Source organism: Carassius carassius, chromosome 6, assembly GCF_963082965.1.
Source record: "Carassius carassius chromosome 6, fCarCar2.1, whole genome shotgun sequence".
NCBI classification, from domain to species: domain Eukaryota; kingdom Metazoa; phylum Chordata; class Actinopteri; order Cypriniformes; family Cyprinidae; genus Carassius; species Carassius carassius.
The window spans coordinates 33,442,258-33,730,615 of record NC_081760.1 but is presented as its reverse complement, the minus strand read 5'-3'; the positions used below and the strand labels follow the sequence as shown (position 1 = coordinate 33,730,615).

The window sequence follows — 288,358 nt, the reverse complement described above, 5'->3', positions numbered from 1 at the left end:
CTAAAACAGCTCTCAGACCGAATGGAAATGCAATATGGAGCTCATGCTCTCACATAAGGTACTCCAGAGAGCCAAGATGTCTTCAGGTTAAGTGAATTTTATAATGGATTTATGACATATTTGCTTTCTGTTATTTGGATGGAAGAATGGCATGCTTATGGGTATTGACAAATGGCAAGAAGGCCGGTGGTTTAATGATAAAATATAGATCTTTTTAAAATGAGACTTCATAGATCACTGGACTCAGTCAATGTACAGACTCTGTCTCAACTGACCAAAAAGCCTTACATCAGCTGAAAACCCTGCTGCCCCTAACACATACATTCATTTGTTACTATAGAAAAAGTAGCCTGTATGCAAAACATATTACGTTTGTGCTTAAACATTCATAATAATGGGAAAATAATCAATAATTATGATAATAAGAAGAAATGTCAATATAGGCGAACATCTTTAATATCCTGCAATGCCTTGTAAAGTTTATCACCATGGAAACAAGAGCACAAGCATATATGTGGGGAATATTCTATACATTTAGTTTAGAAGTCTTCTGCTAAGAAATATATGGAAGCCCGTTTCTGCTACGGTTAGTAAGTTAATAAATAAGTAAATAAATAAATAAAAAGTTACATAGCCCAAACTATCCAACAATATAAAATAAAACATATTTCACAGCATGTACAAATATATTTTTGTGACTATATAACATAATTATATAACAGGTATAGGATTTACACTGCCCACATAAGCAAGGCAGTACAGTAGGTGTGAGTGGCACACATAGAGTAATGCAGAACACAGATGAAAATATGGTGAAAAGGAACAATGTATCAAAATTCAAACATTGCTTGAGTAACAGGCATAAAAGCACTTTCTATTCAGTAAATCTGTCTGAATCAAGTTAATTTGAACATTTATATTATGTTCTGTTTTTGTGGTTTAGACTTTTTTTCTGTGTCGGTTGATTAGCATTTGGATTTTATTTTTTATTTTTTTATTTCATGATGATCAAGTTGTTTTATAACTTATTAAATGATATTTAGTAAATAAATATATTTAATTACATAATCAGACAATATTTGTTTTCATTTAATTAAATGTAGCTCCGTTCTGCTGCTAAAAACAATCTGTCAGTTTAACAACATGCGCGAAAGGCTTAATAATTAGTAAATGGAAGCCTGACAGATTTGGTCAAATAAGTTGAATAAGGGAAAATTCAGAACATTTTGTAGCAATTATTACAGTGAAAAACATAAACATTGCCTCACAGGCTCCCTTACTCAAAAAAAAAATAAATAAATCACGCTTTATTCCAGAGCAAGTTTCCACAGATTAAGTGCTCCGTCTTACACACACACACACACACACACACACACACACACACACACACACACACACACACACACTAACAAATGAATTTAGTCATACAGGTTTATACACTGCATTAAGATCAAACTGCACCTTTTCTAGGTTTAATTACATTGCAAAAAAATAGTTTTCTGCAGTCCTTTAGAAAAACACTGTAAATAAATAAATAAATAAAAATAACATATTCTGGTTTCAAAACAGCATTTTTTTTTTGCCCAAGGCTAGAAGTTTGAGTGAACGACCTTACCTCAAGGTGAAGTGGGATCTGAAAATTTATGCAACATATGCTTAGCATTTACGCAACATATGCTCAGCCCAATGAGTTTTTCATATTTCTATTATTTTATCAATAAGGCATTAAATATTAGGGGCAGAGGTAAAGGAGAATAGAGTCATGGAGGGAAGTCATAACAATCTAATACCAAGATTGTAGTTTAAAACCTAAAAACCCCAAAGCATCGACTAACCTAAAAAAGCAATAACTATCAACATACTGTGAAGCTTGGAAATCAAGCGAGGTAGAAGTGGTCTGCTAGAGACAAACCCTCGAAAGCCATTTTACTTTTTTACATTTTACAACTTTTTTTTCAGAGTCAAATGCAAGTTCAATGGAAGAAGGGAGCCAGGAACATGGAGTTAGAAATCAAACAGACAATTTTGATTTTAAATCAGCAGTTTTAAGATCTACAAACTTTGGCCTGATACATAATAAGTCTATAGAGGACGAACAACAAGAGCAAGAAAAAATAAGAATTAGAGCCTGTGGAATGAGTGCAAATGGGCTTATTAGGACTGGGTCATTTTCACACACAAACACACAGACTAATTAAACGGCAGCTGTGCTCCTCCAAAGACTTCTCTGACCTCATTAGTACTAGCATATGGACTCAACTCGCACAGTAAATAGTCAGTGAATTAGCAAGAATATATAAGAAACAAAAACATCCCTAAAAAAGAATAGTACATCAATTAGCATTTGTACATTTTTTAATGGTTATTAGTGGAATATGATAATCAGCTTATTCTGTACATATTGCAAAAGCACTTCTGTGTTGCTGTGACACAGAAGTTGTAATGCTTCTATTAATTTCTGCATGTATGTCAGACCTTGAGGTTCATTTGCTTCAGCAAGTCAGTAAAGAAGAAATTGGTAACCAGGAAGCACTTATAAGCCATTTGTCACACCATCACGGATTACTTCAATTACCACCTGTAGTTTCCAGACAAGAAGACATTTTTACAGTCATCAGAGCTCACTATAGAATTCTCAGAGTGCTTTTGAAGAATCAGAGCAGAAGTTTCTTTTTTTTAAGCTTGTGTAGGACCAGTCACTGCCTGCCTAAATAGACCTAGACCTCTGAGGAAGTGAAAAAATGATTGCAGAGCACCATAAAAGAGGTCCTTCGCTTTGCACTAATGGAGGCATGCTCTGTGAGAGCGCTCGGATGGGGAGACCAGAAGCTTTCAGCTCTTTGCAGTGGTTTAGGAGATATCTGGGAGAGCAGGTTTGTTAAGCCATATACAGACTTTACATTTTTTTTTACACACACAGTAAAAAGTCATTCAAGTTGTCATAACTGAAGTAAAGCTATGCTTACAAGTAAAAAAAATCTAACTTATGTTTTCTAAAAGTAAAGTTGAATAATTAATAAAGTTGCATCATTTTGATGAGTTTTGTTAGTTCCTTTAACTTTAGGTAGCTTGTTGGTTGAATTAATTTTTTTTTATAAAAATTGAATAAAAATTGTCAGAACTGTTGTTAATGAAAAAGAGAAGGCAAAAGGTATTTATAAAGCGAAAAATCTACAGGAAATGGTTACTAGTTACACTTTCCTTTTAACCTCCATCATAATTTTTTTTATGAAAATACAGAAATAAACCATGCCACCTTAATAATATAAAAACAACCACATGAACAAACAAAAAATGTAATGACACTAATTGATTACATTTGAAAGCACACACAAAAGCACACACAAGTTCCTGTTGTGTCAGTCTGATCTATCTCTGTTGTTATGGGACTGTATTCTTTCATAATCACTTGCACTGGCACCTAACGGGACATAAAGTGCTCTGCTACAGAATCAATGTGCTTGTCATTCACAAGTATGTCTGAATCTGGCGAAAGGTCATCGAGACTAGAATGTCGATTGCACATATAATGCTTACAGGTCTGGAGAGTGAGACTGGCAATCTCAAAATCCACCCACAGACTTTCAATTGTGTCATATCAAGTCAAGAATCTTTATTTTTCCTGACAAGTATTTATATTATTTTACTAATCTTTCTGATATTGTATGACAACGTATAATAATACATTAAAAACATCAGTCAAGCAGTGTGATTTGTTAAAGCTCTGCTGTCAGTTTTGAAAGTCTGATGCACATAAATTGGCCCCAAAAATAATTTAGACACTTTATAGACCATTTTAATGGTCACAGCCAATCGCTGAGAGAGCTGCAAGTTTTGTGAAATCACATTTTTATTAGATATTCATTTTATTTTTTATTTTTATTATAGAACTTTTTATTTGCTGAAGGTAGATTCTTTATAACATTTCCTATTATATTAATGATAATACTTTTTAATTTACCTTCGTTTAGCAGTTAATAATTTATTTTTTAGAACTGTTAACCAGTGACTGTAAAATAATGAAGATGGAGAATGGGAGCTCCATATGCTGGAATTCTATTCACTGTCAAAATAAAAGACCACTTCTGACACATCAGCAAAATGAAAAGTGTATATCAGCTGATATCGGTAGTTAAAAAAAATGCACAATATCAGCCAATATTTCAGTCTTGGTGATATATTGGTTGAACACTAATATGGTAAAAATTAAGAATTTTGGTTGTCAAACATACAGTGTCCACCCTATAATTTTGGTTGTATTTCTTTATGTGAAACAAAATACTAATCCTAATGCCAGAATTTTTTATTCTCTTTCAGCACTGCAGCATTGAATCAGTCTAGGCTGTGTTTTAGAGACATTTTAAGACCAAATGCCCTCATTACTCAGTTGTGGGACAAAAACATGAATACTATTATATTTCAAATACTTAGAAATCAGATCCAGCCTTAGTGAGTGATTGGCAAAATGGACCAATAGATAAGAAAACATATATTTAAAATTATGCTAAAATATTAAAGTTGGTCAAAAAATATAGAGGTTTACATTTTACGGAGAGTTCCACATTTGATGTAGTATGTACCTCTGCTTAATACTAAGACTTTTAATATATAAAGAGTCTGTATAGTCAATTTAACTTGCTGATCATCTCTGAAGGTCTCATACACTTCACTAGGCTTTAAAACATGATACTTCTGTTTTTCGCTAATAAATAAAGAGAAAAAGCTGCGAAAAAGACTAATGACTAAGTCATATGTTATTTTATATATTCAGTATTTATTAAATTAATTCTAAATTAATTTAACTGCTGTGTTTGTATCCTGCGATACTTGTGAATTTCTGACAGGAGATACTGAGAGAGAACTCTGCTCTACAGGAGCACTGGATCTATTGAAGCTGTGCCGCAGGCTTCAAATCAACACTAAAATGGGTGTGATGGGAAAACATGGGCTGGCATATGTGCATGCACATCCTAATTTAATCATGCACATTCATTTTGTCTGGGCACCCACACCCCCTCAAAAAATGTTAAGTCTCTGATGTTAGATGAGTGGCTCATCTGGAACATGACTATAATACTTACTAGCAGTTTAGACTAAACTGGAGTTTTTTCATAGGGTCCTGCATGGCTCGCCACAAAATAAGTCAATACCATGTATTTTTATTTAGTTAGGGGTCCTATATGGAAATAAGTTTTTGAATCAGTCAGTCAGTGAGCGAGTGTGTGAGTGAGTGAGTTACTGAGTGTGAGAGTGAGCGAGTGAGTGATTGAGTGAGTAAGTTAGTGAGTGAATGAGTGAGTCTGTGAGTGAATGAGTGAATGAGTGAGTAAGTGAGTGAGTGAATGCGTGAGTCTATGAGTGAGTGAGTCAGTGAGTGAGTGAGTGAGTGAGTGGGAGAGTGTGTCATTGAGTGAGTGAGTCAGTCAGTTAGCGATTGAGTCAGTGAGTAAGTGAGTGAGTGAATGCGTGAGTCTGTGAGTGAGTCTGAATGAGTGAGTGAGTCAGTGAGTGAGTGAGTGAGTGGGTGAGTGTGTCATTGAGTGAGTGAGTCAGTCAGTCAGTTAGTAAGTGAGTGAGTGGGTGAGTGAGTCTGTGAGTGAGTGGATCAGTCAGTTAGTGGGTGAGTCAGTGAGTGAGTGAGTGAGTCAGTCAGTTAGTGAGTGAGTCAGTGAGTGAGTGAGTCTGTGAGTGAGTGAGTGAGTGAGTGAGTGAGTGAGTGAGTGAGTCAGTCAGTGAGTGAGTAAGTGAGTGAGTCTGTGAGTGAATGAGTGGGTCAGTCAGTTAGTGAGTGAGTCAGTGAGTAAGTGAGTGAGTGAGTCTGTGAGTGAGTGAATGAGTCAGTCAGTTAGTGAGTGAGTCAGTGAGTAAGTGAATCAGTGAGTCAGTCAGTGAGTGAGTGAGTGAGTCAGTCAGTTAGTGAGGCAGTGAGTGAGTGATTGAGTCAGTGAGTGAGTCAGTGAGTGTGTGAGTGAGTCAGTCAGTCAGTCAGTCAGACAGACAGATAGCATGTAGGTCAGTGTTGATTATTATTACAAAACTATACAGGTATTCAAGGACAGGCTCTAAGATGGTTTAGATCCTACCTTTCAGATTGCTACCATTTTGTTAATTTAAGTGGGGAGTCATCTCATTTATCACTAGTAAAATATGGAGTGCCACAAGGATCCTTCCTAGGACCCCTTCTATTTTCAATATACATGTTGCCCCTTGGTAATATTATTAAAAAATATGGGATTAGTTTCCACTGTTATGCTGATGATACTCAGCTATATATTTTTCAATGAGACTAGATTAAAGTTCTAAATTAACTAAGCTTACAGAGTGTGTTAAAAATGTAAAAGATTGTATGAACTTAGAAACTTAGAAACATTGCCAAGCTACGAAACATGTTACCTGTTTCTGATGCAGAAAAGCTAGTTCATGCATTAATGACCTCTAGACTGGACTATTGTAATGCACTTCTAGGTGGTTGTCCTGCATCTTCAATAAACAAGCTACAGGTAGTCCAAAATGCAGCAGCTAGAGACCTTACCAGGTAAAAAAAATATGATCATATTACCCCAATTTTACAGTCTCTTCAATGGCTACCTATTAAGTTCCGTATCAGTTACAAATTATCATTACTTACCTATAAGGCCCTAAATGGTTTAGCACCTGCGTACCTAACTAGTCTTCTACCACGTTACAATCCATCACGCTCCCTAAGGTCACAAAACGCTGGACTTCCGGTAGTTCCTTGGATAGCAAAGTCAACTAAAGGAGGTAGAGCTTTTTCACATTTGGCTCCCAAACTCTGGAATAGCCTTCCTGATAATGTTCGGGGTTCAGACACACTCCTCTATTTAAATCTAGATTAAAAACACAAAGCATTCAAATAATGCATCTCATAACTTGACTGCAGATACATCTGATCAAATGCACATTCTTATTCTTTAGCTTAGGTTAAACTAATTAATTTTATTTTGTTGGAACAGCAGCTACGCTAATGATGTCTCTATTTGTTTCTCTGTTTCTGCTAGGATTTACATCCCGTGGTAACTAGGATTTACACAAACTCCAGTCTGGATCCAGAACACCTGAGAAGAGATGATGGTGACCCCCTCAGAGGACCTCAGATGATGCTAACCCTGAATCAACAAACAGAACTAACAAATATTGCTACAAGTGTGATTGCATCATATAATTATTTCTGCACATAAACTGACAGTCACCACTTAAAAGCTATTACTAAATATTGTAGAAACATAATTTTCTGTAAAGTTGCTTTGTAATGATTTGTATCGTAAAAAGCGCTATACAAATTAGCTTGGATTGAACTGAATTATAACAGCAAAGTCTTTGGTGCTATTTTAGTATCATTGTGATCCTATTGTGTTTTTTTGTGTGTATATTTTGAATATTTTGTTTCTGTTTTCCGTTTTAATTTGATCTTTTGTAAAGGTTTAAGCTTTATTAAATTTGTTTTTATGTTGTTGTCATTTTTATTTATTTAATTACCTTTATCTATATATTATGGCTCTAGTTTTTATTATTTTTATTTCAGTTTTAGTTTTATTTGTAGTATTATAGTATTATTTATTGTATAAATTAAATAACTGAGTGCAAACCAAAGATACCAAATATTTTTTACAAGTTGCATTTAAATCCTACCAATTTATTACAATTATTATTTTTACTTTTTTGATGATATCATAAAGAATATCACATGTTAACGAAATGCCTCAATACACGGAGTGGTTTAAAACCATGTGCATCATATTAAGTGGTAATCAACCTGATTTCCATGAGTTTCAGGATAATTAAGCTGCAAACCAACAAATCAACAGTGCTGCTTTATTATCCAAGTCAGAATTAACAAGATATTTTATAAATAGCACAGATACAGGTCGCAACAACAGCACTGAGGAAATTGCAGTACAAGCTGACAAACAGAGCAATTACACTGGTGAGAGCTGCAAGCCTTTCATAGTCAGCGCCTGTGTTTTCACATCTCTCTAAGCACAGGAGACGTTTTCCCATAGATTCTTCTCACCCACCCACAGTCCAACATCTTATTGGACCATGAAATTAATACACAGCTATAAATTATTCACTATTGTGAGGCTTTTTAATCTGACTGTATCAGTTAGAAATCATGTAATGCAGGCGTGTTGACAATGCAGATCTGGACAGGAGCATGACCTCTCTATTGTTACACTTCGAACATTAAATTTAACAAGTTGCAGTGCAGCTAACACAAACTTTATCATAAAACAGGCTCTATGACCCAAGACCATTAAATGGCTCAGCTTGGCAAAGTGTCCCTGGGGTTATTCTATTACAGCCTCCTGTGAAGAGAACAGATCACAGTAATTTATAATACCTGAAGGCTCATGCATTTTATCTCTCAATTCATGAGTTGGCAGCAGAATTTGTGGGCTTCATTTCATATCTGTATTGATGCTAAATATGTGAATGGCCTGTATACTCACCTGGGAAGAAAGGGGATGGAAGTGTCAGCAGAATAATGGGATAGAATATTTTGTTCTTGTTGTTTCTGAGCAGCTGATGTAGTTTTAAGATTGTGTTGGAGTCAAATTGCTCTAGTACTTGTGAGAAACTCTGGATATTCTGCTGAAGTAAGTTACTATAATAAAGTGGTTCCCAACCACGTTCCTGGAGGCCACCAACACTGCACAGTTTGCATCTCTCCTTTGTCTAACACACCAGAGACAGTTTTTAAGAGACATGCCACTTCCTCAATCCTCAATACAACTATATAAGGAAAACCCATAACGGCAAAGATGGCGGTTGTATGCACATGTCCCGACCCTACCGCTGGAAAGCCAATCATCTGCTTTTAACAGTCAAGCCGGGAAACATTTAAGCCTATCGTCTGGTTCCACTGACGTATGCGCACAGTTGAGGAACCCTTGCGCATGCAAAGTAAAAGTATAACCTGTGGGGAAAAAGGCGTTTTAAACCTTATTTTGGGGCAAAGTCATCAAAATTTTTCAGCGATTTTTATCATATGTCACTGCTGTTTCTATACATACTGTTTCTATGTCCTAGTGACCAGTGAAAGTGCAGTTCTGATTCTCTGCCCATTCATTAAGATAGGAGCTGGTCTTGTTATTCTGAAATAGCTACCCAGAGGCATTGCCAAGATGGCGGCCGAGTGACCCGACTTGCCTGAAAGGACTTTGAACACACTCAATTCAGGTCTTGGAGTCTCTACTAATGAGCTGATGATCTGAATCAGGTGCATTTGATTAAGGTGATATGGAAAACCTGGAGTGTTGGGGGGCCTCCAGGAACATGGTTGGGAACCACTGCTCTAATATATAGTAAAAAGTACAGAGTAGGGGAGATAAATAGGCAATTTCTGCAGTGATTGGATGCTGCCAGAATGAGAGTACAAACAGCTGTTAAAACATTTTAATAATCCACAATTAATCTACACTACTTCACCCAATGAATTCATATCTTGGGAAGTGAAAAGCTGCATGTTTGTAATAAAGCAATCCATCACTTAGATATTTTTACCGTCAAACTATCATTGGACTAAAATATGAGTAGGCCTACTTAATCCATAATATTGCTTCCTCCATTGAAAAAAGTTTTCTCGACTGGTTCAGGAGAGAAACATGCACAGATCAAACACAAGCGGAAACTATCAAAGATGTCTCTGGATTTTGATGCAAGAGGACAACAAGGGATGGACTATTTCACTGAAGGAAGCGATATTATGGATAAAGAATTGGTATTTTGGCCGGAAGTGATGGTTTAAAAACTAAAACGTCTTAATGTCTTCACAAGATGTTAACTGTTGAACTGGAGTCTATTAGACTTTAGGGCTGATTAGACTATCATTCTGACGGCATCCATTCACTGCAAATGATCCATTGATGAGCAAGTGATGAAATGCTAAATTTCTCCAAATCCTCAAAATAAACAAACTGTCTAATTCAATGAAAACTTTTCAATAATATTTAAAGCAATATTATTACTTTGATGTTTGCTCTTGTTCATGTGTTATAATCGTCCCCAACTACAATCAACACATCAACACTCTGACTCCTTCAACATCATGGTCTTTTTTTCGAAGTTAACAATAGTACAAATAAAATTAAACTGCTTTGTATACTTGTAATTTTTTAATCCAATGTCTGATTCACTAATTGGAAACAAATTGCAGGAACTGCTTGGAACCCTATATCTCACTAATCCACTAATTGCTGAAACTGCCCCCCCCCCCTTCTTTATTTATTTAACCTTTTTTCTTTTTGAGAAGGATTATTAGACTGGAACCATGTATCTCATGTGTTATTCATCACTTGGAGACCTTTAAAATGTAAAAAAAGACAAGTGGCATAAACAAAAGTCGAAAGACATAGATGGAAGAAGATGCTAATCACTTTCTCAAAATCCATTATGCCATGAAAAGGACTGGCATTACAGCAGAAATGAACAATTTAATCATCACTTGACTGCTGACTTGACAGACCCGATGGCTTCATAAATGAACAATTCAACATCTATTATACGCTTGAAAAATTGGAAGTTTATCACCACGATGGTTAGGTTTCAGGGGGGTTTCTGGTAGGAATAGATGGGTGAAATGTGAGTAAAATGTGAATCAAATGTGAGTGACACAAGAGATTGATTCACAAACAAAATAGTGCATTAAGTATCATTGCTGGTCAAAAATGTGTATTTATTTATTAATAATTAGTTTTAAACCTTTCTTAAAGGTTTCTTTAAACGTTTCTCTTAAAAGACTTCTTTCAAAAACTTCACAAAAATTGTGATGGTGGAAAGAGAACAGAATATACTCAAGTAAAAGTACCATTACATTCCAAAAAATAAAAAATAAATAAGTGTGAGCAGAGTAAAATGTAGCCTACTTGCCCAGAAAACTACTAAACTAAGTGAAAAAAGTAGCTTATTTAAAAGTACTCATGAGTAGTGAGTACTCAGCTATAGATTATAATAAATGCTGTACACTCACATTCAGAAAATATTGTACAAACTGTAATTCATATAATATTTTGTTGTTTGTCTAAGAATATCTATCATCCATCAGTTTTAATTTTGACTGCCATCTCTTTTAAATACACCAAAACAACACTGAAAAACTATTATGATGAAAAGTGATGAAAAGATGAAAGAGTTATTCTCAGTACACTCATCCTCATTTAAATCATAATGATTAAAAAAGACATTTATAATCAGGTGTGAGGCCACTGAACCATGGCATGCTATTGTTGCACATAAAATATTAATGGGTTAAAAAAGGGATTAAAAACAGTCAATTTCTCTCCGAAATGGTGATAGTTTTAGTGTTCTTTGATAAAGAAATGAGAATCACGAACATGATAATTTATGGTATAATTTAAACGTAAAAGCACATTGTTTTAGAAGGGGGTATCATCCCTTTTGCCTTTTACACAGCTACATTTACTCAAATTGTTATGTTTTTTGCGTGAGGGCACTCGCTAAATGAAGGCAGATTGTATAAAATGGATCAAACAAAAAAAACTTTTTATTAATGAGCTGCAGTTTTACTACATCACGCAATTGTCAGAGATCCAAGTGCAGGTAAGATATTTATTAAGGGGCAATCCAAAAGGGTAAACAGTCCAGGCAGGGTCAAAACCAGAGAATCCAAATAAACAAGAACGGACAAAACACAAGGCAGGATCAAGACTACGGAATGACAAGACATTAGACAAGGACTCCGTAACATAGACTCAGACAGACCTGGTATAAATACACAGAAGGATAATGAGGGAACAGGAGACAGGTGGGGAACAATCAATTACTAACAAGGAGGAAGGTGACCAAATAAGGGAACAGGAAGTGATAAGGTGACAGACACCGTGAAAAAGGAGGACACCTAGTGGAAACCCAGGGAACACAACCCAGACACTGTGACAGTACCCCCCCTCTACGGAGCGGCTCCCAGACGCTCCACGACAGACACAAAACAGAGACCAGGAGGGAGGCGGACAGGTGGAGGCTCAGGGGGAGGGACGGAGGGCCAGAAACGAAAAACAAGGGGAACAGGCACCAGAATGTAAACACAAAACAGGGAGACCAGGAGGGAGGAGGACCGGAGGAGGTTCAGGGGGAGGGACGGAGGGCCAGACTAACAGAGAGGAACAGGGACAGGGGTGAACACAAAAACAAAAAGGCAAAAAAAACAACATGAAGCCCCCCAGGGCGGAGCAGAAGACCACCACAGCCGTGTGGTCAAGGCGGAAGCCCCCCAGGGCGGAGCAGAAGACCACCACAACCGTATGGTCAGGACGGAAGCCCCCCAGGGCGGAGCAGAAGACCACCACAACCGTGTGGTCAGGACTGAAGCCCCCCAGGGCGGAGCAGAAGACCACCACGTCCTTGTGGACGAAGCCAGAGTCCTCCAGGGCGGAGCGGAAGACCCCCACAGCCGTGTGGTCAGGGCAGAAGGCCCCCAGGGCGGAGCAGAAGACCACCACAGCCATGTGGTCAGGACCAGAGCCCCCCAAGGCGGAGCAGACCTCCGTGCGGCTGGACTAACGGGACGACGAAACTCTGGTAATTCCCTGGTGTCCTTACTGGACTCCAGAAGATCGGTGCTGGCCTGACACTGCTCATGAAGATCATTGGTGACTTGCATTTGCTCATGAAGATCAATGGTGACTTGCCTGTGTTCATGAAGATCAGAGGTGACTTGCCTTTGTTCTTGAAGATCACCGGTGACTTGACTCTGTTCTTGAAGATCACCGGTGACTTGACTCTGTCCTTGAAGATCACCGGTGACTTGACTCTGTCCTTGAAGATCACCGGTGACTTGACTCTGTCCTTGAAGATCACCGGTGACTTGACTCTGTCCTTGAAGATCACCGGTGACTTGACTCTGTCCTTGAAGATCACCGGTGACTTGACTGGACTCTGGAGGATCAGCGGTGACTTGACTGGACTCTGGAGGATCAGCGGTGACTAGCCCTGACTCGGGAGGATCAGCGGTGACTAGCCCTGACTCGGGAGGATCAGCGGTGACTAGCCCTGACTCGGGAGGATCAGCGGTGACTAGCCCTGACTCGGGAGGATCAGCGGTGACTAGCCCTGACTCGGGAGGATCAGCGGTGACTAGCCCTGACTCTGGAGGATCAGCGGTGACTAGCCCTGACTCTGGAGGATCAGCGGTGACTAGCCCTGACTCTGGAGGATCAGCGGTGACTAGCCCTGACTCTGGAGGATCAGCGGTGACTAGCCCTGACTCTGGAGGATCAGCGGTGACTAGCCCTGACTCTGGAGGATCAGCGGTGACTAGCCCTGACTCTGGAGGATCAGCGGTGACTAGCCCTGACTCTGGAGGATCAGCGGTGACTAGCCCTGACTCTGGAGGATCAGCGGTGACTAGCCCTGACTCGACTCTGGAGAGTTCACTGGCACCTGACTCGACTCTGGAGAGTTCACTGGCACCTGACTCGACTCTGGAGAGTTCACTGGCACCTGACTCGACTCTGGAGAGTTCACTGGCACCTGACTCGACTCTGGAGAGTTCACTGGCACCTGACTCGACTCTGGAGAGTTCACTGGCACCTGACTCCACTCTGGAGAGTTCACTGGCACCTGACTCCACTCTGGAGAGTTCACTGGCACCTGACTCGACTCCGGAGAGTTCACTGGCACCTGACTCGACTCCGGAGAGTTCACAGGCACCTGACTCGACTCCGGAGAGTTCACAGGCACCTGACTCGACTCCGGAGAGTTCACTGGCACCTGACTCGACTCCGGAGAGTTCACTGGCACCTGACTCGACTCCGGAGAGTTCACTGGCACCTGACTCAACTCCGGAGAGTTCACAGGCACCTGACTCGACTCCGGAGAGTTCACAGGCATCTGACTCGACTCCGGAGGGTCAACTGGCACCTGAATCGACTCCGGAGGGTCAGATGAGACTCTCATCCTGTGCAGCGGCGCTGGGCAAGCAGCCATCTTGGGCCATGACTCTGGACAGGCGGCCATCTTGTACTGTGGTGCTGGGCTGGCGGCCATCTGGGGTTGTGGCGCTGGACTGGCGGCCATCTTGTACTGTGGCGCTGGACCGGTGGCCAATTTGGGCATTGACGCTGGGTTAGCTGCCATCTTGTGCAGTGGCGCTGGACTGACGGCCATCTTGTGCTGTGGCGCTGGACTGACGGCCATCTGGTGCTGTGGCGCTAGGCTGACGGCCATCTTGGGTTGTGGAGCTGAACCGGTGGCCAATTTGGGCATTGGCGCTGGGTTAGCGGCCATCTTGTGCTGTGGCGCTTGGCTGGTAGCCATCCTGGGCAGTGGTGCTGGACTGGCGGCCATCTTGGGTTGTGGCGCTTGGCTGGTTGCCATCCTGGGCAGTGGTGCTGGGCTGACGACCACCCCGCCGGAAGAGACAGAAGTGGCTGGGGCATCCCACCGAAGCCGATGCTGCAGGTAGCGCACAAATTCCCAGAATTCCAGTGTCTCTGACCTCGCCATCTCCTCCTGAGACACTGGATCATCCAGCCCGCCATTAAAATAGTCCTTGAGGGCCGCATCGTTGTAGCCCATGCCCTCGGCCAGAGACCAGAACACCTGAGCCAGGGCCCCCACTTCATTGCCCTCTTGGCGGAGGGCGATCAACCGAAGGTACTTGGTTCGCCGCTCCGCCATCTTGGCTGGGGAACGGAAAAACGACATACCGCTGGATCTCGTGTTGACGGAGTGCTTCTGTCACGTTCGGTGTTACAAGAAACACGGAGAGATCCAAGTGCAGGTAAGATATTTATTAAGGGGCAATCCAAAAGGGTAAACAGTCCAGGCAGGGTCAAAACCAGAGAATCCAAATAAACAAGAACGGACAAAACACAAGGCAGGATCAAGACTACGGAATGACAAGACATTAGACAAGGACTCCATAACACAGACTCAGACAGACCGGGTATAAATACACAGAAGGACAATGAGGGAACAGGAGACAGGTGGGGAACAATCAATTACTAACAAGGAGGAAGGTGACCAAATAAGGGAACAGGAAGTGATAAGGTGACAGACACCGTGAGAAAGGAGGACACCTAGTGGAAACCCAGGGAACACAACCCAGACACTGTGACAGCAATGGGTCATCAATAAGGTGCATTCTGAATCTGGTCCTCCAATTTCGGGACATTAAGCCATGTTAAGCTGTTTTACAAATTTCCAGGTTTTTTAGAGTGCTCCCAACACAATTTTTTTTACAGTACACAACAGGACACAAACTCATCAGGAGTCAACAAGCTACCAACTTTTCTAAGTGACTGCTGCAGGATGCACGCGAGGGAGAGACATGGCAGAGCAGACTGCACATCTCTTTATATACTGAAGTAAATTTGAGTGGAATTTACTCCATTATGAACAAGACGTGTGGGTGCTATTTACATTGTATGCAATACCCCCGCAACCTCACGCTAAATTTCAGGCCCTGTAGATATGCTAGCCAATACAGATAGTTTTGTCAGCAGAAATCTGAAATTTATCTTGAAATATAAGAGGAAGTTGATGTAATTGACTCAAGTAATTTTTAAACTGCTATAAAAAAAAATCTGATAAAAACTACTTACAGTAATGTGAGTATTTGTAATTCGTTACTTCACACCCCTGCATGTGACATTTCAAATACAACTTAATTGTTTTTATTTATAAACAACATTAGGGCTTACAGCGTATAGTAGTATATATGTGTTATGTTTGTTTACTGTTGGCAGGTTAGCTCTCTCCAGATGAACTGAATCTCATTTAAAATGTTCAATCTGTGCTCATTATGGTCATGTACCTAAGGATCTTCACTCCTAAATATCTTATTTCAGTGGTGAGTTCTTGGAGTAGTACACTTTCTATTGCTGTCCTCAAATCTCCTTTGCCTCTTTTTTTCTCTGTAGTCTTTACTCTTGATTCTCCCTGGTTACCAGATGACTCAGAGGAGAAAAAAAATAGACAGTTGCCTTTCGTTTCAGAGCCACCCTGTTCTCTTCAGAGCATGGGGTAATTGCCCAACACGTAACACCAGTGATGAGAAGATACTGCAGATGCGCTAAAAATAGCTGACAAGGGCGTTCAAAGCACAAAGCCACAAAACCAGCTGAGTGAAGGGGTTTCGATGATTTCCATCACGACCGGTATGAGAATTATCACTGTGTCATTACAAAAAAGGTGCGATAAGGCGATTTGTTTGCACAGCAAGTGATGATTCTCACACTGCCATCCATAACATTGGTGAGGACTCTTGGGAGACGTGCTGGCAGAGTGGAAGTGGGGTTTTAATTACCTCATTCAGGATGTATTCAAATGTTTTTCATCATACAAGACTAACATTACATACAATGTGCTGATAGGATGACCATCTAAAGAAGAACCAATAGGAGAACACTGATACTATCCTATTTATATGGTATACAAAATTTTCATGCAACATGATAATGAAAGCCTCCCTATAGCTTATACAAAAGATAGTAGGTTTCAGTTCCTAAAGTGTGCATGAACTGCTAAACAAATATCCTGAATGCAATGTAGGCAGTTTTAGGTGCAAGTTTCCTTAATCAGTGTTTTGATTGTTATATAGTTTTATATACCATTATTACAATTTAAAAAAGTGTTTTCTATTGTAATATATTTTAAAATGTAATTTATTCCTGTGATTGTAAAGCTGAATTGCCAGCATCATTACTCCAGTCTTAGATGTCACATGATCATTCAGAAATCATTCTAGTATGATGATTTGTTGCTCAAGAAACATTTCTTATTATCATCAATGTTAAAAACAGTTGTGCTGCTTAATAGATTTGGAAAAACTTTGATTTATTTTTATTTTTAAGGATTTCTGATGAACAGAAAGCTCAAATTAACATTCATCTGAAATATAAATATTAAAAAAAATTATTTAATGCATCCTTGCTGAATAAAAGTTCCCTTTCAGTTGGTCACCCTCGACGCAACATCAGAAGCAGACTGAGGCAATCCGACACATCCTGCCCCGGCGGGCAGCTGCTGCCTCCACCCGTCACTCATCCTCCTTTGCCAGATGGCAGCAGCGGGTGGTTCGAAAGAGTCAACAAAAGCCATACTCATGCACCCTCTGCCTACCTCTAGAACCAGGTGAGCTCTGCACCCCAAACTCACACAACACTCCGGCCTGCTCACAAGCCGCCCGAGTCGGGTCCCTGGGTTCCATCTTTCTGCCCCACTGTGGGTACGGCTGTGGTTCTGCTAGCCCCGCTTGTATGGTTTCTAAGTGCCTGGTCAGTGCTGCCATCTCGCTGCCATCTACGGACCATCAGCCTCGGCTATGCGATTCAGTTTACCAAAGTTCAGCGGTATCCGCATAACTACAGTGAAAGCAGCCAATGGCCCTGTTTTTTCAGCCCTTACTTCACTGTTCCCAGGAAAGGCGGTGGGTTATGACTGATCTTGGATCTGCAAGTTTTGAATCAGGCCCTTTAGCTACCATTTAAGATGTTGATGCAGAAACGCATCTTCAGGTGCATCCGTCCCCAAGATTAGTTTGCAGTGTTCGACCTGAAGGATGAGTACTTTCATGTATTGTTCCTTCCGTGCCACAGACCTTTTCTACGTTTAATGTTCGAAGGACGGGTATATCAGTACAAGGTCCTGTCCTGCAGGCTGTCCCTGTCTCCCCGTGTCTTCACAAAAGTCGCGGAGGGGGCTCTTGTTCCTCTCAGAGAGCAGGGTGTTCACATTCTGAACTATTTAGATGATTAGCTGATACTAGCACTGATACTGATCTCGGGATCAGTTGTGCAAGCACAGGGATTTGGTGCTCCAGTACCTGAGCCTGTTGTGCTTTTGGGTCAACTTGGAAAAGAGCAAACTCTCGCCGATGCAGAGGATCTCTTTTCTCGGCATGGAGTTGGATTCAGGTCGAACAGACAGCACGCCTCACAGAGGAATGTTCGCGGTCAGTGCTAGCCTGCTTGAATACGTTCAAGGGCAGAACAGCGATCTCACTGAAAATTTGTCTCCTGGGGCATATGGCGACAGCAGCGGCACTTACAATGCTTGGCCTGTTACATATGAGACCGCTCCAGCACTGGCTTTATGGATGAGTCCTGAGGTGCAATGGGCATGCAGTCTCAGGGGTTTGGACGGGCCCGCAGCTGCAGTGGCACATCAGTTGCCTAGAGTTGTTAGCAGTGCACCTTGCCTTGAACCTTCTCAAAGGTCACTTACGAGGCAAGCATGTGTTGTTCTGTGCTCCCGTCGCATGTCACAACTAGCTCGCCACCTCCTCCTTTGGAGTCTGAATATCCTGAGGTCACTTTGTGCTGTTCACATTCCGGGGCTGCTCAACCGTACAGCCTACGAGCTGTCTCGAGCTATGCTCCCGGGAGAATGGCGACTCCATCCCCTGACAGTCTAGCTGATTTGGAGACGGTTCTGAGCCGCTCAGGTAGACCTGTTTGCTTCTCCAGAGACCTCTCACTGCCAGTTGTTCTACTCCCTGACCAAGGGAACTCACGGACGCACTGGCACACAGTTGTCCACGGAGCCTTCGCAAGTATGCTTTTCCCACAATGAGCCTTCTTGCACAGACACTGTGCAAAGTCCGGGAGGACGAGGAGCAAGTCTTGCTAGTGGCGCCGCTGGCCCACTCGGACCTGGTATCCCGAACTAGTGCTCCTCGGGACAGCCCCTCCTTGGCTTGGAGGTAGGATCTACTGACTCAGAGATGGAGCACCATGTGGCACCCACGCCCAGACCTTTGGAAACTCCATGTCTGGTCCCTGGACGGGACGCGGAGGTTCTAGTTGACCTACCCCTGGAGGTAGTGAACACCATCACTTCGGCAAGAGCACTGTCTACGAGACACTCTTACGCCTTGAAGTGGAACCTGTTCGTCGAGTGGTGTTCTTCTCACTGAGAAGACCTCAGAAGATGCCCGATTGCGGTCGTGCTTTCCTATCTGCAGCAAGGGCTGGAGCGAAGGCTGTTACCCTCCACCCTCAAAGTCCAGGTTGCCGCTATTGCTGTGTACCATGACCCCGTGAATGGGAAATCTTTGGGTAAGCATGACCTCATCGTCAGGTTCCATTGAGGGGCCAGGAGGTTAAATCATTCCCGGCCCCCCTCTATACACTGGAAGGGGCAGCACCCATGGGGCTTTGGTAGGGATCCCATTTTGCGTCGGTCACCGACATCGCGTCGAGAGTGACCGACTGAAAGGGAACTGTCTCGGTTATGTATGGTAACCCTCGTTCCCTCTTTCATGCCACGTCCCGTCGCCATGGTTGCTGCACCACCGCTGAGCTGCCGGGTCTCCGGCTCGGCTCCTCAGTGAAAACATGGTATGCATTGCACCTGCTGCCTTCTTCTACTCACGCTGTGATCAGCGGCAGCTGGATGCAATAACTGCATGCCAATTTGCATTGGCTCATTTAGTTTACACTCGAAGTAGATTGGTCTATCGAAGCGATATCCCATTTTGCGTCGGTCATTGACATGGCATCTCCGTTCCCTCCTTCAGGGTTAACATACGGAACTGAGACGTTACAGATTTTGAATCAAACTTTTAAATGTAAAGCAAGATAAATTTACATAAACTTTACAATTAAACCATATTTTCAAAAAAAATTCTTCAACTAAAGGTGAAGTGTGCATTTTCAGCATGACTGACCAAACAGAATTGCTGAAATAATGACTGTTTTCCATAAATGTAATGGTGTTTTTGTTTTGCCTTGAAAATGATGAAAAAAAAGTTTATAACATTTTTTTTTAAAATGCATTTTAATTGGATGAATCACACAGGAAAGAGAGAAACATTCACAGCCTGGGATTAGATGAAGGACAAGGGCTAACATGACACTCAAGTTGAGTCCTTCAGGTCCTCAATCCATCAGTAAGCATGAACATGAGGAGCCTTTACAGTGTAGTGTGTGCAAATTGCTCTTCCACCCAGCTGTTGATGCTGCTCGACGAAATGAGTTTTTTTTTTTTCAGTTTTATGGTTCAATCACGGTCATAGGCAGATGAAATGCAGAGACTCACTTCCTTCCAATCAGCAGAGATACAACACACAGGCTTACTGACACTGAAAAGTAAAGATAAAAAAAAGGAAGGAAGCTTCTGAAAGGAAAAATGTCAAGTTGCCAAGGTGGAACAGAATGACAAAATGTCATTGATGTGTTCTTGACCAGACTAGAAGGCTGCCTTTTTATGGTGGTTTGTAGTGCAATCACTGATGTTCACTATCGTTTAAAACATGGTGACATCTTGCTTCAGAGGACTTAATTTCTTCTTTTTTATTGTTTAACTTCATTTTTAGCAGAGTCATGACAGACATTGAAGAATGTAAAATGCTTGCTTTTTTCAAGGCACATCACACAACCTGTCCGTGTTGGCATTTGGCTACATTGGCTAACTTCTTCCAAATGACAGATTAATGATACAAAATACTTACTTATTTTATTATTCATATTTAGCCCCCCTCCTTGAACTGCCACCTTAACGTGGTGGAGGGGTTTGAGTACCCGAATGACCCTAGGAGCTATGTTGTCCGGGGCTATATGCCCCTGGTAGGGTCTCCCAAGGCAAACAGGTCCTAGGCGACGGGTCAGACTAAGAGTGGTTCGACAGCCCGATCCCTGGACACGGAAACTAGCTCTAGGGACGTGGAACGTCACCTCACTGGCGGGGAAGGAGCCCGAGATTGTGCGTGAGGTTGAGAGGTTCCGACTAGCGATAGTCGGGCTCACCTCTACGCACAGCTTGGGCTCTGGAACCACACTCCTCGAGAGAGGATGGACTCTTCACCACTCTGGAGTTGCCCATGGTGAGAGGCGGCGGGCTGGTGTGGGTTTGCTTATAGCCCCCCAGCTCAGCTGCCATGTGTTGGAGTTTACCCCGGTGAACGAGAGGGTCGCTTCCCTGCGCCTTCGGGTTGGGGATAGGTCTCTCACTGTCGTTTGTGCCTATGGGCCGAACGGCAGTGCAGAGTACCCGGCCTTCTTGGAGTCTCTGGGAGGGGTGCTGGAAAGTGCTCCGACTGGGGACTCTGTCGTTTTACTGGGGGACTTCAACGCCCACGTGGGCAACGACAGTGACACCTGGAGGGCGTGATTGGGAGGAACGGCCCCCCTGATCTGAACCCGAGCGGTGTTCAGTTATTGGACTTCTGTGCTAGTTACAGCTTGTCCATAACGAACACCATGTTCAAGCATAAGGGTGTCCATCAGTACACATGGCACCAGGACACCCTAGGCCGTAGGTTGATGATCAACTTTGTGGTCGTTTCATCCGACCTCCGGCCGTATGTCTTGGACACTCGGGTGAAGAGAGGGGCGGAGCTGTCAACCGATCACCACCTGGTGGTGAGTTGGATCCGATGGCGGGGGAGGAAGCTGGACAGACTCGGCAGACCCAAACGTACTGTGAGGGTCTGCTGGGAACGTTTGGCCGAGTCTCCTGTCAGAGAGATCTTCAACTCCCACCTCCGGCAGAGCTTCGACCGGATCCCGAGGGAGGCTGGAGATATTGAGTCCGAGTGGACCATGTTCTCCACCTCCATTGTCGAAGCGGCCGCTCGGAGCTGTGGTCGTAAGGTTTCCGGTGCCTGTCGAGGTGGCAATCCCCGAACCCGGTGGTGGACACCGGAAGTAAGGGATGCCGTCAAGCTGAAGAAGGAGTCCTATCGGGCCTGGTTGGCTTGTGGGACTCCTGATGCAGCTGACAGGTACCGGCAGGCCAAGCGGACTACAGCCCGGGTGGTTGTGGAGGCAAAAACTCGGGCCTGGGAGGAGTTCGGTGAGGCCATGGAGAAGGACTATCGGTCAGCCTCGAAGAGATTCTGGCAAACCGTCCAGCGCCTCAGGAGAGGGAAGCAGTGCCCTACCAACGCTGTTGGAGCTGTTGACCCCAACTGGGGATGTCGTTGGACGGTGGAAGGAATACTTTGAGGATCTCCTCAATCCCGCTGTCACGTCTTCCATTGAGGAAGCAGAGGCTGAGGGCTCAGATGTGGACTTGTCCATCACCCAAGCTGAAGTCACCGAGGTAGTCAAGAAACTCCTCGGTGGCAAGGCACCGGGGGTGGATGAGATCCGCCCTGAGTACCTCAAGTCTCTGGATGTTGTGGGGCTGTCTTGGCTGACACGCCTCTGCAGCATCACGTGGCAGTCGGGGACGGTGCCTCTGGGATGGCAGACCGGGGTGGTGGTCCCTCTTTTTAAGAAGGGGGACCGGAGGGTGTGTTCCAACTACAGGGGGATCACATTTCTCAGCCTCCCTGGGAAAGTATATGCCAGGGTACTGGAGAGGTGAATTCGGCCGATAGTAGAACCTCGGATTCAGGAGGAACAGTGTGGTTTTCGTCCAGGCCGTGGAACACTGGACCAGCTCAATACCCTCTACAGGGTGCTGGAGGGTTCATGGGAGTTTGCCCAAGCAGTCCACATGTGCTTTGTGGATTTGGAGAAGGCATTCTGTGTCCCTCGCGGCGGCCTGTGGAGGGTGCTCCGGGAGTATGGGGTCCGGGGCCCTTTGCTAAGGGCTATCTGGTCCCTGTACGACCGGAGCAGGAGCTTGGTTCGTATTGCCAGCAGTAAGTCAGACTTGTTCCCGGTGCGTGTTGGACTCCGGCAGGGCTGCCCTTTGTCGCCGGTTCTGTTCATGATTTTTATGGACAGAATTTCTAGGCGCAGCCAGGGGCCGGAGGGGGTCAGGTTTGGTGACAACACGATTTCGTCTCTGCTCTTTGCGGATGATGTTGTCGTGTTGGCCTCATCAAGCCAGGACCTTCAGCATGCACTGGGACGGTGTGCAGCCGAGTGTGAAGCGGCTGGGATGAGAATCAGCACCTCCAAATCCGAGGCCATGGTCCTCAGTCGGAAAAGGGTGGCTTGCCCACTTCAGGTTGGTGGAGAGTTCCTGCCTCAAGTGGAGGAGTTTAAGTATCTTGGGGTCTTGTTCACGAGTGAGGGAAGGATGGAACGGGAGATTGACAGACGGATCGGTGCAGCTTCTGCAGTAATGCGGTCGATGTACCGGTCTGTCGTGGTGAAGAAAGAGCTGAGCTGCAAGGCGAAGCTCTCGATTTACCGGTCAATCTACGTTCCTACTCTCACCTATGGTCATGAGCTTTGGGTCATGACCGAAAGGTCAAGATCCCGGATACAGGCGGCCGAAATGAGCTTTCTCCGCAGGGTGGCTGGGCGATCCCTTAGAGATAGGGTGAGAAGCTCAGTCACCCGGGAGGAGCTCAGAGTAGAGCCGCTGCTCCTCCACATCGAGAGTGTGCACATTCTTCAACATTTCTCCTTTTGTGTTCTATGGAAGAAGGGAAGAGATTCAGATTTGGAATAACATTCTGCTCTTGAGATGGATGAGAATAGTCTAATTGCTTTCTTTCATCTCTTTGGCACAAACTTACATCTGACCTGGTTTTGTGAATGTAAATCATCTAGAAACTGACTGACATAGTTGGTGTGACAAAATTAATATACTAGCAGAAAAAAAAAAAAGATTTTTGTGAATGGTTTTGGTCCAGCCTCGTCTATCATCGTGTGAAATTGTTTAAATAAATTGTTGTTATCTTTGATAATCTGAAGTGGTGAGATATGCGACTTCGATCCACACATAAAGTGAGTTTGTGAATCTCACTGAAGCATGATTCGGGCAGGATATTTCAAGGAGCTGTCATTTGTGGCTACAGTGATTTGGGAGTTGTCACATGTACTAACAGTAACAGACCAACATAACTATATCACCAGATGATGTAATTAAAAAGCAGCCCCTGGGGAGAACTGTCATTGAAAACACACCCACACACACTGACTCCCCTTCAGCACAAGATAAAGACAGAGAAGCAGTAAGAGAGAAAATACGGCTGGAGTTAAAGAGATGAAAGAATCAGAGGTTACTCACAAGGCCAAAAAAATATGCCATCCGCAAGTAGCCCGGCAGAGATCTGTGTGTCTGCCTGGTGAGGTTTCGTCCTTGAACATTGAAAAGCACGAATTGTTAATCAGTGTTTTCTAGTAGCCTATGAGTATCTCAAAAAGTATATATTTAAAAAAATTATCTATGTTCTATCTTTTAAGCATCCATATCGTATTTCAAATTTGTTTCAAGCAAATATAACTTGTTATAAGGGTGTTTATATAAAAAAATATTTTGTTTGTCTTTTTCAATAACAACTGAGGCTGAATTGACAAGTGAGATTCAGTACCAACAGCTAACTATGGAGACTGCTACTCAAAAACATCAGAAAACATCTTTAGACAAAGGAGACAGGTTGTTTCCGTTGCAGTTAAAAGTGTCATGTGACAGCCAGAAACCACGTGCAGTAGAAACCAGTGACCAGAGCCAGAACACTTCATCTGAAATAAATGCATGTTAACTAGCATCTGTGTCCAGCCCCAGGTTATCCCACCTTACTCCTCTAGGTACTCCCAAATTGAATCAATTACAAAAAGTAGTGGAAATTAGCCTCAGGAAATAGTGGATGTGAAGTATATAAGAAATGTGATATTTATATTTCATATTTTTCTCTGCATTTTGAATATTGTGTAAAATGAAATTAGAGCTTGTCATCTTATAGGATCAGTTAGCATCAAATAATCTAGCTAGCTTGTCTTTTCTTTCAGAACATATATGCTAATGTCATGCACATTCAAAATATGTAAAAAATATAAAAATGTCACATACTTAAAATTGAATGTACTTCCAGTCATCCTGCGCCAGCTGACAAGCAGCAACTGAGATGAATGGGAATGCGATGGGATAGCCTTTTCCCAGTATTATAGACCTCTTCTTAAATTATTTACTTAGAGTGGCAGAAAATTGAAATGTTTAGATGTTTCAAGAACTTCTTTGTTGTGTAGATAGATCAAAACCAGTTTCTTCACACCAGAACACAAGTCATTCCCAATTCCACAAGCAAAACAGACAAAAATACCCAGCTTACAAATCCCTACTTGGATATAAATCTCAGAGATAAATTAATAATTGCATCAGCTTCCCGAGATCATTTTGAACTTGTGCAGTAAGCAGACACAAACACACCACACGCACACACTCAGAAACATGACCAGCTCATACGTACACGTGCAAACACATATAATAGCCCTAGGGTAATATTCCACCTCATTTGAACGTATCATTCTCCATATTAAAACAGATGTGTCTCATTGTTAGATAGTTACACATTACTAGCGGTTTCTTGCTTTGGAATGCCAATTCTTCTATTTATTTTAATTTTTTCAAGCTAAACTTAATGTTATGTACAATAAATAATGTAATCTTCTTCCCAAGAACAGCAATTCCTGGAGGCAACCCTACAGCAAGCTTAGTCCACAAGGCATCAGAGGTTTCATACAGATGCATTAAATAAAATCTATACATTTAGAAATGCATAATCTAAACATTGTACAGAATATAAATGCATTACACACCAGCATAAACAGTTTGTCAGTGCTGATTCTGTGAACAGGCACTATCTGCCTGGTCTTATCTATCCGGTGATGAATAGCAGAATTTGTGTTTGCACAAAAGGGAGAAAGGCGCAGTGGCTGTAATCTATTTGCAAAGCTTGTTTTGCTGTAAACCCAGTATACAACTTTAAAATTCAGTTTATAGTACAGACAAAAAATGCACATAAGGAAAAACTAGTAAGTAGTCTGTTTTATTAAAGGGGTCACATGATGCTATTTTACAGATAATTATTTTGTGTATTTGGTGTAAAAGAATATGTTGAAATGCTTTAATGTAAAAACAAAACAAAACAAAAAACAGCATTATTTTTCAATATTGTACATTATTGTAGATCCTCTATGCCTCGCCTCTCTTTCGTTTTCTACAAAGTCCCTCCTTCCGACAAGCGCAGGCTGCTTTGATTGACCAGCTGACCCAGTGCATTGCGATTGGCCAAACACCACAAGCCCGCTTTGGAAATGTAACACCTCTTTCAATCATTTCCAGAAATAGCCTTTGTACAGCCAGCCTTGTAGGCTTCTCTCCTAGGTTCACAAAACTGTTATCCATAAAACACGTTGCACAAATTCGAGTGTCTGGGTTGTACTGTTCTGCTGTAAATAAATCTTAACCAAATGGTTCCTCATTGCAACTACTTTCGGAAGGCCAAATAAAGTGCTTTTGCTTTCACACAGAAACACACAACAACTTTTGAACAGTAGTCTATATAGTTACAAAGATAAATGCTTTTCCTTTTAACTTGTTATTCATCAAATAATCCTGAAAAAAGTATCATAGGTTCCATAAAAAAGAAAAAAAGAAAAAAGCAGTTTTCAACACTTATAATAAATCATCATATTATAATGATTTCTGAATGATCATGTGAAGACTGGAGCAATGGATGTTGAAAATTCAGATTTGCATCACAAGAATAAATTATATTTTAAGGTATATTTAAATATAAAAGTATTAATTAAATTGCAATAATATTACAATATTACTGTTTTTTTCCTGCTGTATTTTTGGTCAGATAAATGCAACCTTGATAAGCATAAAAAATTTTATCTTAAAAACATAAAAAAAAAATCTGATGCCAAACCTTTGAATGGCAGTGTGTATGTTTCTTAATTTTATGCTCAAAATAAATTAAGGATAGAATATGTGCATGAAAAGGACGTTGGGTTCATCACCAGATTTGTTTACTAGGTTTTGCAAAAATAAACATCTAGTCTACATAGGCGATGCCTAAGGGAGGCACGGATAGTTTATTATGCTTTTAAAATCTGCTATAAGATGCTTGTAACCACAGCACTTGGATACAAACACACTCTCATACTTACATCACATAATTTGATATGCAAACAGAAACAAATATTTGTCTAGCTGCATGCATGTATTGCAATCGATCAAGCTTTATTTCAATTTCCACTCGTGGGCCAGATGAAATGCAATAGTAGACTGAGGTTCATAACCATCTGATGTTCTCAACTAGGACCATCGTGTCTAGACTTCCAGGAAAGCAGCATCAGGGAAAGGCTGTATGAGACAGATTTTTACCCTGAGGGCAGTGTCACTGCCACCCAATCTCAGGCCTACTGTTTTCAAAGCTAAAATCAAGCCTTCCTGGCTCAGTTTTTCCCTTGCTGTCTGAATCATTTTGGGTTGCCGATGGGGGTTTGGTAATTGTGATATTCTCTGAAATGGAAGTGAGAGAGGAAAACAAAGTGGAAAAAGCTGCTTTGAGGGATGGCTGCGTGTCACTCTGGCATTTTTCTTTGGCAAAATGGATAACAACTTAATAGCGTATCAGCTGCCGAAAATCGAGTCTGCAAGGCGTCGCAAATCTCATGCTACTTATCTCTGCCTGACATCATTCAACAATGTGACAGTTTTCATACTGACAGTTCGGTTCTATAGCTCTATGAAGTTCATACAGCTTCATGGACTCTTTGAAAGATGGGAAAGAAAAATCACAAATGAGATCTCTTTAGTATCGAGCACATCTGTGTTTTTCTTACTCAACCTCTGTTAAAATTTGAGAGAGCAATTGAGGGGTCCTTTGAGAAAATCTGAACCCATTTCACTATATATATATATTTTTTAAACGTTTCTATTCATTCTGACCTTCATCGCATACTATTACTAAAGTTACTTTTCTCGTTTTCGCTGCCTGATGTATCTTCATTATGCACTTGGATAATTTTGACGGCTTTCTAGGTCAAAAAACAGTTGGTGGTAACAAAGAAAATTAATTAAAAAAGAAAAAGTCCAATGGACATTATAGTAGTCATCATATTCTTCAAGTAAAATCAAAAACTGAACTGGTGTGATATTTCAAACAAAATCATTAAAAATATATCTTGTTACAGAGGCACAATTGGTTACATTTTATTCAAAAGAAAATTCTTATCGCGTAATTTTAACTTTTTCTATAATATTTCTGGAAATATAATACATATGATCATCCTTAAGGTCACACAACATAGATAAGGGCCAAAGCTTCATCCTGCATTAATATCAGCATAACCCAGAGCAAGACTCATATGAACCTCAAAATGGAAATAATGCAGACAACTCAGCGAGGCAGCAGTCTCCAGCTGTTCTGTTCTCAGTGGAGACATGCCCTCTGTGACTACTGTACACTATCATTTACACAGCAAATACATTTCCAAGGATACATAGGATATTATTGAAAGATATATTGCTTCCAAAAAACCTTCAAAACACTTTATAATAAAACAGATAATTCTCAGTTCTGATTGTGTGAGCTGCGTTTGAAAATGCAGAAGGCCGTCCAACACACACCTTTAAGAGAACGCTCAATACAGTTGCTGTGTCATTTGGAAGCATGAACAGCCTACAGTTATGAACTATATCACTTGGGGAAACTATTGGTGTTATCTTATTGCTGCTGCCACCGTTTTATAAGTGAGGTGTGATTTAGTTTTAGGGTTTTATGTTGATAAATCTTTTACTGTACAGTATGACTAATAGTTTTTAAATTATGGAAATTATTTAATGTTTTAAATTTTTTTATAAGATAAATAAACATGTATCAATTTATATATATTCTAAATTCTAAACATTTTTTGAAAATGTTTAAATTAATAAATGCTTTTATATGTTTTAATAATAATAATAATAATAATAATAATAAAAAACTGAATGTTTTAAATGTTATTTTTGAATGAATGTTTAAAATGTTTATAATAATAACAATAACAATTATGAGAATTTAAAAGTATATTTTGTCAAATTTTTATGTGTTGCCCTGTGTTACAGTGTATCTACAATAGTCAAGAGTTCTGGCCTTTTATGTTAACAAAATGTGTAATGTTTATACATCTTTTACTGTACACTTCCTAATATAGCAAAAAAAAACACCTTTCAAAACAATGAAAATGTGTTTTAATGAATAAACAGTTTTATATTTTATACATTTAAAAACAAACATTTTCCAAAATGTTTAAAGTGTTAGAATGTTTTTCCACAGAATATGCTCTGACTACTACTACTAATAATGTTGAGAAGGTCTGGCCTGAAGGGAGAAACGGAGAACCTGATCATTGCTGACCAGGATCAAGCACTTAACACCAGGTACCACAAATGCAAAATCCTCCACCTGCAGGTCGACAGTACATGTAGAATGTGTGGAGTAACTGAGGAAATAGTCAGTCACATAATTTCCTACAAGGAGCGACAAGGTTGCAAGCTGAAGTGTTGAAATTCCGACAAGTACAGTAGTATGAGGATCTCACACAACCAGTAGTGAACAACAATGACTGTACCATCATGTGACACAGGGGTGTGTTTACCGACTTGACCATCAGTGAAAACCACCTGGGCATCAATGGCCACAATGTGTCTGATCATTGACGTCATGATACCAGTGGACCACAATGTAGTGGAGAAAGAGGACAACAAGCTCATCATGTACAAGAGCCTGGGAATCGACATCAGCAGATCCTGAAACACAAGAACACAGATAGTGGCAGTTGTGATAGGGGCCTTTAATTAGCTTAAGCTCGACTAGATCAATATAAAGATATTAAAGGAATCCTGTACATTTACTCTAATAAAAACTTTACTAAACAATGTTCCTCGAACAGTGTAGTAGTTGGGTGCTTTTGTCACTTTTTCCGTAAAATCACAATTTTCACTTGGACCCATTTAATCACATCTAACAGCTTGATTAACTGAGCCTGGAGCTTAAATCCTGCAGATGTGCTGGAATAGGTCAGGATGAATATGCAAGCTGCGAGGATAGAGATCCAGCCTTAAATTGTCACAGTGTCCTTGTCTGTGTCAATTGAAGACTTAAGCCGAGGGATAAGAAAGTGTGTACACGCATGTATCAAAGCACTGGACAAATACAGAGGCGGTGCCCGGATTCCAAATGAGCCGAACGGCAGGACCAGCCTGCTCTTTGATAAGGCATACCGGGTTATTTTTTTCTAATCACCCTTTGCATTTCGATGACCTTTCAGCCAAGCCAAATGTCACTTTCACAAAACTCCCAGAATCACTGACAGCTGCCTCTTAATTTGATCGCCCACCACCAAGGCAGAGAAAAGCACAAGCATTATTAATATGTGAGTCCCAGCAAAGTGTATATCAAAGCGATCTAAGCACAGTTTTCATAATATCAGCAGGACACTGGCAACCACGTCTGCATGAATGTTTATGCGTTTAATTAGGTATGCACAGAGGATCATTGAAGTATTGTTAGGAAAATAGATGTAAGTAAATCTGCATAGGTATTTCTCCCAATAGATTAATTAAATCAAACACTGCATTCCATACAATCTCACTAATAGCCCCCTTGACTGTAGACACTTCAGAGTCGTCTCCCAATGGAGGCTCGGAGCTAAGAAAACAGCACTCAGAGTGTTGTGAGGGAATCTGCTCAAATCTAATCACTAACATGTAACTTCTTGACCTTGCTTTTGTCATTTTATTCCCGTTTGACACATCTTTAAACTTTTGATGAAATTTACATTGGAAGTTGCAACAGCCAACAGGACAGAGTGAACCAGAGGTGAGACTTCAGCAACGCGACATGTACAGTGTTGTATTTTGCGTCTATAGTCCCTGGACGAGAGATTTTAACTTTACTTTTGTTAAAGTGATAGAACTTCCAAAAAAGTATTTTTATTATTTTTTATTCTGTCATCGATTTACTCACCCTCATGTCATACTGATAAGGATGTTTTTTTGAGAAAGGTTTTTTTTTTCTTCATAAAAGTCAATGGTCACAAAAATGGTTTGATTACCAACATTCTTCAAAATATATGATTTTATGTTAGGCACAAAAATGCAAGTCATACATGTTTGGAATGACACGAGGCTGAGTAAACAAATCAGTTATGTTGATTTTAAAAACGTATTTTTGTAATAAGTAACTATATAAGAACATGCGGGGTACGAGAGTTTGCAATTTACTGTATACTACAATAAAACCTCCATTATTGTCCAATTTTTTGTTTACCTTACTTTACTAATGGCACACACACACACACACACACACACACACACACACACACACACACACACACACACACACACACACAAAGTTCATTAGTAAAATAAGAACTCTATATTATTTGATGGTGATAAACACGACCATGTTACTTCATTTCGGATACAATATAATATTCACAAAAGCATTTAAAACTATTGTTATTTTTTTCAATGTTGGTTAAAAGGTTCAATTTGTTGACATTAGTTAACTTTATTAGTCAACATGAACTAACAATCAGAAGATACTTAATTTTTTTAATACTCAACATTTACTAATATTATTAAAATCAGAGGTTGTGTCTGTTAATATTATTTAATGAAATAACAATGAAAAGTTGTATTTTATTAACTAACGATTAAAAAGGTTAATATATGCTGCCAGTGTTGGGGAGTAACTAGTTACATGTAACGGCGTTACGTAATTTAATTACAAAATTATTGTAACTGTAATTAGTTACAGTTACTAAGAAAAAATGAGTAATTAAATTACAGTTACTTATGAAATTGTTTACGATTACAAAGGGGATTACATTTGAATATTTACACACATCCACATACAGATTTAACTGATTTCTTTCCCAAATTGCACTGACTATTCTGAGACATACGCCCTAATAATTTCCGGGATGCGGAAATACAGTCTGGTTCGTAGAATCCAGTCATAAAAACGGAATGCCTAACGCGGACGGAATATGCCACATTTTGGATGACTAAATCAAAAGTAGGTCAGTACACTTGAATCAAAACATGACATCGACTAGTGTCTGTGAATATAAAGCCCCAAAAATGCAATATATGACTTGCACATTCTGCGTGTCTGTGGAAATCAGGCGCGGACTGGACACCGGGAGAACCGGGACAATTCCCGGTGGCCTGGCAGCCGATTTTGCCCCACTATTTAATATCATTATTGTATAATTGCCTGTCGAATGTACTAAAGCGATCATTTGCGAATCCGCCATTTGATAATTAAATCTCTAATAAGTCATGAATTGTTAGTCGTGACTCGCGCGCTCTCCGCGCCTCCGCCAAACGGTTTGGATCAGACTCAGAGTAATCAATGCGAGAGAGAGAGTGGACTGTGGAAGCGCACCGCTGGAGCAGAGAAGCAGAACTACTGTTCAGGGTTTCAGGTCAGTTTCATCTGTAAAGATGCTTTTTTGTCGTTGTTTTTTTATTTATTTAGTCAAGCAGCAGCACGTTGCTCATCAGTCATCACTCAAAATACTATATAAAGGACATCATTATTATCTGTTGTAATGTTACAGTAGTAATTTAGCTGAAAAAAAAATCCGATTTTTTTTAATAGGTTTAGGGGGAGCTACGACAGACAACAACACAACCCTTACGAAAATTAACATTTTAATATTTAACTATAAATCCAAAGAAAATGGTTACTATTGTTTAAACTGTGATAACAAAAAATGTAAAATTATTTTACAAATGTATTTTTTTAAAAATAAATACAAATCCATTTGCAAAAAAAAAAAAAAACAAGGTTATTTTACTTTTATATAGGCTAATAAAAGAATGGTAATTTTTTGTAAGGGAAAAACATGACTCGTGTACAGTATTAGGATTTTTCTATGAAGATATTGTAGTATTGTAGAGTATTGTATTGTAAAGTGCAGTTTTGTTCAATCTTGAGTATTAAAGTCACGAGAGAGATGGATAACAGGGCAAAATAAAGAGACTGAAGAGAAAAATGGAAGTGAAGATGCAGTTCAGGACAGAACTTATAATTATTTTGCATGTCCCCAAATTAAAGATTTAAACCTTTTTTATGTCAGGTCCATACAAAAAATAGTTTTGTCCATGAATTTGTTTGTATGAGTTTGAATTTTCCAGTCTGAATTTTTTTCCCAGTCCGCCCCTCCTGTAAATTAATGGCAAAGACATGGTTTCATTTACTACATATAGGCCTACTGAAGCTCGCAGTGTTTTCAACCTCTGCCATCTCAATATAGGAGTACACGAGCACATAAACATAATTTCTAGAACTGCTCTGTGTCACTTCATGTGCATTTTACTTATTTTGAGAAAACTATCATCATATACAGAGACAGCAGTTTAAAAAAAACACCAATGTTTCAGGAGTTTATTACACAGAATACGTCACATGCTTATTAGATAACTGTATTTAAGTTGATGTATATACTTTTATTTATTATTCTTTAATTTTCACAAATTTAGAAAAGTAATCAAAAAGTAATCAAAAGTAATTAGTTACATTACTTTAATAAAGTAATTGAAAAAGTTACACTACTATTACATTTTAAACAGGGTAACTTGTAATCTGTAACCTATTACATTTCCAAAGTAACCTTCCCAACACTGTATGCTGCAGTAAATGTAACTAACACCAAATAATGGAACCTTGTAAACTGTTACCAAAAAGTTTTATTATTATTATTATTATTTAATAGATCATTTATTATTATTATATTATAAAATTATACATTTATTTAATAACTCATTCTATCTATCTATCTATCTATCTATCTATCTATCTATCTATCTATCTATCTATCTATCTATCTAACAAAATAATGTAGAATTTTATATTTTAGCCATAACATCGCAATAATTATCATTTTATTGTTATTGGTTAGAATTTTGACATCACTGCATAGCAAATTTTTTTCTCTGTGGATTTCTGAGTAGCTGCAACATTGCTTACTGCCTAGTCAGCTTACTTACCTCTAAGTCAGTCAATATGGCTCAGCCCCTAAATATTAATGAGCACCACTAATTAATAGGTTACAAACAATAATAGCCATTGTTAAAAATCAATATGTGACATTCAGAATATATGTCATGTTTTCAAAGATACGTAATTGGAAATATTAATGTGAAACCGATGGACAGAAACAGACTAAACCAGTCTTCAGACTCAACAACCTTACTCACTTAGTCACAGACACGTGCTCTCTCACTAAATTCCTCACTAGTGAAGAGTCATGATGTCAGATGGGGTGTTTAACAGTATATTGACAAACCTTCATGGGTGTACAGAAATAACCATTAAATCTGTATTACCGCTCCTATCGATCCAAGTTATTTAATACTCATCAAGCAGATTAGCTTTCTAAATTGTGAATCAGCAAAAAAGAGATACGGCCACCTCAATTTCCGCGCCCATTCCAATAATCTTCACCAAACATTTAGAATCCTCCATGGGATCGAGGCAAAGAACGGTCCTCAGATTACTCAATGATTTCAATTAGCACAAACCTACTACTAAACAACCTTTGTCAGTCCATGATCACTGCTAGCGCTATTGATTCACAGGCTTGTTCCATTACGCTTGATTGCTGCCGGTTCACTGTCAGCTCAGAGATCTGATTAGTTCCACCTTTTTAGCTCATGCTCTCAAATAAAGGTCCACAAAGGTTGCTAATAAGGTTACAGACAAGTGATGGACTGAAAAGGTCAAAATAGAGATTATTGATGGAGAAGAAAGATGATAGAATACAATGGAGAGCGCAAAGAGAATGAAGTACATACGCATTTTCAAGTGTTCTTAAAAACCCCAGACACTCCAAGTTTTTCAACAAAATTATAAAGAAAAAATATATATACATTTACATTTCTGATTTGATTTCAATATTTTAATTAAAGTTTGTTTAAATTGAGGAAACAATCTGCAGCATTGTGATTCAAATTTTAAATGCTCTGGAAACAAAACAAAACAAATAATCAAGAGCTTTTCTAAGCAGAAAAGTCTGTTGAGACAAAGTTTGAATGTTGGCTTCACAAACTATTATTTGAAATGTCAAAAATTTGTATAGGCTTAGATAGTAGGGTTGGGTTGATGAAGTTCATTTTAATGAACTAATGTTGATTTTTAAATTCTAAAACTAATTCAATGTCTAATGACTTTCCAAGAAGAATCTTATGCAAACCAGGAACATGGTACCACCAGCTTACGGCATTTTACTCACCATGAGATTTATTAGGTATCTTGAAATATTGCGGCGGTTTTGAAATAAAGTAGGATGGGTAATAAAGAGGGACCACTAGTGCTCTTGTGCCTTTCAAACATACATAAGGAGTTTTCAATTGCCCTTTGTTTTATTGAGACTCGTCTACATGAGACAACTCTAAATAATGTGCTGGTACTGATTGGCTTCTTCCAACGCCAAACACAACAAGTCTTGATTTACAATGGAAAAGCTTTGCTGGCTAAAACAAAGACCTAGAGATGTGGGCATAAAAACCTCTACAAGGCAGCCAAGAAAAAACTAGTGAGAGAAGTCAGAGCTGCCAATTCAGGGTTACTATCCAAAGCCGGATGAAGTTTTCAGCCAATGACCCATCCTCAGTTTTGAAATGCCTGCAGGATTGTTCCAACTGCAAAAATATGAGATTTCTCTCCAACTGACATACAACCTAGCATCCCATGGCCCTAACAAGGGCAGATTGGAAAGTCAGACCAGCCTCCTCCAACCCTATACCACCCACATCAATCAAACATGAGTATCCTCCACCATTATAACATTCCTGCAGGATCCCAAACCTCACTAATGTTCAATGAGGAAGCTTCCTCAGGGGCCAAACAACCAAAAACACAACCAGTCCAGACACTGTCCCTCCATTTCTCCCTGGAGCTCAGTGCTGATCAGCTCACAACAGTTCAAACATCATGGGCTTCAATTCCAGCCTGTCTCCATCACCAAAGATACAAAAACAAAATATACCCAGACTTGATATGACTACAAACTCTCCTTGACTTTTGGTGTAATGAAAACATTTGAGCGACTTGTGCTAACCAACTCAAACCATAATTTACTCCCTACTGGACCTTGTACAATTTGCTAACTGGGCAAATAGACCGTGGTTTCATACTTCAGCCACTCTGACCCATAATACTAGAGTGACAGACAGACCTTTGCGTCCTCAGATCTTCCTACAGATTTCTACAGAAGTTTACAGATGATGCTTTGGTGTGATTGACATGATTGGTGTAAGCAACAACGAGTGCCTAGAGAAGACAAGAAATTACTGTATGTGGGCACTCATCTTCCCCAAAAAACATTTTTTTTTTCATTATCTGAAGTGAAGGGGAAGCGGCTTGTCTAAGAGTCACCAGAGGTTGTACTTCCTATGGCAACTGAATAAATTCAATCCACAGGGCTTCACCGGTTGTATTTTGCAATCAGACTGCTGCTCACTTAGGTGCTTTGTGGTCAAAAAGTAGGCTTTGAAATGTAGTCATTGATTCCTCACCTCCTGCTCATCAACTCTTCAAAGTACTACCCTTCAAACAGTGACTGAGGACAATAAAGCCAAAAATAATCAGAAATAAGAACAGTTTCTTCCCTAGGGTAATGTGTCTTATCTAATCTTAGTATTTACCAGAGTTGCCCAGCCATTTTGTCTTAAGTACTTCTTTTTAAATAAAATAAAACCACTTTTTAAAAAATTATATTGGATAAATGGAACAGCCTACACAGTGGCAATACTTAACACTGCTTTATATTTTCTGGATATGTGTTTGGACAAATATGTTTGCGATACTATATCTAGATAATCAGAATTTGTTTCTTTTTTCGTACCTCTACAATGTCTATGTTCCATGTAAAATATTGTCTACAGCATGTTTATTGATTGTGGCTTGTCCTTAATTGTCCTTAAATTGAATATACTTTCATGAGCGTCAATGTAAAGTATGTCAAGACTAAAGAATTAATTTATAATTTATTAATTTAAAAATGTATTTGTTAATATGTCACATTCTGTAAAATGTTTTTGCTTTCTCCTTCTACAAACAGCACACTGACAAATTCAATTCTAATCCTGAAGACTCAGCTAATATTTTTTTACACCCAGCTCCCTGTGAAATAACTGTTTGTTTAGCATAGTCTGATCCTTTGAGACTTCATTATAAAGTCTAAGCTAAAGAAAAGAAATCCATGAACAGCAAGAATAAGACGTTTAGATGTAAAACAAAGTAGCTCTAACTTTCTGACTCAACCAGGTCAACAATTAAGCCGTTAGCAGTTGACATCAGTTGACAGAAGTCTTAAAGCACGTGTCAGTCCCAACTCAGACCTCTGGTGCAGTTACGTCAAATACAGAGAACAATTTAGTAAATGGGCTTTGGTTTGGCTGCTTGCAAGTTTGAACTTTCTCAAAACTTTGAAATTAGTTTATTGATTTCTTCCATCTCTCCCTCTTTATCTCTCTCACTTTTCTATGATTTAAACGAATGACTGAAAAACTGTTTAATGAACAGAAGAAAGAGAATACATTTCTGCAACATATATTACATAGTGTCTTAAACTGTATGAATATCGTTCCAACTCTTGATTCAGATCCCAATTTTCCTTCATCTTCAATGATATTACATTTTCATCTGTGCTTTGTTGGGCTATTCTTAAAGGAATACACCACCGTTTTTCTATATTCCTCTATGTTCTTCCCTCAACTTAGATGAGTTGATATGTACCTCTCCCATCATGCACTCAATCGCTGTAGCATGTGGCGCCACTATGCAAGCTTTTAGCATAGCACCATTCATTCCTTAGGATCCAAACAGGGATGAATTTATAAGCTACCAAACACTTCCATGTTTTTCCTATTTAAAAATGGTTACATGAGTAGTTACAATGTATGGCAGAAGAGCACTTCGACCTCGGCACAGTAATATCTTCACTCCTGAAAACCGCCGAGGTCGAAGTGCTGCAAAGTGCTCTTCCGCCATACATTGTAGTTATAATTTTTATTCGCTTAATGAATGGTGCTAAGCTAAACGCCAGCATAGTGGCGCCGCACGCTAGTGAATGAGGACACACACTGAGACTGGAGAGGAACGTATCAACTCGTTTAAGTTGAGGGAACAACATAGTGGAATATGGAAAGAAGGTGGTGTTTTCCTTTTAAAGTGACAGTTAACCCAAAAATGAAAATTTCAGTTCCTTTTCAGGAACTCGAGCTGCGTCGAAACGCTTTTGGGGAACGTCCCTGACGAGACCGACTCTGAATATCGTGTGCAATCAGTCCATCGGAAAGGCGTGACGTCACGGGCGGGGTGACGTAGCGACCAGGAAGCTATAAAAGCACGTGCCGTGCAGCTGGCTTCAGCTTCGAATCTGTCAGCAAGCGCTCTGTGTGTGCATGTGCAAAAGTCTGTCCTGTTGGTCCTATTTATTGTTGTCTGTCCCTTAGCTTAAAAAGATCGCTAAAACAGCTCAATATGCCTAAGCAGAAGCAAAAGACCAAACATTTGAAGGGCGATTCCAAGCCGCGTTACAGACTGTGTGTTCCTCCCTGCACTCGCTACATTACGAGCGGGGATACACACAGGCTGTGCGTGGCTTGCCTGGGATCGAAGCACGCTGAGTCGGCTCTCGAGGGGGCCGGCTGCCCGCATTGCGAACGTTTGCCAATGCGGACGCTTCGATCCCGGAGGGCTCTCTTCGAGGAGGGAGCCTTCACCAGCGTTCCTCGCGGTGCTGGCCCCGCTTCTGCCGAGGCAGAGCGGCTGCTGCACTCGTGGGGTTCGCAGGTGGATCTGTCAGAAGGAATGGAGACGGGCCATTCCTTATCTCCTTCCTCATCTGCCAGATCCGGCGCCCAAGCCCTGGGTTCGGAAGCACGCTCGTCGGTTTCTTCCCCCCAGGGTGAGGGATCAGCTCTTCACCTCTCGTCCTCTGAGGAGGTCGATGTGGAGACTGTTGTTGGGGATTCGCCACCCCTGTCGCCCCAGTATGAGGAGCTTTTGGAGGTGGTCACGCGGGCAGTAGATAAATTAAAAATCGACTGGCCTGCTGAAAAACAGACTGAGCCGCAGAGAAGCAAGTTAGACGAACGCTTTCTGCGGCCGAAGCAACCACCTCCACGTCGGAGCCTTCCGTATTTTCCCGATCTCCATGATGAGTTATCGAGATCGTGGAATCACCCATATTCGACCCGCCTCTTTGGCCCTGATTCACTATATTATGGCAACGTGATGGGGCTGGGAGAGCGTGGTTATAGAGCGATGCCACGGGTTGAACAGACGCTCGCGGGCTATCTGTCACCCGGTTCGGCCTCGTCTCTAAAGGCTCCGACATTGCCCACTAAGCCGCTTAGAGTTACATCATCGCTAGTGGGCAAAGGTTATGTGGCAGCAGGTCAGGCTGGGGCGTGCCTTCATACTATGGCAGTCCTGCAAGCTTATCAGGCTGACCTGCTGAGAGATGTCGATGGGGGGGAGGGGATTAAGTCTGAAGATATTGAAGAACTCAGAAAGACCGCTGATCTCTCCCTCCGCGCCACTAAGGAGACCGCTCGCGCAATTGGGCGGTCTATGGCAGCCTTAGTGGCCGCGGAGAGGCATTTGTGGCTGACCCTGTCAGAAATTAAAGAACGAGACAGGGTCTGCCTCCTGGACGCCCCGCTTCAAGCCTTGGGCCTGTTCGGCGACACAGTTAATACTGTCGTCGACAGGTTCCAGGAGGCGCACAAGCAGGCGGCGGCGTTCCAGAGTTTCCTCCCTCGTCGCTCTCGTGGTGCATCTGGGCGGGAGATGACCACGCCACATACCGGCTCCTCACACCGGGAAGCGCAAAAGCAGAGCGTCGCCACTCGTGCTCCCCCACGTCGGGGCCAAGGGCAACGACGCTCTGAGTCGGGGGCTTCTAGGGCGAAAACCGATTTAAGATCTGTCATCGAAGCCCGGAAGTCCTCGACGAAAAGATCCTGATGCCAGGATCCGGAGGGTAGCCCCTGCTGGGGTAGAGCGCGGTTCACCTCATTACACGGTGCCCGTCTCACCTCAGTACCCTCAGGAGGTCGGTCTGCCAACCCTGCCAGAGCTTCAGGGCGCAGCGGCCTCCAGCAAGCGCCACCCCCAGTTACTTCCGCCCGTGAGCGTAGCGGAGCTGGGATGCTCGCCGCCCCTTCGGGGGCCTCTTACACCAGAGGTCAGTCTCGAGAGACTGATTCCCTTAGTAGATTATTTAGCAGCGGGGAAGCTACTGCCAAATGTATCTCATTGGGTCCTGCGTACAATAGAAAGAGGCTATTGCATTCAGTTCGGTCATCCACCACCGAAGTTCAACGGGGTTACACCGACTGTGGTCGGCCCCCAGCAGGCTCTGGTTATGGAACAAGAAGTGAATACCCTATTAAGGAAGGAGGCCATCGAGGTGGTCCCTCCTCTAGACAGGGAATCCGGATTTTACAGCCGGTATTTCATAGTTCCAAAGAAGGATGGGGGGTTGCGTCCGATCTTAGACTTGCGTCTCCTGAACCGCTCAGTTATGTCACTGAAGTTCAAGATGCTCACTGTCAACCAGGTTGTAGCTCAAATCAGATCCGAGGACTGGTTTGTCACAATAGATCTCAAAGACGCATACTTCCACATATCCATCCTTCCACAACACAGGAAGTTTCTGAGGTTCGCTTTCGGGGGCAAAGCTTATCAATATCGAGTACTTCCCTTTGGCCTCGCACTCTCACCCCGCACGTTCACGAAATGTATGGATGCGGCTCTGGTATCCCTCCGTATGCAGGGCATCCGCATTTTAAATTATATCGACGATTGGTTGATCCTAGCTCAATCAGAGCAGATGGCGCGACATCGAGATGTCATTCTCGCACACATGGGGGAGCTGGGTTTGAGACTAAACGCCAAGAAGAGTGTACTTTCTCCAGTTCAGAGAACCACCTATCTAGGCGTAGTATGGAATTCGACCACGATGCAGGCACGCTTGTCTCCTGCTCGGATCGAGTCGATCCTCACCTCAGTCGAGAGAGTCAAAGAAGGCCAGTCACTCACTGTCAAACAATTCCAGAGATTGTTAGGGCTGATGGCAGCTGCGTCCAACGTGATACCTTTTGGCCTGCTGTACATGAGACCCCTACAGTGGTGGCTCAAGTCCAAGGGCTTTTCCCCGAGGGGAAATCCACGTCGAGTTATCAAGGTCACGCGGCGGTGCCTTCGTGCCTTAGACATGTGGAGGAAACCTTGGTTCTTGAATCAGGGCCCGGTGCTGGGAGTTCCTTGTCGCCGTGTAACGCTAGCGACAGATGCGTCCCTCACCGGTTGGGGTGCGGTCATGAGCGGCCACCCTGCCCGCGGTCTGTGGAGTGGTCGCCATCTAACATGGCACATCAATTGCCTAGAGATACTAGCGGTCTATCGAGCATTGAAATATTTCCTCCCAGACCTGAGAGGTCACCATGTGTTGGTGCGCACCGACAACACATCAGTGGTCTCTTATATCAATCACCAGGGGGGTCTGCGGTCGCGCCCCTTGTACAAGCTGGCACACCAGATCCTTCTGTGGTCCCAGGCCAAGCTCCTCTTGATCAGAGCAGCGTATATTCCTGGGAGATTGAATGTGGGAGCAGACATACTGTCGACACAGGGGCCGAGGCCCGGGGAATGGATGCTTCACCCCGAGGTGGTGAAGCACATATGGAGAGTATTTGGTACAGCCCAGGTGGACCTCTTTGCGACTCAGGAGACATCGCAATGTCCCCTCTGGTTCTCTCTAGTTCATCCAGCTCCTCTGGGACTGGACGCTATGGTACAGACCTGGCCGAGGCTTCGTCTGTACGCTTTTCCCCCTATCGCTCTGCTCCCGGGAGTTCTGGCGAGAGTACGCCGGGACGGGGCCCGTCTACTACTAGTAGCCCCATTCTGGCCGGGCCGAGTATGGTTCTCAGATCTAGTCTCGCTCCTCGACGGCTCTCCGTGGGAGATACCGATCAGGACAGACCTACTCTCACAGGCGCAGGGCACGATAATTCACCCTCGCCCGGAGTTGTGGAAGCTGTGGGTGTGGCCCCTGAGGGGGCACAGCTGTTAGCAGCTGGTCTCTCAACCGAGGTTGTTGAGACCCTACTCCAATCCAGAGCTCCCTCTACGAGGAAACTGTACGCCCTGAAGTGGAAGCTCTTCACTTCATGGTGCAGAGACCGCCAGCTTGACCCAGCAGACTGCCCAGTTGGTACAGTTCTGGAGTTTTTACAAGCCAGGCTCTCTGCGGGGTTATCCCACTCCACCTTAAAGGTTTACGTGGCGGCCATAGCTACTTTCCACGTCCCTTTCAATGGTCAGTCAGTGGGTAGACACCCCCTAGTTACACCACAACCTATCGTACTGCAGGCCTTCTGTCCTCCTCCCTTTCGGGAGCCAGACCAAGAGAAGCTAAACTGTATGTGTCCAGTGCGAGCACTGGACGCATACGTCCACAGAGCTGCCCTGTGGAGAAAATCAGACCAATTGCTTGTTTGCTACGGTCCTTCTAACAAGGGTTCTCCTGCCACCAAGCAGACCCTTAGTCGTTGGATAGTCGAGGCTATCAACGTCTCCTATGAGTCCTCTGGTCTTCCCCCTCCTTTGGGGGCCAAGGCTCACTCTACTCGGAGTATGGCGGCCTCCAAGGCCTTCTCAGCAGGTGTGTCCCTCTTGGACATCTGCAACGCTGCGGGGTGGTCCACGCCCTCCACATTTGTCCGATTTTACGATCTTGACATGCGAGCCACGCCGGGCTCTTCTGTTCTCTCGTCTTAGCTGTGCTCTTTTGACTACACACTAGGCAGGGATTTGGAAGTCTGGCAGCGTGGGCACATCGTTCCCCAAAAGCGTTTCGACGCAGCTCGAGTTCCTGAAAAGGAACGTCTCAAGGTTACGTATGTAACCCTAGTTCCTTGAAGGAACGAGACGCTGCGTCGCAGAGCCATACTCCCGGCACCCCTGCCGGCGCTTGCTTCCCTACTCGAAGCTGAAGCCAGCTGCACGGCACGTGCTTTTATAGCTTCCTGGTCGCTACGTCACCCCGCCCGTGACGTCACGCCTTTCCGATGGACTGATTGCACACGATATTCAGAGTCGGTCTCGTCAGGGACGTTCCCCAAAAGCGTTTCGACGCAGCGTCTCGTTCCTTCAAGGAACTAGGGTTACATACGTAACCTTGAGACGTTATCATTTACTCCTTCCAAACCTGTATGAGCAGTTTTCTTTTGTTGTACATAAAAAAAAAATATATATTTTGAAGAATGTGGGAATCAGCTAAACGGTTGCTAACCAGGCTCCCAATCACTACCATAGCATGGTAAAAAAATACAATGGGAGTCAATGGGAACCAGAATCTGTTCGGTCGAAAAAACTAATTCACACAAGTTTGGAACAACTTGAGGGTGAGTAAATGATGACAGAATGTTCCATTTAGATTTATCCCCTCAACATATTTATTTTTGTGAACTAAACATTTGTACTTTTGTATACTTTCAGCAATGACGTTAAATTTATCAAAACTGATAGTTAATACAATTAAGGTCTTGCATAATTTTTTTTTTTCATATTGCTTTGTCATCAACTACATTTCCTTTTCTTTTTCATTTGAACAATCCCAGACGTGAAAAACTTTTTTATGATAAAGCGTCTTTTTTTCTTTTCTTTTTTTTTTTACAAGTCATCAAACATTCGCTTAGTCGGCTACTTAAATGAAATGAATCAGATAATAATTAATGTTCCATTAACCTTGCAAAAAAAAACCTCTACAGCCAATACACACTTAGCTTATCCCCCCCCCTCTCTGCTCCTTCTTGTGGACTCTGATCAATAGTGTAATTACAAAACAGTCAGATAAGCCAACTATTCCACATAGAATATAAGATACAGCAGTTGCAGTCGTAACAGTATAAAAATTCTTATAATTAGATTTTATTTATTTTCTTCATGATATTCAAGTGTTGCCAGTGAACATTTGATTATGTAGACTTCCATCCATTCCTAAATCTCCCCATTATCTGAAAAACCCTAGAAAAAACTGAGGGCGACCAGACTTTAAGTCTATTTTTTAACACCTTGTCTAAAAAATGTTATGTCTTAACACTTAACATTAAGACTAATGAGAATTTCCCAATCTAAGAACTTCCCTAGTGCTTATTTCTCCTAATTATTCAGTAGCGTATTTGAAAAAAAAAAAAAAAAGCCTGCATAAAGAATCGCTGATTAAGTTCCAGCTGATCCGGCATCGGAGAAAGCAACAGAGACTTTTAATGAGCAAACTGCAAAAATCCATGACAGGTCACACTAATGACAAAACACTGTGTGGCAAAGTCACATTCCCCCAGACATTTTGACTCATACACTCATAACAAGAGAGAGTCTCCATGCAGAATTTTCTATACCTGCCAGTAATGGAGGATTAAAAAACAACTCACAGTCAGAGATGAAATGAGTAACCTGGCGTATGACTTCTAGGTAAGAAATTGCCTTATGCAAGACATTTGACATCCTCAGAGGGTCAAACTAAACCAGCCTGCACCAATTCATGCAATTTTACAGTTATATATCTTTAACATATGAGGTCTTTCTGCTCAAGGAGGTACTTAATGTTCCTGTCTGGGGGAATATTTCAGTGTCTGTTCTACACTGAAGCTCAGTAAGAGGTGCTTTAACCACAAGCTAAATTAATGTAAAGCTAGTGCTACAAGAAAGATGGCAGGAGAAGTAAATGGAAGAGTATTTGGAGTGATGGATCACTGAAATTCAATCTTGTTTTTAAGAGCAGACCTACCGCATCCTCAAGGTAGTGCCACAGAGTATCAAATCAATTTTCCTTCAACACGATCAGAATTAAGAGTCAGTTTTATGATACAGCAGTTTCTGTTGCTTATACTCCAATGTGTCAGCACAACAGAATGTATGTATGTAATAAATTAATTCTAATCTCTGGTGTTCACTGAACCGTATGTTACCATTTGTTAAAAAAAGTACTGTATGTAGCATAATTTATATAGATCTAGCGCAGGCCACATAGGCAGAGTTCCGCGACAGGTGACTATCAGCTGTTCATATCCCTCAATTCTCATATCTCAGGTATGTGTATATATACATGGCACTATCACTAACCTCCAGCTTAGTCAAACTCACAACCCACCATCCCTCCCTCCTTAATATCAATATATTTTATTCCGTATATTATGTCCTATGTCCTACACCTTGGCTGTCCGTTGTTTTTCTTTCTTCCGTTTCAGATTGCTGCAACAAGACAAGTTTCCCAAGCAGTCCCACTTTCATTATCTTGATGTTATGCTGATGGTTCCGTGTGGTTATTATTGGCAGCTGATATTTATATAGGCCCATAGTTTTGCTGAACCCCATATGGAACCATAACGCCAAACCAAATGTTGTGTATAATCAATAAATTGTTTCTTTTTACTGCTAGAATGGTCCTGACCTAACTGCTACAAGTGTCATTTTTAATAATACATTAAAATAAATAAATAAATAAATATTCACTCTGTTTTATGCTGTGGCTGAAGTACAACTCCAGGGTGTACATTAATTTTCAATAAGTGATTGGCCCAGCATTTATTATTCATTTCAATAATATTTCATTATAATTAATACATTATCTTTTATTGAACAGACCATAATTTAAGAACACTTTATTTCCCAGACTGTGCTAATTTACAAGCTGAACATGAAGCCTTTTTAAGGTTTTTTTAACACATGACCTTAGAAATTTAAATAATAATTCAGACAATACCTCTTTCTGTCAATTCCACTTCAACATTCTGTGGAGCGTGTGGCCAATTCAATTCAAAATCCCGCTCATGTATGAAAACAGAGACAATTCTTCGATTCTATATTTTACCAAGACATTCAGATGAGCTATAAGATCTAAAGTCAACTGCCTGCAACTGCTTCCCTCTCATTGCAACCACTCTGTGTTTCTAAGTCAGACCTATGCAGCTCTTTGCTCCACTAAACAGTGTTTTATTTAATTTGTGCATGAAGTGACAAGGGAGGCATTAGATTTTTTCCTCACTAACGCTGCAGGATTTCCCTCAATGGAGATGAAGCCTATGGTTTTAAATATTGCTCTTACCCAGCACTTTGATTTGTGTTTGGAGCCCTGTCGGAGGATATTTAGACCTGCTTGGCTTTAATACATCACAATGAAAGGGTCTTTTCCAGGGATTGGAGAGGGAGAGAGAGTGAAAAAGAGAGATTTATGTCTGAACCCCACACGTTCAGGCTCCTGATTGGGGTTACAGCTAATGTAACAGCTTGGACACAAGCACATTGCTTATGGAATCAATATTTCATACGTCTATGAAATTGAGTTTCGAGAGAGAGAGAAAGAGAGAGAGAGAAAGAGAGAGAGAGAGAGAGAGAGAGAGGGAGAGAGAGAGAGGAGTTGCAGAGATGAAAGGGAATTCTAGCTGATATATGCTAGCTGGCTAAAGAGAGCAGACAGTTTATTGCTATGGGCCGGAGCTGGCAAGTTTAGTGCAGTTTAATATTCTGTGCCATTCTGTAAGGTCTTATCAACTATGTTTTTGGTCCATTAAATGCTTATTAAGTTAATAATTCACACAAAAAATGTAAATTCTGTCTTTGTTTTCTCACTTTCATGCCTCTTCAAATGTGGGACCTTTAGAATTGTATAAATAGCACACTCAAACTGATTTGATCCTGAATATCCCACGTCCAAAGTGAGCAACAAATCAGATTTATAAAGACAGAGACTGACATGAAAAATGGCAAACTTTTTTGCCTTCATCTACCAACCAACCAACCAACCAATCAAAAAAAAAAAAAGGAGAAAAAGGCAGCCACGATGTGCATTAATATAATAATATGCACAAACTTCTTTTAAATAATTACATGATTGAAATTAATTAATATTAAACATTTTCTTAAAATAATTATTAAAGTTCATCTATTATGCCCCCCCCCTTTTTTTTACAAGATGTGATATAAGTCTCAGGTGTCCCCAGAATGTGTCTGTGAAGTTTCATCTCAAAATACCCAACAGATCATATATTCTATCATTTTGAAAATGCCTGTTTTGAGTGGAAGCAGAAACACACTTTCTGCCTGTATCTTTAAATGCAAATGAGCTGCTCCTCCACACCCCCTTTTCTAGGATAGGGCTGTGCTGTTACAGCTTATACCTCAAATACACTCCCGAGTCGAATGTGCAAAGTCTGAAACTACCGAGGATGCAAGTCCAAAATTTGCGTACTTTGTATTGAGAAACGCGACAGACCTACATCACCAGACTTTTTGCATAATCTTCACGGTACTTTAGACTGTGGTGGAAACACAGAAAGCAACAGGTCTGGGGGGAAAATAGTTCCTGGGGAAAAAAGTTCCTGGTACAATTGTTCCTGGAAATATCGGTGAAAACGCAGAGGTGGGTAGTAACGAGTTACATTTACTTCGTTACATTTACTTGAGTAAATTTTTTGGGTACCTAATACTTTTTTGAGTATATTTAAAGATGGGTACTTTTACTCTTACTTGAGTAAATTTTTTGGAAAAAATCTGTACTTTTACTTCGTTACTGTGGGCAACGCTCCTCTCGTTACTTTATCTTAATGCAATAAATGTTATAAATCCTTCAGTTTATTCCAAACGCGCCGTCTACTTTTCTCTGGGCAATGAGCGATGCTCATTCGCGAATGATTCATTCTTTTGAGTCAACTCTGTTCAAAGGCTTGATCAAACCAGTTGGCAAACGAGTGAATTGGTTCCTGAATCAGTTTGAATGATTCATTCAGTTCCCAGCCGCGTGCGCTGAGCGTCTGAAGTGGTCTACTCAGAGTTGTAACGTTTAACATCAGCAGCGTTGAAAATGTGGCTATGGAACTGCACTGAAATGAAAGCAAATCTGCAAAGGCTATTTGCTAGCGATGAAGATCTTTATTAGATGAACACCGCATGCTGTCTACTGTTCAACAGGTAATAACTTGGGCTGCATTCGATTACAGTACACAATACCACTGTGACATTAGTTTGTTGTAGGTGTGACTTATAACAGAAGGGAACCAAGTTGAATGCAGCTTCCAAAAGACAAAAAATAGCCGTTTAATATTTTATTAATATTAATACAATCACACCGGCGTGAGAACGTTCAGCGAATCATATCATCAGCTGCTAAATTCAGATCTGTGATCGCTGGCAGGCACTGAGCCAGAGACAGACGCGTTTTTACATCGCTGCTCATTAAAACCAATCACACATGATTCTGTTGAGCTTATGAATGCAATGGCCAATCAGAGGCGTTCAGATGAGTCATCGCTAAAATGCCGGTGCTTCCTTTACTCGCTAACTGACTGAATGGGCTTGTTCGACTTCATGCAGCTCTGCGCAGACCGATCGTCGGCTGACTTGAAGCAGTGCATGCCGGTTAGAAATTTTGTCCGACTTGATACAGCGCTGACGGAGCGGCTGCACAGGTTCTGATGACGACACAACTGATCCACGATTGGCTGGATTCACTGATGACACCGATGACGTGCGTTTTCAAGTTTATTGCGAGTCGACTTCAGTTTCAGAAATTCTCATATGGACTTTTAAAACAGTTCAATACGTTTTTATGTCGTCTTCATCTTATAAATCATATTTATTAAATATTGTTTTACTGTATTTACTTTATTGTTAATATAAAGTTTGTGTATGTTTATTTTGCATTACTTTCTTTTTTATACAGACCTTTTACAGTATTCAGCAGCATAACCTATTCAAATGAGCATTTTTAATAACTAAAATGTTAATCTTAAAAACATACAATCTAATGTGGTCATAAATGTATGTGTCACACCCAGGGGCTGGCTATGCTTTAACTAAGCCACACCCCTTCTCAACTTCCACCTCGAGGAGGTCCCCAAACCCGACCCAATGGCCAAACAACACGAGAACAAGTAAGTGATAAAACAATCTTTATTTAAATATCTAAAAATAGCTTGGGGAATAGGGAAAGGGCAATTAAAACTAAACTCTGACTCGGCCCTCCAGATGGGCTATGGCCGGGAAGAGGTCAGGGAGCAAGGGGGCCACGGGGATCCGGGGCGTGGGACTCGGGCCCCGGCCTGAGTCTTAGGTATCCGTAGCGCCCTCCTTCTTCCTCCTCTTCGCTGAATACAGCTCACGGTAAGTACTGGTTCACACAGTTCGTTCTCGAGGTGCTCACTCTCTTTCTCTTCCTCCACAGGCAACGGGCTCTTTCTCTTTCTCCACAGGCAACGGCTGGGACACACAGGCACAGTTAATTCAGCTTGGTTTTGCTCTCACCTCTTCGCTGATTACAGCTCACAGTAAGTACTGGTTCACACAGTTCGTTCCTTGGGTGCTCACTCGCTTTCTCTTTCTCCACAGGCAACGGCTGGGACACACAGGCACAGTTAGTTCAGCTTGGTTCTGCTCTCACCTCTTCGCTGATTACAGCTCACAGTAAGTACTGGTTCACACAGTTCGTTCCTTGGGTGCTCACTCGCTTTCTCTTTCTCCACAGGCAGCGGCGTAAGTACAGGTTTTCCTCAGTCCCTCCTCGTGTTACCCACTCTCTCTCCTTTTCTCTCCACAGGTATCAACTTGGGCACAATAGCACAGTTAGTTTGCTTTGAATGGCTCTCACCTCTGGGCTGGACACAGCGTACTGTAAGTACAGGGTTCGCTCTATTCCTCCTCGTGTTATTCACTCTCTCTCTCCTTTTCTCTCCACAGGTATCAACTTGGGCACAATAGCACAGTTAGTTTGCTTTGAATGGCTCTCACCTCTGGGCTGGACACAGCGTACTGTAAGTACAGGGTTCGCTCTATTCCTCCTCGTGTTATTCACTCTCTCTCTCCTTTTCTCTCCACAGGTATCAACTTGGGCACAATAGCACAGTTAGTTTGCTTTGAATGGCTCTCACCTCTGGGCTGGACACAGCGTACTGTAAGTACAGGGTTCGCTCTATTCCTCCTCGTGTTATTCACCTCTCTCTCCTTTTCTCTCCACAGATATCAACTTGGGCACAATAGCACCGTTAGTTTGCTTTGAATGGCTCTCACCTCTGGGCTGAACACAGCGCACTGTAAGTACAGGTTTCCTCTGTTTCTCCTTGTGTTACTCACTCTCTTTCCTTTCCTCTCCACAGGTATCAACTTGGACACAAAACACAGTTACTCTGCTTTGGATGGCTCTCACCTCTGGGCTGGACACAGCGTACTGTAAGTACAGGGTTCGCTCTATTCCTCCTCGTGTTATTCACCTCTCTCTCCTTTTCTCTCCACAGGTATCAACTTGGGCACAATAGCACAGTTAGTTTGCTTTAAATGGCTCTCACCTCTGGGCTGGACACAGCGTACTGTAAGTACAGGGTTCGCTCTATTCCTCCTCGTGTTATTCCCTCTCTCTCCTTTTCTCTCCACAGATATCAACTTGGGCACAATAGCACCGTTAGTTTGCTTTGAATGGCTCTCACCTCTGGGCTGAACACAGCGCACTGTAAGTACAGGTTTCCTCTGTTTCTCCTTGTGTTACTCACTCTCTTTCCTTTCCTCTCCACAGGTATCAACTTGGACACAAAACACAGTTACTCTGCTTTGGATGGCTTTCACCTCTGGGCTGGACACAGCGTACCGTGCTATCTCCGGAGATCTGAAGCACGCTCACAACATATACTGTACTGAACTAGGCTAGGACCAGCAATCTCCTTGTCCTCCCACGCCGAAGTGCGTGAAGGCGGGGGTTTATCTGACAGGACACACGGCAATACACAGCAGCCCACAGCAATATACAGCACCACGTCAAAATTATAGGTTTTCACAGCACGAAGACTCACCCACCACACTCAGTGTACGGAAAGGACACCCGTCTTCCTTCACTTCGCTTGGTTCGGATCTGGCGATGGAATATGCGGCCTAGCTAGTGATGTCGTCGTTGTGACTACTTCAATAAGTATTCCTTCGGCTCTCCCACCACACTATATTAGGGGTAGGGCCGCCCTCCTCCTCCTGGAGAGATCTACACAACGCCAGGTCAATATACAGGGCACTTTCGACTGGCTCTTAGTACTCACATCAATGCCACTTCCAATCCCCTTTTTCACGTCGTCTCAGTTCGCCGTATAATCTGTTCACTTCTCAACCTTTAAGGTTCGCGATGTCTTCACAATCATACAATTCCAGCCTGAGGGAGAGAGAGAGTTAGACAGCTACCAGCAGCGTACCAAGACGGGCACAACCCAGTGCTTCACACACACCAAAAAGAGCTTCCCAGACTGGGAAATAACTTGGCCTTAAGTACTGCCTTGTCCAGCGTATCCTCCAATCACCAACCGCTGTCCCTAACTAGGCACAGGTGCATCGAATTCCCTGATTTTCCTTCTTACGGCGCTACCGGAAGTTCCGGTGTTCTGTTTTTCCGGTCCGGGCGGAAACGCTTCCGGGCGGAACCAAACTTCCCGAATTTTGGTTCCGCCCCTAAAGATCGTCACCTTGTGACATCCTCCCCCGCCAATCCGTTCTAGTCCCTAGAACGTCCTCGGGCTGTCCACTCCCCATAGCGGGCAGGGGGTCGGCCTCGGTTCTCTCGCCGGGATCGTCTCACTGGTGAATCGGGCTCAGCTTGTTCAGGGGCTGCTTCTGGTTCTCTCGGGGCGATCGGGGGTGGTGCCACCACGGGTCTCCCTGGTACCACAGCCCAACCTTCAATCCAGGGGGCCGCTGGTACAGGTTCCGTGGGGACTTCTTCCACGGCTTCAGGGTAGTTAGGGCATGGGCGAATCATGTTCCGGTGCACCACACGGTCGGGGCCTGACTTCCCTTCTGGCCGGATGGTATAGACCGGCTGCCCCGGCCTCTGCTGCCGGCAGACTACATAAGGGGTGGCCTCCCAACGGTCACTCAGTTTCCCCTTCCCCTGCCGCCGATTATCTCTCACCAACACCCTCTCTCCTGGCAGTAGAGGGGCTTCTCTAGCAGTCCGATCATACAACCGCTTACTTTTCTCTCCTGCCGTCTGTATCCTTTTCGACACCTGCTCGTAGGCGAAATGCAAGCGCTGGTGATGGCGCCCCACCCACTCCGTTACACTTGCTTCCTCTTGGTCGGCTATCACTCCTAGGACCAGGTCAGTAGGCATTCGTATGTGTCTGCCAAACATCAGGTAAGTGGGAGCGTAACCCGTAGTACTATGTATACTGTTGTTATAGGCCTGTAGGAGGTTTGGCAAGGCACTCACCCAATCGTCCTGCCGTTGTTGGTCCAAGGTCCCCAGCAGCCCCAATAGGGTCTGATTGAATCTCTCACAGCCGCCGTTCCCCTGAGGATGATACGAAGTGGTGTGAGTTTTCGTGCAACCGTACAACTGGCATAGTTCTCTAATTACCCTGGACTCAAAGTTGGCTCCTTGATCGGAGTGCAGAAACTCCGGGCATCCGAACGTCTGGAAGACGGCCCGCCATAAAACTGTAGCGGTGGTGGTTGCAGTCTGGTCGAGGGTGGGGATAGCCCAAGCGTACTTTGTGAACAAATCCGTTATTACCAAGATGTTCTGGTAGCGATCTCGTGGTCGGCCCAGTGTCAAGAAGTCCATAGCCATGATATGAAGGGGGGCCTTCGCATGGATGGGTACCATTGGCGCTCGGACCTCCCGTCTGGACTTAAACAATATGCATCTCGGGCAAGCTTGAATTAGGGCGTGCACCGATGCCTCTAGCCCGGGCCAAAAGAAGAATCTCCTAAGCAGGGACACGGTCCTCTCCTGTCCCTGATGCCCCAACTGGTTGTGGTACGCCGAAACTAAAGCCGTTACCTCATCTGCGGGTACCACGATCTGGCGTACTTCTTCGCCCAACTTCGGGTCACTGACCCTTCTGCACAAAACGCCATCTCTCAGCTCCAGCCTGTCCCATTGCCCCAGCAGCCTCCTCCCAGTATCCGTCTGGGCTAACCTCTCCGCTGGCGTCAGCCGTCGGCCCTGTTCCAGCCATTCTCTTACCAGCCGCACATCTTGATCCCTGGCCTGTCTCTCCCTCCACCGACGGGGATCCCATCCCCAGTTCTCAGGCACGGCCTCTTGTCTGCTGCCTGGTGCCTCTACTGCTCCTACCATATAGCCCTCCTCCGGGCTGGCCCCTCCGGGGCTTTCCGCTTCGGGCAGCCTTGAGAGGACGTCCGCGTTCGTGTGTTCACGCCCTGGTCGGTACTGTAGTTGATAGTCAAAGTTGGCCAGTTGGGCCACCCACCGCTGCTCCACGGCTCCCAGCTTCGCCGTCTGTAAGTGTACTAATGGGTTATTGTCTGTAATGATCGTCACCTTGGCACCCCAGAGGTAGTCTTTAAATTTCTCACTTAGGGCCCACTTCAACGCCAGCAGCTCCAATTTGAAAGAACTATAGTTCGCATCGTTCCTCTCGGCTGGGTGGAGGCTCCGGCTGGCGTACGCGATGACCCTCTCAACTCCGTCCTGCCGTTGAGCCAACACCGCTCCCAGCCCGAGATTGCTGGCATCTGTATACAAAAGGAATGGTTTTGTGAAATCTGCGTATGCCAAGATAGGGGCCTGTAGCAGCTCCTGCTTCAATGTCTGGAACGCCGACTCACAATTTGCATCCCAGTCTACGTTGGGCGACCCCCGGCCCCGGTTACGACCTGTGCCAACCAGCAACTGATTAAGGGGTTTAGCAATTTTTGAAAAGTCCTTTATGAAACGCCTATAGTATCCCACAAATCCTAAAAAGGATCGCACTTGCCTCACTGTCCTCGGGGCCTTCCAGTCCTTCACGGCCGATACCTTTCCAGGATCGACGGACACTCCAGCCGCACTGACCACGTGGCCCAGAAAGTTGACTTCTCTCCGTAGTAAGTGACACTTATTGGGCTGTAGTTTCAATCCGTACTTCTCCATGGCCCGAAAGACTTCCTCGAGGTGCCTCAGGTGTGAATCAAAATCTGGGGAGTAGACAATCACATCATCCAGGTAAACTAATACTGACTCCATTAACTGACCTCCCAAGCACCGCTGCATCAGCCGCTGGAAGGTGGCCGGAGCGTTACAGAGCCCGAAAGGCATCCGGTCCCATTCAAATAGTCCAAACGGGGTTGTAAAGGCAGTCTTCTCCCGGTCTGCTTCGGCCACCTGCACCTGCCAGTAGCCACTGGCCAAATCTAGGGTAGAGTACCATGCCGACTGCGTGAGGCTGGCAAGCGAATCTTCGATCCGTGGCAAAGGGAAAGCGTCTTTCTTAGTCACGAGGTTCAGCTTACGGTAGTCCACGCAGAATCTCCAAGCCCCCGTCTTCTTTTGCACCAGCACTATGGGGGCCGCCCACGGGCTGCTGCTATCCCTAACAACTCCTTGCTTCAGCATGCCTTGCAGGAGTGTACGTACCTCGGTATACAAAGTGGGCGGAATTGGGCGATACCTCTCCCGGCTGGGCCCTGCATCCCCGGTAGGTATATGATGTTGTACCACCTGGGTGCATCCGTAGTCTTCGTCGTGGGTGGCGAACACATGCTGCCATCTCCGAAGGAGGGCCTGTAACTTCTGTGTCTGTGCTTGCTCTAAATCCTCCCCTTGTAACGACTCACCCGCCAGGTGGCTCGGCACACTCCTCTCCATACCACCCCATGGGGTGTCTACTTGTGTCAGGGCCACCTCGATGACAGTGGGGCACACCTGACGAAAACTAATATCCCTCTCTTCCCTTACTTGGTGGGATGTAACCGTTGTCAGACGGGCTAATCGTTGGTGCCGATGTAGTTGCACCGCGTATGGATGTACATTCCGTATCCTCACGGGGACTCTCCCCCGCCGGACCGTCGATAATCCTCGTGCCACTTCCACTTGTGGACAATCCACATGGGGCTCCACCAGCACCCACTCTTCTGGGCCCGCTCTTCGGGGCGGTACTCGCGCCCACACAACAGCCTCACTTTTTGCGGGGACAGACAAAGCAAAACGACACATCACTCTTCCTACCTCTTCCTGTTCCCTGCGGACTTGGCTCATTTGCACCCTTCGACAGTCAGCTCCCACACACTCCCACTTGGGCCTCTCTGCAGGTGGTATCTTCGATACGGGCCTAGCCCGAAATAGCTCTTCCCAGCAATCAGCGAGGACATTCATGCCCAACAGGGCTCGATGTGCACCCAGACAATGGTCTTGCACGATAATCACACCTTTCTGGGGGACCATCACTCCGTGAACCTCTAGGTCCGTCAATCGGTAGCCAATATATGGGATGTCGAGGCCGTTTGCGCCCTTCAGAGTAAGCCAGGGGGCCTCCGCCCCTGGTGCCCCTTGTTTCCCAAACACTTCTTCGGATAAACTCTCAGCAAACAACGTCACTTGGGAGCCTGTGTCTACCAGGCATTGAATCTCCTTGCCGCACACTCTCACCTTCGCCACGGGGCTACGCCCAATCATCTGGCTCCTAGAGCCATATCCTCTTCCAGGGTCTTCTCGAGGGGTCCCGGCCACACGACCCACAGTGGCCGGCCGACCTAAAAACCCCCTTCTGACGCCCTGCGGGGCCCACACTGACGACTATAGTGACCTGGTTTGCCACAGCGGTTACAGATGGGTCGCCCTTGCTCGTCCCATTCGAAACGGGGCCGGTTAAAGTGGTTCGGGCGCCTGAACGGCTCTCGGCCTCCCTCTGAGTACACTCGGTCTCGGGGCGCCGGCCGTGGTTCCTCCCGCGCCCGTCCTTGGCGCAATTCTCCTACGAGGGCTTTAGACAGTTCAGACATCTGATCGCGGACATCTTTCAAAAGTTCAGCCTTCAGTGCTTGCTTCCAGTCAGGGCCTCCGGGTTGTGCTGGTGCTACTTCACTGACAACCGCACACACTGGGGAACCACTCACCTCAGTCTCATCACCTTCCAGGGCCAGTGCCTCTTTCTTCAGATCTTCGAACGTAAGACCCGGGTCCCTTCGAAACTGGATACGTAGGCTCTGTCTCACCGGACCCTCCTTCAACCCCAGAAGAAACTGGTCCCGCAATAGAGTCTCCCCATCTCCCAACCCGTGGTCCCGACGGGTCTGTAGTCGGGCGAATTGCTCTCGCAACCTCAGGGCGAAAGCTCTAATCGGTTGGCGGGGGCCCTGCTTACAATTGAAGAACTGGGAGCGAAGGACAGCTACGGGGGTGTGGTCACCATACTGTTCAGTGAGGAACTGGAACACGGTTTGGGCGTTGGCTCTAACGGCTTCGGGGGCGGCATGCACCTCTCGCCGCGCTTCTCCATCCAGGGAGTTTAACACAAATTGAAGCCGCTGGGCTGCACTAAGGCCCTGTAGGTCGGCCAAGTACTCTAGTTGAGCCTTCCATTCAGACAATCGTACCTCGGATTCTGTCCCCCCATATTTTTGAATCCAGGGGCTCCCCATAAAAACGGGCATGGCACGGGGTTGGGCTGAAAGCCCCGCGTTGTCGGTCATGGGACGACCTTGGTTACTCAACTCGAGGTGGAAACCCTGCCGACTACGCCAAATCTGTCACACCCAGGGGCTGGCTATGCTTTAACTAAGCCACACCCCTTCTCAACTTCCACCTCGAGGAGGTCCCCAAACCCGACCCAATGGCCAAACAACACGAGAACAAGTAAGTGATAAAACAATCTTTATTTAAATATCTAAAAATAGCTTGGGGAATAGGGAAAGGGCAATTAAAACTAAACTCTGACTCGGCCCTCCAGATGGGCTATGGCCGGGAAGAGGTCAGGGAGCAAGGGGGCCACGGGGATCCGGGGCGTGGGACTCGGGCCCCGGCCTGAGTCTTAGGTATCCGTAGCGCCCTCCTTCTTCCTCCTCTTCGCTGAATACAGCTCACGGTAAGTACTGGTTCACACAGTTCGTTCTCGAGGTGCTCACTCTCTTTCTCTTCCTCCACAGGCAACGGGCTCTTTCTCTTTCTCCACAGGCAACGGCTGGGACACACAGGCACAGTTAATTCAGCTTGGTTTTGCTCTCACCTCTTCGCTGATTACAGCTCACAGTAAGTACTGGTTCACACAGTTCGTTCCTTGGGTGCTCACTCGCTTTCTCTTTCTCCACAGGCAACGGCTGGGACACACAGGCACAGTTAGTTCAGCTTGGTTCTGCTCTCACCTCTTCGCTGATTACAGCTCACAGTAAGTACTGGTTCACACAGTTCGTTCCTTGGGTGCTCACTCGCTTTCTCTTTCTCCACAGGCAGCGGCGTAAGTACAGGTTTTCCTCAGTCCCTCCTCGTGTTACCCACTCTCTCTCCTTTTCTCTCCACAGGTATCAACTTGGGCACAATAGCACAGTTAGTTTGCTTTGAATGGCTCTCACCTCTGGGCTGGACACAGCGTACTGTAAGTACAGGGTTCGCTCTATTCCTCCTCGTGTTATTCACTCTCTCTCTCCTTTTCTCTCCACAGGTATCAACTTGGGCACAATAGCACAGTTAGTTTGCTTTGAATGGCTCTCACCTCTGGGCTGGACACAGCGTACTGTAAGTACAGGGTTCGCTCTATTCCTCCTCGTGTTATTCACTCTCTCTCTCCTTTTCTCTCCACAGGTATCAACTTGGGCACAATAGCACAGTTAGTTTGCTTTGAATGGCTCTCACCTCTGGGCTGGACACAGCGTACTGTAAGTACAGGGTTCGCTCTATTCCTCCTCGTGTTATTCACCTCTCTCTCCTTTTCTCTCCACAGATATCAACTTGGGCACAATAGCACCGTTAGTTTGCTTTGAATGGCTCTCACCTCTGGGCTGAACACAGCGCACTGTAAGTACAGGTTTCCTCTGTTTCTCCTTGTGTTACTCACTCTCTTTCCTTTCCTCTCCACAGGTATCAACTTGGACACAAAACACAGTTACTCTGCTTTGGATGGCTCTCACCTCTGGGCTGGACACAGCGTACTGTAAGTACAGGGTTCGCTCTATTCCTCCTCGTGTTATTCACCTCTCTCTCCTTTTCTCTCCACAGGTATCAACTTGGGCACAATAGCACAGTTAGTTTGCTTTAAATGGCTCTCACCTCTGGGCTGGACACAGCGTACTGTAAGTACAGGGTTCGCTCTATTCCTCCTCGTGTTATTCCCTCTCTCTCCTTTTCTCTCCACAGATATCAACTTGGGCACAATAGCACCGTTAGTTTGCTTTGAATGGCTCTCACCTCTGGGCTGAACACAGCGCACTGTAAGTACAGGTTTCCTCTGTTTCTCCTTGTGTTACTCACTCTCTTTCCTTTCCTCTCCACAGGTATCAACTTGGACACAAAACACAGTTACTCTGCTTTGGATGGCTTTCACCTCTGGGCTGGACACAGCGTACCGTGCTATCTCCGGAGATCTGAAGCACGCTCACAACATATACTGTACTGAACTAGGCTAGGACCAGCAATCTCCTTGTCCTCCCACGCCGAAGTGCGTGAAGGCGGGGGTTTATCTGACAGGACACACGGCAATACACAGCAGCCCACAGCAATATACAGCACCACGTCAAAATTATAGGTTTTCACAGCACGAAGACTCACCCACCACACTCAGTGTACGGAAAGGACACCCGTCTTCCTTCACTTCGCTTGGTTCGGATCTGGCGATGGAATATGCGGCCTAGCTAGTGATGTCGTCGTTGTGACTACTTCAATAAGTATTCCTTCGGCTCTCCCACCACACTATATTAGGGGTAGGGCCGCCCTCCTCCTCCTGGAGAGATCTACACAACGCCAGGTCAATATACAGGGCACTTTCGACTGGCTCTTAGTACTCACATCAATGCCACTTCCAATCCCCTTTTTCACGTCGTCTCAGTTCGCCGTATAATCTGTTCACTTCTCAACCTTTAAGGTTCGCGATGTCTTCACAATCATACAATTCCAGCCTGAGGGAGAGAGAGAGTTAGACAGCTACCAGCAGCGTACCAAGACGGGCACAACCCAGTGCTTCACACACACCAAAAAGAGCTTCCCAGACTGGGAAATAACTTGGCCTTAAGTACTGCCTTGTCCAGCGTATCCTCCAATCACCAACCGCTGTCCCTAACTAGGCACAGGTGCATCGAATTCCCTGATTTTCCTTCTTACGGCGCTACCGGAAGTTCCGGTGTTCTGTTTTTCCGGTCCGGGCGGAAACGCTTCCGGGCGGAACCAAACTTCCCGAATTTTGGTTCCGCCCCTAAAGATCGTCACCTTGTGACATCTGCTTCTATACAAATGATATAAAATACATTATGTTCCTCCATTTGTTTGGTTTCTTCATATTGTCTAGTTTATTTTGCTGTGTTTATACTTCACCTGCATGTGGTTAGCAAACTGCTAACAACTTGCTGTAACTTCAACTTAACAACTTGACAACATTCTGTTCACTTTCAAATAGTTGGTCTAAATCACAATATAAATCCAACAGTATTGTGTTTTTCTGTATATGAAAATCAGTGGTGTTATGTTTAAATTGTCAAAAAGAGCTCAGCAGGAGGGTACTGTAAATCTAGTTGCTGAAACCTTAAAAAACACATACCCACCAGGGAATTTTTTTATAGGTTACTTTTATCATTTTGTATTAGCAGAATATCCCATGTCATACTGCTTAAGTATAATATGTTATCTTGTTTTGGAAGACACCCTTCCAAAACACCACTTATACACACATCTTAAACGCCATCAAGTAAGCAAATGCCACGATCTGCCATGACTGACGTAATTGCTGCAAACTACGGGAGCCACAACGTGTCTGGCTTCATATCTCCGTTTGCAGCTCCTCCCCACCTGCACGCGGCTACTCTCGCCGATCGGTTGCATCCAGCCGCAGCCGATGTCGAACACACCTAATACCTCTTTCTGGCGAATTCTCTCGTCAGAAACAACAAAGTGCAGATGTGTGTACGAATCGGTAAATAAGATATTGATTTCACAATGTTAACAGTTTCAGTGATTTTAATGGGAGTTTCTGAGAGTGATTGAACTCTAGACTGTCAGTGAAAATTATTTTTGATAATGTAAATGTTATTTGCTCTCTTTATGAACAATGAAAAATTAGTAGCAGTTTTTATATCACATTGACTTTCAATGTTAAATTCACATTTAATATAAAGTCAGTCTTATTAAAAATATGTTATGGCATGACACCTATATCTGTTAAATAAACAGACAGATGTTCTGTAACTTAACGGTCATGTGAGGAGTTTTCACTCTTCTCTGTGTCAGAGGTTATATATATATACTATATATATACTTTAAAATATAATTTATTTCGTGATGCAAATCCGAATTTTCATCAGCTGTTACTCCAGTTTTCAGAGTTATTATCCTTCAAAATATAATTCTAATATATTGATTTATTACCAGTGCTGGAAACAGTTTTGCTGCTTAATATTTTTTTGGAACCTGTGACATTTTGTTTAGGATTATGATAAAAAGAACATCATTGATAGTAAATCAACATATTTGAATGATTTCTGAAGGATTATGTGACATTGAAGACTTGAGTAAAGGCTGATGAAATATATATATTTATACACACACACACAAACACACACACACACACACACACACACACACACACACATAACATACATTTTATCTATATATCTTAATAACAATAGGCTCAGTATATATGACCCAAAGTAACTAGTAACTAACTACTTGAGTAGATTTTTTATCCGATACTTTTTTACTCTTACTCAAGTAACTATTCAGACTAGTACTTTTACTATTACTTGAGTAAATATTTCTAGAAGTACTTTTACTTTTACTTGAGTACAGTTTTTGGGTACTCTGAACCCCGAACATTATCAGGAAGGCTATTCTAGAGTTTGGGAGCCAAATGTGAAAAAGCTCTACCTCCTTTAGTGGATTTGCTATCCCAGGAACAACCAAAAGTCCAGCGTTTTGTGACCTTAGGGAGCGTGATGGATTGTAGCGTGGTAGAAGGCTAGTTAGGTACGCAGGAGCTAAACCATTTAGGGCCTTATAGGTAAGCAGTGGCGCCCCCAGAAAATTTTAACAGGGGTGGCCAAATGAGGCCACAGTAAATTTTGGGGGTGGCACATTAAAATAAAGAAAAAAAAATAAGGGTTTGCAATATAGACAAAAAGTTATATCTCTGTGAGTTCTAGGATTTTATCGATAACGATAATTACACTATTTTGCTGAGTGTTATTGTGCTGATATCTTATTTTTAATTGTGCAGACACCTGAGTTTTTTTTTTTTTACCTTTACACCATTGTTACTAAAAGTGTGCACCATATTTTAGGTCAAATACTTGCATTTGGGCTGTTACCAAGCAAATGCAATCAGTATCAACAAAATTGATCTTTGCAATGTAGATAAAACAGAAGCTGCATCTGAAGTGCCATTTAGATGTTTTTACACACTGTTTAATGCAGCTCCATGGAACATGGAATACTTTAACCTGCAGTTACAAATGAACAAATAATGTTTTGATATTTTAAAGATAAAACATTGAAAACTGATGTTTGAAATTATTTAAAAAATGAAAAGGTTCCATTAAATGTGAAATTAAAACCGCCAATAGGTGCAGCGAGTCACTGTTAATAAGTGAGTCATTGCGATTGAACCGAATCATTTAAACGGTTGATTCATTCAGGAACGAAACACTTTAATGTTGCTCAGACAGGGCCGGCCCTGACCAATTTGCTGCCCTAGGAAAGATTTTACCTGGCGCCCCATGCATCACAGCCCATTTCACCCTGTCATTGTGTTCATGATTTAGCATATATATATATATATATATATATATATATATATATATATATATATATATATATATATATATATATATATACACACACACACATTACAGCAGAACTGTTTCCAACACTCATAATAAATCATCATATTAGAATGATTTCTAAAGGATCATGTGATAGACCGGATGTCACATGTGACACTGAAGAATGGAGTAATGATGCTGAAAATTCAGCTTTGCATCACAGAAATAAATGATACTTTAAAACAAATTATTTTAAATTGTAATAATACATCACAATATTACATTTTTTCTGTATTTTTGATCAAATAAATGCAGGCTTGATGAGCAGAAGAAACTTCTTTCAAAAACATTAAAAATAGTAATGTTTCCAAACTTTTGGCTTGTACTGTATCCCCTGCACAACTGTAGAGTAAAACATTAATAAAAAAGTGATAATAAAAAATGCGTCTTAAAACTGACATGATTGTACAAAATCACAGTCTGGGGACTCAGAACTCAGAACAACTGCTAACATTAAGTTTAAGGTAAAAATAACTGCCATGAAATTATAGTATCTTACTCCTATGCAATAAATTGTTCTTTCACTACATCTCTTTACCTCTGTCTTTATCCTCTTCTCTTCTTTTTGGCACTGTATCTATCGCAGACTATGCTCATTTATAATGTGTCATGTAAATTCGGCCTTCCGTCATAATCAGGAAACTTTCACCGTGTCTAGAACTGGCGCGAGCTGCCAGGCCCGTTTCTACGAGCTGTGTGTTAACAAAAGCAGTGCTGTCTACATTGGATGCGGCGTCGGGCACGCTACACAACAAATTACCAACAACTGATCGCGCGCGCTCTGTTTCTGACGCACTTCAAGCACTCGATTGATAGGGGAAGATTGAATAGCCGGACTTTTTTTCTTTTTTTTTTGCTTTATTTGGCAGTATTTCGAATTAATGTTTTTTAAATAGTAGCCTATTATAAAAAAAAATATATGTAAAAAAAAATAAAAAAATAAAAATTCACTGGTTCACTCATTCTGGCGCCCCTATGAATGAGTGGCGCCCTTAGCATTTGCCTATACCGCCTATGCCGCGGGCCGGCCCTGTGCTCAGAGACGCAAAACTGTGGCTGCAGCAGGTGCTGCACTTTTTTTTCACTTCTTAAACTATTGTGAATTTACATTTTGCATTTAAATTAATAGGACCCACTGTAAATAATCCTAGGGGTGGCCGCAGGGGTGGCCAGAGTTTATACAGGGGTGGCCGTGGCCACCCCTGGCCACCCCTTGGGGGCGCCCCTGTAGGTAAGTAATGATAATTTGTAACTGATACGGAACTTAATAGGTAGCCAGTGCAGAGACTGTAAAATTGGGGTAATTTGATCATATTTTCTTGACCTGGTAAGGACTCTAGCCACTGCATTTTGGACTACCTGTAGCTTGTTTATTGAAGAAGCAGGACAACCACCTAGAAGTGCATTACAATAGTCCAGTCTAGAGGTCATGAATGCATGAACTAGCTTTTCTGCAACATGTTTCGTAGCTTGGCAATGTTTCTAAGATGGAAGAAAGCATTTTTTTGTAACATGGGAAATATGATTTTCACAAGACAAGTTGCTGTCTAATATAACACCCAGGTTTTTGACTGTAGAAGAAGTAACAGTACATCCGTCTAGTTGCAGATTGTAATCTACAAGATTCGGTGTAGTGTTTGTTGGTCCAATAATTAATATCTTTGTCTTATCCGAATTTAATTGGAGAAAATTATTGGTCATCCAATCTTTTACATTTTTAACACACTCTGTTAGCTTAGATAATTTAGAGGTTTCATCAGGTCTCATTGAGATATATAGCTGAGTATCATCTGCATAACAGTGGAAGCTAATTCCGTATTTTCTAATAATATTACCAAGGGGCAACATGTATATTGAAAATAGAAGGGGTCCTAGGACAGATCCTTGTGGCACTCCATATTTTACTGATGATAAATGAGATGACTCCCCATTTAAGTAAACAAAATGGTAGCGATCGGACAGGTAGGATCTAAACCATCTTAGAGCCTGCCCTTGAATACCTGTATAGTTTTGTAATCGATCTATGAGTATGTCATGATCTATGGTGTCGAATGCAGCACTAAGATCAAGTAAAACTAGAAATTAGATGCAGCCTTGATCTGATGCAAGAAGCAGGTCATTTGTAATTTTAAAAAGTGCAGTTTCTGTGCTATGGTGGGGGCTTGAACCTGACTGAAATTCTTCATACAGATCATTTTTGTGCAGGAAGGTGCTCAATTGAGCAGACACAACTTTTTCTAAAATTTTAGACATAAATGGAAGATTTGAAATAGGCCTATAATTTGCCAGTTCACTAGGATCTAGTTTTGGTTTCTTAATAAGAGGCTTAAATAACCGCCAGCTTGAATGGTTTTGCGATGGATGAAACTGAAGTGTTGAATCTACATTCGCTATTGTATTTCTAATGTGATCTATTTTATCAGTGAAGAAATTCATAATTCATAATCTATCTAAGTGGTTGAATACAAATATTTGGACTTTATTTAAAAAAAAAATCCTAGACATAGACAGTTAGCATCAGCTAATAATATTTATTTATTTTCAGTATGGTTATGAATAAACATTCATATCTGTCTTCTCGGCTAGTTAATCCAAACAATATAAAAATGTATACTGTTGATAAACAATATAAAAAACAGACGTCAAATAGGGCATGCTTAGCATTTTAATAAAACTGTTAACATTACGGCAGTGGGGAATTTAAACGTGCATGAGTAATTTTATTTAATCTGTGTTATTTTAATGGTGGGTTTTATTATTTATTTATTTTTACCTAAAACATAGAGACACTGATTGATGTGTCTGCATCTTCTGCATTCAAGCATTTCAGTGGGCTTAAATAGATCACACTTTACAGCAGATTTAGTTCACAAACAACTGACAGTTTTTACCTAAATATGATTTTCAGTTACAATAATTAATCCTAAATTTCGACATTAATAACTTACATTTAACAGCATCAGACGTGCGCGCACTCACAAGATCTCCCAGTTCCCTTTCAGTCGGTCACTCTCTGGGGATGGCAAAGGCACCTCTCCCTCCCCTGGAGGAGGGTCAGGCGGAGAATCTGGAAATCTCGACGAGAGAGCAGTTTTCTTTCTCTCTGGGTCCCAGGAGGGCATGGAGAGTTGTGGACGGCCAAGCACCGGACCTCACTCATCCTCCTCCTTCGCCAGATGGAAGCAGCGGGCGGTTCGAGAGCGTCAACAACGGCCCTACTCATGCACCCTCTGCCAACCCATGGAACCAGGTGAGCCCTGCACCCCACACTCACACCACACTCCGCCCTACTCACAAGCCACCCGAGTTGGGTCCCTGTGTTCCACCTTGCTGTCCCACTGCGGGTACGGCTGTGGTTCCTCTGGTCCCGCTTGTATGGTTTCTAAGCGCCTGGTCAGCACTACCCTGCCCGTCTCACTGGGTTCTGCAGACCATCAGCCTCGGCTATGCGATTCAGTTCGCCCGGCGTCCCCCGAAGTTCAGCGGTATCCGCTTCACTACAGTGAAAGTGTCTGATGCCCCTGTTCTGCGGGAAGAGATCACACTCCTACTGGCGAAGGACGCGATAGAGCCGGTCCCTCCAGCCGATATGAGGACGGGGTTTTACAGCCCTTAAGAAAGGTGGTGGGTTACGACCGATCTTGGATCTGCAAGTTTTGAACCGGGCCCTTCATCGGCTACAGTTCAAGATGTTGACACAAAAACGCATCTTCGGGTGCATCCGTCCCCGAGATTGGTTTGCAGTGATCAACCTGAGGTCGGAGGTTCTAGGTGACCTACCCCAAGAGGTAGTGAACACCATCACTTCGGCAAGAGCACCGTCTACGAGACATGCTTACGCCTTGAAGTGGAACCTGTTTGTCGAGTGGAGTTCTTCTCTATGAGAATACCCCCGAAAATGCCCAATTGTGGTCATGCTTTCCTTTCTGCAGCAAGGGCTGGAGCGAAGGCTGTCTCCCTCCACCCTCAAAGTACAGGTTGCTGCTATTGCTGCGTACCATGACCCTGTGAATGGGAAGTCTTTGGGTAAGCATGACCTCATCGTCAGGTTCCTTAGAGGGGCCAGGAGTGGAAGGGGCAGCAACCATGGCGCTTTGGTAGGGATCCCTTTTTGCATTGGTCACCGAGTGGCGTTGAGAGTGACCGACTGAAAGGGAATGTCTGAAAGGAGGGAACGGAGATGCCACGTCCCGTCGCCATGGTTGCTGTACTGCCGCTGAGTTGCCAGGTCTCCAACTCGGCTCCTCAGCGAAAACCTGGTATGCATTGCACCTGCTGCCTTCATTTACTCACGCAGTGATCAGCGGCAGCTGGATGCAATAATTGCATGCCAATGTGCATTGGCTCGTTTAGTTTACACTCGAAGTAGATTGGTCTACGGAAGCGATATGCCATTTTGCGTCGGGCACCATACATAACCGAGACGCCATACGTAACCGAGACGTTTTTACTTGTGAATTCAGTTCACTGGAGACTTGCACGGCTCGAGAACAGCTGCAATCGGATCATTATAATTCGTAAACGAATCGTTTGGTGCAATTTGTGATCCGATGTAAAAGGTTCATTGAAAAGGCTCAGTTCGTTCATGAATCAGAAACTGCTGCGCGTCGGAGCACGTTATATATAAGGAGTAACAATATGTGTTATGAAATGTAGTGAAGTAAAAAGTACGATCTTATGCTTTGGAATATAGTGAAGTAAAAGTAAAAGTTACTCAAAATAAAACTACCCCAGTGAAGTAGAGATACTTGAAAAAAGTACAGTAATGAAGTAAAGCTACTCCGTTACTGACCACCACTGCTGCCAACACACATTTATGTTCAAACACTATGTAAAGTGCATTTTCCATAATAGGTGCCCTTTATAATTTTTTAAAGTTTTCATGCTTGGATTTTCTTGCTCGTTGATGATGATTACTGGTTCTTAATCATACAAAGATATTTCAGGATGTCCTCTATGAGTTCATGTGCTTGTACACGATGCAAATTAATTTTTAGATATTTGTGTGTGTGTGTGTGTGTGTGTGTGTGCATACAGATATTTTATAAATCATTTAATAGGACATGTTCAGAGTTAGGATCATTTTATGCATGTTTTTAAAAATGAGCATCCAGTTCTTTCACATAAGTTTTTATTTTTATTTTCAAAAATGTTTAATTCTTTTTAAGGAGCTGTAAAAATAAATAACTGTCATTTTGCTTATACCTGTAATGTAATAAAATCATTTTGGGCTGAGATGAATTGTGCCATTCTTTGTGCCATGCAGCGACCACTTCATGGTTTTTATTTCCAATGCATCCTCCACATTCTTTCACTATTATTCACATCCTGCCCTTAAGTGAGGTTGTACAAGACTGACACTATTCAAAGCCAACTGAAATTCATTCATCCTATAATTAGCTTCAAATAGCCATTTATTTACAGCCGAAAAGTTTTATTGTCAACTGGACCTTCAGTTATTCACCATTCAGAGCACTACCAACTCATCACCCTTTCCTTCACCACTTTCCATCTGTGTGTATGTGTGTGAGTGTGAGGCTTTGAACATAACATAGAAGCACACAGGTGAGGAGTCAGAAAGGCACCTGCATACACTGACAGACAGCGCAAAGGACAGATGTCTTAAAGTCAGAAAGACAGATAAAGTAAGACAACCAAAGTGAGAGAGAGAGAGAGAGAGAGAGAGAGAGAGAGAGACGGGTTGACATACTGAATTACTTCCAGGTGTCCAGGAGCTAAAATAGGACAAAAAAAAACATTTTTTTTTAAATTTTCTTAAATTATTTCTAACACAAGAAAACACTTCAAAAGCACAGTGATTGTGTTTGCAATTCCATATATATAGTTTAGTAATCAACGTATATTTTAAGAACAATTTACAATTGTTAAAATTAAGCAATACTCAATGGTAGGTGATATTGGATTTGTAGCAAAGGCAAGCTATCATTGAAAGCATAAGACCTCACCCTCCCTGCAAATCACTCTCCAAAGCCACACATTCTCCAAAACACATGAACGCGCACAGGCTTTATAGAAACTAAAGAAATCAATATGTTGATTTAAGGAACATATAATGTGCAAGAACTTTCCAAGTCTTCATACATTCAAATCAAAGATGATTAAACTACTTAAGCACATTTATGTGCATTTAAAATTAGTAATATCTTCAAAGCAAAGCTTAAAAATAGGCTAAAGGTCCTTAAGAGATCCAGCCAACAACACCGACACATTTTATATTCAACCTGGTCATGAAATAAGGTAAACAACATCAGTCATCATAATGGGCCCATTTATTTAGTTATAACCTCCACTAAACTCTGAGGTTTTGAAATATTTTAAGCTGTCAGTGAACCTGTAAATAAAGTCCATTCTTCTCATTTTTTCTTCAGGATTCCACAATGCCAGTTGCTTTAAATTACATTCATTCTAGAATTCACCTTGAGGTGTAGACTTCAATATGTTACACTGTTTTGTTGGCTGTAGAACAATAAGAAGGCCAAACGCGAAGCTAACAAACTAATCACTTAACTTTCATAAGCAAGTCCTTCCTAAGTAAACAGTTCCAGGATCAGTGTCAAAAAGTAAACACACTACCAATTATATGTGCTTTCTCTTGTACAGCAATTACTGTACAGCTCTCGAATATTTTTCAGGAAAAAAAAAAAATCATTGGAAAATGTTTTTACCCGAGTACAGATTGTTGTATGTGCATATGTTGAACTTCACAAAAAGAGTGTATTCATTGCTGACAGATGAAAACTTTGAACTCTTTCACTTAACTCTTTAACAGACAACAAATGTTTAACCAAGTGCTGGTAAACAAGTTGCAGTTCATACTATACCGCACCTCACTGCATATCATGCATTATGTCAACTGCATACAGTAGTTCTCATAGGTGTATTAAGCAAACAATTTTTAAGGAAAGTCTTACAAATGAACTGCATGTAAATCTTTTGAACCAAGAATCAAATTTGGGTCATTTTCAGTGAAAAAAGAGACTTTTCACAGTTAGTCAAAATTGACAACAGTATGACGCACTGAAAGACTCTACAAATCCCAATAGTCAATGAAGAGCCAAGTTGTTCCCTATTACCTGCAAAATGGTGCCTCTTAAAGGGGCATCAGAAAGAGCAGCTGAATTTCTAAAGCAGCGAGTTTCTAAAACCATGACCTTATCAATGAGAGGTTGAAGTACAGCATCAACTCTGTATTTTTTCAAGAATGAAACAAGGCAACACTATGGATGTTTATCAAAACAGAGTTAATTATTGGGGGAAGATTCCATAAAATTATGTATTCTTCATCACAAATGTGACCCTGGTCCACAAAACCATTCTTAAGTCGCTTGGGTATATTTCTAGCAATAGCAAAAAAAAAAAAAGAACAGAAAAAAATAAATAAAATCATTTTATGGGTCAAAATTCTTGATTTTTCTTTTATGCCAGGATATTAAGTAAAGATCATGATCCATAATGATAATTTGTAAATTTCCTACCATAGATATAACAAAACTTAATTTTTTAATAGTAATATGCATTGCTAAGAACTTCATTTGGTCAACGTTAAAGGTGATTTTCTCAGTATTTGTTTTTTTTTACACCCCTTTGATTGCAGATTTTCAAATAGTTGCATCTTGGCCAAATATTGTCCTATTCATAACGAACATAACCATACATCAGTGGAAAGCTTATTTATTCAGATTTCAAATGATGTATAAATTTCTATTGAAAAAAATTTACCCTTATGACAGGGTCTTAAATGTCTTCATAAATATCCTTGTGGTGTTGACTTGCTTGTTAAAAAAACTTTAACTACTTCCTTATTTTTAAACATGGATTGAAATATTTTTAGATATACAAACTTGTCCATAACTGGGACTCGGGTGTAGATTCTTCAATGCATTCAACTATTTCCCATTTCTTTCTGTAGTACTTCTGTCGTTTAGCCTCAATGTTGAAGATGGTGAAAGGATTATCCATGTCATCTAATACAGCTTCAACTTTCTTACTAATTTCTTTACTACCCAGAACTGATTAAAAACTTCACAAAATTGTCTCTCTTGAATGGATTTGTATATCATTTATCAACTCCTCCACTGAAACAACTACACTCTGACGTGTACTGTTAGCAATTATTGATGCCTGTAACTGAGCAACGACAGATCCACACGTCCTTCTACAGTTTTTAGATTTAAGAAGTTTTTTTGTAGAAGTTTGTCAGACTTTCGTGATATGATGTGCTGAACACAAAATGTGCTTTAAAGAGCCCATTAAATGCTGCTAGTCATCTGAGCCTTGCATGCATTTGGTTTCATCTCGACAGTTATGAAGAACCTCTGAATGCTCTTGGTATTTTCTCCAAAACAGAGCAGGAAAGGCCGTACCCATGAGACTGTGCTCTACAAAAGGAGATGGAAGGATTAGGAGAGACAGAGAGCTCCTCCCTCACGGATAGCAACCGCTCTTCCACAACTCACTCCTGCCCTCTTCGAGCATCCATGGCTTGCCATGCTCAGTGGCACCCTCCAGGTTTTGGCACCAGTGTAACAAAGGTAAGGAAGGAGGCGGGAACTGGCAAACATTTAAACACTTAAAATTAAATAAACAAAACATAATTAAATGCGGCAGCCCCTCACTGACGACTGCTGCACATATCAACATAAAACACAACATAAATCCAGGCCTGGTCCACTCCCGTCCTTCATTATCATCACTCTTCCATTTATTCTTCTGTAGGTCCTCTGTGGGACTCGAGAGTGGTGTGGCACGAACGGCACAGACAAAGTTTTACAAACTCGACTAGGCCACAGCAGAATTTTACTACTTAAACTAGGTGGGAAACTGGGCTGCTACTGTATGTGTTTGATTAGAAATGGAGGTTTGTTGTGTAATTAACTGTATACTGGATGCTGTACCATTCATTATTTCTACAAAGATGAATGTGTAAATATATGCAGAATTAATGCACGAAATAACCAGTCAGAGGCTGGTATGTTAACAAGTTGCTTGTGTAATTATCCATTTACATTTCCCTTCATTTTCCAAAAAAGCTGCTGATCATTTAGAAAGAGAAGAGAAGAGTTCATAACTGGGAGAGAGCAGCCCTGCGTGATGTGTTTGAAACTAACCAATTTAAGGCATAGCTTGGAGGGCCGAAAGAACCAAAGGGCCTATAATTGGCATCTTTCTTGTCTTATTAAAAGAAAACATGTCCCTGTGGAATCCTTAAGCTAGACGAGCGTCTGTGTGAATCTTGAGCAAATAGACACACAGTCTGGATGAGATCGTTAAGTGCAGAGATGTGTGACGTACTCTGATCAGCAGAACTGATGAACATGGACCGCTGTCATTTAGAGAGTTTGTAGAAGTGATGTTGTGCCATTTTCTGTTGTTGGGGTGGTTCAAAATTGATGTGTTGGAGCTGTGGCCTTGAGTTTAGTAGGCTACATCTGCTCTAAAATACTGATGCATTGTGAGTTCAAATGTGGTTCCTCATCCTTTCCAACACTGATTTGGCAAAAATGGTCTATGCTATGGTACTTTGGGCAAATTCATACATTATCATCTGTATGTTTTCATAGGGCCCACCAAGGGTCAGGTTTAAGGGTGCAGCTTTATGCTTAATGTTTGTTTTTCTATGAATCACATTGTACAAATTCAGTACTATACTGTAAATGAGGTTGGTTTTTACAATTTTCTCAAATTGATTCTTGGTTATTTAAGTGTTGTGATGTGGATATGAACCTCTATAGGTTACTTTTAAATCATAGTTTAAAGATTTTTTGCGCTTGAGATAAATTGCAATGCAATTTTGTGCTTGTTTGACCTCTGAATATGGTTAGTTTGATCAGATCACAGAATGCTGTCGACTTGTGACTAGATCACTGGAGACGGATGTCATTCATTTCTTTTCAGTGTTATAGTCAACTTAATGTCATCATTGTGCTGATAGAAAAAAAAAGCTAATTGTATAGAGCATTCAAGTGAGATATTAACCACATTGATATGTGACAATCTAAGGTTTTGATGCCTTAAAATACAGCAAATATCTGAGATATATGAAAAAAATACATCAAAGTCAGACTGGTTTTGCTCTCTTAATACTAGTAAGAAATCATCAACTAATAATTCTTCAGATTTATTTTCAGCTGCTTAAAAGCTCCAAAATCTCCAACATTCTTTCCCGCCACCAATGTTTTAAATGCATATTTGCAAGTTAGTTCTTGACTCTTAGTGTTGCAAGATCTTGCTATTAAAAAAGTCAAATTACAACAAGTTTATAATAAACATAAATCCAAATGTGTTATCTTGGAAATCCACCACATACCAAAATATGCACCTGAAGAATTTATTAACTTCATAAATTGGATTGCTTTTATGAGTCAAATCCAAATGTGCTTAATAATCATTGCTTATTATAAGTGAACATGGAAACACTTCAAGAGCATGCTATGCAAAGTTCCAAAAAAAAAAAAAAAAAAAAAAAAACACAATGGCTCTGTTGACAGTGTTTGATTGGATTGGCAGTATTCTCTCACACATCATACACTATACTGTAGTGTGTACGTGCCCTTAAACATTGGATCAGTGAATTAGATTCTGAGGAGATGATCCTGAAGGTTAGACTCTGTATATCTGTTTTCAAGGTCCTTTATGGTTTGACTTTCTTCATCTCTTGGTATCATCGTGCAGTCACTTTCTGCATAGGGAGGATCATTGACACAGAGGAGGTTGATTCTGGGCTCGAGAGTGGTGTAATTGTCATAAAGGGGTTAAGCAGATGAATAATTTCAGTTTCAGTTCACTGTCAGACAATATCAGTCCTTGACATTCTTCTTCGCATTCTTGTCTATTAAGGCAGAGTAGATGTCAGGATGCTGCAACAGATAGCTTAAAGTGGTCATCGGATGCAAAATTCATTTTACAAGTTGTTTGAAGATAAATGTGTGTTGAAAGTGTGTGTACACATCCATCCTATAATGATTTTAAAAACCCCTTTCTCAAAAAAAGGCTGTTCTGAGATTCCTGTCAGAATCATGTAGTTCTGCACAGGCCCCTCCCACTATAGTTGATTGACAAGATAAGGATTCACCTTAGACCCGCCCCGAGTGAGCTATTAGGCTGTCTGTCATTGTGAAGAGGAAAACAAGAATGTCTCAGATTAAGCGATTGAGGTGTTTTGTTGTTGGATGTAATAATGAATGAAGTAGTCATCATTTACTTCCGACATAAGAGTTGCTGAAAACACAGAGGTTTAACGTTATTTTTGTTTTTGAAGGGAATGTGCCGATCCTGATCTGCCTAAATGTGTCTATGTTAGCGCAAATCATTTGTGATCCAACTTCATCTACAAAAGAAGTGAGTATAATTTTTTTTTTAATTTTTTTTAATAAAAATTAGCAAATCGTCAGTTACCCAGTTTTTGCGCCTGAAGTTTACAGTCAGTTCGTCACCCCACTGAAGAGGGGGCGGGTCAGCAGAGCTCATTAGCATTTAAAGCTACATGTACTAAAAAAACTGCTTACTGAAAACAGAGCTGATATTGACAAAGTAGAAATTTAGTTTTTTACACTACAATTGAGAAATTAACCAAAGTATGTTTTTCCAGTAAGACCCTAAAGAATCATATTGACTTGCAAAATGTGCATCCAATGACCCCTTTAAATGTGTCATAATTGCTGTTGCATTGGTCTGAGATATCATGCATAAATTTGTCAGCAAGTAAATCTAGAATCTTCTGCTTGATTTCCAAGATGTTAGCTGATGGTGTACATTTACTGCAGTGGTCTCAGACTCAATTCCTGGAGGGTCACAGCTCTGCAGAGTTGGGAAGATCTTGGAAGTTTAATCCCGAAGAGCTTAATTTGCTGGATCAGGTGTGTTTGATTAGGGTTGGAACTAAAATGTGCAGAGCTGTGGCCCTCCAGGAATTGAGTTTGAGACCAAAGATTAACAGAAAAATATCACATCTAAGCTATTCTAAGATGGGGCACTTGGACGTGGAAAGCCGGGTTATAGTTAAAGGGATAGTTCACCCCAAAAATGAAAATTACTCAATGATCTACTCACCCTCACAATATATATATATATATATATATATATATATATATATATATATATATATATATATATATATATATATATATATATATATATATATATATATATATATATATATATATATATATATATATATATATATATATATATCCCTTTAACTATAACCCGGCTTTCCACGTCCAAGTGCCCCATCTTAGAATAGCTTAGATGTGATATTTTTCTGTTAATCTTTGGTCTCAAACTATATATATATGACTTTCTACTTTCAGACGAATACATTCTGAGTTATATTTAAAAATGTCCTTGCTTTTCCAAGCTTTATAATGGCAGTGAATGGGTGTTAATATTCAATAGTTCAATAAAAGTCCAATAAATAAAGTCCATCCATCATAAAAAGTGTTCCACACAGCTCCAGGGGGTTAATAAAGATAGGCCTCACATATGTGTGGTACGCCACTGCACCTAGGATGGCTTAATGGTGAGTAAATCGTGGGGTAATTTTCATTTTTGGGTGAAAGGGTTTTATCCCTTTAAGCAAAACTAAAACCATTAAAAAAATAAATGAATACTTTCTTTATTTGAAACAGAATATTATTTAAACTGAAATAAAATTATTAAAATAAAATAAAAAAAAATGAGTAAGAACTGTTTAGACATTAAAAATAAAAATAAAAAGTCAACACACACACAAGATTATGTTTACAATGGAACTGTAACTAAAATGAAAACAGAAAATATAAAAATAAAAACTAAACAACATTAAAAAGGTCATGAACAGCCTTTTAAAATAAATCAGAATGAGGTTTTGTTTATTTTTTAAATTTATTTATTTTAATAAATATTTTTAATAGTTATATTAAAAACTTAAATAAATGTTTTAATTTAATTTAATTTTATATGATGTAATCGTAATTCTGTGTTTTAATCATAGTGAAACCCCAGTCTTTGATCAGACTGATTAGGGCTACATATCTTTTGCCATGAACACCTCCAGCGCATTAGTTATTGCTTTGTGATCTGAATGAGCACCAAGTGCCTGCTTAAAAATACCAGGTGTTGTTCTATGCAAACTTTGTGACCATAGTTTTGTAATCCAAAATATGTGCATGTGACAGTTTCACAGTTGTTATATATATCACTTTCGATTGCAGCATCTATTCTATTGCATTAAAATTCTGTCCTGTTAATAGTTAATAGTTCCTCATTTTTTTTTAATAACACTGCAGGAAATTGATGCTTTCAATTTGAAATTATAATTGTATGTAATTTACTTTTCCCTCCTATCATTTGAGTTTTGCATAGATTGAGACCTGTTGCTAAAATAAGTCTATTCTTGTTGATTGCTCTTTATCAGTGCTGCTATCTATCAGTTGCTTTGTCTTTCGTCCTCCAGTTTCTGCAGTACCTTCACAGGGTCTTCTTATGGTCAAAGAACAGAAGAACATTGTCAACCACATGTGAATTATGACAGCCTATCACCACACCTCTAAAACTTCTGCCTTTTCATAGCATAGACCGGCTTCTTACTCCACACATCATGAAGTGATGTGTTTGACAGTTAATAATGTCACTTTAAGGGATAGTTCACTCAAAAATTTAAATTCTGTCATCATTTACCGGTGGTGCATTAGACAGCTCGAACCATGCTTTTTATATTAAAGGGATAGTTCACTTTCAAATTAAATTTTGGTATGTTTTAGCTTACCTCAAGGACATCCAAGATGTAGGTTTCTTTGTTTCCGCAGTATTTCCCATTTTGATATTTTTAGGTCAAACCGTTCTTGTCTGTGACTCATATAATGGAGGTCTATGGTCACCACCTCAAAGAGCATGCACAGAGGAGTCCAAATTAAACAATTCCCCATCGTAAGTACAGATTGATGACCTAAGACACGAAACGAGCAGTTTGTGTAAGAAAACGAACAGTATTTATATCGTTTTTACCTCTTGTACATAACCACGTCCAACTGATCTGAGGGCGCGAGTGCTTCCTGATGTGACGTGTGCGCGCGCTCTGGCTTAGTCTGCGCAAGCGCGGAAAGCGCTGGAAGTGATCTCTCGCGCTTGTACGTCACTCATTGTTTACTGTTTACCACACGATACGCCACCAATCTGCACTGTCTGAAATATAATGCAGTAATTGTAATTAATTAATTTGTTTATAATGCACCCTATAATCGTTGCGATTATAATAAACACATTACTCACTCTATTGACAGCGTGCCATTGGGTCCCTTTGGCATTGGACGTCGCCTCCAGTTTATACATGGTAAACAAAAAACAACGTGCAAAACGCTTCATGATCTTCAGTAAGGCAGGTGTGTGATGTGATACTGTCAATGTCCTCGTCGTCGTCTTGTAGTTGTGGCATTGCTATGTTCCATTTGTTACAACATATGCTTTCCACTTCTGTTGGCATCTCACAACACTTGCTACAAAAACACCACCAATTTTGAAGAGATCTCTGTCTCTCTGAGGCTTGAAGACGTGCTGCCTGCAGCGGATGCTTCCTCCATCGCTCGTGAGTACTTGATCTGTGTATTCTAGTAGAAATAAATATAGTTGTGAAAAAAATTTCAACGTTGTCTGTTGTTATATTGAAATCGTCTTCCATTGCAATCTCCTGAACGTCTAAATATGTTTAGATCTTCACAGTGAAAGGTAACACTTCTGAAATCTCTGTGTAAACCATAGACAGTAAGTGTAAACAATGAGTGACGTACACGCGAGAGAGATAACTTCCAGGGCTTTCCGCGCTTGCGCAGACTAAGCCAGAGCACTCGCACACGTCACACGAAAACAGGAAGCACTTGCGCCCTCAGATCAGTTGGACATGGTTGTGTACAAGAGGTAAAAACTATATGAATACTGTTCGTTTTCTTACATAAACCGCTCGTTTCGTGTCTTAGGTCATCAATGTGTACTTACAATGGGGAATTGTTTAATTTGGACTCCTCTGTGCATGTGTCACAGTGTCTGGGTTGTGTTCCCTGGGTTTCCACTAGGTGTCCTCCTTTTCCACGGTGTTTATCATATTATCACTTCCTGTCTCCTTATTTGGTCACCTTCCTCCTTGTTTAGTTAATTGATTGTTCCCCACCTGTCTCCCCATTATCCTTTTGTGTATTTATACCTGGTCTGTCTGAGTCTTTGTCACGGAGTCCTTGTTGTATGTCGTTTGTGTGATACTTCCCTGAGTCTGCTCTGTCTTTATGTTCTTGTATGTTATTGGATATTCTGGTTTTGACCCTGCCTGGACGGTTTACTTCTTTTGGATTGCCCCTCAATAAAACCTCGTACCTGCATTTGGATCTCTCCCTTGTTTCTTGTATCAACGTACGTGACAGAAGGACTCCGTCACACAGAGATCCAGTATGTCGGTTGACGCTTCTTCCCCAGCCACCGAGCGGGAGAGAGGCGATCGCTTTGAGGGAACCCGCCTGGTCGTGTTTCGAGGGACCAGGGGAGGTCGCCGAGGAGGAGGTGGGCGAGAGGAAATTCAGCACAAGATGGCCGCCAACCCAGCGCCGCTGCGGTGCAGAACCACCAACCCCGCACCACGAGGCAAGATGGAAGCCAGCCTCACCCCACAGTGCAAGATGGCTGCCAGCTCAGCACCAACGCCCACGATGGCCGCTGACACCCTTCTCGATTACTTCGAGATGCTATCAAGGATCCTAGATGTTCCCAAGATGGTTCACGTCATGGCTGCTGAGCTAGAGCCACAGCACAAAATGGCCGCCAGCCCAGCGCCACAGCACAAGATGGCTGCCAGCCCAGAGCCACAGCACAAGATGGCCGCCAGCCCAGAGCCACAGCACAAAATGGCCGCCAGCCCAGCGCCACAGCACAAGATGGCTGCCAGCCCAGAGTCACAGCACAAGATGGCTGCCAGCCCAGAGTCACAGCACAAGATGGCTGCCAGCCCAGAGTCACAGCACAAGATGGCTGCCAGCTTAGAGCCACAGCACAAGAATGCCGAGGCGGTGACCGATGCTGTTACGGAGGCCGAGGCGGTGCCCGATGCCGAGGCGGTGACCGATGCTGTTCCGGAGGCCGAGGCGGTGACCGATGCCGAGGCGGTGACCGATGCTGCTCCGGAGGCCGAGGCGGTGCCCGATGCCGAGGCGTTGACTGATGCTGTTACGGAGGCCGAGGCGGTGCCCGATGCCGAGGCGGTGACCAATGCTGCTCCGGAGGCCGAGGCGGTGCCCGATGCCGAGGCGGTGACCGATGCTGTTACGGAGGCCGAGGCGGTGCACGATGCCGAGGCGGTGACCGATGCTGTTCCGGAGGCCGAGGCGGTGCCCGATGCCGAGGCGGTGACCGATGCTGTTACGGAGGCCGAGGCGGTGCCCGATGCCGAGGCGGTGACCGATGCTGTTCCGGAGGCCGAGGCGGTGACCGATGCCGAGGCGGTGCCCAATGCTGTTCCGGAGGCCGAGGCGGTGCCCGATGCCGAGGTGATGCCCGATGCTGTTCCAGAGGCCGAGGCGGTGCCCGATGCCGAGGCAGTGTCCGTTACCGTTCTGGAGGCCGAGGCGGTGCCCGAGGCCGTTCCCGATACGGTGTCCGAGGCCGCTCCCGATGCGGTGCCCGAGACCGCTCCCGAGGCCGTTACCGAGGCCGTTACCGAGGCAGTGCCCGAGGCCGTTCCAGAGGCGGTGTCCGAAGCCGAGGCGTCTCACGTCTCCACAGGCAGTCCTAATTCGAGTCAGGTGTTCATGGACCCTCCTGAGTCAGGGTTAGTCACCGTCGACCATCCAAAATCAGGGCTAGTTCCTGTTGACCTTCCAGAGTCGAGTCAGGTTCCAGTGAACTCTCCAGAGTCGAGTCAGGTTCCAGTTGACCCTCCAGAGTCGAGTCAGGTTCCAGTTGACCCTCCAGAGTCGAGTCAGGTTCCAAATGACCCTCCAGAGTCGAGTCAGGTTCCAGTTGACCCTCCAGAGTCGAGTCAGGTTCCAGTTGACCCTCCAGAGTCGAGTCAGGTTCCAGTTGACCCTCCAGAGTCGAGTCAGGTTCCAGTTGACCCTCCAGAGTCGAGTCAGGTTCCAGTGGACCCTCCAGTGTCGAGTCAGGTTCCAGTGGACCCTCCAGTGTCGAGTCAGGTTCCAGTGGACCCTCCAGTGTCGAGTCCGGTTCCAGTGGACCCTCCAGTGTCGAGTCAGGTTCCAGTGGACCCTCCAGTGTCGAGTCAGGTCCCAGTGGACCCTCCAGTGTCGAGTCAGGTCCCAGTGGACCCTCCAGTGTCGAGTCAGGTCCCAGTGGACCCTCCAGTGTTGAGTCAGGTTATTGTTGAATTTTCAGAGTTGAGTGAGGTTCCGGTTGACCTTCCAGAGGCTAGTCAGGTGCTTGTGGACCCTCCAGATTCAGGGCTAGTCACAGATGACCTTCCAGAGTCAGGGCCAGTCACCGCTGACCTTCCAGCGTCAGGGCCAGTCACCGATGACCCTCCAGCGTCAGGGCCAGTCACCGATGACCTTCCTGAGTCAGGGCCAGTCACCACTGACCTTCCTGAGTCAGGGCCAGTCACTGATGACCTTCCAGAGCCAGGGCTAGGTACCATGGACTTTTCTGAGTCAGGTCAAGTCACTGGGTGGCCTTCTGCTCCACCCTGTTAGACTCCGGCATCGACCACAGGGGCGTGGTGGTCATCTGCTCCGCCCTGGGGGACTCTGACGTCGACCACGAGGACGTGGTGGTCATCTGCTCCGCCCTGGGGGACTCCGACGTCGACCACGAGGACGTGGTGGTCATCTGCTCCTCCCTGGGGGACTCCGGCGTCGACCACGAGGACGTGGTGGTCCTCTGCTCTGCCATGGGGGGCTTCCGCTCTGACCACGCGGACGTGGTGGTCCTCTGCTCCGCCCTGGGGGGCTTCCGCTCTGACCACACGGACGTGGTGGTCCTCTGCTCTGCCCTGGGGGGCGCTTGCCCTGACCACACGGTTGTGGTGGTCTTCCGCTCCGCCCTGGAGGACTCTGGCCTTGACCACAAGGGTGTGGTGGTCTTCTGCTCCGCCCTGGGGGGCTTCATGTTGTTTTTTCCTTTTGTTTTTGTGTTAATTTCTGTCCCTGTTCCTTTCTGTTAGTCTGGCCCTCCGTCCCTCCCCCTGAACCTCCTCCAGTCCTCCTCCCTCCTGGTCTTCCTGTTTTGTGTTTACATTCTGGTGCCTGTTCCCCATGTGTTTTTTTTTTCCTGGCCCTCCGTCCCTCCCCCTGAGCCTCCACCTTTCCGCCTCCCTCCTGGTCTCTGTTTTGTGTCTGTCTTGGAGCGTCTGGGAGCCGCTCCGTAGAGGGGGGTTACTGTCACAGTGTCTGGGTTGTGTTCCCTGGGTTTCCACTAGGTGTCCTCCTTTTCCACGGTGTTTATCATATTATCACTTCCTGTCTCCTTATTTGGTCACATTCCTCCTTGTTTAGTTAATTGATTGTTCCCCACCTGTCTCCTGTTTCCCCATTATCCTTTTGTGTATTTATACCTGGTCTGTCTGAGTCTTTGTCACAGAGTCCTTGTTGTATGTCGTTTGCGTGATACTTCCCTGAGTCTGCTCTGTCTTTATGTTCTTGTATGTTATTGGATATTCTGGTTTTGACCCTGCCTGGACTGTTTACCTCTTTTGGATTGCCCCTCAATAAAACCTCGTACCTGCATTGTGATCTCTCCCTTGTTTCTTGTATCACCGTACGTGACAGCATGCTCTTTGAGGTGGTGACCATACAGTAGACCTCCATTATATGAGTCACAGACAAGAACAGTTTGACCTAAAAATATCAAAATGGCAATGGGCCAAGATGGCGGCGTTGTAGATGGTTGTGTGTTTGTTCTACAGGGAAATAGAGGTGAAGTGGTGATATAACCAATTGCTTAGACTGTTGATAACGTGGTCATAAGTGAAAAAGTCATATAATTCCCTTTTGACATATTTATGCATGGGAAAAAAAGGAAAGAAGAAAGTTAAACAAGCTTGTCTTGACAATATGGCTTTCAACGCAACTGGTATGGTTGATCAGTTTGAGGATTCAGCATCGGTCTGTAGTAGAACAGGACTGAAGTCACAGCGAGACACGGAGTTACAATGGTTTGACTCGGGTCCAAACTTTGATAATGAGGTTATTGTCACTGCCCTTTTTTAATACTCCTCAGAAGCCAGCTGCCAAAAAATCGAAGCTCGCGGAATCTAACGTTAGTGGAATCAGTAATGAGGATGTCTTGGCTGCAATACGCGAGCTGGCTTTAAAGCATGACAAGACTTTTCAAAAGATTTCAGCGATCGAAACTACCACCGAAACAACCTCGAAACAAATCAAAAGTCTGACAGCGACGGTGCAACAGCTTGTTGTGGATGTCGGCATTCACAAAGAGGCTCTTAATCATCTGGAATCAGAGATCCACTCTATAAGAAAACAAATCTGCAGCCGTTACAGTTGGAAATGGTTTCGGAAGTTGCACGGCATTGCGGAAAAAGATGGAGAGGATGTCCGAAGCGTGGTTCTTAATATACTAAAGAAGATCGCTCCTGGAATTGGAGACGGGCTAAATGACAGTGTCGATGTTGCTCACCGTCTGGGTCCGAAATGAGCAGATGGTAAGGCCAAATCGATCATAATCCTCTTCTCACTGCGTCGCATCCGTGACAGGATTTGGGGTGCTGCCAGAGGCTGCAAATTTCTAACTGACAACAAACTGCGTCTTTCGGATCCTTTGTCTCCCGACGATAGAGCAGCGAGGGACAAGTTGGGGCCTCTCGTGAAGAAGGCACGGGAGGAGGGCAAGAGAGCAAGCTTCCGCAGCTCTTTTGCTTTGATTGATGGGAAGCAAGTCTTCTATTCTGATGTTACCTAAGCTGACTGCACTGGCTTCTTTTCTAATGAAGCACTGTAAAACGCACAACATGATTAACAACAGTGTCTGCATAAAGACATACAAAAAGTTATGTGTAACATGGAAGTTACTATTTTTGATCCTCCTTAATTGTTATCCTTAATATTAGTCTTGACTTTTTTTAAAATTCTTTAATTGTTTTTCATCCTAAGTCAATATATTCCATAGGTTATTAACCACCTCTCCCTTTACATTTAGGGTTAAGCTAAAGAAAGCTACTTTTTGTTGTTTTTGTTTAAATTGTTTGGTAGTTCTTATGGAGTACAAGTTCAAATCGTTGTCTGTTGCAACGTTGAATGTTCGAGGTTTGCGGGACGGTTTAAAAAGAAAAGCCATTGTTTTATTTTGTAAAAGAAGTGCAGCTGATCTTATATTTCTTCAAGAAATTCACTCAGGGGAAACAGATGTTAGATTTTTTTGAGGAATCAATGGGGTAACTCAATTTTCTTTAGTCATGACAGCAATCACTCGGCAGGAACTGCTATTACGTTACACCGTTTTAGAAACTCTGAGCTCTGAAGAAGGCAGATGGGTTATTGCTGTAATCAAACAAGATAATGCTACCTTCATAGCTTACTGTGTCTATGGTCAGAACTCTTCTGCATCCAACAGAGTAATGTTCTCTCATTTAGTGGATAAACTTAGGCAAGTAAATAGGAAGTATATTGATGCTTATTTTATTTTGGGAGGAGATTTCAACGAATGCATGGATGATTGTCTGGACAGATACCCCTCTAGACTTGATGGTGGAAAAAATAATGACTTAATTTTTTCTCTTTGCACAGATCTCTCCCTGACTGATGCATGGCGGTTCTTTAACCCTTATAAAAAAGATTTTACCTGGTCAAATAAAACTTTATCTCTTAGATCCAGGATTGATTTATTTATATTTCTTCTTCTATCCTTAGCTATTTAAAATATATTTCTCACACCATTGCCCCCTTATCTGATCATAAATGAGTTTTTTTAAAGATAAGTGACGTCCATGATAATCCGAGACTCAGGGGTTACTGGAAACTTAATAATACCTTGCTAAAAGATCAACAGTTTAATCATAGTATCATCAAGCTTATCAAATAATTATTTACTGATTTAAATGGGGATTATAAAAAAAACATGGGAGTTCTTCAAATATAAAGCCAGAGATACAGCAGTTAAAAGAAGTAAATAAATTAAAAAGAGTAAATGAAAAAAAACTGATTCAGAGTTGGTTAATAAACTTAATGAATTATTGACTAAAAGTAAAATTACAGAAGAAGAAAATTTTGAAATAAAAAGGTTAAATTTGGAGCTTGATAAAGCCTACTTAGATTTGGCTAAAGGTGCATATACAAGGTCTTGTCCTAAATGGTTGGAGGAAAAAAGGAACGGTCAGAGGAAAGCTCTCTCTGCACTAAACATTGATGGAGTCATTTCTAAAGACCAAAAAGTAATATCTGATTTTGTTGCAAATTTTTACAGCACTCTTTATACCTCTAATTTCAACCATAATATTTCTGAGAAATTTATTGATTTAATTAAACACCATATTAAAGTTATTGATCGAGAGTATAGTCAAATTTGTGATTCTCCTTTATCAATTGATGAAATCAAGCAAGCTCTACATAAAATTAAAAAAGGTAAATCCCCTGGGATTAATGGTCTCTCGGTAGAATTTTATCTCCATTTTTGGGATTTTTTATTAAATTACCATTATTTCATATGTATAATGAATGCATCAGTCAGGGAGATATGACGGCTACTATGAAACAGGGAGTCATCTCTCTTATACCCAAGCAAGACAAGGATCCTTAAATAATCGACAATTGGCGACCTATTACTCTGTTAACATTAGATTATAAAATATTAGCCTCTGTCTATGCTAAAAGATTAAGTTATGGTTTAGACAATATCATTTCAGAATCTCAATCTGGTTTCATGAAGGGCCGTCACATTTCTAACAACATAAGATTAGTACTGGACTTGCTGGATTATTCCGATTTAATTCATTCTGATGGTCTCATACTTTTTCTTGACTTCCATAAAGCTTCCGACTCCATAGAACACAAATTTCTTTTTCGTACTCTAGAATTATTTGGATTTGGTAAAGCATTTATGGAGACTGTATCCATGTTTTATAGAGGCATTAACAGCTCAGTAATTGTGAACTTTGACACTTCTAAGAGGTTTAAAATATATCGTGGAGTCAGACAGGGCTGTCCAATCTCCCCATTTTTATTTCTTTTAGCCACAGAGTTACTCTGTCTAAGAATTAAACAAGATGAAAGTTTGAAAGGAATTTCAATTTTTGACAGAGTTCAAAATATCACAGCGAGCAGATGACACTACGCTGTTTTTGCAGGACAAATGTCAGTTACCAAAAGCTCTGGATTTGGTTGAACAATTCTCACGTGCTTCAGGTCTAAAACTTAATACTTCGAAATGTGAAATTATGTCAATTCATGATATGGATGATATAGTCTTAGGAGGCATCCTAGTTAAAAAAAGTGTAAAATATTTAGGAATTCATATCACTAAAAATTTAATCAGTAGACATCATTTAAATTTTTCTGATAAAATTATAAAAACGAAACAGATCTTTAACATCTGGCTTCAGAGAGATCTTAAATTATATGGTAGAGTTCTTTATCTAAAGTTGAAGGGCTCTCTCACTTTGTATATTCTGCTCTTTCTTTGTTTGTCAACGATAAAGCTATAAAGGAAATTAATAAAATATTTTTGGATTTTATTTGGAAAAATAGACCGTACAAGTTAAAAAGAGATGTGCTTACTAATTCCAGAAGCGAAGGTGGCCTTGATTTTTTGGACTTTGCAGACACTGTAAACACCTTTAAAGTAAACTGGCTGAAAAGATGCCTTCAAATCCAATGTCACTGTGGTTTTTTATCCCAAATAAGATATTTGACCAACTTGGTGGCCTATCTTTCTTACTGAAATGTAATTTTCTGCCTGGCAAGTTACCTATTTCATTATCGAACTTTCATCATCAATGTCTTCTTTCCTGGAAATTGTGTTTTGACCATGGTTTCTCCCCCCATAAAGTTCTCCTTTGGAATAATGCTGATATAACAGTTAGAAATAAATCACTTTTTTTCCCTAGATGGTTTAATAATAACTTGAACTCTATTCTATCTGTGTTTGACAAGTTTGGTAATATTTTAACTTACGAACAATTTATGAATCTTCATAATTTTCCAGTCCCACCAAAGGAATATAATAATTTGATGAGAGCCATCCCAGTAGGTTTAACTCAGTTAATTTCAAGTCACCTTAAATTCAGTAAAGGCAACAGCGTTTATCCAGCTTTATGTTTGGGGGGTATTGGTCATTTAGATTGGAAATGCAATAACAGACATATCCGCAAAATATTTCAGACAAAGAGAAAGATTGTTCCAAGAGGGAAATTCTATTGGGGTTCCTTTATAACAAATATATTTTGGAGAAAGGCCTGGCTCCTGCCAAGTAAATTTTGCATTTCTAATAAGGTAAAGGAGATCCATTATAAAATCCTTCATAAAATTTACCCTGTTAATCTGTCTATTTCAAAAATTATTCTAATGTCGATGAATCATGCTCATTTTGTGGTTTTGTGGAGGAAACAGCTGCCCATTTGTTTTTTGATTGCGGTGATACCAACAAATTATGGGTTGATATAAGCACCTACAGTCGTGGCCAAAATTTTTGAGAATTACATAAATATTGGAAATTGTTGCTGCTTAAGTTTTTATAATAGCAATTTGCATATACTCCAGAATGTTATGAAGAGTGATCCGATGAATTGCATAGCCCTTCTTTGCCATGAAAATTAACTTAATCCCAAAAAAACCTTTCCACTGCATTTCATTGCTGTCATTAAAGGACCTGCTGAGATCATTTCAGTAATCGTCTTGTTAACTCAGGTGAGAATGTTGACGAGCACAAGACTGGAGATCATTATGTCAGGCTGATTGGGTTAGAATGGCAGACTTGACATGTTAAAAGGAGGGTGATGCTTGAAATCATTGTTCTTCCATTGTTAACCATGGTGACCTGCAAAGAAACGCGTGCAGCCATCATTGCGTTGCATAAAAATAGCTTCACAGGCAAGGATATTGTGGCTACTAAGATTGCACCTAAATCAACAATTTATATAGGATCATCAAGAACTTCAAGGAAAGAGGTTCAATTCTTGTAAAGAAGGCTTCAGGGCGTCCAAGAAAGTCCAGCAAGCGCCAGGATCGTCTCCTAAAGAGGATTCAGCTGCGGGATCGGAGTGCCACCAGTGCAGAGCTTGCTCAGGAATGGCAGCAGGCAGGTGTGAGCGCATCTGCACGCACAGTGAGGCGAAGAATTTTGGAAGATGGCCTGGTGTCAAGAGGGGCAGCAAAGAAGCCACTTCTCTCCAAAAAAAACATCAGGGACAGATTGATCTTCTGCAGAAAGTATAGTGAATGGACTGCTGAGGACTGGGGCAAAGTCATATTCTCCGATGAAGCCCCTTTCCGATTGTTTGGGGCATCTGGAAAAAGGCTTGTCCGGAGAAGAAAAGGTGAGCGCTACCATCAGTCCTGTGTCATGCCAACAGTAAAGCATCCTGACACCATTCATGTGTGGGGTTGCTTCTCATCCAAGGGAGTGGGCTCACTCACAATTCTGCCCAAAAACACAGCCATGAATAAAGAATGGTACCAAAACCCCCTACAACAGCAACTTCTTCCAAGAATCCAACAACAGTTTGGTGAAGAACAATGCATTTTCCAGCACGACGGAGCATCATGCCATAAGGCAAAAAAGTGATAACTAAGTGGCTCGGGGACCAGAATGTTGAAATTTTGGGTTCATGGCCTGGAAACTCCCCAGATCCTAATCCCATTGAGAAGTTGTGGTCAATCCTCAAGAGGCGGGTGGACAAACAAAAACCCACTAATTCTGACAAACTCCAAGAAGTGATTATGAAAGAATGGGTTGCTATCAGTCAGGATTTGGCCCAGAAGTTGATTGAGAGCATGCCCAGTCGAATTGCAGAGGTCCTGAAAAAGAAGGGCCAACACTGCAAATACTGACTCTTTGCATAAATGTCATGTAATTGTCAATAAAAGCCTTTGAAACATATGAAGTGTTTGTAATTATGTTTCAGTACATCACAGAAACAACTGAAACAAAGATCTAAAAGCAGTTTAGCAGCAAACTTTTTGAAAACTAATATTTATGTAATTCTCAAAACTTTTGGCCACGACTGTACGTTTCTAACCTTACAAACGTGTCCCACACTTTCATCCTCAAAGATGTTATCTTTTATAATGAAAATCCAAAGCTATTATCTGTTGAATATGTTGTTAATTTTCTTATATTGAATGCAAAATTTTTCATTCAGAAACAGAAATGGCTTAAGTCTCCTTTGTCTTTCCCCCATTTTCTTGTGGAATTGGACTCTCTTGTTTCATCTCTTAGACTTACAAATAACAAAAAGAGTAGCAAGTTTTTGATGTATTATGACAACTTTTCCAAAAGAATGTAAGTTTATTTTTGCAATTTTATGTATCAATAGTACAATAATTTTATATGCCAATCCAGAATGTCTTTTTATTTTTATTTTATGTTTGCTTCTTATTGGAGTGTATTTATATCTCGCTTCCCTGTTTTTTTGTATGTTTGTACAAGTTTTTCTTGCAAAAAAAAAAAAAAAAAAAAAATCAAAAAGGGAAATACTGCGGAAACAAAGAAACCTACAACTTGGATGCCCTTGATGTAAGCTAAAACATATCAAAATTTAATTTGAAAGTGAACCATCCCTTTAATGTAGGCTACCTTTGGAAATGGCTCTGATGCATTAAGTTTCCAGAAACACAAACTCTAAATCTGTGTTTTAATTCGTTTAACTCTTAATTGTTTATTTTCATATTTTTGCTTTAGATTTTGCAAAAACGGTTGACCCAATTGATTCTGAACACAGTGAGAAATGGAAGCACAGTTCATGTCATTGCCAACTCGTGCATCACTGAAGTAAAGTCAATTCTAATCCTTATTTTGTAGCATCACAGTGCAAAAATAAACCATAACCATGAAAATTCATTATCATACAAAGCAAACAGAAGTGTCCTTAAAATAAACATTGAAATGTATTAATATTACTAATAACTGCATGCGCAAAAAAAAAAAGTCTCAAAATATCTTTTTCATTTTTAAAGTGTTTTGTTCTCGACTTCTAAAAATTGACCTCACGAAGCTATTTTTATTCTTGTTGCAAATGAAGCCTGATTAATCTTGTTCTTTAACCTCACTTTTTTCATTCGTGTAGTTTTGATCATGGTTTCTTGATGATGAATATTTATCAAGATAATTTATTTATTTATTTTTTATATATTATCTGATACATCATGTTTTTCCTTTAGAGAGTGGGAATGGGATTGGGACATGACCCAGGTTGGATTCAAATGTTGGTCCCCATGACCTAACTGTTCTCATACATGTATTTTAACTAGTCTGGCCAATGTAGACCATACATGACTCGTTTATGAACACTAACTTAACAATAATAATAATAAATTATAAATAAATAAAGATTACATGACCACTATCAGTTCCCCCTTCCGTCCCCAGTTGAGTTGGTCCACAACAAGTACGCGCAAATGTGTCATTTTTTTAACGCCTACAGAAAATGAATCAAAATGGAATGACGTCAATTGAGTGGTTTTGCAAAAAGAAAGTTAAAGAAAGACAAGGACGCTAGACATTTAGCTACAATTCAAAATGTTTTTTTTTTTTAAAACGAGTGAAGAATGAGCTCAGGACGACAATGACACAGAAGCGATTGACTGCACTCTCCCTGTTAACCATTGAAGTTAAAGTTAAAACAATACAGTCTCCAGCCACGAGAGGGCGCTCTATGCTGCTCAGTGCTCCTGTAGTCTACCACTGAAAACATAGAACGCCCTCTTGCGGCTGTAGACGGTAATGTTTTCTCATGTTTCTTGGTTCTAAATAAATGCGACTTATAGTCCAGTGCGACTTGTCATGACGTATTTTTGGACTGATGCGACTTATACTTAGGTGCGATTTATAGTCCGAAAAATACGGTATTTGGACAAGTTAATAAATTACATTTGAGAAATCACCTTAATTATGGCTTTTGAGGTATATTGCCCAGGTGCACCACACTGTCTTAATACGGCCCTGTGTCTTATAGAAAAGCATAAAAAATAAGATTTACTTAATTTTCCATTTGCTAATTTTTGCAAGACTTTAAGTAGTTTTTAATAAATGAAATCAAATTAGCATCTTTCTGATCTAATAATGTTAAAAAAACAATAGTTTATATTAAAAATGTACTAATATAAAAATAGTAATATAACTTTTTTTTTTACTATGAACTAGTAGATTATTAAACTATTTCTATAAAAATTAAATGTCATGGGCCACTTTGATTGGCTGATTACTGAGTGACATAGACAGAAAGAAAGCCCAAGTTATCCTTTTCCGAGAGTCATCTGTCTATAGATGATGTTCTCCCATTGACTTCTGTCTCAGTATATGGCTCATTTGGCATGGAGGTCAGGGTTTGAGATCTTGAAGTGATGAGGCAATGCTCACCTGAAATGTCTAGAGACTGTGACACTTGAAATCCAACCACGGTTCAGTTTTCTTTTTCTGAGTTTCTCAGCGAGCACTATATTGCTGATGTAGAATCAAAAAAGAGTTTGACACTGTGATGTGAAATATGAATGTATTAATTATGCACCATTAAATTTCAGGATTTTGAATTGAACTAAATCTGTTCCAGAGGGGGGAAATTAGATTAACACAAGACATACAGTACAACAATCTGTGAAAATTTTATTCTGAATGCAAATTCCATGAATATAAAACTTGATTTCCAGTTAGTCTTGTTTCTCAGATGAATTAAGTGAAATTTAAGAGAGTGATATAAGCAACATTCTAGTTTTTCAGCTAATTCATGAAGTTCATAAATCACCCCAAAAATGCACATTTTTGTTGTTACTTTCATGCAATTTTATTCTTTCTTTCTTAGAATATGAATTCAGAAGGAATAGTTGAGCCAAAAAAATATGTTTTGCTGAATATTTACTTGTCCTCAGGCCATGAGTTTGTTTCTCGATCGGAACAGATTTTAAGAAATTTAGCATTACATCACTAGCTCACCAATGGATCCTGTAGAGTCTATGGGTGCCATCAGAATTTGACTTCAAACAGCTGATAAAAACATCACAATATTCCTTTTGACTCCAGTCCAACAATTCATGTCTTGTGAAAAGCTGCATGTTTGTAAGAAAAAAATCATTAAGACATTTTTAAATTTAACTTCAAACTGTCGCTGCCGCCAAAAATGCTCCTCAATTCAAAGTATTGATTTCTTCAGTGGAAAAAGTCGTCTCGTTTGTATCATGAGAGAAATATGCACAGATCAAGCACCATTTACAAATGAAAATAGTCCAACAATGTTCTAAACAAATATGTCGTTGGATTTTGATGTGAGAGGACAACAGGGGATGGACTTTTTCAATAAAGGAAGCATTACTATGGATTAGGGACAGAAGCAACATTTAGAAATGTTCCTCAATTATGGCTTTGTTTCTTACAAACACACACACAGATTTTTGCATCAAAATACATAATTTGATGGACTGGAGTTGTGTGGATTACTTGTGAATTATTGTGAGGTTTACATTATCTGTTTGGACTCTCATTCTGACGGCACCCATTCACTGCAGAGGATCCACTGGTCAGCAAGTGATTTAATGCCAAATTTCTCCAAATATGTTCAACTAAAAAATAAAAAAATGAACAAAACAAGATAAACTGTTTCTTTAAAGAAAGAAAGTTATACTCTGAAATGTAAAATATTAGTGTATTAATTGCATCCAAATAATTTACGCATAGTTTGCACAGCTTTACAGAGTAACACATCTGCCTGGTACAGTACGTTTAAAGACACAGCACAAATGTTCTTTGTCAAAAGGCGATTTCTACATTTTTCTATGCTGACTGCTGTGCAAGTGTGGTTAGAAAGTGCTTTAAAATAATCTCCCTTTATTGTGCCCATAATGTCATCTACCTCGATGGCAGCTGGTTGTCTTTTACTCTCTCTCTTTCGTCCTTGTCTGTGGCACCAAAGGCATAAAAGATGCCAAATGGATGTGAGAAAAAAATCCCCTGTCCCCTATTTATCACTCTTAATCATTTCCTGCAGATTTCTCAAGACTATGGTTATTGAATGCATCTATCTTTTTCTCGTTCGATGGCTGGACAGAGACGGATTGCACCAGCACAGAGATTTAAGGACTTCCCCGCACCATCAGATAGACGCTGACATTCCTTAATTCTTCTAAATGCTAACTGCCCTTTGTTCCGGGCACACAGCAGACAGACATGTGCACACACACACACACACACACACACACACACACACACACAAAGTACCCAGTGGCACAAACTTGAAAGTGCAATGTCTATTCCTTCTGAATGAACAATGTGTGCATTGTGGAACAGAAGCTTGTGGATTGTGAGACACAAAGTCACATGCACTGAGAGACAGAGTGTGTGGACTATGAATGAGAAACATGTTATCACAGTCAGCGTCATTCACAGCTTTATTTCGAAAGGGCTTCATCATGCGTTTAATTCAAATTTAACACATGTAACACAAAGGCAATAGATTTTCATAGTAGCATTTTTGTAGATAAAAGTCTTCAACCTCCATTTAGATTCTGATCAAACATACAGCGATTCATAATTTTGACACATTGCCCTTTCCCTTTAAAGGGATAGTACACCCAAAAATGTGTATTCTGTCATCATTTATTCACCCTCATGTCATTCTAAACCTGTATAATTTTCTATCTTCTGTAGCATGCAAGACAAGATATTTTGAAGAATGTTAGTAACCAAACCACTGGCTTCCATTGTACACTGATAAAAACGCTTCTGTGGTGAAGTGAATACAACGGGAGAATAAATGTAATTTCTACATTAAATAATTGAGTTCAGGCAAAAATTGAGAAAAGATATAATTCTATATCAGTCAAGTTTGTAGAAATTAAAGTTTGAACGTATAAGTACATTTTTCTTGGAATTTTTGTTTTGTTTACAAGGATTCTTTGAGTAAATATTATGATACTGGTGATCCCATCATGCATTGGGGCATGAATGATTAAAAAGATTAAAATGTTCGCTGTTGTTGTTAGGTTTAGAAACATGCTGTTTTGTGACATCTGGAGTTAATTTTCTGCTCAAAATGACCCATTCAAACACTATCTACACAGTTTTGAGTATTGGGGTCTCTGTGTTAATTTGGGCATTAACTCTATTGTGTTGACTTATTATTTTAGAATGTAACAAGCTATCTGCTGCCTTGTTTACTTAAAGGGTTAGTTCACCCAAAAATGAAAATGTTATGTTTATCTGCTTCCCCCCAGGGCATCCAAGATGTGGGTGACTTTGTTTCTTCAGGAGAACACATGAAAGATTTTTAACTCAAACCGTTGCAGTCTGTCATATAATCTGGCATGCAGTCATACAATGGTAGTCAATCAGCTCCACAATTTTGAGAGTAAAAAATACATACACAGACAACCCCAAATTAAACACTGCGGCTCGTGGCGTTACATTGAGACACAAAATGATTGGCCTGTGCAAGAAACTGAACTGTTTACATTTTTTTTTGACCTCTGATTCAACGCAATGTCCAATTGTCCTGAGCGCATTCGTCAAATAAATACGGTCGTGCAAAAAAATCTACGTTGTCTAATTATATATCAAAATCATCTTCCATTGTGTTGACCTGTACTTCTAAATATCTTTAGATCATCGCAGTGCCAGTGAACATGTCCACAATCTCTCTGCACTGTGTGATGAGTGATAGATTGCTTTCGCACATGCGTCTACTATCATAGAAATGTATAAATGCCCCATTCGACCGCTCCAGATCAATGCGTCTGCCATTTTGTAACATATCGCGGCCCACAGAAACAGTCACCAAAGATATTATATATATCTATGTCTACTATGCCAGATAACATACACGTGTCACGCACTGGATGTTGTTAATCTGCTCAGGACAGTTGGATCTTGCAGTGGATCAGAGGAAAACAATTATATAAATACTGTTCAGTTTCTTACACAGACTGATTATTTCGTGTCTTAAGACCTCAATATATCGTCACAAGCTGCAGTGTATAATTTGGTTTGGTCTGTGTATGTTTTTTTTTACTCTCAAAGACATGGAGCTTACTGACTGCCATTATATGACAGACAGACTGAAACAGTTTAAGTTAAAAATCTTTGTTACTTCAGTATAACACAAACAAAGTCACATACATCTTGGATGCCCTGGGGGGAAGCAGATAAAAATCAAATTTTCATTTTTGGGTGAACTATCCTTTTAAATGTTTCTAAGTGAACTATACATTATCAGTGCTACATTGTTAGAATAATGTTTACAAACAATGATTTAGTAAAATGTACTAGAGTATTGCAGAATGAACTTCAAATGATTAAATAGAAATTACTCAAGATACTCTAATATTATTTTTTTTGTTAATTTTACTTACAACCCGAATTCCGGAAAAGTTGGGACGTTTTTAAAATTTTAATAAAATGAAAACTAAAGGAATTTCAAATCACATGAGCCAATATTGTATTCACAATAGAACATAGATAACGTAGCAAATGTTTAAACTGAGAAATATTACACTTTTATCCACTTAATTAGCTCATTTAAAATTTAATGCCTGCTACAGGTCTCAAAAAAGTTGGCACGGGGGCAACAAATGGCTAAAAAAGCAAGCAGTTTTGAAAAAATTCAGCTGGGAGAACATCTAGTGATTAATTAAGTTATTTGATATCAGGTCTGTAACAGGATTAGCTATAAAAGCTTTGTCTTAAAGAAGCAGAGTCTCTCAGAAGTAAAGATGGGCAGAGGCTCTCCAATCTGTGAAAGACTGCGTAAAAAAATTGTGGAAAACTTTAAAAACAATGTTCCTCAACGTCAAATTGCAAAGGCTTTGCAAATCTCATCATCTACAGTGCATAACATCATCAAAAGACTCAGAGAAACTGGAGAAATCTCTGTGCGTAAGGGACAAGGCCGGAGACCTTTATTGGATGCCCGTGGTCTTCGGGCTCTCAGACGACACTGCATCACTCATCGGCATGATTGTGTCAATGACATTACTAAATGGGCCCAGGAATACTTTCAGAAACCACTGTCGGTAAACACAATCCGCCGTGCCATCAGCAGATGCCAACTAAAGCTCTATCATGCAAAAAGGAAGCCATATGTGAACATGGTCCAGAAGCGCCGTCGTGTCCTGTGGGCCAAGGCTCATTTAAAATGGACTATTCCAAAGTGGAATAGTGTTTTATGGTCAGACGAGTCCAAATTTGACATTCTTGTTGGAAATCACGGACGCCGTGTCCTCCGGGCTAAAGAGGAGGGAGACCTTCCAGCATGTTATCAGCGTTCAGTTCAAAAGCCAGCATCTCTGATGGTATGGGGGTGCATAAGTGCATACGGTATGGGCAGCTTGGATGTTTTGGAAGGCTCTGTGAATGCTGAAAGGTATATAAAGGTTTTAGAGCAACATATGCTTCCCTCCAAACAACGTCTATTTCAGGGAAGGCCTTGTTTATTTCAGCAGGACAATGCAAAACCAGATACTGCAGCTATAACAACAGCATGGCTTCGTCGTAGAAGAGTCCGGGTGCTAACCTGGCCTGCCTGCAGTCCAGATCTTTCACCTATAGAGAACATTTGGCGCATCATTAAACGAAAAATACGTCAAAGACGACCACGAACTCTTCAGCAGCTGGAAATCTATATAAGGCAAGAATGGGACCAAATTCCAACAGCAGAACTCCAGCAACTCATAGCCTCAATGCCCAGACGTCTTCAAACTGTTTTGAAAAGAAAAGGAGATGCTACACCATGGTAAACATGCCCCGTCCCAACTATTTTGAGACCTGTAGCAGAAATCAAAATTGAAATGAGCTCATTTTGTGCATAAAATTGTAAACTTTCTCAGTTTAAACATTTGCTATGTTATCTATGTTCTATTGTGAATAAAATATTGGCTCATGTGATTTGAAAGTCTTTTAGTTTTCATTTTATTAAAATTTAAAAAACGTCCCAACTTTTCCGGAATTCGGGTTGTAAATTAGTTAAGTAAATTTGACTTAAAATTAATTCAGTTTTATTCTCTTTTTTTTCAGTGTATGTAAAAGAAAAGAAAAGAAAACACATCTGTAACATGTTTCTTAAAATACATTATTTTGTGTTCCACAACAAAAAGAAAGTCAGTTTTGGAATGGCAAGAGGATGAGTAAATTATTTTTGGATGAATAAATCCTACTACAACAGCATGTGCTCGAGCTGCATGTGGAATCCAGATGATCATGTATAATGTTTTACAAAATACAGGCTTCATAGAAAGTGTTATTAAATGCTTTCTTATGAGATTAAGATGGTCTGGACAACATGGCAGTGTCACAATTTTGCTTATTTAACTTGTGACCTAAATTCTGAAATATTTCTTATTCATTCCTTCTTGTAAACTTTTTACTTCCAGGTTTTAATGATGGAAACCCAAGATGTCCCAATGCATTCTCAGGTCACAAACACTATCAATATTTCCTAAAGATTAAGAAAAGAGGTAGATCTTTGCAGTAAAAGTCCTTTTAGGAGGAGAGTTCATTTTCACTTTACTAAACAACTCAGAGGAGATAAAGCAAATATAAGGACCACATTTCTTCACATAATCACCTTTCAAATGAAAATTTTAAGTAACACAAATAATTAATTTACCTAGCTATATTCAAAATCCCATTCAACAGCATTAGAGTCAGCTCAGATCAGTGGTGCCATCGCTATATGAGAAGTGAGGCAGAAGCAACTTAATATATAAATCATTTATTCAGAGACATATATTACACATTCCTCCTAAATTTCATTTAAATGATAGATAGACAGACAGACAGACAGACAGACAGACAGTAGCCATTTGTGCTTTCCCTTAAAACACTGTTTAGTTTCCTGATATGCAAAACCATTTTTTTTTATTTATTTTATTATTATTTATTTATTTTATGAGGAGGAGGAGGTCAGATTGGTGCTTTGCCTTTTCAAAATGATCTGCACAACAACAACCACTCCACTGAATTAATGAGATGCCACAAGTTTCCTATTTTATTAAGGGTGTGATTATTTAATGAAACAAATTGTTGTGTGACCGTGGGTGTAACAGAGCCTATGCTACATTATTAGAAAACCTCATTAAAAAATATATTGTGATATAATTCATAGCATGTGAAGAAACTGCCCCATGACCTGATTATATCATGATTTGGTGTGATGGATGTTGTTGCATGATGATTTGCACACGTGTCTTGAATTATAGAACTTATAGTGTGCAACGTGAGTGTAAAGCTGGCTCAAGTCCTTTCAGTGGCTTAGAAAGAACCAAAAATAAAACAAAAAGTAATAGTCTTTTGTTATGAAAGAAACATTATTCAATAGCACCATAGACATTAAAGCGTAGCGTAGTCGTAATTGCAGAGGCCAGCATTTTCTGAGCTCCCCGGTTGAAAATAAGACCAGATTAAACACAATTATAACTGGCCCACAGAGGTTGATAACCTCAAACATGGTTTAATTAAGGTGTTACTTAAAGTATTAAATCCGTTTCCTTCTTAGCACAAAAACGTACCTTATTAAGATTAAAGAAGTAATGATCTTATGCTTCATGTCTATGGCAACAACATCCTCCTGGTCCATGGCGTTTTTCTTACAACTTACATTTACCGAGGTCAGAAAAGGTTGCAAGCTCCTCCACATGCCGTTATTGATACTCGTTAAATATTGATTGTGTTTTTGTTTGCAGAACTTGGGAAGTTATAGCCTAATCATGCCCCAAAACAAGCGCTTTACCTCATCGCTTGTCCCAGTGGGATTCTCCCTCTGAAAAATCACACTGCCTTTGACCCGTGATTCATATTCATGGATCATAATTTAGCCAAAATGGCCAAAAGTAATGGCTATAATTGGTCCTGATAGAGGTATGTGGGAAGTTTCATTTCAGATCAGGATAGGCCCACTTATTTGAAGTCCACTGCAGATTGCAATAAATAGAAATGCGTTTATTAATATGAAGGATTTTGATGCGGTTTATGGATTGGTTTAATTAAAATGTTAATTTTATGGTAATGGTCTCTCTACATTTCAGGTCTTGACATTTTCCTGTGGCAATAGATCCATCTAGTAAAAACACAGTTTCCGCACTCAAATTTCAGATTTTATGGCTGCATCATAAACAAAACAGATCGCCTGTGCTTTGCTCACTGAAAGGTTCAACAGATAGAGATTGAAGAGACAGTGTTGTGTGGAGAATACATATTAATGGACAGAAATTATCAGCCCACCTTGCAGAGGGTTATAATATCCCCAAAACAACAGAGGATGTATGTGACCATTTTAGCTAATTTCTACAAATAAACCTGAGAGCTGGAATCTTATTTAGTGCTTACTAATCTGAAAAAAAAAAAAAATCTTCATCATGATTTTAGTCATTTTTAATATAATTTTCTACACATTCTTAAAACAATAAAACCAGTAAAAAGTAACAAAAGTCATTAAACTTAAGAATAAATCATAAGATATTACTTTTGTACAAGTTGTATAATTTGTACTTTTTAATGTGATAATCGAACAGTAATTAATATGCACGGAATGAGCAGTAATTAAAAATGAAATTTTGGGTTTTATCAGACAATTATTATTACAATCCTCTAATGTTTTCTTTTTCATTTTTGTACCATATGCACAAACTTGCACTTGTGCCCTGAATTAGCAGCACCATGTCTCTCTTAAATGTAATTAATTTCTGTATTTCATGATCATCTGCAGTTTGAAATATTGCAAAATACATTTTCATCTAAAAAATACTTTGTGGATAATGTGTGCTTGAATCCTGAGCCACTATAAAGCCAGGAAATATATGAGTGAAGGGCATGTGATACAAATTTCCATCAATCTGTTTCTGCTTTCTAAGAGCCTCATTCGGCAAATGCTGCTTTTAAACACATTTTAATGCTGCTGAGCATGAATACCAGGAATTAATTGTCCATAATTGCTTATATTTCATAAAGGTACACCAAAAGCTCACATCTTAGTAGAAAGAAGTCCAAATGGGTAGTAGAGGAAAAGTTACAGAGAGAGATTATATTTTCGCAGCCAGCACATATTTTTTTTATTTAATTTTTTTTATTGCAGTTGATATCCTGTCACAACTCTTGGAACGCTGCTTTGCATCTTTTCCCTTTTACTTTTAACTTTCATGATATGTCCATTTTTATTTAAATTTTCTTCAAGTTTTGGAGGGATGATTGTTGGTAGGTGGTCTTTCATTTTCCCTCTGCCCTTCAGATGTATGTCAAATCCATCATCAGCGGAAAGGCAAAGCAGGACGTGTGGCATCATTGCTCGAATGCTAAATTATCAGTGGTTTAAAAAGTATGATTAGCTTTTTGTCATGCCATCCTGCTCGTTTTCCGGCAATTACACATTTCCAGTGCTGATTCCCAAATGCGCCGTTTGTAGTTTTGTTTTTCAAGTGTTGTTCAAAAACACCCATTAACTCTTGTTAAAATTCATCTGACTGAAATCTAATTTCAGTGATTTGGCCATAACATCTTGAACACGGTGCTGAGGATTAAACTGCCATTGCTCCATCCCGTGTGCTCTAAGACAGACTGTGCTGAGGGAACCAAGGGAAAGATGTGGAGATCTCTTTTCAGATTTGAAGGGCAGCCTGAAAATATCCAGCATATGCTATACTGTATATCAGGAAAATATCAAGTATCTCCAGTGGGTGTCAATCATTACATTTCATCATCAGATATGTTCTGTATTTTACTGTGAAATTCCCAGCAGGTCTCCACAGTCCTGTACACAACATCCATAAATGTCACCCTAATGGTCTGTTTGCGATTTAGAGACCCCAGGAAAAAAACAAACTGCTTTTTTCTCTTTAATTATTTTTTTTAACATCATTATTTTTTTTTTTACTTTATTATTATTATTATTATTATTTATTTCATGTTAAGCGTAATTTTTTTTTAAAGTTTTTTTAACGTTTTTACACATTTAGGTGGTACATAAAACATTTAAATTTCAAAAAGTTAATAAAAAGTAATTTAATTTAAAGTTAATATTAATTTATTTATTAAAAGAAAATGGTAGCCAAATATTGTGTAATGGTATTAAAAATTAACAATATTTAATGGTATTAAATTATTACAAATTAACCGCACACACACACACACACACACACACACACACACACACACACACACACACACACACACACACACACACACACACATACACTTTATGACAAACTTTAAAAGATTCTGTAAGTCTAGTTACACATTTTATATGAAATGTAAGTCAATTTTAATTCTGATTGGATTAAATGTGAATTGCATGATTGCAATTCATGATTGCTTAATGATTTTGGTCTGATTGGTTGATTGATTAATGGTTTCCTTAACCAAAGCTCTTTTAGAAAGCAGTAGATTTTGAATGTAAAGTTTCCAATGTGTTCAAACATGTAAATTATCTATTTGACTATAAATATGATGCACTGATTACTCAGCAAATCTTATATATTCTCCCAGTCTCAGCTGCAGGCTGTTCTGAAAGAAATGTGGCAGGCAGTACTTATTCTGGAGCATCTGGGTTTGTTTATTCATATTGTGAACCATTGTTGAAATCGCTTCCTCTTATGATATGAATACCAGTACTGTGTAAATTAGAGCACAACTGTCAGGCTAAAAGTGTGAAGACATTATAATAGCAGTCAATAATTTGATGTATCTGGTGGCTGGGTTTTCAAATGGCAATGGGAATTACACTCACAGATCACTTTAACATATATTTTACATTACTTTATGATGGATAAATGCCAAGCAAAGCCAGAATGTTTCCCATGCATGTGTAAAGCAGTATTTAGTGCAATATTACAGAGCTCTTAGGTTGTTCAAGTTGTTGAGATAATGCCAAAAAATGTCAATATTTACATAGGTTTGTCTCGCCATTATGAAAATGCCATTATGTTTTATTCATTCAGATACTATATTCAATGTTATCACATGCAATTTGAATATTTATAAGGGATTTTGCAGTTAACCTATTGTAGTGTTTAAGTTAAATAGCATATTAGTGTGCTTAATTGGCAAATTGTTTTCAATATATTTTATTTTTATATGGTGGATTTTATTTCATTTTATATTGGTGGTATTTATTTTTATCTTTTTTATTGTATTTAATTAGTGTAAAAAATGTATAAATCACATGGTTTGCACAGATTGCATCTTTTGAAAAGATTATATTTGAACTCTCAATTCTATCTTCTCCACAGTCTTTACATTACTGTCCTTGAATGAATGATCCTTGTCCTTCAGTTGCAGGTTAATGGCTGGAGGGTTTTGCACTTCTGTGTTGAGCTGTTGGCTTATAAAGGGATTGTTCTGTTTCCTTGATGTCAGGTTAGTCTTTGTTGCACTGAATTGCATAAACTGTTGCTTATGCTGTATAGCTCTCTGATCTTTTTTGTGGTGTATTTTCACCTGATTTATTTAATGCAGGTAAAGAATGTTGGCCATGTGGGATTTTAAAGTGCTCTGTCATTTTGGCTGACGAGAATGACTGATTTAATTACGAAATTTCAGTTCTTTCATCAGGATTTTAATTGAATTAATGTTAATCAAAACATGAAAACATGAGCCTGTTTTAACAGTAAATTAATCTGACCCTCGGCAGCTGACATGGAAATAATGTCTTAACTGATTGTTTATGAATGTTGAACATTACAGTAGAACTAATAAAAAAAAAAATATATATATATATATATATTCAGAATGCTTATTAAAATATATATACAGTATATATATATATATATATATATATATATATATATATATTTTTTTTTTTTTTTTTTTTTTTTTTTAATAATCATTCTGAAATGAAAATTGAAAATAAATATAAAAAAGGCACATGCAGCATTTTTCCTCTTAGGAGTGTGTTTAATAAAAAGGATAATGCTATTCATAGATGACCTAACTACTGTCTTACAAATGTAGACAAAATACATTTCTGTATAGAAAGATGTTGCTCAAAACATTGGCACACGTTATGGCATAAAATATCTGTAATGTTGATAGTTTGTTATGTCTAACTGTTACAGTTCATTATAGTTTCATTGCTGCAGACAGTGATAATGTGCTGGTACAGAGGAAGCCATTCATGGAGGAAGATGCCTTACATTCCAAATCCCCACAGAGGTCAAATCCCTCAGAACAATTCCGAGTTCAGTCCAAAGCCGGTTTTCAACCCAGCACAGGACGTAATGTACATGCACTTATCTGCAGCTATAAGTCACAAGTCCCTCACTTTGTTATTCTCTACAGATATGGCCAAACAGCCTGGATTTCGAATGCTGATATTATATTAAACTTATTATTATTTCTGATTAGCATTCCTGGTTTAACAATGCGATAATTTGTGTGATTCCGTGCTCTAGATAGAATTAAGAACATGCAGGTTAATTTGCAAAATAGCACTTGAGTCTTCTGAAGTGCAAGGAGGGATTTTTGTTTAACTTTAGAACACATCAGTTTAAATTTGGTGATTGGTTACAAGTGTTTTCAAGTATCCTGTATTTAAAGTGATTAAAGTATCAGTACCAGAATACAATTTGCAAGTGATCTTCCCAGCACTGTCAGATAGTCAAAATAACCATAATCCACCAACAAATTGAACTTCTTAAAGGTTTCATATAAGGAATGCTATTCAGCCCATATCAAATCGAACCAGATTTTAATGTCAAGAGTATGTCATTCTCTGCCAGTCCACATGATTTGAACACATAGTATTGTTGGCTGAAACAAAATCTCATTAATTATTGTGGTCGTCTCACTCTCCGTGTCTGGCAACGCATGACTGCAAGTATGAATATTTTACTCCCCGTGGGTAAGCTTTTAAAAGCACTCACAGAGGATTTACACTCGAATCAGGCAGATCAAATGTTATCTTTCCTCTATCTTACTGGTTTCTCAACCATAGAGGGAAAGAAACATTTATTTCTAAAAGAGTTCCTACAAAAACACATTAGCATGTAATTGTAGATGTCAGCGAAGATATCTGCAATTGTAATGCAACCTAAACTTTTTATTGAAAATATGATGCTTTCACGCTGAATTATTGCTCCCGCTGTTCATTTTGATGACAGATTGCTAGGTAAGGAAATTTAAATCTGCAACATCAGTCACGGCCACTGACACCAACAGTACTCCTCAAAATGGGAAACGGAAAAAGAACAGGAAAGATTAACCACATTAGTTGGGAATGCACATGGCTCACTAGCACTATGGCATTACCCCGGGAATTGCATTGTGGGAAATATCCTCTGGGGGAAGCGTATGAATGGGTGCTCTGTACATTGCAAAGGTTCATGCAATATTCAGTAGGCAGAGTCGTCTCCAGATATATGTATTCAAAGACAATCAGACTTCTCAGAACTTTGGTGAGGAAAATAGTCTGTCAACACAATAGAATATTATTCATGCCAATGATGAGCTGCTCACAAAAATCAACTCAACTGCTGTGTCTTTATAAGTGATGATATGTTTCAGAAATGGATGGATACGAAATGATAGGTAGAATCATATTAAAATCCCAGTGGCGTTTGTCCTACATTGCCAAAATAGAGAAATGGAAAAGTCAAAAATAGAAAAGGTTTGGAAAGTTTGGTTAGCCTTTTGTAATGACACGTCTTGAGCTTGACACTCAGCTTTACCCTAGAGAGAGAGTGTGATTGCTGTGTCAATTTCACAGTTTTGCATGTGGACCATCTCTGGTAGTTATGAAATATGTGCTTGCTGAGTGCCACTGATGCAGGAGTTGTGCACCATTAGGAATTGAAATGGGAGTGCTTTTGAAAATTCCAGTTTAATTCCTGGATGGATAGATGGACAAATAGCATGCTTTAGAGAATGTGTTGTTTTTCTTAGAATTTCAGTTTAGTAAATTCCTCTTCTTGTCATTCCAATTGGTTATAATGCAAATTCCGTTGGGGTGTGGCCAATCCAAAAAACATTCCAATTTATGGGCCAGCTCTATAATTCTGAATGGTGCCCTGGTAAATGTGTTGAATGAAGCCAAGCCAAGAATCACTAAGACCAAAGTGTCAGGCATAAAAAGCTCACACTTTTTGTTGATATGCAACATTAAAGATGAAAATGGTACATTAGTTCAGGAAAATGGCATAGATTTACAGCAATTCTGCATTCAAAAATAGCAAGTGCAGATTATTTCACAGATAAATCTCAAAAATAAAACTGGATAACTAATGTACAGTACGTTTTCTTTAAAAGTGCTCATTGAATCAACCTGGTAACTTGTAAAAGATCCTATAACTCCTGGAGGTCAGAACTGGCAATTTCTGCCAGTTCTTGCCTTTTTGTGTGTGCAATATGCATTAGACGGTCAGCGAGCAAACTGTGGGTGATCCGTGGGTGTGATGTCTGAGTCTAAGAGCATTTGTGCCCATTGTAGCTGCTTTGATGATTGAATTCAAGGCTGCATGTTACATCTTAAAACAGAAAGATCGGTTTTGGGTGTTCCTAAAACCAGTGTCTGAATGTGAATGATTCATTATTCATGGAGAAAGAATGTTCTCCTAAAGTTGATGCTGGATAAGAGTGCTTGATAATGCTAAATAAATAAAGAATGCCAGTTTTGGGCACTGAATGTAGAAGCCATGTGATCTAATTGTGCTTGTTTGGTTTTATATAGTGTACAGTACAGTATGTATATGAATGTAACTTCATATTTTTATTCAGTTTTTTAATAATTGAATATATTAACCATGGAGATCACAAGATATTTTATCTTGTGAAATTTTTGGAGCACCAATCGGAAACAATGTAGGGAACTGAGAGTTCCGGCTGTGTGTGAACTTGTTAGTGTGCATAGCTGAGCAATTCGTCAGTGGTTGAATCCTCTGGAGGTTACAATTTTTGTGTATTTTAGGAGGAACACTTCTGGCTAAATCCATGAGCAGTATGTGTTTGCTTCTAAAACCATCTTTAGTTTTGAATTCTGAGTGATGTTTATTAAATGAATCCTTAATGAAGTGGTTAATATGCTTTCAGAATGCATGCTAAAAGTATTGAAAAACCATCTACCAAAGTAAACGTTTGATAAGGGCTCAAAATAATAATAATAATAATAATAATAAAATAAATAACTAACTAACTAAATAAATAAATAAATAATCATATATTCAAGAATTTCGATTCATAACAAGGACAATTATTTGCAGCTTGGTTGCCACCATATGTTAGTTCTTCCACCTACAAAATCCCAATTTATTACCCCTGGTTGCAATGTCCAATTCAGCCTTATGCCTTATGATCTTTTCAATTAATCTTTCAATTAGGTTTCAAAACCTTTTTCTTTTTTTTTTTTTTTTTGGAAGCAATGAAAATACTTGAGACGTTTGGTTGAGTAACAACAATCAAAGAGGGAAAGCATGCAAGGGAAGCACTGCAGATTAAGTGAAGGCCAGCAAGACTGCAAACGAGGTGGCATGAAACATCAGACATAAGGTATGTATAGACAACAGAAGCCACTTGATCTCTCTTTGGGTGTGCAGTTATATACTCAGGAAATCCACACAGCTGCAGAAGAAAATGCGGAGGATGATTGGTAGAGTGGACGGAAGGTGGAAATTAGGTAGAACAGCGATCACCATAACCACAGTAGAAGGCAGAGGAACTCTCCGGTAAGTTATTTTAGCAGTCATAAAAACACAGCAAGTACCACAACAGGCAGAAGGGGCCCAACAGGTAGAAAATGTAGGGGCTGTAAGAGAGAGAAGGGCAGGGAACTGTAGGTGACACTGCAGGTGTACTTGCAGTCATCAACACCACAGGAGGAGAGCGAGTTTGAATGACTGGCACTGATGCAGGTGTCTCAATGGACAGAACTGAGCCTTTGGGGAAAAGAAATACTGCTTTTCTCATGACAGGTAATGGACCTGTAGTCAAAGGAAGGTAAATGGGAAGGCAAAAAGTGCTGCATTTATTAATGATGTAGCAACTGAATGTGCAGTGGACACAGTTCACTTAGTTGAACTGCAAAAAAGGTTTGAACAAATTTCTGAACTTGTGAATAGATTTTGATTTGGAATTTGAATTGATTTGACAACACAATGGTGATTTGGAGCTTGGAGATCGGAGTTCAGAAATGCAGCACAGTTTTACAGCAGATGAACTGCACAAAATAGTCATACAATCAACTTCTTAAGTGTTTTGTATAAGGTTGCCCTTTGGTTAGCTTGAGAAAAGGGGGATCTATATAATCAGGGGATAAAAGGGGGGTTGGGGTTAATTGTAGTATTTGGGCAAATGGTGATGTATTTTTTTTATTTTTAGAGGAAACATGCTTAGTTCACATACATACAACCAATGCTACAGCCAGATATTCTCCTTTGAAATATGTGTTCGTTGTCAGAATGTCTGTTTTTGTTTTGGTTTTTGTGATTCCACCCACTTCCAATTTACCCAATAGGATTTCAACACCCTGGCTTGCCAGTTCGTGAAAAACACAGCATATTGCAGCCATGGAAAATAGCAAACACACTGGCAGGATTGGCAGCATTTTAAGCTACAGTTCTGCTCATGAGTTTCAAACCCCTTGCAGAATATGCAAAATTGTAACAAATGTAACAAAATAAGAGTGATCATAAAATTGCATGTTCCTTTTCAGGAACTCGAGCTGCGTCGAAACGCTTTTGGGGAACGTCCCTGACGAGACCGACTCTGAATATCGTGTGCAATCAGTCCATCGGAAAGGCGTGACATCACGGGCGGGGTTATGTAGCGACCAGGAAGCTATAAAAGCACGTGCCGTGCAGCTGGCTTCACCTTCGAATCTGTCAGCAAACGCTCTGTGTTTGCATGTGCAAAAGTCTGTCCTGTTGGTCCTATTTATTGTTGTCTGTCCCTTAGCTTAAAAAGATCGCTAAAACAGCTCAATATGCCTAAGCAGAAGCAAAAGACCAAACATTTGAAGGGCGATTCCAAGCCACGTTACAGACTGTGTTCCTCCCTGCACTCGCTACATTACGAGCGGGGATACACACAGGCTGTGCGTGGCTTGCCTGGGATCGAAGCACGCTGAGTCGGCTCTCGAGGGGGCCGACTGCCCGCATTGTGAACGTTTGCCAATGCGGACGCTTCGATCCCGGAGGGCTCTCTTCGAGGAGGGAGCCTTCACCAGCGTTCCTCGCGGTGCTGGCCCCGCTTCTGCCGAGGCAGAGCGGCTGCTGCACTTGTGGGGTTCGCAGGTGGATCTGTCAGAAGGAATGGAGACGGGCCAGTCCTTATCTCCTTCCTCATCTGCCAGATCCGGCGCCCAAGCCCTGGGTTCGGAAGCACGCTCGTCGGTTTCTTCCCCCCAGGGTGAGGGATCAGCTCTTCACCTCTCGTCCTCTGAGGAGGTCGATGTGGAGACTGTTGTTGGGGATTCGCCACCCCTGTCGCCCCAGTATGAGGAGCTTTTGGAGGTGGTCACGCGTGCAGTAGATAAATTAAAAATCGACTGGCCTGCTGAAAAACAGACTGAGCCGAAGAGAAGCAAGTTAGACGAATGCTTTCTGCGGCCGAAGCAACCACCTCCACGTCGGAGCCTTCCGTATTTTCCCGATCTCCATGATGAGTTATCGAGATCGTGGAATCACCCGTATTCGACCCGCCTCTTTGGCCCTGATTCACTATATTATGGCAACGTGATGGGGCTGGGAGAGCGTGGTTATAGAGCGATGCCACGGGTTGAACAGACGCTCGCGGGCTATCTGTCACCCGGTTCGGCCTCGTCTCTAAAGGCTCCGACATTGCCCACTAAGCCGATTAGAGTTACATCATCGCTAGTGGGCAAAGGTTATGTGGCAGCAGGTCAGGCTGGGGCGTGCCTTCATACTATGGCAGTCCTGCAAGCTTATCAGGCTGACCTGCTGAGAGATGTCGATGAGGGGGAGGGGATTAGGTCTGAAGATATTGAAGAACTCAGAAAGACCGCTGATCTCTCCCTCCGCGCCACTAAGGAGACCGCTCGCGCAATTGGGCGGTCTATGGCAGCCTTAGTGGCCGCGGAGGGGCATTTGTGGCTGACCCTGTCAGAAATTAAAGAACGAGACAGGGTCTGCCTCCTGGACGCCCCGCTTCAAGCCTCGGGCCTGTTCGGCGACACAGTTAATACTGTCGTCGACAGGTTCCAGGAGGCGCACAAGCAGGCGGCGGCGTTCCAGAGTTTCCTCCCTCGTCGCTCTCGTGGTGCATCTGGGCGGGAGATGACCACGCCACATACTGGCTCCTCACACCGGGAAGCGCAAAAGCAGAGCGTCGCCACTCGTGCTCCCCCACGTCGGGGCCGAGGGCAACGACGCTCTGAGTCGGGGGCTTCTAGGGCGAAAACCGATTTAAGATCTGTCATCGAAGCCCGGAAGTCCTCGACGAAAAGATCCTGACGCCAGGATCCAGAGGGTAGCCCCTGCTGGGGTAGAGCGCGGTTCACCTCATTACACGGTGCCCGTCTCACCTCAGTACCCTCAGGAGGTCGGTCTGCCAACCCTGCCAGAGCTTCAGGGCGCAGCGGCCTCCAGCGAGCGCCACCCCCAGTTACTTCCGCCCGTGAGCGTAGCGGAGCTGGGATGCTCGCCGCCCCTTCGGGGGCCTCTTACACCAGAGGTCAGTCTCGAGAGACTGATTCCCTTAGTAGATTATTTAGCAGCGTGGAAGCTACTGCCAAATGTATCTCAATGGGTCCTGCGTACAATAGAAAGCTATTGCATTCAGTTCGGTCATCCACCACCGAAGTTCAACGGGGTTACACCGACTGTGGTCGGCCCCCAGCAGGCTCTGGTTATGGAACAAGAAGTGAATACCCTATTAAGGAAGGAGGCCATCGAAGTGGTCCCTCCTCTAGACAGGGAATCCGGATTTTACAGCCGGTATTTCATAGTTCCAAAGAAGGATGGGGGGTTGCGTCCGATCTTAGACTTGCGTCTCCTGAACCGCTCAGTTATGTCACTGAAGTTCAAGATGCTCACTGTCAACCAGGTTGTAGCTCAAATCAGATCCGAGGACTGGTTTGTCACAATAGATCTCAAAGACGCATACTTCCACATATCCATCCTTCCACAACACAGGAAGTTTCTGAGGTTCGCTTTCGGGGGCAAAGCTTATCAATATCGAGTACTTCCCTTTGGCCTCGCACTCTCACCCCGCACGTTCACGAAATGTATGGATGCGGCTCTGGTATCCCTCCGTATGCAGGGCATCCGCATTTTAAATTATATCGACGATTGGTTGATCCTAGCTCAATCAGAGCAGATGGCGGCTCGACATCGAGATGTCGTTCTCGCACACATGGGGGAGCTGGGTTTGAGACTAAACGCCAAGAAGAGTGTACTTTCTCCAGTTCAGAGAACCACCTATCTAGGCGTAGTGTGGAATTCGACCACGATGCAGGCACGCTTGTCTCCTGCTCGGATCGAGTCGATCCTCACATCAGTCGAGAGAGTCAAAGAAGGCCAGTCACTCACTGTCAAACAATTCCAGAGATTGTTAGGGCTGATGGCAGCTGCGTCCAACGTGATACCTTTTGGCCTGCTGTACATGAGACCCCTACAGTGGTGGCTCAAGTCCAAGGGCTTTTCCCCGAGGGGAAATCCACGTCGAGTTATCAAGGTCACGCGGCGGTGCCTTCGTGCCTTAGACATGTGGAGGAAACCTTGGTTCTTGAATCAGGGCCCGGTGCCGGGAGTTCCTTGTCGCCGTGTAACGCTAGCGACAGATGCGTCCCTCACCGGTTGGGGTGCGGTCATGAGCGGCCACCCTGCCCGCGGTCTGTGGAGTGGTCGCCATCTAACATGGCACATCAATTGCCTAGAGATACTAGCGGTCTATCGAGCATTGAAATATTTCCTCCCAGACCTGAGAGGTCACCATGTGTTGGTGCGCACCGACAACACATCAGTGGTCTCTTATATCAATCACCAGGGGGGTCTGCGTTCGCGCCCCTTGTACAAGCTGGCACACCAGATCCTTCTGTGGTCCCAGGGCAAGCTCCTCTCGATCAGAGCAGCGTATATTCCTGGGAGATTGAATGTGGGAGCAGACATACTGTCGAGACAGGGGCCGAGGCCCGGGGAATGGATGCTTCACCCCAAGGTGGTGAAGCACATATGGAGAGTATTTGGTACAGCCCAGGTGGACCTCTTTGCGACTCAGGAGACATCGCAATGTCCCCTCTGGTTCTCTCTAGTTCATCCAGCTCCTCTGGGACTGGACGCTATGGTACAGACCTGGCCGAGGCTTCGTCTGTACGCTTTTCCCCCTATCACTCTGCTCCCGGGAGTTCTGGCGAGAGTACGCCGGGACGGGGCCCGTCTATTACTAGTAGCCCCGTTCTGGCCGGGCCGAGTATGGTTCTCAGATCTAGTCTCGCTCCTCGACGGCTCTCCGTGGGAGATACCGATCAGGACAGACCTACTCTCACAGGCGCAGGGCACGATAATTCACCCTCGCCCGGAGTTGTGGAAGCTGTGGGTGTGGCCCCTGAGGGGGCACAGCTGTTAGCAGCTGGTCTCTCAACCGAGGTTGTTGAGACCCTACTCCAATCCAGAGCTCCCTCTACGAGGAAACTGTACGCCCTGAAGTGGAAGCTCTTCACTTCATGGTGCAGAGACCGCCAGCTTGACCCAGCAGACTGCCCAGTTGGTACAGTTCTGGAGTTTTTACAAGCCAGGCTCTCTGCGGGGTTATCCCAGTCCACCTTAAAGGTTTACGTGGCGGCCATAGCTGCTTTCCACGTCCCTTTCAATGGTCAGTCAGTGGGTAGACACCCCCTAGTTACACGTTTCCTCCGCGGTGCGCTGAGGCTGAGACCTCCAGTACGATCCCGTGTTCCCCCCTGGGATTTGGTTGTGGTTCTAGAGGCTCTTTGTAAAGCTCCATTCGAGCCAATACAAGATATCTCAGATAGACATCTGACACTTAAAACTGCCCTGTTACTGGCAATCACCTCACTAAAGAGAGTTGGAGATCTTCAGGCCCTTTCGGTGGCCCCTACCTACTTAGACTTTGCCCCTGGTATGGCCAAAGCATTCTTATACCCTCGAGCGGGTTACGTTCCGAAGGTTCCCTCTGTTACACCACAACCTATCGTACTGCAGGCCTTCTGTCCTCCTCCCTTTCGGGAGCCAGACCAAGAGAAGCTAAACTGTATGTGTCCAGTGCGAGCACTGGACGCATACGTCCACAGAGCTGCCCTGTGGAGAAAATCAGACCAATTGCTTGTTTGCTACGGTCCTTCTAACAAGGGTTCTCCTGCCACCAAGCAGACCCTTAGTCGTTGGATAGTCGAGGCTATCAACGTCTCCTATGAGTCCTCTGGTCTTCCCCCTCCTTTGGGGGCCAAGGCTCACTCTACTAGGAGTATGGCGGCCTCCAAGGCCTTCTCAGCAGGTGTGTCCCTCTTGGACATCTGCAACGTTGCGGGGTGGTCCAAGCCCTCCACATTTGTCCGATTTTACGATCTTGACATGCGAGCCACGCCGGGCTCTTCTGTTCTCTCGTCTTAGCTGTGCTCTTTTGACTACACACTAGGCAGGGATTTGGAAGTCTGGCAGCGTGGGCACATCGTTCCCCAAAAGCGTTTCGACGCAGCTCAAGTTCCTGAAAAGGAACGTCTCAAGGTTACGTATGTAACCCTAGTTCCTTGAAGGAACGAGACGCTGCGTCGCAGAGCCATACTCCCGGCACCCCTGCCGGCGCTTGCTTCCCTACTCGAAGCTGAAGCCAGCTGCACGGCACGTGCTTTTATAGCTTCCTGGTCGCTACGTCACCCCGCCCGTGACGTCACGCCTTTCCGATGGACTGATTGCACACGATATTCAGAGTCGGTCTCGTCAGGGACGTTCCCCAAAAGCGTTTCGACGCAGCGTCTCGTTCCTTCAAGGAACTAGGGTTACATACGTAACCTTGAGACGTTATTTTTATTTAGTACTGTCCTATAAACGTTTTCACATAACATATGTGTACATACAATCAACAAATGGCTGAATTGATAAAAATTACCCCATTCCATAATGTACATATACCCTTGAATCTTACCTTGTTTTTTCCTGAGCAGTTTTGTCCTGCACATTCTTTGATTTTCTAAATTATTATTTAATTTACCTTTGAGAGGAAAATGCTATATTTTGTCAGGGCAAGCACATTGTTGAGTGCTTGAGATTATTTAGGGTCTCGATGATTTAAAAACAGTATCTGAGAAACTCTTCAGCTAATGTAAAAACACCAAATAATGGCTTATGTGTCAAATTGAGTTATTAGGTTGGCCAACCATACACCAGACTCCAATAAAAGATTAATGTGAAAAGGGGGGTAAATTAATTCATCTCGCAGAAGTGACTGTTGTTTTTGGCTGAAAATCAAACATTTCTATTTTCTCTATGATAATTACTGAAGTTGTGAGGGTGGTGTAGGTTGGTGGAATGGAAGCAAAGAGGAAGCCGGATTACCAGGGGCTTTGATCGGCAGGTGCGACAGTAAATTTGTTGAGACAGGAGCGACTCCAAAGTCCCGCTGGTGAAAGCGGCGAATACGGAGCAGCTGGCATCCTGGCAGGCATTGCTTTTGATATTACAATAAGAACCATGTTGGCTAGAGTTGCAGGAGTTACAGGGAGTCACTATATATTCATGCGAACTGCAGTTATCATACTGGTCTTGTTCCAATACAATGATGTTCAGATTAAGCAGTTTACATGGGTTTCTAAGTCAACTATTATGTTTTGTATGTTGCAGACACATCATGATTTTAGTTTGAAAAATAAATATATATTTATAAATAAATACATAATAATAGAGAAGTTTTAAAGATGAAGTGTGCAATTTAAATGAGTGGTGGCTATTGGTATGGCCTGGTAACCAAAATTTTGTGATTCATTTAACTGTCACCATGCTTAAACTCATGTTTCACATAAAGACTATTGAAAAGTATATTTTGTATAGTTGCATGTTATGAATGACATAAAAAAAAATTAGAAGCTGTATCTGATAAATATAATAGCTCAGAAGGAGCCATTGTAAACATTGTTTAATTGGGCTAGTGACATATTTATAATGAGACATGAGAAAAATGTATTTTTTGCAGTCCATGTAAACATAGCCTCTGAGGCACACAATAGTTCTGTGTATCCAATCTAAAATCAGCTTAGTTAAAGGGAGAGGGAAAGGGAGATAAATTATGTCAGAATTTTCATTTTTGGGTGAAATATACATTTACGCTATTCATTTGAAGAAATTGGAAGCTTATTTTTGGCCAAAAAAAAAAAATCTATCTCAAATTTCTATCTCAAAATTGCACATATACACTTTGATAATAAAAATAAAAATACAATTTGTAAGTTATATTTATCATTAGACATTTTCCCTCAGGATTCTAAGTTTACATTTTTTTAATTCTAATTTTTTTTTTTTTACGTCTTGCAATTCAGTTCAAGTTCTTTTTTTCTGGCATGGAATAATAATGATAAAATAAAAACAAATAATAACAATGATAATAATAATAGAGGTAATTGCGACTTTATCTCATAACTCTGAATTTTATTCTCAGAAATCTGAGTTTATATCTCACAGTTCTGACATTCCTGACAATTCAAAAGTCTGGACTGTGATATGAAAATTCACAATTACATTTATGTATTTCAATCCTTCTTCTCTTTTTCCTTTCTACCCTCACTCTCTCCCTTCCTTCCTTCCTCCCTTCCTCCCTTTATGCATAATATATAAACTGTTTGCATTTGGTGTGGCAAACTATACACATACTTCTGCTGATGCCTGACATGCTTAAAAATAATATACGGTACGCTATACATACATACATATATACAGTGCCATATTTTATTTTTTTTAATACAAAACGCTCATATTTTTTTGTACAACATGCTCCAAATGTCATTTGCTACTATTTACACCAGGGTGCAAATAGCATCTGCCTTATTTGTAGAACTTTGATTTGATCTTTCCTCACTGACTTTATTGACAAGCGTGAACTGAATTGCAAGTACTTGCCCAAAGAATTTAAATGCCCATTCATCCAGATACATGACATGATTCTAAACAAAAATTAAACACTAACCTATACCTATAGTGTAGGTATCTATGGCAAGATATTGCTATGTAATTTTTATGAATTATTAGAGTGTGAGAGATCACACGTATCAAGAGTCTGAACTCTGTTTAAATATTACATGATGAGTTCCAGCTCTGCGATTGCCCCTGACCTTCCCACTGGACCTTACAGAGAAAGAATACCAAATAATATGAGGAAGTAGCTCCATTAAAAGAACGCTCACTTTGGGACATGAGAACTAAAGGTTTTACAGCAGATGGCGCTTACCCTTGGGTGGTTGTCTGGTATGATGTTCTTTTTTTGTCTTTGTTCTCAGTTTCCTCTTTTGATGCAAAGCCTCTGTGAGTCATCTGTTAGCTAATTATTGGTCTCTCAACTGTTGCTACTGCACAAGTCATTCTCAGCCTTGATTAAAACCACATCCTTGCTTTGAGCACCAATCAAATATGTGAGCTCTGTCATTCTTCTGCTATGATCTGTGCCATTTTTGGCTTTCATGATATCTGTGACTGTTCCACTTATAGCCATCCTTGGCTGTTGCCCTGGGAACACGGATGACAACATATCAGTAATTTTGCAGGCTGAAACCTGTGCCTAATTTGACATGAAACCAAAACTTGAAACTTTCACTCCCAGGATTCTGTGCATTTGCACAAACTGCATGGCAAAACAGAAGAACTTGTTCAGATTGATGACACGCCTCATCTGCTTAAGTACAGATTTGACAAATACCAGCAGAAGTGCCTGGTTTTTCAGAAAGACTTTGCTTGTCTCAGTCAAACCAGTTGACTTCGAGCTAAAAAAAAAAAGAGAGACTCCAACAGATCTGAAACCAGCAGTGACATTCTGCCCTTTGTCAGTTGGATATCTTGTAGGAATCTGAGAGACCTGTTTCAGGAAGTGCTATTGTGCCAAGCGTTTCTATCACTTTCACCTGCTCGAAGCTCACAGAACAAGGCCTTCAAATATCCTCATTGGTTTTAACAGATAGCCTGGTCATGTGTCTGGTGGATTACATTTGAATAGCAATGATTTCTATGATGTGCAGGTGGGATATAAGATGATGGACCATTGTGTCTTCATGAGCACCTATGGAGAGAGAGGGGGAGAGAAAGAGAGAAAGTGATGAGTGTGTTCTCATCTCTGGAGGCCTGTCCATAGCTGTGCTATTAATCCAATACAATATATCTATTTAATACTGTGAGTCTAGGCCTGTCTAGCTGTTAGTCATTTTAATGCTTTTAGAATGACAAGGCGGTGCATTTAACTCATAGAGGAAGGGCACATGGACAGACAGAGAAGGAGAGTAACATCCACAAACAATAAATATATGCATAATATATTATATACTTAACACCTGCTTGTTGCTATGAACTTTAAAGTTTGGTTTGAGGTCATTTGTTCTGCAATTTATTTTTTCCAGAATCCTTAAATCTGTCTCGTATTTTGAGTCAAAACCTATGTTTTATAATTTAACATTTTGATCAAGATCATTAAATAAGTATTTTGGAAGGGGAAGTGCAAAATATCTGAACTGTAAGGGACAAGGGATTTGTTGTAAAGCATGTTTAAAGTTTAAAGTCACACATTTACTGCTCAGCAATTGATTTCCATCCATCCATCTTCTTCCGCTTATCCGGGGCCGGGTCACGGGGGCAGCAGTCTAAGCAGAGAACCCCAGACTTCCCTCTCCCTAGACACTTCCTCCAGCTCTTCTGGGGGGACACCGAGGCATTCCCAGGCCAGCCGGGAGACATAGTCTCTCCAGCGTGTCCTAGGCCTTCCCCGGGGTCTCCTCCCAGTGGGACGCGCCCGGAACACCTTCCCGGGAAGGTGTCCAGGAGGCATCCGGAACAGATGCCCGAGCCACCTCAGCTGACCCCTCTCGATGTGGAGGAGCAGCGGCTCTATTCTGAGCTCCTCCCGGGTGACTGAGCTTCTCACCCTATCTCTAAGGGATCGCCCAGCCACCCTGCGGAGAAAGCTCATTTCGGCCGCCTGTATCCGGGATCTTGTCCTTTCGGTCATGACCCAAAGCTCATGACCATAGGTGAGAGTAGGAACGTAGATTGACCGGTAAATCGAGAGCTTCGCCTTGCGGCTCAGCTCTTTCTTCACCACGACAGACCGGTACATCGACCGCATTACTGCAGAAGCTGCACCGATCCGTCTGTCAATCTCCCGTTCCATCCTTCCCTCACTCGTGATCAAGACCCCAAGATACTTAAACTTCTCCACTTGAGGCAGGAACTCTCCACCAACCTGAAGTGGGCAAGCCACCCTTTTCCGACTGAGGACCATGGCCTCGGATTTGGAGGTGCTGATTCTCATCCCAGCCGCTTCACACTCGGCTGCAAACCGTCCCAGTGCATGCTGAAGGTCCTGGCTTGATGAGGCCAACACGACAACATCATCCGCAAAGAGCAGAGACGAAATCGTGTTGTCACCAAACCTGACCCCCTCCGGCCCCTGGCTGCGCCTAGAAATTCTGTCCATAAAAATCATGAACAAAACCGGCGACAAAGGGCAGCCCTGCCGGAGTCCAACACGCACCGGGAACAAGTCTGACTTACTGCTGGCAATACGAACCAAGCTCCTGCTCCGGTCGTACAGGGACCGGATAGCCCTTAGCAAAGGGCCCCGGACCCCATACTCCCGGAGCACCCTCCACAGGCCGCCGCGAGGGACACTGTCGAATGCCTTCTCCAAATCCACAAAGCACATGTGGACTGGTTGGGCAAACTCCCATGAACCCTCCAGCACCCTGTAGAGGGTATAGAGCTGGTCCAGTGTTCCACGGCCTGGACAAAAACCACACTGTTCCTCCTGAATCCGAGGTTCTACTATCGGCCGGATTCTCCTCTCCAGTACCCTGGCATAGACTTTCCCAGGGAGGCTGAGAAGTGTGATCCCCCTGTAGTTGGAACACACCCTCCGGTCCCCCTTCTTAAAAAGAGGGACCACCACCCCGGTCTGCCATCCCAGAGGCACCGTCCCCGACTGCCACGCGATGCTGCAGAGGCGTGTCAGCCAAGACAGCCCCACAACATCCAGAGACTTGAGGTACTCAGGGCGGATCTCATCCACCCCCGGTGCTTTGCCACCGAGGAGTTTCTTGACTACCTCGGTGACTTCAGCTTGGGTGATGGACGAGTCCACATCTGAGCCCTCAGCCTCTGCTTCCTCAATGGAAGACGTGACAGCGGGATTGAGGAGATCCTCGAAGTATTCCTTCCACCGTCCAACGACATCCCCAGTTGAGGTCAACAGCTCCCCACCTTTACTGTAAACAGCGTTGGTAGGGCACTGCTTCCCTCTCCTGAGGCGCCGGACGGTTTGCCAGAATCTCTTCGAGGCTGACCGATAGTCCTTCTCCATGGCCTCTCCGAACTCCTCCCTGGCCCGAGTTTTTGCCTCCACAACCACCCGGGCTGTAGTCCGCTTGGCCTGCCGGTACCTGTCAGCTGCCTCAGGAGTCCCACAAGCCAACCAGGCCCGATAGGACTCTTTCTTCAGCTTGACGGCATCCCTTACTTCCGGTGTCCACCACCGGGTTCGGGGATTGCCACCTCGACAGGCACCGGAAACCTTACGGCCACAGCTCCGAGCGGCCGCTTCGACAATGGAGGTGGAGAACATGGTCCACTCGGACTCAATATCTCCAGCCTCCCTCGGGATCCGGTCGAAGCTCTGCTGGAGGTTGGAGTTGAAGATCTCTCTGACAGGAGACTCGGCCAAACGTTCCCAGCAGACCCTCACAGTACGTTTGGGTCTGCCGAGTCTGTCCAGCTTCCTCCCCCGCCATCGGATCCAACTCACCACCAGGTGGTGATCGGTTGACAGCTCCGCCCCTCTCTTCACCCGAGTGTCCAAGACATACGGCCGGAGGTCGGATGAAACGACCACAAAGTCGATCATCGACCTACGGCCTAGGGTGTCCTGGTGCCACGTGTACTGATGGACACCCTTATGCTTGAACATGGTGTTCGTTATGGACAAGCTGTAACTAGCACAGAAGTCCAATAACTGAACACCGCTCGGGTTCAGATCAGGGGGGCCGTTCCTCCCAATCACGCCCCTCCAGGTGTCACTGTCGTTGCCCACGTGGGCGTTGAAGTCCCCCAGTAAAACGACGGAGTCCCCAGTCGGAGCACTTTCCAGCACCCCTCCCAGAGACTCCAAGAAGGCCGGGTACTCCGCACTGCCGTTCGGCCCGTAGGCACAAACGACAGTGAGAGACCTATCCCTGACCCGAAGGCGCAGGGAAGCGACCCTCTCGTTCACCGGGGTAAACTCCAACACATGGCAGCTGAGCTGGGGGGCTATAAGCAAACCCACACCAGCCCGCCGCCTCTCACCATGGGCAACTCCAGAGTGGTGAAGAGTCCATCCTCTCTCGAGGAGTGTGGTTCCAGAGCCCAAGCTGTGCGTAGAGGTGAGCCCGACTATCGCTAGTCGGAACCTCTCAACCTCACGCACAATCTCGGGCTCCTTCCCCACCAGTGAGGTGACGTTCCACGTCCCTAGAGCTAGTTTCCGTGTCCAGGGATCGGGCTGTCGAGGCCCCCGCCTTCGACTGCCGCACGATTGTCTAAGCACCGGCCCCTTACGGTCCCTCCTGTAGGTGGTGAGCCCACGGGAAGGCGGCCCCACGTCGCTCCTTCGGGCTGAGCCCGGCCGGACCCCGTGGGGAGAGGCCCGGCCACCAGGCGCTCGCATACGAGCCCCAACCCCGGGCCTGGCTCCAGGGTGGGGCCCCGGCTGCGCCATACCGGGCGACGTCACGGTCCTTAGATTTAGTCTTCTCATAAGGGGGTTCTGAACCGCTCTTAGTCTGACCCGTCGCCTAGGACCTGTTTGCCTTGGGAGACCCTACCAGGGGCATATAGCCCCGGACAACATAGCTCCTAGGGTCATTCGGGTACTCAAACCCCTCCACCACGTTAAGGTGGCAGTTCAAGGAGGGGTAATTGATTTGCTATATGAAATATATTTTACATCATCAGCTTATGATGACAAATTGTCACTATCACACTCATCAATCACAGTTCCTGGAGAGCCAGAGCCTTGTAGACAAAAGCAAGGTTTCCCACAAAAGCTGTTTATTAACCATAGTGAAGCCTCTCCTCCATTGACATTCATTCATTCATGCATTCATTCATTAAGAAAAAAAGAGGCACAGTGTACTGAAAAGTTTTTCATTTGCATTTTTGCAAAGTTTCGAATACAGATGACAATGTTGTCAAAACAGATCAGCAAAACAATCAAAAACCCTGTATTATGCATGCCAGGCTAGTAGTTGGCAATATTACTTTATTAACAAACACTATGCACTTGCGAACATACTTATAGACTGAACACCCAATATGTATGCGCATGAAATCACAGGTTTCACAAATTTGTTTTCTGTAGTTTGCACAGAGACGATAAAGTTATCATTTTCAAAAACTTGCACTTTGAAATCTGATTTCAAAATGTCGTTAAGTAAACTAATCGCCAACCCCTCCCCCCCCCCATTTTTTTTTTTTTTTTTTTTACAGAAAATCATGTAAACAAACATTCAGCAAATTATCAATAAAACATTTTCTTTTTCAAGTGTCATAACATTCTACCATGTTCCTAGAGCTCCCCAGCACTGCACATTTTGCATGTCTCCTTAATCAAACACTAAATATTCGACTCATTAGCTCATTAGTGGAGACTCCAAGACCGGAAATTTGTGTGTCAGACAAAGGAGACATGGAAAAATATGCAGTGTTGGCTCCAGGAATGTGGCTGAGAACCACTGTATTGGAAAAAAAGTAAGAATGGATGATCATATAAGAAATACAGTACTGCTTTTCTTGGTATTGGCATCTGCAACACAATCAAAATAATTCCTCTAATGTGATCTAGGCTAAAGACTAGGTTATTAAAATAAATACATAATAACCATACTAATAATGGTTTGATGTGGCAGGGTATCTATGAATCTAAAACTCGAGAAAAATCTAAAAATACTGAGATTCTGAGCTCAAAGGCATGGAAGGAGGCATCTGCTGCTGTATAGAAGATCAGGTATGGATTGCCTTCAGCATAAGCCCATAATCAGCATTTTACAACAAATTATTTACTGGTCTACCATTTCTGAGGTCTGCCCTAGCTGGTCGTAGTTCAGTTGTTAAGTTTGTTGTCTTGGAATTGGAGCTAGACACAAAAACCGGATTGATGCGCATCAGATCCATTTGCAATTCGCCCATCGATCCAAAGGATGCTCTGGAGAATGTGAATTGTCCCGAGACGTGCGTGAACATCAAATTAATGTTGAATAAAAATTCTTAGCTAAATCTTTATATCCGTTTCTAATTATGGGCAGTTTATGGGGTATTATCTTTCTATATGTTTTTTATTTACCACAACAGCTTTATACAGATGCTCAAGAACAAAAGTTTTGTTCGCTTGAGATGGTAACCACAGCAAAACTTCGCTTTAGTGTAAGATCTGTGACGGACAGTACATAAATGAAAATTGACATATCACATTTTAATGTCACAAGTAGCCTACACCACTGTATGTATTTAATAAATAAATAAATAAATCGACTTCCACTAAAAAAGTGTTTATACGCTCTTTGATAATTCGGTTGCTAAACAAGCCGCGAGAAAATTAGGCTAATGAAAGAAATTAACTGAACAAGTCAATTCGCGTATCCTACTGCTATTAGTATTTAATAATTCCCACATTCAGATAAACGTCATAATTGTCTCTCGGGCTATTAATACGCGAATTACCAGTGAGAAAATGTAATCAAATGTACTCAGATTCATTTTCTCTACGTTTGAAAGTTCCGTCACTGACAAGCAATTCGACGAGCAAAGGCGCTCAAATTGCGTCCGTAGCCTATTAGCTATATGTTTTATTGCACAAAGCATTGTTAGAAAATGCCTGGGTGAATACGTATCAATTTTGTGGCACTGGAAAGAATCGTGTCTTTATGGTCTCTCCTCTGTAATCCCCCGAGCTCCTCCCCTCAGTGCGTGGAGAGCTTCATTTGATCAAATCCTTCAAGTTGGATCGCTTCGCTGAATCGCACTTTTCCACAACGTCTCAACTGTGGCTGCATCACCGCGCTGCAACTTGCATGAGGACTTCTTTCCATCAATAACTGACGCTAAAGAGAGGAAAAGGACACTGTATCGTGTTGTTATCCGCGATGGAGAGAGGAATCGGATTTTGCCGGGTTAATGTTTTCAGCACCCTGATTTTGGTATTGTTCGCTTGGGTTCCGGTGACCAAAACAGTGATAACTTGCAGGTCATGTCACCTGCTGGATAAGTGGAGCGGTCGGGAATTACTGGTGAGGATGGACAGTGGTGTTGATTTTGGTAAAGTTAGTGACAAAAATGGAGACGGGTCATTGGCGCTGTTTAACTCGGCCGGTGCTGAAACTGGTCAAGCCGACTGCAGCGCAACTGACAACTGCGTACACGCTCACTTTGTGCGTAAAAGGAATACAGACAGGCTCCCCTCAGAGAAAAAGCTACGCAATGATAAATGGAAGTCGATGCGCAGTACTGGCAAAGTTTATAACCTCAAACGTTCAGGTTCAAAAGGTTCAGCCCCTGGAGATCCCCATCACCGAGTGCGTAGAAGCACCCAGGGACTCGACTCGCCCCCAGGTGCGCGCTCGCCGTCGTCTTTGGGCAACAGCACCGCGCGGGATGCGCGGAGAGTCCCTCGGTCTGAGCTGAGATGGAACAGGGAAGAGCGGAGAACGGCCACATCGCGACAGGAGGAGCTGAAACTTACCAGCTCTACCTTCGCGCTGACTGGGGATTCCGCTCACAACCAAGCCATGGTGCACTGGTCCGGCCAAAACAGCAGCGTAAGTGGAAAAATAAATACATAAATAAAATAAATAAAATAAAACACCCAGTTATTTTGCTTACGCTGAAAAACCCTGTTGAAAATTTTCAAAGCACTATCCCCTCATTATGATCTAAATGAGTGTCTGAAGGTAAGCGTGTGTGTAAAGGCTGTGTGTGTGTGTGTGATGGATTTGGGGCGCAGAGACGAACAGATGCCCATTGTTGATGTCCAAGTGATTGCTTCATATGCATTTAAAGCCAGTTTTTTTATTTATTTATTTTTAACTGGCCTGGTCTTTAATTAACCCAGGCAAAATGTAGTACACTTTTCTGTGCAACACGTTTCCTGTGCACACTCACAGTATGACAGTATGATTGTTTGTGATGTTGGCTCACCAGTTGCTACTCAAGATTTTGAATTTTAAGAGTTAACTTTTTTGCTTTGGTGTCCCTTGCTGTTTAAATCAGGTTAAAATGCCCTTTATATTTGGCCCTTTATATTTGTGTGTCTGCTGGTTTTAGAGGGATTTAGTAGCATTTAAGCTGGTCAGGCTGGGGGACCAGCTTGCCAACTGCATAAACCAGTTAAACACCAGCTTGGCCAGGCTATGAGACCATCTAAAAACAGCTAAGACATCACATCAGCTTATGCTGGCTGGATGTTGTTATTAATTTATTTATTTTCAGCAGGGATATTTTTAGGTGATGCAAATGTCTTGTTTGTTACTTGAAACACTCTAGCAGAGATTTTGTGAGAAAAACAGAATGAAACCCATTTCATACAGAGCCACAATGAGTTGTTATAACATTATATACATATTGCCCTCTGATCTCTGCATTATTGTTGGTTATTAACCCATTTGATTTCAAATGATTATCAGCTTTGTTAAACTCGCACATTTTACTCTTTGTATGGCCCCATGAGATGGTATTAATAAGACCCAATATAAATTTGCAAACATAATTGAATAACATTTTTAGACAATTCTGCAGAACAAGAAAATAATGCACTTTTTTATCTTTATTTATTAATTTTTATAATTATTTGTTTCATTTTAAATCTCCAATTTTTTTTTTAATGAAAATCACTTATTCACACATTAGGCTTTTTGTTTCCCATCAGGCCGCTTACATGTTTACATGTCATTTGACCATGAGTTATCCTGATAGGATATGTAAAGGGTCTGTTATTAATTATTATTATTAATAAAACAATGATAACTGTTTTAGACCATTTAGCACTAAATTTGAATAACAAATGCATCTGGTTGGATTAAATGGGTTAATTGTTCTACAAAACATTGAGTTTATTAATCCATTATAATATTATGTGATCTTTCTTTCTTTCTTTTTTTGTGTATTGTGATAATTTACTAATGACCACTTTGCAGTGAGCTATAATGAGCATTTTCCACAATTCTCCCGTACAGCATATCACATCAGAGCAACTACATTGCAGATGTAATTTCTCTTCCCCATTATATTTTCCTTCCCTCACTTGTCAGAGTAAGATGTTTTCTTGCCTTCAGGTAAAATCTGAGGGCATTTTCTAATTAAAAACTGTGCTCACTAACACGACACATTTATCAGTTAGATGACAGTCAACCAGTGGAAACTTTCAGGATGGATATGGGGAGACCGTAACCTCAGGGGAATGAACTTCAGTATATCCCACCAGCAGAACTCAATCGTTGTGGCTCAGAGCTGCTGCCATTATCATATTCATTAATTGAATTTTCCTAGAGTTGTGCTGAATGAATTGCATATTCAGTCGCTTCAGTATATTTCATTCTCAGTAGGTATACCGGGAAACTTAACAATAGGCAAAGAAAAAAGATGACTTTCATTAAGTATTCAGTGTCATTGCAGTATAAGGAATAATTGAGTAGGCCAGAAGTTTCTTCCCTTAGGTACTTCATGAATAAAGAAACAGCTGTAGTTTATAATGATTTTTTATTATGCAAATGGGAATGAGGATTAATGGTGGCTGTCTGTATATCACAGATTCACAGAACCCAGAGTTGAAGAGTGCTATGGGTTTTGGGTTGTGCATTTTTGTAAGTTGGTGAGCACTAGCATTGGCTATTGTATTGTTGATCTATGAGCATGTAAATATGTTTATGCATATTCATATGTAGCGGTGATTGCGTATGAGACTCTGTATTAAATGTATAAAGCTTATAACAACAGTATCTTTAACATATTTGAACATGATTATGAAAAACAGAAAAACAAATAATATTACTATTTTAAAACCATATGACTATTCAGTCACTGGAGTGAATGGAGTGATTTTCCCTGAAGAAGTTCTTGTCAACAAGCAGAAGGAGAGAATCAAACTTTTTTTTTGTGTGGCCAATTAGTAAGAAATTAGTCACCAAAAGTTCTTGAGAACGCTGTAAAATATGCCGCTAGCACCAGTTGTCATATGTGACACAGTCTCACGATAATGCTGATAACTCACTCAGATCTATTTCTGATGTTTTTTAAAGCAACACGTGTGAGGGGAGGGAGCAGTATGTCTGATCTTATAACACTATGTTACCAAATTAGTCCTAAAATGCAATTAATTGGACAGTAAAAAAAGTCAACACTGTCTCTTCGATTCAAGCCTGAACAGCACAATAGTTTGCTTGATGTGAAAACAAATAACGAAACATGACTAGTTCTAAGTTGTTTGAGCTTTCTTTGGTTTTCACCTGATATGAAACTTATTCATCTTCCCTCATTTTTGTATTAAAAAACATTAAATTTTAATTTAATTTTTACAGTTCTTTTCACAGTACTGTATATATAATTCCAGTGCAGCTTTACAAAGAATAGTGCATTGCAAACCTGCTTGACTAATACTTGATTTCCAAACAGAGTGATATTGAGGTTTAGATATAAAGGCACATAAACTTACATCAGCTGTAATGCCAAGACTAATAATGTATTCCCCCGCAAAACCATCTTGCTATTCAGTATCCTTTTTGACCCCTAACACAAATAATGCACAAACTTGAAAAAACATATGTAGATTTTGGAAACATAAGACCGGAAATGCTAACAAAAAGACACGCTGAGTAAGAGTGAAAAAAAATAAATAAATAAAATAAAGACATATCCTGTGCATGGGATTGTGTGTGGACAGCTGAAGGGCAAGCATTTTTATTTTTTTTCTGTTATGAATGGTAGCTCTGCCATGAAGTATTTGGCAAGCAATGTAAATGAAGACAAATAACACTGAAAATGCCTTTGCTAGACAAAAATGAACAGCCACCACAAACATTTTACTCTTCGAGATAATTTCGCCTGTTGAGACAAATAACTCTCAAGTGTAACCGCATTCCAAACATTCAATACCAGGTCTTTTTTTTTTGCTTGAAAAATGAATAGCACCCTACTGAAAATGGCAAACTCATAGCAGTATGGAACAAAGACTTACTGCTAGCTTTACAAACCAGTTGTAGTTCAACCTAATAATGAAGTTAAAGTCAATGTGAAAACAGAACTGGCAATATTTACTTTCTTTATACATTTTACAGTGTTTTTGTGTTGATTTTAATTGTACAATGAGTGTTTATGACACACATGGCTTATAAATGGTTGTTTCGTGTATGTTTAGAAGGTTTGCAGTTAGATTTTGGCCGGGTAGTTGCTGATTGTAGCGATAACTGTGACCCAAGGGCTAGAAGGTGATCACTAGCAGATTCAGACACTCTTCAGTGTGCCGCATATTCATATCTACCTGTTGCATGACAATATCTGGCAGTTTTTTTTCATAGCCTTTTTACTTAGTCCTTTCCTTCTGTTCTAATTGAGATCTTTCTTTCTCTCGCTTGCTCTCAAATCCACTAATTAATCTGTGAATAATGGCAGCTTCAGCGGAGGTTCTGTAGGGAAAAAGCATTGCCATTTGAGTGAAAAATTGTATAAAGCAAGAGTAATATGAAGATAATGGGATAAAATTAGATGCAGGTGCTGCCGTATTATTGTTTTCTTTTAAGAAGTAAGATTTTCTCACTGATCATTTCCTCAATTTAGGTCCCGTTCCAGCAAGCCTGCATTTTTATTTTCTCGCAAGTGTCAAAGCAATGTTTATTGTTCTAAAAAATGTCATAAAAGAAATAGAAATTACTAATGGTATATATAGTCCTCTTGTAGGATTCATTGTCGACATTAAGCACCAATTCAGAGCACTGCTTCTCATGTTCACATTGATTGCCAAATTCATATTTGTTGTTTGAAGGTAAACTTTGAAGATAGAAACTTTTTCTTTAATATTGAACTATTTAAGCTACACATTGTGCTGTGCACTGACAATGCAAATGGAAAGTCTGATGTGAAGGTGAATGTCTTAGTAGTAAAAAGCACTGTTAGTGCAAAGGTCTCTTTCCCAGGATTCTGTGCTTTTACAAGTGCAATATTCCTTTTCACACACACTATTCTACCGCAGTCTTGAATGTGAAACATGCTGAAATGTGATCCATATGTGGCTCTCCAAATGAGAAAATAATGTGTGTTTTTGTTATGTTTTGTACAAAATGTCTGGCAGTAAGATGATTAATATTTTCTAATGAAGATCAGTAATTAATGGAAATGGAACCATCATTGCTGTATTTTATGATAAATAAGACAGCAAGTCAAACGTAGGTGTCTTCTCAAAATGGTAATTAACTGAATAAGCGGTGATGAGTGGAGAGAGAGAAACACGTCAAACAGAATGAGTGATAAACAAGTGTGGCATATCACTGTGTGGACAGAACACACAGATGTCTTTTTCTCCCAGCATGCATTTCATTCTTTTTGACAGGGGGTGAGTGCTATCAGTACTTAAAGCTAGTCAGTGGTTTCCGTATCCTAGAATGCAGTGGGAAACACCCATCTTGGCCACAAGCGGCCTGCTTGGTGACGCAAATTGAATTCCGAGCAATCTGTAGCCCACAGGAATAGAAGCGTAAAAGCTAAATGATTTTTTTTTCAGTAGAATCATGCTGAAGGATGAGATGATGAATTGCGATGATTGTGCGAGTTAGCAGTTGCATGCTGGAAAATGGTGTGGCTAAACTTCACAAATCTACTGAGATTACAACATCTGAATAAAGCCATTATTGTTGTTGCCTCGCACACTTCCAGTGATTATTACATCCTATTATTATTATCTCCTCTCAAGAGCAAAGCAATTTGGTGAAATTGACATCTGTGTTGTGACTTACTTCAGACTAAATGGCAGTGAAGGGATTAATCCACATAAATATCTGGGATTAAACCAGCTAGTATGAAGAATACTATATGTGACCCTGGACCACAAAAACAAGTTGCTGGGGTATATTTTTAGCAATAGCCAAAAAAAAAAAAAAAAACATGTATGGGTCAAAATTATAGATTTTTCTTTTATGCCCAAAAATCATTAGGATATTAAGTAAAGATCATGTTCCATGAAGATATTTTGTAAATTTCCTACTGTTAATATATCAAAACGTTTTGATTAGTAATATGGATTGCTAAGAATTGATTGCGACAGTATTTTCTCAGTATTTATATATTTTTTTTGCACCGTCAGATTCCAGATTTTCAAATAGTCGTATCATGGGCAAATATTGTCAGATAATAATAAACCATAAATCAATGGAAAACGTATTTATTTAGCTTTCAGGTGAAGTATAAATCTAAATTTGGAAAAATTGACACTTAAGACTGGTTTTGTGGTCCATGGTCACATATAGAATATTTCTTGAGTGTAGAAAGCTATGTTTGAATGCTCCAAAAAGTGAAATTTGGCAAATAACGTCCTTAAAATATATAGTTAATGCTTTCGTTATGTGAAATTGAACAGTAGTACGTTTTCAGAATAAAATGTGAGTTTTAGAAAACTTGGCATCACAATGTTAGGATGTTCTGTTGGGTTGCCAGGTTGTTGCAAGATATTTTGATTGGTTTTTATTGAATCATAAAAAGGGTAAGTCGTAGGGGAAGTCGTAGGGGAAGTCGTGGCCTAATGGTTAGAGAGTCGGACTCCCAATCGAAAGGTTGTGAGTTTGAGTCCTGGGCCGGCAGGAATTGTGGGTGGGGGGAGTGCATGTACAGTTCTCTCTCCACCCTCAATACCATGACTTAGGTGCCCTTGAGCAAGGCATCGAACCCCCAACTGCTCCCTGGGTGCCGCAGCATAAAATGGCTGCCCACTGCTCTGGGTGTGTGCTCACTGTGTGTGTGTGTGTGTGTGTGTATTTCGGATGGGTTAAATGCAGAGCACAAATTCTGAGTATGGGTCACCATACTTGGCTGAATGTCACTTCACTTTAAAACCAATCAAGATGTGTTTTGGGTGGTTATGTAGTTGCTAACGAGTTCTGCATGGTTTTTAATGAGGTTGTCATTAAGATTCAGGGTGTTCTATTTGGTTGCTTGGGTGGTTGTGAACAAGCTTCTTTACTGTCACCTCCCCTTTTTAAACATAGATGTGAAAATGCATTATGCATTTGTTATGTTCCAAATTTGAAGTTGATATTACAAAAATTGAGGTTCCAGTGAGATTTTGTTTAGGTGCTTTACCAAAAAATAGCAGGGGTAACACTCAAACTCCACTGAATTTTTAAAATACATTTTCGTGTCAAAAATCTATACATTTGTCACAGTTACTTCAATGACTTCTATAACAAAATAATCATCAAATATAGAAACATGAGCGTTCCAAGCATATGTCTGTTAAGATTAGAAAATGATTTTATTAGAAAATATTGTAGTGACACTTGACACCGCCCACTAGAGGGAGGAGCCTACTAAGAGGATTTAAAGTACCATTTACATGGTAAGAATCCCAGATTTTTAAACTGTTTCACAGGATGAATTTTAACCGTTTAAGCTTTCTGATGCTATCTCATTTATATCTATTTAAAAAAGAGTGTATGACAGGTTAATATATCTGTTATATTTTATAATTTTTTATTGATTGTTTACTAGAATTAAACAGTGTAAAGGTTCTAAAAGAAAATAACATATTTGAAAGATAAATAATGAAAAAGATATGCTGATATGCATTTGTTTGTGTGTAGGTGTGTAGTCTGAGGGATCAACACAGATCTCTGTGGAGAGCACAGAAAAGTCAAATCAATCTTACACATGTAACTGACATTCTTTCCAGATGCTATTAAACATGCAGCACCTCAATACCGGCTGCTGCCACGCTACAACTCAAACCTGCTCCCACCCTCTAAACTAGCTGACAAGCAAAAACAACTGGGAAACGCTTTGAGACATTGATGCAGAGGCCCAAATTGATTGAAAATGCAGAGGCCAGGCCCTGTTTTTGAACTAGATTTGGCTTATTGGTCATTTTTAATCAGCCAGACGTAGGGAAGAGGAAGGATGGAGAATCCCTCTGCATTCAGAAAAGGAGATTTATTTCAGAGAGCTGATGTAAGCATCAAAATTAAACTGCCCACCAATTTCAAAAAGACAGTGGTGCCTTGAACAGTATCTGAAAGTAATCCAAATTTAACCAAACGTCACATAGTCTCGTATAAAGCGACCACTGTGTTGTTTTATTCTAATTTTTAATGGCATGGAAGCTCTTTTATGTTACATAAGAGAAAATAAAAATCTATCCTTTGGTAATTCATAATTGTATAAATAAACATTGCAATTATGAGTTAAGTAACTTATGAGGTAAAAGGTCTAAATTATGAGAAAGAAAACGTATTATGAGAAAGAAGAAGAGAGAGTATGTCAGTTTTATACTTATGCTATAACTATGGATTTTATGACATAATTTGTACTTTTCTTTCATAATTTTGATTTGACCTTTGTCTCATAATAACAAGCGTTTTTTCACCTACTTTTTTTCTTCTAAATGTGTGATTTGTTCGTTTGTTCATTCATTCATTCATTCATTCATTCATTCATTCATTCACTTATTTATTCATTCACTTATTTATTTATTTAAAATTTTTATGTGCCAAAAATGGGTTGGTATGGATTTGGAGACTAATTTGGACTTAAATTTTTGTAATTTGGACAAAAACAGTATTCAAATATCTTATGTACTCCTCAGAATAAAGAAAGCCATTTGGAATGATAAAACAGTGAGTAAATAATTAGAAATTGTGTTTTTTGAGAAGTTAACTATATTTTCAAGCAGTGGATGACCTCTAAAGGTTGAGCTATATTGTGAATGAAGTGACAGCTAAATGCCATTGTTAGGCACAATGTGCAGCAGTGCAGCAGCAGTTTCACAATAAAGCATTCATGTCAGGTCAACAGCAGTAAAAAAAAAAGAAAAAAATAATAAATAATCCCTGGAAAGCAACATCAAACAGCTGTCATGGAATAATGCAGCTTTCTCTCTGTGAAGGTATGGGATATCAAAAGTAGGTGTAAATTAATGTATTTAATAAGTCATGTAAAAACAAAAAAACAAAAGAAGAAAAAAAAACTTTGTTTGAATCCTTTGAAGATGACTGCAAAAACAAACATTTCAAAAAAGCAATGTGCAAACTGATTTACTGAGTAGTTGGTTTAATGCATTCTAATTCATCAGCATTCTAGCGCACCATCTCATGTGAGCTTTGATAATATATGTATATATACTTTTTAAGAATAAAAAAAAATTTGAGATATGGTGTGTGCCAGACCAGTACTAAGCCCATTTGTGTGAGACATCTTTGAAAAGACACTTCAGAGATGGATGAAGACATCTGGAGGGACCTGGCATCTGCTTATGTCCAAACATGTTTACCTCACTTTCCTCAAGAGTGCTAAAAGACTGCGCTCCTCTTAGCCATAGCTTTGATCAAGTACTTCCATGTGTCACTGTTCTTATGGCGTTAGGAGACATTACCTCCTCCACTGGTCATTTATATTCAAAACAAACACATTACCAATTTAAAGGATTCCACATGGCTTAAGCGCTCATAAACAGCCTCTTATGAGCAGTTTAACAATTACATTACACATCCAGTTTTGACTAAAAGCAGTCATACTCAAAATATATGCTTCATAATCATGTTTAATTGATCATGATACATTAAACAATAGAGCTGTTGTCTTATGCATTTGTTGAAATCAGCTGGTTTATAAGCACTTATCAATACAGGTTTGAGAAGATGGTTGGTGCTTGTTGCATTTCCAAATAGCGATAGAAAACATCATCTACTGCTGATGTGAAAATGAACACAGTGCTGTGCGTCACTTTGAAACATGCAGTGCATATATTCATTCAATTAAATCATAGCCTTTATGATTTGTTCATCTCAGTAGGCTTATCGCAGTATATTGCGGTTTCTGTTTTATTTCAGTTAACTGTAGACCCAATTTTGATTATTAATATTAATTTAACATTAGTATCTTTTATTGCATTTATGCAGCCAGTGTTTTATAAAAGCAATAAGCCACTTGAATCTGTGCGCTTCAGTCATTTTACTACTGTGAAATCGTTTTCTGGCAGTCCCGCTTCATGTTGTGCTAAAGAACACTTTTTAACCATGATGAAACAACTTTAGCACACAATCTGTGGCTTATTGCTTTAATATATGCTAGGCACTTTATTCTCTAGCTTAGCAGGCAGTTTAAAGGTAACAAGGTTTTTCATTTCATGTCTTCTCTGTCCTTGAAGAGTGTCTTCATGTTGTTGTAAAGGTGTACATGTTTTCAGATTACTCCGAGGTGTTGGTAAGTGATGACAGGCATCTGATAATTGTATCCATCCCTCTTCTCCTTCATCTCCCTTTCCATCAGCTTTCATTTCCACTGTCTTAATGTTTTCACAAATGAAACCAGGGGGCCGGGGAATAAAGATGGCTTTGTCTGACCAGGTGTTTTTATTTTTTTTCATCTTTCCGTCGGTCTGTAATTTATATGTAAAACAGCATTGGAAGTGCAGGTGGAGAGATGATGAACTGGTTAAGCGCTAAACCCTAAAGGGTGCAGATCATTAGCAATCAGGCCATTTCGGATTGGCAAAAGAGATCAGGATTAATTGATTTATCCACACGCCCCATGGGCCACTTCACTTTAAGGGAAAGATGAGGTTCGAACACTAAAAGGTTGGAGTGGGGACATATCCGTAGCCGCTCACTCGCACTCTCGACAAGATAAGTGGAAAAGAAAGTAAGCATGGGCAAGATAAAAGCAAGCGTCAGATACGGTCCAGTGAGTTATGTTTTTCTGTGAGCTGTGAGCTTTGTAACTTTGAGAAATTGAGAAGATCCGTGCTGAAGAAATCAGATATATACTATTCATGTATTTACACAACATGCTTTTTGCGGAGTGACAGACAGAACTGTATTATGTTATGTTAGCCTAACAAAAGTGTGTGTGGCTACAGTCCTGTGACTGGCTATGTCACGTCCTTCCCTTTTAAGTCTCTTAGCACTGCCAATCAAACAGACTAGTGGACCTGCTTCAATGCATTATTGATCAATTCATCCCATTAATCATTTATTAAACTAGGTGGTCTGCCTGATACTCCAGTAATTTATTTTTTTAAAGTTAAATAGGCATCACAGAGGATTCATTTGATGGGTGGAGGAGAGATTCGGGAGGCAGAGGAAGCTATAGAGATCGGCTGGTGACTTGATAGTCATCCAGGCTGTAGAAATGAGCGCCGACAGGAGTCACGAAGAGAGATGCAGAAATCAAAGAGCAAAAGTAAATTTCTCAGGGTGTTGCTCTTATGTTCAATCCCACAGATCCCTCTCTAATTCTCACTGCCTTGAGGACACACTCCCACTCTGGTTGTCGGTCCTTTATCTGATTGTTTAATTTCCCTTTAAATCTTTTACCAGTCCTCAGTTCATGCTAATAGAATGGGAATCTCATATGCATTGTGGAGTTGAAAATATATGAAAAATATAATTTGGTTTAATAATAATTCATGTTCTTGACTGTGCACCAAGTTGTCTTAAACTTTATCTTTTTCCCTTTACCATGGCTGAAGGCTTATTAGCTGACTAAAGGAATAGTTCACCCAAAAATGAAAATGATGTACTGTAAGTTAGTCTTGTTTCATTCTAAACTGTTCATCCACGCACAGAATTCAGTCTCAATAATGTAAAAAATATATATATATATATATATATATTAACGGCCAGCATTCGAACTGGAGTCCATCTGTATGTCCTGTATGTATAGATGTCAAGCTGTAAAAAACTTGAGCACAGAAAAATGCAGCACTGATCAAATCCATAACAAAAACATTACGGCGATTTCAAGTTCAGAGCAGCACAAGATTGCAAAAATAATGACTTTCCAAACATTCTCAAGCTCACAGAGGCCATGCATTACTGCTTTTCTGTATTGTTTTCTTAAGATCATAACTTTCTTCTGGTTTCAACATTAAAAAAGTTTGAGTTTTAAGATATTTATATATAAACAGTATTGCTTGACCTCTAGGGGCAAAGTTAGGTTATATATCAGGGGTGGTGAACTCCGGTCCCGGAGAGCTGCAGCCCTGCAGAGTTCAGCTCCAACCCTAATTAAAACTCACCTGCCTGTAGCTTTCTAATAACCCTTCAGATCTTGATTAGCTTGTTCAGGTGTGTTTGATTAGGGTTGAAGCAAAACTCTGTAGGGCTGCACTTCTCCAGGACTGAAGTTTGCCACCCCTTTTATAAATAGTCTCATGTAGCCAAGCTTTCAGACTGACAACGGAAGGTCTGGGAACTTTGGTTACTTTGAATGGCAAGGCCCGCCAAAGAGGCTATGTGAATGACAGATAATGCAACCAATTGTGTTACGTTTTGTGCCACATCATGTTTAGGGGTGTGGAAATTTACCCACAATAACAGACTGGTGTGTAAATCTCTTGGACTTATTTTAAAGATTCTATGCCGCGAACTTTAAATATTTCACATACTTTTAAAAATCCAGTATTTAGTTGATCCTGGTAAGTGCTCACTGTCACAGCTATAAACTTGACTGCTTTCTTCTAACATGAGGGGGTTTGGCGTCATGGCATATTTGTTTCTAGGTGGAACATTAAAGAACGCGACACACGTCTCTCAGAAATCCTGTATTATTCAACCAATTCAATTGACCACTTTGAAACTCCAGAAGTGTTTCCAATTTTGTGTGCCGTATTCATCTGACATTCAGCTTGATGTCTGGGGCTGAGACTATATAACTATCATTTTATATGTGTAATGTTTATGTGTATATTTCAATAAATTAGTAAATCAATAATATTATCTAGATATTTTGCGCATGCGCGCAAACTTTTAATTATTATTATTTTTTTTACTTATTTATTCATTTATTGAAATACATATAAAAACTGTTAGAATGAAGCCTATTTTTTAAATTTAACACATTTTGCATCATTGACAGTTGGCAATTAAGAACTTTTACTAACCAATTTGCATTAGTATTGAATTATAAAATATAGTGTTATTTATATTATTAAATGTTTGATGATTTTTGTTCATACTTTGTAATTGAAAAGGATAAAAAAATGTGTTATATAAATAATTTCTTAATGCTAAATTCTTAATGGTCCTTAATGGTAGACATACAGAGAGCACTGCACCAATTGTTGGGTCTGCTCACTAGAAATAGGATTTTATCAGCAAGAAAGTAAACTATTTTTGAAAAATAGATTTGCATGTGAATATGAGCGTGTGCAAACCCAGCAACTTAACAAAAATATCATGCTTTTAATTAATGATGTCAACCCGTGCATTCATTATCACCTTGTACTGTACAGCCTTCAGTGTCCCAAACCTGCATCTGAAAATGACCACCGATGCCCTCCAACACACATTGGTTGAGGTAAATTGGCAATACTTCCTCTTCCCCCGCTGGTACCACGCTTCTAACTTCACACCAGTCTGGCTCATGCTCCTTGGACCCTGGCTGGCACATCCACAGCCAATCCAAGCCAGGGTTGGCAGGTATCTGCATCCTGCAAAGCCGTGCCGGGCCAGGTACCACTGTTCTCTGAGCAGATGGTACTGCAGCAAACATAAGGGAGGAATACGGGCCCAGATGCAAATGGATGAACAAAGATCATAAGGAAATATGCAGTGAAACATTTCAATGACAAAATGTGCTGAAAGGCAGATACCTCAGAATGAAAACTGGAGCACAGCGGAAGACGAAGGCAGACGTTTTACAAAAAAATAAAAATCAAACGGAAAAGTGATTTCTTGAATATTGAGATGAACTATTTACTTTGGTTGCATCTTAAAGCAAAATTTCACCCTATATTGAAAACTCTGTCATTATTTACTTAATATGCCCCCCCCCCCCCACTTTCAGTGCAGGCCAGAAGCAAAACGTTTGAAGAAACTTGATGCAGATTGTTACATACTGTATGGCAGTATGAGTGACTGTGACTTGTGCTACTTAAGTCATCTGCCTAATATCAGGTATATCTGTTAAGTTCTGCAAATTGTGAGGTGGGTTTTGTTGGTCCAGAACTTCTCATTGATGCTCAGTCGGATTGAGATCTGGGGAACTCGGAGGCCAAGGCAACACATTGAGATCTTCGTCATGTTCCTTCAAACCATTCCTGAACAATATCTGCAGGGTGGCATGGAGCATTATACTGCTTAAAGAGCCCACTGCCATCAGGGAACACCACAGGGTCATGATCTGCAATACTATTTATGTAGGTGATACATGTCAAAGTAATATCCACATGATTGCCAGGACCCAAGGTTTTCTAGCAAGACACTGGCCAGAGCATAACATTGCCTCCATCGGCCTGCCTTCTTCCCATAATGCATCGGCTGCCATTTCTTTCCCAGTTAAACAACACACACCCAGCCATGATCCAAAAGAAAACATGATTCATCAGGCCGAGCAACCTTCTTTCATTGCTTCATGGACTATTCCTGATGCGCATGTGCCCATTGTAGGTGTTTTTTCGACTCCGACCAGTCTGCGGCTGAACAGCTCCCCTGACACCGGTTCACTAGTTCTCCCTCCTTGACATTTTGGAGCTGCTCTGACCCAGTTGTCTAACCATTATTTTTGCCCCTTTTCAAAATCACTCATATCTTTTCACTTGCCCATTTTTCTTGCTTCCAAAACATGACATGCAATAACTGAATGTTCACTTGCTGACTTATATTGCTCTCTCAGTGGATTTAATGTTGTGGATGATTAGTGAATAGACTATGAAGTAGATTGTCAGTGAATATGAACCAAGGTTAGTATAGTTGATTGTTACTAAAAAAAGTAAACAAACATTTTTTGTTATTTGATGTAAAATGGAAAATACTTATTTCTTGTTGCCAAAGCGTTCGAGAGTTCAAAAGAGGTGTTGTATGGAAAGATCAGTGTAAATATTTATTTAGAATTTCACATTTTCTGGGAACTGTTACTACAAAATGTAGAGCTAAGTCTTGAAATCCATTTTTGGAACGATAAACAATTTTGTGGCTGATTTAAGATGATTTTTTTATTATTTCTGGTCAGCATCAGCTATTTCTATTCCTCTCAGGTCATTCTTTGTCTTATCTTCTCACCATAAGAGTGTTTTATAGGTGTAGTAAATGTGTTTGAGTGTCAAGTCACTTTGAAGACCTTTCCTCATCAGATTTTTCACGTGTGAAATACTGCGATCACCCTCGGTTACATCAGACCTGTCCCTGAACCGTACGACGCAATCAGCGGGACTCATTTCTGCTCGCCAGCCCTGTTAAAGTACATCATCACAGATACTGCACTTGATTGTTATAAATCAGGACATGAACAATCAAACTATAGAAAAGTGGGGGTGGAAGGCCTAAAGAGTGGCTCAAATGTAGCCAGTCCAGACTCTTCAGCATAATATACGCATTCCTGCAGGCTGTGTCCGAGGTCAAGGACATTTGGGCAGAACTGCCTGTGCAAGCACATTTACTCACTTTGCTCAGTGTGTGTTAGAATGCCCACAAATCCAATAAAAAAATGTAGTTTTTTACACTCTTTGTTGATGTTGGGAGTTGATATGAAAAAATTAAGGGCAAGCTTAATAAATTAAGATTTTAATGATATCTGCTGAACAGAAAGCCAGTGGAGAAAAAGAAAGAAAAGCTTACACAGGCTTACAGTGTTATCCGCTAGTTCTTTAATGTTTGATAGATTGATATGATTGTTTCCTATTGTGGTAGGGAACATTTCTATCTCATTTATTATAGAAATGTGCTTCTCAATCTTTTTGCCTTATGTATCCCTTTTTTTCTCACTAAAAAGAACAGACTCAATGCAATCATTTGTTTTGGAATTGATCTACACTGGTTAGGCTGCATGTATTTGATTCACTAAAAATAACCAGCAGAATCATTTGTTTAGCATTCAGACTACACTTGCCTTGTCCAAATACCCACACTATGACGTATTTCCTGTGTTTGGCCCAAGTGTTCAAGTGAGGATGAAGACCACAAGTGTGTGTTGAACTTTTCATTACCTGATGGGACACACTTGTAGTGTTGTAAAAATGCAAGTGTTTACATACCTTTATTTTAACATCAACTTCTAAATGTCTGTTCAGTAGTCCCTATAACATGCCATCATTTTAATTTTGGTGCTTCTAATTAAGTGATAAAAAATCAATTGCAAATGTTGTAGAAAATAAATATGCACCAATAAAACGTAAAAACACAGATTTTCTACAAATTATATGTAACATCTAATTATTTATTATTATTATTTCATATACATTGGAAATGTTTCCGTGACCTCTCACAAGATCTTGGCAAAAAGGTCTCAAGATTTATTTTCACAACATCATGCATGATGGGATACACTAAGCCTTGAATACCACTCTGGAGCAGTATTCAAGATAGTGTGGATTTAGTGTGTGTTAAGGGTACTGCACTTTGGATCTTTTTTAAGATCTGGATAGTCTTGCACACTTACTTCCTGTCACGTGCATGCACTCTCAAGTGACCAAGACCACAAGTGTGGATATTTGGACAGGGCATCAGTCTATGCCATATGAATTTGATTCACTAGAATCGACTCATTAGAGTCATTTGTTTTGGATTTGGACTACACTGTTTGAACTGCATGTGTTTGATTAACTTAAAAGAACTGACTCACTCAAATCATTCATTTAGAAATAGGAGTACATTGGTTATACCATATGTTTTCCATTCACTAAAAAAGAACCGACTCGTTAGAATAATTTGTTTAGAAATCAGACTACACTGGTTGTGCTGTACTGTATGTTTTTGATTCGCTAAAAAGAACCAACTTACTAGTATCGTTAGTTTTAAAATTGGACTACGCTGGTTGTCCGGCATGTGTTTGATTCACTAAAAAGAACCAACTTATTAGAATCATTCAATTAGGAGTCAGAATACAATGGCCAGACTTTCTACTTTGAGTTATAGATTCAGTAGTAGTAGATTCAGTGTTGTCTAAGAAACTCTGTCTGGGTTTTTAGTATCATTTTAATAGCAATTTTAATAGGTTGAATGTATTAGACTAATGATTCTTGACTGATTATTTTCAGAATTTCAACTTGATAACATTCATCTCTGGTTGGGAATTATAGTACTAGACGTAAACCCATCTGTACTTTATTTCTTGCAGCCGCTAGTAGGACTAATGTGTGTTTAATCCCTGTTTGTTTAATCTCTGTTTAATAAAGTTTAGTGGGGCTTCAAACATCAGAGGATTGTGCGTGTATTTTAAAGTGTAATGAACTCACCCAGGTGTCCATGGAAACACGCTTGCCATGCCGGGAAACAACACTTCACATCAGCTGGCACACCTGGCGTTACTGATTTGCCCCTGCTATTTCATGGAAAGACACTAAACTATGAAACTATGAAAAATGTTTGCTTAGCATGTCAGCTTCTTGGTGCTGAGTCTACCTCTCTCTTAACTGTCAGGGTTTGACTGAATCAGGTTAGAACAGCAGTGTGGATATGAATGACAACACAACTGTCGGATGGGCATAGCGAGATGCTCAGACGATGTTTCAAAAAGCAACATCTTACATAACCTCAGAAGGGAATGTGGGAAGGGATGGTGGGGGCTTGTGGGTAAGCCAGACACTTTGAACAAGTGTTTTGACGCTTTTGAGTACCATTTGAGGGTGCAAAGAAAATATGCAGCACATATAGAATGAGAACAGCCTTTTAGTTTGGATATTGCGAAGCGTGGAGAACAACAAAGTTGGATTTTGCTGTGGATAGAGTGTAACACGGATGTTTACTAGTCAAAAATGTGCAAATGGTCAGGGATTGCATTGAGATGTGTTGATTAAGTGAAGCAATAAGTTGTCAGATAACTACTCTGTGATTATCAGTTTCAGTGTAAGTTCAATTTAAACAAAGATTTTTTTTATTTAATCTTTTTTATTCTGATCTGAAACAGAAAGAGTGAAAAAAATGAAAGATGTCACTTGTTTCATTTTGATGGCAGTCACAATGTGTTGTGTAGAAAACTGGAACAATTCTTCACATTTGAGTTGGCTGGCATAGAGAAAGCAAAACTTTGGATTAAACTAGGTTAAGATCTAGTTTTGGTGCACAAGCCACTCCGAGTAGAGGTTTAAGTGGTTCACTTAAGCATAATTGTTGGGAATGGGTTATTAAGCACCTGTGAAGTGTGATGTGTGCGCTCACATTGTGGAAAAAAATTGTCAAGATGACGGGCAAAAAGCCTTACAGACCTCTCTGTTTTCAGTTAGATCTATTACTTTTGCAAAAAAAAGTTTAAACTTTTGGAGCCTAAATACCTAAATAATAATAATAATAATAATAATAATAATTGTAGTAGTAGTACAATTAATTTTACATAAAGTTGTTTTTAAAGTATGTTTAATTATTCATTTTCAGAGTTGGGTTACTGTAATTTAATTACTTTTCCTGCTAACGCAGTAATGTGTTACATTTTACATTTATGTAATTTAATTACAATTACTTATGCAAATAAAATTGTTACTTAAGTAAAAAATGCAATGTTAAAAATGATGAACTAAAAACTCATGTTTTGCAGGTCAGTATGCCCTTAAATAAATCACTGAAGAATGCGAGCTAAACTTTTCCTACAAAGTCCTACAACTTTTAGATGCAATGAAAGGTCATATTTCAATTAGTTTGAATCATTTTTCAAAATGTTGCACCCAACATATTTTAGTCTGGCATTACAGTTTGGGAAAATTTCAACAAGTGAATGTGTTCAAGTTTATGTCACAGTAACACTAAAATATGAAAGTAAAAAATGAATGACTAATTAGAATCATCTGCTGCATTAAGCCGCTTCGGCGTCACAAATCAAGGCTTATTCCTCACAGAGCATCTTCTTTCATAAACAAAAGTAGCCGAGATGAACTTGAATATTTCTTTGTATATGGAGATGATGTGAACATTGCGCGTCTCAAGCATGGTTTCACGTAGATGGTTATGTTATAGCACATGATGTTTCAACCCAACTTTGGGTCAAATATGGATTAACCTAACTTTTGGGTTAAATTTTGTATTTAAAATATATAACTCAACAGCAGGGTTTGTCCTTATTTGACCCAAAGTTGGGTTTAAAACAACCCAGCATTTTTTAGAGTGATAGGTGAGCTCAGACGGGAAAGACTGTACCTCGCACTGGTTTCATACTGATTCTTTAAACAGAGAATATTTGTTTTCGACATGACTTACTTAATTTAATAATAGACACTTCAAGGTTTTTCTTCAAGGTTTCTTTAGATGTTCTGTATTTCTCAGGTCATTTTCATTCATTTTAGTGACTCGTTTCAGGAAGATATTCACAGAGGCTGACTGCAGAAAGTGCACCCTATATATGTTATTTATTTTACAAAAAAATAGAAAAGAAAAAGCAATGTAGATATTTGGAGTGAAGGCTATAAAAATAATAGGCTACTTGTGTATTTTTTCAGTCATTATTAAATTAATGAAATAACTTTGGGTTTCTCTTTGTAGTGTATTTTCTAGGTTTGATAACTTAAAAGTAAACTTGAAAGTAACTTGAAAGTAAAGTAATTAGTAATCTGATTACTTTTTAAATGCAGTAATCAGTCATGTAATCAAATTGCAGTCTTAAAGAAGTAATTAGTAATTTGTAGTGGATGACTTTATTTGAGTAATTTACCCAACAATGTTCATTTTATAATTTTATATGGGACAAGCGGCTTGGAGAATGAACTAATTATAGATAATAATTATATTTATTTATTTTCTGGCTTCAGTTGTATTTTTGTGCTTATTTGATTTAGTTGCTTTATAAGCGTCCTTTTATTTATTTATTTATTTATCCTGCCAGTGATTAAAAAAACATTTTATTAAAATGAGGATATGGAGACCAGGACTAGTTATCACACTTTTAATTCCAGTGAAGTTTTGCATTAAGAAAATTTTAGAATTTTTGGCTACAAAACTATCATTGAGTATTATTTGGACAGTAATTGAGTACTATTTAGACAGTAAAACAATTAAGAAATTATTTTTTTTTTTTTGAAAAATAATAAATTGTTACAACTAGCTCTGACCCAACACTGAAGGAAAATACAAATACTATTGTGCTTAAAAGCATTTTGGATTTCTAACTAGAAATGGAAAGTTACAGATGTTTTTGGATATTGTTTTGGAATAGACTACATAGTGTCTAATAATCTTGAAGTTTGCTAATAATCTCACAGAATGTGAAGAATTAAGAAGCGCTGTGGGTGTTTTTCAGTGGAAATGTTTATTGACTGCTAAACACATAAAGCTACCCACCAACAGCCCACGGCAGGGAGCAACAAGCCTAACGAAATGCTTCTTGACAAATGGCTCCGAGTTCCTCACCGCCTCAACCTCGCATTGAACATACTCGAGTGCAACTTTCTATAGACTGAAAAAACTCTGTTCCAGTTTAATGAAGATTTGTTTGAATATGCTGCTAGTGTTTTCTTAGGAGCAACGTGGGATCGTTTCCCCTAGTAAGCCTGTAGTGTTCAATGAGTGTAAGTTTGTTTGAAGTTATCTATTTTTATTTTTGGGGAAGCTTGTGTTTATATGTGCCTGGTATGCAAGTGTTGGCTTCCCACCTGGGACGGTTAAATATTGCTGGTTTGTGCAGTTTTTACTTCTCTGTCTCCATCCTTTCCACACAGGTATTTAATTTGCAGTGCTGCAGCTTTCACATTAAAGCATCAGAGGCACATCAAGTGCGGCATGCTCCTTTAAGGTGCTCTTCCTCTATAGCCGCCCCGCTGTCCTTTAAGACTTCCAGTTCCTGAACTCACCGGTTCCGTGACAGGGCTCTTGTAGAAAAGGGTATGATATTGCACCTAATGAGATTTCCGTGAGCTCTTCTCCTTGCTCCCGGGCATCTTCTGCTGCTGAGGAGGCTGTTTAGTTCAAATGGAGAGGCCTATTACTGTATTCCACTGTCAAAAAGTCATTTGGGGAAAAAAAACGAGGTGCAGACACAGTGGGAGACGAAGAAGGGAGGTTCTCACCTCCAGCCAATTCCCATCACGTTTGATCCTTGAGACCAGAGTGCTCGAGATTGATCTGAAGCAAATCAGAATTACAGGGATGGAGGATGAAAAAAAGAGTCAAACTGCTGTGTATCGCACTCTTTTCTTTCTTCTTTAGATGCATTGCAGTAGGGATGCACGATGTAGTATATCTATATTCAATTTCAGTGGATATTAGAGTGGTTGTTTGTTTGTTTTGTGTAGTTGATATTGAGTTATTAAATTGAGCATGATCACCTCTCCCTTTTTTCATTTCAACCCCTTATATTGTATATTGATGTGATGCCAAAATTCATTTTTGTTTTTTGAAATTACTTATTGCAGTTTTTTTTTTGACAAAAAATGAATTCTCAACTATTTAACAGCTGTAACATTAAATTAATTAAACATTGAATAACTAAATAATTATATATATATATAATTGGATATGTTCACCAAGGCTGCATTTGTACAAAAATACAGTAAAAAGTAATTTTGAAATGTGCCATTTTTCACACAGTGTGTAATGTAGCTGTATGTAAATGTAATTAAAGTTAATAAATTAAATTATAATAAAAGATAAATTAAAGTTTCCCAAAATAAAATTAAAGTCTCCCAAAAGAAAGAGTTGACTCTGAACATCCTAAATGAGTCATCAGTAATTCGACTGTGCCAGCTACACATCGTTTTATTTTCACTTCCAAAAGATGAGGCTGCAAAGAATCAGGTTTAAAATTCACAGCAGTACAACAAGGGATTCACAAAACACTTGCTTTCGAAAGATGGATTAGTTCCCAGTTTATTTGGACCAGCTGGCTCCACAGAATCACAACCTGTAACTTAAGTATGATATATAATAGCTGTTTATATTTTATATTGAGTGTTCAAAATACAGAAGTATGGCAATGGGCGTATTTCCGACACATGCTGTATCCAATTTTGACTTTAAATAATGTACTGTAAATAAAAAAAAGAAATCCTTTCTTCCATCAGCTTACTTTCATCACTCAATCTGCTTTGCATATGTTACAAAGTCAACAACACAAGGTTTATGCTGTTGTTATTTGATATCAATCAACAGCAGCATTGTTAGAAACTTCTGCTGAAATGTATCAGACTGAAACAGGCTGTTTTTACTTCCTTGGGCGTTTTTGTTGATGCTTGCTGTGATTCACAGCATGAACAAGATCATAACTTCCTGAAGCCATCACAGTTGCACTACCATATGCTTAACGAGATGAGCCACCAGTGTGACGTGTTTTCACACAGGGCTTAACCACATGATTATTCAAGTTCAGGCTTTGGGCAGAACCCTGAAAATCTATCATTCATGTTTAATTCTCTTCATAGCATGCTATAATAAGAACAACGGCAATAACAAGAGGTCATAGGAGAACCGCTCAAGGCATATACTGGTGTTTGCTAATGAATTAAATGCAAGTCTTCACACATGCATCAATAATTGAAGAATTAATTGCAAATGTTAATGTTATCCAAAGTTTAAGATGCCATAGTAGCTTTCAGGAAACTGCAAACATTCAAATTGTTATCTGAAAGCGCTTTCATAAGGAAAAACTAAATCACCACCATTATTTGTATCCAAAAAAGAAATTTGAGTTAAAATTCTTTTACAAGAATAATCTTTTTAAACATTAATAAGTGTGACTCTAGTAAATGTACATTTCGGATAGATGCCTGCATCTAATATGCAAAATATGCCCAAATCTCACCTACTGTATATGTCCAGGTTTGCTGCTTCAGCACAAAAATAGCCTGACAATGTTGCCCAATGTGAAAAACTGCATATCATATCATTTATTTATTTTTATCTGCGATGTGCTGAATGTTATTAAACATTTCTGAATTTAATAAAAGAGAAAAAAAAAAGGTTTTGGTAAGGCACAGTTTCAGAAAATATTAATGCTCCACTTCACGGAGATAAATGAAAATAGCCCAAGACAAATACAGTTAATGTGATTACACACATTGTGGGTCATTAAGGGCCTCTGCAGTTACAGTTTAGCCTGCAGTTTTGCTCCTTCAGATGCACACAAAACAGCATTACAGTGACAGGCATCAGAGCTGTAGTGAACTACTCCATATATATCATTATAGAGAAAACTTGGTGCATTCATAAATCATCTGGTCCGAGGTCTATGCACTTGTTACTGTCAATATGCAACGTCTGACTATCAGACTGAAGATGAGAAAAAAAAAGTTCCTGAGGATTTATGAAGTTGTACATATGTTAAAAGGCTTGTTAGATGCTTTCCATACAGTATGTTGATAATATTTGGGGTCTGTTTTTTTTTTTTTTTTTTAATGGAAATATTAGTTTTTTCATCGAGGATGCTTTAACGTGACATCCAGCAACACATTCCAGGAAAAAAGTCACAGTTTTCAGCTGTGATGATAATAATGATTCCTTGAGCATCAAATCAGCATCTTAAAATTAATTTCTGAAGACTGGAGAAATAGCTACTGAAAATTCAGCTATTTAATATAATAAAATATTATTTTACAAAAACTTATATTATACATATAATATAAGTATAAACATATATTAACAAAATATATTAACATAGAAAACAGTTATTTAAAAAAAATGTATTAACATTTCACAGTTTTACAGTTTTTACAGTGTTCTTGATCAAATAAATACAGCCTTGGTCAGCATAAGAGACTTGCCAAAATATTGAACAGTAGTGAACAAACAAACCACAAATTAACATTTGTTTCACTTACAAATGCCTATGAATCAAATGAACCATATTTTCCAACAGTTGAAGAGATTATCATATGAAGCAGCATATTGTATGTGATTAAGCACTGAAATGTGTGGCATGCGTAAATAATGAATACAAGTATACACAAACAACTTTTTTATGGATTGGTTTGTGTAGTATTGGATTAGATGTGGGTTTTTCTATGTGTGATTGGCAGATAAAGGCAGATGTTTGTGCCAGTTTCTCTCCTGATGAGGAAGAGGGATCAAGTTAATCAACATCGGTGCTTTCGTTTGATTTTTCCTGTGTGTTTGCCTCTTACAAAATTTCCTGCTTTTTGGCATTGATACATGTAATACTTTTGTAATTTCAGTGATGTTTTAGTACATTGACTGAAGTTTATCACTATCAGCCTTTTCAAGGAAATGTGGAGAGTTTGTCTCCACACTACAAACCTGTTATCAGATGTTTGATTTATATTGTCACTTGGAAAATAGTGCATGAATGTTATGGATCATTGTTATGGTGGTTTTGTCATTCTTTTTTGTCATTTGTTGAAGCTGAAAGCCACTTCACAATTCTTCAAAGTTGTTCCTTTCCTGTTCTACAGAAACAAATAAACTTTTTAACTTTTTTTTTCTTTTTTCTCCATTCTTTATTTGGCATGTCTTTGTGGATCGGCAAACAAAAAAACACTTTTGCACATCTGTTCTTTGTTCATTTACAGATCAGATATCTTATTCAATGCAGAATAGTATACACTGTTTCACAGAATCCCTACACTACAATTAAACACCATTAAACTCTAAAATCCATTTGTATGTGCATATGAAATGCAGCAGCTTAATTACAAGATTAATGGATTCTGTCAGTTGCAGTAAACCTGGAAATTTTTTTTCCAGTTTTGTAGATCTTAGACTCATGGGGGTGGAGTGAATATGAGGTGTCCAGAGGTACAGTATAGGTTGGCTTTAAATCTTATTGAAGTCCCAAGTTCAGCCTTTTAATTCACTCCTCCATGAAGTGAGAAAGCTGACAGTTTTAGACTTAGTGTCTAAGTAATTAGATCTCACTTTTGAAAGAGAGCAGAGCACACTGGTTTAAACTGCAAGCTTGTGTATATTTAGAATGTAATTTCTCTGTCTCTTTACGAGCCTCTATGAATTCATAGCTGGACTCCAGTTTATAAACCGCTTTAGTGAGCCCACATGCTGTAAAAGAGAACATGTTTTCTCAGAGAAGCACATCCACAACTTTGTAAATTAAAGTGGCAAAAGTTGTGCAAGAAAGCCTATTTCAGCTAATTCACAGGGCTGGACCAGAGCTCCTTCTCTTCTTTAGAGTGAAAATTGCAGTGGAAATGGATTAATTTGTCCTGTGTCATAAAATAGATCTTAATTTGACCACTTAGGCAGCTATTAAGAAAAACATGATTGATAAATTTAGAGTGTCATGAAGCTTTTTGTGTTTTTTAATGGAACAGTTTATTGAACCTTTAGACAAAATAATATAGAAACCTAAAACAATATATTTTTCTTGAGTAGGCTATAATTGTTTGACACATCAGGCTCATACACTGTACAGTTGGCCCAACAGCTGGAATTGGATATTTATATGACCAAAAAGTAAGATGTACAGTAAATCATTAAGGTCTTTATAACAGTATAGCAGAGTACTTGCATAAAATGCATATAAATACCAGTTATCATTCTATATCTCCTAATAAGCTGATATTTAATTGGCTATATTTAAATGCTGTAAGGTGATATGATATTTGCAATGCAATACGGTGATAATTAAGAGTTTATATTTTTAAGGTGATTTTTCAAAAAAAAAAAAAAAAAAAAGAAATTCCATTAAGCATTCATCTTCAAGTTTTACTAATTATAATAAAATCTAAATACTATCAATAAAGATTTCACAGCAAAAAGACGTGTATCTAAAGAAGCTGGGCATTTATATAAGGATTTTATTATAATTATTATATTTGTTTTACATATAGAAGGCATGTTATAGATTTTGTACAACAGGTTTTTCAGCAAAGTTTTCATGATGTTAATAATTGAAAAGCCTAAGAAATTTGTGTCTTTAAATCATATTAAATCATATGATTAAGTGGGCTCAATAGGGGTTTAAGACCGAGTTAAAGAAATGGCTAAAATGGAAATTTTGTCATAACTTTATTGCTTATTGCTTATTTGTTGTATTTATTGTTTATTTAAATCCTAGAACTTGTATAATTTATTATTTCAAGTCTTCTGAAGTCAAGCAATGTGAAGGTTTTCAATTAAAAAGCTTCTTACACAAGCCTATTGTATGGTTTCAAAAGACTTCACTGCAAGTACAATTCTTCAAAATGTGTCCTTTCCTGTTCCACGGAAACAAAGTCTCTCTAGTTTGAGCGTAAGTACATTCTTTGGGGGGTGAACTAATCCTTTAAAAGCATGTCTGAAATGGCTGTAGCATTTGCTAGACTTGAAAGAAATGGTTACATTTTAATATGCTTTATATTGGCATTTCATACCAGAATGACATGTTTTTGAAGCACATTAGTGTAGCTGAAATGTTCAACAATAAAAAAATCCGAAATGATCAACATTTCACTGACTGCAGAAAAGTGAGAACAAAACTGTGACCCCTTCCAAGGCTCAAACAACTGTTTTTATGCTCTTTTTCTTAAGCCTGCCAATCTGCGAATGTCAGAAATGAGCCCCCAGGCAAACACAGCACCATAAAAGTGCCAATCTACAAGAGAAACCCGAGTTTAAAACCCTGGACAGAATGGAAAAGGTCCATAAAAACCATTCATATCATTCTCCTCAAGAGCACATTATTCAGTGCAGATGAATATATCATGGGAAAGCCTTTCTTTGAACACACCGAATGCCATGCTGTGATGGCGTCCAAAGACGTGTCAGAGAGCTCCGATGTTGGTTTTGATGAGATTTCGGTCCCTCTATCAAAAGCTGAGCAGATTAGAAAGTGAAAAGGACCTGTGGTTCCTGAATAATTATTGGGAATTATACAATGTCATGTGGCAGTCTGGGCTGAAAAGGCTTAGAAGTGTAATGTTTGCCTTGTCTTTTCTGTTAGTGTAGAAATGAATGCCGTCTGATAGAATTTCTATTCTAACAGATTAAGAATCAAAGGAATTGAGGTATTCTGAGCAAGACATGCGGTAAATGCATTTTGCTCATCCATGTATTGTCTGAAGAATAAATCAGGCTGCTTAAACACAGAAGGTAAAATTAAACTGCAGATTTTCCTCTATGCACGATGATTATATAAACATTTCTCTATTTAATATACAGTATATAAAATAAAAAAACACTCCTGGACATGGCAACAGCTATAGGCAGTCTACACTGGATGCAACAAAGTGAGCATTGCAAATAATTAGTATTTTGTGTCAGTCCATCATAAATAGAACGAGGCAGCAGTTTACTGATGGGGATTTGGCGTGGCATCACTGATTATAATAGGTTTTGTTTTATTTTGTTCCATCGCATTGCCTCGCTCGCATCCGGTGTAGACACAGTGTAACACTCCATACCAGTTTAATGAGAGAGTTTTATTTTTGGATCAACTATTCCCTTGTTTCCCTTACATCAACAGCTTGATATATTACAAAATGTATTCATAGATCACATAGAGAAAAAAAAATGGAAGAATGAGAAGAATGTTTTGACCTAGATTGAGCATAATGGTGACACTGTATATAAATTATACACAAAGCCTTTAGACATAATTTAATCCACACCATGAAGCAGAGGTGACAGCAGAAATCACAACAGTGTCTGGCACCTTTGCTCATTATTGCTCAAAAGTTTCTTTTTCACTCAGTTATAGAATATTTACTGACATTATAATTTGGAGAACAGAAAAATCACATTCTCTTCTTCTGAAATGAATGCATCTTCTTTTTAATCAAGTTTTAATTTAATCACTACTTTAAATGTGTTTTCTGGAAAAAGAAAAAAATAACACCCTTAAAATCAATAAGATGCATTAATTTTAAAAGCAAAATTGCATAATATAGTAAAACTTGACACTCTAGAGACTTACATTTAGAGTCATTTTGTTGTTGTTGGTGGTTTACTGGTTTGTTTTACAGGTTTTAATGCAGAAAGAAATAAAGAAAGTTGTTATTTTTTAAGGTTTATGCTTGCAAAAGCAACAAAACTACCTGGCAATAAAAAATTATCGTAATATCTTCTTTTTTTAATTCTAATAGTATTTCTACTGGAAAACAAGGCTAAAATACTAGTTTGTATACTATTATACTATTTTTTCTTCCAGTGATACTTGCTATTTTGTAATATATATATATATATATATATTATTATTTTTTATTTTTTTTATTTTTTTATTTTTTGCTCCACAGAAAGAGAACAGAGCTCTATTAACATTACCACATTTTTTTCAATTAATCAATTTCTTATGCATCATCTTGACTAAGCAAAACTTTATTATTCAAATGCTTTATCGACCAGGCTGTTGGAAACACAAGTGTTTTTTTTTTTTTTTTTTTGACTGATAGCACCTGGTACTGTAGGTTCAGGAAGTCCCTGTTCTTGCTCTGAGCCAACTAAATTAGACCCTAAATAACACTAGCCTTTGCCACTATTCTTAAATCTGTCCATCCAGAGCCCTGGAGAACTCACACTGAAAGACAGAGCTCTCTCTCAAATTTGCCCTCTCCAAAATGGTAGACAAGGGTGGGCTCTTAGGAACATACCTCGAATGATTTATGAGCATTTGTTGAAAATTCTTATTCAGTTAGCCAGTCTGAGACCATTCTTTCGCAAGGTTGAAACATGCTGTCACTGAGTGCCTTATCTCTCCCTCTGCAGTTCATAGAGAGTGTGGAGGAACACTTCAGCTGCGTTTCAATGCAGTATTCACTGCTCCTTCATACTGAACATGGCACATCTGTAGAAAGTCACTTCACTTAACAAAGTTTGATTCTTTTTGGTTATCAAACACTTGAGTCAGAACAGTCTTGATGACATTCTTGTGCAAATGTAACTGACCATACATAAGTATTTATTACAACTAAGGTCTAATAGCAAGTCATTATTTCAGTTATCTCTATCAAAGTCAATTACTATTTAATGTTTTGAATGGATTAAATAAGTAAAAATATGCATAATCATTTGCTACCCACAATGTTTTCAGTGCTGACAAAAATGATTATGACAAATTTCTGTGAATTAAAAATGATATTTGTAACATATAAACTTTGGTGTCAGTAAGATTTTGAAAGAAGTTTCTTGTGCTTACAAAGGTTGCACTCATTTTGCTCAAAATACAGTAAAAAAAAAGAAGAAGACAAGAAAATAAATAAAATAACAGTATATTATATTATTAAATATAATATAAATATAATTATTAATATATATATATATATATATATATATATATATATATATATATATATATATATATATATATATATATATATATATATATATATATATATATATATATATATATATATATATATATATATATATATATATATATATATATACAGACACACAATACATACAGGGGAAGTCGTGGCCTAATGGTTAGAGAGTCGGACTCCCAATCGAAAGGTTGTGAGTTCGAGTCCCGGGCCGGCAGGAATTGTGGGTGGGGGGAGTGCATGTACAGTTCTCTCTCCACCTTCAATACCACGACTTAGGTGCCCTTGAGCAAGGCATCGAACCCCCAACTGCTCCCCGGGCGCCGCAGCATAAATGGCTGCCCACTGCTCCGGGTGTGTGCTCACAGTGTGTGTGTGTGTTCACTGCTCTGTGTGTGTGCATTTCGGATGGGTTAAATGCAGAGCACAAATTCTGAGTATGGGTCACCATACTTGGCTGAATGTCACTTCACTTTCACTTTCACTTACACACGCAATATTTAGCTAAAGTTCATCTGACGAGTACCCTGTGAATTTCATATTAAAAATCATGAGGTATCCATAAAGATTCCTTCCAGAACCCCAGCTGAATCTTTAATGCAATATATGATTTAACAGTATTAGACGATTTGATTATGCATGTTTTACCAGCTTGCAAATTTAACACATTTAATAGAATTGTCAAATATCCATTAAATAAATTATATATATATATATATATATATATATATATATATATATATATATATTATTATTATTATTATTTTCACATAGCCTAATTGAGTTGTTTTTGATATTGATATTGTAGTGTAATCTCATCATTCATGTCTCCATTACATCAAATGAAATCAGGGCTTCTGACCGCAAAAATGATGTTTGTTGCCCAAAACACCCTTCTAGCAAGAAGAAGCAGCCAGCTGAAGAAGGGTGAGAAGTTGACATTAAAGTTCATATTATCCAGTGTTTAGTGCTCCGATTACGGTAAACAGGGCCATCTGCTTACGGGACAGGCCTCCCCCCCGCAGCCCTGTATAATTCACCAAATAAAGTTTGTCTCTCCATCCAGAAATCAAAGGTCCCACAGGGAATGCTTGCAGCTTCTGCCGAGGAGCTGGAAATTGCGAGCAGGTGTACCTCCTGTGAGCTCGTTTGCCTTACTGACGCTGTATGCAGATTAGTGTTTCATCCTCGCATTCATTAATGAGTTTCTCTATTAATCAATTCCACTCGTTTAGATGAGGCCTGCTATGGAATGGAACTGGGCCATTGGTGCTCATTAGGAGATAACAGCGATTCTTTCTCTTGATCTTGAATAGTTTTTCAGGGACACGTTACTTATTAACAGTTTTAACTGATGTCACAGTATATTTTTATCTCAGTTTGATACAACATGACATAACTTCATTAATTCCTAAGTGACGATTGACATGAGTGCACCAAAATAAAAGTTGTTCTAATTGAAATTTTTAAACTGTGAAAGTAGCTCGATCCAAAGCTCCAGATTTTGCTTTTGCTTTTCTGATGACCAGAAGTGTTTTTGTTTTTATTTCATTCATATATATTGTATGTTTCATTGCTCACAGAAAATAGCTGGATTTAGACTGTATGTACAAAACCCAAATGATAAAACCCTAAAACCATTGATATGACAGATACTATCTTTATATCATCTGTGTGAGTCAAAAACTGCAAATATTTCTCTCTCTAAAAGTGTAGTGCACTGTCTTTCTTTGGTTCATTCAGTTTAATAAGACAATACAACTATCGCTCACCACAAGTTGTTTCCATAAAGTAATGTATATTTAAATTTAGCGGGGCATATGTTTTTCAAATTATCAGCTAGTTACTTGGCAACCATACAGTACATTTCATATGTCCCAAAATGACACAAAATGAATGTATATAGTCCCTTTATGCATGCCAGTCCCGGTGAGTTGTCATCATATGGATTAATTGTTATAACATGTTGCTAAAGTACGTTGGTCATTGGCCTGAATTAATTATTTTAGACATGACATTCTGTAACGGCTCTTGGTCCCACATGGATCCGGTATGTTGTACGTAGGTACAGCATTGCTGGAATGATTTGAAAAGGCGGATCCCTTTTTATAGTATGCTAACAACCAGTTGACATTAATGAGCTTCCTATATACAGCACAGCAAAGCAGCTCATTTCCGTTAATTGGCAGAACTGGGATTATGCTTGAAAGTCACATCCAAACATTTAGAGTAATGGAGTAATAAATGTGTCTTATCAAAATTGTCAAATGTGATCAAGATAAATGACTTTTGGCGTAAATACTTGGATTTTTTTTATTGTCTCATATCTGAGCAAAACTATCATAGCTATTTCAGCCCATGTTCCATTAATTAAGATACAGCAGTGCGAAATAGTGTGAAAATAAGTGTGATCATTTGGTTGCACTTTATTTTGATACTCCACTTTAGACATTCTGCTGACTAGAAGTAGCTGCAACTACAGTGCATGCCAACTAACTCTTATTAGTTTGCAACTACATGTCAACTAACTCACATTAGAGTATTAGTAGACTGTTAGGTTAGGTTAAGTTTAGTAGAATAAGCTGATGTACTTGCAAAGTTACCTCTAGTCAGGTGAATGTCTGTTGGGTGATCATCAAAATAAAATGTTAGCAGATATTAAGCAGATAATCTTCTAACATATTAATGACTTGTAGCTGATTTGCAGTTGCAAAGTTATTTTAGGTTGGAGAGGACTAAGAATTAGTAAACAAGTCTGGAATTATTTCTATCCGTACTGACCTGTTTTGTTCTTTTTCTTTTTCTTTTAACAAGGAGCTACCCATCATGTCATTGTTCACACAAAGCTATATAATGACGTCTGAAGACTCTTTTGGATTACTTTTATGGTGCTTTTTTTTTACATTTTCGAAGCTTGACAACCCAAGAGTATCTTCATTTGTGTTCCAACAAAGAAAGGAAGTCAGATTTTGGATTAATATAAGAGAGAATAAATAATTCTTTTCTTTTCTTTTATCATTTTATTTTAGCGGTTATCATTAAATCATTAATTATTTATTGGAATATTCGGATCACGGACGATTGGAATTTTCTAAACATTTTAAATCACAAAGTGTATTTCAGAGAGATGTTTTTTTGTACATCTGTATTAGTGTGTGGTTTAATTATTTATTTCTATTAATTGCACATTTTTGTCCTCCAGTTCACTCATGTTATTCTCCTTTTCTATTTCCTTCTTCCAGTATGATTTCTGCATACAGAGCTGAACAGGCTTTGATGTTGGAGAATAATAAAATGAAAAGATAAATTCAATTTACTGTTTGCACAACTTCAAGAATTCTACAAAGATCACTGAATGACAGAGCCTTGATAAGACTCACAAATTGTTTATATTTGTGGTATTCCCTTGACCTGTTCTTGAAATAGCCGCATTCATTTCCACCCATTGTGTCACCCTCAAAAAGGGCTTTTGGACTGAACATAGAAGAACACTTTTCCATGTAGATCATAGTTTCCAAGCATGATGGCCTCAATGTCATGGGCAGGTTTGAAGCCAGTCTTTATTCAGACTCAGATGGAGCAGTCAGAGATATAGGAGATTTGCATTAAGCTGCTTGTCTAAGATGAGAAATGTGGAGTAGAATTATTCAGCAAGAGGGTTTAGTTGGATGAATTACAGTGGCTGTGTACGTTGTCCTGAAGTCAGATTCGGCATAAAGACTCCTGTGAATCTCGCAAGTCTTTTTTTTTTTTTTTTTTTTGATTGGAACAGCAGGTGTTGTTTCAGATTAAGCTTGAGCATCTATTTGGAATCAAATTAGGCCATTGTGTTTTTGGAAACCAAATGCATAACATTTCCGTTGTCATTAGGGTTGAAATAATACTGCTCTTTTACAAGTAGAAGCAACTAATAAAAACAGCAACAGCATTACTTGATCTGCTAAAATAATCCATGTAAAGACAGACAGACAAACAGACATAATCAGATAGATGGATGGATGGATATATAGACAGACTGACTGACAGATAAATAGATAGATAGATAGATAGATAGATAGATAGATAGATAGATAGATAGATAGATAGATAGATAGATAGATAGATAGATAGATAGATAGATAGATAGATAGATAGATAGATAGATCTGGAAACAAACTCTACATCATTTCCTCTGGCATTTCAGAATCGAATGAAGTGAAATTAAACCGTCCATTTCAAAACACAGGCAGCAACTTTCAGTAAATGCTGCCGTGGGAAGAGAAAGGAGTTTTTGTATGAAGTGAAATGAGGAGCTTGTGAGGTGAGGATGGAGGAACTTGTTCTGCATTATAGATACAAAGAAAGCTGCAGGCTCCACAAGGCCTGCGAGGCGGGGATGTTGGCAGTGATGCATGATCATTCAGAGCTGCCTATGATTGATTCTGTGCATGGGATTGACTAAATTGCTACAATTTGTTTAGATCCTCGGTGGAGGATATCTCAGTATTAATAAAACATTATCAATCATTAGTATGGAGACTGGAGAGATTGTGCAAGACTTAGTACAAATTAGTCTCTGTCTCAGATGTCTGAAATACACTCCCGCTCAGAATCTAGACTTCATCTTGGAGGTTTTAAAGCTTAATTTTAGATACTTCAAACGCATTGCAGTGGCATAGCATTTATGACCAAGAGCATAGGATATTTGCATAAGTACATTGCAAAACATTTTACTAAACAGTATTTTTGTATTGTTACAAACATCTAAACATCCTTAAAATAAAATTAATTTTAATGCACTGTCAAAATGTTTATCTTGTTTTTAGGCATTCATCTATTTAGTGAGTTCCATGAAAAAAAAGAAAACCTTCATATAAAGAAATAAACAAATAAATAAAGACTTGCTAGAAAATATACATAAGGTATATATAGCCACTTTGCCTTTATTTATTTCTCAAGTAAATGTATCTTGTTTTAAGTGTATATTTAAACTTAAAAAAAATATAAAGTTAAAGTGCTAAATTAACATAAAATAATGTACATACAGTTTACATAAAATAATGTAACAAAGAAAAAAAGAATCTCATTCAAGTTTTCAGAATGTCTAGTAACTTGTTATTGTCTTCTTTTGTGGTCATGAGGTAACTGCAAGCACAAGGTTAGTTGCTAAGAATGTACAATAAACAAACAAAACCCATGTTAACGCTAACAGTGTGTGTCTGGAACACAACTTTTAATGCATACAGCGAGACTGGCGCCTTTGTCATCTCCAGATGTGACAGCCGAAAGAGAGTGATGCATAAGAGCATATAAATAACCAAAGGTGCCGACTGAATTAGAATGGTGTACAAGGACAAGAAGAGAGAGAAAGACTTGAGAAGACAGAGAAATAATATGTTCTCAGACTTCCTCCCATCTGTACATCTCTCATGTTAGATATAGACAAATGCATCCTGGAAGAAAGTGAAGACTGAAAATAATTAGTTTCTACAGAGAGGCAAAGAAAGCTTGCAGTATTCTAGTGTTTTATACAGGAAGGGATTCTTTTCATTACTTAGTTTTGAGCAACAGCGGTCATGTAGTGCTGTTGTGCAATTGGATTATCTGTATGTTTCCATCCAAACATGTGAATTTAACTTATGCACAAAACTGGAATATTGCATAAAACCTTTGCGAATAAAGCACCGTTTCCATCCAACAAGTCAAAGAGAACAAAATCATCACTTCCTGGTAAACTGGCACTAAATAACTAGGACAAGCCAATGAATATAATAATTTTCATATGTAATAAATTACTTGCGCTTCAGAGAGAGCAGACGTAACACAATGAGTTTGTTGCTTCAAGAGGTGGACCGTGGACCGTGGATGCCTGCTGTTTGGGAATGCAGTCATGTAAGACGTTAATTATACAGAAATACTTCGATGACAGACTTTCCTCAGGCATTTCAGAACAACCAAAAACAACATATAGCCTAACGTTAGATGCTGTGAACGAGATTGATCCCCTGGTAAGTCAAGTTATCCTGTCTAATTTCACACATGAAAAGTCACATGACTTGAAGGCAAATGAAGGCAAAGATCAAAATCTGGTTAAAAATTTTACTTTCCATAAAAAAAAAATTAAATAAAATGGATTTAGAGTCTAATCAATTTATTTGACTCGGGTTCACTCTTTACTTACTCTTAATAGCATCAACATACTGCAAAACTTTATTTATTTATTTATTATTATTTATTATTTTTTTATATTTATGTGGCATAAATCATCAACATAAATTTGTTGGTGGGTTAAAGGATCTGCTGCCCGTGGTTGATTTTGATATTTCTAGGTATTATCAAATTGCATGAGTTTTGAGAACGCAGCGGATGTGGAGGACTATAATGTAACAAGAGCTCATTCAGGGCTTTATAAGTAATAAGCAATATTTTAAAATCTATACAATGTTTAATAGGAAGCCAGTGCAGTGTGGACAGAACCGGGTTAATATTGTCATACTTCCTGGTGCTAGTAAGAACTCTAGCTGCTGCATTTTGCACTAGCTGGAGTTTGTTTATTAAGCGTGCAGAACAACCACCCAATAAAGCATTACAATAATCTAACCTTGAGGTCATGAATGCATGAGTTAACGTTTCTGCACTTGACATTGAGAGCATCGTAATTTAGATGAAAGATTTAAAAGAGATGGAAAAATGCAGTTTTACAAATGCTAGAAATGTGGCTTTCAAAGGAAAGATTGCTATCAAATAACACACCTAGGTTCCTAACTGATTACGAAGAATTGACAGAGCAGCTGCTAATTACTTTATTAAATGAATCAGCAATGTGAATAATGGGAATTCAAAACATCCAAAAATACCTTTCTGCAAAATATATTTCTTACAGTATATATATTTTTTTTCTTTTGATTTTGGAATGAATTATAACTTTGACATGCTTTTATCAGGTTCCTGAGATCCGCCCACCTTCTTGTATTAATAAATAAAGGAAATGTAAGGCTGGAATAACTGATGTTTATTGATTTTGTCGTATAATTTACTACAAATGAAAAACTACTGGAGTAGCAGTATGTTAATGCTACTATGAATAAGTAAACAGCGAAGCTAAATCAAATAACTTCTGTGGCTATAAAAGTGCACAGTGGAGGCTCTATGCCACAGTTTAGCAGCACAAGCCTGTCCCATATGCACCACGTCTCTCTGTCTCTCAGGCTCAGAGACTGTAGCGCATGTACGAGGTGGCAGAAAATGACTTTGATCTTGATGCTGATAGCAAAGTGGGCTCAGCGTGCTTTTTTTCAACCCCCTTTGGCCTCGAACCATCCTTCCATGCATATGTAGCTGACACCGTACTGTCCCAGACTGGTACTCTGACATCCGTCTCAGAGTCTTTATCTTTGTCTTGTCTCGCGAGCTGATGCAAGCCGCCCTACAGAGCAAAGGCTGAGGAGCACGTTCCCTCGCCTCGATGGGTTTTAGTCTTTATTTTGGAAGTGTGGTGTTAAGGAGTCAGCCGAGTGAAATAGAAAGGGCTGATGAGACTTGTCTCTTCTTTGAGAGAGCACATAGCAGAATTTTCTGAAAAGAAAAGGCTGAGGCTTAAACACATTTTTTAAAAGCCCGAGACCCCTTTAAAAAAAAATGAGTGAGAAACACAAGTTGTTTACTTTTGTTTGAGGAGTCGGTATTGTTTTTCCTGTCTTATTGAAAGAACATCTTGTTTTAAGATCCCAAAAACAGTCTATCCTTAGGTAAGACCTTTATTCAAAAGAAAATGAGAAAATTTGATTTGACATGGAGAGGAAAAGATATTCTTCCTTTGCATTTTCTTTCTAATAGGAGGCTGAACTTTCCAAACACGGCATATAAAAATGTCCTTTTTCATTAATGAGCACACTTTAAAAGTATACTTCGCGCAAAATGTTTGTGCCTCCATCATTTACTCACACTTGCGTCATTCTGTGCTTAAATCAGAATGCACACTAACGCAAATGTTATGAGCCAAAAGTCTATCATTAAAATGAATTGATATAATCACTCCCATAACTATCTAACATGATTACATTCCTAAACATCATGTATCCAAATGCAAGATAACATGATGGGGCTGTCAGGTGTGACAATAAAATTCCAAATGTTGCTGAATTTGAAATAAAATAGGAAACAGGATGCAAAATTGAAGTTTGAATTTGAATGTTTAAAGTCATAACTTTAATTCCTGTTGGTTTGACAAAGCATTTTTTTTGGAAGATTTGCATATTTGAAAGTTTATTGGCCGTACAGATAGATCAGATTCTTGGTCAGGTCCACAGTGTATTTTTTTATTTATGCTATTATCCTGCCTAAAATCCCGACTCATGTGAGGAATGAAATATTTCAGACATTGTGCTAACGCAAACTTGTGCAACTCCACAGGAAGACAACCTTTGGTTCATCTCACAGATGTCTCTCCTCTCATTTCCTCTTAAAGCACCTGTTAACAGCTGGTGGCTGGAGCGCACTGCTGACAATAGTATCAAACAGATCTGAGATCAGTTTTATAAGTTATTCATACGTTCAGGTCAGGGAATGCACACAAGAAGCCGGTCTTAGATCGGTTGTAAGTTTCACTAACAAAGCCCAGAATGGGACAATCTCCAGGTGTGTGTTCATGTGGAGACCAGACTGCTCACATTTCATCCCACCAACCAAGCTCTGTTCCTGCTGTCTGGTTTGACAGCTCCCCTTAACGAAGTTCAACTCCTGGGTTCTTCAGTGCAGGTGTCAAGGTGGGAATGAGCAGGAGAGAGAGAAAAGAGGGAAAGAATATAAAGGCAAAAATAACTCTTGTCTTTTGTTGTCACACACATATGGCCCACTGGTTAGGTTTTCCCTCAGGGTCCCAGCACAAACAGAGCTTTCAGGAAGTAAAGAGCTTCAGTAATTCTTCCACAGCTTCAGTGCAACCACCTCAGCCACCACTGCGAACCTTTGATATGAAACATTAATCTAGCATTGACTAAACTGTAATCATTTAAGCCTTTGTTCGAGTTTCACTGTGTTTATTTGTTTGTCATCTATATTGGATCACAAGTTTAGTCTGGATGTGGTTAGAAATTGGATCAACAGCTTGGTAATGTGCTTTTGGAAGATGTCATTGGCTTTACTTTGACCATTTAAAGTGCATTGCAATTCATAGTCTAAGTTTAAGAAAGATTTTATTTGAACCGCTGATATATTTGTTTGAATTTTGAAATGAATTGGTAACAGCTTTGCACATACAACATATTTATGGATTTAAACTGAACTAAAAAAAAAAAAAAAAAAAAATCGCTTAAATCAATTAGACCACTCTCTGAATCAAAAAAGTATGCGCAACTCATCTCAAAATGGGAGAAACAGCTTGTAAATGAGCAAATCCCAAGACCACTTGTGACATTTACTGTGGCTGATATCTTGAGATTATGGTTGCTTAAATAATACAAAGATGAATAGCAGCAAATAATAATCAATGGAAGGACACATTGATTACTTTTCTTTCAATGGATGATGTTTCCTTATTGATGCACTTGCAAGAGATTGGTTTTAATTGGATTTTTACAAATATAAAGCGGATAATTTACAGACAAACCGCTTCATTGGTGGAACTTTTGTTGGGAATTGAAACAAAGTGGCAGATTTGTGTAACGAAGAGGCTGAGACAGAATGTGATTCCATTTGCAGGAGTTTATTAAAGAAAAATTGTACAATCAGAGTCGTGTTACCAGGCAATGTGTCAATACCGTAAGGGCAGTCCGATCTTTCAACGTGCCTCCATTGCTCTATTGCTGCTTTCATGGACAGGAGTTCCTTATTCCCTACATCATAGTTTTGTTCGGCTGCCGTTAACTTCCTGGAAAAGAATGCACAAGGGTACAGTTTACCCGGTTGACCATGGCGCTGAGAGAGTACGGCCCCAATGCCTGAGTCCGAGGCATATACTTCCATGATGAATGGTAAGTTGGGGTCAGGATGCTTGAGGATAGGAGCCGTGGTAAATTTAACTTTTAAGACATTGAATGCTTGACTAGCCTCCTCACTCCACCTGAGCTTGGACGGTTTCCCCTTGAGAACTGATGTCAGTGGTGCTGCAACCATGCTGTAGTTTCTAATGAACCTTCGGTAAAAGTTAGCAAATCCCAGGAATCTCTGAAGTTCCTTGATAGTGGAAGGTTGGGGCCACTCCGTTACTGCCTTGACCTTGGCCTCATCCATCTTAACACCTTAACACCATGTGATAACCTAGGAATGATGTCTGCTTGACGTGAAACTCACATTTCTGTGCCTTGACGTACAGGTGATTCTTCAGGAGCCTAGTGAGGATGGTCTTGACATGGTCAACGTGTTCTGCCTCAGACTTGGAGTAGATGAGAATGTCATCAATGTAAGCAATTATGCACTGGTTAAGCTGGTCCCGGAAGATCTCGTTTATGAAGGACTGGAAGACAGCGGGTGCGTTGGCAAGTCCATACGGCATGACCTGATACTCATAGTGCCCTCTAGTGGTGAGGAAGGCAGTCTTCCATTTGTTGCCCTCCTTGATGCGAATGAGGTTGTATGCACTTCGTAAGTCTAATTTGGTGTAAATCCTTGCTTCACGGAGCTGTTCCAGAGCTGAAGGGACCAATGGTAAAGCGTAATAATCAATACAGGGCCAAGTCCTCCGTCCTTTTTCTCCACAAAGAATAACCCTGCTGCAGCTGGAGAAGTGGAAGGTTGGATGAGTCCTGAACTCAGGGCCTCCTCACTATAATCCTCCATGGCTTGGGATTCTGTATGAGACAAGGGATAAACACGACTCTTGGGAGGCATGGCATTGGGGAGTAAATCAATACTACAGTCCCAAGGACGATGAGGTGGTAGCTGTGTTGCCTTAGTTTTGCTAAAGACCTCTGCCAGGCCATCATAACAGGGGGGAATATTTACAGTCTTGGTACTCAAGGGACTTTCAACACTGGTGGTACAGCAAGGTCGGGGAACTGACGAGAAACAATGACTTTCACAAAAGGCTGACCACTTGGTCAACTCACCCTGATAACAGGACAGGACGGGGTCGTGAATGGACAGCCATGGGTATCCTAGGATGACTTCATGCTTAGGTGAATTAACGACATAGAAGGATATGGACTCCTGGTGAAATAACCACACTTGCAAGGTCAGTATCTTAGTTTGTTGAGTTATTCCAGATCCGATATCTGTGTCATTGATGGCTTTGATCTTGATGGGTGGGTTACATGGTTGGACGGGTAAGTTATACTTTGTGACGATATCTTAATGAATGAGATTTAATGCAGCTCCGGAATCAATCATTGCTGTTAATGAGATGGACGGCTCTTCAGTTTTCAAGGTAAGGGGAAGTTTGAAGGATTGATTATTAGGTATAGCCAAGTGTTCCATATTTACCAGAATGGGTTTCAGGGCCTTGTGTGGACATCTCTGGCAACGATGGCCTGATTCACCGCAGTATCGCCGTGCTCGTTCACTTTCAGAAAGTTTGGTATAGTTGACTTGCATGGGTTCTTCGGGCATTATAGTTTTATTTACAGTCGTGGCAACAGGCGGTATTTCCTTCATATACTTTCCTCGCGGAGTCTGTCTCATCAAATTATCCATCCTAATGGCAAGTGTGACGAAGTCAGTAAACGATGAATTTTCTCCTTTACATACGAGCTCTGCCTGGAGATCCGTGTTGAGGCTTCTCTGGAATACGGCTTTCAGGGAAACGTCATTCCACCCACTCTGAGCAGCGAGGGTGTGAAACAAGATGGCGTACTCGGCGGCTGTTCTGTTTCCTTGCGACATTTGTAGAAGTTGAGTTGATATATCCTTGCCCCCTGCGGGATATTCAAACACTTCTTGAAGTTGTTGCAGGAAATAGTCAAAGGATCGTCTGAATCTCATGTCAGTATCCCAAACAGCTGCAGCCCAGTCAATCGCCTTCCCAGACAACAAGGACATCATGACAGCACATTTCTTTTCATCAGAATTAAACTTGTCCTCCTGATTGTCGAAATAAATCTTTACTTGACGAACAAAGCCTCGACATCTATCAGCAGACCCATCAAATTTATCTGGTAGAGCAAAACTCACCACTCTAGGCGTTGTTGATGGAAGTGACTGGATGTAGATCGTCAAGTTGACGTCAACTGCTGGATTCAGTTGAGGCGAAGTATTCTGTAACGAAGAGGCTGAGGCAGAATGTGAATCCATTTGCAGGAGTTTATTAAAGGAAGATCGTACAATCAGAGTCGTGTTACCAGGCAATGTGTCAATACCGTAAGGGCAGTCCGATCTTTCAACATACACAGGGGTTATCCAGTAGGCAGAGACGAGTAGGCAGGCGAACAGGTCAAACACAAACATCAGTCCAATCAAGCAATATATCCAAAGGGGCAATCCAAGAGACGTGAACGAGATAACAGGCAGAATCGTGATCAAACAGGCAGTCAGAATACTCACAAGGAAAACGCTCGGTAAGGCAGGTTAACTGGCAATACTTCGCAGTGAAGTGACATGCTAGCACATGTTAAATAGTCCCAAACAGGAAATGACTGTAGAAGCAGAGGGAGTGGTAAACAGTCAATACTCCGGTGAGGGCTCCCTCTGCTGGCGTGGCGTTACAATTTGTCACAATCAAATTTTTTACAACAAGAAAACAGCTTGAAGAAACAGTGCATCACTTATCTAGTCATAAACAGTAGTATTCAACTCCAGATTTTTGTCAACTGAAAAAAAAGAGATGTAAATTATAAAGCAGGGTATTTGTTTTAAGGATTGGCTTTTTGTTGTTGTTAAAGGGGTAGGTTAGAGATGACAACCCAACATTTCAATTTGATCTAAAACTATTTGATAAATAGTAAAATTAATGAAATAGTGAACCCTGGTAGTGAGCAGAAATTTCACATGTTTTGCAGAGCTCTGAAACATTTATGAATCTTCTTTTTTTAATTGATGCTTTGCAATGCATATTAAACCTAATTTCAGAAAATTAGGATTCGTTACAGCATACAGTTTCTAAAATTTTCAGAAATTAGATTTATTTATACATCCTAAAGTGAACCCAAGTATCGGCTTTAAAAAGTTTATTTTTAAAATGATTTTATAATCCAGGCTCAGAAAGTAAAACTGATTGATTTCTGCAAGTTTGGGCCTCTTGACCATTAGTGATTAATGTCTAAACTTTTTGATTGTATCCTCTTTGTCCTCTACTTATGCAGTCATTTCATATGAAAAATAAGATCAATTTTCAGAAAGGGCACAGTCTCGAATACTGTGATGGATACATTAACTGTGATGGACAGAAATGAGAAAATAAGGCTCGCAGACACAACCCAGGTACATCCATTTAGAAGCGAAAACCTCATAAAAGGCTCTTTCTTGCCACTAGACGTATACTCTGAGCACAGTGTGCACTTTAAGAGTGGAGTGTGACATTGGCATCCAAAGAGGCGCCCCCACCCCCCTGAGGGATATCTCCCAATTTGCATTAGTAACATCTTGATTTGCTGTAACATGAAATTGGGCTTCTGTAATGTTCAATTAACCCACCAGTTCAGGTTGTAATTAAAAGCTCACATCTCCCACCGTGCAATAAAAAAGGGAGCAGGAAGAAAAATTGATCGCAAGGAAAAAAACAGGGAGAGAGATAAAATATAAACTGCCGTCTCATCATGTTTTCATCAGTTATGACCTTGGCAATCATGGCTCCTGGGTTCAGGATATCTTTGGAGAGGTGCCACCATATCCATAAGTTGAAAGTTAATGGGGGAGCATCAGCTGTTCTGTTCCTCTGATGTTGCCTTTCCCAGCTGCTGTACGTGAGTCAGAAAGCTTCCCTCTTACATCACGCAATCTTTACAAGACCACTTGCTTTAAAGGGATTATTTTATGAGAGGAATTATGCAACAATTATGCTAACTAGAGGGCCCTCTTATTCTGAAGTTTTTGCTTACAGGCTTGAAATTCATAATAGTCACAAGTTTTTGTTTATAGGCTTAAAATTCATAATAGTCACACTTGTGCTCGCCACGGCGGCACATATACTAAAATTGAATTGATACAGAGAAGATTAGCATGGCCCTTGCGACAGGATGACACGAAAATCCATGAAGCGCTCCATCTTTTTGGGGGCAGCTGTGGCCTAATGGTTAGAGAGCCAGACTAGTTACCAGAAGGTTGCTGGTTTGAGTCTCGGTGCTGGCAGGAGTTGTAGGTGGGAGGGAGTGAATGAACACATTCTCCTACACCCTCAATTACCACGGCTGAAGTGCCCTTGGGCAAGGCACTGAGCCCCCAGTTGCTCCCCGGGCGCTGGATCTATAGCTGCCCACTGCTCCAGGTGTGTGTTCACAGTGTGTTCACTTCTCACTGGTGTGTGTGTGTGCACCTGGACGGGTTAAATACAGAGCACCAATTCCGAGTATGGTCTACCATACTTGGCAAATGTCACGACTTTCACTTTCACTTTCTTTCAAGTGTGAGCTTTTTTCTGTGATTACTATATGCTGCATTTCACTTTCACTTCCACAGAAAGTGCTAGGCAGAAATATCCCAGTTCAATGATGTACAGTAGTATATTGCTAGCATGCAAATAAAAAAAAGTGTTTTTTATATGAGCTGTTTACTAACTAGCAGAGTTTGAGCAAGATGGTCAGAAACTCATCCACTGACTACTCTAAAAGAAAATGAGAAAAACTCAGAATGAATCAAGAACACAGTTGGCCAGAGTGATTCCTTCATAAACCAGTTGTCGCTGAAGTTAAATGTATCAGAAGGGTAATGCATTTTATTTATTGCTCTCTACAACATCGGACATGTAATGATAATTGATATCATTAGCTTTTGGCTTGACTACTTTATCAAATAGCTAATACTGTGTTGCTTATGTTACATCATCATCTCAGACAACTACCTTCTGAAAAACAACTTTCTTAGGTAGAAATGCTTTGGACATTAGCTAATGATATGGAAATCCCTACCTCACAAGTTGACAGTAGCGGTCACAAGTTTGATGGTAAAGCATTTTTGAGACTTTCTTTGCTGCACTATAGTTTTGTGGAGAAAATGCTCAGCAGTGGTGTTGACTGATGAATCTGCACATGGATTGTCTTTAAACATATTAAAAACACCAGATAGACATGTAAACAACATTAAATACTTGATTTGCACAACAGGGGGTCTTAGAAAAAATAGATAAATTATACTGCATGACCTCTGTGGGCTTCCGAATGTTTAGAATCAGCCGTTATTTCTTCCGTTCCATTGGGTGCCACTGTGAACTTCAGTTCTCGGTCCTGTTCTAGCATGCAGATTACACAGCACTGCATGCACTGCGTGCGTGCACAAGATTACTCTCAGCTCCAGTTCCATACTGAAAATCAATGGACATGGAGAGCTGGAGCACTGCTCATTCATTTAGCTCCTGATTTAGAAATTCTTCAACTTTATTCAGCTATTTTTTTTTTTTGCATTATTCTTTTTTTTTCTTATCTTGTGGCCTGCACAGGAACAACACTAGAAGTGTGCGACCATACATTAGTTATGACCATGAGCTTGTATTTACTCCTTCTTCGACAAGGATGGTAAATGAAAGCTGTCTTTTAAACTTCCATTTAGACAACCTGAGCTCATTACAAAAATGTCTCTACTTACAAAAGTCTAAAAAAAACATACACGATTCCTTGCACAATACTATGTTATGACCTCAAAACACCTTTACCATAGTGAATGATTAGTGAAAATTTTCATCACATAACCAACTCCATATGAATGGCTTTTCTGACATAGTAAAATTGCTCGGTAGCTCACCTGGTACAACATTGCACTTGCTATGCAGAACATTCTCATAATAAAAGAACTCAAAGACTTGTAGAAGGAATCAAAAATGGTATGGTTGCTTTAGTAATTGTGTTTTTATCTCATGTTTACTTGTTCAGTAAGTTAAGACTAGGGTTTAGCATAGGTTGTACGTTATTTTCAAATGTAATTAAGCATTTATGATTCCACTGACCAGACATTTAATTTCCAAGACCATGCCTTCACCTTACATTTTACTTTGTAAGACTTGTGAAAGATGCAAGAAGAACCATCATGTTTTGTCAAAATGTCATTGCATGTTTATTATTATTATTACTATTTTCTATGAGACTGGGTTGGTTTTATGATCATATATGCATTTATATATGCATTTATATAGGAACTATGGTTAATAGTACTGTTATATGTTTAAAGTAAATTAAAATGTGTTGTTTTTGAGATTGCAGAAGTGGCAACCATCATACTTAAATATGTTAAATAACATTCACATTTATGGTAATGTTTAATTCATGAACATTAATATGTAATATGAAATGTAATATGAAAGTTAGTATTTAATTAATTGGCCGCTCTTTTAATAAAAATTAAGAAAATTGTGAAGGCTGTGCTGAGGCTGAGCACCGACCCAAGAGCAGTGTTTTCCTCGTCTGCATTTTAATCGAAGCACTAAAAGGACAAACTGTTTAAATTCCTTGATCTAGCAAGAAACATTTGCTATGTCTAGATGCATTTGGTAATTATCGTGCAAAAGTCTAAGTTTCAATGATGCAATGTTTTATTCATCACAGACCCATGGCTTGGAATATATTTAGCAGTTCAGCTCCTTAGAGAGAGAGAGAGAGAGAGAGAGAGAGAGAGAGAAAGAGAGAGGCTCTTATTAAAAGCACAGTGGGAAGGCTTCTACCTGAAGCTGTGGCCTTTTGCATTGCCCATAACCAGCTTTCTCTACTTATACCAAGACTGATATCAGAGAGTCAACAAAAAGGCAGACTCTGGCATAACCTCTATAACACCTTCCAGCCTCATTTACATAGGACTTTTAAAACAAGCCTAGTCAGCCTTGTTTGTGGCATGGGGTTTTGTTTGCAGGCACAGAGGCGAACACCTCTAATTTCACCTCTTTCACACATAAACAACATAACACAACACAACACATTCAAACTTTTTTAAATGCCATAGCCCTGTTGTGTCACTGCTTGTTTTTAATGTGCCCCTTTTGTAAATTGGACATAAAGTCAGTTTTAGTAAGCTCATAAAATCACAACATTTAGCTGACTAATATATTACTGTGAAAAAAGTTTTTTTTTTTTTTTTTTACACTTTTACAAATCAATTTGTTTGCAGATTTGTACAAAACAATTACTTCTATTCTATTCTATTCTATTCTATTCTATTCTATTCTTTGTTAATATAGAGTATGTCCCTGGAATTAATGACAGTATGCTGAAAATTCTGTGTTGCAGAAAGCAAACAATAAAGTAGAATATATGTACCATAAATATTTAACTACTCACATAAACAAACATATTAACACACAATGTCATTATTTTCAGTAGTATGATATTTGCATTCAGTGTAAACAGCTTCGGGTTCAACAACTGCTTAAACATACATTACATTTTCTTTTTGTTTAATAATACATGAAGAATGTGGACTGCTCCCTTGGGCACGAGTGTCACACCCAGGGGCTGGCTATGCTTTAACTAAGCCACACCCCTTCTCAACTTCCACCTCGAGGAGGTCCCCAAACCCGACCCAATGGCCAAACAACACGAGAACAAGTAAGTGATAAAACAATCTTTATTTAAATATTTAAAAATAGCTTGGGGAATAGGGAAGGGGCAATTAAAACTAAACTCTGACTCGGCCCTCCAGATGGGCTATGGCCGGGAAGAGGTCAGGGAGCAAGGGGGCCACGGGGATCCGGGGCGTAGGACTCGGGCCCCGGCCTGAGTCTTAGGTATCCGTAGCGCCCTCCTTCTTCCTCCTCTTCGCTGAATACAGCTCACGGTAAGTACTGGTTCACACAGTTCGTTCTCGAGGTGCTCACTCTCTTTCTCTTCCTCCACAGGCAACGGGCTCTTTCTCTTTCTCCACAGGCAACGGCTGGGACACACAGGCACAGTTAATTCAGCTTGGTTTTGCTCTCACCTCTTCGCTGATTACAGCTCACAGTAAGTACTGGTTCACACAGTTCGTTCCTTGGGTGCTCACTCGCTTTCTCTTTCTCCACAGGCAACGGCTGGGACACACAGGCACAGTTAGTTCAGCTTGGTTCTGCTCTCACCTCTTCGCTGATTACAGCTCACAGTAAGTACTGGTTCACACAGTTCGTTCCTTGGGTGCTCACTCGCTTTCTCTTTCTCCACAGGCAGCGGCGTAAGTACAGGTTTCCTCAGTCTCTCCTCGTGTTACCCACTCTCTCTCCTTTTCTCTCCACAGGTATCAACTTGGGCACAATAGCACAGTTAGTTTGCTTTGAATGGCTCTCACCTCTGGGCTGGACACAGCGTACTGTAAGTACAGGGTTCGCTCTATTCCTCCTCGTGTTATTCACTCTCTCTCTCCTTTTCTCTCCACAGGTATCAACTTGGGCACAATAGCACAGTTAGTTTGCTTTGAATGGCTCTCACCTCTGGGCTGGACACAGCGTACTGTAAGTACAGGGTTCGCTCTATTCCTCCTCGTGTTATTCACCTCTCTCTCCTTTTCTCTCCACAGGTATCAACTTGGGCACAATAGCACAGTTAGTTTGCTTTAAATGGCTCTCACCTCTGGGCTGGACACAGCGTACTGTAAGTACAGGGTTCGCTCTATTCCTCCTCGTGTTATTCCCTCTCTCTCCTTTTCTCTCCACAGATATCAACTTGGGCACAATAGCACCGTTAGTTTGCTTTGAATGGCTCTCACCTCTGGGCTGAACACAGCGCACTGTAAGTACAGGTTTCCTCTGTTTCTCCTTGTGTTACTCACTCTCTTTCCTTTCCTCTCCACAGGTATCAACTTGGACACAAAACACAGTTACTCTGCTTTGGATGGCTTTCACCTCTGGGCTGGACACAGCGTACCGTGCTATCTCCGGAGATCTGAAGCACGCTCACAACATATACTGTACTGAACTAGGCTAGGACCAGCAATCTCCTTGTCCTCCCACGCCGAAGTGCGTGAAGGCGGGGGTTTATCTGACAGGACACACGGCAATACACAGCAGCCCACAGCAATATACAGCACCACGTCAAAATTATAGGTTTTCACAGCACGAAGACTCACCCACCACACTCAGTGTACGGAAAGGACACCCGTCTTCCTTCACTTCGCTTGGTTCGGATCTGGCGATGGAATATGCGGCCTAGCTAGTGATGTCGTCGTTGTGACTACTTCAATAAGTATTCCTTCGGCTCTCCCACCACACTATATTAGGGGTAGGGCCGCCCTCCTCCTCCTGGAGAGATCTACACAACGCCAGGTCAATATACAGGGCACTTTCGACTGGCTCTTAGTACTCACATCAATGCCACTTCCAATCCCCTTTTTCACGTCGTCTCAGTTCGCCGTATAATCTGTTCACTTCTCAACCTTTAAGGTTCGCGATGTCTTCACAATCATACAATTCCAGCCTGAGGGAGAGAGAGAGTTAGACAGCTACCAGCAGCGTACCAAGACGGGCACAACCCAGTGCTTCACACACACCAAAAAGAGCTTCCCAGACTGGGAAATAACTTGGCCTTAAGTACTGCCTTGTCCAGCGTATCCTCCAATCACCAACCGCTGTCCCTAACTAGGCACAGGTGCATCGAATTCCCTGATTTTCCTTCTTACGGCGCCACCGGAAGTTCCGGTGTTCTGTTTTTCCGGTCCGGGCGGAAACGCTTCCGGGCGGAACCAAACTTCCCGAATTTTGGTTCCGCCCCTAAAGATCGTCACCTTGTGACATCCTCCCCCGCCAATCCGTTCTAGTCCCTAGAACGTCCTCGGGCTGTCCACTCCCCATAGCGGGCAGGGGGTCGGCCTCGGTTCTCTCGCTGGGATCGTCTCACTGGTGAATCGGGCTCAGCTTGTTCAGGGGCTGCTTCTGGTTCTCTCGGGGCGATCGGGGGTGGTGCCACCACGGGTCTCCCTGGTACCACAGCCCAACCTTCAATCCAGGGGGCCGCTGGTACAGGTTCCGTGGGGACTTCTTCCACGGCTTCAGGGTAGTTAGGGCATGGGCGAATCATGTTCCGGTGCACCACACGGTCGGGGCCTGACTTCCCTTCTGGCCGGATGGTATAGACCGGCTGCCCCGGCCTCTGCTGCCGGCAGACTACATAAGGGGTGGCCTCCCAACGGTCACTCAGTTTCCCCTTCCCCTGCCGCCAATTATCTCTCACCAACACCCTCTCTCCTGGCAGTAGAGGGGCTTCTCTAGCAGTCCGATCATACAACCGCTTACTTTTCTCTCCTGCCGTCTGTATCCTTTTCGACACCTGCTCGTAGGCGAAATGCAAGCGCTGGTGATGGCGCCCCACCCACTCCGTTACACTTGCTTCCTCTTGGTCGGCTATCACTCCTAGGACCAGGTCAGTAGGCATTCGTATGTGTCTGCCAAACATCAGGTAAGTGGGAGCGTAACCCGTAGTACTATGTATACTGTTGTTATAGGCCTGTAGGAGGTTTGGCAAGGCACTCACCCAATCGTCCTGCCGTTGTTGGTCCAAGGTCCCCAGCAGCCCCAATAGGGTCTGATTGAATCTCTCACAGCCGCCGTTCCCCTGAGGATGATACGAAGTGGTGTGAGTTTTCGTGCAACCGTACAACTGGCATAGTTCTCTAATTACCCTGGACTCAAAGTTGGCTCCTTGATCGGAGTGCAGAAACTCCGGGCATCCGAACGTCTGGAAGACGGCCCGCCATAAAACTGTAGCGGTGGTGGTTGCAGTCTGGTCGAGGGTGGGGATAGCCCAAGCGTACTTTGTGAACAAATCCGTTATTACCAAGATGTTCTGGTAGCGATCTCGTGGTCGGCCCAGTGTCAAGAAGTCCATAGCCATGATATGAAGGGGGGCCTTCGCATGGATGGGTACCATTGGCGCTCGGACCTCCCGTCTGGACTTAAACAATATGCATCTCGGGCAAGCTTGAATTAGGGCGTGCACCGATGCCTCTAGCCCGGGCCAAAAGAAGAATCTCCTAAGCAGGGACACGGTCCTCTCCTGTCCCTGATGCCCCAACTGGTTGTGGTACGCCGAAACTAAAGCCGTTACCTCATCTGCGGGTACCACGATCTGGCGTACTTCTTCGCCCAACTTCGGGTCACTGACCCTTCTGCACAAAACGCCATCTCTCAGCTCCAGCCTGTCCCATTGCCCCAGCAGCCTCCTCCCAGTATCCGTCTGGGCTAACCTCTCCGCTGGCGTCAGCCGTCGGCCCTGTTCCAGCCATTCTCTTACCAGCCGCACATCTTGATCCCTGGCCTGTCTCTCCCTCCACCGACGGGGATCCCATCCCCAGTTCTCAGGCACGGCCTCTTGTCTGCTGCCTGGTGCCTCTACTGCTCCTACCATATAGCCCTCCTCCGGGCTGGCCCCTCCGGGGCTTTCCGCTTCGGGCAGCCTTGAGAGGACGTCCGCGTTCGTGTGTTCACGCCCTGGTCGGTACTGTAGTTGATAGTCAAAGTTGGCCAGTTGGGCCACCCACCGCTGCTCCACGGCTCCCAGCTTCGCCGTCTGTAAGTGTACTAATGGGTTATTGTCTGTAATGATCGTCACCTTGGCACCCCAGAGGTAGTCTTTAAATTTCTCACTTAGGGCCCACTTCAACGCCAGCAGCTCCAATTTGAAAGAACTATAGTTCGCATCGTTCCTCTCGGCTGGGTGGAGGCTCCGGCTGGCGTACGCGATGACCCTCTCAACTCCGTCCTGCCGTTGAGCCAACACCGCTCCCAGCCCGAGATTGCTGGCATCTGTATACAAAAGGAATGGTTTTGTGAAATCTGCGTATGCCAAGATAGGGGCCTGTAGCAGCTCCTGCTTCAATGTCTGGAACGCCGACTCACAATTTGCATCCCAGTCTACGTTGGGCGACCCCCGGCCCCGGTTACGACCTGTGCCAACCAGCAACTGATTAAGGGGTTTAGCAATTTTTGAAAAGTCCTTTATGAAACGCCTATAGTATCCCACAAATCCTAAAAAGGATCGCACTTGCCTCACTGTCCTCGGGGCCTTCCAGTCCTTCACGGCCGATACCTTTCCAGGATCTACGGACACTCCAGCCGCACTGACCACGTGGCCCAGAAAGTTGACTTCTCTCCGTAGTAAGTGACACTTATTGGGCTGTAGTTTCAATCCGTACTTCTCCATGGCCCGAAAGACTTCCTCGAGGTGCCTCAGGTGTGAATCAAAATCTGGGGAGTAGACAATCACATCATCCAGGTAAACTAATACTGACTCCATTAACTGACCTCCCAAGCACCGCTGGATCAGCCGCTGGAAGGTGGCCGGAGCGTTACAGAGCCCGAAAGGCATCCGGTCCCATTCAAATAGTCCAAACGGGGTTGTAAAGGCAGTCTTCTCCCGGTCTGCTTCGGCCACCTGCACCTGCCAGTAGCCACTGGCCAAATCTAGGGTAGAGTACCATGCCGACTGCGTGAGGCTGGCAAGCGAATCTTCGATCCGTGGCAAAGGGAAAGCGTCTTTCTTAGTCACGAGGTTCAGCTTACGGTAGTCCACGCAAAATCTCCAAGCCCCCGTCTTCTTTTGCACCAGCACTATGGGGGCCGCCCACGGGCTGCTGCTTTCCCTAACAACTCCTTGCTTCAGCATGCCTTGCAGGAGTGTACGTACCTCGGTATACAAAGTGGGCGGAATTGGGCGATACCTCTCCCGGCTGGGCCCTGCATCCCCGGTAGGTATATGATGTTGTACCACCTGGGTGCATCCGTAGTCTTCGTCGTGGGTGGCGAACACATGCTGCCATCTCCGAAGGAGGGCCTGTAACTTCTGTGTCTGTGCTTGCTCTAAATCCTCCCCTTGTAACGACTCACCCGCCAGGTGGCTCGGCACACTCCTCTCCATACCACCCCATGGGGTGTCTACTTGTGTCAGGGCCACCTCGATGACAGTGGGGCACACCTGACGAAAACTAATATCCCTCTCTTCCCTTACTTGGTGGGATGTAACCGTTGTCAGACGGGCTAATCGTTGGTGCCGATGTAGTTGCACCGCGTATGGATGTACATTCCGTATCCTCACGGGGACTCTCCCCCGCCGGACCGTCGATAATCCTCGTGCCACTTCCACTTGTGGACAATCCACATGGGGCTCCACCAGCACCCACTCTTCTGGGCCCGCTCTTCGGGGCGGTACTCGCGCCCACACAACAGCCTCACTTTTTGCGGGGACAGACAAAGCAAAACGACACATCACTCTTCCTACCTCTTCCTGTTCCCTGCGGACTTGGCTCATTTGCACCCTTCGACAGTCAGCTACCACACACTCCCACTTGGGCCTCTCTGCAGGTGGTATCTTCGATACGGGCCTAGCCCGAAATAGCTCTTCCCAGCAATCAGCGAGGACATTCATGCCCAACAGGGCTCGATGTACACCCAGACAATGGTCTTGCACGATAATCACACCTTTCTGGGGGACCATCACTCCGTGAACCTCTAGGTCCGTCAATCGGTAGCCAATATATGGGATGTCGAGGCCGTTTGCGCCCTTCAGAGTAAGCCAGGGGGCCTCCGCCCCTGGTGCCCCTTGTTTCCCAAACACTTCTTCGGATAAACTCTCAGCAAACAACGTCACTTGGGAGCCTGTGTCTACCAGGCATTGAATCTCCTTGCCGCACACTCTCACCTTCGCCACGGGGCTACGCCCAATCATCTGGCTCCTAGAGCCATATCCTCTTCCAGGGTCTTCTCGAGGGGTCCCGGCCACACGACCCACAGTGGCCGGCCGACCTAAAAACCCCCTTCTGACGCCCTGCGGGGCCCACACTGACGGCTATAGTGACCTGGTTTGCCACAGCGGTTACAGATGGGTCGCCCTTGCTCGTCCCATTCGAAACGGGGCCGGTTAAAGTGGTTCGGGCGCCTGAACGGCTCCCGGCCTCCCTCTGAGTACACTCGGTCTCGGGGCGCCGGCCGTGGTTCCTCCCGCGCCCGTCCTTGGCGCAATTCTCCTACGAGGGCTTTAGACAGTTCAGACATCTGATCGCGGACATCTTTCAAAAGTTCAGCCTTCAGTGCTTGCTTCCAGTCAGGGCCTCCGGGTTGTGCTGGTGCTACTTCACTGACAACCGCACACACTGGGGAACCACTCACCTCAGTCTCATCACCTTCCAGGGCCAGTGCCTCTTTCTTCAGATCTTCGAACGTAAGACCCGGGTCCCTTCGAAACTGGATACGTAGGCTCTGTCTCACCGGACCCTCCTTCAACCCCAGAAGAAACTGGTCCCGCAATAGAGTCTCTCCATCTCCCAACCCGTGGTCCCGACGGGTCTGTAGTCGGGCGAATTGCTCTCGCAACCTCAGGGCGAAAGCTCTAATCGGTTGGCGGGGGCCCTGCTTACAATTGAAGAACTGGGAGCGAAGGACAGCTACGGGGGTGTGGTCACCATACTGTTCAGTGAGGAACTGGAACACGGTTTGGGCGTTAGCTCTAACGGCTTCGGGGGCGGCATGCACCTCTCGCCGCGCTTCTCCATCCAGGGAGTTTAACACAAATTGAAGCCGCTGGGCTGCACTAAGGCCCTGTAGGTCGGCCAAGTACTCTAGTTGAGCCTTCCATTCAGACAATCGTACCTCGGATTCTGTCCCCCCATATTTTTGAATCCAGGGGCTCCCCATAAAAACGGGCATGGCACGGGGTTGGGCTGAAAGCCCCGCGTTGTCGGTCATTGGACGACCTTGGTTACTCAACTCGAGGTGGAAACCCTGCCGACTGCGCCAAATCTGTCACACCCAGGGGCTGGCTATGCTTTAACTAAGCCACACCCCTTCTCAACTTCCACCTCGAGGAGGTCCCCAAACCCGACCCAATGGCCAAACAACACGAGAACAAGTAAGTGATAAAACAATCTTTATTTAAATATTTAAAAATAGCTTGGGGAATAGGGAAGGGGCAATTAAAACTAAACTCTGACTCGGCCCTCCAGATGGGCTATGGCCGGGAAGAGGTCAGGGAGCAAGGGGGCCACGGGGATCCGGGGCGTAGGACTCGGGCCCCGGCCTGAGTCTTAGGTATCCGTAGCGCCCTCCTTCTTCCTCCTCTTCGCTGAATACAGCTCACGGTAAGTACTGGTTCACACAGTTCGTTCTCGAGGTGCTCACTCTCTTTCTCTTCCTCCACAGGCAACGGGCTCTTTCTCTTTCTCCACAGGCAACGGCTGGGACACACAGGCACAGTTAATTCAGCTTGGTTTTGCTCTCACCTCTTCGCTGATTACAGCTCACAGTAAGTACTGGTTCACACAGTTCGTTCCTTGGGTGCTCACTCGCTTTCTCTTTCTCCACAGGCAACGGCTGGGACACACAGGCACAGTTAGTTCAGCTTGGTTCTGCTCTCACCTCTTCGCTGATTACAGCTCACAGTAAGTACTGGTTCACACAGTTCGTTCCTTGGGTGCTCACTCGCTTTCTCTTTCTCCACAGGCAGCGGCGTAAGTACAGGTTTCCTCAGTCTCTCCTCGTGTTACCCACTCTCTCTCCTTTTCTCTCCACAGGTATCAACTTGGGCACAATAGCACAGTTAGTTTGCTTTGAATGGCTCTCACCTCTGGGCTGGACACAGCGTACTGTAAGTACAGGGTTCGCTCTATTCCTCCTCGTGTTATTCACTCTCTCTCTCCTTTTCTCTCCACAGGTATCAACTTGGGCACAATAGCACAGTTAGTTTGCTTTGAATGGCTCTCACCTCTGGGCTGGACACAGCGTACTGTAAGTACAGGGTTCGCTCTATTCCTCCTCGTGTTATTCACCTCTCTCTCCTTTTCTCTCCACAGGTATCAACTTGGGCACAATAGCACAGTTAGTTTGCTTTAAATGGCTCTCACCTCTGGGCTGGACACAGCGTACTGTAAGTACAGGGTTCGCTCTATTCCTCCTCGTGTTATTCCCTCTCTCTCCTTTTCTCTCCACAGATATCAACTTGGGCACAATAGCACCGTTAGTTTGCTTTGAATGGCTCTCACCTCTGGGCTGAACACAGCGCACTGTAAGTACAGGTTTCCTCTGTTTCTCCTTGTGTTACTCACTCTCTTTCCTTTCCTCTCCACAGGTATCAACTTGGACACAAAACACAGTTACTCTGCTTTGGATGGCTTTCACCTCTGGGCTGGACACAGCGTACCGTGCTATCTCCGGAGATCTGAAGCACGCTCACAACATATACTGTACTGAACTAGGCTAGGACCAGCAATCTCCTTGTCCTCCCACGCCGAAGTGCGTGAAGGCGGGGGTTTATCTGACAGGACACACGGCAATACACAGCAGCCCACAGCAATATACAGCACCACGTCAAAATTATAGGTTTTCACAGCACGAAGACTCACCCACCACACTCAGTGTACGGAAAGGACACCCGTCTTCCTTCACTTCGCTTGGTTCGGATCTGGCGATGGAATATGCGGCCTAGCTAGTGATGTCGTCGTTGTGACTACTTCAATAAGTATTCCTTCGGCTCTCCCACCACACTATATTAGGGGTAGGGCCGCCCTCCTCCTCCTGGAGAGATCTACACAACGCCAGGTCAATATACAGGGCACTTTCGACTGGCTCTTAGTACTCACATCAATGCCACTTCCAATCCCCTTTTTCACGTCGTCTCAGTTCGCCGTATAATCTGTTCACTTCTCAACCTTTAAGGTTCGCGATGTCTTCACAATCATACAATTCCAGCCTGAGGGAGAGAGAGAGTTAGACAGCTACCAGCAGCGTACCAAGACGGGCACAACCCAGTGCTTCACACACACCAAAAAGAGCTTCCCAGACTGGGAAATAACTTGGCCTTAAGTACTGCCTTGTCCAGCGTATCCTCCAATCACCAACCGCTGTCCCTAACTAGGCACAGGTGCATCGAATTCCCTGATTTTCCTTCTTACGGCGCCACCGGAAGTTCCGGTGTTCTGTTTTTCCGGTCCGGGCGGAAACGCTTCCGGGCGGAACCAAACTTCCCGAATTTTGGTTCCGCCCCTAAAGATCGTCACCTTGTGACACGAGCACATATCAAATCACCGCCTCGCTGCTTAAGACTTTGAAACTTTAAGACTCTGGAAGGTTTTTTTTTGTTGTATTTGTTTTTGTTTTTGTGTCATTAGCCAATCTGCATTGATATGATGTAATTTTCTGGCTCCAGGGTGACTAGTCACATGGCATTTACAGATCATTGATTGGTAGATTTGAAATGTCATACTTAGCCATCAAATAATTTTCATCAAATCATCATCTTAATTTTTTGCATAATTTTGTAGATTTAGTATAAAATATTGAAATATTATTATAATTTCCATTATATATATATATATATATATATATATATATATATATTCTATTTAAATACATTTTAGAATATGCTGAATTTTCAGCAGTCATTACTCCTGTCTTTAGTGTCACATGATCCTTCAGAAATCATTCTGATATAAAGCTCAAGAAACATTTGTTATTATTATATTATTATGTTATTATTATTATTATTATTTGGAAACTTGTGCTGCTAAATATTTTGGTTGAAACCATGATTTATTATTTGATTAATAGAAACTTCAAAAGAGCAATTATTTTGAACAACGTAACAGTCTTTACTGTCCCGTCAATTGAATGGATGCCTCTCTGCTGCTAAATCTCCTCGTTTTGTTCTTTATTCTTTTTTTTTTTCTTTTTTTTAGACAAATTTATAGTTTGTGTAGTGCTCATCAGACTTCACCTCCCCGTCTGCCTGTCTTCCTGAGTTTCACAGTCTCTTTCCTGATTTCTCTCTTTGTCTCTACCTTTCTCTCTATTCTGTTTGTGCTCATTTCAGCGTATAGTAGCAGCCTTAAAGTGCTCTGTCTCCATTGGTAAGCCTCTGGCAAGCTTCCTGGGCCTATTCTCCCTGACACAGACCCCTTAAAAAGGCTCCTTTTATAGAGAGGCTGGGGAGATGCAGACAGGACTGGCTGGAGGTTGGGTGTGTGTCTGTGTGTTTTTGTGCTAGAAAGAGAGTGAGAGAAATGCAGAGCCAAAGCATCAGAGACACGGTTAGATGAATATGTAAGATGGCGTTCCCCAAATAGCATGTCAAATGAAATGTAAACAAATCAAAATATGAAAATATTAAGTAATGACGTATTTTGTGTGCATGACAACCGTGGTGGAACCAGTGCAGCCATTTTATTCAGGATTCAGTTCCAACTGATACTAACAACTGATATCTGATTAGTATTAAAGGGACAGTCCATCCAAAAATGGTTACTCTGCCATGAGTTACCCACCCTCATGTCAATATGTCAAATCTGTATGCATTTATTTTTTTTCTTCTTCTGCAGAACACAGAAGAAGATGTTGATAACTAAACCATTTTGATTCATATAGACATGTTTTTTGTCCATGCTGTGTAAGTCACTGCACTCTCAGAAATGTGTGATGTCATAATAATATCAGACATCCCAAGTCTCCCGGAAGTTCCGGGAGCCTCCCGCATATTGAAAGCGGCTCCCTGAGACCCGCCAATTAGGTAAAATCTCCCGGAATCTAGACCGAGCGAGCAAAAGCACGCATGCGAAACAGATAATGTGTTTCAAACCGTGTAGCGCACGCACGGCGGAGAGGGAGAGGGAGCGAGAGACCTTGCGTGTGTGTGCTAATGTGCGTGTGTGTGAAGCGCATGTAAGACAGAGAGCATCCTGATTGGCCTGTTTCTGCAAATCAACCAATCAATTGTCAGTGTGGGCGGGCTTTTATCTCTTGTCCTGAACAAAATTAATCAGTTATGTCTATCTAGAAACAGGAGCACCATTGCAGAGGGAGAGTGCCACAAAACAAAAAAAGTATTAGACACATTTTACGGCAGACTACACGAAAGTGTACTACTGTCTTATAGGTGTCAAACATAATGACAGTCTGGCTCAAGCATTGCCCATGGGGGGTTATTGCAAAAGGCATGTTGAGATGAGTTGACAAGTTTAATTTCATCTGCATATTATTCAGGTTAGTTGCCAAGGCTACATGAAAACAACCAACTCCTTAGACCTGTTTAAAGTTGCAATGGAAAATAAATAAAAGCAGTTTACATAAATTGTATAAGCAGATTATATAAATAGTAAAAGTAACATATTTAAACATAATTAAAGAATAATTACATAGGCCTATAGCTTATAGAAATAATATTTTATGCTTTTATATCTGTTAGGGACCACAACATGTTAGGGAGGCTAAGCGCAGGGAAGGCTGCGCCAATATATCTCAGTTCTCCCATTCAGATAGGCAAAGTCTCACTAAGAAGGTGACTACAGCTGAGATGTATTTTCTTCCTTTTGGGGGTGGGGGGTGATACCTCCCTGAAATGACTTTTTGCAGGTTGGGATGTCTGTAATATGTACATATTGACTAGTGATAGATATATTTCAATGGTCCTAATATTCAATATTTTTCATATTTCTACCTTAATTATGAAATGGCTGCTTGCTTCAGAACTTTTTTATATATAGAAACTGGGGAGTGTTGATATAGTAATACCCACTATTAATTTGTTTGCTTACAAAAGTTCCAAGAACTGTATGGTCTGGGGAGGGGAAAATAGAAAAACTAAAAATTATTTGTGTTTTTATCATTTGACTTTCGATTATTTTAATATATTAATAATCATTTATTAGAAAAAGCCCCCTAGAAGTTTGCTGAGGCCCCTTGGTTGAGTTGTTGTATGCTGTATTGATGATCGTAACACATTTACACAAGGTTGTGTGTGATGTAAGTCAGTGTAAGATCTCACATCTTTATTACAGAACAGTGGTGAAGCCATTTTAGACAGCTGTTATGAGGTCGCTTGCAATTAACATTCAACTCCAACTGGCATTCTAAAAAGTAAAAGTGAGCACATGTGGCGTTCTCGATAATTACCCATTAGGCTTTGGGCTAGTTTATTTGATTTAGTGTCATTAGTGGCTATATGAGGAGCTTTAGTGTTAGAGTCAGATTATGAGTCATTGTGTTCACACTGAGCATGTGTTTAGGTAAAGATTCCGATTTAGATTTTAAATAAAGCCATCATAACTGGGTTTTCCACCTGTCTAAATTTAGTTCTCTGTGTCATTCACATACACTTGTTGTTATAAACAGGTTATACTGTGTTGATGTGTTTGAAATACATGAAGGTCCCCCCTCATGAAATCTTTCTTCTTCGTTGCTATGGTTTCAGGGGCTTGACTTAATTTTTCACTGACAGTGCATTCATTTTAGGGCCTGCGTAACTACCTCAGAGGCTTCTGGTGAGATGTACATATGCACTAGGCCATCTGTTTATACATAAATACTTTTATCGCATTACATTAAACACTATTTATTCAACCTTCAACATCTCAACTTGTTCCTGTTGCCGTAGGCATAGGCATAATAGCTATTGATGTATTCTTCCTTTGACAAACTTTATTCTTATTTGTTTTTCCAGAATGGACTGATTGCAAACTATTTTAGAAGAAATTCTTAAAATTTCAGAGATGTCTTATAACTTTTTTATTTATTTATTTATTTATTTTTTTCTCAGGGTCAGGATTTGGGGTTTGGAATATCGATGTTTACAATACAACATCTTCCAGAGTTTTGCTGCTTAAAGCATTAAAAAGTTGTTAAAAACCAGATGTGAACATAAATGAGATGAAATGAAATGAGATGAGATGACGATTCAAGCCGAACAACAGTTCAGTTATCAGTGGAGAACAACAGCTGGTAATTTGGATGAGAATATTTGTTCTTCAGACAAATAATTGTCAGAGAATCGTGAACATGATGGATTTGAGCAGGGTTGTGCAGAAATCCACATGATCTGACTATTTAAATTGTGTTTTCTTTTTTCTTTTTCTTTTTTATAGAACAGAATAGAATAGTCTCTGCTAACTGACAGACTTCACTGGGATAGAAAGATCACACCTCTCTGTGACAGCTCTAAACTCGAGAGGAGTCGAAAAAGTCTGCAGTGAAGTGATCTGCAGTTGTTTAGCTCATCAGAAAACTATGGAATCAGAAAAACACTTTGCTTGTGTATAATTTTGCTCGAGTTTGCTGAGATCCAAAATGTTTACAATATTTGGACATGCATTAAAGTTGTACTATTTTCCATTTATTTTGATAAAAAGCTTTCTCTGTAAAAAGCTTTACAGTAGTAATAATAAATATATCAACCATCTGCATCTAAACATGTTAACCCTAACCCTGAACTCTACCAGATATGTATTATTATGTCAATATACCCCAACAGCAGTTTTTTATTAAACCCAAAATATCATATTTTTACATATTATTCATATTAAACTGTTGATTTAATTACCTTAAACAAAAATGAAAATCACTAACAAGACCTGTGTCTCAAGATGTAAGGACAGATTTCCCAAACAGGGCAAATTAGCAAGAGAACACAATCACATAAAAGCGCGATGGAAGTGGAAAGTTCTGTGATTGTTCTACTGACAAGGCACATATTAGAGAACACAGACGCAGCTGGATCATTTCCATAATGTACAACACAATCTACAAAGAGCAGTGCAAGGGTCTCACGATTCATGCAAATACTCTCCTCACAGAAATGTTTTGTATGTATGGGAAAGTCCTCAAATGCATATGCAATCCATGCCTTTTCAGTGCTAAATTATCACTGCGTGCCATTAGCCAATCCTGACAGTAGACACTTGTTAGCAACCACAATGGAAAGTGCTAAAATGCTAACTCATTTAAAATAAATCACTCTTTCTGTAGATAATGGCGTTTACTGCTCAATCCTGGCAGTAGAGTCTTGCATGCTGCTAAGCTAATGGCGTTAATGAGCATATAAATAGCACACACAAGTACTGGATACATTCTTAATGAGAGTTTAAATAAGTTTTAAATATGAAATATGATATATAAGTTTATTTATAATCTACAAACAACTGTCATCATCCACCATGTTGTATACATCACTGTCCAACTGCCTTCTCTGCTAAGTAAACCTATGATTCTGCCATTTGTTAAAACAAGGTATTTTATGAAATTTATGATTTTTTGTGAACGTGCCAGTAAATTATGTTTCTGTAGGCAGCTCACTAGGTTTTGGAACACTGCAAGCTTTGCTCTTATAGTACCCTGTCAAATACTTGTTGGACCTGGACGGTAGAATTAAAATGGATGAGATTTGGACAGATGATATGAATGGTCTACATCCCCACAGTAATTGCATCTAAATGGAATGCAAGCCTGCTAGAAGCAAGATCTGCTGAGTTCTGACCTTGTGTTTTACCGTGGTCATCGAGAAATAATGGGATACCTGCTATGCGCCGGTCACATCTGAGTCTTAGCGAAATGGCACCTAATACAACTCCATCAGAGGAATTTCACAGAGCGGAGAAATGTGCCGTCGTGGCATGGAAGCAAATGGATTCAAAAAGGGCAAAAGAGAAGGGAGGTGTTTTGGGGGCATAGAGCTTGCCTGTGCATCTTTACCATGGATTGTGTGCTTTAAATGCATTCACAGGATAGTCAAGCGTATTTTCTAATATGCAGAGCACAATCTTTCTGGTCCGACTACTCGATATCTCAATCCTGGTAAAAAATGGCTGGGTCACTAATAGGGCAGTGCAATATAGTTACAGTGCTGGGTCAGGTTTTTTGAGGACAGTGATTTTGTATTGATAACTTACATAGTATAACACCGGCTACTGTATCTACCAGACTGCATTTGAATGGTAGCTCAGTCTGATTTAGTGAGCTCTGATGCTCAAGGATACATTATCTATATTGATCGCATCAATGTATATGGCAGTCACTCAAAAGAAGCATTATCATAATAAAAAAAAAGTGTAAGAAAATAAAAAAAATAAAAAATAAACCTTTTAAAGTCCAGAGCTCTGTCACAGATCCAAGATCATCCAGTTGCATAGATCGTCACAAAATGCAGACATAAATGGGTTTTTAAGTGCAGTACAAGTACATGTCAACAAATTATGCCATAAAACTCTGCTTTATGAATGCTGAGATGACAATCATCCAGTTTATCTCTCATTGCAATGCGCTATGTCATTGTTGGGTCAAACAGGAAATAATTAAGCAGAGTGGATCTTCTGATGATAATAAATTCATTACGTTATGTAAAGGTACGGCATTCGAAATGACTGTCAGAGAACTGTTCATGATAGGATTCCTTCTATTTATGTCTTTTCATTTGTCTGTGCTTTAGATGGGTAGTAATTGGTCCCGATTTTATGTTATTCCTTGCATACCGAGAAATCTGTTCATTATTTCTTTCCCCTGGAGATTAATTTAGAGAACAATGTGCAGAAATTTCATATCAGGGTCACAAGGTTAATATTGGGAAATATATGCTTAAGGATATCCAATCCAAAATGAGCCTGGACTTGATCTCCCCACTTACACTCAATATACAGGAAATATAGCAGCACTGATTTCAGATCAGCACAGAAAGCTGCCAGTTTAGTTTAGCAATGCTTACCCTGATTTAGTCCTGGATTAATACATTCACACACACACACACACACACACACACACAAAAACTTAACTCTGTAATGCTACTGTTTAAAAATTTGGGGTCAGTACAATGTTTTTTTCTGAAAAGAATTAATACCTATTCAGCGAGCATGCTTTAAATTGATCAAATGTGACTGTAAAGACCAGAGATGGGCACTCAAGTTAGTGACTCAGACTCAAGTTGCACTCGAGTCACATTTTAATTGACTACAGACTCAACCTAAAATGACTTTAGACCTGACTCGACTCGACAAGGACTTCTGAGTATTTTAAACACAGCTCGAGTCTTTCATCCTTAACTAATAGTTGGAATTTACTTGTATTTAAAAAAGGTTTTATTATATCTGCGTCACCCATTTCCTTGTTGATGTACAGTAAATGGGCCTCTTATCTTAGTATTTGATGACGTATGTCCGTGTATTGTGCGTGCATTCTGAAATGTCAGAAGCCAAGGATATATAACATGATGATTAATCACAAATATTCAGCCTTGCATCACAGGAATAAAGCCAATGTTTATATATATATATATATATATATATATATATATATATATACAGTACAGACCAAAAGTTTGGAAACATTACTATTTTTAATGTTTTTGAAAGAAGTTTCTTCTGCTCATCAAGCCTGCATTTATTTGATCAAAAATACAGAAATAAAAACAGTAATATTGTGAAATATTATTACAATTTAAAATAATGGTTTTCTATTTGAATATACTTAAAAAAAATAATTTATTCCTGTGATGCAAAGCTGAATTTTCAGCATCATTACTCCAGCCTTCAGTGTAACATCCAGTCTATCACATGATCATTTAGAAATCATTCTAATATTCTGATTTATTATGAGTGTTGGAAACAGTTCTGCTGTCTAATATATTTGATGAATAAAAGGTTAAAAAGAACTGCATTTATTCAAAATAAAAAAAAATTCTAATAATATATATTCTTATAATATATTTTCTTGACTATCACTTTTTATCAATTTAACACATCCTTGCTGAATAAAAGTATTGATTTTATTTAAAAAAAGAAAGAAAAAAAATTACTGACCCCAAATTACTGACCAGTAGTGTATATTGTTATTACAAAATATTTATATTTTAAAAACATAGCTTCATTTTTTCTAAAGGATCATGTGATAATGATCCTAAAAATTCAGCTTTGCATCACAGAAATAAATGATAATTTAAAGTATAATAAATTTAAAAACAATTATTTTAAATTGTAATAATATATCACAATATTAATTTTTTTTTCTGTATTTTTGATCAAATAAATGCAGGCTTGATGAGCAGAAGAAACTTATTTCAAAAACATCAAAATAGTAATGTTTCCAAACTTTTGGTCTGTACTGTATATATATATATATATATATATATATATATAAATCAAAAATGGAAATAATAATATAAAAATATATCAAATAAAAATATTAAAAAGCTATTGAAATTATTATAATATTTCACTATATATCTGGTTCCCTTTCAGTCGGTCACTCTCAACGCCACGTCGGTGACCGACGAATATGGGATATCGCTTCGATAGACCAATCTACTTCGAGTGTAAACTAAACGAGCCAATGCACATTGGCATGCAATTATTGCATCCAGCTGCCGCTGATCACTGCGTGAGTATAAGAGGGCAGCAGGTGCAATGCATACCAGCTTTTCGCTTCGGAGCCGAGCATTAGTATCGCTCTGCTCAACTGTGTCTGCTGTGAACTACGAGTTCAGCACGCTCTCAGAAGCTTCTTGTGTTGGCGAGACGGCACTTCAGCGGCGGTCGTTCCTGTGTCGAGTGGATTGCACACTTCAGGCTGCATTACCCCTGTCGTGTTGCAAATGGCCAATTCCCCTGTGCGTCTCAGCACTAAAAGAGCATTTCCTAAAGAGCAAATTTCTCTAAAAGAGCTTCACGGGTGCGTCTTTGTAAAGACGACGGATCGTCCTTATAAGGATGCCGTTTCACCCGTGCGTTTCTGGGTGCGGTCGTGTCCTGGCAACGGGTGATGGTCACGATCGCTGCCTCACGTGTCTGGGCGTCGAGCACGCTGAGGTGGCTTTCGTGGATGAGTCATGTTCTCACTGCGGGAATATGACCATCTCGGAGCTGCGAACCAGGCTCCGCTACCTTCAGGGGGGCGGAGTCCTGCTGCCGCTGCCGCGGCCGCGATCTGGGGCTCGTTCTGGCGGCCGACAGACGAGAACCACTTCCGGCAGTAGCGCGGATGGTTTGAGGGTCACAGTGATGCAATTGTGTCCTAAGTCCGCCTCCTCCTGGCGTGGAGACCCGGTGCTTCCTTCCCGGGCCTGTAGGCACTCGTCTGGTCTGATCGGCAGTGCCTATATGGCTTGCGGGGAAGCTGCTTCCACCTTACACGCCATGGCGTTACTGCGGGTGCACCAGGCTAAGGCACTGAAGGACCTGCACGAGGGTGGTCATGACCTAGAAGTTCTAAAGGAACTCCGAACCGCCACTGACCTCGCGCTCCGAGCGACGAAGGTCACAGCGAGTTCGCTGGGTCGTGCGATGTCCACATTAGTGGTCCAGGAGCGCCATCTCTGGCTGGGTCTGGCAGACATGAGTGACACCGACAAGGTCCGGTTTCTCAATGCCCCTGTGTCCCAGACCGGCCTCTTTGGCGACGCAGTCGAGGCAAGCATGTGCTGGTCCGAACGGACAACACTGCGACCGTTGCTTACATCAACCGACAAGGTGGACTGCGCTTCAAGATGCCCGATTGCGGTCGTGCTATCCTTTCTGCAGCAAGGGTTGGAGCGAAGGCTGTCTCCCTCCACCCTCAAAGTCCAGGTTGCCGCTATTGCTGCATACCATGACCCCGTGAATGGGAAGTATCTGGGTAAGCATGACCTCATCGTCAGGTTCCTTAGAGGGGCCAGGAGGTTAAATCCTTCCCGGCCCCCCTGTATACCCTCTTGGGACCTGTCTCTAGTGCTTAAATCACTACAGCAGGGCCCATTCGAGTCTTTGCATTCAGTTGAGCTAAAGTTTCTTTCATTGAAAACTCTGCTCCTGCTTGCACTGGCCTCCATCAAGAGGGTAGGGGACCTGCATGCATTTTCGGTCGACGATTCGTGCCTACAGTTCGGGCCGGCTGACTCCCAGGTAAATCTGAGGCCCCGGCCTGGCTACGTGCCCAAGGTTCCCACTACACCCTTCAAAGACCAAGTGGTGAACCTGCAAGCGCTGCCCCTGAAGGAGACAGACCCAGCCCTGGCTTTGCTTTGTCCCGTCCGAGCATTAAGGTGCTATGTAGACCGGACACAAAGCTTCAGGACCTCAGACCAGCTCTTTGTCTGTTACGGAGGCCGGCAGAAGGGGAGTGCCGTCTCTAAGCAGAGGATGGCCCACTGGATTGTGGATGCCCTAACCCTGGCTTATCAGGCTCAGGATGTGCCCTGTCCGTTCAGGTTGCGAGCGTTGCATCCTCCTGGGCGCTGGCTCATGGCGCCTCGCTGACAGATATTTGTAGAGCTGCGGGCTGGGCGACCCCTAACACGTTCGCTAGGTTCTATAGCCTTCGTGTAGAGCCGGTATCCTCCTGTGTTCTCACCTCAAACGGGTGGTGGCACTGAGAGGCCCTGGTTAGTGTTGGCTTGCTTAAACCGCTCCAGAGTGTCCGTATTGTAGACCCTGTTGAGGTCCTCCATTGCCCTAAGCAGCTGGATGCAGCGGAACGTCCGGCGCCAGACTTTCATGATGAATCTGTGAGAACCATGGAAGGGTGGGTTCCATATTGAGACCTAAGCGTTACTCAAATGTGTATAGTCCAGGCTATAGCCTTAGAGCCTGTGTTTCCCCGGCAGACTTCTGCCTTCCCAAGAGGGTTTTAATCACCTCAAATTTCTCCTTATACTCCTAAACGGATGCTATATGTGTATTTGCCTCCGAGACCTCCTTCGGGAAGGATGGGGCTTCCGCAGCGTCCCGGCTCCAAGCGGACCGGGTACGTTTTCCCAGTGTTATCCAATCTCACCCAGTGAGGTAGTGCTTTGACAACGGTGAGTGGAGCTACTTTTTCTGAGCCCCGGCCTACACCTAATAGGGGCGCAGGCGGCTCGCACAGGGCACTGGAAGGGGCAGCACCCATGGCGCTTTGATAGGGATCCCATATTTTTCGGTCACCGACGTGGCGTCGAGAGTGACCGACTGAAAGGGAACGTCTCGGTTACGTATGGTAACCCTCGTTCCCTGAAGGAGGGAACGGAGATGCCACGTCCCGTCGCCATGGTTGCTGTACCGCCGCTGAGCTGCCGGGTCCCCGGCTCAGCTCCTCAGCGAAAAACTGGTATGCATTGCACCTGCTGCCCTCTTATACTCACGCAGTGATCAGCGGCAGCTGGATGCAATAATTGCATGCCAATGTGCATTGGCTCGTTTAGTTTACACTCGAAGTAGATTGGTCTATCGAAGCGATATCCCATATTCGTCGGTCACCGACGTGGCGTCTCCGTTCCCTCCTTCAGGGAACGAGGGTTACCATACGTAACCGAGACGTTATACTGTATTTTCCATAACTCCAAACTTTTGAATGGAAATGTATATTGCATTTATAATGCAGCTAAATAAATTTGGGACCCTGTAAACAAAGCAGCATTTGAAATGCTAAACCTTTTAGCAAAAAATATTCTGTGAAATGTTGAGCTGAAATTAAGTTTGTTTTTAATAAATAGCCATAAGCACTGAAATACATATTAAGACTTTTCAGACAGTTTTTACATTTCTGTTGAGGTAACCTACTAAAAACTTACTTCTGCAACATCTTACAGACTTTTTGCAGTTCTCTTCCAAGCCTCAATTTCTCCTGAAATGACCCTCACATCCACACTCTTAGAGATCTTGTCTCACTCTCTTTCATAATCACTCTACCTCCAGCATCCACTTGACGAGAGCATGGAATTGCAGATTCCTACCATCACATACTATCGTGCGGCCCTGCATGATGCCACTAAATTACCAAATATCAATGTTCAGCCCAAGCATTAGCGATTGTCGTGCTATTTTCATTTCACGTACAGTCTGGCAATGAAAGGAAATGGAAGGGAAGGGATGTTTAAAGCAATGACAGGGTCTTCTCTGATGGACCCTGACAGATGCACGCTTTCCTCGGATTCTGACTCTATTTCTGAACATCAGAACTAGACGCAGCATTGCCTGCCACCTGAATCTGATGGGAAAGACTGGAGAAAGAGAGCAGATGAAGAGGCACATGCACTCGCACGGGCTCACAAGATGGTGCAGCTGTGTTGTGCTGAAAAAGACGGTTGCAGAACTTGTATGATGTCTCCGGACACATGGATACTGCAGACAGACAAGAAGAGGATCTTATAGCTCGGGAGAAGAGAACATCTTTGTTGAAATGTGTCTTTGTATTTTTAAATAATACAAATATTTAAATATTTGTTTATTTAAATACATTTTATAGTTGTTGTTTTTTTCATACATATTTTGCTTCACTCTTTCAGTTAGTTATAGTTAAATTTGTATTTAAATATATGAATATGATGCAGAATTGGGTTAGTTGTGACGTTTCTTAAGCATGAAGTGAATTTATTTAAAGTTCACTTTTAATTAAGGTAGCTGTCTGAAAAATAAACCATTATACAGACTACTTTCATAAAAGAAACATGCAGGTATCGGTCTAAAGACAGCTGAAGATGAAGTGTTTCGGTACAATGAACACTTGAGACGTTTCCTTCTCCATGAAGTGTGTGGCAGGTTTTAATCAGGTCCAGCTTAGCTCGCAATTTATTTTTCTCCAAGCCAAGTCAATATATTAGCATATGATTAATTACTCTCTGCAAATATGCAGACAGTGAACTTGATGAGGTTCGCTAATTCCAAATGCTGATAAGGCTAAACAGAAGAGTTGAATTGCATTGTGGTTAAGCCTGTTATTTTGTATTTTTGTATTATTATTATTTGGTTTTGTACTAAAGTCATCTTTAGGATACCCAAATTACTTTTTGATAGTCTGGCTTAATCCAGCTGTTTATGAATGTTAAATTCATTACAAATTTTCTTGACTTTAATTTCTTTTCATTTTTGTTTGCACTATTTGAACATGAAGACCAACAATGATTGATTGATTGACTGATTTAGTAAAAATGAACCTATAAATAAAAACTTGTCACAAATATTTCAATAAATACACCAGACACCTTTGTTTATTTTTTTTACCTTTTATTTTACTTTTTTTTTATTTAGTAAAAATGAACCTATAAACTTCATGACAAATAAATAAATACACCGTACCTTTTTTTCTTTTTTTTCATAATAAATGTTTTTCATATAATTTTTTATGATAAAATCTGTAAGATTATAAAATGATAACGTACAACATTCAACCATGTAACGTATAGAGCTTTATTTATTTATTTACTTTATCTATCTTTCACAGAAAACCCAGAACTGCCATTGGTGTGTAACGGATATGCAGGTCATCGATTCATGGGTTCTGAACTAATGAATCACGGTTCGTTGAATCTAAAACAATGCAAACCCCAAAGTTTGTAGATTTTGAATCCAAGCATATAAATGAAACCTCTTTAAACTAAATGCATGGCCTGGCGCCAGCCTGGCTGGATTTAAATTATTTACGACACAGGATGAGACATTCCAAAGTCACGTGAGCAGCCTCAAAGGAGAAACGAACTCTCCTTACAAACTTACACACCCACACGCGCACACACACACACACCCACAAATGTTTTATCTTACACTCATCATGTAAGTCCTTAATAATATGTATTTTGAGTATGTGTTGTGAGTTGCATAAATGGTTAATCCTTGTTATGTGAAGAGTATAAGTGCTAACTTCTGATTTGGAAATGTTCATCCTGATTAATGTTCTCAAATAGAATCATGAGCTGTAACCCAACTCCTTCAGAGTCGTAAACTTTACGACTGCATCTGGGAGAAACAGGGAAGCCAGCTCTCGCTGGAATTTCTATAAGGAAAGAGAAAAGCACCCTTTTAAGGGGATAAAATAAATTGCTTTTTGTGCTTAGATGTCTCCCCATATCTAATTGGAGTATCTGCAATTGTATCATGTGTTAATCAAATTTTAAATGTGTTTAATTCTGCATTTAAAACATAACTTCAGGTTTTGATCATCTATATATGTCACTCTTGATGTCTGCTTAATCGTCATGCTTTGACGAACTCATTTATCTAAAGCAAATTAATGAAAAATGTATTAATCTTGAATTATGAACGTGCTAGGATATCACTGTTGAAATCTGATAAACCCTAATTTATTAGGGTGGGTGTTTCCACAGAGACAAAGGAACCGTTCATTGGTTGTTCACGCGAACAGAGGCGTGGACCATTTCAAGCCATAAGAGCTGACCCCGGAAGGTCCAGCCCTCTCTCTTCTCTTCTTCGCTGGTCCGCGCTCTCTTCTGATCCTAGCTCTTTCCGTACGCGCTGCTTGCGCGGCATATGGCCGCGCTCCTATCGCCGTCCCCCTCAGCACAGGGGCTGAGAGGACAGCCATTCTCATGACTCCCTCGGACGCTTTCGTTTTCGTTGTTTTGTTTATTTTCTTTACTAAGTTTATTCACCTATTCGCCTCTCCACACGAGGAAAACGAACTCTGAAACATCGCTTTCTTTGAACTTTCAAATATCGCGCGATTCCGCAGCAGCCCGGACACAGAGAGGACAAGCCCAGATTGACGCACGCTACACGCCCACGCTGCTCCAGCACACAAACAGAGACACTTGCAAGTATCGATTCTCTATAGATTAAAATGCTGCTAAAGTTGTCTATAATCTGATTCCTATGTTGCCTCTCAAGGGTTAATGTCTGTTGGTTTACATAACTGAGGGCGTGATTGTGATCACGCCTTTTCTCTCATTCTCTTTCTCTCCCTCTCCCTCATTTGGATTGCGTTATGTCTTGTACAAAGTTTACTGTATATATTGTCGTACGCGTATTTACTCTGTATAAATCGTAGTTGATGTATTATTAGTTCAATTATTAAATTCCATATACTCCAGATTGTCTGTCTAAGTTGCTCATGTTACGAAGTCAATGAAATGCCGATCTTAGCTACAAAGCTCATCTCTTACTTTTAAGTAATATAAATTTTATAAGGACAGGTTACTTTTAAGTAATATAAATTTTATAAGGACAGGAGAATGGTTTCATGGCCAGAAACTATTCGTCCTGGAATTATAGGAAGTGATAGCGTTACTGAGAATTAATAAAACAAATCTTACGGCCATTTGCTGGACGAACCACGTTTGATTTACATTAACTACTAGTAAAAGATATCACAACAATTGATATGAAGAATAGAATATTGAAATATTAATTAGTAAATTCCAGTGCCTTGTGATGAGTTATTAATATATACAATTGACCTATTTTTCATCTTCAATAATTTTAATGCAACTGTAATATGATATATATATATATATATATATATATATATATATATATATATATATATATATATATATATATATATATATATTTTAATCATATTCCTGATTAATTACCCAAATTCCCTATATCATTTGAGTTAATTATTATGTACAACCCAGTGCGGTTACAGGTGCATCCTCATGAAGAGGAAAACAGGGGGAAAAAGTTATTTCTGCCTTATTTTCAGTTTCATTTTCTCTTTTCACAGTAGTCATATATTTTTAACTGCGCACATATTTCAGAGCAGCAGTAAACGCTGCAGCCAGCAGCTTTTGTGTGAGGACGTTTGCTGTGCCTCTTTCCTCATCGATAGCTTTGAAGCCATAAAAAATAGTTCTGCCTATCTGTCAACACTTCATCCCTCTCTACACATCTTCCCTCTCACTCTCCATCCTCTGTCTATCTCCCCGCATCAGTGTTCCATTCCCACCCCTGCGCTCCACCACTGAGAATTCCGCCCTTAATCCTCTTTCCGAAGCCATCCAGCCTTGCAGCCTCGCTCCTTCAGTTCTTAAGTTACAAGATCCCATAAACATGCAGGTACATAACACAGGCCTATGGTTAACCGATGCACAGCAGGCTGTAAGATTCCTCTGGTAACTGTAACATGAGTCCCCTTCGACTGGTGCGATGAATATCTTATCTTCCTTTCGATGACAACCTGTTAATTTATGCATTAAGTTGGAAAGGATCCAGTTCAGAAATTTCCAGTCACTCTTAGACATCAAGAGAGGCTCAAATCATTTTCCTGAGAGTAATTGGAGGGTGCAAGGAAAGCCATTAATGCATGGAGGCCAGAGAAACGGAGATCCAGTGATCAATCAAGTGCACACAAGCTGTGGGGTCCAAACACAACACCACTCATTTTCATCTAAAGCCTTTTAGTAGATGTTTGCACCCTTCCTTCCACCCACTCCACGAGATCTCTGCATATAACTATAAGGTTATTTAAGGTTAATTCATCAATATCCAGCATGGGAGATATATATGCGGCATGGCAGGGCCAAATATTGATCGGGTTACAACACGTCCCGTATTATCCACTGGGCAATGCTGTCTTGATTAATTCTAAAGACTGAGATCAGTACTGTAAGTCTGGTCTCACATTCCCAAAAACCCCACTTTCAGTCTGGAGAAGGGAACCTATTTCATTGGGACTTGGAACTGATCTCAGACTGTTGTGATGTTCTGTCCATTTGGAGATTTTTGTGTTATCGTGGACAGACAGAGGAGCCACTTGTGTCAATGTTTGAGTTTGACAAAGTGTCTCACAGACGAGACTCGCTCCTGATTTATAATTCTGTGTCACTAGGGGTTTTGTAGAAGAAAAAACAGTGCCAATATTAAACAGGATCCTACTTAAAAAAACAACAAAGAATAGAAAATACACTCAAAAATGATTTTAGCAATCATATATCTAATGAGCTCAATACTAATTTGCTCTTTCAGAGTTGTGCTTCATGAAAGCGTCAAGTTTGCTTCATGTTTGTTTCTCTTATAATTCATCAAACCACAGAAAAAGGATAGTTTGATAGTAAAACCTGTTAAAATTGTCTCTTGAAAAATCATAAAAGAAATGTTAATTTTAAAATGCATAACTTTTAATTGTAGACTTCAGTATTTTGGCAAGATAAATGTTTGTTATCTGTAACTTTAGAATGTAAACTTTGGACCCTAGTTGGAGACATTGTTTGAGACAACGACATAGTTAAAACTAAAACATTCAATCTAATCTAAATTTTCATTTTGTTTAAGTTGAAGTACTAAAACTCTCACTAAATTAACTAAAACTAAAATTAAATCTCAAATCAGTCAGTCAATAAATAAACACATAAATACAAAGATACATACATACATAACAAAATCTAATTCAAATTATTAACAGAAACTTTATTTGTATACAATATAGCATACATCAATCAATAACAATGACAAATTGTTTTTTAAACACTAATGTTTAAAATAAAAAAAATAAAAAAGTATTTCAATGAGGAAGAAGAAATAAGCAGGTATCTGGTCTCATTTTAATGTCATTACTGCTAATGGAATGCAATTCATATTTTAGAGAGATAATGTGATTTTTATTTTCTGTTTATGTTATGATATTGTTAAAAATGATTTGATTGGCTTGATTGTTTTTAGTTGTATCTTATTGTGTTATTGTTCATGCATCTCATTTCTTTTTGTTAAGTTTTCGTATTTTGGTTCTTGTCAGCTTTATTCAAATTCAATTCTCTTTTTGTTTTTCGATTATATTTTGTCACCAACGCTAATTAAACAACTTGCACTTAGGTGGAGATAAGTCACAGATGCAAAATAAAAATGAAATACTATTGTCAAGATTCATGTTTCCTTCATAATACTGATCAATAAAACAGAGAAAAGCATTAAGTTGGCTGTCCAGTTTCATTTGATCAGTCAAAAGATATTAGTATTGATTGCACACATGCAGCATTACACTGCTACTGTACTACTGTCAGCATATAATTTAGTAACACCTCATTTTGATTCCATCAAGTAATTGTAACTTGTAGTCCACAACCAATAATCCTTCCATTTTACAACACTGGCATCTTCCATAAAGAAATCAGCATATTTTCTTCCTGTAGCCACAGCTTGTATTGAGATGTCTTTGCATGTCTATCAATGTGTCCATCTCTGCATAAGAGTAAAATGGTTGCATGTCCCAGGTGCTTGGTTTCAACATTTCATTATGAGAAAGTTGAGATGGGGTTGAGACCTGCACTGATTGTAGTTCTATCTCCTGTAAATTTAACACCGCACGTCTTCGTCTGGCCTTCGAAAACCCATCCTCAATGAGAACACACTCGCCAGCCCTATTACAAGCAGTCGTACTGTACGTACTGCATCCTGTACACACTGATTTCTTTAACACCAGATTGCATTTGTAAATTGCAGTCCAGATAACATGTGGGGTCCTATTTGGAGGAAATGGTCAATTCCAGTACAGAAGAGGAACATAAATGGTCATCGCATTTACTGAGGGTGTCTAAAGAGCCTCGGTGGGCTATGAGGACCAAAGCCATTGAGACTAAAACCATAATAATTCCTAATAAGACAGAAGGGGTGAAAACTAGCTTTGATTGGAAAGCATGAAGCACAAAGGGTGTTCTGAAAAAATAAAGCACACCATATTTTGTGGTTATGCTAACTGGACAGAAGTAGAACAAATTAAACTAAAAAGTATAGTTCAGTTGGCTGTCAGGATTTAAGTCTTTTAGGGTGATCCAGGTGCAGGATTGTGGATTATTTCATGGTAACTTGGTGGAAATTGTGGATACTTTTTTTTTTTTTTTTGCAAGTATTTAAGCACAAAATAAAATAAAAAAACTAATTGTAAGTACAAATCTTTACCAATCGTTGCCAATATCCTTCAAACTAGGTTTTATCCAAATTTTCATTAATTTAAAATCTTTTTTATGTATTTTAATTACAGATAGTACAGTGAAGAATAAATGTTTTATTTATTTTTTTCAAAATATATCTGTTACACGTAATGACAATGGAACATTATTTCACCCAAGTTTTGCCTTTTTTTTTTTCTCAAAAGTTATTTGAACATTACAGTAAACACACTTTACATGCATCTAATGGGCGTTTTATATATAAAATCACTTTTGTAAATTTAATTGGATGCATAGACACCTCATCTTTGACATTTCAGCATTTGTCTATTTGCAGCTTGATTTACACCTGTACAAATCCTGTTTTGTGATCTATCTATTTTTGTTTGCTTGTTTTATTTTTTGTAAAAAAAAAAAAAAAAAGAAAAAGAAGAAGAAGAAGATGCATTATTTAACCTAAATATTCCAGATTCTTAGCTCTTAGTTTCCTTGAAGTGAAACTGAGAGTGTGAAGAGTAAGTCCTTGAAATACTTTCATCAGTGTTATTCAGACTGTGAAATGCTTTATTGACAACTTGTCAGCTAAAATGTACAATCATTACAACTCAGTTGGATGTTTAATACAATTCTAAATGATTCTGATGTTGGTGCTTTATCATTCCAACTAAGTTTTGTCCTTTATAACAGTTGCATCTCTTAAACCAAGAGCACATCAGCCTTGCGTATTTTAAGTCCATGAAAAAAATTGCTCCCCGACCACTGCTGTAACATATTTATTTCCTTGTTTTCTTCTGTATTGTTCGTTGATATGTTGCACAGAGCGTGTTTGAGAATGAGTTTCGGAATCACAACCACAGTCGGGGAGGAAAATGAAATGATCTTGTAACCGACGCACCTAGAGTGTGATTAGTTATATAAAGTTTGCCCCAACACGACGCAAAACAAGAAACTGTGAGTCTTTAAATGTGCTGCAAGCTTGTGCAGTTGATCTTGTTTATTCGGCTTGTTAGTGACAACATTTGCAGTCGTGCAGCCTAAAAATGGTGCACTTTATTTAAGTAGGGCAGCCTAGCACACGTCAGAAGTTTAGGTTTGGTAGCAGATAGTGTGGAAGTACCTTTACATAAATGGCAGTGTGTCTGGCATTATCAGCAGAGAGAGAGAGAGAGAGAATGACCATGCATTTCATTTCAATAATTGTGTCAAGTGTTATCTCGCCCTCATGGCAACTTGCAAAACAATGATTTATCACTCGAATAAGCACAGTTTTCCCACAGATCATTAATTTTAGCCCCCGGTCTGTCAAATACAGGGGTGTTCACATGCGCTTCACACAATCTGAGATGTACACACACACACACAAACACGTACAGACAGTTCCGTTTGCTTTTTATTATTATTCTCGCATGCAAACTAATACAAAGTGGGAAACAATAACATTTTTTGCATTGCCTTATTCGATTTTGGAATGATTATCATCATCTTGGATCCCTGCTGTGAAAATATGCATTGATAACTGCTTATCAAGCTATCTTCATGAAAAGCAATCAAACCACAGGAGCTGTATTAGACTCTACTGATTTAAATATTACTTTTGATTGAGTGATCATATTTAATCAAGAAATCACATTTGAATATAAATACATGCAGTACACTAAGTTGCTGTAGGAAAAATGTTCATAAAAAAGTGCTAGTAAATTTTACAATTAATTTGCAAGTGAGACACTGAATTAACATGAACAACATTTTACAGTACAGTCTTTTTTTTTTTTTTTACAGTAAAGTGGTATCCTAAAATCACAGAAAATCACAGAAAAGCTGCTTTAATCCTGGAAAAATATAGAAAATTTGAAAATAAAGTGTTAAATCACTTATTTTTTTCTTTTGTTATCCTTTTAACATATGGGGAATCTTATAGAAAATGTAACAGTAAAGTGGTTTCATAACATGAAAATCGCTGATATTCTGCTTTTTGTTTCATAATCTTATGATGTCTGTGATGTCTAATTGCACACTGATGTTCTAAAATATGAGGTTTGTTTTAGGTCTGCAAGTCTTACCAGACTACAAGGGTAATACAACATGTAAATAACATTGGCAGTCTTACACTAAATAGTACCTCGAATAAAAAAAAAAAAGTAATGCAGTAAAATGCAATGTATAAGTCACCTTTTTGTATGTGAAATTGCACAGTTTCCACATCTGTAATTCCCATATGGTATTTTGTTCAAGAAATGAGGAGCAGATTTTAAATCAGCTCTAACCAGAATATTTCAGAGATTAGGTGTTCTCTTATACACTAGACGAGGCGGTTTATCAAAAGATTTATTGAGGCTGGGATCACTCTCAGTGTGCCAGGGTTTCAGTAAAACATCATAAATGTCCTTCGTTACGGCAAATATTCAATATAACAACTGACACAACGTTCAGAAAAGGTAGTTTGTTTTTTATAAAGACTCTGCTGTTGTGACACACCTTTGAAACGGCTGACTGCAGACTGAATCCACTCTTCCCTATATGATCGTGTTCTAAATCTCTCTGATAAAATTTGTGATTGCTGTTGGAAATCTTCATCACTACTGCTGATGGGGAGAAAACGACTAAATTGAGAAATTGGTAACGAGTGCTTTAATGACACAGGATGATAAGATTGTCCATGTAGTGTTACGATCAGTCAGTTTCGATGGCATGCATTATGAAGAACAAGCATATATATATTAATCAGTGGCGAGGTCAGAAATTTTAAACTGAGTGGACCTTGGTGGAATAGGGTGGACCTCAATGACTACTCTCAAATTACACAAATTTTACAATATGGGATAAAATCACTATACAGTTCAGATAAGTTAAATGTGATTGATTGTTAGCCAGCAAATTCATGAATATACAACAAAATACATTTATAACAAGCAGCTACAATGCCTACTGCAAGGAAGACAAATATAGATATTGTACTGCTATATGACCACTGTAGCAAGACATCAGTGTTCAGTAATTGTGTTCATTTTAAACTAGAATAACCTGGTTCACTAACTTACTGTGCCACGCCCAAATTTCTGACAGCATTATAACTTTGAGAGCAATCAGATGTTGCTTACATTCAGGGGCGTAACCATCTTTTCAAAAGTGAGGGGGACAGAAATTACATATATATAAAACATTACAATATAACATTTCTGTAATCTATATAGCCTACCAGTCAACAGTTTTTGAAGAGTAAGATTTTTAATGTTTTTATAGCAGTCTCATCTGCTCACCAAGCCTGCATTTATTTGATCCAAAGTACAGCTAAAAAAAAAGGTAATATTGTGAAATATTTTTACTATTTAAAATAACTTTTCTATTCAAATATATTTTAAAATTTAATTTTTTTCCTGTGATCAAAGGTGAATTTTCAGCAGCATTACTCCAGTTTTCAGTGTCACATCCTTAAGAAATCAAATCATTCTAATATGCTGATTATCAATATTTAAAACAGTTGAGTAAATTTTTTTCAGTGTACTTTGATGAATAGAAGGATCCAAAGATCAGCATTTATGTGAAATAAAAAGACTTTGCAACATTATACATTATATCATTCAAAATCTTAGAGTCAGCATAATTTATATTTTTTGGAAAAGAAATTATAGAAATGAATACTTTTATTTAGGAAGGATTCTTTAAATTGATCAAAAGTGATGATAAAGTTATATAATATAACTTTAATATAATATAAACAAAATTATTATATTTCAGATAAATGCTGTTCTTCTGAACTTTCTATTCATCAAAGAAACCTGAAAAAATATATACTCAGCTGTTTTCAACATTATCATTATTATTATTATTTTTTTTTTTGAGTAGCAAATCGGAATATCAGAATTATTTCTGAAGGATCGACTGGAGAATTGATGCTAAAAAAAAATCTGCTTTTTAAATCTCAACAAATTACATTTTGAAATATATTCAAATAGAAAACAGTTATTTTAAATAGTCTAGTAAAAATATTTCACAATTTTAATGTTTTGCTGTACTTTTGATCAAATAAATACAGGCTTGGTGAACAGAAGAGACTTGACAGTGGATATGCGCATTAATAATTGGCTTAGAAATCTATAACTACTGGACAATAACAAATAATAATGCTTTTTTTATATAGTACAAACACTTTTTCACATAAGTTATAATGGTTTCTATACTGTAATAAATTTAATAAATTAGCACTACATTGTTCATAAACTTTATCACCTGCTGGAGATGAGTTGAGAAACCATATATTGTTGCAATCGTATGTTAAGTGTCTTCGTGTTTCCAAAAGTGTCTGTTTTTCTGTGAAAACAACAGTTTTCATACATCGATAGCTGGACGCTTTTGTCCATATTAGGAGTTTCCTGGTTATGACTTTCAACGCGAGAGCGCGCTCCGGCTTCGAGTATGAATGAAACACACACACACACACACACACACACACAAACTGTAGGAGAGTTTAGCTCTCCGTGATGTTCATATCGCCTTCTGGGTCCGAATAAAATATCAGGTCATGCGCAGACTATCCTGTCTCTTTGAGTTTAAATCTATATTTATTCATACCAACTCTTGAAAACCTCAATGCGAACACATTTGATTGAAAAGGTGCGGGGACGAATTTCCATGATATTAAAAGCGTAATCGACGCCCCTGCTTACGTTACTCATTTGGTGCCGCTCACAAGTCTGCGTGACGTGTTTCTAATCACGGTACACATCCTCAAACATAGTGTCATTAAAATTCCGACACATCTTGCAGTACACGGTATCGTCTTTTATGCTGTACTCTAGAAATGGGAACTTTGTGTACCACTTAGCAGCAAAATGACTAGACTTGCCATTTATTTACCGCAAAAACTGGCGTAAATGCAATATTACTCCGTGAATGGGGCAGAGCAGGTGGTTCATCAAATGTGGATAAATCAGCTGGTATATGTTGCTTTTCTCGACGATTAGCCCGGGTTAATGTTGATGTTTCAGGTTGTTCTTGTTTTTTTTTTATATTTAATTAAAGATGTCTGTTTCGACATGCTCATCTTGTGTCATCATACGTGTTAAAAGTTTACTTCACTAGCAGACGTAAACTCATCTTCCCACCCCCCAACAATACGCGATTGGCTAAACAGTGCTAATAAGCTTATTGATTGGCTGTTGCAGTAAGGCAATTATATGAAAATGTTTTCGCTCTACAGTAGTTATTTTTTTTATGAAACTTCTTGTACGTGTTTAAGTGTTCAGTATGTCACATATGCATGATTTTTTTTCTGCTTTCCCACATTTCTTTTTTTTTTTGTCTGTTCTGATTGGGTGGGCCAGCCGTCAGTTTGAGTGGGCCAGTGCCACCCTGGCCCTTATGTAGCCTCCCCCCTGATATTAATAATAACAATTTTCTGTTGATTGAATTCAATCGTAGATTTCAACACACTACATTTATTATTTACCAAACTGTGAAACTCTAGCAACTCAGATTCAGTACCACTCCATAATAATAATAATAATAATAATAATAAAATCATCAATATATCGTTTCCATAGAACAATGTGTCTCAGGAGATCATAAACCACAGGATTTAATACAAACTTCTTCAAATGATGCATCATAAACCTATGACAGCAGTTAAAACAAAGATATTTTTTGAGATCAGGCTGGATCTTCATCGAAGATACTTTTTTAATCATAAACTGAATAATGTCATTGATCTTCTGAATCTGGTTTTTGTGTGTGTGTGTGTGTTCATACTTCAAAAACTATTCTAATTTGTGAGCTTTTGAAGAAGATTTTAAAAACAAAGAAAAACACTGCTAGAGAAACAAAGAAGAGGACAAAGGGGACATTCTATTAGTTTTCTGGACTTTCTCAAGACGTATCTGTCTGTGTCAAGTGTCTCTCTCTCTCTCTCTTGTCAATCTGTGTAAAGAATGTCAGCATGTTCTAGCATGTCATCCGTAAGAAGAGGTAGTGCTTTGCGCTCAGAATTGCTCATCAAGGGTCTTGTTTAAAACTATTCTTGTGTCTGAGTGGGATATTGATTTATGCATAGTGTCCTGCATCAGAATGCCGGGTGAAATTGGCCAAAGGGAAAATCTTTATGCTGCCATGAGACAAGAGAATCCGACTGCACTTTTGGGAATGAACATTTTATGCTCACGATTAGGATTTATCTTCGGGAACCCATCCCAGATTCTACATAATGTTCCCCATAATGTCACTAAAATTGTGCCATTTGTTATTTAATGATGGAGCTGCACTTAAAGCAACATGTATGGTGTTTGTTAAAAAAGGTATTATGGGAAAAAGTTCTCTGCAGTGGTTTTTCTGGAAGACGAAATGGGAATGTAACAAGGTAATAATGCTCTTGGGAAACAAGCCGCAACGGCAAAGCAATGCTGATGTACTATTCATATTCAACTTCTTTCTGAAAATTAGGACTTATTTGGAGCTTAATAGAAGAAGAAAAATGACTATTGTTAAGACTGAGAGATTTTTAAATGACATTTTAGTCAAACAATTGAAAGGCAAAAAGGCAATAATAAAAAAAAGCAGGAAAAAAAAGCATAAAATAATACCGGGGAAAACATAAAATGACAGAAATATACAGTATAAATAAAAGTTTTTTTTTTTTTCATTAAAATAATCTTGACATCCTTAAAACAAGACAAACTTAAGACATAAATATAGTAGTGAAGTGACATTCAGCCAAGTATGGTGACCCATACTCAGAATTTGTGCTCTGCATTTAACCCATCCGAAATGCACACACACAGAGCAGTGAACACACACACACACGGTGAGCACACACCCGGAGCAGTGGGCAGCCATTTATGCTGCGGCGCCCGGGGAGCAGTTGGGGGTTCGATGCCTTGCTCAAGGGCACCTAAGTTGTGGTATTGAAGGTGGAGAGAGAACTGTACATGTACTCCCCCCACCCACAATTCCTGCCGGCCTGGGACTCAAACTCACAACCTTTCGATTGGGAGTCCAACTCTCTAACCATTAGGCCACGACTTAGTATGACTTATTTTTAGAGAATATATATGTATTATTATAAAATCTATATGATTTACTGTAAAATAAACTGATACTAAATTAATTAATTTTATTTATTTAGTTTCATTTTAGGCTTAGCTTTAGCAAACCCCTCATGAGGTACTGACATCTATATTTGGCATCCCAAGGTGACAGTCCTGGAAAAAGCATTCAGACTTTGCCTGACGTAATGAATCTGGTGTGATGGTGGTCTTCATAATTTATCATAACTTCTGAGTCACACTGGCATACACAGAGGCATTAGCTAATGATTTGGCCAGCCCTGTGTTTTCATCTTGGGTTGCGGTTTTGGGTTTCGGTACAGGTATGTTGATTTAGTTCAGGTCACGAGGGGCTTCGGGCTTAAAATGAGATATCCAATTAGTTCAGCTCTTTGATTGTGTTTCTATGCACATCAAAATTCAGATTAATGAATGTTTGATTATGTATTTGTCTTGTAAATGTGTTAATTGGATTAAGCCATTATTCTGGTTTCTAAATCTGTGGGTGGTACAAATCTTAATTTAGTCTGATTAAATGAAGGAGGAAAAAAAAGCATTTCTTGGATGGAACATTTAGATTAATCAGACTTGGGAGATGTAAAAAGACAAGAAATTAGATTGCAAAAAGTTGGTGAAGAAACAAATTTCACAGGAAATATAACTGAACTAAAGGTGAAATTCTGAAGTTAAAAAAACTAATAATAATTAAAAAAAAAAAAAAAAAAATTTAGTGTGATAAACTCCAGCACCTTTCTTAAAGGAATATTTCATCCAAAAATAAAAAGATTCTATCATTTACTCGCCGTGAAAGTGTTCCAAACCTGTATGAATAACCATATAGTTGATAGTAGCCATTTACTTCAGTAAGTATTTTAAGTATTTTATTTATTTATTTATTTTTATTGCTAACTATATATTTATTTATTCTCATACACTGCCACTAATTACTGTTCAGTGTTCTTTCAAAAATGTACAAGGGTGTCTTATTAACATTGGACTGTTTCCATTTTACCTTGGTGATGTTAATGTTGTCATTTGCATATGCTGTTATCTGTTTACTATATGCAAATGAAGACAGACTCACTGCCTGAAAATCTGACAACTGTCTGCTTTTAAAAGTTTGAGACAGATGACACTTTTTGACACTCTGAAATACAGAACATAAAAAAAGAAAAAAGAAAAAGAAGAAGTGGGAAAGCAAACACGCATGTACCAGGAGCTTAATTTACCCTGAAAGACGGGTTCTATCCGCTAATGATATATTCACAGTTTTTATGTTGAGCAAGATGATGCCTGTTTTCTTTTTGAATGTTCATAAAGAAGCAACCCTGTGTCTTATCTCCTCTCAGCTTGTGTCTTTGAATTATTCGAAGACTGTACGTTTAAGATGCTGTCGCCCAAAAGTGAGATGGAGCACACCTGACAAGTTGTGTGGGAAGATTAAATGTTTTCCCTATACAGCTTTTGACACTGAATTGCAAAAATAAATAAAAAAATAAAAAAATCAGAATTTTGGTTCTAAGTACTTATATAGCGAAAAATAGGAAGTAGACCTAGGGGCTAAAAACACAGCAGATTTTTATATATACATAACTGTCATGCCCACAAGCATTTTATAAAAAACTTGCAAAACTTTAACAGTAAATTTATAGGTTAAACCACCAAGGGATTCATATACCTGATGATCCAAAAAAATTTTTGGATTTCTAAGCCACACTTAAAATGTATACAGTCGTGGCCAAAAGTTTACAGAATTACATAAATATTAGTTTTCAAAAAGTTTGCTGCTAAACTGCTTTTAGATCTTTGTTTCAGTTGTTTCTGTGATGTACTGAAATATAATTACAAGCACTTCGTACGTTTCAAAGGCTTTTATCGACAATTACATGACATTTGTGCAAAGAGTCAGTATTTGCAGTGTTGGCCCTTCTTTTTCAGGACCTCTGCAATTCGACTGGGCATGCTCTCAATCAACTTCTGGGCCAAATCCTGACTGATAGCAACCCATTCCTTCATAATCACTTCTTGGAGTTTGTCAGAATTAGTGGGTTTTTGTTTGTCCACCCGCCTCTTGAGGATTGACCACAAGTTCTCAATGGGATTAAGATCTGGGAAGTTTCCAGGCCATGAACCCAAAATTTCAACATTCTGGTCCCCGAGCCACTTAGTTATCACTTTTGCCTTATGGCACGGTGCTCCATCGTGCTGGAAAATGCATTGTTCTTCACCAAACTATTGTTGGATTGTTGGAAGAAGTTGCTGTTGCAGGGTGTTTTGGTACCATTCTTTATTCATGGCTGTGTTTTTGGGCAGAATTGTGAGTGAGCCCACTCCCTTGGATGAGAAGCAACCCCACACATGAATGGTGTCAGGATGCTTTACTGTTGGCATGACACAGGACTGATGGTAGCGCTCACCTTTTCTTCTCCGGACAAGCCTTTTTCCAGATGCCCCAAACAATCGGAAAGGGGCTTCATCGGAGAATATGACTTTGCCCCAGTCCTCAGCAGTCCATTCACTATACTTTCTGCAGAAGATCAATCTGTCCCTGATGTTTTTTTTTGGAGAGAAGTGGCTTCTTTGCTGCCCCTCTTGACACCAGGCCATCTTCCAAAATTCTTCGCCTCACTGTGCGTGCAGATGCGCTCACACCTGCCTGCTGCCATTCCTGAGCAAGCTCTGCACTGGTGGCACTCCGATCCCGCAGCTGAATCCTCTTTAGGAGACGATCCTGGCGCTTGCTGGACTTTCTTGGACGCCCTGAAGCCTTCTTTACAAGAATTGAACCTCTTTCCTTGAAGTTCTTGATGATGCTATAAATTGTTGATTTAGGTGCAATCTTAGTAGCCACAATATCCTTGCCTGTGAAGCCATTTTTATGCAACGCAATGATGGCTGCACGCGTTTCTTTGCAGGTCACCATGGTTAACAATGGAAGAACAATGATTTCAAGCATCACCCTCCTTTTAACATTTAACCCAATCAGCCTGACATAATGATCTCCAGGCTTGTGCTCGTCAACATTCTCACCTGAGTTAACAAGACGATTACTGAAATGATCTCAGCAGGTCCTTTAATGACAGCAAAGAAATGCAGTGGAAAGATTTTTTTGGGATTAAGTTAATTTTCATGGCAAAGATGCACTATGCAATTCATCTGATCACTCTTCATAACATTCTGGAGTATATGCAAATTGCTATTATAAAAACTTAAGCAGCAACTTTTCCAATTTCCAATATTTATGTAATTCTCAAAACCTTTGGTAACCGACTGTAGTTGCATTGCACTAAATATTGAATTGGACTTACTGACTTTGCTCACAGAGGGTATAACAACTTTTAGCCAACGGCTTTTTCCACCACAGTGTTTTAACAAGCGCTGCTGGGGATTGATTCTACCTGCTGCCATCAGACAATACAACACCTTCTCCTCTTCCCATCCCGCTGCTCCTCCAGTCAGAGTAACAGCATTACACACAGACAGAAGAAACACAGACAGCGCTCAGTAGAAACACTCGCTAATGCACTCAGATATGCACATTATACGTCAGCTTTTACTCTGTTGGTCTACACTGCATGTGTGTTTTGTGCATTTTGCATCAGTAAAGTATCTCTATCTGTCTGTTTGTTTTGCTGGCTGAGTTCAGTATTCTCTATGCGTTCACTTAGTGACCTCCAGATCCACAGGAGATGGTGAGTGCTGTTTGTTTGTGCCTCTGTGTGAGGGAGCTTTGTTGACTTTAGTCCTTGGTTTTTAAGTCAAGGACAAGTGCCAGAAAGCGAGGGAAAGAGGTGCAAGCAAATAATAAACTCATACAGAGACATGTTACAGCATCAATTTTAATCTTCTTTTGTGTCAACTTACTTGGACCACATTGACTTCCACTGTATGGAAGACAAAAAACACTAAGACATTTTTCTAAATATCTTCTTTTGTGTTTCACAGAGGAAAGGAAGTCATTCCAAAGGCAGCTTTGGAATGATGTGATGCTGAGTAATTCATGACAGATTTGTCATGATTTAGGTGAACTGTCCCTTTAAGACAAAAGTGCCAGTGACTTTGTTGTGACTTGCTTGGCTGTCATAAATCCACCATTGCTTTCTAGTGTTGAACCTTTTTTTTTTCTTTTTTTTTCTCAAACACAAGCACAGTGTCCTCAAGGTCCGGCAACAGTGTGATGTAGCGGTATTCACATAACCATCTGGCTCCACACCTCTTGGCCTACAACTGCTCTTTCTCAGGGTTTCCCTTAAAAAATATGATTATTATAAATCCAGACTTTTTTTCACATGTAAAGCAAACATCAACTGATCAATGTTTAGTTTTTTACCTACGTGGTTTCTGGAATAATTATGCTACATTAATAAGCTTTGTATCCAATTAATTAATTACAATAGAGAAAACATAATCTAAATGCAATTTTGATTTAGAGTTAATTCTAATATGACATGCAAATTAAATACTTTTGAGATGATACGCTCCTTCACTGACATCTTGGGAACATATGTGCAGTATCTTTGAATAGCATCGACTGCCTTTCACAAAGTAACATATAACTCACCCAAAAATCCATCAGTATATAATGTGCGAATCGAATTGACCTGCACTGAGAGGCATTACTAGGTTTAATTGGCAAACTGTGTAAAATGACATATGTACACTACGGTATGAGTTCATCTGACAGGAGCTGGCAACAGCAAGACCAAGACAACACTCCCCATATGTAGGAGACAGAAGGTCCCACTGTCTTTCAGCTAATGTTTACCGCTCTGCTGTAAGAGACACCATCCAGGGATGAGTAATTGACCTCACACACAGACGCAACATAAAGGCAGTCAATATGCCACTGAAAACAATGCCATTGAATTTTGAAATTTGCAAAAAAAAAAAAAAAAAAAAAAAAGAAAGGGGTGAAACTTTCTTGCCTATTTTGAAGTCACTCACAGAAAGTAATTTGTGTTCAAATAATGACATATGTACATGAAATGGACTCTAATATTACAGTACGCTAAATTTAGTTGGCCACAGGATTGGCTCCATATTGCATGAATTTGGGCTTTTTTTTTCTCAGCAACTATAATTCAAATACCCCAATTTCTTGAGTGTGCTATTTACGCTTAGGACCTTATGATTCGCTGGTTGTGGTTTATTTTATCTCTCTCGAGCTTATAGAGACCGATATTGATTTATGTTTTACATACAAATTATAACAGTTGGTAGAGACTAAAGTAAAAGGAGCAGTAAGTGATGCTTTGTATGGAATATCATTGCATAAAATGTCCATACTACCTGACAGATGCTGCTGTAATAGTCTTAAAGAATCACACCTGTGTCTTTGACAGCCCAGGCTCTGGAAATGTTGAGGAACAAAGTAAAGATGTTGTAGTTATAGCATCCACCAACAGGTGTTCACTAGGGCTGATCGCCTGTATCACGACCATTACTATATACTCTTTTTATGAAGAAGGAAAAAGGATATCGTTTTTGAATGTATAACAGAATAATAGGCAAGATTTGGGACTTACTGCTCTTTTACATCCACCATGTTTGTGGTTCTGAACTGAATCTTCCTCCAAAGTACGATGGCTAATGGGTAATATTAGCCGTTTCACAAATTTTGAGAATCTACTGGAAATAGTAAACCATCCAATGACTTTTGGTATACTGTTTTCAACATACTATGCTTTGGGACACCCTTATTCTAATCTCACATACTATTTAGGATAAATATTATGCACACTGGGATGCAGGGTTATGCATGTGTTTGTAAGCAGGGGATTTTAAGGTTTTTGTTTTTGTTTTGTTTTTTATTAAAGGTATGTTGAATGAGAAAAACTCAATTTCATTGCTCAAATCTACTGAGACACTTAGAGCACTTGAAGGGGTGGTGTTAGCGCAGTGGATAAGACGCATGCCTATGGTGTGGGAGACCCGGGTTCGAATCCACTGTGAACCGCCAGTGTGTCCCTGAGCAAGACACTTAACCCCTAGTTGCTCCAGAGGCGTGCGACCTCTGACATATATATAGCAATTGTAAGTCGCTTTGGATAAAAGCGTCAGCTAAATGAATAAATGTATAAATGTAAATGTAATGATCTACTGCATTAATTACTGTACACAGCCTGTGGACTGGGCAGGTCAATTTAGACAATTCAGACAGGGCTACTTTCACATGCTGGTATTTCTTCTGGCCATTTTATCTTATAGAGAAAAGAAAGTGTAATTCTTCCCTGAAAAAATCACTGACATGACCAATTCAGACAGGATTAAAATCATAGAAGAACTGTGCTAGTTATTACTTTATCCTGCCTCCCATAGTACAACTAATCCTTGTCCAAATAAGGCTGTATATATATATATATATATAATTGTTTCTACATTAGTTAATAAGCTGTCTTCCCTCCAAACATTCCTCAGTTGTGGCCAAATGACGTGACTATTATAAATTGGGTGTATAGAGACAGTACCTTGAGTTTTGTGGAGGAAAATAAACTATAACAAATTCGACTTGGACAATTTAGCCCTGGCAATGCTAAGCTATAGAGGCATGTCACTATTTGTTAAGATAGGGAATTTTATGTGGACGGCCTTATAGGTTTTAAGCCTCTCTCCCACATGTGAAATTGTTGCTGAATTGCTCTCGCTGTTTGAGACTGGGATAATTTTTTTGACAACACCTGCTCTAGTGCAATGTATTATTTTTTCAGTAGGAATGATCTTCTCCCCTCTAATATAGGAGAATGGCCCAATACCATCCAAAACTCTACCTGCAAACCTTTCAGAGAGTCTGGCCTCTGTGTATAACTGGTTTCTGTTTCACCATTTCACAAAAACAAACATGCTCTGTACCAAATGCAGTGGTTTCATCTAAAATCTTCTGCAGTGAATGGGTGCCGTCAGAATGAGAGTCCAAACAGCTGAAAAACCTTTGCTTCTGGCCAAAATATGTTCGTTATCCATAAAAACACTTGCTACAATGAAACAGTCCATCCCTTGTTGTCCTGTCAATCAACATATTTGTTTAGAACTGAATTGCACTACAAACACACAACTTTTAATTTCACAAGACATTTATTGATGAACTGGAGTTGTGTGTATTACTTGTGGATTGTGATGTTTCTATGTCCCTCTTAACACATGAGGGTAAAAAAAATAAAAAATAAAAAAATAACGGCAGATTTTTCATTTTTGGTGAACTGTCACTTTAAAAGTTCAGTACCTCTTACTGGAGTTCTATAAATGAACCCTACAGAGTTCAATGCTTCATTTATTTTTTATTTATACATTGATTTATCAAAGACAGACGCCTGATTTGGATGGAGATTTATGCCCGTCCAACAAATGTAAACTTTTTCATGCTTAAAAATCATTCCAACAGTGCTGTTTTGTCTTTAATATATGTTCATACATATATTTCAATGTACAAAACTAGAATTTAAGAAAATACTTGATTTAATAAGGTGCTCAGGACAGCACTGTAATGAAGTGTCTGAAAAGCCTAATCAGAATGCAGAGAGGATCAAGCCAGAGCCTTTGTAAATGAGGAAAGCTTAATCAGAATAAGGGTCTCAACATGTAAACAGCTTCTACTCATTATTCACAGAAACATACATCAGCAGTATTAGTCATTTTTCAGCTATAATGGTTGTGTTGTATTATATTACGGGTGCAAAATTAACAAGCAGAAATGTAATCATTATATCTAACGATTTGATTTCCTTTGAAAGGTGTTTGAATTGTATTAATTTACTGAATTACAAGCCTTACAATAAAATGTGTTAAAATGTACATATGCTTTATTAGAACGTGCACAGGGTACAACTGCAGAGTTTTGTGAGGTTAGGTAATTTATTTCAGTCTTCTATTTCTTTTGACACTATGCATACAAATATAATAATGCCTCTCAAAAAAAAAAAAAAAAAAAAAAAGAGATGGGAAAGTGGCTCACACGTCTTAGCCAATCAGAGACGCTTTCTATCTGTCATCATTGTATGCATTCAGGAAAGCTGAAATCCGATTGGCTAACTTTGTCTTTGAAGGGCGGTGTTATGGAAATCAGGCATGTGATTGAAGTCATCAAATTAGCTGACATCTCTTATGGCACTTGTAGTGACATGAGGATTTTAAAGCATATTTTTTAAACGGCACCACTGATTTTCAGTCATATTAATTCTTCTGCTTGGTTTACTGGACATATGACTTGATCTCCTTGAACTCTTCATTTTTTGAAAGTGTATGAGATCATTGTCCAAGCATGTTTCCAGCAGACTGAGGCAGGTTCTCTTGCAGTGTTTTCCTATTTATTGCACCATCCACTGTTCCTTTTCTTCCTTTAAACAACATACAGCTCACAGCATGATGCTATTGCCAGCGTACAACACTAAACGAATGGAGTTCTTTTGCACCACACATGTCACTATGATTTTATTATTAATATTTTTATATTCTTAAAAGCTTTCTTGCTTCCATGCATACCCACAAAACCTGAAAATGGGTCATTATTAAAGTCAATTATATAAAGTCTGTTCCCAAAAAGTTCTTTTTTTTTTCTTTTTTTTTTTTAAGTGAATGGATTTTATCATTGTAGGCTGGTTATATCTACACCATGCTAAGGCACATTCATTTGCAAACACCATGTAAAAGTGAAATTTGCATCCGATGTCCCCTTTATTAATGGAATACTTAATCACTTTTATTTAATCAACAGTCAAACAAATAACAATAATAATAATTGCACACATCCTCAAATTTCAGTGCATCTATAATGCAATGACAACAATACATTTTTAAGTGTGGCTTAAGTGTCCAGGGCCATTATATGCCATTTTTTTCTGACTCCAGATGTCTTTTCTGTCTGCCTTCTTATTATACAGATCTGTTCCTGTAGTTGAGCAGTGCACTGGTGCTTTGCTCTCAGTTACTGAACTGTATGTAAATGTCAGGGCAGCTTCAAATACTACAAGAGATCTCAGTGATTCAGGCTGCTCACCATATTGCTGAAACAATTGGCTATAGCATTAAATGTGTTGTCTGGTGGACTAAAGCCTGTTTTACATGAAGACTTGCATTATTCTTTGAGCTGAAGAAGGATTTCATCATTCATTTTCTTTCCCAGAGTACTCTTCTGTTTGAATGGTTCTTCACCCTTTTATCTTTTTTGTCTTTTTTTTTCTCTGTCCACATGCAGAGTTTTATTAAAGCTAGTATCAGGCCTGCTTGTAAGTGGACTAAAGAGTTTGATAAGCGTAGCCGTAAGGAACAGATTCAAAGTTTAACGATATGGTCATTTATGCTGGCCTTTGAAGTATATTACTTCAAAATACGCTTGCATTTGAAGAATTCACAAAACAATATGTAATGGCTGGTTTCATCATTTTCATCCTAAAATGATGTGTGACTGTTTGTAAAGTAATATCTTTTTGTGCTTTAACATTCAACACATTCAAATGTTAACATTTTGACTCAAAATGTGCTCTACCATATGACTGAGGTGCTTTCAGAGGGTTAATATATATTTTGCAACACTTGTCATTGGAACTTCTAAGAGAATCAATTAACTCTTCCCCCAAAATGATTGGCGCTTTTTCAAAAGGCTTTGAGTTTATATAGGTATGAATTCTTTCTTGAAACATAAATAGATTGTAAGTTTATGAGTCTATTTTTTTCCACGCTCTAGGCATGAATTTCCTCTCTCTTCCCCATCTCTAATTTTCCTGGAGGAATTTGACTGACCTAGTTAGCACAGTCTCGTGTACCTCAGGAATCTTATAAAGGATATTTACAGTGCTGTAGATAGAATCAGCATGATATGATTAAGTAATGAAGAGATTAATTATTTGGGTGTCAAGGAGGAAGCCTGATGCATCATTTTATTGTGTTTTATGCTGAGATGAAGAGAAGATCTGAGGATTTGTGCATTTTTAGGTTGTTTTAGGCTGATTTATTGAGAAGTTTATGTAATGGGTAATTTAATAATGGTTCTGATTGAGATTTCATGTGGACTTTTGTTGTGTTGATTTGATGATGGAGTCTTTTTTATGCATGAAAAATATAATTACTTCAACATTTGTTTTTGCTGGCAAGGAATCTGTCCGACACAAGTATATGAAATGTTTTTGAGAAGTTGAGATGATTGTTGCATACTATACTTCATATTTAAATATAAATATTTATAAATTAATATATAATAAATATATATAAATATATGTATATGCATGCATGCAGCTGTTGTGATCTACTACAATCATATGAACTGCTTAATTTGTCACAACACAGGGCTTAATAACAAATGCAATTAAGGCAAAAAGTTTAAAAGAAAATGGTAATGAATGAAATCGTGACCAATGATCTGATATTTGCTATTTAATCTTACATATTAACCTAAGAGTTATCAGTGCATTTTTTTTTACTTGATACATTTTTAAAGTAAATTTATACAGTATAAGGCCTTCTTCAGCCAGATATGTGTTTAAGTTTTACTAAATTGCATTGCACAGTCTGAAATGTTATGTAATAAATAGGCTTTCAGAAGATTAACAGGGTTTACAGTTTTGCAATTTAATTTAACAAGCCTTGTGCTCAAGATTTTGAAAGAGATCTTTCTTTCTTTTTGAAAGAAAGATCTTAGAAAGAGAATCAAAGCAATCTATGAACATTTTAGCTGCTAGTTATTTACTAATAAAAAATAAATACAAAAATCATGGCAACAGGACTGCCTTTTTAGCCCCCTGCTGACAAATGACAACTAAAAAAAATATTATTATTTTTTTATTTATTTATTTATTTATTTATTTATTTTTTGTACAGGTGATTCTCATGCTGACCAAGCTGTATGACTTCAATCTGGGCAGTGTCACAGAGAGCTCCTTATGGAGGTAAGAATACTGTTCATTTTTTCTGATAATTATTCAAGGCTTCAAATCTTTATGTGTACACACAACAGGGAAATGTATTACAAGTACGTTATCTAATATTCCTTTGTGACTATTTGTTCTCATCTTGTTAAAGTTTTTAAGCAAGTAGATAGTCTCTGGAGTTGCATTTGTTTAAGCAGCATGAAAGTATAAACACATGCAGTGTTCTCCATTCTTCCAAATATCATCTTTGACAATTCTGTCACTATTTACTCATCCTCGTGCCATTCCAAACTGGAATGGATATCTTTCTTCTGTGGAACTCAGAAGAAGATATTTTGAAGAATGTTGGTCCCATTGGCATCCATAGTAAGGACAAAAAATTCAGTGGAAGTCAATGGGACCCAAAACAGTTACCACCACTCTTCAAAATATATTATTTTGTGAAGATTCTTTCATAATTAACTCACCCTTCATGTTGGTCTAAACCACAGATTAATTTATGATGGTGAGTAAATTTTTTAACTTAATTTTTTTGGATGAGCTATTTCTTAACTTCCATTCATCTAAAGCTCTACTGGCATCAAACAAATGGTGAAACTGGCCTTAGATCACCAGATCTGGCAGCTTCTACCAGCAGCAGATTGGAGTGGTGATGCTTAGCAGACTGTGTGGCCCTTTAGCTTGGAAAGATGGAGCTTCCATCGGAAATGCAATGGCCAAACACACCGTAATACAACAGGACAGGAAGAGATCCAGCTGAGCTCATGAAAAAAAAAATAATAATATGATATATATATGATATGTTCAGCAATCTCTTACTCTCAGACAATGCTGTTCTGTGGACCCAGCATTTCAGTAATGAAGTTAGTGACCCTGCATAAAATATGCTGGTAACCAGAGGGTGATTTATCACATGGCAGTATGGAGTGTAGTTACCTATCCAATCATTTTAGATGAATGGGAACTGATAATTAGATTTCTAGATGATGTCTGTCCTTTGTGTGAGTTTGTGTGTGAGTGAGTGTTCTGCAGTGATGTCTGTCCTGTGTTTGTGTGTGTGTGTGTCTGATCTGCAGGTAATCATATAAGAGTTAATATATATATATATATATATATATATATATATATATATATATATATATATATATATATATATATATATATATATCATAAAGAAAAAAATGGGTTGTTTTTCCATGTAAACTAAGATTGAAACACATCTATGTCAAACAATACCCTTACGTTTGTCTAAATATATGTTAAACTGTTTTCAAATTTGCGTTGGTAAGATGTTTTCAACAACTTTTTTTGTTGTTGTTTGTTTGTTCCTCCAGGAACTCGAGCTGCGTCGAAAACACTTTGGGGAACGCGTTTAGCGTGAGCGACTCTGAATATCATATCCAATATGTATATCTTGATTTTGCACCTGGCATGACCAAAGTGTTCATATACCCTCGAGCGGGATATGTTCCTAAGGTGCCCTCTATCACACCACAACCTGTAGTTCTGCAGGCCTTCTGTCCTCCTCCCTTTCGGGAGCCCGACCAAGAGAAGCTAAATTGTGTGTGTCCAGCTCGAGCGCTGGATGCATACGTCCACAGAGCTGCCCTGTGGAGAAAAACTGACCAATTGCTTGTATGCTGTGGTCCCCCCGAGAGGGGTTTCCTGCTCTAAGCAGACTATTAGTCATTGGATAGTTGAGACTATCAATGCCACTTTGAGTCCTCTGGTCGTCCCCCGCTGTCGGGAGCCAAGGCTCACTCTACATGGGGTATGGTGGCCTCCAAGGCCTTTCTAGCAGGTGTGTCCATGCTGGACATCTGCAATACTGTGGGGTGGTCCATGCCTTAGACATGCCAGTCACTCCAGGCACTCCAAGCTGTGCTCTTCGGATACACACTAGGCAGGGGTTTGGTAGTCTGGCAGCGTTGGTACTCGTTCCCCAAAGCGGTTTCGACGCAGCTCGAGTTCCTGAAGAGGAACGTCTCTAGGTTACATATGTAACCCTAGTTCCTCGAGGGAACGAGACGCTGCGTCTCGAGGCCATACCCCCGGGCACCCCTGCCGGCGCTTGCTGGTACTCGAAGCTGAAGCTAGCTGCGCGGCTCGTGCCTTTATAGCTTCCTGGTCGCTTACGTCACCCCGCCTGTGACGTCACGCTCTTCTATAAGACAGATTGGATATGATAATCAGAGTCGCTCACGCTAAACGCGTTCCCCAAAGCGTTTTCGACGCAGCGTCTCGTTCCCTCGAGGAACTAGGGTTACATAACCAAGAGACGTTTTCTGCAAGGGTATATTAAATTGATTAAATAAATTTACAAATAAATTAATAATAAAAAAAAAATCAATAAATAAAACTGTTCTTTTGAAGTTTCTACTCCTCAAAGAATCCTAATAAAAAACCTATCACAATTTCCACAAAAATAACAGCACAGCTGTTTTCATTATTTGAAAATATATAGCTGTTTCTTGTTGAAAAAACAGCTTTGCCATCACAGAAATAAATTACATTTTAAATGTTATTAAAACAGAATGGTTATTGCTTTATCTTTTATTTTTTAACCAAAAAAATGCAGCCTTGTATGTGGGGAAGTCGTGGCATAGTGGTTAGAGAGTTTGACTCTTAACCCTAGGGTTGTGGGTTCGAATCTCAGGCTGGCAATAACACAACTTAGGTGCCCTTGAGCAAGGCATCAAACCCCCAACTGCTCCCTGGGTGCCGCGGCATAAATGGCTGCCCACTGCTCCGGGTGTGTGTTCACAGTGTGTGTGTGTGTTTGTTCACTGCTCTGTGTGTTCACAGTGTGTGTGTGTTTGTTCACTGCTCTGTGTGTGTGCACTTTGGATGGGTTAAATGCAGAGCACAAATTCTGAGTATGGGTCACCATACTTGGCTGAATGTCATGTCACTTTCACTATATATTCTGGGTAACATAACACAACGTGTGCAATGGAGTAAATGAAAAAAAGTGGCTGGCTGTTTCTGGGCTTCTGAAGGTCGTCACATTATTCTGGCACAAAGAGTGCAGTTCTCGCTTAAAACACTTATAATGGCATACTCAAGGTAATTGTTTTGATTTATTTAAAATCTCTCAGAATAGTCACAGAAACTCCATGGACTTGGAATTTATCATTTTAGTTTAAAAGTAGCTATTTATTGTCCTTAAGTGGTCTTAGGGTAACGGCCTGAGCTCGATTTCTGGGCAAGACATGTGGTAACGTGGATTTTTTTTTGGTGTGGCTACATCGCAGTACAAGTGACTTCCGTTGAACCCTTGAGCAAGACCCTTAACCCCAGGTTACTCCAGAAGGGCTGACTGTGTCAACAATCCCCAATGCGTTGTGATCTATAGAGCGAAGCATCAACTACAGTGTTAACGCCATTGGCACATCTCCTGTAGTTCTATGAAGTGCAGCCAGGCATTACCAGACACATACTGTGTTTGCAATGACAAGTTCAGCTTTGCATCAAGGTTTGAAATGGGTTTAGATCATTAATGAGGACTGGTTAGTTTATAATTTGCAGCTTAAAGGGTTAGTTCACCCAAAAATCAAAATTATGTCAATAATAACTCACCTTCATGTTGTTCATCTTCGGAACACAGTTTAAGATATTTTAGATTTAGTCCGAGAGCTCTTAGTCCCTCCATTGAAACTGTGTGTACGGTATACTGTCCATGTCCAAAAGGTAAGAAAAACATCATCAAAGTAGTCCATGTGACATCAGAGGTTCAGTTAGAATTTTTTGATGCATCAAAAATACATTTTGGTCCAAAAATAGCAAAAACTACGACTTTATTCAGCATTGTCTTCTCTTCCGTGTCTGTTGTGAGCGCATTCACTGCAGTGTATGATATCCGGTTCGCGAACGAATCATTCGATGTAACCGGATCTTCTTAAACCAGTTCACCAAATCGAACTGAATCATTTGAAACGATTCGCGTCTCCAATATGCATTAATCCACAAATGACTTAATCTGTTAACTTTTTTAATGTGGCTGACACTCCCTCTGAGTTAAAACAAACCAATATCCCAGAGTAATTCATTTACTCAAACAGTACACTGACTGAACTGCTGTGAAGAGAGAACTGAAGATGAACACCGAGCCGAGTCAGATAACAAACAGTAATGTAATGATTGAATTTTTATTTTTTATTTGTTGCTGGTTTTATTTACAATCAAATCAAGCTATTTAATATAATACCAGAAATGATTGAGGTAGAATTTTACAGTAAAGTCCATTAGTAAACAAAAGTTAACTGACATTAGTTAACATGAACATGAACAATGAAAAAGTCTTCATAATGTTAATTGTAACATTTACTAACACATGATTCAAAATTGTATCTGTTAATATTAATGCACCCGAGCTAACATCAGCTTACACTGAACAACTGTATTTTTTTTAGTCTAGTCAATTAAAGTCACCTTTATTTATATAGTGCTTTAAACAAAACAGACAAAGCAATTGAACAACATTAATTAGAAAAAGAGTGTCAATAATGCAAAATGACAGGCAGTTCATCATTGAATTCAGTGATGTCATCATACATCTCAGATCAGTTTAAATAGTATCTTTGCAATCATTTGCAATCAAGTCAACGATATTGCTGTAAATGAAGTGTCCCCAACTAAGCAAGCCAGAGGCGACAATGGCAAGGAACCGAAACTCCATCGGTGACAGAATGGAGAAAAAAACGTTGGGAGAAACCAGGCTCTGTCAAGGGGCCAGTTCTCCTCTGACCAGAGGAAACCAGCAGTTCAATTCCAGGCTGCAGCAAAGTCACATTGTGCAGAGGGCTCAACTGGTTCATGTGGTCTTGTCCCGATGGTTGTCTGAGACAAGGTCTTTACAGGGTATCTGTATCTGGGGCTCATCTAGTTGTCCTGGTCTCCGCTGTCTTCAGGGCTGTAGAAGTCCTTTCTAGGTGCTGATCCACCATCTGGTCTGGATACGTACTTGATCCGGGTGACTGCAGTGACCCTCTGATCTGGATACAGGCTGGATCTGGTGGCTACGGTTACATCGGAATAAGAGAGAAACAGACTAATATTAGCGTAGATGCCATTCTTCTAATGATGTAGCAAGTAAATCGGGTGGTATGGGAAGTGTTCCCGGTTCTGGGTTACCTAATTAATGTAGCCTAAAAATCCTTTAACGGATTTGGATATTAGAAGTGTATTAGTGTGTTACAGTATGTGTAAGCCAGGTTAAAGAGATGGGTCTTTAATCTAGATTTAAACTGCAAGAGTGTGTCTGCTTCCCGAACAATGTTAGGTAGGTTATTCCAGAGTTTAGGAGCAAATAGGAAAAGGATCTGCTGCCCACAGTTGATTTTGATATTCTAGGTATTATCAAATTGCCTGAGTTTTGAGAACACAGCTGATGTGGAGGACTATAAAGTAACAAGAGTTTGTTCAAATACTGAGGTGCTAAACCATTCAGGGCTTTATAAGTAATAAGCAAGATTTTAAAATCTATACAATGTTTAATAGGTAGCCACTATTAAAGTGGAGAGTTGATTGGGCTCCAAGGTGCTCTCGGGGCCAAAACCAAGGATCTGAAACCCCTCCTTGAGCTAAACGGAGGATCAGGATCTCTCCCTGAGCTCAACAGGGGATCAGGAGACATCACTGGGCTCAACGGGGGTGGGGGGTGGAGCCGACACTGGAATGAGCTCCGGGGCTGGATGAGGGTTGTGTGTCTTTTTCTCCTCATCATCCTCTCTTGGTTATGGGGGAATTGGGCAGCTGGTGTGCCTGACTCGGGAACGGCAGACAGGTTTGAGTAAGCCGCGGCCGGCGGGCTTGACTGATGAATGGCCAGTAGGCTTGACAACAGCGCAGCTTGCTGGCTTGAGTGAGCAGCAGCCTGCGGCCTTTGAATTAGGAAGCTCAAGGAAATCCTCCAAATACCGCTTCAACCTCTGACCTCAGCCGTCATCTGTTTTGGTCCGGTCATCTGTCACGTTACATTGTTGCAAGGGAGAACACAGGAGTCTCAAACTTCGATACTGAAAACGCAGGGTACATGCAATTCAGGAGGAAAATCAAACAACTAGTAACAAAGTTGACTGGACAAGGAATGAAGGAACAAATATACATAGGATAATTTACAAAACATGTATATAGAATAATCAATCAACTCAACAAGAACAGGAAAAAGGACATGGGTAAAACATGGAAAAACAAGTCCACAACACTGAAAGGGACCTTACTGGAAAGTGTTACCAGGATTAATAGAAGTTTCTTGCCAAGTACGTAGCAAACTTGTCATTGTGTGTTGCATTGAAGCGGTGCACTGAAGCTTGCGAAAGGGCCTTTGTGTGCTGGAAGTTGCTTGGATAAAAGAGCTAAATGACTGTTTCTGTTCTGTTTACAAAGCTGAGAACTTTAATTTCATCTCAGTGGACCTTCCTGAGTCTAGAAAATGACATATATTTAGATAATAACCAAGAAATGCTAGATATAGTACTAGAGCAACAAAGCTGTATTCTCTGATATGATGTGTTTGTTTATGTAGATATCAGGGAAATGGCTGTTGTTCCCCCTAACAGTCAACAGAGGGCATCCTCTCTGGAATTCCCTGTTTATCAGAAACTTGTTACCATAGTTACCACATACCTGTGTTGCATTTAGAGCTCATTAGTCAACCGTTAAACGCTCCCTTTGTTTCAAAGGTCATTTGTGAAGTCTTATTTGTAGGATTAATGCGATCCTGACCAGCTGTCTTTGTGTATCCCTTTTTATGCTCCTGTTATTGGATGTTGTTGTGCTGACCTAGTCTGTCTCTTGGATTTTAATCTCATGTAGTTGCACCAATATATCGGTCTATTATTGATCTGATGACAAAAAAAACTATTACTATTTGGCCTGTTGTTTTTAGTTGAAATTAGTATTATATCATCTAGACACTGCTAAGCTTCTACTATACAGCCCTCCTTTAAAACTGAAAGTTGAAAATGAAATGTCACTTCACAAAGTCTTGAAAGAAACTGAACAGTATTTACTGTATATTGTTTTTTACCTCAGATTTTCACTGCAATGTCTGAACTGTCCTGAGCGCATTCGCATCCTCTTCTTCAGCATGCGTGTGAGGCGTATTCTTCTTCTTGCTTAATGGTGAATCGCAGACTTATAAGTGCATTACCGACACCTAAAGTATCTCTCAGATGGACCATTGACACTGTATCTACAATCTCAATTAGGAGTGTCAATGGTCCAATTGAGAGATAGACGGCGGTAATGGACTTATATGTCTGCGATCTGAGGTAAGGCAAGAAAAAGAAGATGCTAACATGCTCAGGACAGTTCAGACATTGCGTTGAAAATCAGAGGTAAAAAAACCAATATAAATACTGTCCAGTTTCTTGCACAGACTAATCGTTTTGTGTCTTTACACATCAGTGTATTGTCACAAGCTGCAGGGTTTAATTTGGTTTTGTCTGTGTATGTTTTTTGACTCTCAAAGCTGTGATTCCCAGCCACTTACATTATATGACTGACAGACCGCAATGGATTGAGTTAAAAATCTCCATTTGTGAAAGTAACGTGACACGTGGCCAAGTAAGGTGACCCATATTCAGAATTAGTGCTTGGTATTTATACCATCCAAAGTGCACACACAGCAGTGAACACACACACAGAGCAGTCGGCAGCCCTTTTTGTTGTGGCACCCCAGGGAGCAGTTGGGAGTTCAGTGCCTTGCTCAAGGGAATCTCAGTCGTGGTATCGAAGGTGGGAGAGAGCACTGTAGATTCACTCCCCCCACCTACAATCCCAGCTGGCACGAGACTCAAACCCACAACCTTTGGCTTATGAGTCTGTCTCTCTAACCAATAGGCCAAGACTTCCCCACTACGGTGTTCTACTAAATAAACAAAGTCACCTACTTCTTGGATGAACTATCCCTTCAACATTAAAACTTCACGTTGAGTGATGACAGATTCTCAAGATAAAACTCTCCTTGTATATTTCCTCGGCTTTGACTGATGGTCTCTTTTCTTGAACTTCCACATACTGTAAGTTTAATTAAAAGCTGGCATTTTGTGTAAATACCAATGAGTTTGAGGATGATGGACTACTCACAGAAATTATTTTGAAATTAATCTAAATATTTGCTGATTTAAAAAGTATAAAATTCTCTATCAACAAGATTTGATGATAAATGAGTTATAGTACTAACTATATTACTACGGTGAAACTTAAAAGAATTAATATCTGACAAAAAAATGTACCAAAAAATTTAATTAAAATACACTTTAACACACTTTTGAAATACATTTTAAATATGCTAAATTGAATTTTTGTTTTAATTATTACAAATATAATCATATTATAGTATAACTGTAATGCCATTAAAATATATTTTAGTTGATTAAAATTTTATATTACATACAATTTAAAGGCATAGTTCACCCAAAAATGAAAATTACCTTTTACAATTTACTCACCCTCAAGCCATCCTAGGTGTATATGACTTTCTTCTTTCAGATGAATCCAATAAAAGTTGAGACTGGTTTTCCTTTGCTGTAAACAAAACTTGGCTCTCGCAGGGCTAGCATATTCTCACTGGACCTGACGCTACACCTGCATCCTACATCACACACTGAAACGCCACTGTCTCGTGAATGTGCATACAAAGCTAGAGATTAAGTTTTATAAATGCATCGATTTGCTTCAAAATGCCTTTATTAACCCCCCAGAGTAATGTGGAGCACTTTTTATGATGGATGGATGCACTTTTTTGGGCTTCAAATGCTCGACCACCATTCACTGCCATTATAAAGCTTAGAAGAGTCAGGATATATTTTAAAATCACTTAAATTGTGTTTGCCTCAAAGAAGAACGTCATATGCAGCGAGGATAGCTTTAGAGTGAGTAAATCATGGGGTAATTTTCATTTTTGTGTGAACAATGCCTTTAACCATATTTCAAATACAACAGAGGCAATTATGAAAGTACATGAAAAAGGTGTCTTTAAATCCCACTTACTGTAGACGGCTCAGAAAAAAAAATCACTCTTAAGTTCAACCAAATGTATTTAATATTTAAGTTATAATAAATTTGAAATCAATTACAAATAACATGCTTTTAGGTTTGCACTTCTTATTCACAAAAATGAACAAATTCTTACGAAAATGCCATGTCAGAGATGATCGTAAGACCAGGCAGTTCATCCATCTCTTTTTAAAGGTACTGTAAAGGGTCACGGCACTGCATAACTACAACAAATTGCTGTAACATTTCTTAAACCTGTAATTACCTTCCTTATATCAAATTAGGAACTTAAGAAATGCAGTGCTTCCATGAATAAGCTACAGTTCCATACTCACTACAGCCTTGTTTAAAGTGCAGAGTGGGTCTTTAATTACAACAGCTGATTCCCCAAGTTCTCATTTAAGCCTCTGATTAAATTTCAGGTCAACAGATTATGGAACCACTTACGAGAAACTCAATGAAAAAGTGGGCGTAAAGACCATTCTCAGCTATCTATATGTCAGCCCCAACAACAAGCGCAAGGTAAGATTTATTGCAATCCTATTCTTCCGTCTGGTACACCTACGCATTGTTAGTCTTCATGATGTCTCTTTTACGGAGGTGTCAAAACATTTTTCAAGGTGATTATGCTTATGTGCATGCACAGCTCAAACCCCCCTGCTCATTTATGACCGCTAACAGCATTGGAAGGATTTCACAGGTCTTCTTCTTGGCACAGTGCTCTGTTGGCTAATTTATCCTCTGGTAGTATTTATGAACCTTTCCTGCTTTTTATGAGATCAATGCATTTTAAAGATTCACTGACTACAGTATGCAATTTCTACTTTGAGACATAGAAGCATTCAAAGCAAAACATATACATATCATTAATATTGATAAGGCTGTAACTGATTTTTATTTTTTATTTTTTCTACCTTGAGGGCTAATGAATTATGAACTGGATGAAAAGAGATTCATAAATCGCTAGTGTTTTAATCAAAGGCATGGCAAGAAGGCTTGTATTTATGGCTTGAGGCTTGGGAGTTTGCTTTGACAGTGCAAGCTATCTTTCTCTGTCCTCCTTTTTTAAACCTCTTTTCCTCCTCCACACTTTTCTTTTATCAAGTACAGTCATTTATTGCTTAATGGTGGTTTTTAGTCAACTAATTATGGCCTGTAATGAAGATGGATTGCACATCCAGTAGTTAACATTAAGATGTGCTTAGCTACATGTTAGTTCTGTAAGAATTGTGTGAATTTATGTGAAACTTCATATACTTGGTCAAACTGGTCATATACTTTATGCATAGAATTATGCTTTGTTTTTATTATTATTTGTGTGTGTGTGTGTGTGTGTGTGTGTGTGTGTGTGTTTTTATTTTTCTTTTTTTAGTGATTCGGGATGAGCATCTATTTCTAGTAAATGAAACATATTAAATAATTTGTTTTATAAAAGTTTGAATGCTTCCCTATGATTTTATACATTTTTGTTTTCCCATTTTTTAAATCTGCATTTTTTTATTTTATTTATTTTTTTATTTTTGCTGGCTCAGTGCATAGCAAAAAAAAAAAGGAAAAAAAAATAAAAGAAAGAAAAATATCCTTTAGAGAAATCGGACTTCAAATATATGTAATATAATTAAAAGTTATTTACAGATGCAAATATATAAATTGCGTGTATATATTGGACAATTTAGTGAGGAAAAAAAAAATATAATAATAAAATATATCTCAGAATGGATCATTCCTGATTTTTTTCTGTAGTTTCTTGATTAAAAGATGCCAGCTAAAGTGTACTGTATAGTCAAATTAGTTGTGCCGCTACTTTTGGTTAATTACTGCCCCACACTGCTGCTCAGTCTTGTTCACTTCACTATTCAGTTAAGGTGCAAAAACTGTGGCAATCATAATGTAATAATCTGGGGTGTTTTTCTAACAGATCAATTTTGTGTTGCCTGCAGTTGTTGCTGCTTATTTAAGGATTCATATTTCCCAGCAGTTCTGAACCGGCAGATTTAATTACTTTGTGTCTAGATGGCATTTCTACCACCAACACACACACACAAATGTCACCAACATCTGCTCAACACTATACTGTATTGTTCATCCACTCTGAAAGCCAAAGGATAATCATTGTCTTCTGCAAAGTAGCAAACTTGTACACCAGAGGGGGAGAGACGAACCCACAGGAGATGTTTCTTCCTCTTGTTGCATCTAAGTGCTTCATTTTCCAGCCAGTAATGAAGGCGGAACCCAAGCTCACAGAAATAGCTCCTCTCACTTCCAACGGCATTATAAAACCAGGTCTGGGTCATAATTAAAGGCTCTACTATAAACATAATAAGAGCTCTGGGTCTAATACAATAGTCAACATCCATTTTTCTGCTTTTATATTAACATGTAATGTGGGATGGCTATTTATAAAAAAAACAAGCAGTGATTATGATTGATTGTGAATGGTGAACTGAAGCAGGGCAGGTCAATGCAGCACATCACAAAGAGCCATAATGAACATAGCGAGGAGTGGATAGTATAGCTTTATTAACCCATTAATGCTAGTTGATGGTGTTCTTGATGACTCAGTGGAACATATTCAACCCAAAGGTTATGGCTTCGAGTCTCTTACTGGCAGGAATGACCAGCACTCTCTTCCACCCTGATACCAGGAGTGAGGTAAAACCCTTGAGCAAGGCATCAAACCCAAAATGCTCCTTGGATGCCACAGCAAAAATGGCAGCCCACTATTCTGGGTGTATTCACGGTGTGTGTGTGTGTGTGTGTTCTATACTCACTACTGATTGTGTGCACTTGGATGGGTTAAACAAATTCAGACTATGGGACACTATACTTGGACATACCTCACTATCGCTTTCACTGTCAGAACAGTAGGAAATTTGGCTAAATTAATATGGCTCCAATATGACAAAAGTAACAAATATGACAAAAGCAGTAACTTCCTGCACTTCTGCTGGATACTGATAATTATTTTTATGTTATAGTAATAAACTAAATATAGTAAATTCTCTCTTTCTCTCTCTCTCTCTCTCTCTCTCTCTGTGTCTGAAGTGTTTTTCTAATACTGTATATTAAGGCAAAAATAAATATAGCAATTATTTACTATATATATATATATATATATATATATATATATATATCAATTCACCATGGCAACAGCTCCCGCCAAACAGCTGTCTGCATACTTCAGACTCTATACAAATGTAATTCTTCTCAGTGTTATAACATCACAGGTGAAAACTGGCAGAACGTTAGATTAATGAACTAATAGCTAATCATTTTATGGTATCTCATGGGCAAAAAATATATATAAAATAATAATATTAATAATAATATTTTAAGTGCAATTTTCTTATTTTACAAATGATCTGCCAATAAAGTAAGAAAATACGGCAGTGGCTATTTACACTAAGTGGAATTAACATACTTTCTTAGCCATAGATCCTATTTACAGTAGGCTAAGTGCAAGTAGCTCTAGATGCTATTTACAGAAAAAATGTACAGTGAAAATCGTGATCTATTCTATTTACCATGTAAAAGTAGCAGTTCTTTGCAACTGGCTAAGTGCACATACTAGGACCATGTGCACCTCACTATTGTTACACATTAACAGGATGCAATAATTACAGATTGTAAATGATTATATTTATTACAATTATAAATAGTTGCATCATTATTAAACACTCGTTAGGAACATTTTGTTCGTTTTTATTGAAAATAAATTCTAATGTGACATGTGATGGGAAAAGTGAGAAGAACGAGCTCGGCAAAAGCCGGACTCTATAAACCAATCAATCACATTACAAACTAGTTTTCCGTGCCCAAAACATTACTGCCTACACCATTGAAGCCGTTATTCACATGTGTCATATTTATCCTCGTCCTTATGTGTCGATGGAGGGTGGAGCTACAGTAGATTTGCACTTAGTAAAAAACACTCAGAATAAACTTGTTTTCCATTTGCATTAAGATTATTTTTATTACCACATTGGCATATAATTTCACTTAAGTAAAATGCACTTAATTTCCCCCCCTTAAAATCCCTCCCAGGAAACAAGACTAAGTATCTTATATAATTTTCTTATATAGAAAATCAATCTTTATTTTATAATTTTTTTTTATATTTGTATTTGGGGGGGGGGGGGGGGTGCGGTGAAAAAAAAAACACTTAGTAAGAAGAGCATTTTTCCAGCGTGCATCAATGAAGTGTTTAAAAAGGGTGAGGAGACCGAAAGAAACTCTGGGTTTACCGAAGAAAACCTGCTCCTGACCAGGTTAGGTTCATAAAGTAAGTTACCATGTTAACTGACTCTGAGTGTAAGTTACCTCTCTTTTAGAAACGGGCTTGACTTACCCTGCTTTCTCGGGTTTGACAAACCTCCCATTCTGAAACAGAAGACCTAGAGTTTCCCTCATTTCAGGGTAAACATACTCAGAGTTTTCACTTAACCTCCTTTGTGAAACGGGCCCCTGGTGTAATATGTAGTAAACATTTAATTAAAATTATAATATAATTTCACAAGAATGGTATATTTGTAATCAAGAAAATGCAGCCTTTGTGAGCATAAAAGACTTGTTTCAAAAACATTAAAAAATCTTACCGACCCCAGACTTTTGAACAGTAGTGTATGTATATTTACTTTTGCCTTATTTATCTGTTTGTTGGGATATTATAAACAAGTATTCAAATGTCATTTTAACATATTTTAGCAAAAATGCTAAATGAATATCTTCTGGCATGGTAAAAAAATATCAAATGGATGTGATTCATGCCTTTTAAATCTTCACTCTGCAAACCACAAAAATGCAGAATTAACAGCTTTACTTCATTAAATATACTAGTTTTTGTGCCTAATTTGTGTTCTCTTTCACTGACAGTCTCTAACCCGTAGCTGACCGCTTCTGATCTCAGGGTTTTGGCACCGCCACCGTTTCATTTTCCTCTCCACTGTCTACAATCTGCTGTGGTTGCACTTTCTGCTGCGCGCGTTTCCCCGTGGCACTCACTGTTCAAAACTACCGCATGGTGGTTTGGCTTCTACCTCACTAGTCTAATTATCCACCATCCTTTAATGATTTTAGAGAAATATTTTAGCCCAATATGACAGTCAGTTTTACAGGGTAAATTCATTTTCTCCATCTCATTACACTCTGACTTCATACAATCTTTGCTATAGCACTGTATGACTTGCAAAACATAATTTAGCAGGAACACTTTTCCCCTGGAACAGATTTTGGCATATTTTGGTATTTGTTGAGGCCTCAAATTCAATTTGTCACACCGTGTAATGCACTCCTAAAAGCCACTCAAATTTTCCACACTGAGAAATTTCTTTGTGAAATGTATAATAAAATTAAATCATTCACCCGTAGAGCACAGGCTATTTCAGGACAGCAATCATCTCGAGTAAATTTCATATTCACAACAAAGCTTTTTTGGCATTGCTCATTTTTCTAATTTAAATGTCTGCTTGCTTTTTCCCCGCACCCACCGCCTTGAACAAATTATCCACATGACATTTCGCCACCGAAACCAGAAGCTCCACATCCGATTATTTATCCTCCAAAAATATTCAGTCTAGCCCAGATTTAGACCATGGCCCATCACTTGGATGCGAGTTAGATTCAAATCACTCATTGCTTAGAAAAACATTTTTCTTGATTGATGTGACTGTATCCTAAGAGTCATTTCTTTGCAGGATAAGCTTCGCTAGATTAAATGTGTGTCAAAAGCCATCCTAATAATCTGTGTTCTCACCATAACTTCAATTATGTATTGAGTAACAACTTACATATATAACTGTGCACTAAATATACATGCATCATGCTAGTAAACTGTATACTAACAGTAAGTTTTATATCGTATCAGTTGTATAAAAAAATCCAGGCACCATAAATTGACTATTGAGTCATCCAACCACATAATGCCAATTGGTGAGTGAATTATTTGAACTAGATTTTTGTGAATTATATCAACTGATTCACTGAAAATATCTTGAACCAGGCATTGCTTATTCTCTTATTAATTATCTAAGGACAGCCTGCGAGATTCTGAGCATATAATAACCTCAGCCTCAGTCTGTTCAAAGCCGTTGTAATATAGGACACTTTTTATGATCCTTTATGGTGCCCTTTTTGAAACTCACAAACGCCAGTCACCATTAATTGTGCAGTATATTGTTCAACTCCTTTTGTGCTCTACAGAAGAAAAAGGACATAGAGGTTTGAATCTCAAGCTACACAAAGTCATACACATACAGAGATGAAAACCCACAATTAAATAATGAATACTGTACAACTGTGTCGTTGTGTGTAGTTGTGTGCATGTGTGTATGTTTAACACTATCTGTGCTTTATGAGTATGAAATTACAATAACTAGCAGGTAAACGTACTCCATCCCTAAGGAAATCTCATGCACTTTCATGTTCAAGGACCTGTTTTCATAATTTCTGCATCTCACAAAAAGGCAGATTTAAAAAAAAATTAAACATCTGCATTAAACACCCACTTGTCAGAAGTACACCACAACACATGGCCTGCTGGGATGCCAAGTGGTGAAATTAGTGTCATTATACAGTACACTCACAAATTATGGTTCATAATTGGCATCTGTGGTTCCATGTAGAACGTCCATGGAGTCTTTCCATTCCACAAAAGGTTCTTTAGATCATTAAAATGTTCTTCACATTAAGAAAAAAAAGAGATTATTTTTAAAACAGTTTACTGAAAGGTTATTTGGAACCAAATTAAGGTTCTATTGCATTGTTAAAAAAAAAAAGGAAAAAAAAAATGTTTTGCCTTTATTTGAAAGAATCTAGTGTGCATTGTATTTTAATATAGCAAGAGTGTCTGTGTCTCTTAGCATAGCAACACAGGTTTAGCTTCATAAACTGAATAAATACTGTAAATCATTGAAGAACCTAACAGCCGTTCTCAAATGAGACACATACGGGGCTTTTTTTGATAGGTGCTTATCTATCTTTAATTCATGACATACTTTGTGAGCACTGAATCCGTAGCAGTTTTTGTGTGCCGATGAAGTGAAAAGGCAAGAAGCTAGGCTTAATGAGTGAGCTTTTCAGTCGGTTTCTGAGGTGGTGTGGGCAGTTCTGATTGAATGAGCTCTGCAGGGGAAACACTCACTGATGGGGCGGAAGCAAACGGCATAACTGAGAAAGAAATAAAGATGAACATCTGTAAGCCCTCAGGCATCATTTCAAAATGCCTGCAATGAGTAGAGAGAGAACAGAGAGGTGATTAAAACAGGGTTGAGAGAGAGAGACATACTCTTGCATAAAAAAGACAAAATAACTTTGGGAAAAGGTTTTCCTTTTTTTAAGGATAAATTTATTATTTATTTTAATAATGAGGATAATCACTATGCATCCTTTGTAATGAAGAACAAATTCTTAGAACAGTTTCATTGTATCATAGTTCTTAATATTATTGGTAACATTGTGGTCGCAATGCAATGTTTGATTAATGCTTTCATGCTATTATATTATATTATATTATATTATATTATATTATATTATATTATATTATATTATATTATATTATATTATATTATATTTATTGTTATTTAATAGTTATTTAATATAATTATAGAATTGTTGTTTATTTTCTTCTGTAACAATATATTTTTTAAAATTGTATTTTTTATTTATTTTTATTTTTTTGCATACGATGAAAGTCAAATGGATCCAGTGTCATTTTAGACCCCATTGACAGTACAAACAGAGTAGAACAATTCCTCACAACATTTTATTTTTCTTCAGAAGAAAGACAATCATACAAGTTTGTAAGGTCAAGATGGCGAACTATCCCTTTAAATCATTCTAAAATGTACTTGTTTTGCCAGCTTGTTTTTTGATTGCTTTAACATGGTCAACTGATTCACCGAACATTAAATAGTTATGAGTGGCCACTCAGTGCCATATTTTTAGCCGAAATGTGTTAAAGTACCCCTTCTCGTCTGTATTCCCTTCCACGTTCCTAAAACCATTTCTTTTTAGCTTGGCTCTTCGGCAGACTCTCAATCACACACGAGACCTTTGCTTCATTTGCTCAGGCTCTCGTCTGACATTTCTCATTCTCATATGAAGACTTCACATTTTCCCTCATCGGTGGAAGGCACTGCATCCCTGACCTTTCTCTTCCCAAAGCTTTAATTAGGCTCAGCTTGCCTGACCAGCTCTCCGGTTCACCCTCAGTTTGGCTTTACTCCCCTCACCCTGCTGACAAGCTCGTATGTGTCTTTGGAAAGATAATTGCCAGATAACAGGGCTTGATCTTTTGGGGGAAAGAATTGTTCTCATGTCTTTATGTAGAGGGGGTGAATAAAAGGATATTCGCATACAAAGAGAATAAGAGATGAAGAACTTTGAAAGTACATTATAGGCAAAAATCTAAAGGGTTCCAACATGAAAGATTAATGCTGTCTTTCGGCCTTGACATTTGTTTCTTCATTATGAAAGGAGGACATTTCCCATTATGTAATATCACTTATTGTTAATTGATAATTTACAATTGTGCACCACATTCTTAAAAATAAAGTTTCCACAAGGGGGTTTTGCAGCAATGTCATAGCTGAACAGTTTTTGGTTCCTTAAAGATCCTTTCACGAGCAGTTCTTAATTGGACCCAAAAATGAAAATTCCTTGATTGTTACTCACCCTCATGTTGTTTCAAACTTACTTTCTTCTGTTGTACACATATTTTGAAGAATTTTGGTAACCAAACAGTTGCTGGTAACCATTTATTTATTTTTCTACCATGGACGTCAATGTACCTTTGAAATACCTTTTTTGTGTAGTATATAATACTGTATGTATTGTAATTTTAAAGCCGGATTGTTTAGATAGTTTTTAAGGTATTACATGCAAGTGCTGGAATGAGTGCCATCCACTCCCTCAAAGACGAGCCCTAAAACTAAGCCATCAGCACAATCTTTCAGTCAGAGTGGGAGATTGTGACTCCTGAGAAAGATTTTTAACATTTACCTGATTTTCTTTGCGTTTTAAATCATCCTGACCTTCAGCAACAACAGTAAAGTGTGCATAAAGTGTCTCAGCCACTATGGAGCTTATTTTTCAATGTTGCTAACTGATGTTTATGTGGCAAGTGTTTTTCATTGACATTAAAATGGGATGTGCTTTTTCTGTATAGAGCAGTCAGCCGTTGTATATTTGCATTTGAAATGAAAATGCATTTAGAAAATCTGATCTTATTGCTAGCTGTTCATCCATGCATGTTTTATTTAATTATGTATTTATTTTATTATCTCTCTCTCTCTCTCTCTCTCTCTGTCTCTTTTAAATAAAAATATCATAACTGGGTCTTCCAATAAAAATAAAAAAGACAGGCTTTTCTTCGGTGATGTATGCAGGTCTACTCCAATCATTTGGCCTGCTGGAACCTGTCACTACGAGCTCATGCTCATCTGCCTTAATATTTGCATGCAAAAAATTCAATCAACGACCGATCCAGTTTCTGTTAAATCCAGTGTTAGGAAAGTTACATTTAAAAGTAAAGCATTAAGGCGGTCGCACACCGGACGAGAAGCGCCGCGTCGCGTCGCGCCATATGTAGGACAACTCGAGGTATCGCACACCGGACGCGCACATTCTATATGTGCGAGCTCAATTTCGCAGGAAAATGGGTGAGTTTTAACTTCATCTATTATTATTATTTTTAAATATATGATTTTAATTGATAAAAGCTGAGTTTTGAACGTTAATTAATGAAAAGAATCTGTGTTATAATAAGTCTGTTATTGTTTTGTTGTATCTGTTGTCTAGACAACTGTTACAATATTGTTTTGCTAATGTTAGTTAGACAGCCTGAGTGAAAACGTAATCAAACACTTTGTAATGTTTTATTTCAATGAAACAAATGTACTGTATTTTAGTTTAAGTTTCAGTTTATAACATCTGGGTTTTTTAATATATATTTTAAATTTTCTGGTAATAAAGATATTCACTTACAAATAATTCACAATATACAAAATAATAATCTTAATATCTTAATAATATTTACATTATTTAACATATTAAAGTTTTTGAATGAATGCCCCATTTCTCCTGTTCTTCCCAAACAGATCAAATTTTGTCTGACAACAAAAAAAAATACTGCACTGATACTTTTACCTCGAAGAATGCAAAACAAAAACACAATATGGTGCTTACCACCACCTTGTTCAGGAGCTGCAGATGAGCCCGGAAAAGCACCTGCAGTACTTCAGAATGAGTACACAGCAAATGGAGGACCTGCTGTCAATGATTGGACCTGATATCACAGGGATGTCTATAAATTACTGGACACCAATTGGGCCAAAGGAAAAACTTCAGTGACATTGAGGTAAGCAATTTTCTATTTAACCTATTTGTATATCTGATTTACGCTTTAATAATATGTTGTTGGAAGAAAGAAGAATTAAATTCAAAACAATAATTCATTAAATGGACTTTACCATGTGAGCCATATGACAAGGTAACACAGTAATGTACACATGGATACTTTTAATAAAAATAGTTGCAGGAACAGTATCAATAATATAATCTAAAACATAAAACTGGATTAGGAAACTATTTCCAAATCAATTAACCAACGAAGCAAGCAAAAGAGACAAACAGAAAGACAGAGAGACAAATAAATTAATAAATATCATTGAATTATAACTATGAATATAAATAAATATATTACATCTCATTGAATTATAACTATGAATATAAATAAATAAATATATTACATCTCATTGAATTATAACTATGAATATGGCACATTATATGTTGAGGAAGCTGAATTTTAATGTGGAGTATTCCAGCTACCAAACAGTGGTCCTGTGTGGTAACTAGGCACACCTAGCCCATGATGTGTCTGACTCTGTGCATCCAGGTCATCCAGGATACGTAGCATCTCTATTTTAGCTCTGGTTTGTTCTCTTTTTCCCAGAGATCTCATTTGAGGTGCTAGACTTAGAAAGAAAAGCTCAGTTTCATCATTTTGTTTTGGTGGCACTGTTGGTGTTACTAAAAAGTCCATAACTTTTTCGTTTATTTGTGTGTTTGGACTTATTGAGTCATTTCTTCTTTTTTTTCTGGGTCTCTGAGGCTGTTCTTGAACTTCTTCACTTTCAGTCCCTGCTGTCTCTGGTACTGGGCTTTCCTCTTCTGATATAATTTGTGTGTCTAAATCACCTTCATGGATCGACCCATCCATAAAGTTTTCGAAATCCACATTACTGATTGTACTGGAGAAAAGACAGAGGGACACTTTTTTTTTTTACCACCATTAAAGGGATAGTTCACCCAAAAATGAAAATTATGTCATTTCTTTCCCTCATGTTGTTCCAAACCTCTAAAACCTTCATTCATCTTCAGAACACAAATTAAGATATTTTTAATTAAATGACAGGAGGGTGAGTGATTAATGGCAGAATTAAAAATTTTGGGTAAACTATCCCTTCAAAAGTCTTCTTCAAGGCATACTTTAGTCATATGCACTTTGTTACAAAGTTAATTGAAAGTGCATTACTACAAATTACTACAAATTTAACCTTCTATTTTGTAGAAATACATTCAGGTAGGAAATCGCAGCAGCATATTTCCATTCCTTTTGACGCACTGCTCCAGAGCCACTTGGCAAGTGCTGTCTTTTTTTCCACTTGATGTAGTTGTCTCGAAGTGACTTCCATCTTGTCCTGCACTCATTTTCTGTGAAGAGATAGAAATGTTTATATTAATGTTTGTTTTACAGGTATCTGGGCTCAGGAAATTCAGTCAGAACACTTGCCTTCCACTATCTTATGGGAGAGAGCACAGTGGCTAAAGCCATCAAGGACACATGTGGTGCAATTAACAGGTGCATGATGGATACACACCTAGCAAGACCTACTGAGCAGGAGTGGAGGAATATTGCTTCGAAGTTTTCAACTAGGTGGAATTTCCCTAACTGCATAGGAGCGATAGATGGGAAGCACATCCTCCTCTTTCCACCACCTCATTCAGGCAGCCTTTACTTCAATTACAAAAAAACATTCTCTGTAGTATTATTGGCTGTGGTCGATGCTGAGTATCGCTTCCGTCTAGTCCATGTTGGAGAGTATGGACGGTCAGGTGATGGGGGTGTCTTTGCTGGCTCATCCATAGGCCAGGCATTGGATGCAAAAAAGCTGGAGGTGCCAGATAATCAGCAGCTACCAGGAGCAGAGCATCTGGGGAACAAGCCATTCACCATTGTTGGGGATGCAGCATTCCCATTAAAAACCTACCTGATGCGGCCTTACCCTGGTCGAGACATATCCAAACAACAACGCATCTTCAACTACCGATTGTCTCGAGCGCGCAATGTGGTGGAAAATGCCTTTGGCATTTTGGCATCTCGCTGGAGGATCCTGCATAGCAGGATCAACATACACCCTGACAAAATAAACAGCCTTATTTTGTCAGCATGCCTCATGCACAACTTTCTTCTCAAGCCAATGGAAGTAGAGAGGTGGCTAAATACCAGTGCTCCAATTGCTGGATCAATTGAGAGCATCTCTGCTGCTGGTGGACCTCGTGGTGCAAGGGAGGCCTACACTGTTCGAGATAAATTCTGCTCTTTTTTTCAACTCTGAAGGACATGCGTCTTGGCAGAATGAAATGGTGTAATGATCACTATAGTGTGGTCTTACTGACCTTAATAATTTAATTGATATTAGATTTGATCACTTCCTAGATATCTTATTCTTTCTTAGCTCATAATTTAATCTCTGATTATCATTAGCATTCTAGATTAACAATCATCAATTATTAGCATTATTTTGTATTATTATTATAATAGTTATACAAGTTTTTGTATTATTATAAGCAATTTCAACATTTTCTTATGCTGTAACTACCAATATTGATTTGTTTGCTTAAACATAATCTTTGCATAAGGTATGCTTATTTAATTATAATCATATTACTGTTGAGGTAGTTTTTCTTAATTCAACTTGAGTATTTGTTTACTTAAAATAACAATTGTCAGTTTGTGATAAACATTAATGATATTTTTAAAGACATTATGAAATTAAGACAATGTATGTACTGTACATTATTTTATGATTGTACTGTACAATTACATACAGTTGTTGCTAACGACTGTCACTGAACATTTTACCTCAGATAGAAAAATAGACATTCTTACCTGAAAAACCGATGACATCGGCAATCTTCCTCCATGATGATGACTTCCTTATGTTGTCTTTGAAAATTCTATGGTTTGTTGCATATAATTCTGGGTATTTTCCTACTTCGTTGATTAGTTTTTCGTCGTCCATCGCGGTCCGCTCCTCAGCTATTTAAATGACCTGAAGTGTGTTGTGATGGTTGTGACCTGGTAAATCCACTAGGTGGCTGCCGACAACAATTAATGTAATCACGACAGGAAAATGTTACACAGGCCGATACTTTAATATTTTGCATATGTAAAAATGTCTCAAGAGAAAAATAAAATATTAAAAGCACTGTGTTTATTATACATTTAATTATATATGTTTACATTTTAATTAAGCTGTACAACTAATATAAGTAGTATTTTGCAGCAGTGGTATCTTGGTGTAATGCATGTACAACGATTTGAAACAAATATGATGTTTTTTAATATAAAACTATGCAGATGGCGCTCTGTGGCGCGGCAGAAATTTGAACAGCGTTCTGAGTGTTAGCTGAGCGCCGCGGACAGACGCCGAATGGCGCCGCCGGTGTCTGTACACTTATAGAGAATAATGTGTTCGAATTTTAAAGATGTGGCGCAACGCGGCGCGGCGCTTCTCGTCTGGTGTGCGACCCCCTTTACATTGTGTTACTCCAAAAAAAAAAAAAAAGAAACCGATTGCATTACTTAGTTACCTTTTATGGAACTTAATGCATTGCTTTTTGTCACCAGGGCTGGACTTGCTTATTTGTTTTTAACAACAACAATTATTTTTGGCAACTGTAAGAGCCCTTTCATATCAAAAGCCAAAGTAATAAGCCTCAGGCTGAAGGAAGTGCCTCTGCCTCTGCACTTACTCCCGAGAGGTGTCAGTGAATTGTGTGAATTGAGTTATTTATTTGAAAAAGTAACTTAGATATTGCATTGTAAATTTAAAAGTAATGTGTTAAGTCATTCTAATCTGGAAATGACATGTGGGTGAGTAAATGGTGGCAGCACACACACACACACACACACACACACTCTGTCTCCCGAGGAGGCAACCTTAAATTAACAGTAGCTTGGATGTTTTGTGAACACCTTGAGCACTCACCTGGGACCCGACACAGCATTTCACCCTAATTGGTCAGTTTTCCTGTGAGCAAACAATAGCCTTGGTTAATAAGGCAATATGGATGTGTTCACCACCTGCATCCCTAATAAGAGCAGAAAAAAAACAACAACACAGCTCTGAGTTCAGGAAGCAGATTCAGTTTTTCAGATCTGTGGCATCAGCAAGGGAGGAAAATAAACTTAGTGCTCAGTCTTTCCTGTGCTGGATGCATAACAAATGCCCACCTGTACACACCTACGAAGACTGTTGCAGAGATTTGTGTGTGCTGAAAACATAAACGTAAGCACTGTAAGGCCAAACAACTTGGTTTACACTTTTTTTTTAATGATGTTTAGTCATCAGAGGAAGAAAGAACTGGTGCATTTTGTATTTGTGTGTGCTTAAATAATGACTTTAAAGCCCTGCTTTATATATGTGACTGTGCAAGCTTGTTTGCACATTTTTATCAAAACTTCATTTACATCTGATCACAAATTCAGATAAGCATTGATTAACTGTTCTCTGCTGGTCAATGAGGCTATAATAGCATTAACCTTCTCTTGCACTGTGTGTTCCTAAGGCAACAGTGTCATTTTTCTTTCGCATTTTCAACTTTCAACCGATAATTTAAAACTTTGCCATGCATTGTTGGAATTCTGTAAAGAAACCAAAAACATGATAAGTTTAAGTTTAATTTTTTTTAAATACTTTTTATTTTTGCACTTCCTTTTTTCTTTTCTTTTCTTTTCTTTTCTTTTCTTTTCTTTTCTTTTCTTTTCTTTTCTTTTCTTTTCTTTTCTTTTCTTACAATATTTCATAAATGGGATTGGATATTTGATACAGGTTTGATGCTTATTTAACAAACTAAATCAGTGTTTTCTAAATGTTGTTGTCACTTTTGAATTAGATAAAATTAGATTAGATTTTTTTATAAATTGTACAGTCGTGGCCAAAAGTTTTGAGAATTACATAAATATTAGTTTTCAAAAAGTTTGCTGCTAAACTGCTTTTAGATCTTTGTTTCAGTTGTTTCTGTGATGTACTGAAATATAATTCCAAGCACTTCATACGTTTCAAAGGCTTTTATTGACAATTACATTACATTTATCCAAAGAGTCAGTATTTGCAGTGTTGGCCCTTCTTTTTCAGGACCTCTGCAATTCGACTGGGCATGCTCTCAATCAACTTCTGGGCCAAATCCTGACTGATAGCAACCCATTCTTTCATAATCACTTCTTGGAGTTTGTCAGAATTAGTGGGTTTTTGTTTGTCCACCCGCCTCTTGAGGATTGACCACAAGTTCTCAATGGGATTAAGATCTGGGGAGTTTCCAGGCCATGGACCCAAAATTTCAACATTCTGGTCCCCGAGCCACTTAGTTATCACTTTTGCCTTATGGCACGGTGCTCCATCGTGCTGGAAAATGCATTGTTCTTCACCAAACTGTTGTTGGATTGTTGGAAGAAGTTGCTGTTGGAGGGTGTTTTGGTACCATTCTTTATTCATGGCTGTGTTTTTGGGCAGAATTGTGAGTGAGCCCACTCCCTTGGATGAGAAGCAACCCCACACATGAATGGTGTCAGGATGCTTTACTGTTGGCATGACACAGGACTGATGGTAGCGCTCACCTTTTCTTCTCCGGACAAGCCTTTTTCCAGATGCCCCAAACAGAAAGGGGCTTCATCGGAGAATATGACTTTGCCCCAGTCCTCAGCAGTCCATTCACTATACTTTCTGCAGAAGATCAATCTGTCCCTGATGGTTTTTTTTTTGGAGAGAAGTGGCTTCTTTGCTGCCCTTCTTGACACCAGGCCATCTTCCAAAAGTCTTGGCCTCACTGTGCGTGCAGATGCGCTCACACCTGCCTGCTGCCATTCCTGAGCAAGCTCTGCACTGGTGGCACTCCGATCCCTCAGCTGAATCTTCTTTAGGAGACGATCCTGGCGCCTGCGGGACTTTCTTGGACGCCCTGAAGCCTTCTTTACAAGAATTTAACCTCTTTCCTTGAAGTTCTTGATGATCCTATAAATTGTTGATTTTAGGTGCAGTCTTAGTAGCCACAATATCCTGTGAAGCCATTTTTATGAAACGCAATGATGGCTGCACGCGTTTCTTTGCAGGTCACCATGGTTAACAATGGAAGAATGATTTCAAGCATTACCCTCCTTTTAACATGTCAAGTCTGCCATTCTAACCCAATCAGCCTGACATAATGATCTCCAGGCTTGTGCTCGTCAACATTCTCACCTGAGTTAACAAGACTATTACTGAAATGATCTCAGCAGGTCCTTTAATGACCACAATGAAATGCAGTGGAAAGGTTTTTTTGGGATTAAGTTAATTTTCATGGCAAAGAAGGACTATGCAATTCATCTGATCACTCTTCATAACATTCTGGAGTATATGCAAATTGCTATTATAAAAACTTTAGCAGCAACTTTTCCAATTTCCAATATTTATGTAATTCTCAAAACATTTGGCCACGACTGTATGTTTATATATGCTATCTAAACACTGGGTGAAATTTACATAAATATTTACAGCAATGTTCACAGACTTTAAAGTTTATTGAAAATCTGTTATGAAAAACGTAAACCACTGTTTCTTTTCTTTTGGCGCTTTCACTTTTACTGTGAAATAATGAAAACAACGAAAACTTTTGGATAATGCAAACATACACTTTTAAATAGAAAAAAAATGAATAAATGTTTTGTCACTAGGTCTACGCTGATTTAAATTAATTTATTTATTAGTTTTGTTATTATTCATTTTTATAAGCAAAAAAAAAAAAAAAAATAGAAAGAAAGAAAAAAGAGGGTGAGAGGATAGTAATTCAGTCTGAAAAGCTCCAGAAAGGACATAAGTATTTCAAAAGTAGTCAGTATGACTCATACTGCTGTATGACTCAAAATGCTGTCAAGATTTTAAATGGTAATGATTGATGTGTGCTGTGTTTATTACATTCGTATTACAGTTGTATTGATGTATGTGAAGCCAGAGACAAATTTCCACTACGTGGACAATAAAGTAAAGTAAAGTAAAGTAAAGTAAAGTAAAGTAAAGTAAAGTAAAGTAAAGTAAAGTAAAGTAATACACTTTATTCAAAGGGCCCTATCTTGCACCCAGCGCAATTGACTTTGTACACCGACGCATGTGTCATTCCTATTTTGCACCCGGGCAAAGCGCGCTTTTCCCTCCACAGAAGCACGTGGCTAAACTAGGGAATGAACTTGCGCTCCCTGGGCGGTTCAGCGCAAAAAAGGAGGCGTGTTCCGGCGCAAACGTTCCTTCATGCTATTTTGCAGGTTTAGAAAACAATTGCGCCACTAACCAGGAAAAAATAGTTTAAAGTCAGTGGCGCATTGCGCATGTTATTCATATGCTATTTTAAGGGCGCATGCTTGGCCATAATCAATGTAGCGTGTGCATAACGCTCACAATTCTCTCATCTACACAAAAGCAGCAGTTATCATTTTTGCAAATCATACATTATTACGATAGATAGATAGATAGATAGATAGATAGATAGATAGATAGATAGATAGATAGATAGATAGATAGATAGATAGATAGATAGATAGATAGATAGATAGATAGCAGCCAGCGATAGATAGATAGATATATAGATAGATAGATAGATAGATAGATAGATAGATAGATAGATAGATAGATAGATAGATAGATAGATAGATAGATAGACAGACAGACAGACAGACAGACAGACAGTCAGACAGACAGACAGACAGATAGATAGACAGATAGATAGATAGATAGATAGATAGATAGATAGATAGATAGATAGATAGATAGATAGATAGATAGATAGATAGATAGATAGATAGATAGATAGATAATTTATTATAAAAGCATTCATCTAGCTTACACATTTACCCAAATTATAATACGCCTTTTTAACCGAAGTTATTTTGGGTGGGTTTCTCCATCCCCAACGTCCCTATCGAGAGCGTTGCTCTCCTTGGCTGTGAACCGCTCCTGGAGCGCGTCTGGCAAATCCGCCGTTATAATAGGAATCCGCTTTAGAACAATCGCGCCTGCTCTTAAAGGGAATGTGAGATGATGCTCTGATTGGTTTATTTCACGTAACGCCCAAACCACACCTATGAATAATGAAGCTACTTCAGACCAACCCATTTTAGATTTGCGCCTGGCGCAAGAGCCGTTTATCCCGCCGGGAAAATAGCAACAGCGCCGAGACCCGCCCACAAAGTTACTTGCGCTTTGCGCTTTGACACTTGCGTTTCAGATCGTTAAAATAGGGCCCATAAAGTCTTTATGAGGAACAGATTTAAATTGAAGTAGTTGTTCACTGAGAATCCTCCTGGGGGCACAACCCCACACTGAGAAAATGTGAGAAACATCGACTTAAATAGATGATCACATTTGGAACTAGCTTGAAAATATGAATATTGCCATCTGAATTAAGCAGTAATGGATTTCCTCAATAGGATTTATATACACAGTATATATATTTACTTGAGTTTATTGAACACAATTTATCTTTGGCGGTATGGTTCCTTATGGGGGTTCTTACTCCCAGAATAATTGACATACAAGAGCTTTAACATTAACCCCGCCGGAACCATGAATTTAGAAATACATAACAATTAAGTCTTTAAAGCAAACAGTGATAATCATGTGGATGTGGCAGTGATACGTCTATCCTGTAGCCTGGTTATGAAGATGGGTGTCTCGCAGCGGTGATGTCCATACCAGCTAAGATTTTGGAAGCCTTAGTGATCTGAAACAAAGAAGACGACAGCCAGAAGGTGCACAGTAATGTGCTCATGCTTATAATGGGGAGGAAGGGAGGGTTGCGAGCCTTTGAGCATACTTACCGAGCCGTAGTGCCACATATATATATATGTCCCATGTCTAACAGGAGAGAGGTGGAGATTGGAGCGATTTGACAGCTTACCGCATCAGCTGTTCACAGCCTTGCCTTCGTGGCCTGACTGAACTAACGCTGCGCTCAATATATATATATATATATATATATATATATATATATATATATATATATATATATATATATATATATACGTTTTGGCGTTTTGCCTCAACACGTTTAAATTAGGCCTACAGTGTCAGGAACACAACTGGACACAGATGCAGGTTACAGTGCGAGACCAATTTATTCAAAAAGTCAAAAAGAAAAACTCCCTCCAACGAACAAAAACAGCCCGGGAAATGAGGAAAAAGGTCCAACTGAAAAATAAGAGACTTCAATGTCCTTGCATAAATACCCGGCAGGGGGCGCCCAACGGCGCGGCCACGTAGAGAGCGGAGAGGGGAGGAAGCCACGAGAGAGCCAGTGACGGAGCAAACAAAAACTCTTCTGAAGAATGCTGGTGCCCGGTCTAGGAAATAAGGGAGGGGAAAAATAGAAAAACAAAACAAAACCAGTAGCAGCAAACAATGGCACGACAGAACAAGGCTTGACAGGATCAGACAGAATGGCTACACGTAATTATGGCATAAATAGAGCAAGAGATGAACAGACATTGAATTCAGGTGAGCGGAGTCAAACAATTGGAAGCGGAAACTGTAGTGATGAGGGGGAGGGAGGAACACCACAGATAGGTGCAAGACGAATGATCAAAACCAAAACAAAACACCATGTGCACACGAAATGCAGACATATACAGAAACACACACACACCGAAGAACGGGGTGATCAGACAGCGGACATGACATACAGCACCATATATATCTATATTTATCTATTCATAGGCAAAATACCTAAAAAAAGGAATCTGAATTCCAGGCTCAGAAGACCATTTATCCAAGTCAGGTTAGCAGTCACAGAAAAAAATAAATAAATGCATTCATGACCGACCTCGTTATAGTCAGGATTTACGGGAGTGAGACAATCCAATTAGTTTGAGATGGAGCCAAAACATGTTCTTAATTTCATTAATATTCTATCAGAGGCTATGTATCTCTGCACAGCGGGACTCAAAGATTCTCCACCACACTCTCTAAGCATTTCTCCAGCAACCTCATCTGCTGCTTCATTAACCTTTGTCTTCCCAGAAACCTCTGCTCTAATGCTTAAAGTCACTGATAGGAGCTTGCCATAAAGAATCAGAGGAAAGATACGGTGGTGGATTCTGCAAGGCTGCATGAGAATGGAGACGGGGAAAAGAAGATAAAATTAATTGCGCTTGGTTATGTGGGATTCACATTATAAAAGTCGGCAAGGCCAACACAAACCATCATTAATTTGTTCTAAAACTGGAATTCCATGTTCTTGAATTATTTGCATTCCACTTCATATTGCTGATAAAAGCTTTGTAAAGTAGGTGTGAAAAATACCAAAATCTGTATTTTATCTTTTAACTACATTTCTTTGGAGCATCCAAAGAGTGTCAAGCTAAGATTTTTTTTCTTCTTTTCTTTACTGTTTGTGTCTTCTCCTGTTCCTTGCATCTGTTTACACACAACTGAAGGTTAAACGACATTGAGCGAGACATGCACACCTTCACACATCTACATTTTGTATTATCATATGTCTGTATCAGGTAAAGAATTGCAGATGGAGAAGTATTATTCCATAACAGCTTCAAAGCGTGTGCCAGCTTCTATGACTGATTTGTGCACTTTCTGTTCAGTCTGGTGTATTCTAGCATGATCCGAATACAATCTGAACATATCTGACTTAAAGGAACAGTTCACACAAAAAATCTACTGTAAATTTTTTAAGACCCTGTTTGCACTTGGTATTAAAACCTGTCTTAGATGTGCCTCGGGTGAAGGTTTATTTTTTCAGGGAAAGGTAACTGATTTCATTGATACATACTGTATTTATCTCAGTGTGTTGATAAAGCACAAACTATAGTGTATGTAGTTGTTGGTGTTTTTTTCCTGAATTGGAAGTCTATTATATTTAAATGCAATCTGGCCACATATATTTTTGACTGCCTCTGAATGTGGTATGAATGCTTGGGTCAAATTTATGCTTAGATTTACACTGTAAGAGTATGGTCACATTAGCGACATTTCAGCAAAGTTTCACGGAAATTAAAATGTCTGTTGTCAATAGCATAGCATACAAACCACTGCTCACATAGAAAACATTTTAAAGCAAGCAGTTTTGTTGGTCAGCACAACAAATTTGTGAAATCTGTGTGGGGAACTTTTTTTACGACCTCATGTGAAACTCTCAAACGTGTGGATTCTATTTCTATTTCTATTTCTATTTTTATTCTATTTCGCCTACACAATTGAAATGTGTAAATGTGCAACAATAAATGTGACTGTATCCTAAAACTTTTTTTTTTTTCTTTTAAGCAATTAACTGACTTCAATAAAATCTAAAATGTTATTCAGTCTAACTAACAGTCTAATTATATATAAATATATATATATATATAAATATATATATATATATATATATATATATATATATATATATATATATATATATATATATATATATATATATATATATTCCAACTGTAAACCATACAATAACTTTATGTGACAACAGAGGACAGACTTTATTTAGTGTAAGCCGACACTTCATGCTCTCACAGCAAAGCAAATTAGAGACATACACTTCATGATAAACAAGCATGGCACAGCAGCCTATTAAATGTCCTAACTTTCTTTATTTGCTGCTTCCATCGTGATGTGAATAAAAGTCTAGTTTATCCGTGTTTTTTATTAATTTTTTTCCCAAACAGGCAGAATGACAATTTCCATGTCATTTGAAATTACTCTCCCATTGACTTACTATTGCATGGCCCTCTGTAGTTTCATAGCTGGACCACCAATCTCAGAGCTGAAAGCTTTAGGCTGGAAACATTCTTTCATTTAACCTTTCATGTTCCAACAGAAAAGTTTTCACAATTATTATTTATTTATTTTTAGTTATTTAGACGTTGATTGTCAAATTATGTATTGCTTAAATAAAATTATAGAATTTCTTAGAAATTGGGCTTTCTGCCCAAACACCACCACTGATTGATTGGCATATGTGTCATCTTGGTTGAGTTGGCAGTAATGATCGATGAGCTGGTCTTCTGGGTTCTAGCCACTATGGTTAGCATTAGCATGTCCCGTTTGATGAATGGGCTGGCGGGCTCTACTGCCTTGCTCTACTCAATTACTTGCCCTGGAGAGCTGTGTCAAGAACGGGATTGAAATGGAAACTGATTCTGAAGTGGACAGTAACATTTTTATGTGCCAGGAAAGAAACTGGGCAGGTCCTTGAACAAGTTGCATTGACCTGTATTACATCAGCAAGAGGGGTATTGATCTGATAATATAATCGAAGTTTGTGTCCATAAAGTTAGTATGAGGAGAGTTAAAATCTGGTTTGTATAAGCTTTACAAACCCAATGGAACAGAAAAAAAGCAAACCTAAAGCAGTTCATCCATTTAGTGAAGGTTTAGCTCAAACACACAATCCTTAGACCGCGACACCTCCAGCTCTCTCTCAATGATACGGTTACGAAACGGTTCAGCCTTGCTGATTTAATTATATTTGAGGCTGATTGTATTTATTTATTTATTTTCAAAATTGGCACAGACTTAAGACTGGTGGCACTCTAAAACAGAATAGAAGAGAAAAGAAGAAGAAAATTATAGATTTATGGGTCTGACTGTGCTTTTGGGTGAGTTAAAATGCACACCCTCAGGCCATAATGAATTACAGATTGGAGTGTGTTACAAGATTGACAGTGTTAAAGAGATTTATGTTTGTGATCCACTGCAATTATGATGAGATCAGAACAAGCAAATCAGGGATTGGAAATAAAGAGATATCACATTTAACACAAGGCAGTGCTGCCACAACTTTATAAAGCGTTCATTAAGATTTGCAAATTAGGAACATGATTTGAGAGTTCATCAAATTTACTACCTTCCTGTCTTGTATATGATATAAAAATTGAGATGCACTGTTGATTGATTGATTTCTATTGTGTTTGATATATTAATCTATTTTTATTGTATTGTGTTGTATTTTGTGTTTGTATTTGTGTGAGAGGCAGCTAACTGTTGAAATTATATAAATATAATAATTACATTTATATAATTTAATAATATTTTAGTACATATTTCATAAATTAAATTAATGGGCTATAGTTTATGTTTCTGTAGTACTGTTTAACCAACTATCCAAATGAATTAGGTGTTCTCTGAAATCTTGGACTATTTATATTAAGTTTCTTTTTCAGTTAAACTAAATGTGTTTACTGAGGCAGATGTATGCACTGGCCTTGTTATTGCACTCTCTCAACGTTCTACAATGTCTATTTGTGGACAGAAGATCCTATGCTGGGGATCCTATAAAAAATGCTGGGTTATTTCAACCCAACTTCAACCCAACCCAAAGCTCCTGAGGTCCACTAGCCAAGGCATTTGGTGCCTGAGGGACAGTGAAGACAGAGACTATGAGCATGTTTTCTGTGTTTCAGATCATGTTGCTGACAGATCCAGAGGTGGAGAGCAGTTTGCTCATCAGCTCAGATGAAGGCGCAACCTATCAAAAATATCGCCTCAACTTCTACATCCTCAGCCTGTTGTTTCACCCTGAGCAGGAGGACTGGATCCTTGCCTATGGCCATGACCAAAAGGTGCAGAATCATTTCAGCTAAATCATACAGCAGACATCTAATTATGGCACAAAGTTTTCAGCAAGGCACTAGGCATGCCATGCCATTCATGTGGTTCTCTAATTATCAAGCTGTTTTATTGCCAAATATAAACAAATGCAATCAAGCTAAAGGAAAAACAAATGTATAGTATTTGCATACTGTATAAAGAACCATTTAGGCACAAACTGCAGAGCAAGACATAATAATAATAAAAGCATGTGTGCAAATGGATGCTAATCTGTATTTAGGCTTGAAATATGTCCTCAGAAGGCAATTATCAATGCAAGAGGAAATATGTCTTAAAGAGACAATTTCAGTGGGCTTAAAGTTGGCAATTAAGACAATTTACACAACCTGATTCACAGGGAATTATCATTAATTATATGTTTTCAAACTCATGTTTAGGGTTAATCAATTATTATTATTATTTTAATTCTCCTGAAAAGATTGTTTAAGCATCAGATTTAATCATATCAAAAGATAATTTAATTAGTCAAAATTTGTTTTGTTTCTTTCTCTACGCAGCTGATGAATAATTTTAATTCCTTCCCCTTTTAGTTTTGGATTAGATTCATTTCTGAATTCATTAGATTTTTATTTATTTATTTATTTATTGCTACTTCTTGAAGTGGATTTAAATGATATAACATATTGTTCACCTACTACAGTAGAGCCCCTTTCACACTGCACGTCGGACCCGGCAAATTGCCGGAACATTGCCGGGTCGCCTTCTGTGTGAAAGCAAACACGTCCCGGGATTGATTCCGGCATTGAACCCGGGTCGGGGACCTAGTAACATTGCCGGGTTCAGGCCCGGGACGAGCGCTGTGTGAACAAAAGTCAGATCTAATGCCGTGTCGAAGTGATGACGTGCGTTATTGCGTGACTCTTTTACCGGCTGATTTGAAGGAAGATCAAAGTTTGCGACCAAAAAATATGTGCAAACTGTAATGAAGCAGAGATCAGTTAGTTCCTCACTTTCCGCGCTGACGTCTAGATCGTTCGCTTACTTCAGTGAAAGTATAACGTGCCTAACGTTTTCAACTTGTACATTACACGTCACGCCCTGATGTCACGTGTCGTTACGGGATCTTTACGGGTTGTGTGTGAAAGCACGAACATATCACTGGCAGTGTGAAAGTGCAAAATCTAGCGACCCTGGAACAATTGCCGGAACACTTTACCCGTGTATTTGCCGGAATGGCAGTGTGAAAGGGGCTTAGGTAACTCACTCTGCATCCTCTAGTGCAGGGGTTCTCAAACCTCTCCATGAAGTACCCCCAGCACTGCATGTTTTGTATGTCTCCCTATATCTGACACACCCACTTCAGGTCTTGCAGTCTCCTCTAATGAGCTGATGAGTTCAATCAGGTGTGATAATTGAGGAAGGCATACAAAATGTGCAGAGCAGGGGGTACTCCTGGACAGGTTTGAGAACCACTGTTCTAGTGGATAATATGGGGACTGCCACCAGAAGGAACTGTGTCTGAATCACGTATGAAACAATTCCAGTATCACTGGCCCATGTAGCCTGTGACATCACAGGCAGATGCCCGGAAGCATGAGAGGGTGAGAGGAACATGTCACCAATTTTTTTTTTGTCTTCAGGAGCCAATTGTTTGACAGTGCGTGTCAAGGCGAAATGGAGAAAACTAAGGCAAGTGGGCATTTAAAAAGTGTGTGCCTCCGTGTCCTATTGGTTTCTGACACACAAGGTCACACACACGTGTGCTACTAAGAGGCTTGATTTAGTCTGGTCATGTGAAAGGGAGAAGCCCACCAGTGGCAGAATTAACAAGCACTTTCTGACCAGTCATGAACTGATACGCTGATGTTGAGGGTGTGGCTGAGCACTGATACGCAAAGATCCCACCTGAGAAGAGGACACTTGTGAGCTGGTCCATCTGAGGATCATAGGTAGGAGCAGAAGAGTAGTGTGGCCACTTGCACCTCTCCTCTCTCTAAGAGTTGGGCGCAGAGGCAGGCGTGCACTAAGAGATGCTGCTTACATCAGGCCTTGAGGCTGGACTATGGGTTTCGCTTGTATGCAAACCATTGACTAAAGGTCTCTTCCTTGTGAGTTTTTTTCAAGTGCTCTGTAGAGCCTGACCGATATGGATTTTTGGGGGCCGATGCCAAAGCCGATATTAACTCGAAAAGAGCCGATTTATAAGCCGATATTTTGATTTTAAAAATAATCTGGATATTAGACCCATTTCCTATAAACTGCATTTACACAACATTCAATAGCAAAATATCTGCCTGTTCTATGTATGTGGGCTGTATAAACCATTTTCCAGAATGGACTATGTTAAAAAAAAGCCTTAGATTACAGTCTCAATGACTAAACAATTGCACATCAAAAGTATATATTTTTTAATGATCAAAAAACAGTCTGGTTTTAAACATTTAACACTTTTACTTTCTTCCAGTTGAAGCTGGTTTTAACAGTCTGTGTGTTTACTGTAAATAAATTATAATACTAAAGTTAAAGTATTTGCAGAAGTAGTCCCACACTTTGCTGCTACAGCATTCACCTTTTTCAGCCATCTGTAGGCAGAAAGAGAGACGGAGAAAGAATAAGCATGTGTATTAATAATATCACCATGTATCATTACTCATGTCATCATTAGAATTATAATAATAATAAACTGGGATCTCCTACATAGGCAAAAATTTGAAATATATATATATTTTTTTATTTGTCAAGCAATAGGTATTACCTACTTATATTTAACAATATTATTTCAACATTTTCCTGTTATGTCTGTAAAGCTGCTTTGAAACAATATGTAAAAAAAAAAGCGCTTGTTCAGCTCACATTTATTTACATGTCCCCTATGGTTTAATCATTTCTGACGCACCTACTGTAGTTACTGTAACTACACTATATTTGCTCTCACAGACACATTCATAACAGACCCGTATATCTTCTCCTCTTCTCTTTGTGCAGTCTGAATCAAAACATCGTCTTGCCTACTATTACCGGAAGATTACGGAATCAATTCGAAGTTGAATGGTTAACGTTAGTGTCATGAACACACCGCTGTCAATTTTGAGAAGAACCACCTTCAAACAAGTTAATAGCAAGCATTTAAGGGGCCTGCTAAAAAGGAAGCTATTAGCGTAAGAGTAACGTAACCAGCCTGAATTCACCAAATTGTTCTCTGGACCTGAGGGTAGCCTCTTCTTCCTTGCTTCTCTCTTAATTCTCATCAGCAGGACTAGCGCTATCGCTCGCTTCTTACAACGGGACAGATACATGTTTGCTGCTGACCGAAAGGGAGCTATGAAAGAGCTCCCGCTAAACGTTTTTAAAACTCCGCCTATGCCATAGCGCAGCGCAAATCGCGTTGTATCTGAAGGGCAACGCTGAGCCCAGCGGCAAGCGCCGTGCATACCGCGTACTGTGTGAAAGGCCCAATTACGCGGTCATTATGTGGGAAACACACCGCAATAGAATAAGAATAAGTTAAACGCTAACGTTATAGTTTGACCTCCTATTAACGTTCGCGCTCTTCCACTGATAAACATGGTATTAGCTTTGTGGCTAATCTAATATAGCAATGCATTAGTGGCTGTAAGTGATGTTACAGAATATTTAGAAGTAATAATGATAGGACCGTTAGCTAGAACTACCACACAGTTTTTATATACAGGGTATGAACTAAATCTACAATCATTTCACATGACGAACGACAGACTCACCGTCAAAACAGTTGATCGCTTTCTTCTGTAGTGGACTTCTGGCGCTGTTGTTAACTCTGGAGCTGCAGAGCTCCCTCTGGTGGGCACACTATGCAACACTCATAACATGAGTGAAGCATGAGACTCTGTTTCTCATGTTTCATCGGCCGTTACAAATGCCGATGCCGATTTAAATGCAATTAGCTTATATCGGCCGATAATATCGGCCGGCCGATATATCGGTCGGGCTCTAGTGCTCTGTGGTCAAGCTGCCCCCATATTAGGTTTTTTTTATTATTATTATTTATTTTTTCAGGTAGGCAGCCCCTTGAGCCTCTTCTAGCGGTCTCCCCTGTTAGAGTTCTAAATAGATGGTCTACTTCCCTTATCCCTTAGGTTTATCCTCCCTTAAGCTTATGTTAGTGGACCCAGCCATCAGTGGCTTACCCCCTTTCTGAGGAAAGGTTCAGTGTATATCTGCCACTTCTCTTGGGGCCCTCTCAACAGGTGAACAGGCATGTGCCATGGCTGAGTGGCCATTCCATTCCCCGTAGTGTCTGCTAGAGGATGCAATGTGCATGCCCCAGAAGGGGAACGTCTTGGGTTACACATCTGACAACAGTTCCCCCGAGAGGGAACAGGATGCTGCATCCCCTCGCCATGCCTAGTGTTTGCTTGTTTCAGGCTCCATGGGCCAATGGGATGGAGTTATTTCACACGTGCCTCAGTATCATACATATACTTTTTCTCACAATTAAATCATTGGGTAAGTATAGGTGACTCTATATAAATTACAGGCATAAGGGAGCCGCTATTGAAACTGTTTTCGATTGCGTGCTCTCATCTTACTTTCACTTTTGAGTTTTGCGATCACAAGGACACTATACTATAGGGCAGCAGTACTTACCACACATTTTACAAGATTAAATGTGTGTCATTGGTGTTCAGGATCTGCAAATCATTCGCCATCGTCCTATCAGACATTTCAACTTAATCTGTGTATGTGGTCAGTGAACTTTCATGTACTGTAATGCAAAAGGCTACCGCTAGCAAGCGGCTAATGCTTTAGCTGCTCCATAGAACACATTATTTTTTTTTTATCAAAGATATATATTAATAAATAAGATTTTCTTTTCAAGCATGTAAAAAACATAAAATTCACAGTGACATGCAATATCATTAAATGATGACAGTTTCAAGTCTGAAGTGATGTTGTTAAACAGCTTTGACTTCAGTTTTGACAAATCATTGATTTCACCCTTGAAAGAGGGCCAATGAGAATGAATTACAACTGAATGAAAACAATCAAAAATAATTATCAGCCAATTGATGGCTAATAGTTGACTGTTTGCACAATGTGCATGACTAGTCATGGCTGAAAGATGCAACAGCATATGACATTAAAAGAAAACACAATCACTAGTGTAATTAAACCCTATTCAAATCAGTGTCACAAATGCATAATTTATTAGTGTTGACATTTTTGCAGCCGTAATTCATTGGCAAGGTTCCTGATGTTTTTTTTTTTTTCATTATTTTTTATGATGACAGTAAAAATAGTGGAGATGAGCTAAAATGAAAAGCTTGGTAACCTTCAAAACTTCTGTGCTTCCCTGCTGCAAATAGATGTTTTCAGCAGGGCAGCACTTTTGGTTCTGTCTGATTTGGTTTAGTTTGATCCAGTTTGATTTGTTCCTTTGTCTGTGTCTGTGTCTAAATATGACCAAGCTTCATCCACCTCCTGTCAAGATGTTATATCGGATACGAGATTGTGATATCACAGTTCCCAACTGATGCAAATACAAGTGCTACATTGAACCAAATACCTCACTGAACCAAATTTCCATTCCCAAAGTTGACTTCTAAGATACCTTGTTTTGGATCAATTTTAAGACAACTTTACATGTAACCTACTTGTAGAAGAAAGTCAATTGTAGAAAAAAAAAACATATCTCATCTCTCAAAAAAAAAAACATCTCTCATGCTTACCAAGGCTACATTTATAAAAAAAAGAAAAAAAAAAAAAAAAAATATATATATATATATATATATATATATATATATTTTCTTTTTTTTTTTTTTCTTCTTTTTTTTCTTTTTTATATATATATAACAGTTAATTGTACTTAAATCGACAAATACACAGTTCATTTATTTATTTATTGTTATTTGCCATTTGTGCCATGTGTTCAATTCAACAGGTGGTTATGTCTTGAATGTAAACCTATAAACCTGCTGCTTTCTGTAATTAATGTTAATTAATGACTCTGCTCTTGACTGAATAACTAGTCTATATTTAATTCATACAGTGAAGAATATATAGTGTTATTTTTAAGTTTGAATATTTAAATAAATAAATAAATAAATAAATAAATAAATAAATAAATAAATAAATAAATAAATAAATAAATAAATAAATAAAGTACACCATTGTGGTAAGAATTCTTGATGACAGTACCCTGAAAAAGATTTCCAGGGGTGACAGGTATGCAATAGAATAAAATCAAAATGTATATTATAAACAAAAAGCATATTGTACCATCAGAAGAGACAAGAATCTTCATTCAATTTCTTTGCTAACACAATATTTTTTCCTCAGCTCTACAGCTCTGTTGAGTTTGGCCGTCGATGGCAGCTCGTTCATGAGCGGGTAGCACCCAATCGATTCTACTGGTAAGCTCTCTGTGTGATTTCTTGTGCTGCATGTGGAACATAAATCATTTGAGCTCCTGCATTCTGTGCCTGATAAAAGAATAAACCAAAGAACATAGATTGTTGTTCAATCCTGATGTGATCTTCCCCACTGTGTTTCACCACCAACGCTTTCTCGAGGTTTATGTCCAAAGCTTAGAAGCTCTTTAATGAATGTTGTCATTAGACCTGGTTACTGATTCAGAGTCTGCATTTGCAATGTTGCAAATGATTTAGTCATTAAGAAAGATAGTTCAGCTTGATCAGGATGGCTAATAGTTGTCTAGACTGTTGTGATTAAAGACACCTGTTGAGAAATAAATTCTAAATTAAATTCGATTTTATGTTTATCCCTGGTCTCAAGTGGACAAGCTGGAATGAACTGAAAGGCATTTCGGGCATGGATCAATTTTTTGTTCAAAGTTCAAAAAGGTTTTTTTTTTTTAAGGTTTTTTAAGGTTTACAAAAGTTATTTATTTATTTATTTATTTCACAACTAAAACCAGGTAATAGTTTTGTAATAGTTATATTATACCAGGTAATAGTATCATGTCTTTCTTTTACCATCCAAATTCTAGTCATTTAGCACCAGGATTTTCTTTTTTGAGGTCATTTTAGTGTGAGATTTTTTGCATATGCACAAAACGAAGTGGGACAGAGCGAAGACATCAGAGAGTCAGCCTCGAGTACCGTTATTTTTAAGCTGGTAATGATCTATCCTTACAAGTTCCCCTCTATGAACTCTCACATAGAGTCTTATTATCTGAAGTGAGATGAGACATATAACCCTTACAAATGTGTAGCTATTGACTATGTGAAATTTGATTGTCTATTTTGATGAGACGTCACTATAGATGATTGAAGAAATGGAGTTTGAATGGATAAAATAGACTTTTGTATCTGTCAACGCTTCAAAAGCAACTCAGATCTGATGCGGCTCGTTTCTAGCCTAATACCCAAGGTCTTGGTTTAACTGAACATGTCAGAAATCCTTTACCTTCACATTTACAACTGATCTGAAATCAAAACCTTTAAAAAAAAAATAATAATAATAAAAAATAACTGTTCTTGTGAGAAAGGGAGGTTGTAGAATAATGAAATTTAACCGAAGGTACCTGAACAATCTTGGGTGTGAATCCGGTAAAACAAAACTGTTTTACCTGAATGCTGTGTGTTATACTGGGAAATACTGCTAACTGTTAAATAAGCAATATAATACACCTAATTTAAATACAATGGGAGCGTGTTTGCACTGCAAAAAAATGGGAATGACTTTAAACACATCACCATGTCAACTGAAGGGTTTCCAGGTTTAAAATCCCATTCATTTTCTCCATGGTGAATTGATTGTGAACGATAATTTAGATAAAAAAGACAGACTTGATCAGTCAACAGCCCACAATCTGTCAACTTGTGCATAAATAATTGTGTTCAACAGCAGAATTTCTAGTGAAAACATCGATGAGAAATCCCCACCATAGAATCGCCACAAGTAAATTGTGGCAAAATAACTCTTTAGCCTCACCTACTTCACAGAAGCACTGCTAATTACGTAATAATCATTTTGTCATAAGCATAAAATATATTGTTTCTATAAATCCATTGTTTATATTTCTCCATAATTTTTAATTCGATTATGTCATTTAGTAGTATGTCATGTCGTTATTAGTTCTTTCCCTCATTAAAGTCATCAAGTACTTGTCTTTTCGTCGAGTTTTCAAATACTTGTTTGCTTTAAATCAAAGTTTGTAATGTTGTGATTCACCTCGTAGCTCGTTGGCTTGGTTCATGTTTTTTTTTTTACTTAAAAAGAGAAAGGCAACTTTATTACACAACTTTTTTTAGATACTCAATTTTGATTGGTCACGTGTGCCATGGATCACCACAGACTTGTTCTCTCATTTCATACAAACACAAGTGGTGCCAGCATGCACCTTAGTTATTTATTATAATGAAAATGATCTCAGAGGAGTTCAGTATTTATATTACTGTAATATTGTTGCATTGTTCGTCTTGTCTATCTCAGGTGATTGTTTGTGCATTGTAATGGCCCATTTTTCTTAGCAGAAGCGGTAAGATAATAATACAGTTAAGATCATAAAAATAATTTAAACTAAATATCATGTCCATCCATCTATATATTTGAGTAGCTGTGAAATAAGTGGTTATTTATACAGTCAGCTCACATTAATTATAATTTTTGTAAAATATACCTCTTTACTCTGTGGACTGAGGGTCAAACTTGAAATACAGTGCACAAAAGGGGTGTAACTGTTGAATCCACCGCTCTGCCTTTAAAATATTAAGGCTGATCCCAGAGCACGCCATGGGATGCTATATTTGTGAAAGTGTCAATACTTCCAATAAGTGTCATGATAAAGTCTTGAGATAGTCTGCTTCTACCTTTGTGTGTTCCGCTCTGGAGCAGCTCTCTCTGATTTTTCAGTCTCTAATAAATATTTAATGCAACTATGATGATGTTTTTTTTTCAAACTAAAAAGAGCGAGAGAACTGTGTGCGCTGCCTGTGGGTGTTCTTGGGAAGCAAATGAGAAGAGCTTACTTTTAATGATGTCAGGATATGCTCCTTGCTTCTGTTAAAAAGCACAGATAGATGGAGATGGAAATGGAGGCTTAACAGGATAGAGTGTTCTGATGGTACTTTCTCGACTTAACCCGCATTGCTCTTTTGGGAGGATAACCTGGGTCTTTTTAGCCGACATAAAAAAAGCCAATGCCCTTTTTTTGACCCATCTCTTGTTGCATTGAAACACAAAGGATTTTCATTTTCCAAAGCTCATTTTATAAAACATTGTTTTTTATTTCCTTTGGGCTTGCCAGGTCTAAACTGGGCCTTGATAAAGAGCCGGGCCTGATTCACCTTGAGACCAGCATCTCAGAGACCCGTAAGTCTGAATGGCGTCCCTGGACGTGCTTTGATTACATTTCAAGAACCTATAATTCAAAAACGGCACAAGGCAACACTTAGAGATTCAAAATAGGCTTCACATTAAAATGCAAAATGGACAGTTATGCTCCAGCAAATCCATCTTTCCATATTAGTCACCAGTAATTAACATTAATGAAGAAACATACCGCACGAATTGAGTTTGTCTTTTGTTTGTTGAACCTGTATTTCTGTTGATTGGCAGACGGAAAGAGAAGCTATATACGTGTCAGTTCTGCAGTACATGGTCCCCCAAAACAGTCCATTTGAGAGAGGTTTTCTTAGACTGTTTGAAGTTAATGTACAAGGACATATATATATTAGGGCTGGGCAAGTTAACATAATAATTACAGCATTAACGCATTAATTAATTAACGCAGGTTAATACATTATTATGAACGTCAATTGCTCACTGGCTCTGAATACACATACAGACAAATCAAGGGTCACTGGAGGGGATGCTCCCGATCAAATTATTTAGGCTAAGCATCAATATTCAATAATGATGTTATTTTTAACAGAATAGAATCCAACAAGCTCATAATCATGACTTTATAAGTTGGCAACAGGAAGTTTCCGGATGGCACGTGAAGACAGCAGAAAGGTGCTCTCGCTCAACACAGTGGAGTGAATCGTTTGCATAACTTGGTAAAATACAATATGTTGCTTTACAGATCTATCGCTTTTGCCACTCAGAAATATTCACGCAAATATGCAGCACGTATCAGAAGATCTGCACTCTGGCCCGCCTCTTCCTACTGAGTCAGGGACTGCTAAATGAAACGATCACACTAGTCAAACGAACCAGGCTTTGGGGGTCAAACGCACTCCGGCACGGTTAAGATTTCTTAGTGTGAGCACACCCTAATTACTCTTCCACATCCCACACACACGAGTCTCTACCCGAACATCAAGTGTTGTTCCACATCGCATTCTGCTACAATTGGTCCCACGATCATGCCGGTCTCTAATAGGAAGGTGCCTGTTATAATGTTATGGTCGAGGCTCTGGACAATATTTTCTATAAAAACGTTAATGCCCTGGAAGTGACAAATAGCTTGTTTTTTTGTTTAATTTAATTACATTAATGTTATAAATTGAGATTTAGGCTACAATAAATATTTTAACTGCTACTACTGTGTGTAAAAGGAACACTGCTGTAAAAAGCACCTTATTTGTTTAAAGTGTTTGTAAACCAAATGTTATTACATGTTGCAGTAGGCCTACTTTTAAATGAAAAAAGTGAACAATACACTACTTTTTGAATGCATAATTAGTTTTGTTCATAACAATGCGATTATATAACAAGACAATAATGCGATTAATCATGATTACAAATTTATTTGTTGCCCAGCACTAATAGACATTGGATTAAATCTGAAATTTTGAAGTAGAAATAATAAAGTGGTATTTTTGTTTTATTTACTATTTTCTGCTAAAACTGCCTTCACTGCGGGCAGTTGTAACACATATTAATACTATAAGAGAACTATAAACTAGTGATATCAATATTTGTTTTAATACTTAAAGTTATCAATTTCAATATAACTATTATCTCTCATCAGTCAATCTGTCTGTCTGAAAATCTAATATATCTTGTCCTGCTGTTGTTGCAGAGGCTCTTTATGTCACATGCAAGCTTCAGAACTGCACAGATGCCAACAAGGGCAAACCTTTTCCTGGATACATCGACCCCAACTCCCTGGTGGTCCAAGATGAGTATGTGTTTGTCCAGGTGAGTCATTTATAGAGGGGAAACCTGTATCTAGTATGGCTGTACCAATAATTATCTTTCTTATGATGTGGCATTGATATTATAAATTCTTCTATTTCTAATAAAGCAATTCCCCATAGTTCAATTTATCAAATGATTCAACAATGCTTAAATGTATTATTTAGATTAATTAAATTAAAGTGCAAACATTATTTATTATTTTTATTATATTTATTTTAGTAAAGTACCTTCATTCAAATGACATTCTGTTACATGTATGAACATTTCCAAATGTTTTCATGGGACAGATATTTTCTTTAAAAGCACACACAACCAACAAGTTTATTTTAAAAACACAAACGTAAGGCTACAATACACTACATGACTTTTGCCGAGATTTTTTTCCCAGTTTACAGTCTGGAGAAAGCCAGAGCCAGTCTGCAGATTTGAGTAAACCGATTTCATAGAAAAATCACATAGTCTATGATGGACAAAGTCTCTGATTTTTATTTATTTATTTTATTTTATGATTAGCTTCAGACTATGAATCCATCCAGTAGATATCAAACATGTTTGATATTTTAAAACACATATTGTTTTCATTTACAAAGTCTGCAAGTGTGGGATGCCGTGTTTTGAAATATGTTCAGATGTTAAAAGTTGCGTAGTGTGTTCCAGCCTTAAGTTTAACCTTGTAGCAGTGCCCTTTATTGCTGTTCAGGACACACTGGATAAATGCAATGATAATGCATTACATTTTAAATACTTATTAATATCCCAGTCCCTCTTTACACCTGTATTAAGCACAATATAGTGATAAAGCATACCTTAATACCTAGTGTAAACAGGATCAATGAGGTGACTTATTGGGGTAAATTAAAGCACAGATAGAAACTGATACTCCAGATTCAATCTGTATTGTGCATTTGGCAAAGTTTCAACTGCGATTCAATTATGATAACAAGACTGAATACACCGATCATATCGCAATGCATAATGTGAGCCCTTATTTGTGACCAATATCCCGGGAGAACTCAAAATGTTATTTCTTTCTAAAGTGTCTTTGTCCTGTCTATTTGTGATCCCTCCATTACCTCAGGTGTCAACTGGTGGCCGGCCGATCTACTACGTGTCATCCAGGCGAGATGTGTTTACACCCATGAAGCTTCCCAAATACACCCTTCCAAAGGTAGGGTAACTCATTCGCACTTGCTCAACACAAAGTCAGAGTCTGCCACGCTGTGACAGAGTAAACAGACATTGCTATTTCAGACCCAGATCATCATGTCCCTCAATGTTAGCCTCTGAAGCTTGAAACCTTTACAAAATCTGATTTTTTTTCTCCCTGGCAATTCAGGGACGCAGATGCTACCGCGGTCCCTCGGTTCTCAGGATGCTGTGTTATTATTCAAAGCTTAAAATCTGCTGCGCTCACATGACAATTAAACATGTTTTATTCAATCAAGCTCTCGGCGCTCCTTTAAGCACACATCCAGCAATCCTTGCGCAATGTGGGGTAAATGAAATTCGCAAACTGCCAGCATGTGGTTTTGTTGCATTTGCCCAACTGACAAGCTCAGTTTAAGGCTAATAAGAATATTTGCTGTACGCAGGAGCTGTGAGCAAAACAAGGCAGGTGAGAGTTGGGTTTGATACTGATTATTAATCGGATTCAGCTCAGTGGGGTGAAACCGCCACTGCTCTCCAGCTGTCCCCAGCCGTCCTGGTAACAACATTCATATTCAATCTCACTTGATTAGAGGCAAAAATCACATTAAAGGTTAAAGTCGTTCTCCTCTGATATATGTAAATGAGAAGGGTAAAGGTGTTTAGAATATTAAAAGGCACTTAAGTTGTTCGGAGTTTGTCCTACTTTTTCTTTCTGATGACGGAAAAGACAGAATAGAGTTGTTAAATCATTTGAATGGCTCAGTAGTTATGAACTGCACTGGAAAATGCATTCGGCTCATCAAGAGAATAAAAGCCAATTGAAGTTTAGTGTCTTCAATTTTATTGGCAAAATGCACATCATATCATCTATCTATCTATCTATCTATCTATCTATCTATCTATCTATCTATCTATCTATCTATCTATCTATCTATCTATCTATCTATTATTTTCAAATGATTTCTTATACAAAACTGAAGTCATGTGCTTTGCTGGAGTCGTGACCAGTCAACTTAGTACAACAATTATAACCCACTATTCTAAAACGTTCTTTGTCAGTTTTATAGACTTCTTTGTTGACATGTTTACACCAACATCTGGATAACGCCAGGAGGCAGATTATTCTTTTGTCAAATAAATCACAGAGATCTGTTTTATGAAGTGTCTTTTCCTTTTTCCCCAGGATCTGCATGTGATCAGTACAGATGAGAACCGGGTCGTGGCAGCAGTTCAAGAGTGGAACCAGAATGACACTTACAACCTGTATGTGTCAGAGGCCGGAGGCATTTACTACACGCTGGCATTGGAGAACGTCATGAGCAGTATGGGACCAGAGGGAAATGTCATGATAGATCTATATGAGGTAACTCGCTCTGTAAAACACATCAGTGTCATTTCCACACTGTACAGATGTGTGTTGATTCAGTATCACTGTTTCGTGTTCATATTTCTCTGGATATTAAAATAATGATCAAATTGAATGCACTAATTAATGCTAATTGAGTGCAGTGTTAATTGATTTAATAGCAGTGCTAATAAATTAAGGTATTCATTATAAGACTATCAGTGGATTATCTAAACAAGGAGCAGTTAGGAACCCAGAATCTAAATCTATTGCTATAGGGAGAAAGTAGGTTCTAATTATTATCAATGTAAAATAAATAATCAAATTATCCATATATATATGTTAGTTTCTGCTACTTAATATTTATGTCGAAACTATTTTCACTTTTTTTTTCACAGGATTCCTTAATGAATAGAACATTCAATGAACAGCTTTATTTGAAATATTAATATTTTGTAACAGAAATCTTTATTGTCACTGCTGGTCAATTTTTGTCCTTTATATATATATTTATATTTATATATATATATAACATTTTTTATTTTTGTTTTTATTTTATTTTTTTTTGACTACAAGACTACAAAACTACAAACAACTAAATGAATTTAAAATCTATTTTGCAGTATCGTCTGAATAAAACCTATCTCCTTTTCCTGATCTACAAATGGCTGACCTTTTCAGCATTTAACTCTGATCAATGTATTTCCAGATGCCTGTATGCTACAAGATACCTTACAATTTCAGAGCAGGCAGTGCTTTGGAGTGCTGTTAGTTCACAGTTTTTTATAGTACTACAAATTGTTCTTATAGTGCTGCTTGCATACAAAGGCGCCACCGGAGTGAAGCCAATGATTAGTGTTTGGGTGTAGATGGCTCGTCTCTTTGAAGAATACCCCAGATCTCTATTCATACACCTCCGAATGGAACAGTGCACGCAGCCACGCATTGCTTCAGAGGCCAGCAGGTGTCAAGCTATCTTCTGATCAAATAATTAAACTGTTGATGATAGCAACCCCCATAAAATCACATTTGGCTCTAGGATATGCTGAAGAGTCCGATGACTTGATTGAGGTCGCCACCTCCATGTAACATATGCTAAAATCTCAGCCGTCGGCTAGATTGAAATATTCGTCAATTATTGAATAGTCAGTGCCCTTCGAGGCCCATCCCGGGCTGCCTCTCCTCCTCTCTAGTGCTTCCTGGCCCTGAAGAGATGTCACTTCTGTTCAGGACGGACACGGATTACATTCTCATTCCCTTACATACTACTTACCAGGAACTGCTGTATGTATTGAGCTTTTTAGAAGTTCACTTGGCTGGGTTATGCCACACGGACACAAAGTGATTAATGCATCACAGGCTTTTGTTTGGTCCATTTATTTTATTTTATTTTTTTATGAAGGAGGAAATGGTGAAACTTTAGAGATGTATTTATTACTGATTTATCTCTTCCTCATTATGTTGTTTATGTTCCTGTCCCTAGGTGGCAGGAATAAAAGGCATGTTCTTAGCCAATAAGAAGCTAAATAATGAGGTGAAGACATACATAACCTATAACAAAGGCCGCGACTGGAGGCTCCTGCAGGCGCCCTCGGCAGATCTCAGAGGAAACAGAATCCATTGCATGCTGGTGAGTGGATATGTGGGAAAACAACTAGAGACAGACTTGTTAATAATAATATTTGACATTCATAGATGAGCTTTATGAGGTTAGTGTACTTTAACAATGGCGAACTTGTCAGATTTGAGCTTTTCGAGCATTAATCAAAGATGGGTGTTTCTTCAACTACAGTTATTTTACTGTATGTCCCAGAGGTTGATTTTTTTTTTAACAAACACATTTCTGCTTTTTTTTCTTTTGTTATGAGAAGATCACATTAAAACTGTATTTTTGATTTATCACACCTTCATAATTTATTTTATGCTTCTTTTCAAATTCTGCCTGTTTTGTTGCCTTTTGGTTCTAGTCCTAACACAGGATTTCAGTCTAAAAAATTCATGATAGACTATGAATGAACAAAGAGTGAAATGATCATAAACTATTTCAATTTTTATTATTACAACCAACAATTTTGCCCTGAATAAAGTCCCCCATAAAGCCCTTACTGGTGACTAAAACTATTAAAAATCATTTTCATTAATTTAAAATGTGATTTATTTATTTATTTTTGCTTGGAAAATAACTGAAGTTAATTTAAAATTTGGGTACAAAATGACTGGCATAAAACTACAAAAGAACCCCCCTCAAACTAATAAAAAAATCATAAAAGCACATAACAAAATTACTAATTAAATGATTTCAAAAGACTGTTTCAAAATATTAATAAATACTATAATAATAATGTATAAATAATACTATGAGAAAATGTGTAAAAAAATAGTTTTTGAAAGAGATTATTTGAGGAAAAAATTGTCAAATTGAAGAAACACTCAGAGACATATGGACTTGATTATATTTTGCACAATAGCTCCATAATAATAATAAACATAATAATCATAATATATATCATAAATCATAAATATTCCTGTGGACCCGGGTGTTTGGAATAGGTCTGCATAATTAGTGCTGCTTGTCATTTTAAATGACAAGACATATATTTCATTCCGTGGCGATATGATCCATTCCTGGTGAATGGCCTCCACAACCCTACCCCTCCAAAATGCAAACAAAAATAATTACCCTTTGATAAACTCAACTAATTAATGCTCCCACTGTTGGCCTTGCCTTCACCATCCATTACAGAGCTATTTGTTTGAAAATGTCAAAGTTTTAATAAACCCCTAAACAACCCTTGCAACATGTGCTTACCATTGGCATTTCCAGACTTATAATGAGAATTGTGTCACTAAAGGTTATTCCAATCAAAATTAATGTTGGGAGGGGAAAAAAAGTTATGAGCCTTTGCTGTTATGGGATTTTTTTTAATGGGATTTTATTCAAGCCCAAGCACAATGGCGGTTACCAGAGGCCACACACTGGGAGCTGTGCCGATTTTGAGACCCTACTTGATCGAGATTGTTTGTGTTGCTTCTAGCCATACTGCTCTCTGCATCTTCAGCTGCACGTATCTGCAAACCCATACACATCTGGAAATATAGACAGCAGAGAGACATCCCCTGGAATCATAGTGGCATCAGGTGAGTTGGGTTAAAATGACTGATAATGTAATTTACCACGGAAGTAGAAAATTCTGTACAAATAAGGCAGAGTGGTCTTATTTGTATTCATACATACAGTAAAGAGTAAATGTACTTTACTCTTCAAAATTTCAGGGTGGTACGATTTTTTAAATGTTTTTGAAAATAAAATCCTCTTAAGGATTAATAATATTTTTTTTTTATAAATAAATGTTTTTCTAAATCTAAATAAATAAAATAAATCTAAAATAAATCTTATAAATCTAATATGCTGATTTTATGCTCAAGATTTATTTTTGTTATTAGCATATTAAGTGGAAGATATGATAGGATGTTTTTTTTTGAGTAAATTTTAAAAGTATTAATTTCTTACAAAATGATCTTACTGACCCAATATATATATAGTATCATTTAAATGATACACTTGTATGTACAACTTTCGACAATTTGAATGGTACTATTAATACTTAATACTATCTATCTTTAGACACAGTTCTTTTATGTTGTTTCATTAACAATAACTGTAGTCACTTTGTGAAACTTTTGGTTACTTTCTTTGGAACTGCTTTAATTTATAAATGTTTTTGGGTCCTCCCTTAATCTTTAAACAAACATTTCAAAGTTGACAAGACACACACACACACACACACCCACACCCATATATACATACATATATATATATATATATATACGTTTAATAAAACTGAAAAGTCAAGGATTATTTTTTTGTATACAGACAGGTAGACTAGAGAAAACTGGGTTGCACTTTATTTTACAGTACGTGTACTTACATGTACTTATAGTGTACTTACAGTGTATTTATCTAAGAAAGTTCTGGTAATACAAGGTAACTACATGGGGTAGGGTTAGGTTTAGGGGTAGGTTCAGGGTTAGTACCTAGTTATTATATAGTTATTGTAATTACTATAATAAGTACATAGTATGTACATGGGGAACAGGACTGTAAAATAAAGTGCTACCGAAAACTGTCTAGATTGCAGGTACTGGAGTAGTTCTCATATTCTTCTTTAAATCCCTGACATCAGTTGATTTTATTTTATTTTTATTTTTTTGTCCTGGAAGTTAAGCATATTTAAATTAATATCTTGAGCACTTATGACACTGTTATTGTTGAAGACGTTACTTTTTGCACTCGTGGAGTGCAGGCATCTGTATATGGACTATAAACAAGATTAGTGTTGTGCTAGCATGAACACATGGAAATGCTAAGTGCTACTCTTGACATTAGTGGCAGAGAGTCTTTTGAGTGTTCTTATTATCCTCTCTTCATCATCTTCTGTTTGCACAACCGACTAACTCTTCCACCACTTCAAACTTTTAATGTTTATTTTATAAGATTGAAAGCGCTTGTCACTTTTTCATTTTACTCCTTCAGGCTTGTGTCTTCCGTGACGTTCGCCAACTATATTGCCTCTGGATGCATGCAGATTCATTCATTATTCATTTCATTTTTTCATTTAGCTGACGCTTTTATCCAAAGCGACTTACAATTGCTATATATGTCAGAGGTCGCACGCCTCTGGAGCAACTAGGGGTTAAGTGTCTTGCTCAGGGACACATTGGTGTCTCACAGTGGATTCGAACCCGGGTCTCTCACACCAAAGCCATGTGTCTTATCCACTGCGCCAACACCACCCCAGATGAAATATAAATGTCTTGGCACTGTAACTCTCTGGATAAGTAATCCTAGGAGGAGACCGACTATTAGATATTAGGCTCTAAATTGACGTTTAGTTGATTGATTTGATGGTAGAAGGGTTGTGGGGATGGCACAGACTTTCCTGAGTAGCTTAGCTTATTAGATAGAGAGGTTTTCTAGAATTTCTATTTACCTCACAGAGTTAGACTCTGATTTCATTATACATTATGTATTTTTGCTGAAAAAACTATCCATCCATCCATCCGTCCATCCATCCATCCGTCCGTCCGTCCGTCCGTCGATCTATCAATTGATCTTTTTGTCCGTCCATCCATCCATCCATCCGTCGATCTATCCATTGATCTTTTTGTCTGTCCGTCCATTCATCCATCCTTTTGTCCATCCATCCATCCATCCATCCGTCGATCTATCCATTGATCTTTTTTTCCATCCGTCCATCCATCATCGATCTATCCATTGATCTTTTTGTCTGTTCGTCCATCCATCCATCCATCCATCCATCTTTTGATCTATCCATCCATCCGTCGATCTATCCATTGATCTTTTTGTCCGTCCATCCATCCAACCATCCATCCGATGATTTATCCATTGATCTTTTTGTCCATCCATCCGTCCGTCAATCCATCCATCCATCCATCCATCCATCCGTCCGTCCATCCATCCGTCCATCCATCCATCCATCCATCCATCTGTCGATCTTTCCATCCATCCGTCGATAGATCCGTCTATCTTTTTGTCCATCCATCCATCCAGCCATCTATCCATCCGTCGATCTATCCATCTATCTTTTTGTCCATCCATCCATCCATCCATCCATTTATCTATCCAGTGATCTTTTTGTCCATCCATCCATCCATCCATCCATCCATCATCATTAGATTTTTTCCCAATGAAATACTTTTTTTCTTATCCTGCAGGACATAATGGAACAAAACCAAGTTACATAACAGTTAGTCTGTCACATAACACTGCACACACTACAGTGTTATGTGAAAAAGCGAATATGATTGTGTCACTGTCATATTCTCTTCCGTCCTACAAATAATGTGCTGACCTTGTACTTTCCAGTCCAAAAAAACATGCATTTTCTAACCTTCACACTAATGTAGTCAACATTAGTAATCACAAGTTAGGAAATGTAGTCATTGTGGTTAAACGATCCGAGAGAAATACAAATTTGGATAAAATCCATAAAGCACTTGCCAGCTTTTGGAATGAAGTATGAATGCCTTTTGTGGGGAGAAAAGGCACATTGCACTCAATCTTCATATTCAAAAAGCTTCAGTTATCAACTCTCTCTCTGCTTCGGTAAGCATGACTGTAATTGTTCCGCTCTTCTCTCCTTAGGTTCAGTTGGCGCAGAGTTAACGAGCAGCAATGTTAGCATGTTCATCACATCCGACGCTGGAAACACGTGGCGGCAGGTGACTCTGACCATGAGGTGTTCAGCCAGATGGGGGTGGGCAGTAATTTCAGCACTGATGCATATCTTGGAGCGGATAAATCCATGTGCCACACTTCAGAGCTGATAATCAAATGACACCTTCAGAGAAAACTAAATTCAATGACATATATGATGCCCACGGGTGCATGTTTGATGATGCGATTTAAATTTATACAGGCCAGCTGTCTAATTAAAAATGGAGAGCTTAAATTATTAAGAGAAAATTGATGTGGCAAAAAGTTAAAACATGCTTGGTAGGGCACGGGTTTGATGTCATATATCTTGTCAGTAAGAATTACAATCACTGGGATTTGAGAAATAGCATTATTTCAAGGACAGCAGACCTGTGGTTGCCAGCTTCCATCTAATCAAATTGAAAGCCATCCCAAGAATAGTAAAGGATAAGAAATATTGTCATAACTCAGCCAATCTGACATGATGAATGAAAATAACTCAGGAACATATGTAACAAATCCCTGAGCAGAATAACATATTAACCTTTTTTTTTTTTACTTTGGCATTAAACCAACAAACCCACAATAATCATTTCAGAACTATGCAGACCTTATTTATCATAGATTTATGTTGACCAGAGCAACTAGGGTCAGATACATTTCTCAACTATAATGACTCTTGGCTTTTGGTTGATTCCAACGTTTCCAGTGTGTTCACAGCCAAAGGAAAACAAAACAGACCCCACACAGTATCCCGCTAACATAAACACTAGCCTCATAATCATTAGCCCATGAAGTACTTAAGCCAATCAGATGTTGTTTTTCCTCCACTTTAACAGACTTGCATATGTTAAACGCTTGAAGCCCCAAGGCCTAAACTCAACAGGAATTTATATCAGCAAGAATTCACAGCACATGCAGTGCAGCCATCAGTGCTCTGGGGCAAACAAATGGAAACTGCTAATGAGGGCCTCAATTTTCAGTTCAACTTTCCATTAGGTCAGCCTAGTATCTGGCTGGATTTTCCTCTAAGGCAATTACTTGTTTCATACATGTTTACAACTACTAGCAGTTCTGTAATGGTGACTGGAAGGGTCATTTCTTGTAGGCGATTTTTTTTCTTATTATATGCTTGCATGTACTCTCAGAAGAAAAGCTACACAAGCTGTCAGAACCTTTTTAAAAGGTAGACTTCTGCACCATATTTATCCCTAAAGACTGCAAAATAGTAACTTAAAGGTACATATTAGTACCTACATTGTAAATTGTAGTACATAAATGGTGCAATTTAGTACCCTTTTGAAAAGCTACTGCCCCAGTGAGAGCTTTTTTATTTATTTATTTATTTTTCTCTGAGAGTGTAGTCTGATTTATGGAAGTATTTTGATAATAAGCACAACAGACTCTAATAAATAATGGTAAATTGATTACACAACAGCAAGAAGATTAACAAGATGGAATCATATGGTTTGGAAATAAAAAGTTTAATTTAGCCTTTGCATCAGGGAACAAGTGCGTGTCAGTTAAGTTAAGTTTTATTAAGTTTTATATTAGCAATTACCAGTTTTTATCATTTTTCATCAGAATGCTTTAAAAATAAGACAAACCAAGTAATATAATAAAATATCATTTTATTATATTTTCATTAATATCATTGCTGTTGTTTTCCCTCTAAAATTATTTTAAAAATGACATCAAGGTCACAGGAAATACCTATAAATTGATTACCAATTAAAAGACTATTCCAAAGAAAACATGTTTGTTTGTTTGTTAAAAAATATTTGAGTTAAAAGAAAACCATGAACATTTGTACAATATTTCAAAATTTATAAGTTGCCTTGTTTTTCATTCTAGATGTTATCATGCTGCTGTCATGACAAAAATGGCAACATCTGCCCAAAGAAAGTTATATAAAGTTATATAAATTATATAAAGTTTTATATTTTATGTATTTCTTTATTATATAATGGGAATTTTAACAGCACATCATTTATACATTTATTAATTTTATAAAAATAAATATTCATATTGGACATAAATACACATGCTCATATATTCCAAATGTTTAAGCGTTAAACTATATCTGTCTGTTTCAGATATTTGATGAAGAGTACAGTGTGCTGTATCTGGATCAAGGCGGAGCTTTGGTGGCAATTAGACACACCCCTCTTCCCATCAGGCACCTCTGGTAATCCTGCACCAATATCATTACTAATAATCCAAGTGTATGTTCGTAAAGAGATGAGTCAATGCAATCGCACCGAGCTGCTCACACAATCACGGGGAGTGTGAACATTCTCATTAAACCCAGTAGACTGTGTAATACTTTTGTCTAGTAATCTAGATTAAATGTTGGAAAGGTGCCGTAAAGTACTGTTTGAATTATTTGCCAGCTGTGTGTGGAAATGCAATCAGGTGTGTGCTGCTGGTTTCTATGCAGGCTGAGCTTCGATGAGGGGAGGGTATGGAACAAATACAGTTTCACTTCATCGCCTCTGTTCGTGGACGGCGTCTTGGGCGAACCAGGCGAGGAAACGCTTATAATGACGTAAGTATGATGAATATTTAATAGTAATACATTTTGATTGTTCTGGAATAGGAAAATGGTGATTGCTAAAATACAGTATACGTTATGAACACTGTAGACCCTAAGAAACTGAACGTCCTCAAAAGACTAAACAGCTTTCTTAGACATACTGTACATACTAACATACAAATATTAGTACTATTTTATCTTGCTTGAGTAAAATAATGTATAGAAAGAGAATATATACACTCACTGACGACTTCATTGGGTACATCTTACTAGTACCAGGTTTTCGCCCTGTTTGCCTAAACAGGTCTATCTAATCAAGTGAATATTAAGATGGATAGAAGATATAGAGAAATAATGCATTATGGATGGATGCCTGCTTTTATGAAACCAAATATAGTAGCAAATTAAGTGTATGCATATTCATTTATACTTTCTAATAAATTATATTATATAACTAAAATAACTGTATTGTTAACATTTGTGAGTTTGTATCTCGTAATTGCCTCTTGAATTTATGATTTTAAATCTCACAGTTTATACTTATTTTTCATTATTGTCACAGTATGTCTATTTCTTATTTTAAGCTCTGTCACAATTACATGTTTTACTTTCATAAGATTAAATGGTAATTGTGAAAAAAAAAAAAGTGAGTATGAAATGCTCAGAGCTTTGCTTAATGATACTTGGTGATAAAAATAAAGCAATTAATGATTTATTTTTTAGATCTTCCAGTAATAAATCACCTATTTAAAAAAAGGAATCAATAAAACCGTCATGCCACTTCTGATTTTACATCATCCTGAATCCAGCAAAGCCTGAAATTATTTTGAGAAGTATTTCATGAAGTTTTCCTTTGTAGGATATTCCTAGATGCTTTCTGCAATCTTTCTGACAGGCCCTAAAAGCGTCACAATGTTCTTAAGTGTCAGACTCTCTCAATGTGAGTTTCAGACTTTTTGGTGACAGTTTGACGCAGGTTTCCACTGATGGGGTTTGACTTGGATAACATTGCTAAGCATTTCCTTTCCCTGTCCACTCTACATCTTTCTAATCATCAGAGTCACCGCGCTCTGGATATGCCACTGCTCACCAGACATACAGTGGCTGATGTTGTGCCTCTGTTTGCAGGATCTTCGGTCATGTCAGTCATCGCTCAGAATGGCAGCTGGTAAAGATAGACTTCAGGTCTATCTTTAACAGAAGATGCATCGAGTCTGACTATGTGCCGTGGGATTTACATGACCAGGTGAGAAATAATTTTATTATTTTAACATTTGGATCCCCAATCTGAATATTTGCCGGATATTCTTGTTACAAATTGTTGTATGTTGGTCTCTTTAAAGAGGAAAGATTCTATATATTTATTTCATTATTATTATTATTAGTATTAATTTTTAGAATATTATTTTCTATTAAATTTGACTCGTTTTCATGAAATCTGTGTTATTTTAGCATCACTGACATCCTGTTATATATATATATATTTTTTTTTATTTATTAGTTTTGCTTTTATAATTTCTGTTTGCAGTTTACATTTAAATAAAGTTTTAGTAACTTTGTTGTGTGTTTTTGTAATTTTTCCATTGTGCCACTCATGCAGCCTCTGTAAACGAATCTCCCCATCTTAATGTCATTAATGTCCTCAACTCAACTTCTATACTGCATCTCAAGCCTTAAAATGAAGAGAGCTCAGTCTTGATCAGATACCTTTCTGCTTTGTCTGGTCTTTCCAGCATAATAAACCCTCCAGTGAGGCCTGACACTTTAGATTGATTGCACTAAAGCGTGTGCCACATTGCTTCCTGTTGTTTGAAACTTATGAGATTCCTTTCTAACTGGCACTGACATGCTTTTTCAGGGTCCGCTGCTGTAGCTATTTGAACAGGCAATTTGAATAATATATATGCCAGAAGTCAAGTGTCCTCTCACAGAGGGATAATAGCACAAATCCAAAATAAAATAGGAGCACTTATTTGAAGGAAGCATGTTAACTAAAAAACTAGACAAAAAATGTTATTGCAAGATACATGAAATGTGAGTGAGATGTGTGGAACCATGAAAGCTTTGACAAAATGCACCTCACAGAATTCGGATGTGAGATATGAAATATGGAACAACCAAGTACAATGAGTAGAAAAATGTTTCTCTCTCTCTCCCTCTTTCCTGTTTTCTCTCATCTTCTTTCCAGTCTCTTATTTTTCTAAATTCAGGGTGATGGGCACATGCTTTGTAGTTATGAATTATTCATGTGAGAACTGAAATAAACCTGAATGAGAACACCATATGCCAACTTTATGTAGAAAATGTGTGTATGTGTGTGTGTGTGTGTGTGTGTGTGTGTGTATGCATGTATGTATATGTTAAAATCCTCCTTATAGGGTGAACGCTGCCTCATGGGAGTCAAAAGAGTCTACCGAAAGCTGAAGCCCATAGCAAGGTGTGTTATGGGTAAAACCTACTCAGTCACAACGATTTCCGAGCCATGTGACTGCACTGAGTCGGACTTTGAGTGGTAAGCAAATAAACATTTCTCTTCTAAGATTCAAGCTCTATTCTAAAATTTGATGACAGTTATTTTTAAATTATCTGATATACTGTATGTATGTGTGTGTGTGTGTGTATATATATATATATATATATATACAGGAAATAACACCTCCTACCAGAAATAAGCGGTTTCAACCTTAATAAGAAATGCTTTGTAAGCACCAGAACAGCAAATTAGAATTATTTCTGAAAAATCATGTATATTGAAGCCTGGATTAATGACTGAAATAAATTATATTTTTCAATACAAATCTAAAATATAAGTTATAATTAGTATAAAATAGAATTAGTGAAATAACATATCATAACATAACGTAACAAAATATAATGTAATACAATATAATATGATATAATAATATTTATTGTATCAAACAAATGCAGCCTTGATGAACAAAAGAGACTTCATTCAAAAACAATAAAAAAAAAAAAAAAATAAGTATTTCACGCCCCACGCTTTGTAGCTTAAACCCTGCATTTCTATTGCTAACACTCTTTTCTTCTCATGTAAATATGGCCATTCTCCTTATTTTGTATGCTTTGTAGGCTGTATGGAACAAAGTGTGAAAGTAGTTAATCAGGCAGTGTATCGCTGTGCGTTTACCAACACAAGCTGTGTAGCTTGTCATGATAATTACTGTCATTTGTTTTCTTGATTGGGGTGTTGAGTTGCATTGTTAGCACAAACAGTTTTGGCTTGTATTGTCTAATGATTAGGTCTAAAAATAAATGAATAAATAACAAAAATGTAGATGTCAAAATTATCTTTGGAAGTATTTTCATGCTGACAAAGATTTTCATGCAATTGAATACAAATCTCTCTCTCTCTCTCTCTCTCATATGACACAATCATATGACTGCAAAGAATTACTAAATCTTTAAAGCATGTAATGGGCATTATTACAGTGGTTAAAATGTCTTAAAGACTTTCCTTGACTTGCCAGTAAGAAAAAAAAAAGATTTAGTCGATTTCAATAAGTTTAATGTGGGTGACACTTAGACTTTTGCTTTAAATACATATTATTCCTGACAACTAATATAATTATTTCCATATAAAGGTGAGGGTTATTCATGTTATCAGCGGGAAGATATATTACCATATTATAATTTCTTAAGACTTTCTCAATGTAAATATTTGACAGTTGACAAATATCAGTGTTCATTTTGCCATAAATACAATGACATGATTAAATAAATAAATATTATTATTTAATGTTGTACCAGGGAGTTGACCGAGATACTAAAGACAAATGTTATAATGAAAGAAAGTCAATTTTCATACCAATAGGATTCCGGCTTAGCGCTGTGAGATCTGGGTTGACAACTGTGTTAAACCGACTTAACAAAAAATCAAGAAGTAGAGACCTCATGGGTGTTTATGTTTTTTCACAGTGATTATGGCTTCGAGAGAAGGGCTGATGGGAAATGTACCCCGGCATTCTGGTTTCTCCCCTCCTCCATGTCTCGGACCTGTATTACAGAACACACGTTCCTCAACAGCACTGGGTGAGGTCTCACGTGACGCATGCAATATCAATAAGTGATTATTCAATGTTCTCATTTAGAAAGCTAAGTGAACATGTATGTGTTTGTTTCTGAGATTTTCACCATATGTATTCTCAAATGATTTTAATATATGACTCATTTACAATGTTGTGTGTGTTTTCCCTGTTACAGCTAAGCAGACTAATGGATTTCATTGTTGCCAACTGATCGTTTTGTATTGCAAGTTCAGAATAGGTTTATAATTGTGTGTAATTTGAATGAATGTCATGAGTCTGTGTGTGTGCGCAGGTACAGAAAGGTGGTGTCTAATAACTGCACCGGTGGGGTGATGGAGCAGTACACGGCTCGTAGGCAGCTATGCTCCAGCCAGGCCCCTCGCGGCCTCCACTTAGTGACCAGCGAAGGGAGGCTAACGGCGACTCTGGCCAGCAACGTCACCTTCCTCGTCTTCCTGGAGGAGGTATAGAAAGATTCAATGTTTCCTGCACTGCTTTTCAGTGACAAATATACAATGAAATACACAGTATTTTAGGGAATTTGAGTTTGCAGTCTGAGCAGATAAACCAACTGCAAAATAATAGTGGGGAAGATTTGTTTTCTTTCTGAGTACTAATGAAAACTAGTCACTTTGACAAGTGTGAATTCCTGTGAACTGGTTCTGTTGGTGAATCGTTCAGAAAGACTCATACACTTATGAGTGGTTTTAATTCCTCTGACAATTCCTTCACTGAATATTACAGTCATAATCAATTATATATTTAAATGTGTTTAAATGTGTAATATGTATATTACTATGATAACGCTTTAGTTTAAGGACTAGTTCTACTAGTTGCTTATTAGCATGCATATTACTAGCATATTGGCTGTTTATTAATACTTACAAAGCACATATTGATGCCTTTTTCTTAAGCCTACCCAATACCTAATCTTAACAACTACATTATTAATTATTAATAACCAGCAAATTACTAGTTTATTAAGGGGAAAAGTCATAGTTAATAGTGAAAATTGGTCCCTAAACTAAAGTGTAACCATCTGCTTACCTCCAAAGAACAGAGATAACCCTCATCCTGGGTACATCCAAACTGGGTATTGTAAGCTTGAGATTTTGAGAAATCATGACAGATTATCTTGCCTGCACAAAAGCAATGTTTTCCCATGGTAGATCAAGTGCTCTGGGAGAGACAAGATGTCCTCCAAAGCAGCTGAACTGACAGCTGAATGAATCGTACACAGAGCTTTGCCAGTATCGTAGTCAAGAACAGTTTTGCTTTCTGCCTAAAAAAGGCAAAATTCTCAAATATTACAGAACGTTCTCTGACTAAAGAACATTTGTTCAGCAGCCTGAATGTCTTTTTTAGCTAGACGCAGTGATGTTGTTATCCTTTTTTTTCACAGGGTGATGGATCGAAAACCAGCATAACGGTGGATTTTGGCGATGGAAACGCTTTCACCTACTCCAACGTGAGCTCTATCGAGGACGGCATTAAACACATCTACAAGAACGTGGGAATCTACCGAGTGTCAGCCACGGCGGAGAACAGTCTGGGCTCGGAAACTGTGCTTCTATTCCTACACATTACATGTAAGCCAAGATATGGGAGGGCGAGTAACAATATGCACAATACAGACAGCCATATCATATTCTAATTTAATATCCTTAATGTATTTTAAAGACCCACTGGGTCTGAGCACTCTGAACTCATTTAAGCTTTATTGACCAGAAAAATCTCATTTGGCCTTGGCCGTATTGCCCTCCGCATTAAGCAATCTAGATTTCAAGCTTATAGCCTCTAACTGGACCACGAGATTGAAATCATCCCTCTTAGTTATTGCAGACACTAACTTTTGATGAGGGTCCTTAGGAGCCAAAATATCATCCAGGACTGATAAACTTTATTTTATGTAACTTTCACATTTATGAATCAGTTATTTTTAGTCAATTAAAACCATACAGCACAAACAGTGTTGTCCAATCAATTTCCAAACATTTCCGGACAGTTCTTTTAGGTGAATCGGACACAAACGGTTTACATATTACTCTTATGTTGCTTATAAAACTCCTGAGACTTCATATGACTATAAATAACACACATTATGAGTAGTAGTTTATAAAAAAATAAAATATTTTTTGAAATAGTAATTCAAGGAAGTTATGGAGTCTTATTACACAACTATTTGGAATATTTGATTCTAATTATTTTGATTCTTTATGGCAGAAAACACACATCATGCCGACATTAGTCCGATTCCCTAATGATTGAATCGTATGAGTCGGTTCTATTTAGTGAATCATAAATATACAGCACAATGAGACAAAACTATTTTTAAGTAAATTAGAACCATACAGTGTGAACAGTATAATCCAACCGATTTCCAAACAAATGACTCTAATGAACTATTATTTTAAGTGAATAACATCATAGAACTGTTATGTTTACTGTTAAGTTGTAGTTAGAACTACTGAGACTTCTTATTATAAAGTGCAGCATATATTATGCGTAGCATAGATAAAAAGTTACCACATTTTTTGCTTGTTTAATATTGTTGTTTAATATGTAGTTGATGCCAGTTATTGAATTTATTTTTCTTCTACGGACTGAGAAGTCATGAAAAAGCATTGATTTCAGATGCATTTGCCCATTGATGCTTTAAAAAAACAAAAAAAAAACATTGTGTTGTTGGTCATTTCACATGTTGGTCAAAAGGCCTATTCCTGTCTGCGTTGGTGGTTCTTGGCCAAAATATGAATTAGACTTAATGCCAATAATTTACAGACTTTTGAGCAGACAACTCAATCCACTTATGTTGCAGAGATGTTGGAAGATGTTATTTTAACACATTCTACAAGCAGATGGTCTTGAGTTTTTGTAGCTTTTTGTTAGTGGTTGTAGTCTGTGTTCATGCTAGAGGAAGCTCATCAAATATCAGCATCTAACAGAGATTAACTAAGCATTTTGATTCAAATGTTCGCCCTTTTTCTCATGTCCACCTACTCAGTGAACTTACCACCCCCTGCTACATTCAGGCAGACAGATGCCTCCGCAGTGACATATTGATCAGGGAGACGGAACGCTCCCAATCTGTCAATCCTGTCGTGCCAACCAAAGCAAATAGGGCCTCTGGAGCATGAGCTGAAATTCCCACGCAGATGGCTCTGTGTTGCTAGGGGAAGTTTTTGTGAATGAGTGAATAGATGGTGGCATCATTAGGAGGAAGTTTAGTTTGGGCTGTAACTTTAAGGCGTGTTCTTTTATAGTAAAAAATAACCACATTCCACCTCAGTTTGCTTTGGGATAGGTTTAGAAGAGTTTGGAAGATTTTTTATTTTACTTTTTTGAAAGCCAAGGCTGCATGTATTTGAATAAAAATACAGTAAAAACAGTAGTATTGTAAAATATTATTTCAAATAAAAATAACTGTTTCTATTTTAATTTATTTTTTATATCAATTTAATACCTTTGCTAAAAAAAAATGTATAAAAAAAGAAAAGAAAAAAAGAAACAAATCAAAAGAGAAAATGAAAAAAAAATATTGGCTCTTCAAAAGTTTAAGGAACATTTGAAAAGGTTTTTTTTTTTTTTTTTTTTTTTTTTTTAGAAAATGATTTGTCAACAATTTAATGTTAACAACAATATTAGCAGTCAAATTATACTTAAATTAACATATTCTTAAAAACGTAATATATATATGGTTATCTCAGTTGTCTTTAACACGGCAGGTTTAAATGTGACCAACTAACTTTTCTATTTTCTTTCTCTCTCCGAGAGCAGGTCAACTGGAGTCTATTCATCTCTCCGCTCCTTTTGTTGCTGTGAAAAATAAAGAAGTCAATCTGACTGTGGTTCTCTCGCCAAGCCAAGTGGGAACCGTCACCTATATCTGGTGGTTTGGGAACAATTCGGAGGTAAAACCTCCATGTGTGACTCATTAGACACCTGTGCATGACTCAGTCTGTGTGTGTGTGTGTGTCTGCCTCACAGAGTGCCATGTAAATAAAGTTGGCATCTTCACTGCAACTACGCTGACAGGGCATACTCTAGAGAGTCTCTCTTACACTGTATTCACAGCCCGTGATCACGCTGGAGGGGAGTGTGGCGTTCACCTTCTCTCGAGAGGGAATCAGTGTTGTCACTGTGCAGGTGTCCACTGGGAATACCATCCTGCAAGACAGGAAAACCATCTCTGTCCATGGTGAGTTTTGCATACAAGAAGTAAACAGACTGCTAGCTACTGAATATAGCTTCATATATTAGCAATAAACTTTCTCAAAATGTTTTATTCTTTCCTCATTGTATATTTGTGATACTTTGTGAAAATATCAGCACTTTAACTATTTTAATTAAGAATACAAGATATGGTAAAAATGCTTAAAAATATATACAATTGTTTTCAAAAATAATGTTATGTTATTATTCAATTTATTATTATTATTATTATTAATAATTAATTAATTTGAATGAACTCAGTTAAGCTCACCAACGCTGAGTATTATGCTCACCAAAAATACAATAAAAACTAAATTTTAAAACAGTATTACGGTTTCAAATAATTGTTTTTTTTTAATTTTTTTTTTATGTCATTTATTAGCATTTATAGCATCATTACTGTAGTCTTCAGTGTCACATAGTCCTTCAGAAATCATTCTAACAGCGGATTTGCGGTTCAAGAAACATTTCTAATAATTATGAATGCTGAAAACAGTAGTGCTGCTTCATTTTTTTAAAGTTTACATTTCTTTTAAAAAAGAAAAAAAAAAAGACTCCACACTTTCGTAGTGTGCATTGTATATATTAACACGGCTAAATTAACAACTTTTTTTTTTACTTGACATTGTGTAAATTATGTGTAGACAACTAATCATCATTTGCAATTGCTATTGCTTTTCAATTAATGAAAATAAAATTATATATTATATAACTATATATATATATATATATATATATATAACTATATATATATATATATATATATATATATATATATATATATATATATATTATATAATTTTTTACGCTGAACATCTAAATTCCCTCTTGACAGGTTTACTTGAATTGGATCAAGTAGATCTTTAAATGAAGATGCTCTGAAAGGTTTTTGTTTTAATGGCATTACTATTTCTATGATCATGAAACTGGATTCTGGAATTTTTTTTTTTTTTTTTTTTTTTTTTGATATTTTCAGAAATGTCAAAGGTCAAAATGGAACTGCATTCATATTGCATTTTAAATACTATATCATACAGACAAACATTGAAAACAAATGCTGCAGCAAAGGTGTAGGCTACTGCAGTGCAGCTGTCAAGAACTTTTTTTTTTTTCTTTTTTACAGAATACTTCAGATCTCAACTTCTTGCCTTTTCATCAAATCTGGATGATCACAACCCTGATGTGGCAGAATGGAGGCTTGATGTGAGTCGAGTCATTAAAACCTCTCTGGTGCAGGTGAGTTCAATCATTTACCATTTTACAAAAAAATTATAATAAACAAAATAATAATAAAACCCTTCACTTTTCACACAGCTGAAAATCTGGTGCTCTATTTAGTGTCATAAAAGAGTTCAGTGTGCATATACAATATAATTAAGCATGAAGAGCCAATCATGTATGTTTGCATTGAGGTCATCTATATGGTAGTCTAGTGCTAACATAAGGTTTAAGCAGATATACTGTACATATTAAAGTTGTTTTTTCCTTGGAGGATGTAACTACAGCCTGTTTATTCATAATGATAGTCAAGTACACAAGAATAAATACACTGATATTTCTCTTTACACTTAAACTTTCTCCAGTGCCTGTTAGTGCTCTTTGCACAAGGTTTAAATGAGTGTTTGCAAGAATACTCATCATCTGATCTGATCTGACATAGGATAAAGAAAATAAGATGACTCATTTCTATCAGGAACAAAGACAAATTTCAAATCATTTTATCAAACAATGATCGAGGTATTCTAGGAATTTCCTGTATAGAGATTAAACACAGGATGACAATAAACCAGTAATGGAATGTGTTTTGAACATTATCTGACTAATGTCAGCATAACATCTTTATGAATCCAGTTTCATGATCATAGAAATAGTAATGCCATTAAAACAAAAACCTTTCAGAGCATCTTCATTTAAAGATCTACTTGAGCCAATTCAAGTAAACCTGTCAAGAGGGAATTTAGATGTTCAGCGTAAAAAATTATATATATATATATATATATATATATATGTATGTATGTATTTACATACATACACACACACACACACACACACACACATATATATATATATACAGTATATACACACACACACATTCCATCAATTAAAAGTTTACAAATACATGTGTAGTCAGGAGTTTTGTTGGATTTTTACACACCACTTTGCTTGAAGAACTCAAGCTGACACACTTGTGAAATTGGCTTCCAGATTCACGATCACTGATGGAAGGAAAACACCATTGTGACAGGAAAAGCTTCACGAATATTCAAACATATGGCACGACAGACTGAAATAATCATCAATGTTCTTCCGCACTTCACCCGTGGCATTTTCAAGAGGCCGTTATAACTGAACATGCGGACTTTCTTTATAGATGTTTATGGTAGATGACACTTGAGAATAACGGTTCTCATGTGAGCCATATGCATGTTCTGCTCTAGTTGGTTAGTGGTAATGTGTGTAATGAGTTCTGCACTGGGCATATGGACAGGAACGAGGTGGACGTTGTGACCTTGTAACACGAACCATCGAGAATTGTATATATTCAAATTCAGTCTGAAAGGCATAGTTCACCCAAACATAAAAATGATGTCTTTATTTACTCACCCTCATTTCATTACAAACCATGTTGGAACTGTGGAACACAAAAGGGAAAATACAGAAAAAAACGATTTGTTGCAAGAGTGAGAACCAATGATGTGTGCCATGATGTCAAATCTGGTTCAACCTGTCGAGAAGACATGAGGGAGTAAATGATGCCGACATGTTCATTTTTAAACTTAAATGAATCACAGCTACAATGGACTGTTTAATCATGAGTATTGACGAAACAGTAAACAATATATATTATTTTATTGTATTATTTAAATTTTTCTTAAATTTTTTACATACTGTACATTTGAATGGCTCAAAAACAAAGTAAAGAAGCCTCTTTTTCTGCATTTATTAGAAAATGCATTACAAAATTATGAAATATAACAATTTAAAATAACTGTTTTATATTTTAATAGAATGCACATTTATTCCTGTGATACAAATCATTTTTAATAGTGTCACACGATCTTTCAGAAAGCATTCTTATATGCTGATTTGAAACATTTCTCATTTGATGTAATGTTAAATTGTTCTCCGATTAAAAGTTTGTCAAATCTGATATTATTTCTTTTTATTTTTTCAGGTTCTTTGATGAATAAAAGGCTCAAAAGAACTGAATTTATTTGAGATCTTTTGTAACATTATATTTATTTACTATCACTTATCAACTTAATTCATCCTAGCTGAATAACAGTATTAACATCTTAATAATTATAATAATTACATAAAAAAAATAAAAAAAAAAACATAACATGACTGAGAGAAAAAAATCAGTAAATCTCAAGAGCATTAGATTTGTCTCCCTTTATCCTTGTATTCCTCTAATCCTGTTTATTGGTTGTTAGTATCACTAATGCTCTGTTTCCTGTTCTTCAGGCGACGGGAGTGAATTCAGACCAGCTGTTGGTCACTGTGTTGCCTGGACTGCCAACAGCGGCCGAGTTCTTTTTGTTACCAGACAAACAGCTAACAGAAGGGAAACCAGACAAAACAGCTACCCATTTAGACCAGGTGCTGGACATAACCCTGATCTTTCATTATGCATGTCGGATTTCAATCTCATTTGTGAAACGCTCAGCTATAATTGGTGTTTGCCTTTACTTTTGTCTCTTATTCAAGGAGAAAAGGCTCAGATATTCAAATGCCATTTTCAAATTCCTTTCAAATACAAAAGGATGGTGGGTTTTGACAAGAGTTTCTTATGGTCTCCAGCAGATGTCAATGTTGGCCTGTTTAACTCTTGACAAAAACCTGTTTTTACTAGTCCACACAGATTTTTCCTGTTTAGAAGATCTTTAATTTTCTCTTGAAATGTAATACTTGGTCATAAGACAAGCACAAAGCTTAATGAGATACATTTCTTATAACTCACTTGTGAGGTAGTGGGGTGAATTGTTAGGTCATGGCTAATTCTGGCCATACTGCAGTGTATTTAGCCATTCCAGAGAACAGCCATTATCGATAAGATACCTCATATCCTCCATGCAGAGTGATTTCTCACCATACAGACTATAAAGCAGGTCATTAGTAATCCATCCACTAGATCATTCAGTTCTCCATTTGCTATTAGATATTATATCACAGATGATGGGGGATATCTGCACTTTGTGGATGTCCATGCATGGGTGCTGAAGCAATGGACCTTTCACTGCAGATACTTATAAATCTCTGTTCAACGGTGGGATGTTCAAAGAATAATGTGTAGATAGCCTTATTAAAAAAGTATAATAGACTGACTGACCCTGGTACAATTCATAAAGAAAGTAATTATTCACTGTATGGTCTAATTTTAAAAGGGTGAGAAATAAGGACAGAGAGAGACAGAAGGTGAGAGCGATGGAGAAATAAAGGAGCACAGAAGAAATAAGTCAGAAGTCATTTAGTATATGAGACAGATTTAATGAAGCTTGGGTAGAAAGAGCAAAAGAAAGGATTCCTTGTAATTTTGTGAGAGGTTTAGCACCATCATCACTGAACTCAGATCTGATGCCCAAGATTAAGCTTAAGAGATGTTTATAAAAAAAAAAAAAACGCTTATGTAAAAACAACAACTACAACAACAAAATTAATATTAATTAATTTTAAATTAATAAAGTAATCCATATATACAAAACAGTAACTATTATTGATATTATTATTGTTATTATTAATATTTTTGCCTGTCTTAGTCAGCAGGCAATGATCTTTAAAGACAGTTCTATGAAAAACAATTAATAATGGAAAAGAAAATGTAGGCATTAAATTCTCTTTTTGAGAAGCACATTGTAGTTTTATGACTTTAGCATTAATGTCAAATTGTAATGTCAAAAACTGTAAATTCTGTGACTGTCAACCGTGTCAGCTTTCTGAAGGCGTAATTTTACCCCAACCCATACTAAATTGTATAGATTTAGCATGAGCTCTTGCAGTGCCATTTATTAATACATTGTTGATTAATAATAATAATAATAATAAACCTACTTTAAAAATCTTCAAATTAAGCTCCTGTTCCAGATTGACCCTTAAAAACCTAATGTCCTAATCAAGCACAAACACAAACAAATAGAGTTTGTTATGGTGGGAGGGAAATAACTATCTGCTTTCAAGATTTATGCATACATAAAAGAGCCTGACAGTCAAGGGCTCTGCGTGTGTTTGAGGCAGAGGAGTGAGATGCTAGGCCTTAATGAGATCCCTTCTATGTCATCTATCTATATTTGTGAGTGATGGTGATAGAGTTGATTTATGCTGAAATGTCTTCTCAGTGTGGTTCAGGCTCATGTACGACAAATAACATCACGAGCCCACCTCAGCCAACAGTACAATGCATCAGGATCAACTGGCTCAGAAACAGGGAAATCAAATACCTCTGGGACTCAGTATCTATGTGACTGTGTAACTTAATCACAGATTTTGGATGTATCATTTACAAGGCATCGTTTTCTTATCCAGTGTGGTATGAATACAATGAATATGATCATGTGATTTTTTGCTTTCAGCTCTCAGAACTGGTTCTCAGTGCTCTGAATCAGAATCTGGTTCAGTTCACACTCAGACCAGGAGTCCAGATCACAGTATACGCTGCCCATTTATCAGCAGGTAATGAACTAGAATCAAAGACTATTGTTCTAGATATGAATGAGAGAAGAGATTCCTATATGCCATTGGTTGTATAATGAACTCTTTACTATAAAGGGATTCTCATTATTAAGGAGATATGTGACTGTTTATCAAAAGAAGGGTTGGAGACATGCCAGACTGTGCACTGACAACTGTTGTCTCTTATTTTCCTCTGTGTCTAGCGCCTCTAGTGGACACAAGCGAGAATCACAGTGGCTCAGCTATGCTCATGCTCCTGTCTGTGGTGGTGGTGGGTTTAGCTGTGTTCCTCATCTATAAATTCAAAAGGTATTGCTATCCATTTTTAAAACTTCAACCTGGATAATAATGCATATATTGCATAGCAGTTAAAATATGGTTTGCTTTCTAAATTGGTTAAATGTCTAGTGGCAAAAGAGTCTGGGGAAGCCTGGAAGATTACAAGTTATTTATAAAGTAGTCAAGACTTTGTATTGTTACTATCTAAAACCACAATGGATTGACTGATGATTATCTTTATATATATATATATATATATATATATATATATATATATATATATATATGTGTGTGTGTGTGTGTGTGTGCATGTGTATAAAGACTCAAATGAAGCTAAATAATTCTCATTCTATCAGATCTCTAAATTTAGGTGTCGTGGCTCAGTTTAGCTCACATGTCGAGTGGTGATTCACCCTTTTGCTATTGCAGAACCCCCTTCTTTTGTGTCTAAGCGCTCATAACAAATGAGAAATTTCAGTCAGTGCACAGACATTATGAATATTTAGCCCTTTGAGTTTTTCAAGTGGACCTTTATGAAATGTTAAATGATTGCACCGTTTCTGTCATTGGACTGAGAGAAAAGGGCACGAGAGGTCAGCAAGACAAGATGGAGACAGGAGAGGGAGACTATAGAAGTGGCAAGAATTTTCTGATGCTTTAATACATAAGTCTGGGGCATTCGGTGACACTATAGCCTGCAACATTTCACTTCTTTGAAAAACATGAGGAACTTCCTGTTAAAAAGTTTGCACAAAATGAATGATGAAAAACTCTTTTTGGTGAATCAGTTCACAAAACTAGTCTAATTTTTGTTCGTGAATTACACTGATCCTGTTGTAAACTCTGAATATAAGTGAAATATGGCCTAAATATAGAGTAAACATGGTATGGACTACTTTTATAATGCATTTGCATCGCTTTTGAAGCTCATCTTCCATGAGGTCTAATTGCAGTTGCAGTAAGCTCTGAAGAAAAGCTTCTGCCAAACACATAGAAGTAAATGGGTTTAGAGCAACATGAGTGTGAGTAAATGGTAACAGAATATCTGTTTCTTTTTGTGAACTGGGTATTAGATCACATCTTAATAAGCTGTCCATTTGTGTTGTATTTTCTTCTTGCTAAATCCCTCTCCAGTTGTATTTAGCACAATACATTTGCTTTTGAATCCTCTTAGGCAATGCTGTGTTAAAGCTCTCTTCTGGTTTTTGCTTATGTGACTTTCTCCCTCAGTAATGATGTAGACCAAGATGGATAAAATCACCTCTCTAAAGGGAGGCCTTGATTTCACAACCCCTAAGTGAGACTTTTCACACAGAGGTCTTTTTTTTTTTTATTCCCATGTCTTTTTAACAACTTTTACCTGAGGCAGATCCCAGACCTCGGCTTATAAATGGACAGTACCGCACTCGCAAACTATAAACACACGCTTCCTGTGATAAATGACCAGAATGATGTGAACTGCAAAGCTGATAATGTTAGAGCCATCAATGTTCGCAAAAAGGGTGGAAGCGCACGTTATGAACCGTATCTGCTCAGCTCATGAATATTAATTAGGTAACATTTGGCTAGTAGTCCTTGCTGAAAGATAAGTTGGTGACCACTTAACACCAGTTTGTTTGTCTTAACTAGGTCAAGAAAAAAGAAGTTGCCGTTTTATGCACGTAGCTATTATAAATGTTGTATTTATACTTTTTATACTATATATATATATATACTACTGTTCAAAAGCTTTGACTTAGTAAGATAAATATAAATGTATATATATATATATATATATATATATATATATATATATATATATATATATATATATATATATATATATATTTTTTTTTTTTATTTTTTATTTTTTTTTATCTCTTGTTTTCACCAAGACTGCATTTATTTGATCAAAAATATATATATCAACTTTTCTATTTTAATGTATTATAAAATTATTTTGTTATTAATTAAGTTATTTTTGTGGCAGTAAAGCTTTTTAGCAATTTAATTTGATGAATTAAAAAAAGAAAGAAAAAAAATCTACTGAACGCCGAACTTTTGCACGATATTTTAAATATTTAAATTATTAGTTAAGTTGAAATTCTTAACTTATAACAATTATTTTCTAAAAGTTGAAGATGGACACTTGTCCAATAAAGTTATGTTTGCTTACCACTTGATAATATAGATTTTTTTTCCTCCCTCTGGCCGATTCCCCCAAGCATATGTTATAGCATCAAGCTTTGTTTGTCCATGTCTCATTGTAAATCTTTCCTCAAGGAAGATCCCAGGCCTCCACATCTATGCAGCGATGCAGGACGAAAAAGAGCAAGAAATGATCCAGAGTCCAGTTTCTCCCACTGACAGCACACCCAGCTTCAGTTCTCAGAGAGAGCTGCTCACATCACTGGAACCTCTGGACACAGAGCCCAACACCCAGACCATCGGTGAGTACCACACAGTTTGATTCAGGCCCTCGGCACCCACTTCTTATACTTCTCCATTGAACACTGCTTGGGAACAGCAGACACACTTTCACTGTTACTCGGCTCAGTCATGCCATGTTAGCCAACTTCCTATAAATGGCCTCAGCAGTTTTTGTTGGTGTAAAGAGTCTTGTTGATTGCATGGAAAAGCCCTGGTTGCTCGACTTATTGTCCCCTGGTGATTCCTATAATAAATCAGCAGAACAGCAAATGTCATGATGTATTTCAGCTTTCTAGGCTGCTGTGTGAATCACTTATACTCTCATATGAGGTTGTTTGACATTTGGAAAGAAGGAAGAAGAAACAACAGTAAGAAAGTATACCTACATGATATATAGATATCAAGCATAGCATTAGTTCTGTCAGGTCACGTCAGTCAAGTACACATTATCTGACTCTCAGCTGATCCACGTCAACCTATAGTGATATGGATCATCCATATATAAGGTACTTCAGTAGCTTTCAATTTGGCTAAATAGCTAATGGCAAATTCAGCAGGTAAACCCCACCATCTTACTAGGGATTAAGCAAGATAAATTTGTTCCCCTTATGGACGTCACCTCTGATTCAAGTTTGTGAACTTGAACACGCAAATTCGCCGCATTAATCTGAAGCTGCCTGATTTGGAAGTAACTGAGCTAGCATTGCTTCTCACATCGCTGTGTTATTGACATGGACTCCATGAGTAACACTATGTGACTGACTCAAGAACAAGTTCAGATGGGATCTGCACTCCCTGCATGAAGAAGGATATCAAGAGATCATGCATCCACGTCACAGCTGGCTATGTTTCACTCTCCGTTCATCTCTAAATGTCTTCACGAAGCTAAGCTAAGTTCCTTTTTAATGCTTTCAGGTTACTGGCAACATGCTTGTTGCTAAGGCTTATTAAGTCGTTTTCACTAAAATGCTTGGGATAGGCTTATGCGATCATATTGGCAATATTTGTTATTATCTGTTGTCATTGACAAACATGCTGTGTTTTAACTTCGACTTTATTTATATAGCAGTAAACAGCACAAATTCAGGCAACTTTGTGGTGATAGACAAGAAATAACAATCATGGTGCGGGCGGAATCAGAATCAGTTGTGGTGCAGCTCCAGGGAGAAAATGGCTTTCTTAAGGCTATCTGTTTTCTGTTGGAAACATGCTTGTCTAAAGGCTATCTGGTTGTTATTAAGAACATGTTGTTGCATAAGCTTTTCAGCAACATACGCATTAGGTCATCTGGTTAAGGGCAACATGCTTGTTACTATGGCTTATGCAAGTTTTGGCAACATACTCGTTTGAGTAAATTGGGTAGGGGCAACATGCTTGTTGCTTGAGGCATTGAGATTTTCAGTATCAGTTTTTGTTGGGGATATCAGCATATGGTTTCTGGGTTATTGCTGCTCTATCTGCTCTTATCCATGCTAGGCTGTATGGATGCGCAGGAAGTTATTTCCAGAACTATACCGCCAATCCAAACTGTATTCTAATTTTCAATCATCTTAGATAATAGTGGTCCTGATAGAAATCAAACGTGACATTAGTTCTGCCAGGTCACGTCAGTCAAGTTTTCATAAGCCGACTCTCAGCTGATCCACGTCTACCTATAGAGATACAACACTTATCACAGCATTCCATATATAAGTTCCTTTGGTATTATCAGCAGCTTTCATGTTGGCTCAATAGCTAATTAACCTTCTCCATCCCCAGCTCCTCCTCTCGTCCAGTCAGGATTCAGCCTTCTGATACCCCTTTGAATCAGACTTAATTTATTATATAACTTACCATTTGTTATAAAATATATGATTAGTAAAATGCTAAATATAAATTGTTAAAAATATTTTTTATATAAAATAACAAAAAATATTAATATATAAAAAAAATATTTAATTATGTCATACACACACACACAGACAGACAAATTAATGTACAAGATGTAGAATACATAATTATATAAATATTGGAATTGTGTATATTGTATATTTATTACATAGTGTGTATGTAAATAAAATTCTAAAATTCTAAATTTCTAAACAAAATTAGACTTGCATTTATTATATACATACATGAACATATATAAATCATTAAAACCATAATAATGATACTTATAAAATAATAAAATAATTCATTTTCAACATTAATTTACTTTTTATTGTCATGTATGTTGTCAGACATTTTATCGATTTAGTTTTTTTATTTTAATTGTGTCCCTCTGTATTTCCCAGAATGCATCAATCGTCATCCACGTGTCAAATTCTCATCAGATCTTCCTACATACATCGACGTTTGAACTCTAGCCTCCGCCATGTCAAGGACTTTGGTCATGCGGACACAAAGGTTTCAAGCTTTATTCAGTACTCGTGCATGTTGGACATTAACTTTACTGTGCTCTGTAAATACTAGAACCAACTTTGTACAGCTTTTTTATACATCCGTGCATTCAAAAAAAAAAAAAAAAAACATTTTTGATGCTGTTCATTTATAAAGATGCCAGTGTGTACAAACTCTGAGGGAAAATCCAGCATGAAGGGTAGAAAAAAAGACAATTATACTTGGTTACCTGTCTGTTTATTTTTCTTGCAAACAGTGGCAGTACAGTATTCATGAGCGTAAAACATGGATATGTGACATTTTTAAAGTGTTTTAATAATAAAATGTAAAATAATTAATTAATATTGTAAAATTAAACATTTCTTGGGTTTATCTATATCTAGCACATCTGTACTTTACATTTAACACAGAAATGTAGATTTTACCACTAATTTTATGAGTTTCATGCCTTTATTCATAAAACAGGGTTAATGTTGAAGCTTGATTATCTTATTTTACTTCTCTGCAATAGCAAATTATTTTTTCTTAGTCAAATAAAATCTTTGTGTATCTATGTAGAAATAACTGACTGTTGGTTTACAGATACATAGTGTCAAGATATGCTGCGTAAACTGACCTGAGACATTATGGCCAAGCATAAGATGATAATCCTGTACTGTGTCTAGTGTTTCAGATTTTTTTTTTTTTGTACATGCTGTACATGCTGACGGATATGAATGTATGAATGTGTAAGTACATATTTAAATATATAAGACTTTTTTTTTTTCTCTCTTTACGTACGAGCAGTATAAAATCACAGGGAAGCTGTGATCAGTTGATGAATTGACGAGTACTAACGAATCATGTGTCACGTATGGAAGGCAGTATACATACTTTCATCCTCTAGAATAGAGCTACTATTCAGTAACTAATTGTATATATACAATTGGTTTCAGCCACTCAAAAATTGGCTACAATTTACAGCACAAAACACATTTTTACAAGCCATGTTTAAAATAAACTAACTGGTTTAAAATCAACTAATTGGACACCATTATATTTTTAGTACAATAACAGTACAATAGTACAATAGGGACCCTTTTTTGCATGTCCTCCTGTTTATTACAATGGTGCTGTTACACTCATGGATAAGATCCTGCTCCGCGTCGCCTTTATGTCACACTCAATATCGATATTCTTTTTTATATAGTTATATCTATGAACTATTTGCTTCTCATTTTTGCTGTTCTTTCAATATGTTCTCATTTGAATATCAAGGTTCTATTACAGCTATTGTTACTCTTTCTATTCTCATACACCAATGAATGTAACTGGAGGTCATTTTTATTACACAATTGTCAGGATATTGAAAACAGCATGTCTAAAAGGGAAATTTTAATGGCTAATTTTATTTAAATTGTCATTGTCCGTTACTTTTTGTACACTGTGTATAAATATCATGTCACTGCAGTAGAGGATGTTCATACTGAGACATTTCACTATGGACTTGACACAATCACAGTACAGATTATATTTTCATAATATCACACGCTGAGGTTTGACACTGTCTATAGAATATGAGATGATGGAAGACAGGTTGGAAGAAGTTATGAGTTGAAACTGTCAATCAAATGAGTTCAGGGCATTGTGGGTAAGGAAGGGGCTATAAAAGGAACAATGGCAATTTCATTAAATTGTTTCTACAGAATCAATGTCTGAACATTCAGACCTGAAATGACATTACTTCAAACCAGGTGGCTGGAGAGAAATACATTTTAATTATTAAGTTGAGTTGTATGTTTAGACTGAAGACAGAGCTTTTGTTAAACCACTGGCTACAAAACAAGACACTTTATGAGCTTTGAATGGACAAACTGTGGCAGCCAGGAAATCGAAATCCAGCGCTGCCATTTCTCTCTTAAAAGTAAGGAAGATTATTTTTGTAGAAGACAAGTTTTATTACT

General features: G+C 39.2%; 1 protein-coding gene and 1 non-coding gene across 4 annotated transcripts; both read left to right on the top strand.

Annotated features, from left to right (window-relative positions):
* Positions 1–119,684: 119,684 nt before the first annotated feature.
* LOC132142692 (VPS10 domain-containing receptor SorCS1-like) lies at positions 119,685–287,096 on the top strand. Of its 3 annotated transcripts, none has more exons than XR_009434101.1 (27): positions 119,685–120,521; positions 212,169–212,236; positions 221,644–221,743; positions 244,935–245,093; positions 251,401–251,474; positions 254,333–254,397; positions 256,055–256,173; positions 257,252–257,341; positions 258,506–258,685; positions 260,151–260,297; positions 261,703–261,805; positions 264,834–264,910; positions 266,981–267,072; positions 267,325–267,432; positions 268,549–268,666; positions 269,799–269,932; positions 271,357–271,470; positions 271,759–271,930; positions 272,869–273,055; positions 275,244–275,377; positions 275,541–275,664; positions 276,802–276,914; positions 279,147–279,281; positions 281,249–281,348; positions 281,552–281,657; positions 283,894–284,056; positions 286,310–287,096. XR_009434101.1 is itself a non-coding variant. In XM_059552753.1 (27 exons), the coding sequence occupies exons 1-27, from the start codon at positions 119,850–119,852 to the stop codon at positions 286,372–286,374; spliced, it is 3,723 nt and encodes a 1,240-aa protein (XP_059408736.1). In that variant the 5' UTR covers positions 119,685–119,849; the 3' UTR covers positions 286,375–287,096. The 3 variants fall into 3 exon arrangements, 2 of the variants coding, with proteins under 2 accessions (XP_059408736.1, XP_059408737.1); XM_059552753.1 differs by having other exon boundaries at positions 283,890–284,056; XM_059552754.1 differs by lacking the exon at positions 119,685–120,521 and adding an exon at positions 130,331–130,635 and having other exon boundaries at positions 283,890–284,056.
* On the top strand, positions 163,027–163,133 carry LOC132142932 (U6 spliceosomal RNA). The gene has a single exon (XR_009434124.1). It is a non-coding gene; the product is annotated as a U6 spliceosomal RNA (small nuclear RNA).
* Positions 287,097–288,358: the final 1,262 nt, after the last annotated feature.

Coding starts and splice junctions, on each gene's coding strand:
- LOC132142692 (XM_059552753.1), top strand. CDS start 119,850: ATGGAGAGAGGAATCGGATTTTGCCGGGTTAATGTTTTCAGCACCCTG. Junction 221,744..244,934: donor GCCCCAACAACAAGCGCAAG/GTAAGATTTATT, acceptor TCTGTGTTTCAG/ATCATGTTGCTGACAGATCC. Junction 254,398..256,054: donor GACCAGCATCTCAGAGACCC/GTAAGTCTGAAT, acceptor CTGTTGTTGCAG/AGGCTCTTTATGTCACATGC.